The sequence below is a fragment of the Haematobia irritans genome, chromosome 2 (assembly GCF_050003625.1).
Source record: "Haematobia irritans isolate KBUSLIRL chromosome 2, ASM5000362v1, whole genome shotgun sequence".
Classification (NCBI taxonomy): domain Eukaryota; kingdom Metazoa; phylum Arthropoda; class Insecta; order Diptera; family Muscidae; genus Haematobia; species Haematobia irritans.
This window is the reverse complement of record NC_134398.1, coordinates 235,033,805-235,315,667: the sequence shown is the minus strand read 5'-3', so window position 1 is coordinate 235,315,667 and position 281,863 is coordinate 235,033,805. Positions and strand designations below refer to the sequence as shown.

The window sequence follows — 281,863 nt, the reverse complement described above, 5'->3', positions numbered from 1 at the left end:
GCCCAAGCAAACCAAACAACCCATCCCATTCCATCCAGTAATCCATCAATGCCCATTCACAATTTCCAAATCTCAATTCTCAGTCATGCAACCTTCCTTCCGTCTATTTTTGAGCCACTATACATACACCAGCATCGAATGCTGTTTCAAAGGCGTCATGATTGTCAAAGAGTCGAATGGAAATGATGATTTAAAGGTTACTCTTGGCTTGTTGGTTGTGTTGGTGAGTGAGTGTAAAAAATCGCCTCAGATTAAAAGGTGCATGCCATAGTATTGTTAGCGAATGATAAACGTTTTGGGCACAATACCAACAGACCCAGCGTAGAAGTCACCACACATCACCAACAACAAAACTCAGGGTCAGAGACAGCAGCAAGCGGCAGCGTGTCGCGATATGAGACATTCAGCATTAAGAGGTAAACCGCAAAAGAAAACCCCAAATCATCGTTGCCCGTCATTTTCTCCGCATCACTATGGTAAACGCTCTATGCCAAGAGTCAGAGAGTGAGTATCTCTCGCGACTCTTCCACTTTACACTTGGAATAAGTGTGAAAGAGTCAACCACAGTATGATTGTTAAACCAATGAAAATACACTCACTCTCATTGAGAAAATGACACTCAATACAAAGCACTCACTCAAAACAATCCAATTCGATTTTTCGAGCAACACTATACCTCTCTCTTTTACTCTGCCTCTATTGCACTCCCGCTTACCTTAAATAATGTCCATCTCTCTTTCTCAGCAATATTTTTGTATGCCTAGATTGGGAAGTAGTTGGTTGAATCATAAATTCGTCATTTTGTTTTTGCGTTGACAGTTGAGTTATTTGTTTTGTTTTTGCTCTCCAATGCAATGCAATGTGTGTTTCATTTTACCATTCCGTGCCTATGGGAAATTCATATTCACCACTCCTTATGACGATGAATCTTAAAACAGGACACAATTGAAAGGGATTTAAGTAAAACGATGTCAACTTTTATTTACTACAGAAATATTTTAACACCTTTTCACTTCTCTTAATTAAATTAATGTATGTGTTCTTCTTACACCGAAATGCATTCATTTGGTAGGCCATTCAAGGGCGTAGTCAAACAACACACTGGGTGGATTGATTTCGGAAGTTGCTGAAGCAAAATAAATTCAATTTAAGAGAAAGTACTTGAGAAATGTTGTAGATGTTATCCTCAATGGCAACCAAAATGGTGTGCCCTGAATCTTAATTAAATAGACTCTGTCAGAAACTAATCCAATTTTCAAACGTCCTCAATAGAATTAACGGCTTATTTAATTTTTAAATCATTTTTTTTTTTAAAGGGAGTATCAAAATTCATTACATAATAAAGTTAATTATTTCACATTTATTGAAGACAAGTTGCATACATTTTATTTACTTCAAGTATATCTTAAAAAAAAGTCCGAAGAAAATAGTCCTTATAATGTTGAGAGAACAAACGAACAAAATAGAGTAAAATAAATTTACTAAAATAAGAAATTTTTCAAAAATTGTCAGTGCTCGTAATAGTTAAATTTTATTATCGCTTAGTGTAACATAGAAATCATTTTCGTTTATACGAAAATAGTTTAACGACAATCGGAATTCCGTTGCCACAAAATTTGGTTTCAGATAAGTACAAAATTATTTTTCAATTTTTTTTTATAGTTTGACCGAAGGTACACACCATGAAAAATTTCATTAAAATTAAGTCAAAGAAAAAATACTTTACACCGGAACGAAATTTTAGACAAATGAAATTCCCGTTTCTAAAAAAGTATTTTCTTTTAGGGCACATAAACCCGAATTTGTAATAAGCGATTCAACTATAGTCTCTAAACTTTTTTATTTACTTGTATAGAGAAATCCTTAGCCTCTAAAGAAAACTACGCTTGTCGTTCCTCAGAAAAGAAAACTCTTCTTTCAGTGTATAACGAAATTCATGTAGATAGTACGGATTGCACATTTCATTAATATAACGAATTTCTTTCTATCGATATGTGTTGGGTTAATTATATTTACATCTATTTCCTTTTAACAATATATTAAATAAATATTGGCAGCCCGTTCTATCAGCGTCACTAAGACTAGTCAGCCTATTGTTATACTACAGGTGGTATATATTACATCTCAGCAAAAAAAAGCGTAGTTTTGGTTCGGAATGCAAAATTGGCTCAGAGTGGATGTCATCTTTTTACGGATCTGCTTCATTGATTTCGCATTATTTCATCGAATGTGAAGCTCTTTTAGTATTTCGGATTTCATAATAAAAAAAAATATTGTCGTGAGGTCAAAGATGTCATGTCTCTAAAATATGAATGCAAATTTTGCTTAGAATAGAAGACGCATTTCTCTAATATAAAGTTTTTTTCCTTGTCCAAAAGTTGATAAACTTTTCAATGAAGTCGTATTGTCCTTATAATTAAGTGATTAGAATTAAAAATGGGTATCTTAACATGAAAGAAAAAATGTTTGGGCTAAGGTCAACTTGACTTTAATAATTCAGAAAATTTTTTTTAATTTAATGAAATTTTCTTTAAATTTGTTGTCTGTTTGCATCTTGACTACAACAAAGCAAAAAATCGTTCAAATATAGGACATGTTTTTCAAAACTTTATTTTTAAAGAAGTTTTTTACTTGAAACATAGAATAATTTCTACTGGAAGTCGAGTCTTAATTTGGAAAATAAAGTTGTCGTTAACTCGTTTTTAAAGGAACATGAAGAAAAAAGCTGAGAAAGCGAAAAATTAAAATTTGCTTCCTAGAAGCAAGTACCCAAAACCCAAATTTAAAAGAGAATTGTGTCTTAAAAGTATCCTTACTTGTATTCTCCGCTTCTTTGGCTCCGAATCAATACAAATTTTTTAAAGTAAAGACAAAATCTTTGGAAATCTTTTTTTCAGTGTAGGTACACTCTCAAAAATATTTTTCAGAAATTTCAAATATTTTATTTTTCTTGTGCTTATTGAAAAAACTGCGTAAAACAAAGAATTTTTATATATACACTCAAAAAAAGTTTACTTGGATTCAAAGATTTTGACCTTACTTTAAGGATTTTGGTATTGATTCCGAGCCAAAGATGCGGCTTCTTTAAAATAAAGACATTTTTTAGCGACCTTTAAATCCAGGACCAATAAAATTAAAATTAGGATACAGATCACATTTATTAAATATTCATTCCCTTTTCGCGGTTTATTAATAAAGGTACTCACGTACAAACAAATGTCAGTTTAAAAATCCAAATTATAACGGATACTTCAAAGTAAAAAAACGTTTTCTTAATTCCAAAAAAAAACTTTAAACCAAAGACGCTAAATCCTCAAAATAAGTCTTAGCCTATATTTGAAGCGTTTTTATCTTAAATCTAAAGTTTAAATATTTCAGTTAATTTAAGGACAATTTCTTTAAATCAAAAATGTGTTTCTTTACTTTAAGTAAAATTACCCTTAGTTCAAAGACATGCGACTTTAACGGAGGGAAGCAAATTTACAAAATTTGTGTCCTAAATTTAATGAAAAAAATTTTGAAGCAAAGATTATAAACTTTATTTTAATTAAAATTTCATTATTTTAAAGAATTTTGTCCTTAATATTTTGTAAATTTCGCATCCTAAAATTTGGGTTACGAAATCTTTAATATCACGTAAATATTTTTTTCAGTATATAAACTAAAACGAAATTCTTGTGAATTTTAAATAAAGTCAGTCTCTAGAACAGAATTTTTGGTAGTACCTTAGGAGGAACTTCCAACTATCATTGCTGGGATGTTTAGCAATAATGAAGGACTCAGAAATGTCACCAACATTACTGAGAGAAATTAAACCACTGCTGAAACAGTTTGTTTTGGGATTAAGCTCATGTACTAAGGCCAACTATTTAATTTCCTTAAAATAAACAAAAAAAATCTTCAAAATGAATGAAACTGTAGGACACATTTTTCAACAACCTATTTTAAATACGTCGTTGAAGTTGACCCTGAAATTAATTTTTTTCCCAGAAGTAAGTACGCATTACTTAAATTAAAAAGAGAATTGAGAATTGAATTCTTTGGCTCGGAATCCATACCACAACCATTAGAGTAATGACGAAATCTTTGAAACTGTTTTTTTCGTAGGCTAAATATGATACAAATAAAATATGTAACGCCTATTAGAAATGTCACTAAACCTCAAGAACGTTAAAATGAAAATCGTTTCCTTCCAATGAGTTTCTGTCGAAGGTCTCAGATGTCATTGAGATTCATTAACTACAACTTTAATTCGTCCTTCATTCACTTTTAATGTATTTTGCAAAATCACCTGCTGTTTTTTATTCAATAATGATGCGACAGGATGGAATCATGCCAAACGTGTGTCATAGCTCAAAGAACTCACCGTGTCCATGGCACAACATCGCCTACATAAAGATTTTGTTGACAATGTCCTCAATTGCCATAATGACATTGACCAAATTATGTACGCACATTGCACCTCATTGGCTGCATATTGGGTAGCCATTGTCACCCAAGGCCTGGTATTATTTCACATATTTCACAACTATTGGGTGAGTCGTGTCCTTGGCTTAGTTAGAGGAGTTATGATGCTTGCTGCAGTTGCCTTTGTATCATGTCAAAAGTGTGTCATTTACTTCTTGTTGTCAAACAAGCTCCGTGTTTGATGAGTCAGTTGACATTGAGTAAATTATGCACACCAACTTCTGGAGAGATTTCATCAAGACGATGAAAGTTAAGGTCAACAAAAGTACCAAGGGCGCGAATTTTTTTAGGAAAATGTATTGCAATGTCCTTGCATTCAGACAATTATTATTTTATGTCCCATCGTGTGAAGGATTCCATAAAGGACATCTGTATTAAATATTAAACATAACAGGAAAGTAGTTTAGAAACCCCCTTCCTTCAAACTAAAACTTCAGTGTCCATTTCGTGGCACATGTGCCCGATATGAATAGATTTTGAATAAAAACGGCAGCACATGGAAATATTTACAAAAATACGCACATAACAATAAATTTAAGCAAAACAAAACCTGAGTTATTTTGTAAGCCAATATTACAAAAACAAATAACAGAGGCATTTTCTGGGCGATATTGGCTTAGGAATATACATCCATACTATTTCCAATGTGAATGAAAACCAAATTGCACCAATCTATTTTTTTTAGTATGAAAACAAAAAAACAACTGAGGTATTTTTAATCCTGTCAAAGCGTGGAATAGGAAAAACAAACTGTAACAGAAATGCATCATGCGATGGATTTTATGTCATAGGAGAGCGATAGACAAATCCTTTTTGTGCTAAATTGACGTTATGCGAAACATTTGACAGCAGTAGGAGGGAGTTCATATTCATCAGGCGTGTATCTTCTTGTACCCTCATCGGTGTATAACATAGAAGAACTCGCTTTTTTTATAGAATCGATTCACCTTTTCGGGGTATTCATGGTGGCAGTGGGGTTCATATTGGCCATTAGAAGCATATGTGTACACATTCACATAACCATAAGAGTGTATACTTGTGCTCTAATAGTTTCGGCATGTTGCGGTTAAGGATCAAAGTATTACTACCGCTCAAATATGTCCTCCCAATATTGCAAGGAAACAGAATTGAAATGAAAATAACAAATAAAATTTATGAAGTTTTTTTATCCAAACATTTGGGATAAGTAAACAATTACGGTGGAATATAAGCACTTTTGTATATTTTCCAGTTTACATGGTGAAAGTTAATTGGAAATATTTATCGTATTTTGGCACAGGTACAACATATTTTCGGAATGAAAATATCGAAACGGGTTTCTGGAATTTTTAATGGAATTCATACAATACAGCAATCCCTAGATTTATGTAGCCTCGGTTTATGTTGTTCCCATTTACTTCGTCAAATTTTTTGTTCCCTCCAACTTCGATTTACGTCGAATTTTTTGCTTTATCAGAAACGCCTTCCATTAATGAAATAAGTACCAACGATGTTGACATCGAAACATTTACTTCTGAAATTCTTACATATATGTATACAACGTAACGGGTTTTCATTTATTTATGAACTTAATTTTTAAATTATGTTTTTGAATAATGAATTGTTATTTTTGTTTTGTTTATATGTTTGCTTTATGTATACATATATTTATTTTTTATGAATAACAGACTGAATTCCTTTATTTTTGAAGTTTTTTTGTTATGCCCACGTACATACATACATACTCAGCAAAAAAATTTGGAAGTTCCTCCAAAGGCAGAACTTTAAAAGCACTTCCAGAAGATGTACTCCCACCGATGTTCTTTATTTTAACTACACAGGGAGTTCTTTTCATTCAATTTTTTATAACATTCTTTTTTCATATTTTTAATGGGTAATTTTAATTTTTTTGTTCCAAATTGGTTAAAAACAAAGTAAGAATTCATAAAATGGTACAAATTATTTACATTTTGTCAAAAAAAAAATGCTAAATCCAATCTGAAAAAATTGTGAATTTTTGAAAATATTTAAGGTCAAACGTTTTAAAATGCATTAAAAATTATAAAGAATTATAAAAATTACTTATTTGACAAATATCACAGAATTTTTTAATTACATCCAAAACATTGAATTCGGATCACACCAAAAGAAGTGATGCAAATTCACCGGCTTGAGGACTTTCGTCCTATGACAAGCCCATGTTAAATTCATCGCTTCTGCGTCAATTTTGCACCACTTCCCGATCCAAAAAGAACATTTTCATTACTATTTTGGCGGCGCTTTTTTTGCTGGGTAATTAAATGGACTTAGGAGTAAGTATGAGCAATTTTTAATTCAGTTTACGTCGTCAAATTCCGGAATTAATCATGACGTAAATCGAGAGATTACTGTACTTGTACATATTCAAATGTTTTTCCAATATAAATTCGTGCTCATTTACTTGGTCCAAAAGATTTAGACTTTGAATTTTGGTATTGATTACGAGCCATAGACATTTGGAATAGAAATTGTATTTATCGAATTTTCTCTTTTCTTTTTGCATTATATTGACGAAGCTATTTACGAACAAATAAATGCAACAACACAATACATTAACTGTTTTATAGGAACGAAAATTGAACTAAATGATATTCCACATTTTGAGATTCCCACAAAAAGTTGTTAATACCAGGAGAATTTAATGCCCTGGTGTACTTTTTAACTACAACTCACGAAATTACACCCTCTCATAAGGTGGGTATTAAGTTCGAGTTTAGCCGCTAAAATCGTAATTTTTTTCACGATTACTTTTCTTTAATAATCCATTTTAAGGAATGCAATTTTTGTGAAAATTTGCTTTGGGCTATTCCCCATCAAGTTATAATAAAATTTACAACAAATATGTATAATTTTATGCGTTTTTTTACTGATTTAGTTTTCACTTTATTTCATTTCATTTATTTCAATCAATAATCAAAAAGCCTAAATTGGCCTATACAATTATGCAGTTCTCCAATTTTTGACACTATAATTAATAATACATAAATACAATAACATCTTATGATCTAATAATTCATTGTTATTCCTAATACCTATAACTAATAACTGACTCGAATGTGGATGAGATAGCATTAAAGATATGGTTTACCATTAGCTTGAGCTGGCACTATAATATGATTTTTCAAATTAACTGTAACATGATGTTCCGAAATTGATCACAAGTCAATGCAAAATTTCTTCTCTCGTAAGGAACGAACGTATTCCACAGTTGTATAGCGCGGACACGACACGACCTTTGCATTATTATGGACCGATACTGTGGAACCTGCAGTGACTGTGTTCGGGCTGAATTGCCAAAAATGAATTTCGAAGATAAATAAGATGGTCTATTATACTTTACGGCCTTGTACATGAGGAGAAGTACTCTAAGTTTCACTAGATTCTCAAAACTACATCCTATGAACTGATAGACATATGAACTAATATGGTCACTGTAACGTAGATTATATACAAAACGAATTATCCTGTGGAAACACAATTTCAGGCGCTCAAGACTACCAATACAAGCTCCTGAGTAGACCTCTAAGCCATATAATATATGGGGTAACAGTACAGACAAACCAACCATTTTCCGTACATCAGGTGGAAGAGATACACCAGTATTGTATAGTTTCCTAAGTAAAAACGATATTCTCGATACTAATCTGTTTATGTGTACATCAAACTTGAGATGGTTATCAATGTAAAACCCTAAGACCCTCATCGATGCTACATTATCAATAATCAAATCATTCAACGAGAATTGCAACGATGAGTCCAAAGATCCAAAAACCATGGACCGCGACTTTGATATATTGATATCAATAAAGTTTCCTCGACACCAGTCCACTATAGCTGCCAAATCTCTATTCACGCTATCCTTAAAAGTTTGATCGTCAGTGCGATTGTTGTGGGCAAGCAATTGCAAATCGTCTGCGTATAAGTATCCCCTCGTAACCGTCAGGACGTCAAATACATCATTCACATACAACGAAAATAATATAGGGGCCAATATTGAGCCCAGCGGCACTCCGCGAAATATCCGACGCTCCTCAGAGTCAACGCCATTATGCCGGACAAATTGCCTTCTTCCTCCTAGAAAAGATTTAACTAAACGGCATGCTGCTGAGGAGAACCCATATACTTCATACAGCTTATTCATCAAAACGTTATAACTTATCGAGTCAAAAGCCCGACTGAAGTCCAAGCTTACTAACGCTACGGTCCTCTTTTCATCTACCGACCTTCTTAATTCATCGACAAGATCTACCATCAATGTCGTTGTACTATGCCCGCGACGGAATCCCGATTGATACGATGATATTAAGTTGTTCTCTTCTACAAATGCGACAACTTGAGAATTCATTAAAAATTCGAAACACTTAGAAATCGCAGAAAGTATACTAATCGGCCTATAATCAGTGATACGTTGTGGAAATTTTACCTTTGGTACTGGAATAACCCTCGCACATGTCCAGCCTCTAGGAAAATTGGAGGTAGTTAATATTGTGTTAAAAATGCGAACCATGTGTCTGCCTATCACTGGGAAGATTGCCTTCAGAAACTTTAACGGTATTCCATCGCAACCAACCGCGTCAGATTTAATGCCACATAGCGCATCCCAAACTTCGCCTATATCAACGTTTCTAAATTCAAAACAGCCAACACCGTCGCTTGTACCAGATTCAAAGACTAATTGTGGTTGACAATCCAATTGCTGTAAGACAAATGAGTCATTACAATCATTAACATCTAGATCAGCTGAACTTTGAGAACCTTGGACATACCCCAACCTTCTTAACTCACTCCACACTGCCTTCGATGATGTAGAAGAAAAGAAACGATTGTAGTGGGCAGCTCGTTTCTGCCTTATCATTCGTTTCGCCTTATTCCTATACTTGGAAAATATCTTCCAGTTCACATCATTAGGTATTTCCGTATATGCTCTATAAGCCAGGTCCCTCATATGTGTCGCAGCTCTTATATCGGGGTGATCGTACCAATCTGAATTATTCCTAAACCGTTTTACCTTCGTGGGAACATGTCGTTGGATCATTGAAGATATAATGCCGTTAAAACAGTGCACTTGGGCATCAGAATCATTAATACTAAAGATTGAATCTATGCCAGAACTCATCAAATCGGAGAGACAATCATTTACGTTCAACGCAGAGTAATTCCTAAATTCCACAATTTGGGGAGACGTGGTATTAATTCGATAAGATATATAAATAGCTGCATGATGCGAGTTTAACGCTGGGAAACAGAATTGACCCTTCCTTTCTACCAACCTGCCATCGTAGACCAAAAAGTAATCTATTAAGGTGCGACAATTAGTACCAGGAGAAAAATGCGTTGGCATATCGTTGTGTACAACTTCGAAGCCACATGAATTCACAAATCCCTCAATCGGAGTGTTTCCATGTAAAATATTTATATTAAAATCACCTGCAATAATCGTATGAGTGTATCTGGAAGACAGATCCGCAACAAGATCCTCACAGTGGGAAAGACCCCCATGAGGCAGATACATAATACCAACAAGAACCTTTACTCCGTCATTCGTCATGATTTCTACAAAAATTCCCTCCGTTATACAGTCATTCGTCATTCTGTAAACTACCCGAGATTTTAAGGATTTTCGTATATACATACAAACTCCACCTCCACGAGCCATAACTCTATCCATTCTATATAGAGAATAATTGTTGATTCCCACAGCCTCGTCTTGTATATAGTCCTTCAGCCACGACTCTGTCACACCTATTATGTCAAATATTTGGTCTGCAAAAATTGATCTAACTTCATCGATTTTATCAGAGTTACGCCCCGGAGCAATACTTTGGGCATTAAAATGTATTATATTCAAACTACATTCACTTAAATTTAAATTCCTTAATTCATCAGAGCTAATGGTTGGCCCCAAATCATCAATCATTTATATATATGTAAAATCTCATCCCTATTCGAGTCAGCAAACTAGATTCTAGTTTAAAATATGTACTATAGTACTTAATATTATCCATTATTTTCAAAAAACAAAATATTAATATTTAATCATTTAAGTAGTCCGTCAAAAAATAAACAAATCTCGTTTAATCTGGATGCATAAACTATCTATGTTATCAATCTTATTGGACATTATTATTCATGACATACTAAATTTTCACTGTTTTTTCCTTTTTTTATTATTACTATTCGCAGATTCTTTATTATTTGAATTCTCTAGATGAACTGATTTCATAATATCTCAGTACATTTACCTTACTAAATGTATATCTATCTACCAATGTCGCAAAGCTTCTTTTGGGGATTAGGATGACGTCCCTTCCATAGATGCTCGAAGAGAAGAAAGAGTTCTTTCTTTCTCGCCTCTTCGGCACGGGCGATCATACCAAAAACAAATAAAGAAAACTAATAAAGAGAAACCCAAAAAAACATTTACGACCCTATTTGTCTCTCTTTATAAATCTCTCTGATATATATGACATTGACATATACTCAAAACAAAAGACTTTTCTTATTAGGTACTAAAAGCAGCATAATAAATATCTTAAACGCAAAAGAGTAAAATTGAAACCATCCACGTACAATAACAATTCATGATATTACATCTTTAGCGTCTAAACTCGAACTTAGTACTCACCTATAGAAGAAAAAATAAAATTAAAATAAAATCATGACCATTTTAAACATACTGTAGTTCATTCATAACATTTTTGGGAATCGTACGGAATTTTTTTTGAGTTAGTTCATATTGTACTTATGTGTACGGTCATTGAACTTTATACCCACATCTACTTCATGATATATCTGAGATATAGTTAACAAAAGGAACATTTTATTGAGCTGTGGAAATTTTCGAAAATAATAACATTTAACTTCAAACAAACTGTAATTTTTTTTTGCAATAAAATCGATTTTTATTTATTTTTAGCATGCATTGCTAGAGTGGTAATTCTACTCCCTGTGCAAAGTTTCACGCTAATTGGAATAAAACGTTGGCCTCTATGGTCATATGAGTGCAAATTGGCCGATAGATGTAGGTGGGAGGTATCTAAATCTGAACAGATTTCAACAAAATTAGGCATACTTTACGGCACTATCAATTGTATTCCTTGCGAAATATTTGAATCAAATCTTCTTGAACTATAAAAGTGCAATCGGGCGAAGGATATATATAGGAGCCATATCTTAATATGCACCTAACCAACATCAAAAGATTCTTTTGTGACCCAAAACACATACTTGAGCCAAATATGAAGTGGATTGGACAAAAACTGAGACCTAGACTTTGATCACAAAAATGTGTTCACCGACAGAGAGACATTGTTCAGGGCCGGACTCTGAACATTATTGCTAAAGATACCATTGGTCTATCTCGTCTCCTTCTGGGTGTTGGAAACCTATGCAATAACTTATAATACCCTGTGGTACATAAGGCTATAAACAATGCTCACTGAAAGAATGCTAAATCAGCTTCCATAATAGCTGATTTAACATTCACTGAAAAAACAGTGAATCCATCAGGAAGAAACATTTTGGTTAATTTTAGAAAATTTAGATTATTTTTAGGAAATTTATACTAAACAGTATTACAAAAGTTGATATCACGCCGATATCACAAAAATAAGTAAATATTTTTCCACAAATTAAAGAAAACTTATTAGACATAAATATTTTTCTCACTTGTTAAAGAAAATATTGTAGTTTGAAAGAAAAAATTGGAGTTCAAAATTGCTAGAATGTCTTTAGTGCCGTACGAAGTTGAAGATGGGCGCATTTGTAGTAAAATTAACAAATTTAAAGAAATAATGAACTATTTTGTGAGAAGTACGAATTTAGTAAATCTTTATGCTTCATTTATGTGTATTTTTTCCCGTTTTTTAATTCATTTAACTAACGTATCAAAATAATAATAGAGTAAATGAAACATAATAAATCCTCGAACTAAAATAAAGTTAAATCGGCTTTAGTGAAATAGAGGGTTCACGTTTTTTAGTGTTCTTTGTGGAGCTTTTGGCATTGCAGGACTTCTAAATCTTTCTAAGCCTTTGAATTTTCTTAAAGACCACTGTCTTTCTGATTACAGCATTCTTAATTAAATACTGAGCGTATTTTGTCAACCACAAACTGGATTTGTAAACACCTTCTTAGGATGTTGAGCTACATCCTAAGAAAAAATATTTTCCTCCGGTACGAAATTTTAGGCAAGCGAAATTTCCCTTTCCCATACAATATTTTCGTTTAGAGCAAATAAAAACGAATTTACTTTTTATTTACTTAAAAACATGTTTTTTGTTTTTGGTCAAAAGAAGACTTTACTTTTGTAAAACTTCGTTCCTCAAACCTGAAAACTCTTCTTTCAGTGTAAGGATAATTCTTCTTCTCAATCAAAATTAGTTTATATTAACGATACGTATTTTTCTATGCACTTATAACATCGGCCACTAAATTGGTATATGTTTGTCAGTACACACAAAAAAATTTCCGTAATTAAACTAACTCTAAATTTAACTTATTTTTATTGGAAAAAAATTTATTTGTTAGTAGTTAAATTTTATTGTTTTTATCAAAATTTTCCACAGCTTAATGAAATCTTACTTTTAAGTATGTCTCAACAATTTTATGAACTAAACGTGGGTACTTTATACCAATGACGGTACACATAAGTTCAATATGATCTAAAACAAAAGAAGATTTTCGTACGATTCCCAAAAATAGTAAGAATAGACGACTGTATGGTTAAAATGGTCATGATTTGGCCCCAATGATTTTCTTCTTTACGTTTAGTTAATTTTTTCTTCTATGAGAGGATTTAATTTCGTGAACTGCAGTTAAAAAGTACAACAGGGCATTAAAATTTCCTGGTTTAAACAACGCTTTGTGGAAATCTCAAAATGTGGAGCAAAATTTCGTTCAATTTTTGTGCGAGGTAGTTCATTCTTCCTATAACACAGTTCACTTTTTTTCGGTGTATCTTTTCAGTTGCTTTTTTTTTAAAGAAAAACAAAAGTTCTCTTTACAGTAAAATCTATAAAGTTTCTCATGATAAATATGCATTTTCAATGGTATGTATTTAAATTCAGGTGTATATTTGTATTATTTTGCTTTAATTTGTTTGCACAGATGAATACTGTTTATGTTCCTCTACTCTTCCTCCATTTTAAATGGGTAAAAACGAAAATATATTGACAATGCAGAATTAAATACAAAATCGGAAAAAAGATCCAGCCAATACACATGTCCTCATGCCATATTTCAATAAAGTGAGTTTAAAAAAAAGAAACGAAATCAAACAAACAGAAGCGAAACAATAAAAAACTTCTGGAACCTCATTTACATACAATCACATAAACTGTCAATGCGACATAACAAATTTATTACATTGCCATTGTAAACTCACTCACACTCAGCCGTTGTCGACGTCTCCCTCCTCCTTTCACATTAATTTCAACCACAATCAATGTCACCAAGGCGAACACCTCATCCCACCCAAACCATTAATAAATGCAGACGTCATTGTACTTTACATGGACATACTTACAGATAGTCATATACTACACACACACACATACACATGCAAATGCACAAACATATTGCAGCGGGCACATTCATCTATACTTGGCCAATGATCCAGGATATATGTGTACATTTGCATGTCCCAGTAACCAGAAGAAAATATTTTATATTGTTCCAATGCAAACAAACACAAACACACACACACACATACAACAATCGCAAGCGGAAACATACATTTATCCTTCGTTTTGTCACTGCTGTCGTTTGTTTTCGTTTATATTATGTTCTTGTGATGTGTTTTATAACACAAACAATATTTTTCCAATTTTCTGATATTTTTCCCAAATTCAATTAAAATAAACGATGAAAATACAAAAAAAAAAACATACACACCACCACCATTCAATATACTCGCACTACACTACACACTCACGTACACATACCGTCGTTCGTTTTCCTCACAAATACGGCTACAGCGGTTACGGCGTCGAAAAAGCCCAAAGAGTCACCACATAAAAAAGAAAAGTGTCTCAATTGACGAAAAACAAATACAATTACAACATAATGATTAAGGCGTGTGCACAACCACAAACATTAATATCACCACCATTGCCATCACTTGCTGAAGCCATACACACATACACAGACTTCACCACCAACGCCACCTCACACCATATGCCATACCATCATCATCATCGTCGTCGTCATTGATTGGCATTGGTATGAAGAACTGAATAGGACGGTGTAACGGGGAAGAACGCAGCAGCGACAATAATAACAACAATAAGGAGACCAACGAAAGCAAAGATTGCAGACAGTGGCATTCAACATTCACAGTGTCACAGTGAAGGAGACGGAAAACGCCATCCTTGGTTGTTATCACGTGAATGAGTGTGTGTGTATGTGTGGGCTCACGCGAACACAAACACACACAAGCACTCAAAACTTATCTCATATACAAGGTATGCAAATGCTTTGCCACTGCCTGAACACTGAAGTCTGATATTTTAAGGCATTATTTTAGCTGGTTCTCGTTGACGTTATAGTTGTTCCTCATATTGGCGCTTTTGCTGTTGTGGTTGTTGCCTCTGTGTGGTAAATGTTGCACGAAGGAATACTACAGCAGAGAACATGATGAATAAATTGTTGGTTGTATGACAGTCAACGTTGTCACAATGGCGTGTGAAAGGAAACCAATTAAAAAGCCAACTGTATGAATTACACTCGAGGTTGTACGTAAATATATGTTGGTCTGCATTTTTTGTACTCACGCACACACGTGTGTGAATATTTGTCACCATACACACAACAAACAAATATGACAAAAAGATGAAACTTCTGTCGATCTCGCTAGATATCACTAGACAAGGACTCTGGAAAACTTAAATATGGTTTCGATTGAGATATTTAGATGGGCGTTTTTGTATATCATATACCCCCAAAAATTAGACTAAGAAATAACTTAACTTTCAATGTTATTGTAAACTTTAATAGTTGTACTGGGAAAATGTAGAATGTTACAGCATTTATAACTCTACGATGGGTTATATTACACACAAAAATTTTTTTTCTGATTCAATTAATTGATCCTATCAATTTTTTAATTGAAATGTCTTCAATAATGAAAATTATAGTATCAGCCACAGCTTAAATTGGGCGTAAAAAAGATACTTGATTAAAACATTAATTGATTTCAATTCATTTTTTAATTTAATCAATTGAAAATTTAATTGATGTTGATTGCAATGTTGATGTTGACTCAATTACTTTTTTAATTAAAAACGTAACTATTTTCAATTATTTTCTTAACCCTTATATTATGTTGGGGTCATTTGATGACCCACATTGTATTTTTCATCAGCGCATTTCTTACTAATGGAAAGTAAATAAAAGTTCTTACTAGCCAGTGCATGAATTGTTGACATGTACCAAATTCTTGCTGAGTAGTAAAAACTTTTAATTATATTCCAACAATAAGTAATGCGCTGATGAAAAATACGATTTGGGTTATCAAATGACCCCAACATAATATAAGGGTAAACTGACTTACGGCCATTTTCATGTAGCTCCGTTAGGCTTTAACTGCCAATTAACACAATGTAAATTGCTAAAATCTTCTCTCCGGTTAACTTTAACAGAAAATTTTTGAGCAGTTAAATTCCTAACTGGCATATGGAATACATAGACAAGATGACAGATATATCCATAGTGCGGTTTAAAAGTTCGTTATCTAAATTAGCACTAACGGAGCTTCATGAAAATGGGGGTTAGTGGTTTTAGTTTGATTAAAAAATTGATTGTTACATGTTTAATTAATGTTTTACATTTCCATCGCTTTTGTTTTAACTGACTTGTCTTTCGAGTTAAATTAAAAAGTTGTAAGATCAATAAATTTTTTAATATAAACTTTAAAAAATTAATAATTAACTTAATGTTTTTTTTATTTATATTAAAAGGTAATTATATCAATTAATTAATTGAAAAAAAAAATAAACTTCAATCCACTTTTTAATTGGAAATATTTTGGTGATATTTTTTTGTGTATAGGTAAGGTATAGTGACAGTCCCATATTTCAGTCTCACTTAGACTATTCGGTCCATTGTTGTACCAAAGTGGTGAACTTCTCTCGTATCAAAAAGTACTGCCCGATCCCTTCCCTTTGAACTTAATTTGAAGTTCTTTTCGCATTTTTTGGAGGATTCTAATGAGTCCTACGCATAACAACGAATCAAATCTATTTTAGTGCTGGGTTTCTCTGTGCCGTAGAAAACAACGTTTCCTGGTTGAATTGAACCTCCTAATATCATTGAGACTTCTTAAGCAACGAAACTAATTCACCCAAAATATATGAGTGACGGGGGGAAATGGTGTTGCCATTTCGTGCGCTTGTAATGCTCATTATCATGGACCACATTACAAGGAACAGGCCGAAAGGAAACTAAAAAGAAGTGGGTTGTAACCTGCACTTGCTTAATTTGATTTCATTACCGCGCCCACCGGAGAAATCGACACAGAGTGCAAAGCAACCGAACGCTGCATTGGGAGCTCTTGAAGCTCACGCGGATGGATCATTGCAAACAAACAAGAACAAAAAGCAAGATTGGCAAAATAGCGATGGCATTAACAAACCACAAAAGGAGGAGTTGTTTGTGATTATTTCTCTCTTTAATCTTCCCCGTCAAGACTCGTTTACCAATGCTATGGGATGGCAAGCAGAGAGGGGTGAGGACGTAATGTTAATGCACAAATTAATCGAATCAAGATTGTTAAGATCTTTGGCTCTTTGAAAGAGATCTATAAACATTTACCTAAGTCGGGATGTCTTGGCAGGAGATAGGTCATAATGGTGGCATCTGCAAGAGTAAGAGGATCTGAATGTTGGCAAAGTTATATTTCACAAATGTACGTAAACGCCTTCGCTTGCCGATCAGCCATGATCAGTTTTATCCATCCTTCAGCCTCCGCCTTGTTGACTAGAAACACTAAATGTATGGTAGAAATGGGAAAAGCGTTGAAAACATTTCAGGCGGCATTGCTGTTTTGTTCTCTGTTCTGCATTACTAAAAGGGCGATCCGTAAGCTTCCTAAAGCTCTTTTGCAATGCACTGCAATGGTGTACAAATAAGGAGGTGCTGGCAGAGGCTACGCTGTTTTATTGTTGATCTCCGAAGGCTAATCTTTTCATGATGGATACTCGACGGTATCTTTAAGAGAATATACGATCACAGTATTGATGTTGATAGTGCATAACACTGCGATGATGATGATGATGACGACGACGATAACAGCACCACAATAATGATGAGGTCTGAGCGATGGAGATGCTGATCGCTCCGACACACCCCTCATTAAAATAACGCTTTCCAGACAAGCTAACACAAGTAACGAAAGATTATGTTCACGATTAGAATTTGTCATGAATTACAGGTGTATCGTAGACATATGTGGGATTTAAATATGTCTTTGTTTCCGGCGTCCAATAGTCTGATGTGATTGTTAAGCTATAAGTACGTGTCTCAGTCTTCTTGTATTGTAATATAAATTCCGAATTCGAAGTAGCAAAAAACTTTGCATGCTAGTGCAGGGTTAGCTAACCATCTTTTAAACCTTTCCAGCGATGTATTAGTCATTCTGCCTATATACTAATATTAAGAACTTAATACTCATATTAAGAACTTAAATACCGAAAATTTTTCAGTTAAAGATAATCTGAAGAGAAGATATCAACAATTTACTTTTTGTTAACTGACAGTTAAATCCTAACGGAGCTATATCAAAAAAGCCGTAAGAATACTTTGTGCTTAAAGTGAAAACGGGTTAAATTGCAAACTTTGATCACGATATTTTTGTTCACACTGCTTCATTCAAAAAAGTTAATTTTTAACTTTTTCTTCAAAGCTGCCTTTTTCGCTTTTTCTTCAAAGCTGCCTTTTTTTGCGGAAAGTCTTTACTTTAGACATGTTCTTAGTTACCTCCCACATGCATTAATTTCTATACAATTTATTACACTTCTCCTTTATACACAGCCGAATTTCCCAGGAATATTCGCTTATGAAATTTCCAAGAGTGAAGATTTCAAATAAAAATCCTAGACAATGTGTCTTGTTTTGCAAGTCTCATTTTCGAACCAAGTCATGTTTTAGGCGGAGATATCACTTTAGTGATAAGCCCATGAAAATATCAAGAAATCTTCGATTCGGACTCAACTCCTGCACACTTGATGTTGATAGTGTTTCGGTGGGTTTTCTTTTCTTATGGAAATGTCAACTTGTTCGGTGAATTTTTAAAAGATTCCTCATAGTCTGCCATTGTTTTCTTCACAAAGGATCATGTGAGTCCTTTTGTACTTTGCCCAATGAACGAACTCTAACTCTCACTCTCTGTTTGTTGGGAGTCCTTTTTGGAGAAATTAGATACGTATCGCATTAATCATTTCGATTGTTGATGGCCTAACAATGACATACAGCCAGCAAATTCAATGTAATTGACAACGATTTCCCGAAAAGAACCAAACAGAAAGGTGTGATGAATTTTCAGCTTTTCCACCAAGAGTTGTGACACTCTCGTTACCTCTATCAAAACAAAACAATAAACCAGAGATCTACAACTACCCCGAATGTCCGTCCATGTCCCTCTTGCCTCCACACAACCTGTTTGCTTTGGTTTATTTGCTGGTTATTAAAAAATGGCCATAAATAAAGATTTTATTGGGTTTTTCTTCGTGTTGTCGTTAACTTTTGGTTCCATACAATTAACCTATTGTTTGGAAGCCAACATTGGACAAGGACCATATTTCTTGCATTTAGTTGAATTTGTCTTAGTATGTTGCTCGAGTGGTCAAAGTGTTTGTTCCAAAATGATTTTTGTTAATATATGGGATAAACGTTGACAGGCCCAGCAGTTACCTGTTGTGCCTTGAGTCTATGAAAAGCCCGTCTCAGCTAGTGAAAGATATTCATTGAGTAAAATTGAAATCGAATTGTGTGGTCTCTGGCGTATTAATTTGTCATATATTCCATTCGTGTTGTTGTTTTTCTTGAAGTAAACTCCCGATACTGTGTAATTGGGCGGCAATCAAAATCTTGTCATGCATGAAGTCTGGCCAATTATGCATTTGCATCATTGACATTTCAGCTTCTGTGCCACTTTTACAACAATTGTCTGTTTATAGCGAGATTTGCCCATTTTAGGCTATTTCTTGATGACTTTGGGGATTGCTGAGAAAAAAGAACGTATCATGGGCACAGTGGTTCAGGAAAACATTGATTTAATTTTTGGCTATTGCTGTCGGATATTAGTGGTCTAATATTAAATTCTAATGAAAGTTGCTTTATTTGTATCCAACGTCTCCAAGATCGAATTGGAGTTGTCACTAATCAATAGAAAAGACCCACGTCACATGAGTTTTAAATTTGACAACTATGTTATTGGCGCATAAGTTTATAAATCATAGCATTAAAAAAAAACATCTTTTGTTTTTGTGAGAAAAAATTATGAAATAGTGTTTTATAGGGGGAAACAGCCTAACCCTCGCTCAGGTACTTGTCACTACACAGCAAAAAAATTTGGAAGTTCTTCCAAAGGCACAACTTTAAAAGCACTTCCAGAAGATGTACTCCCAATGATGTTCTTTATTTTAACTACACAGGAAGTTCTTTTCATTCAATTTTTTTAAACATGCTTTTTTCCATATTTTTAATGGGTAATTTTAACTTTTTTATACCCTTCACCATACCATCCGTTTGTAACACATCGAAATATTGCTCTAAGACTCCATAAAGTATATATATTCTGGGTCGTGGTGAAATTCTGAGTCGATCTGAGCATGTCCGTCCGTCCGTCCGTCCGTCTGTTGAAATCACGCTAACTTCCGAACGAAACAAGCTATCGACTTGAAACTTGGCACAAGTAGTTGTTATTGATGTAGGTCGGATGGTATTACAAATGGGCCATATCGGTCCACTTGTACGTATAGCCCCCATTTAAACGGACCCCCAAATTTGGCTTGCGAGGTCTCTAAGTGAAGCAAATTTCATCCGATCCGGCTGAAATTTGGTACATGGTGTTAGTATATGATCTTTAACAACCATGCAAAAATTGGTCCACATCGGTCCATAATTATATATAGCCCCCATATAAACCGATCCCCCGATATGGCTTGCGAGGCCTCTAAGAGAAGCAAATTTCATCCGATCCGGCTGAAATTTGGTACATGATGTTGGTATATGATCTTTAACAACCATGCAAAAATTGGTCCACATCGGTCCATAATTATATATAGCCCCCATATAAACCGATCCCCCGATTTGGCTTGCGAGGCCTCTAAGAGAAGCAAATTTCATCCGATCCGGCTGAAATTTGGTACATGGTGTTAGTATATGGTCTCTAACAACCAAGCAAAAATTGGTCCACATTGGTCTATAAATATATATAGCCCCCATATAAACCGACCCCCGATTTGGCTTGCGAGGCCTCTAAGGGAAGCAAATTTCATCCGATCCGGTTGAAATTTGGAACATGGTGTTAGTATATGGTCCCTAACAACCGTGCCAGAATTGGTCCATATCGGTCCATAATAATATATAGCCCCCATATAAACCGTTCTCCAGGTTTGATCTCCGGAGCCTCTTGGAGGAGCAAAATTTATCCGATCCGGTTCTAATTTGGAACGTGGTGTTAGTATATGGCCGCTAACAACCATACCAAAATTGGTCCACATCGGTCTATAGTTGTATATAGCCGATCTCCAATCACACAAAAATTGGTCCATATCGGTTCATAACCATGGTTGCCACTCGAGCCAAAAATAATCTACCAACATTTTATTTCTGTAGAAAATTATGTCAACATTTTATTTCTATAGAAAATTTTGTCAAAACTTTATTTTTATAGAAAATTTTGTCAAAATTTCATTTCTACAGAAAATTTTATTTCTATAGAAAATTTTGTTATAATTTTAGTTCTATACACGGATGAAAAAGACTGTTTTTCATATGTTTGGCTATAAACATTATATGTTTGGAACACAAATTTTTAAACACAATATTTTTGAGTGCAAGCATATAATGTTCATAAACTAGCATAACATGTTTGGGACATATATGTTAATATGTTAGAACATATTATGTTTGGGACATAAAATGTTTTTAAATATAATATGCTTGGATGCAAACATATATTAATTTAGAAATAGCCTATAAACATATATGTGTTTAGTAGCTTGGAGCGCTATTTAACAGGGAGCGATATTGAATTAAGTTGGTGGTTGTTGCTTGTTATTACAAAATTAACATTTTATTTTTCCTTGGGCAATTGATCAGCTACTTCTTTGATCCTTACAAACTGTGTGGTCCGCTGTTCGAATCCCCGTCCGGCAAAAGGTAAAATTAAAATAAAAAACATCATACAATTGAATAATTTCTTCTAGAATGTTTGTATTACAGAAAAAGGTGCTAAGAACTAAAAAATCTCGTGGAAGTGAGAAAGATGTGGGGGAATATACAATTGGGCTGAAACAAAATTTTGAGCATTCAGGTCGAAAACCTATGTTGTTAGCATCTATATTACCTGTTTATTTTCATAATTCATTATGATTGTAAATATATAAATAAATAAATAAAATTTTGAGCACAATATTGTTTGGGAGAATTTTTTTAAAGCATATAATATTTTTGGGTGCAAAATGCTTCAAAACATATTATATGTTCACATAATAACATATTGTTTTTTGGAAGACAACATTATTGAATTTGGATGCAAAAATACAAAATGTTTGGAACTTAGACTACCCAAACATATATTGTTTAGACCAATATGCTTTCAAACATATTATATATTGGAAGAGATCAAACATATAAATGTTTGGGCAATACCCAAAAATGTATATGCTTGAAGCAAAATATGTTTGGGAGTATATGTTACAGAAGCGATTTTTTGTGAGCGTGTAGTTTACACTGAAAATGTACCCTTGATGAGAGTCGACTGCTCTTATGTATTTTGATCTGCTGAATTCGACAAAAAATGTTTAAAATTTTTTTTATGGAACAGTTTTTGAGATATTTTCACTAAACAAATTATATCTCGAATTATAAATGTCCGATTATATCGTTGTTCGTACTTAAATAAAAGGTATTAAGATGACGAATAATTGGATAAGTTAAGTGCTTCAAAAAATATCGATGCGAAAAAGCCAAATTTTCAAAAAAAAAACGTATTTTACAATGAATCATTTCCGCCAGAAAAGTATAAACCATTGAAAACGTCTGGTTACTCTTCATAGTCGTATAGATGATTCTCTAACATAAATAATAAGATCAATTAGAAGAAAAACGGCAATAAGCAATTTAAAGATATCAAATCATGCAAATATGAGCCACACACCCACACAAAAATGCATTTCTGCCGAGAGGCATTTTTTGTGTGGGTGAGTTGCTCATATTTGCATAATTTGACATCGGATTTGTTCACTCAATTGCTTATAACTTTGTCATTCAACAGATCAAAATATATAAGAAAAGTTGCCTCTCATCAGTGTAAATGATTTTTTTTATTATTATTATTTTTTTTTTTTTTGTAAACTAGTGTTATTAATTAAATCAATCAAGTTTTTAACTGAATACTTTTTCAACTTCAATTATAATTTTAATTGAAAATATGTTAGTAATATATCGTGAGATTGGTGCATACATGGACGAAAAGACTGATTTTCATATGTTTGGGTGTAAGAATTATATGTTAGGAACTCAAATTTTTTAACACTATATTTTTAAGTATATATGTTCTAACATATTATGTTTGGGATATAAAATGTTTGTAAATATAATATGCTTGGATGCAAACATATTAATTTAGAAATAGTTTATAAACATATATGTGTTTAGAAAGAGAGACCTGGAGAGTATGGTGCAATTAAATGAATGGGAGTAACCAATTGGCACCTTAAAAATATATACACAAAAAAAATTTCATTATAATATGTATATGCTTGAAGCAAAATGTGTTTGGGGTATATATTATAGAAGCGATTTTTTTAGGGTGCATAGAGTTACATACAATCTGGAGTTATATTCATTTATGGACGGATAAGGTTATGACAGAGATTTGCAGAAAGGAAATCTCAATATCCATTCGAATTTTTCATATGTACAAGGTGTGAAATCGATATCTCTATTTCTTAATATGATTAACAACAGACGAATGGATAAAATAGGCTAGATCGACGTTCAGGAGTGTATGAGCTTTATGGGATCTCAGGCTAATATTTTAATGCGTTGCAAAAAGAATTTCCACCATTCCTTAGGAAATTGGCGGAATATTTTGGGCTTTTATTCCACAGTATCGGAGAGTACAATGAATCAGTCAATTTGGCATTGTCAAATAACAGCGTACTGTCAATTATGTTTCTATGCCACCAAATAAACGGAAAAAGACTAAACGCTTAATTGTGCGCGACTTGACGCACAATCTTCTTGTAATGGCGTTGGCGATCAAACCATTGATGGGTCTACTCGACTTAAACGGAAAACCAAACAACAGCAATGACTCCATGACTGTCTCTTTCGTCCTAGAACGAATTCATTCGAATGAATGTTAAATTCCATAAGATATTCAATGCCGGCGGTTTCTTTTCCGGCCGGTGGCATCTAATGGCAATCATTGTGATTGATGGTTCAGCATAAAAGTGCTGCTCACTCAGGAGCACACACACACAAACAAATAGCCCTACATATATCCATCTATCGAAAAATACAAATGGACCAAGAACATGTCTCAGCATGTCTCTGTTCTAGTGCTACGAAGTTGATGTCAGCTTTATGACATTTACACGCACATAAAACTTCTTCATCGTTTTCTATCCCAGAGGACAAACAAAATGGATGCACGTTATGGGCAGAGGGGCAGGGGGCATTGGTAGCTCCCAAGGATATGGGTGGGCGAGTGGTCGGTGTAAAGAGTTTCGAGTTGTTTGCATCTTTGTCTATAATTGCCGCTACGAAAGCAATTTTGTGCGAAATTTCAATTTGGTGAACAGCAATGTGTGACAGGATGGATCCATTTTACAATTGTGTAAATTTCACGTAAAAACAATTTTCCACACATGCTGTCCTAAACACACAATCTATTGTTTATTCTTCCGGAAGATTTTGGCATGAGCTCATATTAACCTCGGTATATTCGAAATTTTAATCCTCTTTGCGTTTGTCTCCTGGCATGGCATTGTATTATCTGCATGTGTGTTGGAGTATCTAAACATTCTCGCCCCTCCCCCGGACTTCGACGCAGCATTAGGACACCCATTTGTTGGGAAATACGGAAATGAATCCTTTTATGCCGTGGCAACATTTGCACTAAACTTTGTAGTCAATATCCAGCACTCATTCACAATACATTCAGTACGCATAGCAGTGGAGGAAAGGGAATGTGAAATACTCTTCCACTGACTCCATGTCTTGGCAAGATGTGTTCATTTTTACTGACTCTTGCCTGTTGCCTTTACAATATGCATGCATCTCAATAAGAAATGTTATTGGAATTCTAACAGGATCAAATAGTAGAATAGGAACAACTAGCAAAACTAAATTACTTGAAGCGTATATGCATGGTGTTTATCCGCAGGATACCATCAGCAGGAACATATTGACATCTAGTCAGGCAAATTGTGGTGAAGTGAGGTGGGTGGCATGGAGAAAAAGAGAAGAGGCTTCACCCCATAGGCCTTATGCTCCATTTGGCGTCTTCAATTACAATTCAAAGTTGACTGCTGCAATTACGTCCTGCCACAAGGAGGCATAAAAAACCAACAGCCGGAAGAAATTCTTTGTATGGGATTTTTTACGGGTTAACTGAAATTAAAGCTATAGTTTTGGACATTTGTAAATTGTTGTCTTAGAGACGCAAATAGATCTGTCGTTTTTATCATCAAACAAATTTGTCTTTTTTGTTTTGTTTGAACGCATCGTTACAATTGCGTTAATATTTATTTCATTCTTCCATCTGGTTTGGAAACTTCTTAGCCTATCAATGAAAGAGTTAGTTAGAGTTAGTTTTTCAAAAATATTTTTATTTTTCAATATAATCTCCTGAAACTTCAATACACTTAGTCCAACGCTTTTCTAGCAATTCTATCTATCCCTTGATTAAAATAGCTTTCCCCAAGGTCTTCAAAATAGTGGTTTACAACTGTAATTGCATTTTCATTTGAGGTAAAACGCTTGCCAGCAAGGAATTTTTTTAGATTTGGGAACAAGTAAAAGTCACTGGGAGCTAAATCAGGAGAATAAGGTGGGTGGTCAAGCAACTCGTACTTTAATTCGTTGATTTAAGGCATTGCTAAAACACTCTTGTGCGCTGGTGCGTTGTCTTGATGAAAAATTATTTTTTTGTGTTGTAAGCCCGGACGTTTTTCTCGAATTTGTACATTTAATTGTTCCAAAAGGTTGCAATAGTACTCTGAATTTATTGTTTTACCCTTTTGCAGTCCCAAAAAACCGTTGCCATAACCTTACCAGCCGATTGAATAGTTTTTGCCTTCTTTGGAGCACTTCGTCCACACGCACAGAAAAACCATGTTTGGACATGGTTGCCGCATCCATTTAATGCTTATCTAGAGCATGTAATTGCCGCGAAAACCATGTATATTTTCTTTGTAAAAATAGTTTTCGAGCGGAGAAAAATGTATGGTGGCAATAAGCATTTGAATGGTTATCAAATACCGCAAACATGTTCTATCATTTAAATGATATAATTTGAGACCATTAAATGGTCGGGAAAATCATGTACCTGACCATTCAATTTTTTTTACTTTTTTTACAGGGAAAAAAGTATTTTTTAGGTTAAGTATAGACATGTCTAGAACCATTACATGGCCATAAAGACCTTTTACATTTTTTTCGTGACCATTAAATTTTTTAACTTTTTTGCAGCGAAAAGAATTTTATATAAGAGCACGAAATAAATTTCCATAAAGGGGAAAATGTATTTTGTTTTGTTGTTGCCTAAAATTTAACATTGTTTCATAAAGAAAATTAAATTTTTCATTTAAAAAATAAAAACGAAAAACAACTAAAAGATTACAAACATGTATTAAACTAATCTGGTAAATACAACATTTGGTATGACACAACCCAATCTCTCATCTTCCTCTTTTACTATCTTTGCTTTTAACTAGAAGAAAAACATTTTGAATGAATACCATAACATTTTAAATCGTGACCATTGTCTTTTCATTCAAACAAAATTCTTTTTATCAATATAATAACATTTTAGATGAGGACAATTATATTTTTCTTAGAACCATGTTCACTGATCCAACATGGTTGCAGGTTAAAATGTTACATGGTCGCCGCAAAAATAGCTACCAATAATATTATTTTGCTCTTCGTATATGATTGTGACAATCATGTTTCTTCTCTGCGTGCAGCTTCAGTCCATTGTTTGGATTGTTCTTTTGTCTCTGGAGCATAGTGGTGGATCCATGTCTCTTCAACAGTTATGAAATGACGCTTAAAATCCATTTTATTTCGCTTAAAACGATCCAAACAAGCTTGAGAAATGTTCATTCTTATGCGTTTATCATCGACTGTTAACAAATGCGGCACCCATCTTGCAGAAAGTTTTTTCATCTGTAGTTCTTCATGCAAAATTAAATGGATTCGATCATTTAAGATGCTCATGATATTAGCAATTTCACGCACTTTTATTCGTCGATCATTTAATACGATATCATGCACTTTGGCTACAATTCAGCAACCCAATTTTTTACTGTTGCATATGAAGGAGCACATTCACCGTATCATTATGCATTTCTTGTCCCGATAAACCTTTTTTATGTAAATATTTAATGACAACACGCATTTCTAATTTTTCAATTGTAAAAAAATTGCGGATGCGTCTTTTTTGAACACCTGTTTCTATATGAAAGAGTTGCCAGATCGAAACAAAATTTAACATGTGTTCATAACAGAGATGGAAGTTTCCAAAACATTTACCTTTTTTCTGTTTATACCGCGCTTTTTGTGCTAGTCTAAGAAGTTTCCGAACTGCCCTCGTAGATTGTGATTGAATCGACTCACTTATATCACAGCAAAAGGATGTAAGCAAAAATCACATCCATTTTTTAAGGACCTAAAATCATTGTGCTCAAGACAAAATTTTTTCAGTGTATTTAGAACAAACAAACCCAATAAACTTTTACAAATTCAAACATAATATTCTTTTGTGTTTTTGAGATATTATTATGAGATATTATGTTTGGCAAAACATTCCGCGGTTGCAATCCTCTCCTTTTTGTTAGAGTCACTTCTGCTGGGAAGTATTACATACATCCGGAGAAGGAATATGATCACCTCAAACATGTTTCTAGAGCAAAATGTTATTTTTTGACGGCAAACATGTAACATAGTTTTCGCAACCATGTTATTTTCTCGGAAATTATGTATCTTATTTCGCGGGACTAACAAATTATTGTGTTATATATTATTTGATCTGAAATAAATAAAGTCTGAATTACAAAAAAAACATGTACATGTTTTGCAAGAAAACAACATTTTTGTGACAAACATGTCCCATGTTTGCCGGCCAAAAATAATATTTTGCTCTTGAAACAGGTTTGAGGTGATCATATTCCTTCTCTGGGTGTAGAGATTTGACCTCTGTTGAAAAGATGTTTTCGTTTACTGTTTAATACGTAATCTCATAAATTTCGTATTTTCATTCAATAAAAGTACTTATTTGGTAATTGTTCGCATGTGAGAATACAAACAGAGACTTCCATTATCATACTAACTCAACATCATATGGGGTGACGAGTTGTAAGATTGTTTATTACCCACTCCAATTCAACTCTTTGTGACATGGCAGTAATGGCGGTAGCCATATTCACTCAGGTGGAAATTTCTCATAAGACTTCTCAACAGAATACAGAATGCAGACATCAGTTTTTTTCACAATGGCAGACAACTTTGGAGGGGTTGTATTATTAAATCCATAAACCACATAGATGGTTATGCAAAATGCATAGCCATCTATGTGGCTAACTCTACTATGTCTCCATGTATGGCAAGAGACAGGCATTCGCTGACATGTAACACGCGAGACCTATCGACCGACCAACCCGATATCTGGTGATACCATCATGAGGTTGGTTTATTTGTCTTCTGGCCATTGTTTACGTTATTGCTGGTGCAACACAGGCCGCCAGGACGTTATGTATTTGCTTTGAGTTGAGTTGACGGATATTGCATGTGCTGGTCGCTCCTACAGTTGTAAAATTATGTGGCAAATAGGTAGTATCCAAAAACTCCAAATTATTTCTTTGCCAAGCGAAAAAATCGGATTGGATATTTCATTAGACTTTTAGTTTCTCACTGAAGTGTTAGAAATATTTTAATTATACCTGCCATTGTGATCCATTATCGAGCCATTGTTTTCGTTATATGTCATGCGTGTGTGGCAGACCTGAAATTTGCACTGCACCGGTCCAGCAATTACCTTTCCAATAGCTTTGCAGTGAGCGCAATTGCGGTGACACGTTGACTAATAACGTGCCCAAGAACATGGCGGCGATGTTGATGGCTGATGATAAACCCTATGTACACAATGCAGCCAGAGTCGCTTTTAATGTCACGTATATGGACCAGTGGTAGAAGAGTATTTAAAAATTAATTTTATTGGGCCCTCTGAATCAGTTGATATGTAAGACTTAATATATTATTGGAAATTACAAACAAAACCGGCTAAATAAGCTAGAAAAGTTTAAAATCTACAAAATCGACGCAGCTACTTTGAGTCAATCATGGAATCGTTTCATTCGCGGGGCTTAACAAAGAAAATAATTAATATTCATTTCTCTTCTTTATTTTGCGTATCCGATATTCGGATCAAACAATGTCACATTGTTTTTTAAATCTTATTTTCTTATAATAATTGTGTCAGCCCGTCGGTTTTTAGCACGCGCAGAGAAGGAATATGATCACCTCAAACATGTTTCAAGAGCAAAATGTTATTTTTTATGGTGACCATGTAACATGTTTGTCACTAAAATGTTATTTTCTCGTAAAATATAACCTGCTTGCCAAAATCCGATACATGATTTGCGAAAAAATAACATGGTTGCGAAAACCATGTTACATGGTCACCACCCAAAAATAACATTTTGCTCTTCAAACATGTTTGAGGTGATCATATTCCTTCTCTGAGTGCAGAATGTTTGGTTTTTGTCTCATTCCTGTATCCTGCCTATTCTTGAATAGTTTTAAGCCAGTACATTTCTTTTCTGCCTCGGCTTAAGTGTCCTTCAATAGTACTTTTTAATATAGGTTAGGTATAGTGGCAGCCCGATATATCAGGCTCACTTAGACTACTCAGTCCATTGTGATATCACAGTGGTGAACTTCTCTCTTATAACAGAATGCTGCCCGATTCTATGTTAAGCTCAATGAAAAGGACCTCCTTTTTATAGCCGAGTCCGAACGGCAATCCACATTGCAGTGAAACCACTTAGAGAGAAGCTTTGAAACCCTCAGAAATATCACCAGCATTACTGAGGTGGGATAATCCTACGCTGAAAAACTTTTTGGTGTTTGGTCGAAACTGGGTTCGAACCCACGACCTGTGTATGCAAATTTCATCGGTCAGGTCACCATTCTTGCAGTTTGGCGCCAGTAAAGATTTTTGATGCATGGAATTATTTATATTGTTTTATTCGCTACAAAAAGGTATATTTATTTGATATTATTTTTTGTTTGCTATGACATCTGTAAAAAAAATTAGTATACATCATTAAACAGACAACATCATATTTTTTCATCGTGTTAAAAATGTCGAATTTTGTACCAGAAAGTGATGATTTGCGGAAAGCATTAATTTTTTGTTTTCATTTTAAGAAAATTGCTGCAGAGTCAAATCGAATGCTTGTCGAGGCATATGGTGATCATGCTCTTTCAGAAGCAATATGCAAAAGATGGTTTCAAGGGTTCACATAGAATGATTTTGATGTGAGAAATGAAGAACATGGTAGACCACCAAAAAAGTTTGAAGACGCCGAATTGGATGGAGATTACACTTTGAGACTACAGCAAATGGCAACAATGTTAACTGTTGCACAACAAACAATTTCTGACCGTTTAAAATCTTTGGGAAAGATCCAAAAGTGTGAAAAATACGTGCCACATTTTTCATATCATACCGGTATACCTGGTAAGTGTGTAAAACTAACCCTAGGCAAACACTTGCTTACATGTATTTCTAATGGGTAGCCCAAAATCCGCGATGGAAAACCGTGACGTGTCCCAAAATTAAAATCTTTTCTATTTTCTTGGAGGAAAATGGGATAGTGTTGCCATCGCTTATGAAGTTTTTGAACTCACCAATAGGTATAATTTTATACTGATTTTACTGATTTATTTTTGGTTTTTAGTGGATAAACTCGTAGTACACACCTTTAATATTAAAAAAGCACGTTATATTGAGAACAAAACTTTTCGGAAACCAGAAAACAAGAAATTTTTTGTCGGCAAAGTTGTTTTATTTCTATGTCACAAAAGATATTTTAGCAATGTTAAACTGACTTCATAATATGAAATTTTCTTTAACAATAGAATACAGAATGATGCTACTATCATTTTGGTGATTGAAACCACTTCAATTAAACATTTAATTGTATCAATTAATTTGGTGATTGAATCAAAAAATATATATTTGTAGCAATACACATACGCTAGGGCAGATTTTTTTATTCTTCCATGAGGTACTCGTAGCTGACAAAAAAAGGCCTCACACAATAAATAACCTCAATGCTAGGATTTTGAATATGCCAATGCATATGTGTGTGAGCTACACATACTCAGTATGTACATAGTAATTATTTATTGTATGTACTCTGCCGCCATACGAAATGTTGATAATTCGCTGAAATGAAGCTCTAAACTTTGGCAAATTCACGCAAACTATGCAAACAATGGCAGACATGCATTGGCAATTATCCAGGCGCAAAAGCCTCGCAACTGAGTGGTCCTCGATGCCACGCAACTGTGGTACACTACCGTTAGGGCGGGAATGGCGGATGATGAGAATAGTCGCAATGGATGAAAACTAACTCCATTCGTGGCGATGCAATTATTATTTAATGCATTGTGATAGGTTCGACAGGTTATAATTACTCCAAATGCTGACGACTACTTTCGTCAGGGCGTAGAGTATATTTGCATTTCGATAAGAACTTTTTGCCACGGTAGCGATGATACCAGATGACAGTGTATAGGAGGGTGTTTAAATGTATTCATGATGGAGGGGATATAAAAGCAATTTATGCCACCCAAAGTGCTTTAGATGTGTGTGTGTGTGTGAGACTAACTTTAATCACGTTAACAATTTCGCAATTGCTACTCACAATGGAAGAATTTTCATTAACTATTCTTTGTATATTTCTTCGAAGAGTGTACGATTTTTAGCAAATATTAACAATATTTTACCTACATTTCATGATTTTGCTAAACATTTTATAAGAATTTGTTGGAAATGAAATTCACCCAAAATTCATGCTTGCAGAATATTACCCAAACGATCGATGGCCTACGATATAGATAGATTTTCTCTATTTTGTCCTTTGAGGTAGCCGTTTTCGCGGAACATGGATGTTAATCAAAACTCGACACTAAAATTCGTTAAACCTATTTTTGATGTTTGGCACCAATTACTTTAATTTCTCTGTTAGATTTACTATCCAGACACTAAATTAGGTACTCCCCGTAAAACCAAAAATACTAGCGTGGCCTACAAAATTTATTTACAAGATATGCTACAAAGATCAGAGATGTTCGAGTAGCACTGTTTTGGTTTTCTACTGTCAAAAAAGTTGTAAACGTCGAAAACGTAATATACTTGTATAAAACGCAAAAAACGTTGACAAAAATACTTACACGATCCTTGGTTTAGATTTCAAACTGATTTTTTAATATCCCAAAATTAAAAAAAAAAATATAATAATAATTTTTTTGATTTTACTCAAAAGTAATTTGCAATTTTTTCCAGAGAAACATGCATTGAAAATCATCGTTTTCAAATTATTGAAACTGTAAAAATTGTTGTAAGAAAAATCGTATTTAGCTACAAGGTGTGAGCATGCGAAATACTAATCACGGCGAATTAGGTTTATATATTACCCAATAGTTCACCTATACCATGTGGCACAAAGTTTGCTTTTGTTAATTATATAAAAAGGTAATAATATAAAAAAACTTTACTATACAAGTTTTTATATTGTCAAAAACTATGTATTTTACGAAGGTTTACTGTCTTGACGTATGTACGGATGAAAAAGACTGTGTTTCATATGTTTCGGTGTAAATGCTATATGTTTGAAACTCAAATCTTTAGCACATTGTTTTTAAGTTCAAGCATATAATGTTCATAAACTAGTATCACATGTTTGTGACATACATATATGTTAATATGTTAGAACAAATTATGTTTGGGACACCACATTTTCTTATATATGATGTCTTTGGATGCAATCACATATTAATTTCGAAATTTCATATAAACATATATATGTTTAGAAACGTCAGATCGGCTAAGAGAGAATAGAGAAGAATGATAAAGATAAAGGCGGCGGAGATAGATAACAAAAGGCATCAATAGAATCAAATGAGAGCAAATGTTGCTCTGCTTGAGAGATATATTTTTTATGTGGGTAAATGAGCATGCGTTTTTAAAAAAAATTAAATGTTCAAGTCTAAACATTACTCAATTTACACATTCAATTGTGTATTCGGAGCCTTAAAAACGATATGCTTAGGGTGAAATATAAAATGTGTTTGAGCAATGCAAACAATTTTTTGTTTGCAAAAATTCTGAAAATATATTTGCTGGAAGCAGAATATATATGGGAGTATATGTTACAGAGGCGATTTTTGTTTGAGGGTGTGGTAAAATATGCCGTAAATGTTTGTTAAATGCCTTACTGTTTACGACAGATCTCTGATAACGATAGTTTTGTATCAAGAGACGAGCCTACGAGTACTAATCATAGATTCGAATTTGCACATCTTCATCAGATTTCTTTATTGAAAAAATACTATTTTTTAATTTTATTTTTGAACTAATATTAAGAATTTAGCGTTATTTTTGACCTCTTTTCGACTCTGAAATCAACTTATATCTGTGCATTTTTGATCGAAATTGGGTATAATTTCTAAGCTAGACGAGTGCCACTGAAGTCGTGAGCACTTTTACTAAATTCATCTTCGAATAAGCCCGCACCCTATCACGTAATTAAATTTCAAAGGGAGTCACAATTTTCATTTTTTGTATTATTCACACATACACCACTCGAACATACTATCAAAAAAGGACATGTGCTTTCCAATTATTTTGATGGCGGTTTTGTGTACGAATGTCTCTCTGTGTGGGGGTAAATAAAGTTCTGAAAGTGTCTTTGTGCGTATTGAATGCCATTTGTAATCTCTCCAGAAGATCCAAATCCAAGAATATAATCAAATCAGGTAAAATTGTCATAAAGCACAGCAGCTGAAGTTGTTACTGAAGTCCTTTTTTCTGCCTTGGCGAACATATGCTGCTGAATAATTTCCAAAGAAAAGTTTTCAGAAAACGTATATGACAACAACAACAAGTTAAAAGAGGACAATAAGACAAATATCTAATACACGTAAAGCACACATTTTGAGAGTGTATTATATCTATGTGTAAGGGCATATGAGGTATTAGCACAATGGGTCTGTGAATATTTATTTAATTTTCTGCCCAAGTTCTGTGCAAGTGTGTACTTTGGAAAATGTATGTTTTTATAAATATGGCGATACACACTGAAAAAAAAATATTGTCGTGAGACCATAGATTTCATGCCGGTAAAATTCGAATGCGAATTTTGCTTAGCATAACAATATGAAGATTTTTTCCTTAACGATAAACTTTTTAACTTTTGTCTTTATAGTTAAGAGATTCTACTCAAAACTGGGTATCATAACTTGAAAGAAAATTTCGTATTATTAAGGTCAACTTGATTTAATAATTCTGAAAAACTTCTTTAAAAGATTTTAGACTTTTTGCTTGAAACATAGCAAAATTTCTATTTGAAGTGGAGTCTGAATTTGCAAACTGAAGGTGCCGTCTGGATCCGGCAACTTTGATCTTAACATAAAGAGTTAGTTCCGAACCATAGACGCGTTTTCTGTAAGGTAAAGTTACTTTTGGGAAACAGCCCATCTTCGAATCTAGATTCTACAAATAAGGGTAAATGTCTCATTTATCGTATTTTATTTTTTTTCTTCTTGTGATATAATAACAAAGTTATTCACGAACAAATAAATATCAAACTAATAAACATTTTTATGAAGCTCAATTAGAGCAAATATAGCAGACAAACTTTTAAATCGTTCATTGGATATGTACCCTGAAAAAATATTCACATAATATGAAAGATTATGCAACCTAACTTGTATGAACGCAATTAACATAATATTAAGGACAAATTTCTTTAAAATAATGACATTTAAATTAAAAGAAAGTTTATAATCGTATAATGTTTCAAACATTGTTTCGTTAGATTTACGACAAAAATTCTGGAAATTTGAAGTAAGACAATTTTTCGTCAAAGTAAAGAAAAAAATTAAATTAACGAAATTGTCTTTAAATTAACTGATATATTGAATCTTTAGATTAAAGGCAAAACATCTTCAAATATAGCTAAGATTTTATTTTTCGAAGAATTTGCATCTCTGTTTTTAAGTTTTTTTTTGGAATTAAGAAAACATTTTTCACTTGAAAGAATCCGTGGGATTTTTAAATTGTCATTTGTTTCTATTTGAACAGCTTTAGCGAAAATTCGATAAATGAGATCTTTACCTTATGGTGATTTCGATTGGTAAAAAATATGTTGCATATTTTACACCTTACCCCCATAAATCGAAAATTTTTGCTCGATTGGAAAATTCGGTGCAGCCTACCCAAAATGTGCACGTTCGATTGACGGGGTGCTACCCTTAGCAAGAGCAAAAGTGTAACCCATTTTACACCCATCTACGGTGCAGATGATTACACTTTCAATCAGAGTTGAAGACGCTTTTATTCTTCGGCCTAAATAATAGCGTTGTTGCAAATACAAACGAAAGCGCGTGATGCGTGTATTGTGGTTGCTTTTCAATTTCTTCAACACAGCTGATTAATTTACCAAGAAGAAGCATATCAATTGTTTGGTGCCGCGACAACAAAATTCGATATTAAATATTTTTAATACACACTGAAAAAAATATTGTCGTGAGGTCAAAGATTTCATGTCTTTAAAATACAAATACAAATTTTTCTTAGCATAGAAGACGCATTTCTCTAAAATAAAGTTATTTTCCTTGTCCAAAAGTCGATGAACTTTTCAATGAAGTCGTATTGTCCTTATAATTAAGTGATTTGACTTAAAAATGGGTACCTTAACATGAAAGAAAAAATTTATAGACTAAGGTCAACTTGACTTTAATAATTCAGAAAAATTCTTTAAATTTAATGAAATTGTCTTTAAATTTGTTGTCTTTTTGCATCTTGACTACAATGCAAAAAATCGTTCAAATATAGGACATGTTTTTCAAAACTTTATTTTAAAGAAGTTTTTTACTTCAAACAAAGCATAATTTCTACTGGAAGTCGAGTCGTAATTTGGAAAATAAAGTTGCCGTTAACTCGTTTTTAAAGGACTTTGATAGCATATGAAGAAAAAAAGCTGAGAAAGCGAAAAATTAAAATTTGCTTCCTAGAAGCAAGTACACAAAACCTAAATTTAAAAGAGAATTGTGTCTTAAAAGTATCCTTACTTGTATTCTCCGCTTCTTTGGCTCGGAATCAATACCAAATTTTTTAAAGTAAAGACAAAATCTTTGGAACCGGGCATGCTTTTTTTCAGTGTAATAACAAAATGCAAATGCGTTTTTTTGCCCAACACCATTGTAGATGCGCTATTGGAGAGTAGCGACGATGAAGAAGTTACAACATCATTGCTTGGACGAAATGACCAACGACGATTTAAAAACTTTGTTGAGGATGTAATTAATTTGTCCTCTGAAGTAGAAGTAAGATCATTAAAAATATATAAAATCAAAAGTTTTAACAATTTCCCTTAGTTCAAGAAAAATTTGAGTGTTAGTCGAGATTCCAATAATAGTTGTTAATAATAATCGAAATATTTCCTCCAAATTTCTTTTGTTTTGATTTTATATCAGTGTTGCACCTTTTTTGTTCGTTTTCACATGCAAACGGTGTTGTCATTGCAAGGGGTTTCGGCAACACTGTGGTAACACCATAAAATGTTGTACCATTTGTATGCAACATTTTCTTCAACAAACGAAATCACCATTAATTTTGTTGAACATAGATTTAAAGCCAGACTGGTCCCAAAATTTGTCTTTATTTTAAAGAAGCCGCATTTTTGGCTCGGAATCATTACCAAACATATTAAGGGAAGATGAAAATCTTTAGATCCAAGCAGAGATGGCCCGAGTAGGATTGTTTTTGGCGTTTTCTACTGTTAAAAAGCTGTAAACGTCGAAAACCTCATATACCTGTATAAAAGGTAAAAAACTTAGTTAATGTCAAAATTACTTACAGGATCCTCAGATTTGATTTCAAAAACTATTTTTAATACCTTTGGTCATGAAATTGTCATATTGAAGTATTTTAGAATTTTATTTGTAATATTTTGAAACGTTTACTCAAAAGTAATTTGCACAATTGGCGGACATAAACGTTTGAATGCAACCCGTTTTCAAATTGCTGAAACTGTGAAAATTGTTGTGGAAAAAATCTGCTTTAGATACAACGTGTGGGCATGCAAAATACCAACCACTCAGATTTAAATTTATTAATAACTCCGATTTTAATATGGCTATGTGCCAAGTAAAACATAAATGGTTCTAAAAAACTTATACTGTACAAAAAATACATAATAATGGAATCTTGTCCTATGTGATACTACAGATGATGTTCCTTTCCATATCAATCAGTTAATTCTAAGGAACCTTTTTCCAATTAAAGTTTTTTTGAAATTAAGAATTTTTTTTTACTTTGAAGAATCTGCTATAAAATGAATTTTTAAACATACATTTATTTTTAAGTGCATATCTTTGTTAATATCTCGCAAAAAGAGAATGGAAATTCGATATACGAGATTTCCATCCCAGCTTTCGTTTAATAGAGCCTAGTTTTAAAGCTAGATAGCTCCCTAAAAAAGTGCTTTTTAGAGAGATATCTATCGGAATTAATTCCAAAATCCTTGAACGAAAAGAAAACTTTTTTTGAGTGTATAAATAAATACAATTTAAGAAATATTTAGCAAATGTTTGAAACTATCCTATTGTGCAATGTTGTGAAGGATTTGGTCAGCTCATATTAGAGCAATACCTTTTTTCCCTCTTTTTTTTGCTACACAAACTCATAAACCACATTAAGAAAATAGTAGTCATGGACAACAAACACACATAGTAACAACCAATACACGTGTCCATCCACTCACATGAGCTTTTTAAGGATTCTTTTGCAAATTATGCGAAATCATTTCTAAAATTGCTGTTCATGCTGTTTTGTTTCTTTTTTTCTGTAACTTTTTTGTGCCTTGGATCTGTTTTATTAGATTGCAAAAGTTTTGTGTGCGATTCAGTTTCTCCGCAATAGTTGCTGTTGTCGTTATGATTGTTCTTCGTCCAATTGGTCATTTGGTCAGGGGTTTTTTTTTATTTGCTGCTCCGTGCAACTCATGATGGTGCGTCCCTTGGTCCGTTTTGCGACAGAAAACACAAATTCACGTCGGAAACTTCATGAAGTATACGAAACTTTCATGTTTGCACGGTGGGGGGAAGGTGAGTCTTCCTTTTGTTTTAATATTTTTTTATTATAAATCTCCTTCCCAAATGGGTATATTTTATTTATATTCGTTCATTCGAATGTAAACCGAACTGCTCCGCCCAAAAACAAATGAGAGGCTGAGATTGTGGCCAGTTTAGAAATGTTTACGAGGGTTTTACGTTAATTTTATAACTTTGATAACATACAAGTGGACATATGCTGGAAGTGTCCACTTATGTCCGGAGTGCATGATAGCCATTTCTTGGGTCCATATTGTGATATTTGTGTTATAAGCCAATAAGAATTTTCCAAGGGTTTTTGCATAATAATTCTTTCAAGAACAGATACTACATTATAAGCCAGTGATATGCGACTTAAGAGATCACTACGATATTACGAAAACAAAAATAAAATAAAATAAAATAAAATAAAATAAAATGAAGAAATATGTACAAGTATGCCCCAGAATGATAAAGATTTAAAAATTTATTCTAAAGCTTGTGACGATAATTCCAAAGGTCCTTTCCCTTTTGGCTTTCTTATTGCCACATCCGTGCTCAACCTTCCTATTTCTTGCATCCATTTTATCTGAACCCACACTACTTGAGTTGTCTATACAAGGTGATATACAAAATGGATTAATTTTAATTTTACAATGGATACAATTCACAAGGTGATATACAAAATGGATTAACGTGTGCTTGAAACTGAACCACGAAATGAGAGGAGTAAATAAATGGAGTATAAGTGGAGTAATATTTAGGCTAAAATAGGTTGAGGAATCAGATCTCACGAAAAATCAAAACGGAATGTTCACGGTTTCGTCAACGGTCGTTTACGATTTCATGAAGGGCTTTCGTTTTTCTTTGCCCATGAAATGTCTTAAAATATTCTTTAGACGTTTTTATGGCGTCGGTGGTGCAATGTTCAATCCAGGTTCAAGTCACTTTAGCGGATTTTTCGTAACCATTACGATTTCAGATCATGAACGCTGGTTGGTGTTTTGACAACGCATGGTTTCATTTTATCGTTGTCAGATTGACACCGCCTGTTCTCCGTTTGATATCACATGTGTGTTGATTCACTTTCATGAACGGATTGTTTTGAAACGTGGACGCCGTTCACGATTTTTTCTATGGTGCATTTCATGACAGACATTATTGGGCATGCAGTATCCCATCTAACTGTGGAATCCGTAATCTCAACGAATTTACTGTATCGTTTACAACGGAATATAAAGACATGGTTTTCAAGCCATGTTTAGATTCCTGGGTCAAAATGTAGTTTTAATCGTAAAAACTATCAGAACTGGCTTTGGAGCTGTCATATCTATTTTCTTATTTTTGCATACTTCAGAAACGTTGTAATAGTACCAACCATATAGGGTTGGCACATGTTTCTACTTATAGGTCAAAGTGTACACTGCGGAGCAGAATTATAGCCGCACTCGATTTTTGTGCATTTTTAATATTAGGTCGTGTATTTGAAAAAATATAATGATTACAAATTGAAGTTATTAATAAAACTACAGATATTCAGTTGGTCTAAATAAAAATAATTCATTTGATTTTAATTTATTAGGAAAAGTTAACTTTTTTGATGGTGCAAATTATAGCCGCATCTTAAAAACTAGACAAAAACGTAGGAAAACAAAAATAATTGTGAATTGAAAGGAACTTTTTTTTGTTCTAATAGTGTGTAGGACCTCCATGCTTTGATATGAGCTCAAATATTCACTCGGGCATACTATTTATAAGTTTAAAACGAACTTCATTGGAGATTCCCTTCCACGCTTCAATTACGGCGGATTTGAGGTCCTCAATATTTTCGTATTGCTTGTTGCCTCATACATTCTTCGGACCATGATTCCCCAAATGTTTTCAATTGGATTCTGATCGGGAGAACAAGCTGGCCATTCCAACTGAGGAATGTTATGTGACTCTAACCACGTACGAGTCCGATTACTCTTATGGACGGCAGCATTATCTTGTTGGAAAATAAATTTTTTCTGTGTGTTTCGTTCAAAAAACGGCAACAAGTTAATTTGGAGCAGAGTTATGTATTCGGCTGAATTCATTTTGGTACTTGGAAAAGCCAGCTCAAGCATACCATCGGCACAGAATGCTCCCCAAACCATGAGACTACCACCACCGAAATTCCTTTTGGAAAAATATCGCGGATCTTTTCGTAAATCCCGCCAATATGAATTGTAGCCATCTGGACCGTCTAAATTGAACTTTTTCTCATCAGAAAAAATGATCTGTAAACAAAATTGTACTTAGTATGTTAATTTCAAGTTGTTTGAACTTATTTACCTTATTCCAGTCAGTATTCATATTATTTCTAGCAAAGTTTAAACGCGCTGCTTTGTGCCGAGGGAGTAATCGCGGCGAATTCTTCAGTTTTTGGCGTTGAATGACGGTAGACCGTCTTAGTACTCGATTTACAGTCCAACGAGACACGTTTAAACCACATTCATTGGCAATTTGATTAGCAGTTTTGGTTGAATTGCTGGCGCAATTCACAATCTTGCGCTTGTCTCGTGCTGACAACTTGCTTTTTCTGCCTGCGTTTACTTTTTTTTGTCCATAATCTGCAGCATTTTTAATAAAATTGCGGATTACTTTGTCAGACCGATTTAGCAGTAATTTTGCCTTTTTCCATTTCAGTCAGAAATTTACCACGATCCATATCGAAAATACAATTGGAATGCAATGAACAAATAATATTTTTTCGCATTAAACAAAATAGAAAAGAAAGAGAGCATACATTTGGAAACCGTTATCCATCTTTCTACTGCGGCTATAAATATGCACCAGTCAAAAAATCGTTTTATTGTTGTAACGGATTTGAAAACAGATTTTCTCTTTTTTTTGTTTTGCTTTTCTCATTGTTTTTATTTGTCAAACAAATAGAATTAAGAGATTTTATGAAATGTTAATGTTAATGAGAAAGATCGAAAAAAAAGAGCATGCGGCTATAATTTTGCTCCGCAGTGTATTTTTTTATCTTAAAAACTATCACAATTGGCTTTTAAGCGATCATGTATCTTTTTTTCTGTGTACAATTTTTGGCATCAGATTCAGATACGTCGTAATAGTACCAATCATAGGGTATTTATGCATCAACAAAAATCGTTTGCCTGTCGTGGTCGATTTGTGAAGCTGTCACTGTACTGCTCTATCGCATTATCTCTTAAGGATTTACATATGCTTAGTAACCTTTTTCTCGTTCATTCTTCTTTGTTTTTTTTTTTTTTTTTTTTTTTTGCAAAATCAACTTATTTTCTTCCAAAGTCAGATACTCTCCCACCATCATCATATTCGAATTCTAAATCCCGGGAAAACTATGCGGATAAATGGTCCATACTAGAGTATGGCAGGCAAATGTTTTATGGCTGTAAGAGGAAAATTTTCATAAAACACATTTGACCACAAGTTTCTTGTATAGGTAGCTACATGGAAAGTGAGGGAGTCCATGGATATTAGGCGAATACCCAGAAATAAATCGAAATGAACATTTGCCATCCACCACCAGTCACAAGGACACAATCACATGGGGAGTCATATGAAAGGATAAAACTCAATAAATAAATAAATCCAAAAACAACCATGGCTAAGATAAGAAGTTTTTCTTTTTGTCCATTTTATTGTTATAAGATTCATTTTTTATGGAAAGGGGGAATTCCAAAAAAAACAAAAAACTGAATATGGTTTGAAAGTCTTCAGTTTTTATCTATAATGACATTTGTTTTCGGAGAATATTTCCAATTTTGTTTAATGCCTCGGTTATGGGTTGATTAAAACTATTCCCGCTTTGGATTCAAATCGTCATTGATTTCTTTTTTTCTGTTCTGCCCTGACATGGGTTCATAATTGAAGTATCAACAAAACCCTCGGTATATGACAATAGATCCATCATTCGGTTGTTCGATGTGTTGTACTTTGGAAATGGGTTCAAAATACTTTTACAGTTTCTAATTCACTAAAAAGTGTGTTGACTTGGCTTACATGTCAAATCCAAGGGATTAATTGGTAAACGAAAGACCATAACAGCCACAGCCAGCCAGCCAGCCAAAACGACAGAAATTTAATTTTGGATTTTTAAAAACTCTTTTCCCTTGCTTTGACTGCCAATAAAGCTGTCTGTCATTTATTTGTCCGTTTTTCGGCTGATGATTGTCTGTGGCAAATCATTGTCAGCCATTCTTCAGTCAGGTAGGCTGTCAGTGGTCCACTTAATGCGAATCATGCATGCCAGCTAATAAAAGCTAATTTCACAAATTCACGGTATTCAAATTCGGACCTCCCATATTTGTGTCTTGGCATTGTCTGATCTTAACCATTTATCACAATGTAATGATAACGTAATGTTAGTTGAAATCGTCGATTGTGCGAGAGAAAGTTTTAAGTTCTTGTAAATATATAGGCCTAAATCTTTATAAAATAAAAAAGGTATATTCTTAGTACACAATAAATTCGATACAAGAAAGGACGTCTGGCTATGAACATTTGTGGCCTACTTTTATTGAAAATGTGGATGTACATGAACCGTGAAGATGATTCACCGTGCAGACTAATAATAGTAAGTCAAATCCAAAGCCTGCTATCTGGTCTGTTCTGGCAATCGTACTCGCAAAACTTTTGCGAATTGGCTTTTTTGGTTTGTTCTGGTCATCCGAATACGCACAATTTTGACGAATCGCTTGTATTTGAGCTCGGAAATACAATATTGTAGTCATATTTTCATGGCATTACGACAAAATATGGCCAAAGCCAAAAGTGATATAGTAAATTAATCATTTTCAAAGACTCTGTATATCTGTATTTCAAGATTCACTCACGGAAGTAATGAAGCATTTGGTAACACTCTGTTAGCAAAATAAACCTGGTTTGCGCTGCTATACTGTGAACATATTTTTCATTTCAATATAAACCTTACGAATGTGCGAACATCCAAATCTAATACGTACACGCAAAGAAAAAAAAAACGTTTGGAAAACGTGTACCGAAAACGTTTCACTTTTTTGAATTGCTTCCAAAATTTTAAACTTTTATCACCAAAAAAATTCGTTTGTTACAAAATTTTTATTTTTTCAATAAAAAAAGTTATTTTTGAAACAACAACACAGTCCATTTCTTTAGGTCTTTAATAAGACACATTTTACAGTTCAATATTTAATATACTACAATGAAATGTTGAACATTTTTTCGGAATCTTCCGAACATATCTGGAATATATGTAAAAAAAAAACTATTTCTTACTTTTGTCCGATATACTAAAGACAGGTACCGAATTTCAAAAAGACTCGACTAAAAACAGGATCAGGATCCGGGTCTATGTGAGTTGGTTTTGTTATTGGAGGTAAGGGTTCCAATTTTAAGCTGACCCACTAAAAAATATTTGAATTCTTTTGTGGCTAATGTTTCACATATCAGAACGCAAATTTTTAACTCAATCTCTAAATTATGGAGCAGAATCAAAGAAATCCAATCCATGGTATAGGTATTGAGCTTCATTCCGGTTATACTCAGAATAGGCCGAAACAGAAAATATCCAGAGAAGAACCAGGGTTGCTTTATTATACCCTACATTACTGTCGATGTCAACAAGTACATCTTGAAGTTATACACTTATATACCTAAAGCACTCTTCTAATCCTGTTTTCATTTTTAAAGTCTTCACACATCCTTCAAATTGTAGAATAATGGGTACATACAATTGTGGTGTAGGTAAAATCTGAATTCACTCACATGACAAGTTGGATGCAGCTCCAATAATGCTTGGAATAGTTAATACCCTTGGTAGGGAGATCAACGTTATTTATTGTCATAACATTCGGGTGAAATTATGCATCGGATCATTAGCAACGGCAACCATCTCCCTTTTGGAAACAGTAAGGCATTCATCAACTCAGCGGGACAGGTCGTCTGAAAAATACATCAGACACCTTAGCTCTTCGTTGTGATGAGATGAGCGTACATAACGAAACTGCTGTCTGCCTGCCAACCCACCTAAGCGGCTTGCATTCCAATCGTTTTGTTCACTGATATTCAATTAAGGCCCTCAGATAAGGAGTGATGCGTAGTTTTTTAGTCTCAAATCTTTCACTTTAATCTGATATTAGTCAGTAAGTCAGTCACAACTCGGCAGCATTGTAGACTCACAGAGCCATTAAAATTTCGCTTAATCACTGTCGAAGATTTGAGGAGCAACACCACCAAATGCATTTCATGTAGCAGGTATCACAATGGGGCTTTATGTCCTTTTGTGGTTTGCTTGTTCTTAATATGACATTGTTGGCATACAATCGACAAAGACGCTGGGGGATGGTTTAGCGGACTCACCGTGTTATACGTCATACCAACACGCCTGTCAAATGGAAATTCCATTAAAGCTAAATATGCGGTTTTCCACATTGTTTCAGTCCTTACTATAACTAAACCGCACCAAATAGCAAAGAAAACCAGCAATAGGCCCTAAATAGCCAGATGCGTATTTAAATTTAGTTGAGGTTTGGTGTTACATTTGCTTGATGGTGTATTGTTTAGATATTTGATTCGTTTTTGTAAGCCAAAGACAATTGACAAATTAGCTCCATTTATCTTAACGGTCAAAACAATACGTCCCGTCCGTCTTCGTAAAACGCTAGTACCAGGGTCGCTACCGCTAGTACACACAGTTAAACGTTTATAAGAACTCCAGACTGCCACCGTATAACCAAGCGGCCACATTGTGAGTAGGAGTAGAAATATTTCAAAATACTCCGACAGGCCACAATCGGAGACGTAATGTAAGGTAATTGATTAAATCGTGTTTGTGTCTTAAGTCTTTTGTTTTCTCCCATCACTCTGCTGCTTCACTCATACATCTCGAAATTTTACACGCTTCTCAAATTATCGCCAGCAAACAACACCTTTTCTTCGGGATACAGCCACCCGTATGCCTGTACTCTGGCCAAATCCCACGAAGCTGGTGGATGTTTCCCATTCCGCTGAATGGCACTTCGTTTTATTTCACTCACAACAAATGTTAATCTCACCAAATTAAAAACGTTTAGAGGCAAATTAATCGTTATTTTGGTTTATGGATTTGATATGCCACACCGAAATTTGTTAAAACTCTTTGATTGGTAGTGGTAGTATGTCTGTCTTGTTCGAGGGAAATTAATTGCCCAAGAAATACGTTAGTTTTGAGTCGAGTTCGGTATTTGCCATACAATGCGACACTCGTTGCCGAATCCAAAAGCGTCAGTACAAAGTATCCAACAGCAAAAAGAATGCGTGTGCTGGGGCCATCAGTCACCACAGACTGAACATATATCTACGAATAATTGTTGTTGTTGTCCAATTTCAACTTTCTGAAACGCTTACCATTGATGATGATGATAAAGTTGATGTATGATAATGTGGTAGATTGGGGCCAGTTTGCTATTTTAAAGTCGAATTGATTGCAATGATGTCTGTCTAGGTGGCTTTGTTGAAACTAATGTTTGTATGAGAGTGAATGCAGGCGAAGGTGACACATGAATGTGCGCCCAATAGGTGTTTGGAGGTGATTGATGACCGCAAGCCATTTCTTCCAAGCTTATATCAAAGTTTCGTAATTTTGTCGAAATGTATATTTCAACGCCTATTTTATAAGCAATAGTAGAAAATATATAAACGGATACAAAGAAATTTAGCAGAAGTGTATAGAATTTCCATATTAAAGGGGGCGAGCTTTAATATGCAGTAATTTGCTAAAAAAAATAACGTAGTGTATAAGAGAAGGATAAAAAGTCAAGAAGATAACTTTCTTGTCAATGTCATATGAAATAACGTACGTGATTCTCAAAAAAATGATCGGAGTGAGTTTGCTAATTGATTTGCTTGATAAGTGCACTTTTGAAACTGATGTGGAATTATGTTTAAGTATTGCGGAACAAAGTCTTCAGCAAGTTCTTAAACGCTATATTGGTGGTTAACTCACATAATAAATCCCACATTTTGTTTAGTGAAAGGTACTAATTTTGGAATGAGGTTTCGTTGATTCAAAATTGGCACAATTTCTATCACAGGTTTAATTAAAAATTGTCACAAATTAGTCACAATGCTCCAAACTCAAAGAATAGCGAGGTATTTGTTTAACCTTATGTATTCATCGACCTCATTCAAATATTTCGCAAGAAAATTGTCAACCAATACAAAAGTTTAATATTGCGTCGTCTCCGCCCGACATATAGCCATTTCTAGGTCTCGTAGTGAAAATCATAGCATTTCTCAATAATAATTTTTCAAACATTGCAAAACTCTAAAAACAATCTATATCCATGTCATTGTCACTACTTTTTAGATACATGAACAATATGTAATAGAGAATCATACCAGGCAGCCAGTTTGAGTGTTTACATTTGCTGCGATTGTTGGTCATAAATAGCATTTGCAATTTAACACCTTTCTTGTCGAACACAAAGGCGTTTTTTCTCATTTTTGGCAAGCTGTTTAAATTGTCAACAATGGTAAACAAGGGATTTCTGCGAAAGGATACTCACAATGCTACATTTAGAGCGCTAATGATGACCACTTCGATGCCTTCAATTGGGATAATTATTTTGCCAACAAAATATGTCCGACAGCAGACAACCCACCAAATACCTCCAATAACAATAACAGCATTGGCATCATTATTGTCAGTACTCAATGTTCGTACCTATTGGACGATTGGTGGAGAAAGGTGACAATATGCCTACTGAAAGAAGAACAAAATGTGTGGCATTGTAACCCTGAGTGTTTTGCGATCCTTAGAAAAGAATCTCCATGAATTGCTAGAGGTACAAACCACAACTGCGATCAATATGGAGAGTAAACAAATGTACCCATGCTGGGTGACTCCCTTCTTCTCTATTCTCTCTTCTGAACACTGACACTATTTTCCACCCCAATAAGTGACAATTGGGATGGTTTTGTATTGTGCGATGTTGTCAAATACTGTAAAAATATGTGTAAAGTGATCATAAATTATTCTATGTATTTGACAGTGTATGTGTGTGCATATGTGACATCGTGTATCGGTATGTGTCACATAACCATGGCTTCGTATTCTCACATAGAGGCAATACCCAATTGTACTATTGCGTTCCCAGCAGCACAAAAATGTTGCCTTCTAATTAAGAGGGTTTATGCATCGTTGAAATTTTTCTTATGATCCTTGTGGAAAAAAAGGAGCAGTAACATTTGATAATTTATGAGTTTCACAGGAATAAAATTCTGGACTTTTTTTATTTTAAATTTTATGTGTGTATGCTACATAAAAAGGTAATGAGCAGCACTATGTTATTATTTACAATTAATGAAGCTCAAAGTCTAATGCTTCATCATTTCCTTGACATTGAAGTGTTTCTGGTCTTACTTTATAACTTTCTCAACATATTATTTTTGTATTCTTTTAAAATTTGAGAGAGTAATTAATATAGTTTTTCCTTATGAGTAAATTCCCTGATACGCATTAATTTGAATCTTTTTCATATATGTTTTCCGAAAAAATTGTTGACATTTACCCTTATAGTTTCTAATATCGGCGCTCGTAATTTATATGATACTAAAATATGGTTACTAAAACAGTTTTTTTGTGAAACGATGTGATTTAAGGCATACACCGTGGTGCAATGGTTAGCATTCCCGCCTTGCATACACAAGGTCCTGGGTTCGATTCCTGCTTCGACCGAACACCAAAAAGTTTTTCATCGGTGAATTATCCCACCTCAGTAATGCTGGTGACATTTCTGAGGGTTTCAAAGCTTCTCTAAGTGATTTCACTGCAATGTGGAACGCCGTTCGGTCTCGGCTATAAAAAGGAGGTCCCTTGTCATTGAGCTTAACATGGAATCGGGCAGCACTCAGTGATAAGAGAGAAGTTCACCAATGTGGTATCACAATGGACTGAATAGTCTAAGTGAGCCTGAAACATCGGGCTGCCACCTAACCTAAGGCATACAACTTAAAGTATGCCTCAAAGTTATATACACCCCTAAAAAATTTATAAACTGCTAACTATATATGGATGCGAAAATAAATGGTATTTTTGCAAATCTCGAATTTTTTAATTCTTTATAAGCATTTTTGGTAAAATGTCTGAGACAATTCTTCGTAACAAGTAGAAGCATTTTTTCCATATTGCAATCATTTTTTATGAAGGAATGTTTAGATAAATTTTAAACACTTCATCGATATTTTGCACCTTATCCTTAAAGATGAAAGACATTCGAAAAAGGAGACATCCTTAGGGATATTTTCAAACACATGGCATAATTTATGAATAATGTCGATTTAGAATTGATATTTATTCCAACAAAATTGACGCAGAAGCTATGAATTTAGCATGGGCTTTTCATAGGACGGATGTTCACCATTTCAATAGCCGTTGCACTAAATTTCCAACACTTCTTAAGGTGTGATCCGGATTGGATGTGAATTAAAAAAAATTGTGATGTTTTGCCAAATAATTCTTTCTTTCTGATTTTTAATGCACGTTTGACCTCAAATATTTTCAAAACCCGCTATGTTCTGGAATTTTAAATAATTTGTACCGTTTTATTATTTCTTTCTCTATTTTTTCTCTATTCGAAACAAAATAAGTTAAGCTAATAGGGCTTAGCGCATTGATGTAAACGTTCCGTCGATGTATGTCGATCAAGGAACTGTTATTATTATTTTATTGAAAATAAAATGCCATATACCAATCTCCACAAGCCTAACTAGACACATGTTTCATTGATGGCTAAGGCAAGTTTCCTTAGTATTTAGTGTAGATCTGGTTGGGGTGATGATTGTGATTTTTTTATACCCTCCACCATAGGGGGTATATTAACTTTGTCATTCCGTTTGTAACACATCGAAATATTGCTCTAAGACCCCATAAAATATATATATATATATATTCTGGGTCGATCTGAGCATGTCCGTCCGTCCGTCTGTTGAAATCACGCTAACTTCCGAACGAAACAAGCTATCGACTTGAAACTTGGCACAAGTAGTTGTTATTGATGTAGGTCGGATGGTATTGCAAATGGGCCATATCGGTCCACTTTTACGTATAGCCCCCATATAAACGGACCCCCAAATTTGGCTTTCGAAGCCTCTAAGAGAAGCAAATTTCATCCGATCCGGCTGAAATTTGGTACATGCTGTCAGCATATGATCTCTACCAACCATGCAAAAATTGGTCCACATCGGTTCATAATTATATATAGCCCCCATATAAACCGATCCCCCGATTTGGCTTGCGGAGCCTCTAAGAGAAGCAAATTTCATCCGATCGGGCTGAAATTTGGTACATGGTGTTAGTATATGGTCTCTAACAACCATGCAAAAATTGGTCCACATTGGTCCATAATTATATATAGCCCCCATATAAACCGATCACCAGATTTGACCTCCGGAGCCTCTTGGAAGACCAAAATTCATCTGATTCAGTTGAAATTTGGTACGTGGTGTTAGTATATGGTCACAAATACCCATGCAAAAATTGGTCGAAATCGGTCAATAATTATATATAGCCCCCATATAAACCGATCCCCATATTTGACCTCCGGAGCCCCTTGGAAGAGCAAAATTCATCCGATGCGGTTGAAATTGGGTACGTGATGTTAGTATATGGTATCCAACAACCATGCAGGAATTGGTTCATATCAGTTCATAATTATATATAGCCCCCATATAAACCGATCCCCAGATTTGACCTCCGGAGCCCCTTGGAAGAGCAAAATTCATCCGATGCGGTTGAAATTTGGTACGTGATGTTAGTATATGGTATCCAACAACCATGCAGGAATTGGTTCATATCAGTTCATAATTATATATAGCCTCCATATAAACCGATCCCCAGATTTGACCTCCGGCGCCTTTTGGAGAAACAAAATTCATCCGATCTGGCTGAAATTTGGTACGTGGTGGTAGTATATGATATTTAACAACCATGCGAAAAGTGGTCCATATCAGCCCATAATCGTATATAGCCCCTATATAAACCGATCCCGAGATTTGGTTTTGAAGCCTCTTGGAGGAGCAAATTTCATACGAGTGAGTTGAAATTTGGTACATTGTGCTAGTATTATATTGCCGTTAACAACCATGCCTAACAAGGTCCATATCGGTCTATAGTTATATATAGCCCTCAGATAAATCGATCCCCAATCACACAAAAATTGGTCCATATCAAGTGCATAACTCTATACAGCCCCCATATAAGCGACCCCCGTATTTCAATTCTGGCTCTCTACGTACCGTGCAAAAAGTCCATATCGATTCATAATTATTTGTAGACTTAACTATACATAACCTTTTTGTCTAATATATACCACGTATGGACTAACTCACAATTTAGAAAACGATGTTAAGAAGTTTTAAGATACCACAACCCAAGTAATTCGATTGTGAATGACAGTCTTTCGTAGAAGTTTCTACGCAGTCCGTGGTGGAGGGTACATAAGATTCGGCCTGGCCGAACTTACGGTCGTATATACTTGTTATTAAAGTTGTCTCTTTCAGGCTACACAAAGTTTTTTGGGACAAAAGTGGCAACGAGTACAATAAACAAAGAATGACAAAGAAAGAAAGACAACTTCGCCATTAAAATGAGCACTTCGTTTTCCTAAACTTGCGTTTCGGAGGTAATAATTATTCGTTTGTGTCCATATTCTTGTTCAAGACTACTGTCGAAATTTTGTGCTGAGCTGCTCGTACCATTGAAATTCTTGGAATTGATGTCTCTATAACGTAACATATAACTTATATTTCCTGAATCTAACAGACGTTTTCTTTTCAACTGATTTAGCAGTAGTAATTATTTCAATTCAACCGGAACTATACCCTAACCAATACCACAATTTTATGTCAACCAATGGCCGATACTTCTCAACCACAATTATTAGTAGGAAGAAATACTATCAAATATTGCCATGTATCAAATATTGCCATGTTAGCGGCTCAAAAAGGATAGAGAGGTAATTGTTAATTTCTGTACCTGCTGCACTCCAGTAATATTCAGAAAAAAGCGATTAATTATTTTTTTGCATTTCCTTTGTTCCACTGGTTCGAATTGCAATAACAATGGCAAGTAATTATAGGTTAGGGGCGTAGTGTTTGCGAAATAGAAATGGACTGTAATTGCCACTTATGGCAGCAATTACAAGTCCATGTAAACTTTTAAATTTACTTTTTTTCATTTATTTACCGATGTTGTTGTTTCGAATTGAAATGCAAGTGTAGGATATTTGAATGTGATAGTGGAGCAATATTCTTTGTCTAGCTCATTGACGGATTCGAGGGTTCGAGGGCAAAGATAATTGATGCATCTCCAAGAGAAGATGCATCAAACCTCCGGACTCGGGCGGACGGAGGTTTATTGTTATTGAGCTAAACATAGAATCGGGTACAGGGTTGCCATTTTGCTCCGATGGGACCAAAATTGGTCCAAAAAGTTATTAAATTTTAAAGTTGGTCTGATGGTCGTACCAAATGGGATTTGGTGGGTTTTGGTCCATTTTCGTCAAATCCGTTATTTTTCAAAATTTTTAAAGTTTTGACAAAATTTTCTGTAGAAAAAAATTTTTACAAAAATTTCTATAGAAAAAAAGTTTGACAAACTTTTGTGCAGAAATAAATTTAAAAAAAAATTGTATAGATACATAATAATGCAACCAGTTTGTAAAAATTGTATAGAAAAATATCGCAAAATTTGATAACTTTCTACAGAAATAAAAGTTTGACAAAATTTTCTATAGAAATAAAATTTTGGCTAAATTTTCTATAGAGAAAATTTTGACAAAATTTTCTATAGAAATAAAATTTTGGCTAAATTTTCTATAGAGATAAAATTTGGGCTAAATTTTCTATGGAAATGGAATTTTGACAAAATTTCCTATAGAAATAAAATTTGGACAACGTTTTCTAGAAATATAATTTGGACAAAATCGTCTATAGAAATAAAATTTTGGCAAAATTTTCTAAAGAAATTAAATTTTGATAACATTTTCTATAGAAATAAAATTTTGACAAAATTTTCTACAGAAATAAAAATTTTGAATAGAAATAAAAATTTGGCAAAATTTTTTATCGAAGTAAAATTTTGGAAAAAATTTTAACTTTTAAATTGTATTAATTTAATTAGGAAAAATGGTACGAGTTTTGGTCCAATGTTGAAAAATGTTGCTCCAAAATAAAAATTCATTGTGGCAACGCTGATCGGGTAGTATTCATTAATAAGAGAGAAGCTCAACTCTGTGGTATTACAATGTAGTGAATAGTCTAAGGGAGCCTGAAATAGCTGGCTGCAATTATACCTAACCTATGAATATTAATTATTTGATCAAAATTCAATAAACTTTTTATACAAGGAGTGTGGTTTGATGAAATTTTTCCAGAAAAGATATTTTACTTTTACAGAAAAAAACCTGACACAATTCTTTTAACTTTTCTTTCAGAGAGCTTTTGGCAGCCGTTTGCAATAAAAAAAGTTGGGAGAACTTTTTAAGTTGCGACATTTTTCGTTCTTTATTACGGTTATAACGAACTAAATCTAATCCAGAAATGGCATTTTGTGTTCTACTGTAAAGTTTAGTAAAATGTCAAACTTATCGTCGGAAGTTTATTATGTTGTAATAGAAGGAAAAAAAATTGAACTAAGTATAAAGTTCTCAATTAATGTTTCAGTGAGGTTCAGTGCTCTTCAAACGGTGAAACCTCTGCGAAGTGGATACCCGCGGGTGACTAATTTTGGTCCACATTTGGGAGGTGTCTAGTTATGAGAGGTTAATGTTAATGCGTTAAAATAGCACACATACTCAGGCAACTGTCCACTTTTGGGAGATACTCCGGACATCTTCACGGTAGAGAGGTTTGACTGTAGTCGTAAACTTCCTGAATAGAGAAATCTGTAATATTATAAGTCATAGTTTAGAGGGTATATTTTTTTCACTCTCGAATGTTGTTGATATTGCCTAACAGATTCATTAAAAACATATGCGTTTTATTTGATATTGCTACGATGCTCTGCTGTATAATCTCCACACCAGTACGGCCCTGTTTCCATTGTTGGCGCCTTTGGAGCTTTCCCAAAGAATTTGAAATAATGGCAGTCGCCACAATGCGGCAAAAATTCCCATCACAAAAAAGGCGAATGCTGTCAACTAGCAAATGGGAGTTTTGGCAACGTTTTATTTTAATATTTGCTAATAACTGACATGTCGATACATGGTTCATGTTTTATTTATTTTTATTTTTCTCACAAAACAAAACGTTTGAATTTCCCTCCCATCGCCCCCTGTTATGAGTAAGGGGATTTTTCGATTTTGTTATATTATTGCCGGAATGGGGATCCAATCTATTTCCAAGAACAGTGCAAGTTGTAATTGTTATGATTGTTGAAAGTTGGCAACAGTTTGCATTGAATACATTCATTTGGTGGGACCTAAAATCCTTCCGTCCTGTATTTCCTATCGTCATTTCCTTTGGCATGCCCCATAATATGGCCAGAATGAAGAATTAAATTACAGTCTTTTAAGGCATTACTCGTAATTGACGATAATTAACAGTTCTCAACAAAATTTTATATTACTATTGTTAGCCATGCACAAATGTTTGTAGATGTACCTTTGAGATATGTTATGGCGAAACTGTATTTATGCATTTGCAACACATCAGGGGATTCTGATAGAGACAACTCAAAAAAGGGTAAATTTAAACAAATACACGTTTGTCGTTATTGTTTTTCCCATCAAAATCCATTGGAGACATAGGATTCAACGTTGGCAATAAATTTGCCATAACAGAAACGATACTGTTCTGGGTTAACTCGGTGGATATACCACATTGCCAGGCGAGTATAGAATTATTTATATATTAAAAAAAAATTCCCAAAAATTTACTAAATTAAAAAAAAAAAAAACAAGTATATACGGCCGTAAGTTTGGTCAGCCCGAATCTTATGTACCCTCAACCATGGATTGCGTAGAAACTTCTACGTAAGATTGTCATCCACAATCGAATTAATTGGGTTGTGGTATCTTAAAAATTCTTAAAATCGATTCCTAAATTAGTTAGTTAGTCCATACGTGGTATACATTAGACAAAAAAAAGTATGTGTAGGTAAGTCTACAAATAATTACGAATCGATATGGACTTTTGCACGGTACGTAGAGAGCCAGAATTGAAATATGGGGGTCGCTTATATGTGAGCTATATACAATTATGAACTTGATATGTACCAATTTTTGTGCGATTGGGGATCGATTTATCTGAGGGCTATATATAACTATAGACCGATATGGACCTAGTTAGACATGGTTGTTAACGACTATATATTAGCACAATGTACCAAATTTCAACTGACTCGTATGAAATTTGTTTCTCCAAGTAGCTCCAAAACCAAATCTCGGGATCGGTTTATATGGGGGCTATATATGATTATGGACTGATATGGACCAATTTTTGCATGGTTGTTAGAGACCATATACCAACACCATGTACCAAATTACAGCCGGATCGTATGAAATTTGCTTCTCTTAGAGGCTCCGCAAGCCAAATCGAGGGATCGGTTTTTTATGGGGGCTATATATAATTATGGACCGATGTGGACCAATTTTTGCACGGTTGTTAGAGACCATATACCAACTCCATGTACAAAATTTCAGCCGGATCGGATGAAATTTGCTTCTCTTAGAGGCTCTGCAAGCCAAATCGGGGGATCGGTTTATATGGGGGCTATATATAATTATGGACCGATGTGGACCAATTTTTGCACGGTTGTTAGAGACCATATACCAACTCTATGTCTCAATTTCAGCTGGATCGGATGAAATTTGCTTCTCTTAGAGGCTCCGCAAGCCAAATCGGGGGATCGGTTTATGTGGGGGCTATATATAATTATGGACCGATGCGGACCAATTTTTCCATGGTTGTGAGAGAGCATATACTAACATTATGTACCAAATTTCAGCCAGATCGGATGAAATTTGCTTCACTTAGAGGCTCCACAAGCCAAATCGGGGGATCGGTTTATATGGGGTCTATATGTCATTATGGACCTATGTGGACCAATTTTTGCACGGTTGTCAGATACCATATACTAACACCTTGTACAAAAATTCAGCCAGATAGGATGAAATTTGCTTCTCTTAGAGGATCGGCAAGCCAAATTTGGGGGTTCATTTATACACGCTCACAAAAAATCGCTTCTGTAACATATACTCCCAAACATATTTTGCTTCAAGCATATATATTTTTGGGTATTGCCCAAACATTTATATGTTTGATCTCTTCCAATATATAATATGTTTGAAAGCATATTGGTCTAAACAATATATGTTTGGGTAGTCTAAGTTCCAAACATTTTGTATTTTTGCATCCAAATTCAATAATGTTGTCTTTCAAAAAACAATATGTTATTATGTGAACATATAATACGTTTGGAAGCATTTTGCACCCAAAAATATTATATGCTTAAAAAAAATTCTCCCAAACAATATTGTGCTCAAAATTTTATTTATTTATTTATATATTTACAATCATAATGAATTATGGAAATAAACAGGTAATATAGGTGCTAGCAACATAGGTTTTCGACCTGAATGCTCAAAATTTTGTTTCTGCCCAATTGTATATTCCCCCACATCTTTCTCACTTCCACGAGATTTTTTAGTTCTTAGCACCTTTTTCTGTAATACAAACATTGTAGAAGAAATTATTCAATTGTATGATTTTTTTATTTTAATTTTACCTTTTGCCGGACGGGGATTCGAACAGCGGACCACACAGTTTGTAAGGATCAAAGAAGTAGCTGATCAATTGTCCAAGGAAAAATAAAATGTTAATTTTGTAATAACAAGCAACAACCACCAACTTAATTCAATATCGCTCCCTGTTAAATAGCGCTCCAAGCTACTAAACACATATATGTTTATAGGCTATTTCTAAATTAATATATGTTTGCATCCAAGCATATTATATTTACAAACATTTTATGTCCCAAACATAATATGTTCTAACATATTAACATATATGTCCCAAACATGTTATGCTAGTTTATGAACATTATATGCTTGCACTCAAAAATATTGTGTTTAAAAATTTGTGTTCCAAACATATAATGTTTATAGCCAAACATATGAAAAACAGTCTTTTTCATCCGTGTATGGGGGCTATACATAAAAGTGGACCGATATGGCCCATTTACAATACAATTCGACCTACATCAATAAAAACTGCTTGTGCCAAGTTTCAAGTCGATAACTTGTTTCGTTCGGAAGTTAGCGTGATTTCAACAGAAATCACGCTAACTTCCGAGTCAGATCGACTCAGAATTTCACCACGACCCATTAAATATATATATACTTTATGGGGTCTTAGAGCAATATTTCGATGTGTTACAAACGGAATGACAAAGTTAATATACCCCCATCCTATGGTGGAGAGTATAAAAACAGTAATTTGGAGTTTGATAAAACTTATTTTGATATGGAAAAAAGATTTTTCTTTCAAAGGAATATTTTATTGTCATATAAAACATCAAAGAAGTATAGTATATTAGATATTATTTATTATATATAAATATTTTCTGAATTGTAGATGTATCGAAGTTTTACGTTTGATCAACAAAGGATAATTCGTACTTCTTCAAAACTCGAGAATTACCAAGAGAAATTACAATGAACTTTGATAGACTGCTTCCGTATTAAAGGACAATCAATCTGGGCAAACACGAAAGTTATGATTTTGTGCCAAGTTTAAGGTCGATAGGTTGTTTCGTTGTTAGCGTGATTTTAACAAACTCACAGACGAAAATGTCATTAATTTTGAGCTAACAATATTTTTCATTGTTATGATGAATTATTTTCATAGGATCAACGACCTTTTATAATTAATACTACGTAAGAGTTCGTTGATTAATATAAAATTCGTTGTAATTAAGAAAACGATAAAACGAATTTTAATTACAATCAGTGTCTTAATTAAAGTGAACGTAAGTGTCTTGTTTATAGATAAATTAATTTTATACGTCTAGATAGCCCGATTTGAATGACACAAGGAGAATTATACACTGGTGGAAATTTAATTGAACATTTTCAAGGTCTGGAAATGTTGAAAAAGTGCAGTTGTTGGCCCAATTTTAATGATTTTTGTTACTCTGTGTGTGTCTGTCTACGACATGACAAAATAAAAATTGACACTCCTACACATGAGACCATTGATGACACTAAAGTTTTGATTTCACATACAAAATTGAGTTGGTTGTGGTAAATGCTCATATTGAATATTTGTGAAGATATGGGAAAAGTCGCGTGGTGGCGGCATATTTGCAAAGAGATTGAATTTATTATTAATTTGTTCGTTTGTGTAACAACTTTGGATTATGTAGCACCTGTGACTGCAATTCCTTGCGAAGGAGGCGAACAGCCAATAATCGAAATGTTGCCTGCCTGATGCGCCATAATCCCTCTTCAGAGATGAGTTCAAAAAAAAAAAACAAACTCCGCGAATATGCTATGCGATGCTTCACCACGAAAAACAAAACGACAAGAAAATAAGAAAAAATAGCAAAAACTGAAACGATGTAATAAAGTTCGCTTGTCAGTTTAGCAGCCATTTTGCGGTTCACAGTGGCATGTAAATACAGCGATGGCCATGCTTGCAGGCACAAAACACACGGCAACAAGGATAATAATAAAGTCCTTCCCATTCCTTGTGATTAAGCTCTCGTCTGTATCAGCTTCAGCTACAGCATTGGCTTCATATTCATATTTTTTACGAGTCATAAACATTTTTATAACACTCAATGAACTCTGAATCGTTTGTGGTGATGGTCGCACTGCCACCGGGTGGAAACATGGGGGGATGACACCCGATAAGGGAGGGTGGAGTAATGATGGTAGGGCATGGGGTGCTACTGGGCTTAACTTGGAAAATTGGGTGGCTATTTCCCACTATGTCTTCGCAAACGCATGGGTATGTGGCGGTTTACAATGATAAATCTCTTCCAATTTGTTTACTTCCAGCAATAGAGATAATAACCTCTATAAGGATTTCATATACAAATCGGGGAGAGTTGGTATTCAGTTGTGGGTTGGGTCAATGTTCCTATAGGTGGGTGGGTGGGTGGTAGTGTCTGTGTTACATTATTGCGGCTTATTGCATTATTTAGTGATGAACCTTGGGTGTTCTTTCATACTGTTTTTTTTTTTTACCATTTCAGCCTTTGTTTTAGTAGCTCTATTTCGGGGGTTTAGCTGTTATTTTTGGTTATTTTTTGTTTTTGTAATCATTTATATCTGTTGTTGTTGCTTTTTTCGACAAATCCACAGGAGAGACAGCTTGTGTAAGTGGTTTAAAGTGGCTTTGGCTCTGATTGAACCCATTAAACGCCCACTGTGTGTTTATAATAATTTCCCCAGTCACTGTGGTTCAAAAACGCAATGCCAGAATGCGTTCATTATTGAATTATTATCCAATTGGATTTATAGAAATTGAACAAATACGAGGGCGGTTCGGAAACTTCTTAGCCTATCAATGAAAGAGAATAGATAGTTTTTCAAAAATATTTTTATTTCTTTTTGTCTTGTTATTGTTGATTTTTTTTCCTTTAATCATTGTTGTTGTTTTGATCAGCTTAAAACCATGCATTGACTAAACTACAAGTGTAGCTTAACCAACAGAGGAAAAGAATGTTTGTCAAATTTATTTGGGCAAAGCCCAAATCATCAAAGAATCATCCTTTGCCACCGTCAAATCATCGATGATTGACGGTGGCAAAGGAAAAGAGATATGTTTGTCGGCTATCATGTAAACCCTTTTTTCGGAAGGTTCAAGTGTGGTTCACTTTTGGGTTTAGTGAACTGCCTGAATTTATTCTGATAATTGGTTGATTGTTTAGCTGCAAGTAGAGGATGCTGATGAGGAATGTGGCAATTCCGAAACGTGCGTCCATCCAACCATCTTGCAGTCTATAGGGCTTTGCCCAAATAAATTTGACAAACATTATTTTCCTCTGTTGGTTAAGCTACACTTGTAGTTTAGTCTATGCATGGTTTTAAGCTGAAATCAAAAACGACAACAATATTTATACCCTAAACCACATAGTGATCAGGGTATAATAAGTTTGATCGGCCAAAAAATATGCCTACCAGAAATATTGATTTTAGACCCCATAAATATATACCGATCGACTCAGAATCACCTCCTGAGTCGATCTAGCGCTTGGTGTCCGTCCGTCCGTCCGTCTGTCCATGTATTTGTTGTTCACAGGATTCCGGTCGCAATTCTTAACCGATTTTGATTAAATTTAGTACAGGGAGTTTTTTGGGCACAATGACGAACGCTATTGAATTTGGAAGAAATCGGATCAAATTTAGATATAGCTCCCATATATATGTATCGCCCGATTTCGACAAATGGGGTCACGTTGCGCGTTTTTTCAAATGGATCGTCACCAAATTTGGCAAAAGGTAATCTTTTCCATCGCCCTTCAAGTCTGCAAAATTTCATCCAAATTGGTTCAGATTTAGATATAGCACCTATATATATGTATAGCCCGATTTTTCCAAATTTGGCCATAGAACCCTTATTTATTAACCGATCTTACACAAATTTAGCTAAATGTAGTCTTCTATAGCACTAATTATATGTGCAAAAAATCATCGAAATCGGTTCAGATTTAGATATAGCACCCATATATATGTATAGCCCGATTTTTCCAAATTTGGCCATAGAACCCTTATTTATTAACCGATCTTACTAAAAGTTGGCTAGATCCAGTCCTCTATAGTACTTACTATATGTGCAAAATTTCATCGAAATCGGTTTAGATGTAGATATAGCTCCCATATATGTATCACCCGATTTTGAAAAATTCGCCCCTAATAACCTTATGTTTGACCATACAGGCCTCATTTCTTAACTGATCTTTCTCAAATCTTGCACAAGGTAACCTTTTGTGGTATTAATCAAACCCGCAAAATATTATGCAAATTGGTTCAGATTTAGATATAGCTTCCATATATACCCATTGCTCGATTTTCCCAAATTTGGCCATAGTACTCTTATTTATTAACCAATGTTACTCAAATTTCAACTTTTGATGTACTAGCCGATCGTACTTATACGTACTTGTAGCTCTTACATAAGAATATTGCTCGATTTTTACAAATTTGTATTTATTACTCACACTAATTTAACGATGTTCTCTTTTTTAATAATGGGCTCAATATTAGTGGTATACTAACTCCGTAGGCGCAATATCAACACAGCCAGTGTTGCTAGAAGTAGGGGAAATTCCCTATATGTAGGGTTTCTCTAATATTTAGCGTCGTAGAGACGTGGGTCCACAATGTAGGACATTTTCACTCAACACAATTTGTAATAATTTTTACATTTTGGTGGGTCTAGAGGAGGAAATTAGAAGCCGGCAAGGCTTGATCTTTAACAATGTGTGGTAAACTTTATTCCAGTAGAGAATTTTGTCAGCATTTTATTTCTATAGAACATTTTGTCAAAATTGTATTTCTATAGAAATTTTTTTCAAAATATTTCTATAAAAAATTTTCTCAAAATTTTATCTCTGTGGAATTTTTTCTCAAAATTTTATTTCTATAGAATTTATTGTCAAAATTTTATTTCTATAGAATTTATTGTCAAAATTTTTTTTCTATAAAAAAATTTCTCACAAAAATTTGTTTATAGAAACTTTTTCCAAAATTTTATTTTTATAGAGATTTAACAAAAAGGTTACTAATTTGGGTAGAATTGTACCAACTGTGGCACCCGTGGTGGTAATACAAATTTATATTCTATGTTATATACGTTGCATATTCATGTTTTAAGATAATAAAGTACTTAGAACCATTTTTGTTTTGTAAAATTTTTTAAATTTAACGAAAAATATAGTAGGGAAAATTGTTTGGGAATGTATGGGAAAGTAGGGAACTTGTTTTGTCCTTGTAGGGTAAACCAAACATTTTCCGTGGCAACATTGACTATGAGCTATAGTCAGATTGACACAAAGCACCCATCGACATGTACCCCTTAATTTTCTTAAATATGCAACTGCGGTTTATCTCCCAGACCTATATGTTACCCCACAAATGCTTATGATTACTAATTCTGTAATGGTGGTTTAGGGTATGATATAGTCGGCCCCGCCCGACTTTCTACTTTACTTACTTGTTATACCCTGCTCCACACTGTGGAACAGGGTATTATAAGTTAGTGCATATGTTTGCAACACCCAGAAGGAGACGAGATAGACACATGGTGTCTTTGGCAAAAATGCTCAGGGTGGGCTCTTGAGTCGATATAGCGATGTCCGTCTGTCTGTGGACACATTTTTGTAATCAAAGTCTAGGTCGCAGTTTTAGTCCAATCGACTTCAAATTTGGCACAAGTATGTGTTTTGGCTCAGAATAGATCCCTATTGATTTTGAAAGAAATCGGTTCAGATTTAGATATAGCTCCCATATATATATTTCGCCCGATATGGACTTATATGGCCCCAGAAGCCAGAGTTTTAACCTAATTTGCTTAAAATTTTGCACAAGAAGAACAATTAGTACTGTAGTCAAGTGTGCCAAATTTATATATCTTTCGCCCGATATGGACTAATACGGTCCCAGACGCCAGAGTTTTACCCCAATTTGGTTAAAATTTTGCACAGGGAGTGGAATTAGCATTGTAGCTATGCGTGCCAAATTTGGTTGAAATCGGTTCAGATTTAGATATAGCTCCCATATATAGCTTTCGGCCGATTTACACTCATTTGACCATAGAGGCCAATTTTTTGCTCCGATTTAGTTTAAATTTTGCACAGGGAGTAGAATTAGCATTGTAGCTATGCGTGTCAAATTTGGTTGAAATCAGTTCAGATTTAGATATAGCTCCCATATATATCTTTCGCCCGATTTACACTCATATGACCACAGAGGCCAATTTTTAACTCCGATTTAGTTGAAATTTTCTACATGGAGTAGAATAAGCATTGTTGCTATGCGTGCCAAATTTGGTTGAAATCGGTTCAGATTTAGATATAGCTCCCATATATATGTTTTTCTGATTTCGACAAAAATGGTCAAAATACCAACATTTTCCTTGTAAAATCGCCACTGCTTAGTCCAAAAGTTGTAAAAATGACTCTAATTTTCCTAAACTTCTAATACATGTATATCGAGCGATAAATCATAAATAAACTTTTTCGAAGTTTCCTTAAAATTGCTTCAGATTTAAACGTTTCCCATATTTTTTTACTAAAATTGTGTTCCACCCTAGTGCATTAGCCGATCGTTGTGGATCCTCTTTGGTAGATCGTCTTAAAACACAAAGGGAACACCAGATGTCGATTTTTAATCCAATTGCGTTGTATAACCCCTTCAAATTTGACCGACTGCAAACAAACATTTTAAATTGATATATTCTTCTTGCGATTGAATGATTTATATTTGCATGTTTAATGGTAGATAAAATGCAAAATATGCCAACATCCATTTAAAACCACTGTCCATCGATTGTTAGAAAGCTGTATTAATAAGAAAATGAGCCAGTCCTTGAGCCTGATATACCACCTTTACTACCTATCATTGAATTTATGTGAGAGTGGATGAATGACGGCAAAGTCCTTTAAGGATTTGCTTTATTACAGTTTAATTAAAATTTCGTGTAGCATAGAATTTTTTCCTACGAAGGGGAATGATTCAATTACGCAGTTAATCGTAAAAAATCCTTGCACTGATTTGTTGTGTGTCGCTATGACCAAATATGTTCGGGTCATAAACATTGGTGCTGGCAGGACAACTAACTGCCCCTTAAGAGTATTCTCTGTGCAAACAAACAAGAAAAAAGAACACTCACACACAAAGCCATTGTTGGTACAGTGGTCCTTGGACACCACCCTGATCACTGAATAAATGAATAACTGAATGAATAAAAATAGTCTCAGGTGTACTCGTTGGCGAGTTGATCCATTTATGGCTTTTTGTACATATTTCGTTTCGTTACACATCCTTCGGTTAGCTACAGATGTGTGCGTTTGTATGCTGAACGTTTTTATGGCTTTTTCCCAGCAAAAGAGGATACCTCCTCACATACAGGACATGACCACAAATGGACAGTGGAAGTGTATTAATTTGCTTGAGTTGCAAAGGATTTATGGCCCCAACAGCCGCTTCAGTTCAATGTATTGAAGCCTTGATATTTCTTGTGTTCTCCGCTTTTTTTTACAATTTGTTGTTCTGGTGAAAAAAGGATACACTCGTTACACTTAAGCCCCTGCATCTACTGCACGTTCAGGCGGCACTTCAATGGGGGCTAATTTTCTTAGCAAAATGAGGATAATCACGAAAAGAGCACACGTTGACGGAGCAAAAGGATAATGGCATTCTTTTAATTTAGTTTACGATGATGCACATCCAGATTGACTTGGATCATAAAATGATTAATCTAATTAGGGAAAAACAACACGATTGCCACGAAACTAATACAGGCACGGCTGTCATTCTCAGTGGCAGCGAGGTGCGGTATAAAATGGCAAATTACACTAGAGGATGGTTGCAGCACGCACTGATGGATTTGCTTTATTCTATTGCTATGCCTCCAGCGAATGCTTATTCCTAAGATGCGACGCTGAAGCTGTAAATATTAATTTGGTTCACGTAAAGGCGGAAACTGAAAACAAATGAAATACATCTTCAAATTCCTTATAGTTTACCAGGATACCTTCTGCGATTCATTCATAGATTCATAGCAATCTTTGTATGAGTGCGTGAACTTGTGTCAGTGGTTGCTAACAAAACTAAGAAAAGCAATCAGTGTAAGTGTGTGTGTGTATGTGTGGCAGCCTGTCTGCCTCTTGTTGTTGAATTGTTTTCGTTTCCTATTTAAGGATAATTGGAGGATTATGATGGGGATTACGCAAAGTAAATTGAAACCTTAATTTTTGTAATTTATTTTGTGCAAATAACAAAAGTGAATCCTTCAACACACGCACAGGCACATACATACATAAACTCAGACTCTCTCTCTCTCTCACACATAACCTTAAAACATATACAGTTATATTCAATTATATTAAGAACTATCCCTGGCCACCGTTTCAGAAAGGTGCGATTTTTGTCACTTCACCAATCTTCAACACATCCTACCTAGAATTGGCCCATTAGGGCGAAATGAAGCGCTTGTTTACATGTCTTGTTTATTTATGCAAATTTAATTCATTTAACAAAATTAACTTTTTGACAAATGTCACACCACACCATCCCATCCCATTGCCGTGTCAGTGTGTGTTTGTATTTGCCAGAGTCAAAGCGCCCATTGTTACCACAAACAGATTGTAATTCTCGCTTGTTTATTTATGCAAATTATTTGGTGATGGAAGCGACAGCTAGCTAAGCCCTTTCGAAATATAAATCTCCTTATTTTTAGGGGTAATATTTAGACAGATTTGACAAAGTTAATTGTTGATGTCTTTACGGCACATGTGAAATTTAAGGGAGGACGATGACGAAGGAAAGGATGTTCGTCATATCATATGGCAAATAAAAAAAAAACGATCACCATTTTTGAGAAGACAATGAAATGAACTAAGCGAAACGGAAATACCAGCAAAATATTGCTAGATATATTTCTCAATGGCAATTGTCCATTTAGACGAAGCAATTTCCCACTTCGATCTTCATGGAAATGGAGTAATGTCTAGAATTTATCCATTGGCGTAGATATGGGGATGTCCCCTAGAAAAATTTTAGCCCCCCACCAGATTATTTATCGGTAAAAATGTTTGAATTCAAGCATCACTATCATGTATATAACTTTATATATGCGAAATCCTTTATTTATATTATTTATACCGTACAAAATCTTAAAAAAAGATTGAAATCTAAGATACGAGTTTGTGAGTCGAAATAAGATCCAGATATGTAAATGTATTAAATATTATCCATCACAATTTCCATTTATATAGCTTAAAGTTCGTCAGGCGGAGATGATCAAAAAATAAAATTGATATAATGTTTTCATTTGAATATGTTCACTTCAGACTCAAAAACTTATTAAACATTTAGAAAAATCGGGTGATAATAGCAATCTATAGATCAGAAAAAATGATATATCTGTTAAAAATATATAAAAAAAATGGCGGACTTAATATGTGCAGACCTTAAGTTTAGCAGTATCGGACGAAGATAGTAAGTTGTTCATGGTTACTTTTCCTTAAATGTAAAAAAAAACTAAAAAAAAAAACATTTTTCTCCAAAAAACATCTATTCAATTGTTTGTGATATGAACCTAATATGACACCGATGAATGAAAAAATATAGAATGCTGGTTGAAGCAAAAAAAAGAACAATTTTTAATAAAAATATTGCCGCTGGTATTTTTATAAAAAATAGTGTTTTTCTTTATGTTATACATCGTTTTTATTCCGTTCTTTTCGACACATATATTTGTATAAATATATTTTTTCCATTAAAAAAATCTAAAATTAACGTATCTTGCAAAACCTTTTCTTTTATTTTTTTACTTTTTTATTGATTTTCTATTTTGTTTGTGAAATTTGATTGTCTAAAACTTAAATTTTTGCTTCAAATAGCCTAATTGCGTACTTTCTAAAATTGTCCAAAAGGACTGCATCGGAAGTGGAAAAAATCGATGGGGGATTAAGACAATTCTCGAAACGACCCCCAAAAATCTATGAACAATTCCAAAGGAAATTTAACTTTATTTGACTTTGATTGTTGTTAAAAATTATTCGGTATGAGAACCTACACGCAAAAAAATAATTCTTTCCTCCCAAACGAAATTTTAGACAAGCAAAGTTCGTTTCTCATTTGCTTTTCGCTGTAATGAAGTGTATTTGGAAGAAAAGTATATACTTTTTGTGGTAAACGTTTATTCTTTTCCAGGATGTAAAAACAATTTCATAAAGACAAACCCAAAAAAAAAAAAACATTGTTTTCTTGCTAATTGCATTTTTCCTAACATCTTTCTCACATCCACGAGGTTTTTTAGTTCTTATCACCTTTTCCTGTAATACCAACAATGTAGGAGAAATTATACGATTTTATAAATTTTTAAAATTTTTTTTACCTTTCGCCTGGACGGAGAATCGAACCGCGGACCATGCACTTTGTAAGCCAACACACTAACCACTGAGCTATGTATCTGTTATGGTCATCAATAGATAAATATCCATATAAGTTATATTTATATAGCATAGCTTGCGGCGCCCACGAACCGAATAAACAAAGTTTATTTAACAGAAACAAACATTTAGTTTGGCACCGTGGAGCAGTGGTAGCTACGTCCGACTTGCATGCCAAGGGTCGTGGGTTCGATCCCTGCTTCGACCAAAGTTTTTTTTTTTTTTTTTTTTTTTTATTACATATATTCCAGATATGTTCGGAAGATTCTGAAAAAATGTCAACATTACATTGTACTATATTAAATTTTGAACTGTAAAATGTGTCTTAATAAAGACCTAAAGTCATAAAAGAACAGTGTTTGATATAAACGAAATGGACTGTGTTGAAAAACGTTTTCGGTACACGTTTTCCAAACGTTTTTTTTTTCTTTGCGTGTATTCTCAATTTTATATTTTCTTCCTTTTACTAAAGACATGAACTCAAAACAAGAAAATGGTTTTACACGAACGAGGTACGTAATTTTACCAAATGTGAATTTCACACAAAATTTTCTAAAATGATAAAATTTTATTTAAACTGTGTCCGTCTTAAACTAACTTACTTATATATAAAAATTGTTCTTCAACTCGACTTGAAGCATTAACTCATTTGTATGAAGTTGTAATACAGTTTAGTTAAATTTTTCTTTTCTTTGGTGATGGTTCTACTTGTTTGAGAGTAACCACCAGAAAATTAAATCTAATATATTCCCTGGAATGGATTTTTTTTAGGCTTTCTCTTTCACAGAAAAGAAATTATAAAGCATTCAGTTGATTGGATAGGAGATAAACGTGGCAACGCTTAGCATGCATTTTATGCTAATTGCACAATCTCGAAAATAGGGAGTAAAGGTCGCAAATCATTTTTTTCTTTTAAATATACATATGGACTTTTGTTATTAATTTTGCTTTTTCAAAATTTCATCAATTGAAAATAAACAAATTATTGATCATTTATAATGAGTCTACTAAAATTAACTAAAAGCAATTTTACTGTTCAAATTGGCTCGTACAACATTCACGAGAAGGGTAAACAGTTTGCAAATAATTACACTTTTTACCATTTAATTGTGTTATCCTAAATCAAGAACACAATAGTCAATCACTCAGTCAATGTATTGTTGGTTGGTAAACGTTTTAATTACGCCATACAAAAATTAAAAATGTGTAGAATTCAAATCTAATCAGATTTTTTTTTATATAAAAATTAACCATTAACTAGTACTCGCTAAAGTGTACTCATCAATGAAACCAGAAACTAAAATGACAATGTTTCATGTAATCGAGAAAAATAATTCCAATCACAGACCGAGGCATGATTTCGAAATTACGCATTATATCTGAAATCGGAAAACACAAAAATATTAAGTTTAGGTCCAATATTACATTGTTTACTTTGTACATAATGCCTTTTTATAGAATAGTTTTAAATGCTCTCACGAGCACATCCCAGCAAAAAAAGGTACAACTTTAAAAGCCCTTCCAAAAATGTTCTCCCAATGATGTTCTTTGAATTGATTTTTTATAACTCGATTTTTTTTTTTCAAAAATATGCAACAAGTGAAAACTTCATTGTTAATGTATTAAATGCTTAAATAGTAATAAACATTTACTGCAGTGATTATTTATGACCACATTTAATTTCATGTTATTCGACAAAGTAATCACTGCAAATTGCTGTCAAAATGCAATGCCACTTTATCAAAATGCAATCTGGCAACATCGACGTCATTTCTACTGATTCTGGACAGAACAAGAACATTTTGACATTTCCGCACGCAAAAAAAGTGAACCCACCATGTTACAAATAAGTTAATACTTTTTGTCGAATTTAAGAAGATTTAGTAATAATATTTTTTTCTGTTGTTTAAGAAAATTTCATATGTTGAGGGAAAAAATTCTTAAAATAGTAAAATGTTGAAAGGACAATTTCATTGGAATGTGGAAAATTTCGTAAAAAGACAGTAAAAAGACAGTAAAAATAACAACTAATATTTGTTTGCAATAAAAATAAATTAAATTTAGCGTTAGTGATTTTTTTCGGTGCAGTGCAACGCTATTCTCATACACACAAAAAAATAAAAATAAATAAATATTAACAACTTTATTTGTATGTAAAATCGGCTGATGCTCAACAAATTTGTCTATTGAATATGAGACATTTGTTGTTGAAATGTGTTTGTAGATGCTTGACAGAGGAAATAATAGAAATATTCTGAATTTTCAACAAATTGTTTTGTTGCGAAAATAGGTGACTGCTTTCGATATGAAAACAAAAATAAGAATACAAGACTGGTTACGCGCACATCGCTGAGAATATGTTATTGGTTTTCCAACAAAAGTTATTGGTTCTCAAACTTATTTTTATCTGTGTAAAAATGTTGCATCGATTACTAAAAGTAAACAGGCCTAATGATGCATTATTGTTGAAATATGTAAAACTAGTGACATTTCGGAGAATATCAATAACTATAAAACCAACAGAACATTAGTTTTTCTAAATTTGAAAGTAAATTCAATTAACCAGGAAAGAGCCAAAGACTCCTCAAAATGCAATGTCTACCCGTTTAGTGATCACAAAGTATAGATACAAATATTTCTGAAAGTACAGCGAAAAAAAAAGCAATATCAAAGATAAAATCCTTTCCCAATGATGCCACAAATCAAGATCGTATATAAAAGTCCAGGGGAAGGAAAAATAGTCTTGTGTGCTTTCCCCACAAATCTCAGCTCGAGGGCGGCAATTTCTGCATGGCTGCTTTTTTGTTTCTTCTTAATAATCATGCGGTGAGATTCAAACTTGGCTAAAATTGCCAGCTTTTCTCTTCCGAAGCCAAAGTCATAGTCAGAATTTCATTCACACACACTCTCCATCGCCGCCTTGGTATTGACCAGCATGGTATTGGTACCCGTTTTCTCATTTGTATGGCCAAAATATGTATGGACGCCGTTTAGTGGTTGTTGGCGGCCGTTTGGCCATTCATTGATTTAAGCCAGTTGTCGATAAGCGACGTATTAAAAATCCATAAATCAGTGCGATAAACATGATTTGCTGCATGTTTTATGGCTCATTGTTTGAGCATGTTGCACAGTACAATGTGGTCGGGATAGAAGAATTGGCCTAGAGGCGGATGTCAGTATCCCACATCATCGCTTTGGGATTCTTTGGAGAGGGTGTACTTGAATTGTAAGGCTTTCTCTAGTAGTGTGAACAATACCCAACCATTAGGGCCTTGGGGCCTAGTTCAAAAAGATTGGTAAACAAATCTTTAAATTGTATAATTAAAGAAATATATGAAATGAAAAATGTGAAAATAGGCAACATTAAAAAGTTGGTGAATAATTTGCCAAAGACGATTTTATAAATTACAGGTGTGCATCAGTTGATGATCTTTTAATTACTTTGATAACATTTTAAAAGGGTTAGCAAATAAGCGTTCCATATACATCTGATCATCTCAGATTATAAAACTGCTGTTCGATTATTTGTTCCGTTGAAGGAATCGTCAAAAACTTATAATGTTATACAACGTGTTGTAAAATATTGAAGAAATTTTGCAAATTTACTAAAGACAATTCGAATTTTGATAAATTAAAATTCTCACTTCCTAAACCAAGTAAAAAATTTTTGGACAAAAGATAAAAACTTTCTTATATATGAAAGGATTGTTATATAAGAAAGGATGTTGCTGAAACTGGCTTGTTTTCATGGTTATTTTTTTTTTTTTTTAGTCAATTAATTTAGAAATATAAAATGTTTTGCAATCAAATCCTTGCATCATTTCCATCCAAAATTTCAAAAGGTTTGATAAAAATATGATCGTCTTTATATATATTTTTGTTCTTTTAATTTAGTGTTTTGGTGAAAAAATCAAACATAGTACTCACCTTTAATTAAAGAAACATTATAATTTCCATTTTTTAATTGGAATTATTTGTTCGTGAATAGTTTTGCTATCCAATTTGTAGTTTATATAACCTACCTCTAAAACCTGGTTGCTTCCCAAAAAATACTTTAAAAAAGGTTAATATGTTTTTTAATGAAAATGTTTAATATATTTTCACTTGAATTTTAAAGAAAAGCTGAAAAATCATCATCAATTTTAATGTCCCATAGGCACTAAATAATATAAATATAATTAAGAATAAGCGTTATGTTGTAAGATATTACGTTAGGTTAGGTTAGGTGGCATCCCAATGTATCAGGCTCACTTAAACTATTCAGTCCTTTGTGATACCACATTGGTGAAATTCTCTCTTATCACTGAGTGCTGCCCGATTCCATGTTAAGCTCAATGACAAGGGACCTCCTTTTTATAACCGAGTCCGAACGGCGTTCCACATTGCAGTGAAACCACTTGGAGAAGCTTCAGAACCCTCAGAAATGTCACCAGCATTACTGAGGTGGGATAATCCACCGCTGAAAAACTTTTTGGTGTTCGGTCGAAGCAGGAATCGTACCCACGACCTTGGGTATGCAAGGCGGGCATGCTAACCATTGCACCACGGTGGCTCCCGTTGTAAGACATTAAGTAATAATTAGTATCCTATTAACCAGTGTTTATTCTGTTTAGTGGTACCGCCAAATATAGGTTTGTTATCATCGTGTTCAGCTTTCTCTTTTCCTGATTGACTGTCAGCAACGTAACGTATATACCCACACCACATATAACCTCCCGTGTTCTCTTTTTACACAACATGTAAGTATAGGTGTCAACGTTTGAAGTCATCGGTGGAGCTTAATTCCTTTCCCTTTTGTATTACTTGACTCTGGAGTTTTACATTTCTCCACATTTGTCTCGTATGATCCTGAGATCCCCAACCTTCTACAAGGTTCTAAAGAACCTTAGTTCTTCACCGGCATTTACTCCAATATTGAACATACGTTCCCAAAACTAACCCATAACACTATTCACTTTGGATCTAAGTAAACCTGTGCTTACGTGCATATGAAAAAAATCTGTAGTCTTTTTTAGATTGAGAAAATGTCATGTAAATATGTGCGTGAAGATAAATTGTAAATTTAACTAGTCGAGACACAAGCCAGGTAGTTTTTGCCTGCGCACCTAATGGGTTAATTACAATTTGAGGAGATAAAATATTTAATGAAATTCAGCACTTTCCAACATATTTGCACAAAATATTTTGGTATTAAACGAAAGATCTTAACAAGGACTATAAACGCAGGTGGTTGTCATGTTCGAAAGCGTCCCAAAAATGTTAGTTTTGCAGCTATATTTTAAAAGTCAGTTTGTCCAACTTGAAATAAAGTTAAACTACGCCCACTGTGCAATACCTGCTCTAGATTTTTTGGTATCAAATGAAAGCTCTTGACGAGTACTATAAACGCAAGTGGTTCTCATGTTCGAAAGCATCATAGAAATATCGATTTTTATCAAAAATATAATTAATATGTCAGAATTTAAAATATAGTGCACGCGGGCCCACTGTGCAATACCTGCTCTAGATTTTTTGGTATCAAACGAAAGCTCTTGATGAGTACTATAAATCCAAGTGGTTGCTATATTCGAAAGCATCACAGAAATATCGATTTTTATCAAAAAGAAACTTAGTTTGCACGAAGTTACAATATAGGACACCCGTGCCCACTGTGCAAAACCTGCTCTAGATTTTTTGGTATCAAATGAAAGCTCTTGACGAGTACTATAAACGCAAGTGGTTCTCATGTTCGAAAGCATCATAGAAATATCGATTTTTATCAAAAATATAATTAATATGTCAGAATTTAAAATATAGTGCACGCGGCACGATATTTCTATGATGCTTTCGAACATTAGAACCACTTGCGTTTATAGTACTCGTCAAGAGCTTTCATTTGATACCAAAAAATCTAGAGCAGGTTTTGCACAGTGGGCACGGGTGTCCTATATTGTAACTTCGTGCAAACTAAGTTTCTTTTTGATAAAAATCGATATTTCTGTGATGCTTTCGAATATAGCAACCACTTGGATTTATAGTACTCATCAAGAGCTTTCGTTTGATACCAAAAAATCTAGAGCAGGTATTGCACAGTGGGCCCGCGTGCACTATATTTTAAATTCTGACATATTAATTATATTTTTGATAAAAATCGATATTTCTATGATGCTTTCGAACATGAGAACCACTTGCGTTTATAGTACTCGTCAAGAGCTTTCATTTGATACCAAAAAATCTAGAGCAGGTTTTGCACAGTGGGCGCTGGTGCGATATTTTCTAAAATTTCGCAAATTAATTTTACTTTTGCTTAAAACAATTTTTTTTTGGAAACTTTCGAAAATAAAAACCACTTGCATTTATAGTACTCATCAAGAGTTTTCATTTGATACCAAACACCGTAGAGCAGGTGTTGCACAGTGGGCCAATGTGCACTTTTTTTGAAATTCTAAAAAAGTAATTTTCTTTTTTATAAAAATCGATATTTTTATGATGCTTTCGAATATAACAACCACTTGGATTTATAGTACTCATCAAGAGCTTTCATTTGATATCAAAAAATCTAGAGCAGGTATTGCACAGTGGGCGCATTTCAGTTTTATTTCAAATTGTGGCGATTAAATTTTAAAAAAAATTAACAAAAACCTACATTTCTGGGATGTTTTAGAAAATAAAAACTACTTGCATTTGTAGTACTCGTCAAGAGCTTTCATTTGATACCAAAAAATCTAGAGCAGGTTTTGCACAGTGGGCACGGGTGTCCTATATTGTAACTTCGTGCAAACAAAGTTTCTTTTTGATAAAAATCGATATTTCTGTGATGCTTTCGAATATAGCAACCACTTGGATTTATAGTACTCATCAAGAGCTTTCGTTTGATACCAAAAAATCTAGAGCAGGTATTGCACAGTGGGCCCGCGTGCACTATATTTTAAATTCTGACATATTAATTATATTTTTGATAAAAATCGATATTTCTATGATGCTTTCGAACATGAGAACCACTTGCGTTTATAGTACTCGTCAAGAGCTTTCATTTGATACCAAAAAATCTAGAGCAGGTATTGCACAGTGGGCGTAGTTTAACTTTATTTCAAGTTGGACAAACTGACTTTTAAAATATAGCTGCAAAACTAACATTTTTGGGACGCTTTCGAACATGACAACCACCTGCGTTAATAGTCCTTGTTAAGATCTTTCGTTTAATACCAAATATTTTGTGCAAATATGTTGGAAAGTGCTGAATTTCATTAAATATTTTATCTCCTCAAATTGTAATTAACCCATTAGGTGCGCAGGCAAAAACTACCTGGTTTGTGTCTCGACTAGTTAAATTTACAATTTGTCTTCACGCACATCATGTAAATGGCTTTTCTTGGAAACTTGTGAAATATGTTTCGTCTAATTATATGTAATCCTGTCCTTACGGTAAACCTGTATAAAATTTTAAATAAATAAAATCTCTTCCACTGGTAAGAGTTTAACGGATTTCTTCAATTTTCCAGCTATTCCAAATATCTACATTAAGAAAAAGAGACGATTTCTTAAATGTTAATAATCATATCTGTGACTGTATAAGAAACTCTCTAATGATGGAAAACGCCAGACGCCTTTTTCACGATTGCCCAAATGTTCTTAATGTGGTGCAACTTACTCGTTTGTCTCAGCGACTGGATGCTGATGTGCATTTGGGGCTTTTTTGTGTAATGCGGGCATTGAAGATATTTGGCGGCATAGCTGTTCAAGTGGCTGCATCTTCAACTTATTCGACTGCACTCGAGATGAAAATAAATTGAAAACTCGTTAAAAACCATAATCGGCAAGAATACAGTGAAACTTAGCATGTGCCACTTCAACCCCGTGTTGGTGCCCAACTCACATGCCAGACCACGTGGTTTTCATTCAGACGACCCGAAAGTATTACCCCACCATACAGTTTCCTCTCGGATAATAGATATTTTAATTAACTGTCTAAGTACGAATGGGCCACCAAAGGAACCACTATTGAGTGTATGAAGAATGGCGTCTTGGAGGTGTATGATTCGCCAGAAGTATATTGGGGGACAAGTGTTCTTCGTTTCCAGTTTGTTTTTTTTACCAGCAGCGCGAGATAAGCCATATCCATGGATGCGAGTGCCTGTTGTGTGTTGAAGGCATAAGTTCACCTCTCGAAATGATAAAATGCTTTTTAGCTTCCACTCAATTAATAATTTTATTACATTTTAATCGCTCACATAAAGATATTAAATTTTATATGAACAAAAATAAAGTAAGGCTAACCAATAATTGGGAAAAGTGAATTTGTTATAAATACTGAAATTTTCGTTATTTATACTTAATGCCACACTCAAAAAAATAGTTTACTTGGATCCATAGATTTTGATATTTAATCATTCAAATGTTGTAATTCTCATCAATCCTATGAAAGCGTATAATTGAAAGCATAGTTTTTCCATTGCGTCTTGGTCATATCCTCTTATGGAACACGTATTTCTCTGATACACACTGTAAAAAAGTAGCTCGTAATTTATGGCACATTTTGAACTTCAATTTAGTTAGGTGCATTTCTACCCAGGTACTTCAAATTTCAAAAATTTTATGAAAATCTCGTAAAAATTATTATTTTTAACTCTTTTGCAGTTCACGCGACTCTTTATTTAAAACTTTAAATAATTTACTTAACTAAATTGAAGTTCAAAATTTGCCATAAATTACAAGCTACTTTTTTTGTGCAACGACATTTTACTTGGTATAAATTTATCAATTTTTCATTGAAGACGGTTTGTCGTTAGAACTAAAGCGATTGAACTCTAAGAGGGTTTCTTAACATAAAAACAAGTCCTTTTAAACTAAGACCTAAGTGGGTGGTTTCTAACTAGACTAACTAGATAGAAAATATCCTCAGCATTGATTGCGAAACATTTCATATTTTGAAATTAGTTGATTCAAGAAAGTGTGTATTCATATTTATTGTTGGTGTATTTCATAAGGTGTACAACTTTAACTAGATAAATATTAATGCTTAATATAAAGAAGTTATATTGATCAATTTAAAGCCATGCTACTTTGTAGCGTCAAGAAAGTAAACAAGCTGGGTTTCAGCCTCAAAATTTTCCTTGGTGTCCATTTTAATTGGAAGTTTTTGTTAAAACGCTTTATATATATATTATTTTGAAAAAAAGTAAAAATCATAAAACTAAGTTTAAAAGTGAATTGAGTCTTAAATGTACCCTTAGTATAATTCCTCCCTTCTATAATTCGGGATCTATGCCAAAGTCGTTAACGAAAAGAAAAAATCTTTGGAACCACCTAATTTTTTTTTTTCAGTGTAAAAAGTCAATACTCGTAAAATCAAGGTTTAAAAGTTAATTTAGTCTTAAATGTACTCTTAGCATTATTCCTCGCTTCTTTGATACGAGATCTACACCAAAGAACTGATTACACTTTTTTCAGTGTAAGAAGTCAATACTTTTGTAGTGTAAATACAAAACATATATGCAGAATGGAAATAGTAAAATAATTACTATGCAAGGACCAATCTAATGTACTCGTCTATATTTCTCTGTAGTCCAACATGTGACGAAAGCTTCAATTTTTCGCAAGTGTTTTCTATTTTTTTTGTTATTTATAGTCTATTCTTTCATCTTTTTTCTTTTCTTCATTTGGCGATTTGTTGTTGATAAGCAGCTTGAGAATCAAACGAAAAGTCTATAATTTAACGGAATCCACATAAAATTGCTATTAGTTGTTATTATTACCCAGGGTGGTACTTTAACTATCAGCCATAAAAATCTCTTTGTTCTGGCTAAGAGAAGAGCGAATTTAATTGAATTTTAATTAAATTTTAGCAAGCCACCAATAGCCATCTTGTCGGCGGCTAAATTGAGAATTGGTGCAGATAGATTTTCTTTGATGTTGTGCCGGTGTGATTGAGTTAATGTCTCACAAAGAGGCGATATAAAATAGAGATTCACTACACTCAAAAAAAAGTTTACTTGGATCCAAAGATTTTTACCTTCCTTTAAGGATTTTGGTATTGATTCCGAGCCAAAGATGCGGGTTCTTTAAAATAAGGTAATTTTTTTGCGACTTATCTGGCTTCAAATCTACACGCTCACAAAAAATCGCTTCTGTAACATATACTCCCAAACATATTTTGCTTCAAGCATATACATTTTTGGCTATTCCCCAAACATTTATATGTTTGATCTCTTCCAATATATAATATGTTTGAAAGCATATTGGTCTAAACAATATATGTTTGGGTAGTCAATTTCCAAACATTTTGTATTTTTGCATCCAAATTCAATAATGTTGTCTTCCAAAAAACAATATGTTATTATGTGAACATATAATATGTTTGGAAGCATTTTGCACCCAAAAATATTATATGCTTAAAAAAATCCTCCCAAACAATATTGTGCTCAAAATTTTATTTATTTATTTATTTATTTACAATCATAATGAATTATGAAAATAAACAGGTAATATAGGTGCTAACAACATAGGTTTTCGACCTGAATGCTCAAAATTTGTTTCTGCCCAATTGTATATTCCCCGACATCTTTCTCACTTCCACGAGATTTTTTAGTTCTTAGCACCTTTTTCTGTAATACAAACATTGTAGAAGAAATTATTCAATTGTATGATTTTTTTTATTTTAATTTTACCTTTTGACGGACGGGGATTCGAACAGCGGACCACACAGTTTGTAAGGATCAAAGATGTAGCTGATCAATTGCCCAAGGAAAAATAAAATGTTAATTTTGTAATAACAAGCAACAACCACCAACTTAATTCAATATCGCTCCCTGTTAAATAGCGCTCCAAGCTACTAAACACATATATGTTTATAGGCTATTTCTAAATTAATATATGTTTGCATCCAAGCATATTATATTTAAAAACATTTTATGTCCCAAACATAATATTAACATATATGTCCCAAACATGTTATGCTAGTTTATGAACATTATATGCTTGCACTCAAAAATATTGTGTTTAAAAATTTGTTTTCCAAACATATAATGTTTATAGCCAAACATATGAAAAACTGTCTTTTTCATCCGTGTAGGATCTATAAAATTAAAATTAGGATACAGATCTCATTTATCGATTTTTTTATCTATTTTTCCGGTATATTAATAAAGCTATTCACGTACAAACAAATGCCATTTTAATATTTTCTTAATTCCAAAAAAAAAAAAAAAAACTTTAACCCAAAGATGCTAAATCCTCAGTCTTAGCCTATATTTGAAGCGTTTTTATCTTAAATCTAAAGATTCAATATTTCAGTTAATTTAAGGAAGATTTCTTTAAATCAAAAATGTGACTCTTTACTTTAAAGAAAATTTGGCTTAGTTTAAAGACATGCAACCACATTGTTCACCAATGTGGTATCACAATCCTTTTGAGGTCTGAGAACAAGAAAAAGTCGCTGGTGCCAGATCTGGAGAATACGGTGGTTGGGGAAGCAATTCGAAGCCCAATTCATGAATTTTTGCCATCGTTCTCAATGACTTGTGGCACGGTGCGTTGTCTTGGTGGAACAACACTTTTTTCTTCTTCATATGGGACCGTTTTGCCGCGATTTCGACCTTCAAACGCTCCAATAACGCCATATAATAGTCACTGTTGATGGTTTTTCCCTTCTCAAGATAATCTATAAAAATTATTCCATGCGCATCCCAAAAAACAGAGGCCATTACTTTGCCAGCGGACTTTAGAGACTTTCCACGCTACGGAGACGGTTCAGCGGTCGCTGTCCACTCAGCCGACTGTCGATTTGACATCTTTCATCCATTGTCACATATCGACGGAAAAACTCGGGTGTATTACGAGTTAACAGCTGCAAACACCTCTCAGAATCATCAACACGTTGTTGTTTTTGGTCAAATGTGAGTTCGCGCGGCACTCATTTTGCACAGAGCTTCCGCATATCCAAATATTGATGAATGATATGACCAACACGTTCCTTTGATATCTTTAAGGCCTCTGCTATCTCGATCAACTTCATTTTACGGTCATTCAAAATCATTTTGTGGATGTTTTTGATGTTTTCGTCGGTAACCACCTCTTTCGGGCGTCACTGCGGTCACCGTCCTCCGTGCTCATTTCACCACGCTTGAATTTTGCATACCATACCATTATTGTTGATTTTCCTGGGGCAGAGTCCGGAAACTCATTATCAAGCCAAGTTTTTGCCACCGTATTTTTTCCCTTCAGAAAACAGTATTTTATCAAAACACGAAATTCCTTTTTTTCCATTTTTTCACAATAACAAAAGTTGCTTCACAAAAGACGCTCTATCTCACAAACAAATTGACTTACAGACGTCCAATTTTGACATGAATCTTTTGAAGGTTGGTACTATATAAAAATAATATGCATTTGATACTAGCGACGCCATCTATGTGTCAGACCGGGGACTTATCAGCCAAACTGTTAATTAAAATTTCATCCTAAAATTGAGTTTGCGTAATCTTTAATATCGCGTAAATATTTTTTTTAGTGTATAATGTGCTACCGGGTCTAGGTTATGTTAGGTACACTGAAAAAAATATTGTCGTGAGGCCAAAGATTTCATGTCCTTAAATGCGAATTCATTTTTTGCTTAGCAGAGAAGACGCATTTCTCTGATATAAAGTTTTTTTCCTTGTCCAAAAGACGATGAAATATTGTATAATTAGTGATTCAAATTAAAAATGGGTAGCTTATAATGAAGGAAAATTTTGTTTGACTAAGGTCACCTTGTCTTTAATTATTGTGAAAAATTCTTCAAAAGACGATTTTTACTTGAAACATAGCATAATTTCTACTTAAAGTCGAGTCTAAATTTGAAAATTTAAGTAGTCGTTAACACGATTTTAAAGGAATTTAATTGCACATGAAGAAAAAATAGACAAAACGAATAAATTTAAAAGTTTGCTTCCTAGAATCAAGTACGCAAAACTTAAATTTAAAAGACAATTCTGCCTTAAAAAGATTCAATACCAAAATCATTAATGTAAAGACAAAATCTTTGGAACCGGGCATGCTTTTTTCAGTGTAAGTTGAGGTATAATGGATTATTCGGTCCACGCTGTGAACTTCTCTCTGAGTCCGAAGGGTGTTTCGCCTTACGGTAAAACCATTTAGAGAAGCTTTGAAACACTCAGAGGTGTCACCAGCATTTCTGAGAGGGGATGAACTACCGCTGAAAAGCATGACCCATTGTGTACAAGACAGGAGTGTCATCAGTTCATATACAATTTCAACACTCTGTATTTTGCACCAGTAGAAAACAACAGCCAATGATACACAGAAAAAAACCGAAGTTAAATTAACACTAAATTTAACTTATTTTTATAGGAAAAAATTATTTGCTAGTAGTTCAATTTTATTATTTTTGTCGAAATTTTCCACAGCTTAATGAAATCTGACTTTTTTAAGTATGTCTCAAAAATTGTATGAACTAAACGTGGGTCTAAAGTTCAATAAACGTACACATAAGTTCAATATGAACTAAAGCAAAAGAAGATTTTCGTACGATTCCCAAAAATACTAAGAATAGACGACTGTATGGTTAAAATGGTCATGATTTGGCGCCAATGATTTTCTTCTTTACTTTTAGTTAATTTTATGTAATTTCGTGAACTGCAGGTAAAAAGTACAACACGGCATTAAAAATTCCTAGTTTTAACAACGCTTTGTGGAAATCTCAAAATGTGGAGTACAATTTACTTCAATTTTCGCTTCACTTTTTTTCGGTGTACGGAAAGTTATTTTATAACTTTTGTGGCCGATATACGCAAAACCAATATCACATTGGATAAACAGGTACCACACAGATTGTTACAGATGTTCATATTTCTTCAAGAACCCAGCAAAAAAATTTGGAAGTTCTTCCAAAGGCACAACTTTAAAAGCACTTCTAGAAGATGCACTCCCAATAATGTTCTTTATTTTAACTACCCAGGAAGTTCTTTTAATTCAATTTTTTATAACTTGGTTTTTTCATACTTTTAATGGATAATTTTAACTTTTTTTGTTTCAAATAGGTTAAAAACAGAGTAAGAATTCATAGAATGGTACAAATCATTTAAAATTTGTCGACAAGAATGCTAAATCCAATCTGAAAAATTCTGAATTTTTGAAAATATTTGAGGTCAAACGTTTCCGACAAGCGATAGAATCCATTAAAAATTATAAAAAATTATAAAAATTATTTATTTGACAAAATATCACAGAATTTTTTAATTTACATCCAAAACATTGAATTCAGATCACACCTAAAAAAGTGATGCAAATTCAGTGCAACGGCTGTTGAAATGGAGGACTTCCGTCCTATGACAAGCCCATGTTAAATTCATCGCTTCTGCGTTAATTTTGCACCACTTCCGGATCCAAAAAGAACATTTTCATTACTTTTTTGGTGACGCTTTTTTTGCTGGGAAGGTTCAATCTTTCATCAAAAACATTCTTTTGTCGCATCTATTTTTTCTGGATAACGAAAGACTTAAGACATCTGGCAAAAAGTTACAAAATGCTATGCAATCCAAATAATAATTAATTTAGGATGTTTAATTTAAGAAAATAATTTTATAAAACAGAGTTTTTGCTGAAAAATACTTTCTTATCCTAAAGAAAAACCTCAAATATATATTTGTCGTACATAAGTAATAATAAATAAAGGATAACAAATTGTTTTATATAATTTTGCCAGGATAATCTTGGACATGTGATATTGAGGTAAATTACATTATAGGAGAAGGGCCAATTAATGACTGTGAATTGACAGAGTGGTAAAAACTAATCAAGGGTTGGTGAAATGTTACCCTTCTTCTCTTCTTATGGAGATGATATCACGATTATTGTCCCTACAGCTAGCACACAATTAAAGAAAGCTACCAGAGCCAACTACAAGTCATTACCAGCTAAGTTCTTCCGCAAGTCAAACAATCGCTATCATTACTTGAATATTCGATCTGCCTGGTTTTAGTTTACACCCCTCTCGATGTTCCCTTTGATGATTTTCGTGTTTGCTGGTGAGAGTTTGTGGCGGTTAATAATATTACCAGCGAAAGATTAAAATCTTCCAAATGGCCTGGAATTTTGGAAAACGAATCAACGGGCGATGTTAAACACCATCCAACCCATCATTATGTTAATTTTACAAATATGTTTTTGACAATTATTTCGAAACTATTTCAGCGTTTGCGTTCGCCGTAATCTCGATGAAAATCAGGGGTGAAACCTGCCAAATTTTCTACTTTTGTATGTCTATATGGAACTGTGCTCCTATCTGATTTGACGACTGTGATGACAACAACAATGTCTGGGAATATGGACGACCCAAAAATGAGGCAAATGAAAATTTCATTTTTCTTTTTGGGCTTTTGGCTGTTTTAAGCAAAGTTGAAGCCATTTTGAAAATGAGCTCAAATCCACTTTTGCTTTGGGGATAATTATGTTTTACGCGGTATTTAACTCTGACAATTATGTACAATTATTTTGCTAACATTTATAAACTTTTAGTTATTTGACAGTTTAGATAAATTTCAAAAATTAAAATTTGCTTTCTTTTAATTGTTCGCATGCACAGAGAAAATCATAGTCATGGCCTTTGAGGCAGAACATTGTACCGAGATAATTTGTATTAAATGGTGGTGACTACAAAGGTAGTTAAGTAGTAATTTGCCCAAACGATAGCATTTTACAGATCCATTCACACAGGTGTCATTGCTACCATGCGAATGTTTATTATTTTTTGTAGTTGAATATCTTGTATTATCAATTATCAAGATGACTTGAATCCAAAGATTTTGACCTCCAAATAAGAATTTTTATTCTGATTCTGAGAACGACGAAACTTCTTCCACAAAATGGTATTTTAAGGAAGCCATACGATTCTCAATCAGGGGTTTCAAGTAAAGGAAAACATTTTGAAATTGAAGAAATCATCTTTAAACTCACTGATATATTGAATCTTTAGATTTAAAATAAAACCGCTTCAACTATAAGCTAATATAAATTTTGAAGATTTTGCATCTTAAAGATATTTTTTTTTTAAATTAAGAAAATATATATATATATATATATATATATATATATATATATATATATATATATATATATATATATATATATACATATATACAATTATTTAACACAAATTTTGAAACTTTACGTCTCTGCGTCAAATTCGTATATCTTTGAACCAAGGAAAATTTTCCTTGAAGTAAAGATACACATTTTTAATTTAAAGAAATCGTCCTTAAATTAACTGAAACATTGAATCTTTAAATATAAAATAAAAACTCCTCAAATATAGGTTAAGACTTATTTTGAGGATTTATCATCTTTGGTTTAAAGTTTTTTTCTTTTAATTAAGAAAACATTGCTTACTTTGAAGTATCCGTTATAATTTGGATTTTTAAACTGGCATTTGTTTGTACGTGAATAGCTTTATTAATGTACACCGAAAAGAGAATGGAAATTTCATAAATGAGATCCGCATCCTAAATTTAATTTTATTAATCCTATATTTAAAGCCGAATAGATTGATAAAAATATCTTTATCTCACTTAATTAAACTAAAAATTAAAGCTAATTGGAACGACCATCAAAATGATGTATTTAATCCTTTATTTAAGTAAAATATTTTTCCATCAAAAAAAAAAAATGTTCCTTATATGACTTCGATCCAAAAACTTCGATATTAACCAGCAGTCCAACAATATATGTCCACCATAGAAAATTACAATTCCTCTAACCCATTATCCATGAATGAATGAGGGAATATTTTCTTTTGTAACCATACTAACAACCAACAACTACGGTTATAAGTTTCCAATACACGGTACCCAGTGAGTTTTATACGAATTCCTCACTTCTTGACGCTCCTATCATTAGAAGAAAAACCAGTAGCTAGTTAGAGTATGGCAGGGCCAAAATTCTCCAGAGATTTTACTTCTAACGGTTCATTGTGGCAGTTCCTTGTGAGACCAATTCCATATATTATGGTTAACCTAAACCGTTAATTCCTGCAATTTAGCGGCAGCATCAAACTCAAATGCGGCACTATCATAGATTCACTCACAAAGTGGTCTCCAGAGAGACTCATTGACTTGAAACAACAATGAATACAAATTCTACACCCAACCCACTTCGACCACACCACTCCATATGCGATTGCTAATGCAGGATTGTTTGCTGGAATTTATGAGACTTAAGCATATGTGTGCCAAACCCCCGAAGTGTTAAAACTATGATGAGGAAGCATAATTTCTATGACTTTATGTTAAGAACGATTCCCTCATTGTGGCTTGTACTTATGCAGAAATTGGCGGCATTAAGTCAAATAGTTTATGGTTTGAGAAACAGGAAACAATGGTTCCCTGAACATTGAAAAAAAAAAAAAAATAAACAAACAAAATATTTACAAATATTTTGGGAGGATATCCCAGACGGAGATGCTAGCCAGTTATACGCCAAGGCGATCGAACACCGATGCAAGTGTATGGGTGTTTGTTTTGTTGGCTATCCTTTGTGAAAATCTTGAACAATGAGAGACAATAAGGCGTCGAACATTGTTGCCAATGCGTGAAACAATGGGCAACAAATACAACCACAATACACCTTTGGCCAAACTTCTCAATTGGGTGCATATGACTGTGTGACTTATGGAGGACCTCATGTTGACAAAATTGTTGCGGACTGAGGCCACAGCAAAATCATTGCCAGTTTATTATTTTATTCATTTTGTTTTTTTTTTCTAAAGTCAACCAGGTGTATTGTCACCTAAAGAAGACATTGGTTTGAAATAATGATGGTGCGTTTTTGACCGTGTAGCTATTTTCACTTGAAATAAATCCACACAGTATATTTGACAGTTTGGCAATGCGCTTAGTCATTTTATAGTAATTTATATTAAATATGGATAAAAAAAGTGCGTGACAAAAAGAGTTTCATAGCAAAACAAAATATTTCACAGAAATTGATATTTATGCAGAACTAAAATGTTTGTGTGTTGTGTTTATAAGAAATGTTAGCATGTTCATTGTATCACGGAAATCTTCTGAACAACTGATGTCTCATTTATCGATAGCAGAGAAATGATTTGTTCTAAATATATAAAATTCGAAACTCTACTAATCCCTGTTTGGAAGAAAGCGTAGCCAATATAGTCGTAATAGTTAAACTCGATTGATCGAATTTTGGGCTAACTTTAATCGAGTTTTAGTTGTTGGCTAGTTTCATAAAATGAAAAAAGATAGTGAAATGTCTAGGGCACTAAAGCCTATTTAACTCTATTTGAGTTCATGGAATTATATGTGTTGAGAAAGATTACTTGACTTTAATAATTTTAATGCGTACGTTAGATAACTTAATTATAAAAGGGCAAAAAGGTATACACAAATGATGCATAAAGATTTACTAATTTCGCACTTCACATACAAGAAGATTTACCATCTTATTATTGCAGTATGTGATTCGACAAGTTTCTATAGCAATTTTCCACAAATTGGTAATAAATCTAACATGACTATACACCCAGAGAAGGAATATGATCACCTCAAACATGTTTTAAGAGCAAAATGTTATTTTTGGGTGGAGACCATGTAACATGGTTTTCGCAACCATGTTATTTCCTCGGAAATCATGTATCTGAATTCGGCAAACAGGGAGAAGACGACGAGAAAATAACATTTTAGTGACAAACATGTTTCATGGTCACCATACAAAAATAACATTTTGCTCTTGAAACATGTTTGAGGTGATCATATTCCTTCTCTGTGTGTAACAAACATTAAGTACATTAAATTAAATATCACAAATAGATTAACAACAGCGCTAAAAACATTCTTGAAACTTTTAACTCCAATTTGTTCCTTCAAACAACAAATTTTTCTTTATAGATTGAAAGAAAATAATTATGTCCAAAAATATTTACTTATTTTTGTATTTTTTTTTTTTTTGAGTGTACAGAGTATAGTGACGATATTTCTATGCCAAATACATGAGGAAATTAATCTGGCAATTTTTATACCCTGCGCCACACTGTGGAACAGGGTATTATAAGTTAGTACATATGTTTGTAACACCCACACCCTCACAAAAAATCGCTTCTGTAACATATACTCCCAAACATATTTTGCTTCAAGCATATACATTTTTGGGTATTGCCCAAACATTTATTTGTTTGATCTCTTCCAATATATAATATGTTTGAAAGCATATTGGTCTAAACAATATATGTTTGCGTAGTCTAAGTTCCAAACATTTTGTATTTTTGCATCCAAATTCAATAATGTTGTCTTCCAAAAAACAATATGTTATTATGTGAACATATAATATGTTTGGTAGCATTTTGCATTTTTCTCCCAAACAATATTGTGCTCAAAATTTTATTTATTTATATATAAATATATTTACAATCATAATGTATTATGAAAATAAACAGGTAATATAGGTGCTAACAACATAGGTTTTCGATCTGAATGCTCAAAATGTTGTTTCTGCCTAATTGTATATTCCTCCACATCTTTCTCACTTCCACGAGATTTTTTAGTTCTTAGCACCTTTTTCTGTAATGCAAACATTGTAGAAGAAATTGTTATATTTTATAATTTTTTTTTTAATTTTACTTTTTGCCGGACGGGGATTCGAACAGCGGACCACACAGTTTGTAAGGATCAAAGAAGTAGCTGATCAATTGCCCAAGGAAAAATAAAATGTTAATTTTGTAATAACAAGCCACAACCGCCAACTTAATTCAATATCGCTCCCTGTTAAATAGCGCTCCAAGCTACTAAACACATATATGTTTATAGGCTATTTCTAAATTAATATATGTTTGCATCCAAGCATATTATATTTACAAACATTTTATGTCCCAAACATAATATGTTCTAACATATTAACATATATGTCCCAAACATGTTATGCTAGTTTATGAACATTATATGCTTGCACTCAAAAATATTGTGTTTAAAAATTTGTGTTCCAAACATATAATGTTTATAGCCAAACATATGAAAAACAGTCTTTTTCAACCGTGCAGAAGGAGACGAGATAGACACATGGTGTCTTTGGCAATAATGCTCAGGGTGGGTCCCTGAGTCGATATAACCATGTCCGTCTGTCTGTGAACACATTCGGTTGAAATTTTGCACTAGGAGTACAATTAGTAATATAGTCATGTGTGCCAAATTTGATTGTAATCGGTTCAGATTTAGATATAGCTCCCATATATATGTTTTTCTGATTTCGACAAAAATGGCCAAAATACCAACATGTTCCTTATTAAATCGCCACTGCTTAGTCGAAAAGTTGTAAAAATAACTCTAATTTTCCTAAACTTCTAATACATATATATCGAGCGATAAATCATAAATAAACTTTTACGAAGTTTCCTTCAGATTTAAATGTTTCCCATATTTTTTTACTAAAATTGTGTTCCACCCTAGTGCATTAGCCAACTTAAATTTTGAGTCTATAGATTTTGTAAAAGTCTATCAAATTCTGTCCAAATCGAGTGATATTTAAATGTATGTATTTGGGACAAACCTTTATATATAGCACCCAACACATTTGACGAATGTGATATGGTATCGAAAATTTAGATCTACAAAGTGGTGCAGGGTATAATATAGTCGGCCCCGCCCGACTTTAGACTTTCCTTACTTTTTTTGATTGAAAAAATATGTTATCCCTTCAATCTAGAATTTGTATGATATTTAGCAAAAGTGGAAGGTGGAAGTACTCGTGCATTTATCCAAAATTTCAAAATGTCGAAAATTAAACTATAATATTTTATACAAACGAAATTCCCCTTTGTTATAGGGAATTTTGCTTAAGAGCAAATAAGCCCGAATTTATGACAACCTTTGCAACGATTGTACTTACTTATTTTTATGTGATTTAAATGAATAGTATGTTATGTACGAAGTGGCAAAAGGAATCTCCATGTGTCTAAAATTTCATTACTCGAATAGGAAAACTCTTCTAGTGTATGTATGGTACATCAACAAACATTTAAAATCACCTCTAGACTCAAAAATAATTCATTAATCTGCCAAAAATCCATTCTATTATGTGCTTGCACTTAAAAACCAGGTCCCTAATACCAACATCGAAATGTTGCAATATACATGGGTACCATTCCCAGCATTGAAATATTGCTGCAGACCTGAAATATTTGTCCCTTTAAGAAAACCTTTCGCTTATCTCGAAATCAATCATCATTCCTATTAAGCTTTTTGTCACTGTCACTCACAAGTGTGCTGTTAAGGAATTTCATTTTGGGGTTTCAAACCAAAGCCTTACCAAAAGTCAATCGTGTTAAGATGTAATCGCTTAGATACACGAATGAACCCTGTACACCCTTCATCAAATCCAAATGAATATATTGGCTATTTGTGCTATAATGACTGTGGTTACACTGATGACTATAAGTTTTTGTACACATAAAACACTTCTTTTTTTGAAGATAAACACTGTTAATACACAGAAAGTAATTTGTTTTTTTTTTTGGATAAATGAACTTCCTGGTGCGAACCAAATTGTACTCGACGTTTTGAGATTTCCACAATGTGTTGTTAAAACAAGGAAAATGTTTTCTATACCCACGTTTAGTTCATTCAAATGTTTGATAAGAATAATGAAAATTCCTTGGGCTGTGAAGACTTCGAATAATAAAATTAATCCCAGACCAAACATTATTTTTTTTACATAACTTTACAGTAGCAATAGTTTAACGACTGACTTTTTTCTTTATACAAACTTTTGCTTTCTTCTATCGAACATTTTAAGATGAGAATACTTTTGTCATCGAGTGTTTTTACCATAAATGACTTTACTTAACTCACCAGATTATCAAAACGAATACTCTCGCAACAGTGTTGGCAGTTGCTGTTACATTCAAAGAGCCCAATCCATCAGTGACAATCTATTCGACTTCAACACGATTTTGAAGTTAATTTTATTTCGAATACAACAAATTGTTGGTCTTTTTAACATATGTTCAATCTTTGTAGTCTAATGCTGATGCTGATCAAAAACGTTTCCATTGTTGTAGTCGTAGAAGGCAAAAGGTCAATTGTATTTGAACACCCGACTTTACTTTCTTTTCAATTTTCTCCATTTCTCGCCATTGTGTTATGTACAGCTAATGGCGTGAAAACAATAATTCGTTTTCGTCAACCCATACTTCTTTCGTATTAAACAATATTACCATATTATTTTGCTTTTAATGAAATTTTATACTGCTAAGTGGTTTTGTATTTGCAAGAGATAAATCACAATGCAGTATTTTGCGAGAATTATAATGAAATAGGTAGCATTTCGGTGGCACAAAAAATGTTTCAATAAAAAATGGCACAAAAAGTAGCATAATTTTTAATAGAGAAATGTACTAATTATGCTAAATACATTTATTGCAGATTGTTTACAGAGAATTGTGAAATTACTTGTTTTAAATTAAATGTATGTCATCATAAAAATAATTTTATCTCGGTTTAATCGAAAATCACAACTTGAATACGACAGTTCAGGCGTATAACACGATCTACCTGCTATAAACAACATTCGTTATTGAAGTTGCAAGTTTTTCCTAGGGATTAAATTGGGCTAAACTGTAACGTAATCGCTTAATAAATGAGAGCCTTTGTTTTGGTGCCATAAAAAAAATCTCCCGTGCCAAATTTCTCAAATATCGAATATGTTGCGAATAGCAAATGGCAAGCCTGGACTAAACGGATTCAGGAATTGATTCTCTATTGATTGATTATGCAATCCGGTGTATTTAACCTCTATTTCTGGTAAGCACATTTTCATTCAGATTTCAAATAAGCAATCTCTGTGTATAATTCTTCCAATCTGGCATCTCTGCCAATAACTGCTTGGACAGAAATGCTGATTTTGATGTTGGCGTTGCTTGGTTGGTGATACTGCAACTATGCTCGAGTGAGTCGTTGGTTGTTTGTCGTCCACGAGGGCATGGTGGGAGGGGGAAACATAGATTGATATTTTTTGGTTGTTTTGTTATTCTTTTTTCGAAAATTATGGATGGTACATAAAAAACGTGATTAAACATTGTGTTTAATGGTATATTTTTATAGCCCTGGCTGATCATAAAATGAAGAAAATACCAAGTTCACTTTTTTTGTGGGGGGATGGGGATAAAGAAAACTCTAAACAATTGAAATGAATTTTCTTCAATCTGCGCACATGCGTAAATGTGTGGTTGTGAATGATCTTAAGTTGTCATGTCAACGCTTCGCCGTGGTTGGAATGACAGCTCTTGAGGGAAACATCATAGCCAAGGGTATTTACCATCGAAACACAACATATTGGACCAACTCTGACATGGCTTTTATGAAGCCACCAACCAACCATACAAGAGCACCATATATCGCTCCAGTCAGTTTGAGATCACTAGCCAAGAGAGATGGCAATGTTGTAATCTCATGCAGATTGATGGTTGTTTCACAGTTGGACGCCGGCCATCGGAACATGTGACTTTCTGTTGAAGATGATGATGATGATGAATTCTTTTTATCTGCCAACCAGAGTTGTGGATCTCCGTCGCTCCCAACCTCAATGATAAATTTATAACATTTTCAAATCGGATTTATTTGTCAAAATTTGAAAAAATGTCCAAAGAGAATCTCAATACGATCCCATGTGGATCTTTTGCTTTTCCTTGCTCGTATGGGCTCGTTATCAAGTGAATTTATGGAAATTATTATTGTTTTACAAGGCTTTTAAGAGGAAAAACATTTTATTTAACGAAAAACGATGTTAAGAGAAAATGATTTACGGCCTCGAATTTTAGAGCTACACTTGTTCGATCCATGGCAGTCTTTGTTTTTTTCTTGCCCTTGTCGCAGACATTCCGTCATGGAGATGTTTTACATCAAATGTTACGATGTTAATCACCTTACACTATAAAACTAATGATACAACGTAACAATTTAAGTTTGTCTGTAATAATAAAAAAAATATTTAAGCCTTGTGTCATATTTAAACCATTAAATGGAATAGAAAGTAAAGATACATTTCATATGGCTGTGGATTATGAACTCCATTTGTCCTATTGGCAAATGCCTTAGTCGCTTTTAAAAACTGTATTTTAAAAGTAGTCTTTGAAAAGTTTAATATTTGGTTTTAAGTTAATTAAGAAAAGTCAATATTGCAAATCATGTAAGGAAACCAGTACAATAACAGATTATATTTACATACAACAATAATTCCATTTACGTGAAACGAAATTTGAAATCCGAAAGCATTTTCGGATATTTAAAAAATTAGAAATGGACACAACTCCGGAATCCATAGTGGGTCTGGACGACCTAGGATCAGATCAAGGGGATGAACGCATAACTCCTCCGGCCCGACATACATACATATGCTCCTTCACTTGGTCCCAGAATCCTTCAAACCAGGTCAAACGTAACTTTGCCACACCATATCTGTACGAAATATCGTTGTTTGTAAAAAATTTTACAGTGTTTTCAAAAGCCAAGAGTTGTCGGCGACAAGTAACAAAACGATAAATATGTAATTGATCACATTAATAAGCTACAGAATCAATTATGTCGTCGAACACAAAGTATTGTATCACCAACATCTGGGATATGCCCCGAAAAGTTGGACACGGGCATTAGCTTACGGATAAACTGATAATAGCTCCGTTCGGGTAGCTATATTTGAAAATTATCACAAATTTTTACTGCAATTCGTTCGAAAAATCCAGCAAAAGAGAGCCAGAGAGCAATCAAATTTGACATTTGAGAAGAAGTTGTAAGTTTATGCTGGAGATTTTTTACAGTACAAAAGGTTTAAATGCTTTAAATTGGTACATTTCTGCTAATATTAGCCAAGAGAGCAAAATCCATTTGTACTCTCTTGCAAGTTTTTACTGTACACAGTCTTACACAAGTTTACATACCCCTGAGATTTGTACATCTTAACTAAACATGTGTCTTGTTGTTGTTTATAAACCACACCAAAAAAATCTTCTTGAAAATTAACAAATACATTCTTTTTCAAATTAATTTACAAAAAGTAAAACATATATGCATATATTTTTATTTTTTATTATGTAAAGAAAATACAAATTCTTTAACCGTATGTAAACTTGTGTAAGACTGTGTATATATTTTACATAAAAAGTACGTAAAAAGACCTAACATAAGTTCTTAAAAATAATTTTGAAAATCACTAAACAATGTTAAGGGATTTTACACAGTTGATTATATTATATGCATATAATGTTTCGGACTGACAATGTCCTTAACTAATTTCAACTCTCTTTTAGATTTTAATTAATTTTGCAAGTTTGTAGAAATTTCAGATAGAATAGAATTTATGTTTACTTCCAATAATTTTACTTTGTAACGCCAAACATTATAACGATTTGTTTTACATCATTCCTTAATACATTGTATGTTTGTCTTTAATACATTTCTTTTCTAGGTGTCCTACTACTACAACTTATGCTTCACTACTGACTAAGGGATATCCAGTAATATGAGCTCCAGATTTGTAGAAAGATGAGAACATAAAAAAATTCAAACAGAAATTATCCACATCAGATATTGGAGTAAAATTAATCACATGATAAAATGCGTGAAGTGTGGTGGTCTTTATACGGTTTCCAAGGATAATACGCACTCGCACAATTTTGTTATACATGTTTTCGAGGGTATGTATCCGTAACGTATCCTGCCTATTCTGTACACGACAAACGGAACGAAAGCGTCACACACATGAGAGAGCATTGCAGGATTAGTTCCACTTGCAAGTGTTAAAATTTAAAAGAAATGTGTGAAAATACAATCGGAATAATTCCAAATGTGTTATCCTTATTGGGTTTAGTATCTTGTTTTTCTTACATTGTGTGTGCGCCTATCTAGGTCTTGTCTTCGATCATTGAGAGTTATCTCACAGCCATTTTGGTTGCTGCTGCAAATTTGGTATGGGGGCGTTAACTTTCATTGCGAAGCTCTGGAGTTGCTTACTTCAACTCAGCTGAACTGGTTTACAAATGAGTGATTTTCGCTGCAAGTGTTGAAGATGTTTTGGGGTTTAAGTTCGAGATGCCTTTTAGATGCAAAAAGCTTTTTCTCCGTTTTGTGATTGCTGGATGGAAACCCAACCCACAATAACTACAACTAAAGTGAGAATTAAAATAAAGTATTTTGTTTCCCGTCGGATATTGAGTTTTCTTAATGTTTTACAAAAATAAATTTAATTTATTAAATTGCATTTATTTCAAAACAAATGCGATTTAAATAGCTATGTTTAACACTCAGAAAAAAGTGAACGAAATTTTTAATAACCTATTAGACTTTATTTTAGTTCATGAAAATTTGTTTAGTTTAGTTATATTTTTTTCCAAATGTGAGAATATTTTCCTTATTTGAATTTTGTTTTTTGCTTACTTTAATGTCGTGAATTAAAAATGAGAAAAAAGTTGTATACAAATTAAGTACACAATTTTAGTAAATTTGAAAATAGTTAACCAATCAGGTGAAATCAGCAATATCTCTAAAAATAGATTTCGATTGTAGTGTAGTAACAAACCGAAATCGAAAAATAAGATTAAGGGATTGTAGCTACCCAGCAAAAAAAATTGGAAGTTCTTCCAAAGGCACAACTTTAAAAGCACTTCCAGAAGATACACTCCCGATGATGTTATTTATTTTAACTACCCAAGAAGTTCTTTTAATTAAATTGTGTATAACTTGGGTTTTTCATACTTTTAATGGGTAATTGTAACTTTTTTTGTTTCAAATACGTTTAAAACAGAGTAAGAATTCATAAAATGGTACAAATCATTTAAATTTTGTCGAAAAAAATGCTAAATCCAATCTGAAAAAATTGTGAATTTTGAAAATATTTGAGGTCAAACGTTTCCGACAAGCGTTAGAATCCCTTACAAATTATTAAAAATTATAAAAATTACTTATTTGACAAAATATCACAGATTTTTTTTAATTTACATCCAAAACAATGAATTTGGATCACACCTAAAGAAGTGATGCAAATTCAGTGCAACGGCTGTTGAAATGGAGGACTTGTGACAAGCCCATGTTAAATTCATCGCTTCTGCGTCAATTTTGCACCACTTCCAGATCCAAAAAGAACATTTTCCTTACTTTTTTGGTGACGCTTTTTTGCTGGGTATATGAGAATATGATGCTGGTGAAAAAATGTTTCAACTTGGAAGAAATGATTCTCGTATGTAATTTTCATAGGAAATTACTATGGAAATGTGGATTAACCAACACTGAAACATATATATAGTCAGGCTTGTAAGATTGGTATCTGGCATTTTCTGTTCAATAGCTTAATAATACCAATTCCTTAATCTTCATGTCCAATTAGCTCGCACTAAAATTGTAATAATATGTAAAATATTTTCCTTAATGAATGAAATTTACATAAATTAACGTAAATTTTCCATCAAATGTATCTGTCTTGAACTTCATATTGCGCTAAAGACATTTTAAAAAAATGTTAATTCCAATTTTTTCCTACAAAATATGAAATTAGAAACAAATATTATTTTCGCTGAAGTCGGTGGGTATTTTAGCATGAAAGAAAATTTCGTTTGACTAAGTTCAATTTGGCTTTAATAATTCTGAAAAAATATTTTAATTCTTCTTAATTCTTTAAATGGGTTGACTTTTTGTATCTTCACTACAAAGCAAAGCGTTCAAAAATAGGGAATGTTTTTCAACATTTTATTTTAAAGACATGTTTTACTTGAAACCTAGCATAATTTCTACTTGAAGTATGGGTCGAAAACCTTTGTGGTTAGTACCCTACATTCTGTCATTATTTATGTTCACAATTTATTATGGTTATAAATATTATAAATAAATAAATTCTACTTGAAGTCGAGTTTGAATTTCGAAATTTAGGCTGTTGGTAACACGTTTTTTAATGACATGAAGGAAAAAAACGAATTAACGAATAAATTAAAATTTTTTTATGTTTGGGATTTGGAATTTTAAGATGGCGACAGGGACAGTTGACGAAAGACGACAAAATATGGCTCTTGGATGTTTAAAGTGCCTAAGCGAAAAAATTAAACTAGGAGAGAATACAGTTAGTATTTAGAATTTGTTTACAATTTTAAAGTTAAAATACTTTTCCAATAAGTTTACTACACAGAAAAAATATCACCAAAATGTTTCCAATTAAACAGTTGATTGAAGTTGACATTTTTTTAAATTAATACCTTAATTGATTCAATAAACTTTTTAATGACAATAAAAACATTAAGTTAATTAAGTCAATGATTGAAGAGTTTTAAATGTTTAATTAAAAACTTAATTGATGCTATTAACTTTTTAATCAAACTCGGAAAACTAAAACAGTTAAAACAAGTATATACGGCCGTAAGTTCGGCCAGGCCGAATCGTATGTACCCTCCACCATGGATTGCGTACACGGATGAAAAAGACTGTTTTTCATATGTTTGGCTATAAACATTATATGTTTGGAACACAAATTTTTAAACACAATATTTTTGAGTGCAAGCATATAATGTTCATAAACTAGCATAACATGTTTGGGACATATATGTTAATATGTTAGAACATATTATGTTTGGGACATAAAATGTTTGTAAATATAATATGCTTGGATGCAAACATATATTAATTTAGAAATAGCCTATAAACATATATGTGTTTAGTAGCTTGGAGCGCTATTTAACAGGGAGCGATATTGAATTAAGTTGGTGGTTGTTGCTTGTTATTACAAAATTAACATTTTATTTTTCCTTGGGCAATTGATCAGCTACTTCTTTGATCCTTACAAACTGTGTGGTCCGCTGTTCGAATACCCGTCCGGCAAAAGGTAAAATTAAAATAAAATAAAAAAATCATAAAATTGAATAATTTCTTCTACAATGTTTGTATTACAGAAAAAGGTGCTAAGAACTAAAAAATCTCGTGGAAGTGAGAAAGATGTCGGGGAATATACAATTGGGCAGAAACAAAATTTTGAGCATTCAGGTCGAAAACCTATGTTGTTAGCACCTATATTACCTGTTTATTTTCATAATTCATTATGATTGTAAATATATAAATAAATAAATAAATAAAATTTTGAGCACAATATTGTTTGGGAGAATTTTTTTTAAGCATATAATATTTTTGGGTGCAAAATGCTTCCAAACATATTATATGGTCACATAATAACATATTGTTTTTTGGAAGACAACATTATTGAATTTGGATGCAAAAATACAAAATGTTTGGAACTTAGACTACCCAAACATATATTGTTTAGACCAATATGCTTTCAAACATATTATATATTGGTAGAGATCAAACATATAAATGTTTGGGCAATACCCAAAAATGTATATGCTTGAAGCAAAATATGTTTGGGAGTATATGTTACAGAAGCGATTTTTTGTGAGGGTGTAGAAGCTTCTACTACAGACTGTCATCCACAATCGAATTAATTGGGTTGCGGTAACACTTGCCGATGGCAAGGTAAAAAAAACTTCGTACCACCGTCTTCTCAAAAAAAGGCCGATTAAGTACGTATATAATTCAGTTTGACAAAATTTTCTGTAGAAATAAAATTTTGACAAAATTTTCTATAGAAATAAAATTTTAACAAAATGTTCTATATCAATAAAATTTTGACGAAATTTTCTATAGAAATAACATTTTGACAAAATTTTCTGTAGAAATAAAATTTTGACAAAATTTTCTATAGAAATAAAATTTTGACCAAATTTTCTATAGAAATAAAATTTTGACAAAATTTTCTATAGAAATAAAATTTTGAAAAAAATTTCTATAGAAACAACATTTTGACAAAATTTTCTATGGAAATAAAATGTTAACAAAATTTTTTATAGAAATAAAATTTTGACCAAATTTTCTGTAGAAATAAAATTTTGACAAAATTTTCTATAGAAATAAAATTTTGACAAAATTTTCTATAAAAATAAAATTTTGACAAAATTTTCTATAGAAATAAAATTTTTACTAAATTTTCAAAAGATTTAAAATTTTGACAACATTCTCTATAGAATTAAAATTTTGACAACATTTTCTACAGAAATAAAATTTTGCCAAAATTTTCTATAGAAATAAAATTTGACAAAATTTTCTATAGGAATAAAATTTCGACAAATTTTGCTAGATTATTTTTGCTCGAGTGGCAAGCATGATTATGAACCGATATGGACCAATTTTTGTGTGATTGGGGATCGGCTATATATAACTATTAGCGGCCATATATTAACACCACGTTGCAAATTTCAACCGGATCGGATGAATTTTGCTCGTCCAAGTGGCTCCGGAGTTCAAATCTGGGGATCGGTTTATATGGGGGCTATATATAAATATGGACCGATTTCGACCAATTTTTGCATGGTTGTTAGAGACCATATACTAACACCACGTACCAAATTTCAACCGGATCGGATGAATTTTGCTCCTCTAAGAGGCTCCGGAGTTCAAATCTGGGGATCGGTTTATATGGGGGCTATATATAAATATGGACCGATATGGACCAATTTTTGCATGGTTGTTAGTGACCTTATACTAACACCATGTACCAAATTTCAGCTGGATCGGATGAAATTTGCTTCTCTTAGAGCAATCGCAAGCCAAATTTGGGGGTCCGATTATATGGGGGCCATACGTAAAAGTGGACCGATATAAACCAATTTTTGCATGGTTATTAGATACCATATATTAACACCATGCACCAAATTTCAGCAGGATCGGATGAAATTTGCTACTCTGAGAGCAATCGCAAGCCAAATTTGGGGGTCCGTTTATATGGGGGCTATACGTAAAAGTGGACCGATATGGACCAATTTTGGCATGGTTGTTAGAGACCATATACTAACACCATGTACCAAATTTCAGCCGGATCGGATGAAATTAGCTTCTCTTAGAGCAATCACAAGCCAAATTTGGGGGTCTGTTTATATGGGGGCTATACGTAAAAGTGGACCAATATGGCCCATTTGCAATACCATCCGACCTACATCAATAACAACTATTTGTGCCACGTTTCAAGTCGATAGCTTGTTTCGTTCGGAAGTTAGCGTGATTTCAACAGACGGACGGACGGACATGCTCAGATTGACTCAGAATTTCACCACGACCCAGAATATATATACTTTATGGGGTCTTAGAGTAATATTTCGATGTATTACAAACGGAAAGACAAAGTTAATATACCCCCATCCTATGGTGGAGGGTATAAAAAGTAAGTCAGTTTAAAAATTCCTTTCTAAACTGACTTGTTTCAAATAATTTTTTAAGTAATAATTAAAAATTTTCCATCACTTTTCTAAACTGACTTAGTCTTCCGAGTTTGATTAAAAACTTAATTAAAGCAACTAACTTTTTAATCAAACTCGGAAGACTAAGTCAGTTTAGAAAAGTGATGGAAAATTTTTAATTATTAATTAACAAATGATTTCAAACAAGTCAATTTAGAAAGTAATTGAAAATAGTTACGTTTCTAATATAAAAATTAATTGAGTTTTGCAATCAACATCAATTAAAGATTTAACTGAATCAATTGAAAAATTAATTAAAATTTGCTAATGATTTAATTTGTTAATCAAGTATTTTTTATGCTCAATTAAAATGTTAATTGATACTATCAGTTTCGTGATTGAAAAATTAATTGGTCAATTGATTTCGTGATTTAATCACAATTTTTTTTTTAGTACTCTGTAAAATCTTATTGTGTCACCGAAAATGAATTCGGTAACTACCTAAATACTGCTTTATCTTGGAACATCCCATATATTCCGATATATGTACACAACATCGGCATCCTTTGATATTGAACATTTTAAGCAAATTACCTCACATTTAATTTAAAGTTTTATATTGCATGCCGCAAACAAACACTTTGCAGAAAATGTGTTGAGCGCTTGCGCCAACGCATTTGCGGGTTGCTGTTGCTGCTACCTTTGCCTCCGAGTGTTATTACTCGTATAAACACACTGTACTCGCTGTAATAATGGCTTGCAATCATAATCTCCAATTATGTTTTGCAACGAGGATGTATCCTCCGAATACGTCCATCAATGATGACGAGGAGAACACCAAGCAAGCAACAGTAATAGCAGCCAAAGTGAACCGCTTTGATTGATAGTGCTGAAAATGAGTTTTGCAAGTGTCGATTTTGATTTTGTTGGACGTATGTTCATGCGTTCAGGTATAAATACTTCCCCAATGAAGAAGAAGCAGACCTTAAAATATAGATGTGCATACGCGTGAGAAATGGAAATTCTGTTCAGGCCATTATTTATCTGGATTTTTAAAATGTTATTTTCGTCCAAACACTGAATAAGTCGACTGACCTTTTTCACTAATTTGGAATATTACGCCAAGAAAGAAAACAATCGTCTGCGTCCAAAATTAACTCGTTGAAGCCACGGTATGGTAAGATCAATTTACATGCAAATTTGCGCATAATTAGCATATTGCTGCGAAACTATGGCAGTGAATCCAATGAAAAGAACAGAAATAAGAGAAACTCATTCATAAATAAATTTTGAGGATCGTGTCAAAGACTACGAAATAATGAAGTTACTTAAATGTTCAAATGGGACCGATATATACAAATTATTTGCTATAGAAGCATTTACTTTATTACATCCAATAAGTTATTCTTTAAAATAAGATAAAAAAAAAATCATATTACAATTTGGAGAAAATTTTACCAAAACACTACCAAACATAAAATCCTATTTCTGTAGAAAATTTTGTCAAAAGTTTATTTCTATAGAAAATTATTTCTATTTGTGAAGTACCTCTTACTTGGTGAGGAATGTTTTGCAAAATCTACCAAAGCATCAAGAATTCTTTCAATCTACCAAACAGTAATAAATCTACCATTTTTGGTAGTATTCTACCAACTGTGGCAACCATGGTTACAATGCGTTTTTCTCTACGTGTAGGAGTTAGTCGATATCACTAAACTTTTCGAATATCCATCCGTGAGTATATAGACGGTGTTAAGTGTTTTTATTGGTCATTTCATTTGCTTGCCTTTAAGCTTTGTTTATTTGCTTCATTTTTAGACCGGCATGGACAGAATGTGCAAAAATTGGCACTTCGTTTACCAACACCCCGCTGTGGTACATTTTAGTAATATTTATGTACTTTTTATAAGGATTCAATGGAAAAGTGTCAAAGCAATTAATTTGACACCAATTCTCCGTATGGATGATTCCTTTACCCCTTGCTTTGCTTGCAATACATACGCCCACCCGCAGTTGCTGTGGAACGTTGGCATAAATCCCCGGGTGGTAATGGTCATGGACTGACTGTCAAAGTGGAACATTGTCACAAATCCATGTTAAATGTTTTGTCATAATTTGGTCAGTGTTGTTTTTGTTGTTTATCGAACATTCAAATATATATTAATAATTGCCACTCATAAAATTCCAACAAAACAAACAAAAAACAGCAACAACACACACACACTAGCATTCTCACCAGCACTCTAACAATAAATAAATTAAATATTTATAAAATACTAAAATAATTACAATGACAATCGCTTGTCATTAAATATTCAAAAAATTATTCATTCGAATATTTGAAATGTCGTTACTGTTGGGTAATGGATGGTGAGGCAACAACAAAACAACATTTTAGCCAATACAAAAACAAGCCAAATAAAATAATTAGCCCATACAAATGGATAACTACTAGTCGCAGTCACTAGTCGTTTTAGCAGAGAAATAATCTCTCGTTGGTCAATTGAACATTTTTGCAAAATTTGTCAATTTGTTGACAAAACATTACGCAGAGGCTAAAATAATCAGCGCCAAATCACAGCAATTTTCTATCTCGATGCTCACATCTCGTAAATTCATTAACAAAAGCCGAATGTATTTCAACATGGAGTTGTGTTGTTGTTGTTGGGGTTTTTGCTACATTCGCCATAATAAAAATTTAAAAACTAATTTCATTTGGAAATTAATTCTAATAACATCGAATGCTCTTATCGGACAGTTGTATCGCAAATATGGATGGCAACAAGTTTTTCTTTTTCCCATTGGACCACAATTGGCTACGGCCTGCTATAATCGTGATGGTTATGGTGGTATTGTGTGATGACTCGACTAATGGTGTTTTCGAAAAACGCAATAGCAAATGGTACCTTTCTTTGGATTTTGAATCATTTACCCATAATTGCATACCCTAACCACATAGTGGTTAGGGTATAATAACTTTGATCTGCCAAAAAATGTGCTACCCGAAATATTGATGTTAGACCCCATAAAATATATACCGATCGACTCAGAATCACCCCCTGAGTCGATCTAGCGCTTGGTGTCCGTCCGTCCGTCTGTCCATGTATTTGTTGTTCGCAATTATTAACCGATTTTGATGAAATTTGGTAGAGAGTGTTTTTTGGACACAAGGACGAACGCTATTGTATTTGGAAGAAATCGGATCAAATTTAGGTATAGCTCCCATATATATGTATCGCCCGATTTCGACAAATGGGGTCTGATTTCGTTCATTTACTAACCGATCAGCATCAAAATTGTCACAAAGTAATCCGATGGACCAGCCTTTAAGTGTGCCAAATTTCATCGAAATCGGTTCAGATTTAGATATAGCTCCCATATATATGTATCGCCCGATTTTCCCAAATTTGGCCATAAGTCCCGTATTTATAAACCGATCTGACTCAAAGTTGATCAAATTTAATTTTCTATAGCACTCACTATACGTGCACAAAATCATCAAAATAGGTTCATATTTGGCTATATCTCTCATATATATGTATCGGCCGATTTTCAAAAATTTTGCCATAAAACCCTTATACATAAACCGATCTTACTCAAATTTGACTTACTCTAGTGTTCTACAGTACAGACTATATGTGCAAAATATCATCCAAATCGGTTCAGATTTAGATATAGCTCCCATATATATGTAGCGCCCGATTTTCAAAAATTTCCCTCTTATAACCATATTTTTGACCATAGTGGTCTCATTTATTAACCGATCTTACTCAAATTTAGCACAAGGTAATCTCCTATAATATCAACAAAACCTGCAAAATATAATCCAAATCGGTTCAGATTTAGATATAGCTTCCACATATATGTGTCGCCCGTTTTTGAAAAATGTACCCCATATAACTTTATTTCTGACCATAACAGTCTTATTTAGTGCCCGATCTTACTCTAATTTAGCAAAACGTAACTTTCTGTGGTATCAACCAAATCTGCATAATATCATCAAAATCGGTTCAGATTTAGATGTAGCTCCCATATACATGCATCTTATTTATTAACCAATGTTGCTCACATGTCAAATATACATGTATTATCCGATATATTTAGACTTACATGTAGCTATTACATTTATTGCCCTATTTTCGGAAATTTGGATTTATTACCACACTAATTGAGTGATTTCCTCTTTTTTACTTTTTTGTACTCAATATTAGTTGCATTAGTGGCTCCTAATATCAGACATTTCTGTTCAGATTGTGATAAAACTCCCATAACCATGTACCCATTAATGTTCTTAAATATGGAAATGTGGGTTTTCCCCAAACCTGTGCCATTGATACCATACAAACAATGTTTACTAATTCAGTAGGGGTGGTTTAGGGTATGATATAGTCGGCCCCGCCGAATGTTCTACTTTACTCACTTGTTTTGTAGATCAATTTAATTCAAAAAAAACCCTTGTTTTCCATTTGAAGTCAATAGTACTCGTAATATTGTATTTGGAAATTCGGAAGTCTTTTTTTAATATGGCCTGTTTAGCAATTCTACTTAAATAACTAATTAATCGCACTGATTTATCATGCATACAAATATTCTGAGAGAAGCTCTCGTACCTACAAACTACCCAGAAATCATATAATAACATATAACCTCATATATAATTAGGGATTTTCCCGGGAACAGTATGCCGGGAAGTTAGAAACTCATTTTTAGTACGATTGGGTCTATTTATTCTAAGTAGATAGAAATATGTAAAATAATTTGTTTTTGGTATTTTAGTTTAGATAACTAAACAAGTAAGGAAAGTCTAAAGTCGGGCGGGGCCGACTATATTATACCCTGCACCACTTTGTAGGTCTAAATTTTCGATACCATATCACATCCGTCAAATGTGTTGGGTGCTATATATAAAGGTTTGTCCCAAATACATACATTTAAATATCACTCGATCTGGAAGAATTGGATAGACTTCTACAAAATCTATAGACTCAAAATTTAAGTCGGCTAATGCACTAGGGTGGAACACAATGTTAGTAAAAAAATATGGGAAACTTTTAAATCTGAAGCAATTTTAAGGAAACTTCGAAAAAGTTTATTTATGATTTATCGCTCGATATATATGTATTAGAAGTTTAGGAAAATTAGAGTAATTTTTACAACTTTTCGACTAAGCAGTGGCGATCTTACAAGGAAAATGTTGGTATTTTGACCATTTTTGTCGAAATCAGAAAAACATATATATGGGAGCTATATCTAAATCTGAACCGATTTCAACCAAATTTGGCACGCATAGCTACAATGCTAATTCTACTCCCTGTGCAAAATTTCAACTAAATCGGGGTTAAAAATTGGCCTCTGTGGTCATATGAGTGTAAATCGGGCGAAAGCTTTATATGGGAGATATATCCAAATCTGAACCGATTTCAAGCAAATTTGGCACGCAAAGTTACAACGCTAATTCTACACCGAAAGAATTTTCGTCGTAAAAAGAACGAAAAATTTCGTTAAAAGTACGAAATTTGTCATTGTTTTACAACCAAAGAAACTTTTCATTAAAAGTACGAAATATTTCGTACTTTTTACGAAGAAAAGTTCTTCCAAAATTTTCGTAGTTTGTAAGAAAAAAATTCGTACTTTTTATGAAGAATCTTCGTACTTTTTATGAAAAATCTTCGTACTCTTTATGAAACAAATTCGTTCTTTTTATGAAAATGTTTCGTACTTTTTATGAAAAATTTTCGTAGTTTTTATGAAAAATGTTCGTACTTTTTATGAAAAACTTTCGTCCTTTTTTCTGAAAAATGTTCGAACTTTTAGAAAAAAAATTTATAGTCGAAAGTGCATTTGGTTGTAGTTGCAAGTGTGAAAAATGACATCACTACTTTACATCTTAAGTTTTTGAATAATTTTTAGTTTTATTGCTTCACTTTTATTCATAGCACGCTATCACCCAAATGAGAAGTAGCATAGACTTGCATAAAAAATAGAATAAAGGAATACACTCAAGCACACTATAAAAGACAATTTAATGCCGCGAACGGAAATTTTACAACTTCAATGAAAATTCTTCGTTATTTCAAAGAAAATGTTTCGTACTTTTTATGAAGAAATTTTAACGCAGAATGTTTCGTAAAATATTCGTAAAAACTTCTTCACAAAATTCACGAACTTTTTACGAAGAAAAGTTAATGTAGAATGTTTCGTAGAAGTTTCGTATGTTCGTAAAATGTTCTTCGTAAAATTTACGAAAATGAATGAAAATTTCGTTATTTTAATGAAGAATTCAGGAAGAATAGTTAATGAAGAATTCTTCGTAAAATTAACGAAGAGAATTCTTTCGGTGTACTCCCTATGCAAAATTTCAACTAAATCGGAGCAAAAAATTGGCCTCTGTGGGCAAATGAGTGTAAATCGGGCGAAAGCTATATATGGGAGCTATGTCTAAATCTGAACCGATTTTGCTGATATTTTGCAAGTTTTCGAGACTCATAAAATATTCGGATGTACGGAATTTGAGGAAGATCGGTTGATATACACGCCAATTATGATCAGATCGGTGAAAAATATATATGGCAGCTATATCTAAATCTGAACCGATTTTTTCCAAAATCAATAGGGATCGTCTTTGAGCCGAAACAGGACCCTATACCAAACTTTAGGACAATCGGACTAAAACTGCGAGCTGTACTTTGCACAAAAAATACATCAACAGACAGACAGACAGACGGACATCGCTAAATCGACTCAGAATTTAATTCTAAGCCGATCCGTATACTAAAAGGTTGGTCTATGATTACTTCTTCTTGGCGTTACATACAAATGCACAAACTTATTATACCCTGTACCACAGTACACCGAAAGAATTCTCTTCGTTAATTTTACGAAGAATTCTTCATTAACTATTCTTCCTGAATTCTTCATTAAAATAACGAAATTTTCATTCATTTTCGTAAATTTTACGAAGAACATTTTACGAATATACGAAACTTCTACGAAACATTCTACATTAACATTTCTTCGTAAAAAGTTCGTACTTTTAACGAAACTTTCTTCACATTTCATGAATTTTGTGAAGAAGTTTTTACGAATATTTTACGAAACATTCTGCGTTAAAATTTCTTCATAAAAAGTACGAAACATTTTCTTTGAAATAACGAAGAAATTTCATTGAAGTTGTAAAATTTCCGTTCGCGGCATTAAATTGTCTTTTATAATGTGCTTGAGTGCATTCCTTTATTCTATTTTTTTATGCAAGTCTATGCTACTTCTCATTTGGGTGATAGCGCGCTATGAATAAAAGTGAAGCAATGAAACTAAAAATTATTCAAAAACTTAAGATGTAAAGTAGTGATGTCATTTTTCACACTTGCAACTACAACCAAATGCACTTTCGACTATACATTTTTTTCTAAAAGTTCGAACATTATTCAGAAAAAAGTACGAAAGTTTTTCATAAAAAGTACGAACATTTTTCATAAAAACTACGAAAATTTTTCATAAAAAGTACGAAACATTTTCATAAAAAGAACGAAATTGTTTCATAAAAAGTACGAAGATTTTTCATAAAAAGTACGAAGATTCTTCATAAAAAATACGAATTTTTTTCTTACAAACTACGAAAATTTTGGAAGAACTTTTCTTCGTAAAAAGTACGAAATATTTCGTACTTTTAATGAAAAGTTTCTTTGGTTGTAAAACAATGACAAATTTCGTACTTTTAACGAAATTTTTCGTTCTTTTTACGAAGAAAATTCTTTCGGTGTAGTGGTGAAGGGTATAAAAACTATGAAATAAAATAATTTAAACAAAAATTTCGATTACTTTCTTTACTATTTGAATATGGTACCAAGTCCATAGTCGTGGGTTCTAGCACAGGTTTTAACAGGCTCTCAATTGTTGAAAAGAATGTTGCTTTTCCTAATTTATATATTACCAACCGACATGACATTACAAACCGATATTTTGATAGACTAGTAGAATAACGGCCATTTTCATGTAGCTCTGTTGGGCTTTAACTGCCAGTTAACAAAAAATAAATTGTCAATATCTTCTTAACTAACATAAGGAATATATAGGCAAGGACAAGACATATCTGTCATGTCCATAGTGTGATTTAAAAGTTCCTTAGCTAACGTAGCACTAACGGATCTTCATGAAAATGGGGGTAATTACGCATTTATACACGCAAAAAAATAATTCTTTCCTCCCAAACGAAATTTTAGACAAACAAAGTTCGTTTCTAATTCGCTGTAAGGAAGTTTATTTGGAAGAAAAGTATATACTGTTTGTGATAAACGTTTACTCTTTTCCAGGATGTAAAAACAATTTCATAAAGACTAACTCAAAAAAAAAAATCTTTTCTGGCTAATTGCATTTTCCCTCACATCTTTCTCACTTCCACGAGATTTTTTAGTTCTTAGCACCTTTTTCTGAAATACAAACAATGTAGAAGAAATTATAGGATTTTATAAATTTTTAAAATTTTATCATTCGCCTGGACGGAGAATCGAACCGCGGACCATGCAATTTGTAAGCCAGCACATTATCCACTGAGCTACGTAGCTGTTATTGTCATCAATAGCTAACTATCCATATAAGTTATATTAATATAGCATAGCTTGCGGCGCCCACGAACCGATTAAACAAACTTTATTTAACAGAAACAAACATTTAGTTGGGCATCGTGGAGCAGTGGTTGCTACGTCCGCCTTGCATGCCAAAAGTCGTGGGTTCGAGCCCTGCTTCGACCGAACTCCAAAAAGTTTTTTGTTGTTTTTTTTTTACTTATATTCCAGATATGTTCGAAAGATTCCGAAAAGATGTTCAACATTACATACTACTATATTAAATTTTTACTATGAACTGTAAAATGTGTCTTATTAAACACTTAAAGTCAGAAAAGAACAGTGCTTGATATAAACGAAATGGACTGCGTTGTTGGTTCAAAAATATTTTTTTATTGAAAAAATAAAAATTTTGTGACAAACGAATTTTTTGTGGTAATAAAAGTTTAAAATTTTCGAAGAAATTCAAAAAAAACTCTAACAAAAGAGAAACGTTTTCGGTACACGTTTTCCAAAATTTTATTTTTCTTTGCGTGTAAACAATGGGTAATTTTACTTTAGGTTAGGTTAGGTTAGGTGGCAGCCTGATGTATCAGGCTCACTTAGACTATTCAGTCCATTGTGATACCACATGAACTTCTCTCTTATCACTGAGTGCTGCCCGATTCCATGTTAAGCTCAATGACAAGGGACCTCCTTTTTATAGCCGAGTCCGAACGGCGTTCCACATTGCAGTGAAACCACTTAGAGAAGCTTTAAAACCCTCAGAAATGTCACCAGCATTACTGAGGTGGGATAATCCACCGCTGAAAAACTTTTTGGTGTTCGGTCGAAGCAGGAATCGAACCCACGACCTTGTGTATGCAAGGCGGGCATGCTAACCATTGCACCACGGTGGCTTCCATAATTTTACTTTACATAACCCGCGATTTCAAAATATTTTCATATTTATTGCATGGATGTTTTTATGAAATATGAAAATTCCAAACTTAATTTGTAAAATCAGATATAGTGACTCCGTTTTACGAGCGTGAAAACTGAAATACGTTTATTTCATTTCAAGGCAATTTTTTAAAATTACAAAAAACATCCCATGTCAATATAGAGTTTTTTCCAAATCCATATCGGAAGAGGCTGTCCTAACCATTGTACTTTTTTGAGTACATTGGTACAACCATGGCCATATCTTAGTACTTTGGTACGTATATATACCTTATGTTATTATGTACTATGTTCGAATTTTCCACCAAAACACTTATTTAGTGACGACGATTGTATTTTTATCAAATCTTGATGGAAAAGATCCAGGTCATTCAGTGCAACATATTTTATATTTCTACATGGGACAGAAATATCGAAGTCAACTTTTTGTAATCCTCTAAATTGATTTTAAATTTTGTATTTTTTTCAATCGAGTCAAATCGACTTTTTATAGTAACCAAAATTGACTAATCGAAGTAAACAGTGAAACAGTTGAATTTAAATTGAAAGATGAGCACGACGTAGTTTATTAATTTTTTAGTTTTGGCCAATAGTATTATTTTATGTTTTTTTTTATTATTCTTCCTTTAGATAATACGGCCTATCGCATTGATGTTTATGCCGAAAATGCATCAAAAAGTTGAAAGTCGCAACATCAAACGTCAATAATCGCAAAAATACTTAGTAGACTTTCACTAAATTTTAAAAAGTCGAAAAAAAACTACACGCAAAGAAAAAAAACGTTTGGAAAACGTGTACCGAAAACGTTTTTCTTTTGTTAGAGTTTTTTGAATTGCTTCGAAAATTTTAAACTTTTATCACCAAAAAAATTCGTTTGTCACAAAATTTTTATTTTTTCAATAAAAAAAATTATTTTTGAAATAACAACACTGTCCATTTCGTTTATATCAAACACTGTTCTTTTCTGACTTGGTCTTTAATAAGACACATTTTACAGTTCAAAATTTAATATAGTACAATGTAATGTTGAACATTTTTTCGGAATCTTCCGAATATATCTGGAATATATGTAAAAAAAACAAAAGCAAAAAAAAAAAAACTTTGGCCGAAGCAGGGATCGAACCCACGACCCTTGGCATGAGAGTCGGACGTAGCTACCACTGCTCCACGGTGCCAAACTAAATGTTTGTTTCTGTTAAATAAACTTTGTTTATTCGGTTCGTGGGCGCCGCAAGCTATGCTATATAAATATAACTTATATGGATATTTATCTATTGATGACCGTAACAGGTACATAGCTCAGTGGTTAGTGTGTTGGCTTACAATGTGCATGGTCCGCGGTTCGATTCTCCGTCCAGGCGAAAGGTAAAAAAAAATTAAAAATTTATAAAATCGTATAATTTCTTCTACATTGTTGGTATTACAGGAAAAGGTGTTAAGAACTAAAAATCCTCGTGGATGTGAGAAAGATGTGAGGGACAATGCAATTAGCAAGAAAATAATGTTTTTTTTGAGCTAGTCTTTATGAAATTGTTTTTACATCCTGGAAAAGAATAAACGTTTATCACAAAAAGTATATACTTTTCTTCCAAATACACTTCCTTACAGCGAAAAGCAAATGAGAAACGAACTTTGTTTGTCCAAAATTTCGTTTGGGAGGAAAGAATTATTTTTTTGCGTGTACATTTTTGATTTTGAAAATGTTTGAAAGTCGAAAAATATTTTTCTTTGTGTATTTTTTTTTCACACCCTGAAGGCGTCGAATATGTCAGCTACCTTAGAGGAGAATATTGCTCATTATCCGAAGAACGCTTTAGAACTTTAACTATGACCATATACACCCGTAAAAACTTTCATTAAATTTAAAATTTGGATGTGATCCGAAAACCTGTATGAATTTGTATCGGATTAAAACTACAAAATAAGAATAAAAGTAAGCGATTTATCGAAATTGTATATTGATGTTGTACATGAGATAATCTGAGTGTTACACACACCAACGTGTGTAACAATACCACAACATTAGTGTAGAGTATACCAAAGTTTTATTGTTTGATGTAGGGTATACAAATTGTTTTCTTCAGTCATGAATTGACTTCAAATTCCACCTTTATGTAAATTGAGGTACATATCGCTTGAACAGTAATTTTGATTCCCAATATACTGATAATGACTCATAAATGCGACATTTCCCTCTGAAGTTCATCAAAACGAATCTGGCCGCATAAATCATATTGCATATCCAACAACCCACCTGGCGCATAAAAGGCTAACGACAGCGATAACAGAGTGGCAGAATTTAGCGATTGCCTCGAATCCAAACGTTTTATGTAGGACTCGCACACGATCTCAATAGATTGGCTATATTTCTTTGCTTTGATCTTGGAGCGCCGATCAAATCGATCAAAACTAATTTCCACAAATCAACTTTGCCAAGCCGCCTCAAAACAGAATAGAACCAAACCACCAATGAACCAAAGCTGCTGCAGCATTGGGTGCTGATCGAACGATTGAGTTTCGAGTTGGCAGTTTGTTTGCCTGGACCAAATCAACTCAAATGTGGCAGTGAATCTTGTCTCACACAAGCATCATGGAAGGAACGAAGGAAGGAAGGAGGCAGGGGCCATTCAATGCCCTCCATTTGGGCCATGATTACGTTGGCTCGGTTCGCACGTGACGGCAGCAAGTACTTTTCATTCTTCCTTGGATAGGCTGTGTGAGGCAATTCGTCTGCAAGTGATACAGATATGCACCTCCGACCGGCCATTCGGCCGGCCAACCACAAACACATTGATGCTGTGCCTGTTGTTGTTGCTGTTGCTGCAGTTTGGCGGTTTTGCTTAATTAAGGACTTTGATGTAATTTGTGCACCTATTTAGGATCGCGATGATTACAGGCCGGCACTTTGTTGTGCTTGACACCTAAAGGCTCTCCCTCCTCGGCCACATCATTTTCACAAAGTCGCTGTGCTGAGTTTGGTCGTTGGCAGAAAAAAGGAGGAAATTTGAATCGAAAAGCTAACGTTGGCCCAATAGTCGAGAGAACAAACAGACACTGCGGTGGAGGCAAATGGTACCGATGCCTATGTTGTTGCTCTTGGTGGGTACTTTCCAGACGGCATTTGGTCTGGTGGGTTTCTGTTTCTCAGCTGAGAACGTGTGATGTTTTCTTTGCCTTCCTGCCTTTTTCTTATCGGGTCGTTGATGGTGCTGTTGTCGAATAGAAGGGGTTGAGTGAAGCACGATTTGGCAATAAGATGCGCAGATCAGAAGTTCAGATTGGAGGTTAGTACGAGTGTTTAATGTGGATGAACGGCTGATGGAGAAATTCAACAATGGACAGACAGATTATGGATGCAGGGCTTTGTGGCTCAGTTGGACTGACGTGAGTATTTAGCGATGACGGCAAAGAACAAAAGGATTCCAATTTTCACACAAACACTTTAGTTTTTATTGCCGAAAGTTTTTTTTTTATTTTGGAAATATCTCTGTCTTTGATGGTCGTCTAATACATGGAGTACTACTATAGGGAGGAAATGGAGCCTGTAAAGTAACCATCAATAATTAGAATCTGATCTGATTGGAATGGCGTTGTGACGAGTCTTGAAAAACTCGAAACATTTCAAAGGCACATTTAATGATTCAAGGTGGCATAAAATTAAATAACATTACGTCTGGTCACCACTACAGCCCTATTCATAGCGATGTTAGTCGGACTCTGAAAAAAATATTTCATCGAAAAATTATTACTCTCCAGCAAGAAATTGAAATTTTCCCTATAAATTAATTTTTTAAGCTCTATCTCATTTTGTCCAATTGTTACACTGAAAAAAAATGTTACCCTAAACACAAAGACGTCTTGTTCTAATATCTCTACACGCAAAGAGAGGAATACGATCACTTCACGCAGAGAAGGAATATGATCACCTCAAACATGTTTCAGGAGCAAAATGTTGTTTTTGTATGGTGACCATGTAACATGTTTGTCACTAAAATGTTATTTTCTCGTCTAACATAACCTGCTTGCCGAAATCAGATACACGATTTCCGAGAAAACAACATAGTTGCGAAAACCATGTTACATGGTCACCACCCAAAAATAACATTTTGCTCTTAAAACATGTTTGAGGTGATCATATTCCTTCTCTGGGTGTTCAAACATGTTTCCTAGTTTTGTTCCTTGTTTCCAAATCCAAGGTGTATTACGTCTTAAATGTGTCCCTCGTTTCTTAGTTTAAGTTTAATAATAAAGTCTTTCATGTAGAGACAAAACTATTGGTCCTTTTTGACAACTCTTATAAAATGCACTATTAACTGCCGTAAATAGGAATAGAATAAATTAATAAAAATGTGAACTTGTGCCATTGGACTTTCCCACTACCATGGAAGTTCTTTTGCTAATTAGTAGAAAGTTGTAGGGTATTTTTTTGAACATCTCCGTTCGAATGAACTTACACTGCTTAATCACTAAAGTAACCCGGAAAAAAAAGAGTTTCCATAAATTAGTTTGGATCCCCAATTTATAATCCGGAAGTAGTGCAAACTTGGATCATCCCCAATGAATTTTACATGGGATTGTCATAGAACGAAACTACTCAATTTTCCGATCCTTTGCCTTGGAAGTTCATTTGGATGAAGAAATTTTAAAAACAAAATTTGTTTTCTCAAATTCACTTTATAGTTTTATCTATATTTTTTGTTACACTTTTATTCTTTTAGTATTAAATTTTTAAAAATTGAAAAATTGATTCGCTTCCACCGGGGGTTGAACCTAGGTCTGTTGGCACCATAACAGAACGCACTCAGCCACAAACGCCATTGAACACGATGCATCGAAACATCTATTCAAATGTTTGTGATATGAACCTAACATGACACTACGGCATGACATTCTAACTACTTCTTGAGATGTTCTTTATTATTATGAATGAACAAATAAAATATTTTTCTAAAAAAAAAACATTTTCGGCATATATTTTTGTATAAATATATTTTTCCATTAAAAAATCAAAATAGAAGTACTTATATACAGGTTTTTGTTTGCACAAGGGTCAGAGGGGTAGAAAAAATTAAATTCGATTCCTTCCAAAATTTGAAAAATATTTTGCGATAAAATCCTAACTGCATAATCGCTTATAAGCTGAATGTGCATCGCGATATTCGAATTTTTCCAAGTATGTAGTAAATACAAATTTCTCTAATCGGACACAGTATCTAAAATCTCGGGTACAGAAGCTATTACCAATAGCACGTCTATGTTAGTGGCCACGATCTCCACCATCATTCCCCATGGATGTGGGAGTGAAAGTTTCCCAAGCTCTCCCATGTCCAACGGTTAGAGGTGGCCGTAACTTATTTGAAAATTGCTTGAGAAATATGCCACCGTGGCTACCAACTAACAAACAGCAATGGTTCACAAAAAATTGGATACAACCTCTGGAGAAGCTGTGAAGTAATACGCGCTGCATCAAACAGCTAGCAAATGCTGGAGTTAGTAACCAATTGCCACTGCTTCTCATTAGCTATGCCAAATTTCCCGGACACTCTCAGGTGCCAACAATTTGACAATTTGTTGTGGTGAAGAACAAAACACCCGCCGCCTCCATTTGCATTGAGTCCTTCTTACGCGCAGCACTGCCTCTATTGGTTGGTTTGTTGTTGATGCCTTAATGAGGCATTAAGATTGCATTGCAGCTACACAAAGCTCGTGTGATTGTGGCAAATGGGAAAATTGCAAATTTTCGTCTGATGTTTTGAGGTGCAACAGCTGCTGCTAATGGTGGGAAAATGCATCTAGAAAAATCATTTAGACCAAGTGACGAGCTAACATTATCAATTTCTAAAAAAATGTATGTCTGACGAATATGGTTGATGGTTAATTGTCTTGCCCCTCATTTGAAGTTGCAAGTAAATGTCTTTTAATACAAGCACACTGGGCTACAAGAAGAAGAAGAAGGCATTCTTTTTTTTCTCAATAAATTTCCGAACTTTTCTAAAAACTCTATTCTCTTTAAATAGATTTTCCGAATAGGCAAGGGACAATTTTCCTCATTATATCAATTGGGCTGACTAAAGTCCCTTATCGTTATCATTACTACTCTGAACAATATGCCATAGATTGTACAACAACGCCAATAAAGACATTATGAAGGGATTAATCATATAGAATTCCGCATTTATTGAAAAAGGGTGACTTTCTGTTAAGAGGGTTTTAACTGGTTCGAAGCAAAAGAAGCGGCATATTTCAAATATTAAATATTGTACACTCAAAAAAATATCAATTAATTTTTTTTGTCAATACAATTAAACTTATGTTTAAATTTGAGCTAACAACGTAATTTGTACATACAATTAGGATTTTAATAATATTTTGTCACATTAGCAACAAATTTTGCTATATAAACAAACATTTTGTTGAACTTTTTATTTATTTATTTAAAAAAAGTAAAGAAAGTCTAAAGTCGGACGGGGCCGACTATATTATACCCACCACTTTGTAGATCTAAATTTTCGATACCATATCACATCCGTCAAATGTGTTGGGTGCTATATATAAAGGTTTGTCCCAAATACATACATTTAAATATCACTCGATCAGGACAGTATTTGATAGACTTCTACAAAATCTATAGACTCAAAATTTAAGTCGGCTAATGCACTAGGGTGGAACACCATGTTAGTAAAAAAATATGGGAAACATTTAAATCTGAAGCAATTTTAAGGAAACTTCGCAAAAGTTTATTTATGATTTATCGCTCGATATATATGTATTAGAAGTTTAGGAAAATTAGAGTCATTTTTACAACTTTTCGACTAAGCAGTGGCGATTTTACAAGGAAAATGTTGGTATTTTGACCATTTTTGTCGAAGTCAGAAAAACATATATATGGGAGCTATATCTAAATCTGAACCGATTTCAACCAAATTTGACACGCATAGCTACAATGCTATTTCTATTCCCTGTGCAAAATTTCAACTAAATCGGAGTTAAAAATTGGCCTCTGTGGTCATATTAGTATAAATCGGGCGAAAGCTATATATGGGAGATATATCTGAATCTGAACCGATTTCAACCAAATTTGGCACGCATAGCTACAATGCTAATTCTACTCCATATGCAAAATTTCAACTAAATCGGAGTTAAAAATTGGCCTCTGTGGTCATATGAGTGTGAATCGGGCGAAAGCTATATATTGGAGCTATATCTAAATCTGAACCGATTTCAATAAAATTTGGCACACTTGACTACACTACTAATTGTACTCCTAGTGCAAAATTTCAACCAAATTGGGGTAAAACGGTGGCTTCTGGGGCCATATAAGTCCATATCGGGCGAAATATATATATATATATGGGAGCTATATCTAAATCTGAACCGATTTCAATAAAATTTGGCACACTTAACTACACTACTAATTGTACTCCTAGTGCAAAATTTCAATCAAATTGAGGTAAAACTCTGGTTTCTGGGGCCATATAAGTACATATCGGGCAAAATATATATATGGGAGCTATATCTAAATCTGAACCAATTTCTTCCAAAATCAATAGGGTTCTATTCTGAGCCAAAACACATACTTGTGCCAAATTTGAAGTCGATTGGACTAAAACTGCGACCTAGACTTTGATTACAAAAATGTGTTCACGGACAGACGGATATCGCTATATCGACTCAGGAGCCCACCCTGAGCATTTTTGCCAAAGACACAATGCGTCTATCTCGTCTCCTTCTGGGTGTTGCAACCATATGCACTAACTTATAATACCCTGTTCCACAGTGTGGCGCAGGGTATAAAAACTCTTAATAGCAACAGCCATTGCCTTTTATATAGTATCAAGTATCCTAAATTGTAAATTCTCTCAAAGGTGTCGGATATTGTGGCGAAATTTTAACAACAATATACCACTGTAGCTAGTGCAACTATTAAAAATGTGGCCTTTATCGACAAACCAAAAATGCTGAAATGAAAAAAAAAACATTGCGAAGACTTCGTGCGAAATTATCGCAATTCAGCTAATGATACCACGCAATCCGGCAATGTTCATAATTTTTAGCGCTCACATTACAAATAGCCCAACTTCACGCACATCACCAAACTTTGCAGCGACTACAACTCCGCATGAAGAACCATGAATGCCGCTGGGCTCCCAAGTCGATGGTGAACACTCTGGCTCTGACATTTTGAAATGATTTTGCTCTGGACTCAATGACTGGTTGTATGTGTTTCTTGGTGATGGCTAAGAGTGCACTTGGATGGAGCCCCTACATGCATTTTGGGGCCCATGTAAATCTGAAATGTGCCATCATTTAAATTTAATGTGGATGCCAAAATGCTCATAAATGTTGGTCATAATGCGTCCAACATGGACAATTACAACTGCATGAAGTTGTAAGCGCCCCAGTCATCGTGCATAATGGTCACCGTCACAAAGTAATAGACAATCTGCTGGCCATAATTCCAATGGTTGTGGTATGAATTTTGACCACCGGCCTAGCACCATTCTCTCCCCTTCATTTGTCCGATTTTGTATTCCTGCGAAATCAAGTTTATCATTAGACATTAACTGTTGTCCATTTGCCCAAAAACCGAAGCACCCAGCTTGAGAACGATGGCGATGGCCTATGACGACATGGATGTCATTGCAGATGTCGTTACCGTGGATATTGTTATTGAGGGACTGATTTAAATTAATGAATCGGATTGTACTCCACACACAGAGATAATCTTGTGTATGGATAATTTCGAATATTCAATTAATAATGTTTGTTGTTTTTCTCTTGTGGTGGCTAGGTGAAGGACCTGTTGATGTTGTTATGAAGAAATGCCCAAACAACAAATCCTCCATAGGACTTATCATTCACCCATCAAGAGGATGCAAACAATTTGGCTCAGTGATGATGCACTCTCTTGGAATTACAGATGACAGCAGCGATAATGTTTCATGATTGTCTGATGGAGCCTCACAATTTAGATTACATGTGAATCCTTTTGACACAGCAGGTGTCACATGTACCACAAACATTTTACCCCCATGCATAATCTTGGTGACTCTTCGAGGTGTGTGAATCTGTTAAATATAAAATTTGGAATCAACTTTAAAAATATTGTACGATATTAGTAGCAAATCCCCAAATGAACAAAATTTGTATTGATTTTCATTGAAAAGAAGATACACAGAAAAAAATAACATTGCAATAAATTGTATTATTTTTTGATATTTCCACAATGGATTGTTTCAATAGTTCGTTATTTTTACTAAGCTGTAGTTACCATAAGTTGTAGTTTTAAGAAAGTGGTCAATTACAGGTATGTTTGTGTTGAATAAAGTTTCTTTACATCAGCTCATGGGTGTCCACAACTATGATCTATAAATAAAACTGCTTGACTGTATGCGTTTCTTGTGCGTTGATGGCCATAGCGATAGTTGTCTGTTGATGACAATAACAGCTACGTAGCCCAGTGGATAGTGTGTTGGCTTACAAACTGTATGGTCTGCGGTTCGATTGTCCGTCCAGGCGAAAGGTACAATGCAATTAGCCAGAAAAGGTTTTTTTGAGTATGTTATTTATGAAATTGTTTTTATATCCTGGAAAAGAATAAACGTTTATCACAAAAACTATATGCTTTTCTTCCAAAGAAACTTACAGCAAAAAGCAAATGAGAAACGATCTTTGTTTGTCTAAAATTTCGTTTGGGAGGAAAGAAATATTTTTTGCGTGTAATATTCAGACTTTGATTAAAAAGTTAATTGTATCAATTAATTTTTTAATTGGAAATATTTTGTTGATATTTTTTTTCTTTGCGTCTTATAAAAGTTTCTAACATTTTACCGTTGGACTTTTTTTCTGTACTTTTTTTGTCCTAAAAGCGCATAATCGACTTTTTGAAGTATGAATTTTTGTCTAACTGATCTGCGATCTTTTTCAATATCTGAAAAAATACCCTAAGACCCCCATTGTTTAGGGTAGCTCATACGAAATGTTCCAAGTAACCTCCCTCGTACAAACATTGGTTTCTTCTCAATAAATTGATTGTTCATACTCCCCTTTAAGACGAATTAACTATGTGATCTTTTATTTGCTGGACCTGACGTTCTGTCACTGTGCATCGTGATTTGAGCAGGCAATTTTAGAGTTGATTAATGACTGGCGACACAAACACTTAATTTGACGCTAACGCAGGCGCCTTCTGCCCATTGGTTTCCTCACTTTTTCCGGGATCTCCCTTTTTCACTCACTCGTCACATCTGTGGGATACCATTGTGGAACCTTCTTATGATCCCTCAGAGTTTCCTGATGCATTCCTGTACATTGATTGTTTGTTGCAATGCAACGGTTGACAACGGGTGCAAGCTTCAAATGATTCTTCGTTTCTGTTTCCAAGATTAATTGTTGTAATCATATCAACAAGACGTTTGTATAAATGAACTCACCTCTTACGAAGGTGTCTGTGTCAGCCAGCTATCTATGGTAGAGTAGCTGGTGTCCCTTGTATACGAAACGTAAACTCACATCATATTTTATTTGATATCATTTATTGGGTTTGGACAAAAATCTTCTCATACCCAGTTTCTGCCTAATCAGTGATAATCTAATGAATGTTGGAATCATATTTATTCCATGTTTAATGCTTCAACAAATGCGTTTGGATATCAGCAAACATAAACTGGGCAAGGACTACTCCATGCGTCATTAGTCAACTGCATGGAACCGATGTGAGTCAATGTCATCGCAAGTTAAACCTTAATGGGTTAATTCCACACAAAACCATGGAAGATCAGTTGTTTACTACTCCACCGACCGCCCATCAGTTAGTCTCCATAGATTTCCAAATATCCTGACTAGTAAGAAATGAATACCTGTGAGATTAATTGCGTTTGTATGAGCATCAAGTTGCGCAGACAGAAACAATCAACGGAAACACCTATATCCAGCCCTAAGGTCAAGTTGTATCCATACACCTAGCCCCTCTAAAACATTTCAAGGGTCTTCACTCGCCAATCGTGTCAAAACGCGAAAATGACAAAGTGATTATTTTTTTGTGACTCTGACGTTTCCAAGTGAAAAATGATACAACACATTAGCCAAAAGGCAGGATGCCAACTGTAGCTGTAAATAACTAAAGGGAAACGAATGACCTCAAGGTGTTGCAAATGGTGATCTCTGGTGATCCTGTTGACGTGCCCAATACAAATTGATCGACTGTGAAGCTGAGGCGTTTCCTCCAACCGGCAGATTGATTTCAAACTGGTAAACTTTTGCACAGTGTCTGCAATCGATTCATTTGTACACGCCAAAAAATAATTATTTCTCAAAATGACTTTTCGCTATAAACAGGTTTGTTTGGAAGAAACATCTTTATTATTTTTGTGATACATTTTTTAAACGACACCATTGTGCGAAATGAGAATCAAACCACAGACCAGCCAAAATTAAATATTTGAATTTTCCATTCAAAAGTAAAAAGTTGCTAAAATTACCACCAAAATGGTCAAAAAAGGAAAAATTGTATAAGTTTTACAAACTTCTGAAAAATAACATTACTTTTTCCATCTTAGAAAATTTTAAATGCTAACAACAGATATAAAACGAAATCAAGGAGAGAAATGAAACTCAGAAATAGAATTTTTTTACCAGTCCTCAAAATGGCTCAAGGGGAAAAAGTGAAAGTTTTACATGTTTTACAAACTTAAATAATGTAACTTTTTCAAAATAAGCAAACGTTTGTTTTTTGATTTGAAAACTAATAACATATATATAAAAAAAATTTATTTAACAAAACTAGTAAAAATTCTAAAAAAAAGAAACTTAAACGTTGATCAACTTTCCATAGCCGAGGAGACCAATTTTAAACCTCATGCACATTACACTTTCAAAATCCACTTTAACTAGATTTCAACTGTCATTTGCCTTATAAAAAAAGGATTTCAAATCCACTTTTAGTAGATTTCGAGACTAATGTGAATGAGCTATTAGAAGCCTATCAACAGGGTTTGGTCCACCTAAGGTCTCAAAGTTTGGTTCACAACTTGCTCAATAACTCAGCTCAAACCATACAAAATTTCATAGAGTCAAACCGTTCCGAAATGACGGACATTATGCTATTTGTATTATATTATCGTTTTATGCTATTATATATTTATGATCCCTTTGTATGGGATGTGCCTGACCTAACCTATGGGATCGAAGCACTGGGCAACGGGCTCTTCGTAGCTTACTGTTTAGTATTCTAGCTTGATATCAATGCAGGCAACTTGATACGTCATGTGCGACGCCTTCGGTGGCTCAATTATCTGAGGCGCTCCGATGTCAGATCCCCCTTTGTTGCAAACGATGTACCAAATATCACTGCTAGGTAGTAAAGGGTGGTTAAATTGTAACGGCCAATGTTGAATGTGAACCACACCTAAACGCCAAGTTTTTTTCCGAATTTTATTTGACATTTCTCTATTTCAGACTTACTCAATTTGAACCATGGACGTCGTGAATGGGCAGAATGGTTCCAAGAAATGGCAACAGTGGATGATCAATTTTCGAAGAAAATCATCTTCAGTGATGAGGCACATTTTCACCTCAGTGGATTCGTCAATAAACAGAATTGCCGCATTTGGGCGAATGAGAATCCAAGAGTGATTGTCGAAAAACCAATGCACCCACAAAGAGTGACTGTTTGGTGCGGTTTATGGGCTGGCGGCATCATCGGGCCGTATTTTTTCCAAAATGAGGCCGGTCAGGCAGTTACTGTGAATGGTGTTCGCTATCGTGAGATGATATCGAACTTTTTATGGTCCGAATTGGAAGATATGGATGTGGACGATATGTGGTTTCAGCAGGACGGTGCCACTTGCGACACAGCTAACGAAACAATGGCTCTTTTGCGCAACAAATTCAATGGCCGTGTTATCTCACGTAATGGCGATGTCAATTGGCCGCCAAGATCATGTGATTTGGCACCGTTGGACTTTTTTCTTTGGGGTTATTTGAAAGAAAAGGTGTACGTCGATAAGCCAGCAAAAATTCAAGAGCTAAAGGATGAGATAATTCAGCACATGAACGGCATAGAACCTCCATTATGCCTCAGCGTCATCGAAAATTTGGACCATCGGATGAAGGTGTGCCACCGAGGTCGCGGCGCCCATTTGGCCAATATTTTGTTCCATACATAATTGAGTAATACCAATATATCATAATAAAATAAAATTACAATAATTTCCTAAATAGCTTGTGTTTTATTCAAAATCAACATCGGCCCTTGAAATTTTAACCACCCTTTACATAATGCAATTTTACATATTTAAAAAACAAAGTTTGCATGCATACAAAACTTTGCGAAAAGAAAGTTATATTTCTTTCCGTGTACCTTTCAATGGCGAGACCGGCTTACGATTACGATCCCATATGGTCAAATTATCTTCATTAACAAGTATACGACATTCGATTTAAAAATCAGTGGGGCTTTGCTAAACACAATGTTAATCGATAATAGAACGTTAACCCACGTTTAGCTAGTTTAGTTGTACAATAGAAGTGCGAGTTGGAAGCACTGTACTGGCATGGTTTGGATAATATAACATCGGGCTGCCATATTTTGGGCTCACTTAGACTAATAAGTCCTTTGTGATCCACAGATGGTGGACTTCTCTCTTATCAATGAATGCTGTCCGATTGTATGTTTAGATCGAGCCTATTTATAGCCGGGACAAAATAACGTTTCACGTTACGATGACACCAGTTATCGTATTATTATATTCTTCTGGTGTTTGTTTTTACTCTTCCTCAATGATTTTGTATCAATGTGAGTCTTATGCTTAGTGCCATATTTGGCAATCCAACATTACAACAACATTCTGTGGCTATACTGAGAATAAGTTGCATTGCAATTTCTACTACAGGTGCACATACGTCGTTTGCAAAATATACTCTGCTCAAAAGATAAGCTACACGAAGCCTAGAATTATCCTTTTATTATTAATATAAAATATTCAACACCTTAAGTTTGTAATGACACGACAGTACTCAAACACGTAGCATTTGCTCTTGTCCGTCACGTTCAAGTGCAAACATTGGGCGAACATATTTCTTGTTGATAACACTATCAGCTTCTCATAATTTGTTCGTGAACATTGTCCAGAGTCTACAGCTATGAGTATACTCCATCATTGTCAACAGACAAGCTGGGACCTACGGTGTTTGAATGCGATTGAGTTTTAAAAAATTTTGCAATGAGAAAATTCATGTGTATTTTGTAGACCGTATGAGGTCAAATGGTGTTACTAGTAATAACCCTCTGGTGTTGAAGGTATAAATTCACACAATTGAATTGGTTCACCACCAATAACATTACACACTAGCTCCCTTTTGTACACAAAGTAATCTGAAATGTACCAATACGCACTGGTCTGGTACGAAGTAGTCTATAAGAAATAATTTGAGCACGTCGCTAACACGTGTATTTTTACTTCGTAAACATGTTACCGTTATTCTAGGACCAACTAATTTGGTTACGTTGAGTTAGTAAATGAGAAGGGGTCAATTCATAGGACATGTCCATATTAAATTCGACGTTCGAAACGAAAAACGCTCATCCTGTGTTCATTGGATATATACAGAATGTTTTATGTTGTGCGGCCTCTGAATCTGAACTTGCGAACAAGGCATGCAAGTCTAACAAAAATGATCACAGATCAGAACCATATTTGTCAGGGTTGTACCCAACCACTCCACCACAGCATATTAACAACAGTCTTCGCAATGGAACACTTACTATTGTATTACCGGATTATGAAATGCAACACTGTCGAAATACGTGGATAAACCGTTAAACGTTATAAAGTGGATAACACTATTGGTTTGTGTATTTGCTTCCAAGTATTTATTCCTCACTAGATGGCAGCCCAAAGAAATACTCGGTGAGTTCAGAGCCTTACACCTTATTTTTCTCAACCTTTGTGCTGATTTTCGGGACGGGATTAATCCCGAATTTCGGCACAGCATATTAACAACAGTTTTCGCAATGGAACACTAAATATTGTATAACCGGATTATGAAATGCAACACTGTAGAAATACTTGGATAAACCGTTAAACGTTATAAAGTGGATAACACTAGGGCTGTTTTCTTTTTGCACTGGATGCAACATTTGTATGGGCTATCCAGAACATCGTTGCACTGGTGTTCTATCCAGAACATCTCATCAGTGCAATTCGCGCCGATGTTGCCAGATTGTATTTGGATAAAGTGACGCTTCTTCGATTCACAATAGCAATTTATTGTGACTATTTTACCGAAAAACATGAAATTCAAAGTGATACAGTGTCATAAATAATCGCAGCAGTAAATATTTATTACTAATTTGAGCATTTCATACATTAAAAATGCAAGATTTCACTTCTTTTCTGTGATTGTTTTTAAACAGCTGATGACAGTGTTGCATATTTTTGGAGATGTCCTGGATAAACGAGTACTCTGTTTTATTTTAGTCCTTAACGGCTTAGCATATCCAGTGCTAAAAGAAAACAGCCCTACTATTGGTTTGTGTATTTGCTTCCAAGTATTTATTCTATCTTAATTCAAAAGCGTTCCATCATCCCCCTCACCCCAACACGAATACGTCTGGCCAAACCAATGATTGGAATCCTTTACTGTTTGTTTGGGAAGATATAAGATTTGTATGGAAAGATAGAGCAGGGTGACACAGAGATAATAGATACAAGAAAAAGAAATGAGCTCCAATCGCCGTCAGTTTTTTCAAATCCGGCTTTTTCATCATCATTCATTTATATTAGGGCTGTCACCCGGGATAAATACCGTCCCGAAATCCCGGGACGTGATCCCGAAAAAATAATTCCAATTTGTTAAATTTGTGGCTTTTAACCATTATTTATTGATAAATTGGAGTGTTCATTCAGTGCACCCAGAGAAGGAATATGATCACCTCAAACATGTATTAAGAGCAAAATGTTATTTTTGGGTGGTGACCATGTAACATAGTTTTCGCAACCACGTTATTTTCTCGGAAATCATGTATCTGATTTCGGCAAGCAGGTTATATTTGACGAGAAAATAACATTTTAGTGAAAAACATGTTACATGGTCACCATACAAAAATAACATTTTGCTCTTGAAACATGTTTGAGGTGAACATATTCCTTCTCTGCGTATGCAAACCGACCTTAGATTTCATACCCGACAAATTGAGTTAATAAACATTTATAGTACACCTTGAGTAAAAAGTTATTATACATGAGGTATACTATAAAAAGCAGAATTTCATCAAAGACCGAAGTAAACGATAAGGTCCTCCTTTGAACAATTAGTTCATGTGAAATAGAATGCGTGCAACATAAAATAAAGAGCAATAAATAAAGGTCCGTCGACAAAATCGCATTTCTCTGATAAAAATTTGGATGTCTTGCTATTGTTATAAAGTTACTTAAAACGATTAAGTACAGCAGGAGTATGATAACAATTTGAAATTGATTTTTTATTTACTCTTATGTTCTTTTTTTGTTCAAAATTGAATTAACTCAATTGGGTTAATGTACAGCAATTTTTTGGCGATGTATTTAAAGAATCCCGCAATTTTCGGGATTCTGAAAAATCCCGGAATTGTATATTTTGAAATCCCGAATCCCGGGATTTGAAAAAATCGATCCCGAATGACAGCCCTAGTATTCAATAGGGCTGTTTTCTTTCTGCACTGTTGACCAGTGCTAAAAGAAAACGCATAAATTGTTTCAGTTCAAATTTCGATTTTGATTGGCAACACTGTCAAAATAAAATGCACAGCTGTCAAAATATAATGTATTGTTTACAAATAAAAAAAGATGGTTGAAAATTTAGATTTAAACTAATAAGAGATTAATTAAAACTCAAGAGCGATTATTTCTCATCAATTCGTCGAAATGACAAAGAACTAAAGAAAGACGATGTATTCATTTGGTTGTAATGTCCGGTGGTATGAAATTCATGTTTTCTACTGGATTTTCTTTGGATTTGTTGATGTTCGCCTTTAGGTTCCTGATAGTCTCGAATCGATTAATAAAATTGCCATAACTTTTCACTAATTGGCATGGTATTTTGGAGGTAGTTTTTTCATGAACAAATCAATAGGTTTACTTGTACCCAAGGAGAAATCCAAGGAATATTTATGCAGAGTCAATAATTTCTTCTATAGAGGGTCTGTTATTATCACACGTTGAAGTTTTGATGTGTTGTTCAAGAGTGATATATTGATTTATGCATTGAGACGGGGATGTCCTTCCTTTTCCTTTTTGGATGTGAAAACAGTTTGATCACCATCGGCCTCATCATCTTCATTATTCTCCATTTCACTGATATCTTGATCAGGGTTATGCCTTCCAATTTATTTTTCATTTTATTTAGTATTCAATAAATTACAGGCTACACCGGGCAACAGATACGTCTCGATCTTTTCCTACACACTTCTTAGTAGCCACCTTCTTCAAAGAATCGTAGCACATATTTTACTTGTGGGGGTAATCTATATGAATTGCGTTGAGATGGGATGTGGGCTGCTAACACGTATATAATATTTGTGAAACTTTGAAAACGAAACCCATTAACTAAGTAACAACCGCTTCATGTACAAGTATAGGGCTGTTTTCTTTTAGCACTGGATACACTAAACCGTGAAGGACTAAACGAAAACAGAGTACTCGTTTATCCAGGACATCTCCAAAAATATGCAACACTGTCATCAGCTGTTTAAAAACAGTCACAGAAAAGAAGTGAAATCTTGCATTTTTAATGTATGAAATGCTCAAATTAGTAATAAATATTTACTGCTGCGATTATTTATGGCACTGTACCACTTTGAATTTCTTGTTTTTCGATAAATTAGTCACAATAAAGTACTATTGTGAATCGAAGAAGCGTCACTTTATAAAAATACAATCTGGCAACATCGGCGCGACTTGCACTGATGAGATGTTCTGGATAGAACACCAGTGCAACGGTGTTCTGGATAGCTCATACAAATGTTGCATCCAGTGCTAAAAGAAAACAGCCCTTATGTAGTTACAAAGATTCAGGCAACTCTAGTGGGTTAATGAGATCGCGTGCTTTCTTCTTTCTATCCTTGGGACATTGCTACTTTCATGCGCTTCTTCCTCAGCTACACGACTCTAAAGGGTTTTCACGTTTTTCGCTTTTAACTCAACAATTCAATATATAACTCGTGAATGCTTTCGATTTGTGGACATTGTGCTCTTCCGAAACAATTTTTATGATACCCCAACTTTAAAACCATCGATATTTTGCTTTTCAATAAGTTAATTATAATTATTGCCGGTCATTTTATTGAATTATTCCAAAAACAGAGCATAATAGAGACAAAGCCTGGTCGATTATCTTTGACGAATTGTCCAAAGGAAAGCGTTGCCATTTCCATGAAGGTTCTTTTATTGGAAGTGGTTAGAGATGCTACAGCTAAAGTTGGGTCTCCAGATATTTCCTCATGATTCGATACAGGGGAATGTTATTTTCTTTTCATACTCTTGCGATCACTAGCACTAATGTTGTGACATTTAAGACAATAGCATAATTAAATGCATCTATTTTTATCAATTTTGAGAGCTTGGGAAGAATACATCAATTTTTGTAGCGGCACGATAATATCACAAAATTCAAACAAATATTTTGTGTTTGTTTCTTTACTTTTTCTTTCGTTTCTTCTTCTTTTCTGTATTTGACATTCACTTGAGATGTTTCCTTTACCAGCATTACTTTAGTTGCCAATTCATATTTTGACAACTACAAAATTCGCATACCATTGTGACTCTCGTGCGACTTGCACTGATAGATGTTCTGGATAGAACACCAGTGCAATGAATCCCATACAAATGTTGCAACCAGTTCAAAAAGAAAACAGCGCTAATGATGCGAAGTATGGAACGTTTTAAGGCCGGTACTATGTTCATTCTTGCGAAAAATTTTTATGGAAACCATTATTTCGCAAATAGAAAGCGGCGTTTTTTTAGCTAGCTTGGAGCGCTATTTTACAGGGAGCGATATTGGATTAAGTTGGTGGTTGTTGCTTGTTTTACAAAATAACATTTTATTTTTCCTTGGGCAATTGATCTGCTATTCCTTTGATCCTTTGTATAGTTTCGGAACAAAAATATGGTCCGTGTTTGATTTATAAACCCGCACAAATAGTTTTTAATAAATAAATTATTTCTTAATTCACATTGCAACACGAAAAAACAAAGTATCACAAATGGGAAAAATTTCGCAAATTTTTTGCATTTTTTGGTTTTGTATGGAGTTTCAACGCGAAAACCGAACAGAGTACCGGCCTTTAGAATATGTATATAAAGACGAGTATAACTGAAAATTTGAACTGAAATAGACGGGACAGTACAAGGAAAGCGGAACTAATATGTGCTATGGATTTTTTAATTTAATTGTTAAATTAACCCTAAGATATTTGATAACACCGAAGCTATAGTTTTATTCTGCATTATACGTACATCGTAAATAAAAAAGTAGATATTGGACATAATAAAGTCGACTAAACACAAGTTTTTTTCTTATATGTTGTTTAATTATAGACCAATTTGTTCATAAGAGTTTCCTATAAATAATCATACTTTAGAAAAGTTTTATGTGTCATAAAAAACGATTTTGGAAAGAAAAAATCAAAATCTCGTTTTATGCGCCATCCAGATAATAAGTTATTCCGAACGGAATGTCTGTGTTTGCAAAGAATCTTACAATGTGGCCAATCGAAAAGAATTTTCGGCGATGGCCATATTCTGGGAGAACATAGCCTGTTGTACATTGAGCATCCGAATCGCACCAGAAAGGATCGGTTTAGGTTATGCGCTTTACAGACTATCAGTTATTCCGGACGGAAAGTCGGTGTTTGTAAAGAATCTTACAGTGTGTCGGATCGATCCGACTTGTCGGTGACGACTAAATAATCGGTAAATGTGTTATCGATCCCATAAACATGCAGCAGTATCGATTATGCCTTCGGACTTAACTTATAATGTGTCCAATATATGCGATATGTTCGACACGAGCACTGTCGCCCGGAATAACTTATAGTCTGTAAAGCGCATTAGGTGTTGAACCATAGGTAAATGCCTAGATCCAATAATATTTCAAAATCAAGGGAGTATAGAAATCAATAAATTATATGAAATTTTAAATTCTGCGAAAACAGAATCTTAAAGTGTGGTCGAACGCTAAGAATTGTCGGAGGTAAGTAAAATATCGATAAATGTGTCATCGATCCCATTAGCAAGATGCAGTATCGATTATGTCTTCGAACATAACTTAAGGGGACCTTATACGGTCGGGGAAGCTTTGCGACACAACACGTTGCAGCGACAAATCCGCTCGTATAAGTTCATGTTCGTGTTTTGCCGGGACGTGTTGGCATAAAATCACAACAACTTTGATTTTTTTTCTGGTTAGGAGGCACAAATATTTAGGTGTAAGGGGAGGTTCGCCAAACATTATGAAAAACAAATTTATTTTCATAATAAAAACAAGCATTCCTGCGAAATTAATGATAGATCTCCAATTCGCTCTACCCCATGAAAATTACACAATAAATAAAAGTTTAGCCAAAAACGGGTTTAAATGATAAGGATTTGTATATAGAAACGGTGTAAGTACAAAAATTTAAAAAAAAATCCGCAAATTTTTGATGACAAAGTATGATACGTCCCACAGGGGTATGTTTAGCTTATACGCGACTTTCAGTAGGATAAACTTTCTAGGGTTAAATATGGATTACTTCAGGAATCATTGCTTTGCCCGATATACTTGGATTTTTACTGTTTTATTCCTCTTTTTATAAAAAAATGGCTTCCCACATAACTTTTCGTACATCTTAATTGTTTATACTTCTTATTTTTTCATGTTATCACATTATATGTTCGTGCCGAGTAAAGGCCGGTATGCACCTCTAGCGAAATCTTCGGTAGCAAAAATTTATTTAAGTCTGCAACAAAAAAACAGGGTTGTGTACACACATTTTAAACCAGCTAATCGCTTTTAAAAATTGTTAATATATGTCCCAAATATTCCTCAAATACATTGTTGATTACTTATAGACCTTTTAAAACTTTTACGCATACAATGATTGTAATAAATTAAAAGTTTGCTCCCAAAATATGCTTTTGACAACCCTGTTATTTTCATTAGTGGGTACCAGCTTACGAAATTGAACGCTACCGAAAATTTCGTTATCATAAATAGCAATGCATTTCTTATGGGAAAAAAATTTTTCACTAGAGGTGCGTACCGGCCTTGAGGGCAAAACTTGAACGAACACACAACAAATAGGCGAACCTCTGCCGTAGTGTTTATGCGAACTTGTAAGGTCCGCTTTATAGTGTTGCCAATATCTGGGATATGTTCGATACCAGGACTGTCGACCGGATAAACTTATAATCTGTAGTGGGATTCTATTCAATTTTAACGATGAATCGCATCGTTAAGATGGGATAACAAGAAAAATAACATCCAAGCTATTCGGTAGACGTTTTAAACTACATTTACAATTGTTTAAAATCAGCTGTGTTATTTTCTGTGCAGAGAAGAATAAATAAACAACGAAGATTTTTTGGTTGTTTATTTTCTCTGACGTTATCAGCAGAATATTTCATTCATGCAAAATAGGGTCTTTAATTATGTAGGTTTTAAGCGAAATAACTATGTTTTCAGCACTTCATTTTCGTTTTTATTTAAATAAATTATAATAATCTACCCTGTCAGCATTTCAAAGTTCCATTTCAACCTCATCGATATCACTTTACAAAAAGTTGCTGTGGGGTATTCCCTATCAAGTTATATTATCAAAGAGGTATAATTTTAAACTTTTTGTTGATTTATGTTTGATTTTAAGGCCGGTACCCTGCCAGCATTTCAAAGTTCCATTTCATCCTCATCGCTACCACAGACTCGTGAATGTCACCACAACCATCGCGAACTGTGATGGGGGAAGCATATCAAAAAGTACAAAATGTACATGAAAGTATTTTGCCATCACTACTATTAGAAGAGCCATTTTATTTTTTGTGAAACGCCAAGCGCAACCAGCTTGTTATATTTTATTTAAATAAAAACGAAAATAAAGTTCTGAAAACATACATATTACGCTTAAAATTGTGAAAGGTATATGGTGAACAATTTTCCACTTTCCAAATAGAATAAAGTGATCGTTTTTCAAATATTTTTCCAGGCACGCTGTCTCCATCGAAAATAAACAAACTGGCTGATAGACGCTGCAATATGTAACTTGCTACTTAAAACTCAACATCATTCTTTTATTAATGCAAAAAATTATGTTAAATGTGATGAGATAAACCGAAAAATTTTATATTTATAAGAAATTATAAATGTTTAATCAAATCAATAAACATCTACACAATCGTGTTTTACTTGACCACAATGATTCTTCTACAATTATCTTAAAATGCACTTTTTCTGATAGTTTGCAGGGGTTCTTATTGGCGTCCTTCGAAATTGATCTAAATAGGCACCTAATAATTGCACTGATGAGAAACTTTTTCGTAGTAACTTGGCGTGGTACAACTTCTCAATAGTGACGGCGCTTTTCCGACGAGTTTTTGATGTCGTATATGATTGTTTTCGACGTAGTGGGGATTCTCAGAAGCGCCCCCAAATTCAAAAAATGTTGGCAGGGTATGCACCTCTAGCGAAATTTTCGGTACCAAAAATTTATTTAAGTCTACAACAAAAAAACAGGGCTGTGTACACAAATTTTAAACCTGCTAATCGCTTTTAAAAATTGTTAATATATGTTCCAAATATTCCTCAAATAAATTGTTTATTATTTACAGACCTTTTAAAACTTTTACGCACACAATGATTGTAATAAATTAAATGTTTGCTGCCAAAATATGCTTTTGACAACCCTGTTATTTTCATTAGAGGTGCGTACCAGCTTACGAAATTGAACGCTACCGAAAATTTCGTTAGCATAAATAGTAATGCATTTCTTATGGGAATGAAATTTTTCGCTAGAGGTGCATACCGGCCTTTAGCGGTTAAACTCGAATTTAGTACTCACCTTAAACTCGAAATTAATACCCACCTTAAAGCAGTTAATATATTGTAAACTTTACCAATGTCCCCGCCAGCATTTCAAAGTTCCATTTCATCCTCATCGCTACCACAGACTCTAAGTGACACTGCGACTCGCCAACTGTGATAGTATTTTGCCATCACTATTCGCATGAAAGTATTTTGCCATCACTATTGTTAGAAGAGCCATTTTATATTTTGTGAAACACCAAGCACAACTAACTTCTTATAATTTATTTAAATAAAATCGATAATGAAGTGCTGAAAACATAGTTATTTCGCTTAAAATTGTAAAAGGTACACCCAGAAAAAAGTGCCTTCGAAACTAAAGGTGAGTATTAAGTTCGAGTTTAGCCGCTAAAATCGCCATTTTTTCACGATTACTTTTCTTTAATAATACTTTTTAAGGAATACATACCTTAATACCCACCTTAAAGGTGGGTATTAAGTTCGACTTTTTTCACTAAAGTGAAAACTAAAACAGTAAAAAAAGGCCTAAAATTATACATATTTGTTGCAGATTTTATAATAACTGGATAGGGAATAGCCCAAAGCAAGTTTTCACAAAGTTTGTATTCCTTAAAAAGTATTATTAAAGAAAAGTAATCGTGAAAAAATGGCGATTTTAGCGGCTAAACTCGAACTTAATACTCACCTTAAAGGAAAAAAATTTCATCAATATAGTTTATCCATTTTATTTCCATTAAGGTAAATTTTTGTGAAAAATAATAAAATTTACTCGTTTCAGTAAAAAAATCCTAAACTGTAAGCAGTTAGGAATAGTTCATTAACTAGAATAAGGCATGGAATTTTACTCATACTATTTTCTTCGCTGGGTATAAGAATTTACTACTGAAAAAGAAAATTTTATTCACCGATAACAAAGCATTCGTAAAAATAAACAAAAACCGAACTAAAACCAAGTTTCCTCAAAATTAGTAAAATTTCTTATAAAATGATAATTGCGACTTCCTTTATAATAGAAAGTTTTTCATACATACGAACAACACTTGGCATAGAAAAATATTTTAGTTCATTCGTACTAAGAAGTATGCAATCCTTTCAAAACTTAAGGAAACACACTTGTTAGAATATAGGAAATTTTCCTAAATTTCTATTGTCTACCTGTAATCGATACCTGTCATCGTAATCGATGTGTTTGCGCGTGGGTGTAATCGATATATTTGCGCGTCGGTTGTTTTTTTAGTTGGAATCGCGTTGTTTTGGTATACGGAGAGATTGTTAAAAAATAATATGGTAAAATAATATAATAAATAACAAATAAAATATATAAAATATTTGTTATTTTAAATTAGTGAGAAAAATTTTCGTTTTTTAAATAAATCTATCAATGTTCGTGATAGTGTATAAAGAAAGAAAACACCAGCAGAATAACAACCCTTTCATTTGTCTTCATTTTGGAATCTTCAATTATCAGGTAATATTCAGTGACGCTAACCTTTTGCAACAAAAATGTTTTATGATTTTTTATATTTGTAGGTATTGAAATTGTAAAAGGAGGACAAAATCGTTAGGCAGCAACTTATTAAAAGTGAAAAGTACAAGAAGAAGAAAAAGTGAGTTTTACAGTTGATAATATCACACGGAATTGGAAATAGTGGAATAATAAACTAATATTTCAAAGAGATTCGATGCTGTTGATTCTTAATAAATATATTCAATATATTAATAAAACATGTCTTTTATTGAAGATAAAATTGCTTATAGAAATAAATAAAATTGTATTTAAAAACGAAGGTAAGCAGTTCTAATTATGAAGTAAAAGTTTTACCACAAATGTGTAAGATTTGTCGAAATGAATGAAAACATTTCAATAAAATCATTCCATATATGAATTCAAATTAGTTAAATTTCTTCATTCTGTAGTATAGTGGTATATAAATATAGGAAAATGTTATCTAATATATGGAATGCATTATTCCTAATTTCCACGAAAATCACATCGTTCAAACAAATAAAAATGTCTTTGGCGCTATACGAAGTTCAACTTTCTTCACAATGAGTTCATTTTAACTTAAAGAAGGGGTTACTTTTTTCTGGGTGTATAATGGTGAACAATTTTTGACTTTCCAAATGGAATAAAGTGATAGTTTTTCAAATATTTTTCCAGACACGCTGCCTCCATTGGGAATAAAATTACTGGCTGATAGACGCTACAACCCTGCCAGCATTTCAATGTTTCATTTCATCCTCATCGCTACCACAGACTCGTAAGTGACACTGCAACAATCGCCAACTATGATAGTATTTTGCCATCACTATTCGCATGAAAGTATTTTGCCATCACTATTGTTACAAGATCCATTTTATATTTTGTGAAACACCAAGCGCAACTGGCTTATTATAATTTATTTCAATGAAAACGAAAAAGTGCTGAAAACATAGTTATTACGCTTAAAATTGTGAAAAGTAAATTGGTGAACAATTTTTGACTTTCCAAATGGAATAAAGTGATAGTTTTTCAAATATTTTTCCAGACACGCCGCCTCCATTGGGAATAAAAGTACTGGCTGATAGACGCTACAACATTTAACTTACAACTTGTAACTCAACATCAATCTCTTATTAATGCATAAAAATGTGTTAAATGTGATGTGATAGCCGTATAAATGTTATATTTATGAGAATTTATAAATGTTTCATAAAATTAATAAACTTCTAAACAATCGTGTTTTACTTGACCACAATGATTCTTTTACAACTATCTTAAAATGCACTTTGTCTGATTGTTAGAAGGGGCTCTTATTGGCGTCCTTCTAAATGTATCCAGAAGGGCTCCTAATAATTGCACTCATGCGATACTTTTTTGTAGTAACTTGGCGTGGTACAACTTCTCAATAGTGACGGCGCTTTTCCGAGGAGTTTTGGATATCGTATACGACTGTTTTCGACGTAGTGGGGATTCTCTGAAGCGCCCCCAAATTCAAAAAATGTTGGCAGGGAACATGTAACTTGTAACTCAACATTAATCTTTTATTAATGCATAAAAATATGTTAAATGTGATGTAATAGTCGTATAAATGTTATATTTATGAGAATTTATAAATGTCTAATAAAATTAATAAAAATCTAAACAATCGTGTTTTACTTGACCACAATGATTCTTTTACAACTATCTCAAAATTCACTTTTTCTGATTGTTTGAAGGGGCTCTTGTTGGCGTCCTTCTAAATGTATCCAGAAGGGCACCTTATAATTGCACTCATGCGATACTTTTTTGTAGTAACTTGGGTGGTACAACTTCTCAATAGTGACGGCGCTTTTCCGAGGAATTTTGGATATCGTATACGACTGTTTTCGACGTAGTGGGGATTCTCAGAAGCGCCCCCAAATTCAAAAAATTTTGGCAGGGGTTATTGCATGATTTACCTATGAAATTCTTATGTCAATTTTAATGGAACTTCTCTTTTATGATGTAAATTGTATGCTTTTATGATATAGTTTTTTTCTATTATTATTATTTTTTTTGTGTTCAGAATCCCACTACAATTTCGATATTTTAATTCGATATGTAAATGGGAATGTTGATTTTGAATGATAAATCGATATAAATGTATCATCTCTAATCCATTCGTTTCTATATTTGCCTGTTTTATTCAATTTTCCTTTCCTTGCCATTGAATCCCATAGTTGCAGTATTTAGTATTAATATGTCATTATTTGTACCAACTATAGATTACCAACTCTGTCATGTGCCTTTATTTACGCGCACAACAAACCAACCCAGTATTTGTATCTTCACAGTCACAGTAACAAGAAGAACGTCGGTAGAACACCAGGTATTTGCTGTGTGAATATAGAGATATAGTAGATGTGTATGGTGTGTGTCTGTAGGTATGCACATACAACAACAAAAAACCAAATAGAAACTAAAATATACACAAAAAATTATAAAATATGCATAATAAGTGAATTATAGTTTGAAGCACTAAAACTGGGCAAAATTATTTTTATCGAAAATACATCTCACTGGCCAAACATAATACTACCCCAAGATTGATACCGATGAGTGTTTAGAGTGTTTGTTTGTGGGCTGCATGTCTCCGCGTATGGAAGAAAAAAAGTGAACCACTATCTGTGAATGAAGAAGAAATTGGGTATTCTATGTATGTATGTATGCACAGTTCTCAGGCACAGATGCGAAATCCAAAATCTTTTGCTTAAATGATAATTTATAACAAAAGGCATCGCAAATCAACTCAACGAACCGATTTGCAAGAAAATTGTTAGAATTAAAAACAAAAGTGAGCAAGTGATGTGAGAGTGCGAAAAATATCGAAAACACACACACAGCAAAAAAAAAAAAAAAACAAAAGCAAAATAAAATAAATTTCAAAAGAGGTTTTATGCCCCGGAGAGTGTGTATATTATTAGTTCGTGTGTATGTAAATTTGTTCTGTTAGAAATCAAACACGAGATAATCTCCTCTTACTCGCAGCAGCCGCCAATGAACTCCATCTAAAGTGCGTGTACTTTTCATTTTTTTATTTCTGCATAAAGACTCAAGATACAGCCAGCCTGCGACCCTCCCCTCCATCACAGTGAGTAGAATAGCATGAAAAAAACACCACCAGCAACAACCACAGAATAGCAAACACAAACAAAAAACACATCAACTTCTCTAATACAGTGTAGAAGAAGCTTCCAAAGACGATTATAAATTATTCAATTAGTTGCACACGTTCTATCGAGAATCTAATTCGCAATCGTGCCCACTTAGGGCAAGAGAAGAAGGTAAAGTTGTTATCCCATCTAGAGTAGTACTAACAAATGTATCCCATGAAACAAACACCCTTGTGTTTCGCACACGAGTTGACACAATCGTCGAACGAACGACAGATCGACACGATGCCACTGTGCCAATGAACGTCGATGAGTTTGAGTGATCAGCTGATCTCCAAGTTGAACAATAAACAATTAGAAAAACGACAACAGAAACAATAACAAGTATATACGGCCGTAAGTTCGGCCAGGCCGAATCTTATGTACCCTCCACTATGGATGGCGTCGAAACTTCTACTAAAGGCGGTCATCCCCAATTGAATTACTTGGGTTGCGGCAGATGGCAAGGCATATTAAAACTACTTAACATCATCTTCTAAATTGTAAATGCGGGATATATATTAGGCAAAACAAAGGCCGATTAAATACGTATATATTCAGTTCTTGGCCGGTATATAGGGAAGAAATAATTACGAACCGATATGAACTTTTTTGCGGTAATTATAAAGCCAGAAATGAAATATGGGGGTCGCTTTATATGGGGGCTTTATACAATTATGAACTCGATTTTACCAAAAAAGACGATTTTTTACTGTTGGGTAGATTGGTAGAATTCTTGATGTTTTGGAAGATCTTGCAAAATATTCCTCTCCAACTAAGAGGTGCTTCATAAATTTCCTACACACAGAGAAGGAATATGATCACCTCAAACATGTTTCAAGAGCAAAATGTTATTTTTGGATGGTGACCATGTAACATGTTTATCGCAAAAATATTGTTTTCTCGCCAAACATAACATGACATGGTTGCGATAAAAATTTTACATGGTCACCATCCAAAAATAACAGTATGCTCTTGCAACATGTTTGAGGTGATCATATTCCTTCTTGGGTGTATAGAAATAAAATTATGACAAATTTTTCTACAGAAATTAAATTCTGAAAAAATTTTCTATAGAAATAAAATTTTGACAAAATTTTCAATAGAAATACACTTTTTATAGAAATTATGTTTTGACAAAATTTTCTAAAGAAATAAAATATTGACAAAATTTTCTATGGCAATAAAATTTTGGTAGATTATTTTTGGCTCGAGTGGCAATCGTGATTATGAACCGAAAAGGGCCAATTTTTTTGTGATTGGGGAAAATCATGAGATCAGCCGGATCTCATGAAATTTGCTTTTCTTAGAGGATCCGTAAGCCAAATCTCGGGATCGGTTTATATGTGGGCTATATATGATTATGGACCGATGTGGACCAATTTTTGCATGGTTGTTAGAGACCATATACCAACACTATGTACAAAATTTCAGCCGGATCGGATCCAATTTGCTTCTCTTTGAGGCTCCGCAAGCCAAATCTGGGGATCGGTTTATATCGGGGCTATATATAATTATGGATCAATGTGGACCAATTTTTACTTGGTTGTTGGAGACCATATACTAATACCATGTACCAAATTTCAGCCGGATCTGATGAAATTTGCTTTTCTTAGAGGATCCGTAAGACAAATCTGGGGATCGTTTTATATGGGGGCTATATATAATTATGGACCGATGTGGACCAATTTTTGTATGGTTGTTAGAGACTATATACCAATACTATGTACAAAATTTCAGCCGCTTTACTCTCTCTCTCTCTCTCTCTCGCTGTCTGAATAATATATCGCAACCTATATATATTTACTCGAAATTTCTAAATTAATATATGTTTACATCCACATACGTATATTATTTTAATAAAACATTGATGTCCCAAACATAATATGTTCTAGCTCATTAAGATATGTGTCCAAAAACATGTTATGTTAATTTAGAAGCATTATATTTTTGCACTTACATATACAGTGAAACCTCTGAAAGGGGGCACTCCCGGTCGCCTAAATTTTGTCCACATTTGGGAGGTGTCCACTTATGAGAGGTTAATTTTAATGTTTTAATATAGCAAACGTCCCCACAGAACCGTCCACGTTTTGAGAGGTGTACGGTTTTCAGAGTGTCCAAGTTTGAGAGGTTTCACTTTATTGTGTTTCAAACGCACATATATTTTGTTTACATCGGAACATCTGCAAAACATTTTTTTCTATCAGTGTAGTTGTGGGATCTGCATTATTTTGCTGTACCGGCAAAACTTTTGTCAGCAAATTCGATCCAGTAGTAGCAGTTTATTTAAAATGAGCAGAGAACAGAAACGACTGCGGTAAATATATCCGATTAAGATTATTAAATAAATTAAAATAATTAGATAATAAATGTCTGCTTTAGATATTTAACTGTTATCAAATGCGAATTAAAACAACTTCTGAGTACTTAGCCGTGTCGTTGTCGATTATGTTTTATAGTTATTTGAAAATGACAAAACTAACTGCAACAAAAATAACCAAATTTCAAAGGAATTGAGCTAGGCTTATCTAATCCCCACTAGAGCGATCAAAACCGGTCGGTGAAAACCGGTGGACCGGTTTTTCATTTTGTACTGATTGTTGGTTTTGTATAAAATCCCATTTTCGGTGGACCGGTAGAAGCGGTGTTTTTAATATCATAAAACCCGGTTTTCGGTTTTTTATTTTCAATGTGTTGAAAGTAATTTCATTCATCAAAATAATGTAACTAAATTAATAATGAACATTGAATCACTATGTTAAATGAAATTGTAATTATTCTTTTACAAGAATTATCCTGTAAGGAATCATGAATTATTATCAATCTGGCGTCACGTCTCTTTTGGTTGTAGCAGTGTGTGCTCATGCTAAAGAAGAATTGTATTTCCTGTTATTACGAAAAATTTTAAGCTCTCTTCACACCAGCAGCGCAACCAGATCAGAGGTACATTGTTCTCTCACCACCATTGAAATAAAGAGTTAATGTAAGTGTTAAATGAAAGTTCCACTCGCCTTTCATTCCCCAGACACCTAATCAATTTGAGGATTGAGACAATCCCAATTAGTTTCTAAATCCCCAATCCTTCAGATCCTGAAAAGTCCAGAGCCAGGTTCTACGTTAATGGTAAACCCATTGGCAATAAGAAAACATCCCGAATGTATTTGCGCTGTTTCAACTCGTTTCTGAACACTTCCAACATAGTATTCGTCCAAGCAGCGTTACCGTTGGGAATTTTCAAAAAGTGGCACAAAAAGTGGCAAACGTCGAAAAAAGGGGCACAATTATTTTTGAAAAGTGGCACAAAAAGTGGCACGTTCTTTTTATTAACTTATACAAAAAAACTTAAGAAATAAATACTGCATGAGGTCAAGTTAAAATATATTTTGCGAATTCATACAAATTGGTGAACAAATCCTATTTAAAATTATTTTTTAAGCGTCTATAAAATAATCAGGCCTTTCAATTATATCTTTAAATTTATTTACGATATCAAAATAATTTATATCATCATTGGTTTTTAAGTGATGCGGAACCCCCTTTTCTTCAGTTTTTTGTCATTTATGTCAATTCATGGTAAAATTTGTCCACAACTTTCGGATTGTGATGTCGTTTTGTGACCTATCTATATTGTTTTAATGTTTTTAATATACAAAGAATTTTTATAGTCGATATCTGCTAAATCACGTTTTTACAAACTTTCTTACAAAATTTATGTATATTTGTAATAGAATATTTTTGTTAAATATAATTAATAAACAATTTAAGGTAAGCACTATGTTCGATTTTCGAGTTGAAAATTTCGCGGTTACTTTACTAAAACAGTTCAATATAAAGCAGACAAATTAACTCAATAACTCAATCATTTATAATTTTGATTATTTCAGGAAAAGTAATCGCGAAAATAAAGTGATTTTCAACTCGAAAACCGGACATAGTACTCACGTTTAAGAGGATTCGCTTTGGAATGTTTTGTTAACGGTATTCATACTTTTGATAATATAAACTAAAAATTTAAGATAAATCTTTGGTATTTGAAAGTGCATTTTGGATCTTTAACATATACTTTCTCTAATTTCTTAGGACATTTCTTCCAATTTTTCTCTAATGAGGTAATGCTTCAATACCGTCCACTGTTCCAGCATTCATTTTGAGGAATATAGTAGAATTGGAACAATCTGTCCAAAGGCGATTGCAATTTTTTCTAACTGGGTCCTTATGGGATCCATCATCAATTATTTCCTGCGGTCGTAATACAAACCTTAAACATTTTCATATTTATCCTGATATTTCATGCCCCAACAAATTTGGCATATTCAAAGTACGGTTTACCAAATAAGTTGAATCGTAACTGTTCACGTAATAAGAATTAATGAGCGAAGGCTGTTGGTGCACAATATTAAATTTTCTTAATAACACATCTATGGTGATAACTACCCATAATATTTAAACTTTTGAAAAAGTGGCACAAAATCGTAAAAAGTGTCACATTTAGTGGCACAAACAAGAAGTGGCGCAAAAGTGGCACCGCCCAAGAAAAGTGGCAAATTTGCCACTAAAGTGGCACAACGGTAACGCTGCGTCCAAGATGTAAAATAAAATACCTTGGTTTTCTAAAAAAAACCCCAGAGATATTTCAATGAAATGTAAGCAAATCGAGCTTGTTCAATTAGGAGCGAACATTTTGTCAACAAAATCTATGTTATTTCTTAGGTTATTATTATTCGACTTAATTTGGTGTACCTTTCTGACCTCTGTTTGTGAATATTTTGAAAAACAAAAAAATGATTCTTCGAAAGCCAACATTTTTGGTTGTCCAGACTCTTCAATACCGTCTTTAATATAACATTTCTGAACTATTCACAAAAAGCAAATGGAACCAACAAATGAAAAAAAGCCAACATTTTAATGTTCATCTTCGGTATTGTTATCGCAATTACAGTCAAGGAATTTAATGTTTACATTAAAACATTGAAGTATTTTTCCTTCATTTATATTAAATTAAGCGTTTTTACTACTTTTGGGGAAAAACCCGGTTGGACCGGTTACGCCGGTTATTTCATTTTAAAAACACCGCCCATCGGTTTTAAGAAATGGTCCGGTTTTTTAGAACCGAGAAAAACTGACTTTCAAAAAAACCGGCTTTATGATCACTCTAATCCCAGCAAAATTTCTTTTAAATTGCGTAGTTAAAAGCAAACCTTACGATTTTTACTAAATAGTCCATTGTGCGGCCCACGATTCTGTATTCAAGTCAGAAAGTTAGAACATACGATAGGGTGATTGTGCTGAGCGTAGCCAAAAAATAATATGGTCGCAAATGTAGAAGAGAAACTCATGTTTACGATCATACTTACACTCAGCCCTATATCCACTTTAGCGAACTTACTTACACTATTCAACATACGTATATACACAGGAAAAAAACACCAAGCTATTTCCTATTAGAAAGATCGTTGACCTTATAAAGGTAATATGCTTTATTTTGTATATATTATGCACATTTTGTTGAGCAAAATCACTTGCATATGACCTGAAATACGATTTAAAAACAACATCTAAAGTTTAATGAAAATTTTCTTCTTACAGATGTATGTGTTTAGGGGTTGTTTTTAATCCACCGTCTACTGTCATATTACCGGCAAAAGTAGGGTTTTTTCTGTCTGCAAATAAAAACAATTCACTGAAAAAAAGCTTACCAGGTTCCAAAGATTTTGTCTTTACACTAATGATTTTGGTATTGATTGCGAGCCAATGAAGCGGAGTAATGCAATAAGGATATATACGAGTATAAGCACATTTCTCTTTTTAAATTGGAGTTTTGCCTACTTGATACTAGGAAACAAATGTGCTGTCAGAGTACTATAAAAACGTGTTAACGAAAACGTCAATTTTTAAATTCAGACTCGATTTCAAGTAGAAATTTTCCATGTTTCAAATAATAAAGTATTGAAAAACATCTCCCACTTTAAACTCTGTTTTGCTTTGTCGTCAAGATGCAAAAAGACAACAAATTTGAAGAAAATTTCATTAATTTTGAAAACCTTAGTCAAACTAACTTTTCATGTTAATGTACCAATTTTTAAGTCAAATAACTAAAGGTCTTTATGGAGAAGTTTAACGACTTATGGACAAAAAGCATTCATACTTGGTTCTTTACGTAAGCTCTCCAATAACTTTACTGGCCAGTTTCATTTGTATTATTTCAATATCCAGGTTCTGGATATAATCGCTTTTTAAATATGTATAGTCCTCCTACACTGAAAAAATATTATCATGAGGCTAAATATTTCATGTCCTTAAAATGCGAATTTTGCTTAGCATCGAAGACGCATTTCTCTTATATAAAAATTTTTTGCTTGTCCAAATGTCGATAAAATATTTTGTTCTTATAGTTAAGAGATTAAACTTAAAATTTGTTGTACTAACGTGAAAGAAAATTACGTTTTACTTGGCTTTAATACCTCTGAAAAAATGTTCAAAGTTAATGAAATCAACTTTAAATTTGTTGACTTTATGCATCTTGGCTAAATACAAAGCAAAAAAGCGTTTAAAAATAGGAAATATATGCGACACATATAATTTATTTAATATTTCTGTAACCATCGTACTGTTCAATTTTAAAAATAGGAAATGTTTTCTCCTATTTACCATTCCAACATGGTGCAATGGTTAGCATGCCCGCCTTGCACACTCAAGGTCGTGGGTTCGATTCCTGCTTCGACCGAACGCCAAAAAGCGGTGGATTATTCTGAGTGTTTGGTGATATTTCTGAGGGGTTCAAAGCTTCTCTAAGTGGTTTCACTGTAATGTGGAATGCCGTTCGGACTCGGCTATAAAAAGGAGGTCCCTTGTCATTGAGCTTAACATGGAATCGGTCTGCGACCAAACTAACATTTATTTTAAAGACGTTCTTTACTTGAAACATTGCATAATTTTTACTTGTAGTTTTTGATAGCACATGAAGAAAAAAAGCTGAAATAAATGTATATATCTTCTAAGGTCAAAACTTATAAACGACCATTTTGTAGAGTTCGTCTTGCAGTTTATATCTATTTAACTTATACCGGTTACATAACATTTAAATAGTTCCCAGATATACAATATAATGCGAATCTAACACAATACAGATGGAAAATTTATCGAAATACTTATCGTAAGTAATGACGAAGTTACAAAACAAACTAAATGCATCTATCGTATAGATATGTTTTGAATGTTCACATGAACTATTTAGTCGCTTTCCATTAAAGCACATCAAAAACAATGAGAGTAATGTCAATACCGTGGGATATTTCTGAAAGAAAAACTACGAGTGTATTGAGAACTAAAGTCTCACAAACTACTATGCCGTATTTGAGTTCCAATGTGAATTTTCGCACGTTTTGGCAGTTCATTGAAGCGAGCACATGTATTCTTATTGTCCATTGACCTATAGTATATTTACGTGTTATTAATGATGATAGACTATGGAGTTCAAAAAACATTTTATTAGTCCCCTGCTATTGTAAATGTTTTTTTTTTTTTTTTGAAAATTCCATTTGCAAAATGTGAATAGGGCTTCGCTAAATTTTAAAAAAATTCTAATTAGAAGCTACATATTTCTTGTCAATATCATTGAAAGTGAAGAAAAATCTCTTCCGTCCACAATTTCTAAGAATTACTTGTGCTTGTTGAGAAGAACTTTGTAAAATTTAATATATAATATCTACAGTGGCTTTAAGAATATAAATATATTGAAATAAACACAATTATAATCTTGTTTCGCCATATAGTTCTTGTTTCATAAAAATAACATTTGATATTTCTGATCTGGAAGGAAATCTTTGTAAGGACAATCAATGGTGTATAATAGATTAACACAGATTCAAATAATCATACTACTGTAGGAAAATCGTAATTTTCCTCCAACCGGCCAAACTGTTACTAAGGAATATTATTTGATCGTCATGTTTTTTTGCATGAATGATGAGATTTACGGGCCATCGAGTTTAATCACAAATTCAACCAACAACGCTCCAAAACAACCGAATTCGCCAGATTTATGTATTTCATAGTGACTGGTTACTCTCACAACTCAAGGGGCTATGGAATTGATTTAGAAGAACAAATAAAGTTCTTTCATTTTCGCAACAAATTTTTACCTTTTGCCCACGGTAGTAACTTAGCCTATTTTTGGAGCTTTTTGAATTAAAGATTCCAAATGGTTGGAATCTTTAGTTAAGTGTTGCTTTGGATCATTCCATTGGTAGTTAAAGGAGTCAATACTCTTATAAAAATTTTTTAATGCGAGACCTTCCATTCAGTTAAAAAACGAATGCAAATTTTGCTAGGCATAGAAGACGCATTTCCCTGATATAAAGTTATTCCCTTGTACAAATGTCGATAAACTTTTCACTGCCGCTTTGTCCTTATAGCTAAGTGATCCGACTTAAAAATGGGTATCTGTACATGAAAGAAAATTTTGTTTGACTAAGGCCAACTTGACTGTTATATACATATACGCCCATATGGAACTCGTTGATATATACGATGTTTCGTTCAATAACACTCAAAATTATTTGAATTTAATGAAGCCCAAATGTGAAACACAACAGGATGCTGCCAGTTTTTGTTGGCAAAGAATCTCCATATCTTTTCTAAAATAAACAATTTCAAATCCGCATGTCTTATAATCTAGAATGTCATCAAAAATTGCATTCATCGTTATCGCTTTGGTTAATGAGGGATAATTGGACGTACCATTTCAATTTGTGCATCTGCTCCTTGGCTTTTGTTAAAAGAATGTGATAAAATATAACATCCGCTTTTGACATTGTCTACGTTATAGTCCCTTAACTCCTTCTGGTATCATTTAATTTGTGTGTTATTTCAACCCATATGCCAATACTTTCCATGAGTAAATCGCCAAATCTGACAAAGTATATATTTTCCCATTTAATGTATATTGGAGTGGAGGGAGGTACATGTACATATTCCAAATAAAAGAAATTTTTCTGTTTTAGTATTGACATCACCAAAATGTTTAATAATTGAAACCAGTAAATTTCTCCAAGCCGATTGATTATATTCCGTTTTTTTTTTCCCCAACATCAGAAAGTAAGTTTGGATCCTCAACTTGTGATCTGGTCATCGATCATCTCCAATGAATTTTACATGGGCATATCATAGGATTATTGGATCCTTAGGTTAGGTTAGGTTAGGTTATGTGGAAGCCCGATATATCAGGCTCACATAGACTATTCAGTCCATTGTGATACCACAGTGGTGAACTTCTCGCTTATCACTGAGTGCTGCCGATTCCATATTAAGCTCGATGACAAGGGATCTCCTTTTTATAGCCGAGTCCGAACGGCGTTCCACATTGCAGGCAGGCATACTAACCATTGCACCACGTTGGCTCCCGTGTTTTAGCTTTAGATGTAGTGCCTTGGATGTTCATTTGAATGAAGAAATTTAAAAAATAACTAAAAAACTATTTTTTTCACCAATTTCACTTTCTATTTTTATCAATATTTTTTTTTTATTACTTTTTGATATTCTAATTATCTAATTTTTACAATTTGAAAATCATTTACGCTCCCACAGAACGCCTTAGCATCAAGGCATAACATTGTAACTACTTCTCCAGATGTTCTTTGTTAGTATGAATAAAGAACATAGGTTCAAATCTCAAATATTTCGAATATTTTTTCAAAAGGTGTTTTTTTTTTTATGTGGTACATAGTTTTTATTTTGTTATTTTCGGCGTATATTTTTGTGGAAATATATTTTCTCCATTCTCAATAAAATATTTAAAATTTTTTCTTGTTGTTTTGATTTCAGCTTAAAACCATGCGTTGACTAAACTAAATGGTGGTTAAAATTTCAAGGGCCGATGTTGATTTTGATAAAACACAAACTATTTAGGAAATTATTGTAATTTTATTTTATTATGAAATATTGGTATTACTCAATTATGTATGGAACAAAATATCGGCCAAATGGGCGCCGCGACCTCGGTGGCACACCTTCATCCGATGGTCCAAATTTTCGATGACGCTGAGCATTAATGGAGGTTCTATGCCGTTAATGTGCCGAATTATCTCATCCTTTAGCTCTTGAATTGTTGCTGGCTTATCGAAGTACACCTTTTCTTTCAAATAATTGAATTTGTTGCGCAAAAGAGCCATTGTTTCGTTAGCTGTGTGGCAAGTGGCACCGTCCTGCTGAAACCACATATCGTCCACATCCATATCTTCCAATTCGGGCCATAAAAAGTTCGTTATCATCTCACGATAGCGAACACCATTCACAGTAACTGCCTGACCGGCCTCATTTTGGAAAAAATACGGCCCGATGATGCCGCCAGCCCATAAACCGCACCAAACAGTCACTCTTTGTGGGTGCATTGGTTTTTCGACAATTCTGTTTATTGACGAATCCACTGAGGTGAAAATGTGCCTCATCACTGAAGATGATATTCTTCGAAAATTGATCATCCACTGTTGCCATTTCTTGGAACCATTCTGCCCATTCACGACGTCCATGGTTCAAATTGAGTAAGTCTGAAATAGAGAAATGTCAAATAAAATTCGGAAAAAAAACTTGGCGTGGTTCACATTCAACATCGGCCCTTGAAATTTAAACACCCTTTATAAAAAAGTTCTAGTAACCTTCTCAAAAGAAAATCCATGGAAGTGAAAGTGTCAACATGCACAGCTTCAAATTACTGTGGGGTGAAAGATTTAATTTTATTTATTTACTTCTTTCTTGATTTTCTATCCTTTTTTTTCGACATTCAATTGTCCAAACTTTCTGACTTTAAACCAGCAATAATGAAAAAAAATATTTTTTTTTGTAATAGAACCCCAATAGGTTTACTCCACCCTAATATTTCTAGCAACGTATATTCATTCATGTCTATATTTTTGCGAATTCATTCCAAAATCAACAAAAATTTACTTAAAGAAAGAAAAACAGCTTACCCACAACAACAACTACAATAAATTGGCACATTCCTTTTCAATTTATTCGCCAAATAAAAAGTCGAAGAAAAAAATATTATATATCCCATTCAGGCCACATGCAGATATCAAATCCATTCACGGACGGACGAATGGCCGTATTATCTCTGCATATTTTTGTACGATTTAGGGGTAAAATGGATGATCTGCAACAATTCGCAGAGGGAACATTTATGTATTTAGTTTTCCATTAATTGGTATATTTTCAATTTGGTTATTGCTACGATTGCGTTCATCCAAGAAGCAATGAGCGAATATGTCTCGAGGCGTGTGTGTGTGTGTGGGACGAATGTGTTTTCCTTTTGAGCCATAATATTTGAAATTCTACCAAGCCAAAAGACACATCATCCATATTAATTATCGTTTAACTAATGGAATACATACACTACTACCCACATGTGTACAAAATAATTTACCATGAAGTTCTTGGCAGTGGAAATTAAGGGGACGGGGGAGGTAGGAAGAGTCGGTTATGAACACTTGAAAGAAATTGAAAATCGGAAAATTCTCCTTTGCCCCATATTTTGTAAGCTTTAGAATGTTTGTGACTCGAAGTTGCTCAAATTCCCAAATTAGAGCTGTCATGTTAAGAGGATTTAAAATTCAATCTGTCATGGTTAATATCGATAAAGGGGAAGACAAGCATTTTGGCAAAAGAGATGTGGTTAACTTTTATACTTCGTCAGTGATGTTGACAAGCAAAACAGACATTGGCGTAATGATGTCGTGTTATTTGAGAGAACGACATTGTCTTCTGTACTCAAACAATGTATAATTCAATTTAAAAATAAAATAGAAGCTCTTTTTACCGGATGTCGATATTAATTTGGAGCCAAGGAGAAGTATTTTTTTTTTTCAATTTAAAGAATATGCTTGAGGAAATTAGACACATAATTTCCAATAAAATTACGTGGTTCCGATAAAGATATTACATGTTCCTCGTGATCATATTCCTTGTCTGGGAGGACTTTATGATAAAAAAAGAAGTGGTACACTACGCTGTTAAAATAGGTTTCTGATTTTACTCAATATGCTATTTACATGAAACAAAATTTTGTTTATCTTAAAGTCGATTTTAATAAAAGAAAGTTTAAAGTTGGGGGTAGGATTTTAGTGAAAAGCATTGAAGAAAACTAAAACAAATAGTGTTCTGCTACTCATTCGCATAGCCCAGTTAACCTGTTAAATTTTAACTTCAAATAGATATTCCTAACTTTGAGGAATCTATTCCGTTACAGTCATTTAATGTAATCAACATTTTCAGAGTTGAAAAGTTGAAATGTTGAATTTAATTAAAAAATTTAATTAAAAGATCTTCCTGTGTAGTTAAAGTGAAGAACATCTTTGGGAGGAGCATTTTTGGTAATGCTTTTGAATTCGTGCCTTTAAAAGAACATTCATTTTTTTTGCTGGGTAATAATGAGAAATAAGCTTTATATAAGTGAAGTACACAATTTTATTTAGATCTAAATCCGCACAAAATTGTTACATTTTGTCTATAAGTTTCCAAAGTTGTATCTGTCTTGAACTTCATATAGCGCCAAAGACATATTAACAATTTTTAATTCCAATTTTCTCAAAATATGTCATTTTCTTAGACAATAGAAAAAATTGTATTCTTTATACATTTTCTGCAAGTTGACAATAAGTATTAACTTATTTGTATCATGTTGCAATTAGTGGGTTTATTTTTCTAAAATAAACCCACAGGCCATATCCCAAGGAAGCCTTTCCTCTCTGTGTATGAAACTATTTGTGTTTTATGAAAATAAAAAAACTAGAAAACAAAATTAAATGAATATAAAAATAAATACTGCTGCTAGCACACACAAACATTGGATGTTGATATTTATCGGTTGAATATGAATTTTTATGAATTTGTTTGATATTTTTATGTTCGCTATTTCAACCTTGTCAATCAACGGCAGCACGTACGACTATCGCATCACACTCAAATAGGCAGACAGACACACATACGGACGGACGGACGGACAAATGAGTGGACGTTTGAATTGCTCGTATTTAAATTTATCGTAGCTGGCTCACTGGCTTTACCCGTGAAACATATCCATTATAATTAACGCTTATTGCTGAATATCGATAATTTCAATTTCTATATAATTGCATTCTATGGGAAATAAGCAAATAGCTTCGCTAAAATCCAATCGCCTATTCTGCGATACTATTACATTTTGAACTTATTTACCATTAAAAGCTGCCTTTTTGCAAATTCTCGTTGTTGATGGTTGCGAATGCTAACGGGCATATAATGAAGACTCTGCTATCTTACATATAATTTTGGTAAATCTTTTTTGAATGCAACAAAATTCCCTTTTGACATCGATTTGTTATTTTATAATATGTTGGTTTTTTTGTGGGAATATGCATGCCTTGGTTATCACTTTTAAAAGAAAACGATAATGAGGTACACCTGGAAAAAGTTTCCATATGATTTATTTGATGAGGAATCCTTTATTTTATTTAGCAATGCAAATTGTGCATTCAATGATTTAGTTGAATGCCTAATGGTATCTTACAAATGACCAAATTATCAGTTTAGGGGGAAATTAAAGACGTTTTTATGGTGAAGTTTATATTTGGACGGCGTTTATTTTATTTTTATTTTCATTATGTAATTTGAAGCTACATAGCGGCCAATTTATATAAATTACAATGGACTAAATACTAAGTATGAATAAAGTACACTTCAATTTATGACAATGTGAGAACATATGCGTGTATATAATAAGTATAAATATGTGATATTACACTGAAAGAACAAATATTTTCCTTAAACAAAAAAATCGGAATTCATTGTTCTTACGAAAAGCATTTGCTTAAGGATAAATTCCACGGGTAAAAACATTTTCTTTAGAATAATACTTACAAACATTATTTTTTGGATACACGTTTCTGGAATAGTATTTATACTAATTGATTTTTGTTTGTATATATTCTTTTACTACACTGAAAAAACAGTGAACCCACCAGGAAGAAAACTTTCGGTTAATTTTAAAAAATTTTTAATATTTGTAGAAAATTTTAACTAAACAGTATAACAAACGGTGGCATCACACCGATGTCATAAAAATAAGTAAATATTTTTCGACAAATTCAAGAAAATTTATTAGACATAACTAAGTTTTTTCGCTTGTTAAAGAAAATTTTGTAGTTTGAAGGAAAAACTTGGAGCTCAAAATTGCAAGAATGTCTTTAGTGACATACGAAGTTCATGATGGACGCATTTTTGGTAAAATTTACAAATTTAAAGAAATTCTGAACTATTTTGTGGAAGACACGAATTTAGTTAATCTTTATGCGTCATTTGAGTATATTTTTTTCCTCGGTTTTAGTTAATTTAACTAACGTAAACAAAAAATGGTTAGAGTAAAGGAAACTTTCTCCAAACATAATAATTCCATGAACTAAAATAAAGTTAAATTAGCTTTAGTGAAATAGAAAGTTCACTTTTTTTTGAGTGTACGAATAAGTAGCTTCCCAAAAAATATATTTATTTGAAAGATGATGCATCACATGATATTGGTATAGATTCCTAGTCAAAGAACCGTAGTATTGAAGTAAGAACTGCAAAAATCGCTTCTGTAACATATACCCCAAACACAATCGGCTTCAAGCGTACATATATATTTTCAGGATTGGTCCACACAAAATATTGTTTGTATTGTTCAAACATATTATGTTTCACCTTAGGGCATATACTGATAGATAAAAATTTAATGAAATTTTCTTTGTGTGGATATATTTTTAAGCCGCCAATTGGTTACTTCCATTCTTTTACTTGCAGCATACTTTCTAGGTCTCTCTTTCTAAACATATATATGTTTATACGCTATTTCTAAATTAATATATGTTCGCATCCAAACATATTATATAAATTTTATGTGCAAAACATAATATGTTGTAACATATTAACATATATGTCGCAAACATGTTATGCTAGTTTATGAACATTATATGCTCGCACATAAAAATATTGTGTTAACAAATTTGAGTTCTAAACATATTTTTACACCCAAACATATGAAAAACTGTTTTTTTTCGTCCGTATGTAAGACGCAATTCTCTTTTAAATTTGATACTATAAGAGAAATTTGAATTTATTTGATATGCAAAGATAACCATTTTAACAGGTTGGCTGATAAGTCCCCGGTCTGACACATAGATGATGTCGCTAGTATTAATAGCATATTATTTTTATATAGTACCAACCTTCAAATGATTCGTGTCAAAATTTGACGTCTGTAAGTCAATTAGTTTGTGAGATAGAGCGTCTTTTGTGAAGCAACTTTTGTTATTGTGAAAAAAAATGGAAAAAGAAGGAATTTCGTGTTTTGATAAAATACTGTTTTCCGAAGGGAAAAAATACGTTGGAAGCAAAAACTTGGCTTGATAATCAGTTTCCGGACTCTGCCCCAGGGAAATCAACAATAATTGATTGGTATGCAAAATTCAAGCGTGGTGAAATGAGCACGGAGGACAGTGAACGCAGTGGACGCCCGAAAGAGGTGGTTACCGACGAAAACATCAAAAAATCCACAAAATGATTTTGAATGACCGTAAAATGAAGTTGATCGAGATAGCAGAGGCCTTAAAGATATCAAAGGAACGTGTTGGTCATATCATTCATCAATATTTGGATATGCGGAAGCTCTGTGCAAAATGGGTGCCGCGCGAGCTCACATTTGACCAAAAACAACAACGTGTTGATGATTCTGAGCGGTGTTTGCAACTGTTGTCGATATGTGACAATGGATGAAGCATGGTTCCATCACTACACTCCTGAGTTCAATCGACAGTCGGCTGAGTGGACAGCGACCGGTGAACCGTCTCCGAAGCGTGGAAAGACTCAAAAGTCCGCTGGCAAATGTTTTTTTTGGGATGCGCATGGAATAATTTTTATCGATTATCTTGAGAAGGGAAAAACCATCAACAGTGACTATTATATGGCGTTATTGGAGCGTTTGAAGGACGAAATCGCGGCAAAACGGCCCCATATGAAGAAGAAAAAAAGTGTTGTTCCACCAAGACAACGCACCGTGCCACAAGTCATTGAGAACGATGGCAAAAATTCATGAATTGGGCTTCGAATTGCTTCCCCACTCACCGTTTTCTCCAGATCTGGCCCCCAGCGACTTTTTCTTGTTCTCAGACCTCAAAAGGATGCTCGCAGGGAAAAAATTTGGCTGCAATGAAGAGGTGATCGCCGAAACTGAGGCCTATTTTGAGGCAAAACCGAAGGAGTACTACCAAAATGGTATAAAAAAATTTGAAGGTCGTTATAATCGTTGTATCGCTCTTGAAGGGAACTATGTTGAATAATAAAAACGAATTTTGACAAAAAATGTGTTTTTCTTTGTTAGACTGGGGACTTATCAGCCAACCTGTTAAGTCGAATTACTTAACTATAAGACATTTGATTAAGTTTTTGCGTTTTTCTTTAAAAACAGAATAAGAATTAATAAAATGGTAAAAAATTATAAAAATGCTAAATTACGAATTTTTGAAAAATTATTTATTTGGTAAAATACACAGGATTTTATAATTCACATTCAAAACACTGTATTTGGATCACATTTTAAGGAGTGATGCAAATTCAGTGCACAACTTCCGGATCCAAATAGAGCATTTTCACTACGTTTTTTTTTTATTCAGCAAAATGTTTATATTATTTCAGCAAAATGTTGTCTAAATAGAGTTGCAACATCTATTATATCGGTCCAATCCTGAATATTGAAGTAAGAAGTAAATATCCCATCAAATAAATTTCACCTCTTGCTATCTCCCTCTGCACTCCAAATAGTATTGATTTAATAATACGAAGTATTTTCACGGTCTTATCATTGCGTTTGGGTGGATTTCAAGTTCAGATAGAAAAAATATTGATTGATGATTGGTTTAAAGAACTAAAGAAGCCTGTTTTCTTAATTTGACTGAGACAATCGCTAATCCTGATGGTTATGAAATTTTAAGGAAATTGGAATGCTATTCGAATTCGAAACAAAAATAATAATAATAAAAATTTTCAGTTTATTCTCTTATTGCTCCCTCTTTCTCTCTCTTCGTCTTATAATACCTCCCTTTTTTTACATTTCTGTTGACATATCCTCCAAACTGTCCTGTAAATGAGCTATCCCATTTAATGGAAAGTATTTTCAAAATCACATCACGCAACATCTGCCATAATGTTTCAATTTTCGGTCTGCTTCTGCTTCAAGACAACATTGATATCCCAAAACACTACTTTTCATCATTTTATTGTGGCATTCACAAAAGGTTTTATTTGACTTTAGCGATGCGTTTAAGGTAATTTTGCCTTTGGAATTTTTCTCCACCAACGCAATCACGTAATATGTACACTCACATTCACGCTCACACACATATACACCGAGAGTCATGAAAACAGTTGTATTCTCAACCTTGTCTACAAGATTGCAAAAGCAGGGCGTTAGGAGTTATCACTTTTCCTTAATAGGGAGTGTTTTTGTGCCCTTCATCAATATGAGTATGGAAGTGACAGCACACTATCAACATTACCTTGGCAATAATCACACTTTTATGGCTGGGAAATCTCTCCCAAAATATCATAAATAATTTGACTCCTAGCCAATGTTTGCGTGACGGCGAACAATGTAACAATACCGATTTCAAGAAAAATTATATCTCAACTCAAACCATCCCCCTTATCTGGGTCCCACCTCCGCTAGCTATATTTTCGTTTTGTTGGATTTTTTTTTTCATGAATAGCCATTTGCAGTGTATGGGAGGGGTGGTAATTGGAAAATAATTCATAAAATTTCCTCAAATTGTATACAAATTGAACTCGTCTAAAAGATGAGGAAATTGCAAAGCAATTTCTAGAAATTCTTATGTGGATTTTTAGGAATGTTTCTTTTGTTTGTTTCGTAAAAAACGTATTTCATTTTGTTGGCAATAGTTTGACACAAAAGGTTGCGAAGTTGGAGGTGTATGAATCTCTCAATGCATATGACAGAAATATCCATTGTATACCTGATACAAAGAGCAATTATTTTAGCCAGAGAATGACGCCGACCTATTTTTGTTGGCGGCGGCACCGACGGTTATGCCTTGGCAGATGAGCCGATACAAATATGTCTATTCGGCGGAGGCAAATTGTTCATTGTCATTGTTTATGGCGGCGGGCACTCAAAATATTGGCGGTTGTACAATCCATCACATTTGAATTTATTCATCTCTGATGTGCATGATTTAAGTTAAATTAGTATAGAAAAGTAATATTAAATAAGTTTATATAAAAAATACAGTTTTGTGGTAGAAAATACAACAAAAATAAGAAAATTTTCAGATATTGATAAACATATTTTTATTAATTGGCGGCTACATTTTGCACAAATTAACCGGCGGGGACTTCCAAAAATAGTCGGCGGCGACTTCGTTCTCTGATCCATGAGATGAATTGCAGGGCTGTGAAATCGAGCCAATTTTGCTCGACTCCCACTCCTGCTAAAACACATTTGAAAAATACTTCCACAGACCTGATTAATTGTACGATAAATCATACAACTGAATTGATGGCTTCTTTCTCTTATTTTAGCACAAATTTAATTGATTTTCAACTTGAAAGAAAATTCAACTAGCGTATTGTGGTTCGGAAAACAATGAATTGAAGTGTAGGGGAAATTGCTCTGTGTACGTATGGAACACAAAAAATATTTTTGTCTTCAATCATGAAATTAATTGATCCAATTAATTTTTAATTGAAATGTCTTCAATCACAGAACCGATAGTATCAATTAAATTAATTGAAAGTTAATTAAAAAATTAATTGATCCAATTAAAAAAATTATTTGATACTATTAATTTTTGTGATTGATTTTTGTTTCAATTAAAAAATTTTATGAATCAATTAAATCTTTAATTGAATATTTTAAAACTCAATTAAGACTTTAATTGGAAAAATTGTTCGTGAAATTATTTTCTGTGTATTGCGGTAGTAGGTTATCTAATATATCGACATCAAAACTTGTTTCAGTATCGTCTATCTGTTTAGTTGCGGATTGATCCACGAAAATGTTGTGAAATTACTACTGATATCAATTATCCAAAAATATCATAGAAAAATGTATACACTAAATGTCCGGGCTTATCTTCAGTATGTCTGCTGGGGAGGAGATAGAGGATATCTCCACATTACGACCAAATAAAATCTCATAATGGAAATGACAGGTGAGATCTGACCAATACACACATATATGTGAACGGAGCCATTCTGCCACACAATGATTCCTGGGGAAGAATTCATGTTGTTTCAGTTGTGCTTGTGTTCATATTTAGAAGCTACCTATTGTTTATTTCCTCGACTGGCAATGGATTTATGTGAACTCACTCTAATGTATATTGCACAGTGGGATGCTTCTTGGTAAACATTACAAACAAAAATGTGTTGTTTATTTCTCTAAAGTGGAAATGGGTTCTTGTAATTTAGTTTGCTATTTTGGAGCAGTTAAGCATCATAATAACTAAATAGGGTTTCTTAAACCTAATATCGGATACTGATTTTTTGTTTTGAAACTTAAAGTTAGAATTTAATAAATAAGTCTACTAAATATATACCTGGAATGTATCACTCAAAGTTGCAGGGTAATGTTAGTTTTTTCTTTTATTTATTCAAGATATAAGGTGTGGCAAAATATTTTTGAGTATACATTTTTTATCTACACTTACCATTTTATTATTTGGCGAGAAAACAAAATGTTATATGTTTCCCACCCAAAAATAATATTTTGCACAGGTCAATTGAAAAGTCAAGTGAATTATTTCCTTTCAAAAGCCCATTTTCTATTGACTATCGAAATTAATTTTTGAATTGACTTTTTATGTTGCGCTTGAAATGAAGTTTTGTGTGAAAGAGTACGATTTGATCACGTGTGTTATGTGCACGTTTTTTTTTTTTCTAACCTTCCTCAGCTAGTGTTTATTCGATAGCCTTGCAAAAATCAAAATATAATTCAAAGCGTTTTTTTTAATTTATAATAAAATTCATGTATTAAATATAAAAAATGTGAAATTTTTTACCCGAGTACTTATTTGAACCGGAAACACATCCATCTTGGACATAATTCAACCTTTACCAAGACTTTTGTAAGTGAATTGATTTCACGAAAATTCCGGTGAAAGTGGATTGTAGGACATCAAAATCGTGGAATTAATTCACATTCACCTGGGAGTGGATTTGAGAACATGGGCTACATGAATTTTCTAAAATTTTATATTTGTATTACTTTTCCTATATAAGAATATCAGTTTCTTATAAAATGTAACTATAAAGCAATTATTTTATACACTATGCGAACTCTATTCGCTCAAGTTGATAAAAAATTTCCCATACATGAGAAAACTACAGAAATTATATCGCTTACCGCTGAATATAATCAATTCTATGCTTACCAATATATTGTCAATCCCATACAAGAGAGTCTAGCGGTAAGACATACTAAGCGACAAACAATAAACCCAACTTGAAATTTTGAAAAAAAACATTTCTTTGGTTCTTTACTTTTATTTTCATTTGTGAGTAATATACAAAATTATTCAGTCCTATCCTGTATAACTTACAGGATTGTACAGTTGAGGATGTAAAATCATTTTTGCCATGACACCAAACTCTAGCTTTGGGAGGCTAATACACAAATAACATAATAATCTCGATCTCAAGCTCAACATAGAAAAATAGTTCACAAAAATAAACCCATTTTTGAATATTTCTATTAAAGCACACTGTTTTGTGCAGGATTTGATATGCACACAGAGAAGGAATATGATCACCTCATCCATGTTTCAAGAGCAAAATGCTAGTTTTGGATGGTGACCACGTAACATTTTTATCGCAAAAATGTTGTTTTCTCGCCAAACATAAAATGCTTTACGAAAACAGATACACAATTTCCGAGAAAGTAACATGGTTACGATAAAAATGTCCAAAAATAACATTTTGCTCTTGAAACAGGGTTGAGGTGATCATATTCCTTCTCTGGGTATGAAAACACGACTTATTTACAAGTGAAATCATATTTTTCGTACAAAATAAACATTTTATACTATTGGAATAAACAAAAGTGCTTCTTTTAGGTTTTAATATGCATTTTGCTGGGACCTTCAAATTTCTACAGTCAACCGTAAGGTGGTGTTACAATCGCGCCGTATAAATTCTGTTGTTGGCGCTTGGCAAATGCTTTTTTTTATTTTTCAATGTAAGTGGTGGACTATGATCCTATCTGCCTTTTTGGCGTCTCTCTCTATCCCCTTTCACGTCCACTGCTATTGTGTATTGGTTTTCATTCTAAACGCTGGCCATCTGTTAGAAGAATTCTGGTCTTGTTTGGTATTGGATTGGACAACATGAAAAACGGCATGGATTTACCATTACGACGACTGAGGGTGTGTTTAGTCTTCCTTGCTGTTGCTGCTGTAATAAAGCTCAAATATATGCTTATCTGGGTCAACTATCACTTGAAATGAAGACAAAACACGACAAAATTAGCCTTTATGAAGCGAAATTATTTTACAGCCAAATCTAGACTATTTCCCAAGTAAGGAGCGGTCTGCATGGATAAAATATAATCATTGGTATATCCACAAATAAGCGATTAGAAGGCTAAATAGGCAAAAAGGTTAGACTGACTATGACCAACTAACTAAGGAACGGCATTTACGTTGAACGTAGTTTGACCATTTATTTTTATTGAACTCCAATGACATGTCAAAGAATGTGCCAATAGTTTCATTTTTATTCAAATGCATCATCGTTTCTTTAACATGGCCCTTCCCTTTTATATCTACACACAGGAAAAAGTCATATTAATATTCCGGAATAGTGAAATACTTGTTGGAATTTTTTTTTATTGAACTGACGAGTGTTTCGAATAATACTTGTTGTAGGGAAAATTCCAAATAAAATTTTTCTATAATATACATTTCTGTTTCTGTACAGGACAGTGATTTTCGATTCCAGATTAATAACAAAATAACCTTTTATAACTAGGCCGAGATCAGGCGTCTATCTTATCGGCGTGTTAAGGTCTCCTAGCAATGTCGTGATTGGTAATCGCTTGATGGATGATGGCTTAACTGGTAAAAAATGGTGAATAATAATAAAAAATTTCTAGCTTTGACCACCATCATCAATTAAGCAAAACCAATTAAATCTTAATGAAGTAATCGATTGTCATAATTACCAATTTATAAACTGTAGAGAGGACGTTTCGATACAAGCTCCCGTACTAGATAAAGATTTAGTATTTAACGATTTATATATGACTGCTATTTTTGAATGGAGTCTCGGCATACATAGATACGTAAGTGTAGTAGCACTTCAGAGTCCTCTAGGCGAACTGAATTTCTGTGTATTTGAGCCTCCCTAAAATGTATAATGCCTATAAAACTAAACCTGATGAAACCTAACGTCTGATACAAATTATATAGAATATCAATAAATAGTACACCCTTGTCGCCTATGGGGTACTCTTGTGAATCACATATTTTTTGGCTATTAATATGCCCTATAAAACAAAGGCAAAAAATGCTTCTTATTAGATTTCCCTTCCATAAAAGAAGAAAACTTTTTTCACATTTTGGTTTAAACAATATTTCGATAATTTTCGCAATGCCATACTGAAATCCTTTGTTTTTGTAGTTTCTGACTCTTAACTAACATTTGGGTCAAATTATTCACATTGTAGAAACAACAGTGATAACGAGGTATCTTGCACTTGTTTTTGATGCTTCTCCCCGATAAGCTTTTGAACTTCATTTTGTGAGTGTGCACACTTAGACAACACCATTCAAATTAATTGGGAGATTTCTGGTTGGAAGTTAACCCACCAGTTAATCGAGATAAAAGGAATTCATATAAAAAGAGCCAAGCGTCACTGCGGGCTGATGAATGTTTCTTTTTTTTGTATATCTCAACCATCCATATCAGTAAAGCAGCCAGTATCTTTTTTGTGTGTTATCATCAAATGTCACTACGACAATGGGTAACCGTTCCCGGTAGCTAGATAAACCTAATCGAGTGATGTACTTCAAATTAAGTAACTTAACCACATATGCATACAAACACACACACTCACACAACTATCACAACAATGCTGAATGTCAACTGTGATAAATTTACAAACAACGTGTGTGGTACATTACTACTTTCACAAATAACCTCACGAATAGTATGAGTGACACTACTACACTTTGGTTACACGTAGAGAAAGAATAACACTTTTTATCGTAACTATAATCGAAAATCAAAATAAAATGGTGATAAAGTAAAAACTATATGATCTTAGTCGAAACATTTAAAAGAATATGACCATTAACAAAAAGGTTACGAGAAAAAGACTCCAAATTAAATGGTCGAAAGTGTCAGCATCTAAACAAATATATAAAGTTCTGTTCTGGTAAACAAATTCTTTACGAAGTTGTCTTTTTAGGATGTTCTGGTCACCCGGATACGCAAAATTTCGCCGAATTGAAATCACTTGTATTTGCTACTACCACAAAATATGTCACTACTTAAGACTGACTAGTGTCAATAAAACTAACATCCGAAATTTATTAATTTATTTTTGTGTAAAACAATTGATGATCAAAAGCTTTGTAGGGGAACATATACGAAAGTTTGGCAAAACTGAAAACTACTCTATGAGCAAAATAAAAGTCATCACTTGTATTGCGTTGCCGACCTGTGTCATAAATCTTAGACGCACAATTTCAAATTGTTCCAACAATGCGACAATATATGGATATAAATAGCAAGTTAGGTTAAGTAGCCCGTTATTTCAAGTTCACATAGATGGTGAACTACTCTCTTATCACTGACTACTGCCCTATTCTTTGCTTAAAACTATTGAGAACAAACTGTATAGAGACCTCTTAAACGTATTAGCGTTGTGAGAGAATTCTTTTGATGCAGGCAAAGAGTTCCATAGATGGCATGCTGTGAGAACGTATTCGCATTTCGAAATTAAAAGTCGATGGTATTTTGGTATTAGCAAGATTCTCCGATTAGTTCTTTCAAACCGCACTTTCTCAGAATGGTACGTAGAGGTTTTGGTATAGATAATTTTATACAAGAGTAGGAGAATTCATATGTCCAAGAGTTTCGATTGCCTACGACAATCACTTGGAATGAGTTAATTAGTCTACTTAAGATCTCGATCTCCGTCTTTGTTAACACTCTCCAATATTCCAACCAGCATTTTTGTATTGAAAAATGCTGGCGAAGTTATGACTAATCGAAACTGCTTAGACCATTGCCCTATAACGACGCTTTTATTTCCTGCAAAATAAAAACTAGCTTTGGACTTTTTTCGTTTTCATTTAATAAATAGTTTTTCCAATAGTTAAAATTTACAAACGATAGCTAAATTAAATTGAATAAATTTTATTCGTTATCACAAAAATAATGTAAACTATATTGAAAAAAAAAAAAAAAAAACATTTGTCTAATTTTTTTCTGCGTGTATCTGCATATATATATATGTGTGCATTTGGGGCTTATCAACTGTTCACTCTTGAATTGAATTAACCACAATAGACACTCAAGTAGCTGGATAGTTGACAGAAAAGTTCTGAATGAACAACATCTGGCGGCGCTTGTAGCTTATCGCACACTTCATAGATAATGAAGTCAACAAACTTCGTAGTGATGCCAATTCCAGCAAAACTGAAATAAAAGCTTTATTAATATTGCCATCAAGAGAATTACGCTTATATCGTGGAGATAATAGAGTAAGGGCTGTGACAATCCATTATTTCATAACATAATATGGTGACTATATTAAGGTTATGGCGAACGAAAAATGTTTTGCGAAATTATTGATATAAATATAATTTTTTTTTAATCTCTAAAGAACTCAGGTGCAATATCCCGGTTTATGTAGAAGGAATTTGTGTCACATATATTGTCTAGATTTGCGTGTGGCATTTCGAATTGAGGTGTTGTCGAATTAAGGACGGAATTCCCTAGCCAATAAAAAAAATATAAGAACATTCCGCGGAAATACGAGTCGATCTGGTTAATTTTCAACAATAGACGACAAGGCATTCTACGACAGTACATAACGGACTATTGTGGTTTTAAATCTGAAATACTCTTAGATTTGCTATCGGTGCCTGTCGCCGCCAGAGAATGAAGCCGACACATTTTTGTCGGCGGCGGCTGACACTAGATTTTTGCCTCCGGCGGCGGCGGCTTGACGCCTAAGCCGATATAAATTTGTCCATTCTGCGGCGGACAATTATCCATTATAAAATCAATTTGAAGTTATTCGAATGAGTTTGAGATTAGTTGTACAACCAATCTTACCATCAAATGTACAATACATTTAAATTTTCTGAGCTAATTTTTTGCAAATTTATTATAGCAGCGTGAAATTGGTTGTGGGTGGAAGGTTCAAAATGTTGGATAAAATATGACAATTAGTAATACATTTTTCTGATTTAAATCGATATGTTTGATTAATTGGCGGCTAAATTTGAGTGACGGTGAGTCGACATATTCGGCAGCGACTGAAATCGGCGGCGCGACTCGGCGGCTTCATTCTCTGGTCGCCGCATATTCTAATAGGCATATCTTTCTTTTTTCCACAATGTATGTCTGATCAATTTTAATTTTAACCAGAATCAGATTGCGATCATCTTCAAATTTGGAATGATGTAGTTCTTTATCATAGTAGCAAATTTTGCAGCAATAATAATGGTTTAGATAGTATACAGAAATCTCAACTTTCTGTAGTATAGCAATATTGATTAATTATCCAATAATCTTTATATTTGTCATCGATTTTTCTTCCCAAGATATTCCTTTACAATATTACAAGTACCCAGATATGTATGTCCAGAACTAAATGCTTGATGTGATTTTGGTAAATGCATAGCTTGATTTTGCGACATCTACTCTGGACGAAGAAGAGTTTTCTCATAAACAAAATTTTATTTGCTCATAAATAAAATATTCTATAACATAAGGAAATTTCCGAGAGAAGCTTTTTAGCATTTGTGGCTTAAGCTGAGTACTATGTTCAGTTTTCAAGCTGAAAACCAGCTTGTTTTCACGGTTACTTTTTTTTAATTAACTAATTTAGAAATATAAAATTATTTGCAATCAATTCCTTGGATGTTTTCCATCCATTATTTGGCAAGACTCGATCAAAATATAATCGTCTTCATAAATATATTTGTACCTTTAATTTAGTGTTTTGGTGAAAAAAACGGGTTATGTAAAGGTGAGTACTAGAGGTCTGCACAGTTCCATTTGTAAATGAAGAGTACACGTGTACTTGCTACATGAGTACATCTATTTGAGAGAGTCGCAAAACAATTGGTACACATTTTGATGAACACCAAAAGCCACGAGTAACTTCTTGTTGCTACTCTGATGTCTTCACTACCAACAAACATATATTCCTCTTTCTCTCTTATTGAAGTGTACTCAGAGTGATCACGTCGAGTATGTTGCGAGAACAAAACTTCATAGAGTACTCCATGTACCACGTGCAGTTTCAGAAATACAAAAAACAGTTACTCTCCATAATATATGTTTTCGGTTTGTTATAAAGAACGGCAAACGTTCAGGTAAGTGTGTGACATACATAAATATATGAAATATGTGACATACATACATATCTATGATTAATAATAATGGAAAGTTTTGCTTCGCACATAACTGAGAAATACTTGTGGTACCACATGAAGTGAAGAGAATCCATGTTGTACTTTGTCTCAAGTATTTGCATTTTTATTGTTCCTTTTTTTCGGAACACATATTTTTTCGGATAAGTACTTGGTGGTATTTGACAAGCAAGTGTTCTCTTCACTTCACTACTTGCGCTCTGAGAGAAAGACAGTGTATGTACTATATCCGACAGCGAATTGCATACATGTAGTGAAAAGTTATTCGATGCAGACCTCTAGTGAGTACTATACTCACCTTTACATAACATTAAATGATCTAACAAATTCTAATATATGAGGAATTGTCTTAAAACTTATAAGTTATAAGCGAAGACTTTTCATTTCAGAGAAACGAAATTTTTGACAAAGTTTTATTTTCATGCTATCAATATTTCCTACAAACCAACAATAAATAATATTGGAGACATTTGTTTCAACTAACATATTGTCTTAAATTTGAGTTTCCCTTCTAGAAGGTACTTTGTAGTAAAGGGGTTTTCGTTTGTGTAAAATTTCATTCCGGTAGAAGGTATTTTTTCTTTGGGTGTAGTCTGTAAGAATCGCCAGCGTAGTTTGTATAAATTGAAAGATATTCTATAATAATAATTCCGTTTGGTACTTTTTCTTCAATTTGTCTAAAGGTCGTATATTCTTTGTAGCATGTGAACACTTCTAAAATATTTCAGTTGGAAATATATAAAATAGTGGGTTAACTTTGTTTTGATTGTACGATGTCATATCGCCAGCTCCGCCCAACATCAACTCACTTTCTCATGTTTTTTTTTTGTTGTTTTTTAATAATAAAGTTTCATAAAAGTTATTTCCGAAAAAAAAAAAACAAAACTTGCATTCAGTACTAGGAGGCGTATAGAAATGCACTGCAAACGTTGCTCATACGCAATGTAGCATGGTGTAGAAAACCTCCGACTCAAGATAAGCAATCACATGGCCATATTATTACGTTAGCCTAAAAATATGCTATGAAAAATGAGATGAGTGAAAAATCTTAAACCGCAGTGGCTTTATTAATTCCATGGTTATAAAAAAAAACAAAAAAAAAATATAAACCATTGCAATTGACTCAAAGAAAAAATATTAATCTGCCAAAAATAACCTCAGCCTTGCCCATGCATAGACATGGTATAAAATTAGCAGTTAGCTAAAATTGCCCTGGCCTCCAAAGCATTCAAGAACAAAAAGGCTTAAACAACAAGCACAACCTCAAAGAGATCTGTGTTATGATAACATCGAGGACCCTTTTGTTGTCATTTTCACCCCAGTTCCAAAACATCTGGCACCTAGTATGGCAACCGATAATATGAACAGAGCCCAAGCTGCGCTAACCCAAACCACCTACCCAAGCGACGACATACTGGCCGTAGTGGCGTGTATGTGTATTTACACGTCATTGATTTATTGATTATTATTTACGATTATCATAATGTATGTGCACACTCATACACACACTTTCATACTCCTGTAGAGATTCCGTATATCCAGAGAAGATGAAAATGTTGTGAGTATGTCGTATGTTTGCATACTTTCGAATGGGTTATTTATATATTTAGCACACAAACAAAATTGATTTGTTCATATTCTGTGACTTTGTTGTCGCTGAAGTTTATCCATTGAAAGAGATATGAAGCGTTTGGGGTGGGGTGGGGGGGCAGGTGGGCTAGAAGTACGTGGAGAAAGATTAGATCGTTACGTTTTTCCAACCATTCATGTCGGTCTATTGGGCAAGCAAATATTTATGCAAAATGTGATTTGTTATTCACTTCCAGTCGATGACAGTGGTCTAAAAATATCAAGCATTGTTGTCCGAGGCTACAAATTCGGCTGACACATTTACCCCTTCTTGGAATGGAACAAATCATAACAATAAAGCAAACAGTGTGACGTACGAGTAATGGACATTGCACAAACGTATATGTGTGTGAATATACTCATACACACACACACATGTATAGATGAGGTCCACCCCTACTTTGCTGTCATCCAAAATTTAATCCGTTCTGTTTTATGCATTGCGGACTGGCGATTGTCCAAAATACGCCGGCATATATCTTTAATGTGCGAATTGCCATAAAGATGTTTATGTTCACATCGAACCACAAAACGAACAAATGAAATTTGGACCACTGTTTGCCAGATGTTACGACTGGAGTACATTAAATGGCATACGTTTACGACTTGTATGCCATCGTGGCCCCATAGAAAAACTCTTAAGAGCCTGGAATAGAAAACAGCCTTAAGAGGCCAGCTAGAAGCTGTCATCACCTTTACCAAGCGTCAAATGCTTAGGCACAATCGTGCGAGACTAAACAAAAACCCCGTGAATGGGTGTTTCCATAGAAAATATAACAATGGACATTCTTATGAAATTTTTAATTGCTTTGTTCAGTGAAACATGATAGAATAGTTGTTCGTTTTATGCATACCTAGAATTTTTAATGGGTTTCTAAAAACATCGGGAGTAAATATAAAACCGAACATAAGAGAGTATCATAATTTTGAAACATAAACTACCATTTGATTTTAGGTAGAAATAAGCTCGCCCAATTTTATGTATGGAAAATGATTATGCATTAAATGTTATTATGGAATTAAATTCCTCAGGAAACTCTCAAATAGTTTTCTCACATATTAAATAAAAACGATTCAAATCCTAGTTGGGATTGAAAACATATTCAGTTAAAAAGTTAAATCAATTCATTATCATTTATTTTTTATCAATATAAAAATCAATCGCCAAACTAGAAACCAAAAATGTTGTTTTGTGAAGAATTGAAATTAAAATGAATTGTTAATAAAAATCTAGGTTTTGTAAAACTAGAAATGAGTATGTCATTTATACACATATGGCCAAAGCACTCTATGCCACAACAAACTGCAATATAATGCCATTACAATTTACAAGTTGTAAAGCCCTCTTTGTAATGGGTATGTCGTCGAAAAATCTCATATGGAATGTGTTGCTCGAACGAACACTTCAAGTGTAAATGCCATGCAAGCCCACCTGTTTGAGAGTCCTTAATAAGTCCTCCTCTGCATTTATTCGAAGAAAAGCAACACATATTACGACCAAATACAAAACAGGAGATTTTTTTTTTATTGTTCTTCTCGTTGGCTCTTATGATACTCATGTACATTTTTAAGATGGTAATTATGTGCTCTGTGCAATGTCAGTTAGTCACAAGGAATACTACAGCCATTGAGGAAAAATGGTAATATGAAAATGTGTGTAACAAGATTTTTGACAGACGAAAGCCATTTTTTAGTACGGTTGCTTATGTACAAATGTTGTGAAAATCCTCTACTGTTTCGCATCCTGAAAATCATATATGATGCAGGAACCGTGATATTCAACGTGTGATATATATTCATGAACGTAAAATATTTTTTTAGATTTACTAGATAATGGCAAATTTGTCTTGCAAAAGGATGTTAAATTTTTCATTTGCCTTTGGAAACGAAAAAAATTCCATCATTTTAACGGACAGAACATAATTCATATGCGAAAGTAAAATGAATACAAAATTATAATAAAATATAAACAACATTTTTATAAGTTCCTTATTTTTGCGCAATATATTTCTTATAGGCGTAAAAACATTAAAATTATTTTAAATTTTCTTTAATTCATGTCACCATCAACAGCAAATGTAAATCTGATTTTTAGTGCTGAGATACTCTCGTTTTCGGCAGTACTGAAAACGCCCTCAACTTGCCACTATATGTTGTATAATAGAATTAGTTTTTAGATACTTTTGTAAAACAAAGACAGGAAAGAAATATCGGAATGTTAATCCTACCTACCGTTAAGTAGAAAAATTCTAAGTATATAAACCTTTTCTGATGAAAGAAATAAAAAAAGCCGGACATCACAATCATTCAGCAAAAATCATTTGAATACATGGTTGAAGTCTTGTGTTGCACAAACAAAAAATACCAATAAAATAATTTAACATGCTGCATATCCTTTTAGTATCTAGACCTACATAAATATGAAAACATAAATTGTACGAGAAAATCCTAAAGAATAACAGACTCAAAAATTCAGACTAAAAAATGGACTTTTACGCAGGGTTGTCGGGTTATACCAACAAATTTAGCTACAATAAATTTCTAAAACTTACTATTGAGAGAAATAATTTCAATATTCCTTAACAAATCATGGATTAATTTGCTATCTCGATACGATGTACGTGTTGTTAAAAATATTTTTAAAATATTTCATATATTTCCCGAAAATATTTGTGAATAAGACGTGATATTTATCATATCTTAAGCAAAACTGATGAAATTACTATTTAAATATGTTATTTGAAATTTTATAGAAGTAAAACCAATAGGTACAACATTTTTAAAATATATAAAAATATTTTACAAACTGTTAGCAAGTAAAATAATATCCTTGGGGATTGTGAATGCTTTATTTATTAGAGCAATACAAATTTAATTTTTAAAAAACAATTTGAAAAATTTTTCATTCACCATGAATAGAAAATTGGTAGTGAAATATAACTCGATTCGATTGAGAATTAATTCGATTGGTAAATTGTAATCGTAAAACATTTGTTACTATTTGTTAACCTATTTTTCACATCCCGGGGGAGTAAAAGTGGATTAGTTTGGTTTATCATATTTATGGCATATTTATGGCAAATTTAGTACAAGATCATACGAAATAAAATCGCCAATGAACTATATAAAAAACTGTCCACAGATAGAACACTTAACAATAAGTTTTGAAATCTTTTGACACCGGACGGTACAAGAGCAATTGGCTACCGCAGTAGTCCCGTATGTTGAAATTGATGGACAATTTCTTCTTTAATTTTTGTGTTGAAATTATAATAGGTTCATTGTTAAATTGCATGTTAGGACCTAACAAAATCCACAAGTTTTTTTGTGTAGGATGATTCAAATGGGAGCTGGGAACAAAGTAAAATGGGCCTTCTCCGAAATATTGGGGATCATGGATGTAGTTGTAGTTCCGCATGTCTGTTGTGTTCACGCTGTGGTTGATATTTAATTTTAATCGATCTAGTGATTTAGTGAGATAGCTTCCTTAAAACGCTTTTAAAACGGTTTACGGAAGACAGCCCACATCGGTAAAATTTTAGAAAATAGTCAACAATTTATGCTCCAGTTAGATTAGTGTTGAAAAGCAGGGTGAGTTCTTACAAAGAGATTTAAATATATTATTTTTTCAGTATATTTTTCAAAACAGTCCTAGCGAAATCGTTTAAAATGTAGAGTTTTAGAAAAAGGTGGAATTTCACAAAATTAAAAAAAAAAATAAAAACTCGTTCTTGATTCTGTTAACATTCCTTTGCAGATGAGGACATGTCCAAAGCGATCATCATAACCGTTGTTTGATTACATACTTCAGTAGAAAACTAAAAGCTTCCAATATTCTATAAAGGTTGAATTACACACCACGGGTTGGGGGTTGGGTTGAATTTTCTCTTTGATAGCAACAGTTCCATCAACACATGGATTAACGCATGATATGTGATACAACCTTTACATTGTAAAAGAATTGACTAAAATCTCGTAAAAATTATCCCAAAACAATTATATTATGGTGACAATTATGGTGACGATCCCTTCGAATTTAAATGATATCATATGCGTTTAATTATTGAACGTTTGCCCACTATCCAATATATTTTAAATTTTCCTGTTCTTATATATTTTCTAAAATCATTTCCGAGCAATTGCTGTTGAGCATAGATTTGTCGGCGCCAATAAATGTACACTGTTCTTTTCGTAGCCGATTATGACAATTTTCCACTTAGCAAACGCAATCAACCAAATTTCTCTGATTAAAGGAAGGCTAAGACTGGCATCAACGAAAACAGATACATTTTCTATTCCATTTGGAAAAGAGGAGACGGAGAGAGAGAGAGACAAATCAGAGATCTAATAATGAACATTATTCAGCATAGAGACTTTCAGAGAAAATATGAATGAATCACTTCTTTGGGATGTGGGCGAATGTGTGCCGGAATTTGGCACTGCCCTATCATCACATCACTTTCATTTGTTTCCGTTATACATTGAGCGGAAATTGTTGTGGGAAGGTATAAGGAAGTTTTGCCACCGTCAGTCAGCAATGACATCGCTGGAAGCATTACTGGATTATTATGTGTGTTTGTTTTTCTATGTATGTTTAGTTGTACTTGGAGAAGCTTAACGAAAGGAAAAGAAAAACATGAAAACTATTACGAAATTAAGGACAAAACATAATAAAATCACGGAAAAGCAATTTTAAAAAGGACGTTAGCGTCCTTGTCATTAATGTGGGTGGATATTTTTGTTGTTGTAGTTGTCACTGCTTGTTTCTTTTTTTTTTGTAGGGTTTGTTAAGACTATTACATGATTATACTTACACAGAAAGAAACAGAAGTTCGAATGAAACATTGATTGGTATTTCTCTTAACTACAAAGAGCTCCGGTCCGTCTGTTGGGTTATAAATATCGAAAAGCCTATAACCTCCAATATTCGTTTTTTTCATATACCTTTCCTTATTCAATCCAAACCCCAGAAATTATTTTTCAGAACTTCAGGCGTGTAAATCCCCCTCCAAATCGTTTCTAAGATTGTGTGGTATGAGATTCGAGCTCGGCTTCACTCCTTGCCCCTCATAGGTCGTTCGAAAAAGTTAAAGTCGGCTAGGAAGTTAAACAAGGAAACAGACAGCACCCATTTCTATCTGTGACCTTGACCCCTTGCCCCTCATAAACTAATAGAAAAGATTACGTTCCAAAATCGTGAACGGACGGTAACAAAATGAAACGGAAAGATTCACGAAAAATCAAAAATGGAATGTTTCGTCCACGGACATTCACGATTGCATGAACGGCTTTCGTTTTTTTTTTTCATTGGCCATGAAAAGTCTTCGTTATGGAATTCCGTCGGTGGTACAATGTGCTAAGGCGGCTTTAATGCGTATGGATCAGACAATCCAGGTTCAAATCACGGTAGTGTATATATTTTTTTATAAATTCGTAACAATTACGTTTTCAGATCATGAATGCTGGTTGTTGTATTGATAACACATGGTGTTATTTTATCGTTGTCAGATTGACACCATCTGTACTCCGATTGACACCACATGTGTGTTGATTCACTTTCATGAACGCTTTGTAATGTGCACGCCGTTCATGATTTGTTCTATGAGTGCAGGCTACCTTGCCTATCTGGTCGTTTCAAGTTGAAGTCAAAAGTTAAAGTTGCCAAAACATTAAAGTCGATTTTACACATTCGAACACGGCTAGGAAGTTGGACATGGATACGTGTTTGTATTCACACACCCTCAAAAAAAATCGCTTCTCTAACATATGTTCCAAACATATTTTGCAGGAAGCACATATATTATTGGATACCGCCGAAGCATTAATATGTTTGTTTTATGTGAGCATATTATATGTTTGGAAGCATTTTGAGTCCAAAAATAGTTTATGCTTGGAAGAATTCCCCAAAGAAGATTGTGTTCATTCCCTCATATAATTTTCACTTCCACGAAATTTTTGAGTTCTTCGCATCTTTTTCTGTAATACAAATATGCTGTTTTTTTTTTCAAATGTCTATTCTCTTGGTTCCGAATGTCTTTTCTCTTTATGCCGAATACTCATTCTACTATTCAAATTAAATAATATTTAGACTTAAGCATACCAAATTTTTGGCCTTATTATGAAACAGTTTTCCGAAACAACATACAAGCGGTTTCATAGAAATTGCTCTCATTTCATTCTCTCGCTGTGTTATGTTGATATCTTTTTATTCAACCCTCCCGGTTTCCATCTCTATTTCTTTCTCTATACTAACTCTCTCTCTCTGTCGCTCTCTGAATAAAGTATCACAACATATATATGTTTACTCGAAATTTGTAAATTTATATATGTTTACATTCACACATATTATTTTTATGAAACATTCATGCCCCAAACATAATATATTCTAACATATTAACATATGTGTCCCAAACATTTTGTGTTAGTTTAGGAACATTGCATGTTTGCACTTAAATATATTGTGTTTAAAAATTATGCCCGAAACACATTTTGTTTATATCGGAACATATGAAAAACATATTTTTCTAACAGTGCAGGCATTCCCTAACAGGTTGGCTGAAAAGTCCCCGGTATAACAAAGAAAAACACATTTTTTTTTGTCAAAATTCGTTTTTATTATTCAACATAGTTCCCTTCAAGAGCGATACAACGATTATAACGACCTTCCAATATTTTGATACCATTTTGGTAGTACTCCTTAGGTTTTGCCTCAAAATAGGCCTCAGTTTCGGCGATCACCTCTTCCTTGCAGCCAAATTTTTTCCCTGCGAGCATCCTTTTGAAGTCTAAAAACAAGAAAAAGTCGCTGGGGCCAGATCTGGTGAATACGGTGGGTGGGGCAGCAATTCGAAGCCCAATTCATGAATGTGGTGGAAGCCCAATTCATGAAAGTGGTGGAACAACACTATTTTCTTCTTCATATGGGGCCGTTTTGCCGCGATTTCGACCTTCAAACGCTCCAATAACGCCATATAATAGTCACTGTTTATGGTTTTTCCCTTCTCAAGATAATCGATAAAAATTATTCCATGCGCATCCCAAAAAAAACATTTGCCAGCGGACTTTTGAGTCTTTCCACGCTTCGGAGTCGGTTCACCGGTCGCTGTCCACTCAGCCGACTGTCGATTGGACTCAGGAGTGTAGTGATGAAGCCATGTTTCATCCATTGTCACATATCGACGGAAAAACTCGGGTGTATTATGAGTTAACACCGCTCAGAATCATCAACACGTTGTTGTTTTTGGTCAAATGTGAGCTCGCGCGGCACCCATTTTGCACAGAGCTTCCGCATATCCAAATATTGATTAATGATATGACCAACACGTTCCTTTGATATCTTTATGGCCTCTGCTATCTCAATCGATGTTTTCGTCGGTAACCTCTCCTCTTTCGGGCGTCCATTGCGTTCACCGTCCTCCGTGCTCATTTCACCACGCTTGAAAACACGAAATTTCTTTTTTTTCCATTTTTTCACAATAACAAAAGTTGATTCACAAAAAACGCTCTAATTTTGACACGAATCATTTGAAGTTTGGTACTATATAACAAGTAAGGAAAGTCTAAAGTCGGGCGGGGCCGACTATATTATACCCTGTACCACTTTGTAGATCTAAATTTTCGATACCATATCACATCCGTCAAATGTGTTGGGTGCTACATATATAAAGGTTTGTCCCAAATACATACATTTAAATATCACTCGATCTGGACAGAATTTGATAGACTTTTACAAAATCTATAGACTCAAAATTTAAGTTGGCTAATGCACTAGGGTGGAAAACAATGTTAGTAAAAAAATATGGGAAAATATTTAAATCTGAAGCAATTTTAAGGAAACTTCGCAAAAGTTTATTTATGATTTATCGCTCGATATATATGTATTAGAAGTATAGGAAAATTAGAGTCATTTTTACAACTTTTCGACTAAGCAGTGGCGATTTAACAAGGAAAATGTTGGTATTTTGACCATTTTTGTCGAAATCAGAAAAACATATATGGGAGCTATATCTAAATCTGAACCGATGTCAACCAAATTTGGCACGTATAGCTACAATGCTAATTCTACTCCCTGTGCAACATTTCAACTAAATCGGAGCAAAAAATTGGCCTCTGTGGCCAATGGAGTGTAAATCGGGCGAAAGCTATATATGGGAGATATATCTAAATCTGAACCGATTTCAACCAAATTTGGCACGCATAGTTACAATGCTAATTCTACTCCCTATGCAAAATTTCAACTAAATCGGAGCAAAAAATTGGCCTCTGTGGCCAATGGAGTGTAAATCGGGCGAAAGCTATATATGGGAGCTATATCTAAATCTGAACCGATTTGGCTGATATTTTGCAAGTTTTTCGAGACTCATAAAATATTCGGATGTACGGAATTTGAGGAAGATGGGTTGATATACACGCCAATTATGACCAGATCGGTGAAAAATATATATGGCAGCTATATCTAAATCTGAACCGATTTTTTCCAAAATCAATAGGGATCGTCTTTGAGCCGAAACAGGACCCTATACCAAATTTTAGAACAATCGGACTAAAACTGCGAGCTGTACTTTGCACACAAAAATACATCAACAGACAGACAGACGGACATCGCTAAATCGACTCAGAATTTAATTCTAAGCCGATCCGTATACTAAAAGGTTGGTCTATGATTACTCCTTCTTGGCGTTACATACAAATGCACAAACTTATTATACCCTGTACCACAGTAGTGGTGAAGGGTATAAAAATAATATGCATTTTATACTAGCGACCTGTTATTTCTAATCTTTATACCCTTCACCACTACTGTGGTACAGGGTATAATAAGTTTGTGCATTTGTATGTAACGCCAAGAAGGAAAAGTCTGAGACCCATCGTTTAGTATACCGATCGTCTTAGAATTAAATTCTGAGACGATTTAGCGATGTCCGTCTGTCTGTCTGTCTGTCTGTCTGTCCGTCTGTCTGTCTGTTGATGTATTTTTGTGTGCAAAGTACAGCTCGCAGTTTTAGTCCGATTGTCCTAAAATTTGGTATAGGGTGCTGTTTCGGCTCAAAGACGATCCCTATTGATTTTGGAAAAAATCGGTTCAGATTTAGATATAGCTGCCATATATATTTTTCACCGATCTGGTCACAATTGGCGTGTATATCAACCGATCTTCCTCAAATTCCGTACATCCGAATATTTTATGAGTCTCGAAAAACTTGCAAAATATCAGCCAAATCGGTTCAGATTTAGATATAGCTCCCATATATAGCTTTCACCCGATTTACACTCATTTGCCCACAGAGGCCAATTTTTTGCTCCGATTTAGTTGAAATTTTGCACAGGGAGTAGAATTAGCATTGTAGCTATGCGTGCCAAATTTGGTTGAAATCGGTTCAGATTTAGATATAGCTCCCATATATAGCTTTCGCCCGATTTACACTCATATGACCACAGAGGCCAATTTTTTGCTCCGATTTAGTTGAAATTTTGCATAGGGATTAGAATTAGCATTGTAGCTATGCGTGCTAAATTTGGTTGAAATCGGTTCAGATTTAGATATAGCACCCATATATAGCTTTCGCCCGATTTACACTCATATGACCATAGAGGCCAATTTTTAACCCCGATTTAGTTGAAATTTTGCACAAGGGGTTGAATTAGCATTGTTGCTATGCGTGCCAAATTTGGTTGAAATCGGTTAAGATTTAGATATATCTCCCATATATAGCTTTCGAACGATTTACACTCATATGACAACAGAGGCCAATTTGTAACTCCGATTTAGTTGAAATTTTGCACAGGGAGTAGAATTAGCATTGTTGCTATGCGTGCCGCATTTGGTTGAAATCGGTTCAGATTTAGATATAGCTCCCATATATATGTTTTTCTAATTTCGACAAAAATGGTCAAAATACCAAAATTTTCCTTGTAAAATCGCGCATGCTTAGTCGAAAAGTTGTAAAAATTACTCTATTTTTCCTTAACTTCTAATGCATATATATCGAGCGATAAATCATAAATAAACTTTTGCGAAGTTTTCTTAAAATTGCTCCAGATTTAAATGTTTCCCATATTTTTTTACTAACATTGTGTTCCACCCTAGTGCATTAGCCGACTTAAATTTTGAGTCTATAGATTTTGTAGAAGTCTATCAAATTCTGTCCAGATCGAGTGATATTTAAATGTATGTATTTGGGACAAACCTTTATATATAGCCCCAACACATTTGACGGATGTGATATGGTATCGAAAATTTAGATCTACAAAGTGGTGCAGGGTATAATATAGTCGGCCCCGCCCGACTTTAGACTTTCCTTACTGGTTTTGTTTAAATTAGTGTAAATTCAGAAAATGAAATTAGTTTACAAAATTACAAGCATCTCAATTAACCATATCATTATACTCAATTATGTAAGAAAAATGCATTAAGTCATGTTGCACACACGAATGATCCTCGCTAGTTTATATACCATAGCCGTTTACGTTTAATATTTTTCAAAGTGTATCGAAGAATAAATTTGTACGAAGCATCGCATCAATATTAAAATGTTTACGCAACGTTGTTCGGCATTCTTTATTTTGTGTTATTGCTGTTGTTATTGTTGTTATTATTTAAGTGATGTTAATGCTGCTGCTGGTGGTACTGCCGACCCACCGACCGACTGCTTGACTAACTGACTGAGGAGGAGAGACAGGTGGCAAGGAAATCACTGGAGTCATTTTTCATTGTGTTCTTAAATATATGGGGCGTTTTAGCGAAATGTTATTATTAAATTTTTGTGCTTCTCCTCCCCTTCGGTTTCTAGCTCTCCCGATAGCATTTGTTCTGGCTGTTGTATTGTCGCCGTTGTTGTTGCTGCTGCTTCTGCTGGTACTTTGCCATGACGCTTCACTCGCACACAGGTGCTACCATGTTCGCACTCATACCCTCTTGTATCATTAACGACCATGAAAAATGATTTTATTTATGGTAGTCCTGCCACACACACACACATGCAGAAAGAATGTACAAACACATACATCGAAACGTTTAAACACAGTTTGATACACCTCGTCCTGTTTGGGTAGTTTTTGCTGTGCGTTTGATGTGTGTGTGTGTGTGAGTGTGTGGCTTTGTGAGACAGATGAAGGTGAAAGCTTGATGCTGGCCTCAGATACGTTTTTGTTGTTACAGTCATTACTTTCGAAATGCAAAATAGGTTTTAACAGGAAAAAATTTAATTATTTTTATTAAATATTCGCTCGGTTGGCCAACTAAGTAATGGGAGAGGGACCACTAAGTGCTCTTTCACAAAATTTTAAATTGTCAGAAAAAAGCATGCCACCATTCCCTTGTTCAAAACAAATTGTGCTCGCTTAACTCGCAGCACTTTGATCAATTCGAAGGTGGTGCTTGATGCTGGTTGGGGTATTTTACATAAATCAATCTGCATATTTCAATCTACACCGTAGAGGAAATGGCAAAATAATTTGGAATTCATTTTTTTTTTAGCTATGAATCACATCGAATTGGTGTAGTGGTCTTCACTTCTACTCATTTTTCTAGTATATCGGAAACATGGTTTCATCTTTTTTCCTATATGGTGGGTAGGTATGTTGAAATACAGGTGTTACATAAAAAGTTGAGGGAAAAGTACATTAACGGACAAAGTTCAAAAAATGTCGTAAATTGATTGTGCTCCGAATTTATAAATGAGAGTTGTTTACATCGAGATAATATTTTTTGTGATTGCGATTTCGTTCATGCCAATGTGATATTTGAGATGAGCACGAGTTAGTTAGTATCGGATTTTTGTTATGATTGCATGGAAACGCGGTGAATAAATTTTATTGGTGTTTGTGTTCGAGTCAGTGTGCAAAGTAGGAACAGCAGGCAATGTCCTAAGCTCCGCAGGATAAAATCCATTGTATAATTTAAAATACTGACTCTTAAGTTGTTTTAGGTATTAAAGTACATAAGTAAGTTTTAAATTTGGAAATTAATAATAGTTTTTATGTAGTATTTTAAATCTGCTCGTCAATTTAAATTATTATTTAAACACTATCATGCATAAAAGTGAAATTAAATTAATTGTATCATTTGTTTATGCCAAAATGGTTTGGAATTCCAGAGAAAACTGGAAAATTTGTTATAATCAAATCTTTATTTTAGCATCATTAAAATGGCAATATGAGCCCAATATATTGCATAAAATACTAAACAACACTAAATTTAATACTCTACCTTGGTTTTATTTTCCAATAGGTACCACTGTTCCTAATGGCATTGCTTTTGAATTTTTAATGCAAGGAAATGCTAATCGATATTTTTTGTTCTCTTTCATTTCAGATTCCATATGGAAATTACTCCATAGAGACAGTTCAGTCAGAGTATGTAAATTATACTTTGGGCAGTCTTAGATACGGATACAGATCGTCAACTGTGTCGTACCGTACCTGAAGCACAGCATCACAAGTGATCGTCAAAGGTATACTTGCCTGGTACCGACTTACAAAACAAAGCCAAGCAAGACAGATACATTTCGGCATTGTTTCACAATCAGACAGTGTGTTTCTTCACAGCAGCTTTTTAGTGAACGAATGTTTCGTAATGGTGCTTCTGGCTATCTGAACACTCAAGTGACCTACTAAATACCATCCTAGTCCAAGGAAACACAACTGTAAACTTGGTGGTTCTCACGTCAAACGGTGCTACATTAGAAAATCAATTCGCTGTTAACGACAAAGTTCTAATTCAGCTGCAGAGATGTTGAACTCCGGAACATATGTATCCACAGGCCCCGTGGAAGTGTCTCAAGCTTTGCAAGATGGAGAAAAATTCATCAAGTGGGATGATGTAAGTAAATCAAACAAAAATCTAATGAATTATTTATCGTAACCTAGAAAATGGGAGCAAAAAGCGAATCCATAAATGAAAAATATATTTTTGTTTTGCATATGGAAATGCGGTTTATTGGAGGTAAATTGCAAATATTTTTTCGACCGCAGTTATTTAGGCTTTAATACTCATTTTTTGGGTGATCCAGTCCTCGTACGCCTCGACTTTAGTATAGACTGAAGGAAAAAGAGTGCTAGCACAGGGAACATAACCCCAAGATACCAATCCAACCAATTCATAACCTTCGTTAGTCTTCATGACCAATGGGCCACCGGAATCACCATTGCAAGCACCATCAGTAGTTCCAGCAGTGTAAGAGCAAACGTTGACAACATCCAAAGGGGCATCAGAGGGCAAAGCAGGTTTGCATTCACTGTAGCCAATGATGTCGACATCCAAGGTTTGTAGGGTGTTGGGCAAAGCTCCGGAATTGTCACGGCCCCAGCCGAAGAGTTTTCCACGGCCAGTTTGTTCATATTTGCCAGAGGGCAAATTGATCTTGGCAACTGTAGAAGAGCCATCACGGGACGATGCATTCAAATTGAAAGCTTCTTCGACATAGATGAGAGCAATATCATGAGGACCTACACCACCACCATATTTTTCATGAACGAAATGAACTTCCCTGCCAGGGACTTTGCGGATTTGGACATCAGATTCATCGGAGCGTTCATGTAAACCGGCAACAATGTCGAATTCCTCATTGCCCGTGCAATGAGCAGCAGTAATGACCCAGTGTTCGTCGATAATGGAACCACCACAGAAGTGCGAGGTGGTCTTCAATGACACAATGAAGGGAGCTTCGCCTTTTTGGGCAGGATGACCGTTAATGATGCGGCCCTCGGGAAAGGCAGGATGAACAACAGCATCCAGATTGGCTCCGCTAGCCGAGGCAATGAGCAAAGCGGCAACTGTGGTGTACAACATCATTTTGTTTCAATAGAAATTTTAGCTATGATCAGTCCAAATTAACGACTGTCTTTTTATACCATTTCAAATGGCTAAATTTCACTTTTGTGGCCAACTCTCTATTGCTCAATTCGCCAGACGTGATTGATATACAGCAAAAAAAAATCTATTCCAAATTACGAGGATCAACAACCGCTTGAGGAGGAAATACCATCGAATGGTTTCTTCCGGAACTTCAAATCGGAACGCAAGTAGATTTACCTGCGGCAACGCAATTGTCATTCCTACAACCATTAATAAATCAGAATGACAAAGGCGATTAAAGCACACCTAGGTATGATAAAGGGAAACAACGGAGATAACAAAAAACAAAATTTATATTGTTATCACTGTGGAATTATCGCAATTGGTTATTCTTAATTTGTCTTTCGTATCACAGTCTTCATATGGCTGTGCGCTTTACTAAATTAGTGAGTTTTGTATTCACTTCTAAAGAAGTTCCGCAATGGAGGGGAAAACTCTACAGGCTTACTATATAAAAGCTTGGGAGTCGCTTTGTAGTTTGTTTGGGCGAACTAGAAACTGCGAGCGAAAGAATAATTGTCACCATGTTTTGAATAGGTTGTCAGGATACAAAAGTCGAAAATTTACTTTGAATTAAATGAGCTCTTTCCATGTTGATAATCCATGAAAAAATCCAAAGTTCCGACCTTAAAAGTCGACTTTACAATAATCGCAAACGTCGAAATTTTAAAATTGAAAGAAAAAAATCGAAAAGTGACTTTTTTGTTCTCATTAAAATCACAAATAGTAAATTAATTTAAAAGGGAAATTTTCATAATCGATACTTTAGAAATGTTTCTTAGAAGTTTTCTGGTATATGCATAACTTCCCAGATTCGGCCGAACTACCAAAGCTTACTTTGAGGTTTGTTTCTCTTCTCAGTAATTCTGAAGACATTTCTGTGTGTTTCGGGGCGTCTATAAGGGATTTCACACAGAATGGTGTACGACTCTAGGCTTCCACCATAACTAGGAAGACCTTTATCATTGTTCTAAGCAATGAATAGGGCAACACACCCAGTGAAGGAATACGATCATCTCAAACATATTTCAAGAGCAAACTGTTATTTTTGGATGGAGAACATGTAGCTGAATTAGAATACATATTTGGCATTAAAAATAAATTATAGTGTGCTCATAAAACATATCCAAATGTTTGGAAAATATTCATTATCTAAACTATCTTCTCGGAAATTTGATATTGCGATAAAATATTGTCAATTTTTCATATAAAGAAATTAATTTTTCCTTCCATTGTGAAGAAAGTTGAAAAAGAAACTATGTTGACCAATCTATAGATAAAAGCGATTTATTATATCCAACTGATAGTTATCAATAACTCTATTCAATCATAGTTATTTAGGCCTTAGTACTCATTTTCTCGGCGATCCAGTCCTCGTAGGCGGAGACTTTAGTATAGATTGAAGGTAAAACAGTGCTAGCACAGGGAACGTATCCCCAAGATACCAATCCAACCAATTCATAACCTTCCGTGGTCTTCATGACCAATGGGCCACCGGAATCACCATTGCAAGCACCATCAGTAGTTCCAGCAGTGTAAGAGCAAACGTTGACAACATCCAATGGGGCATCAGAGGGCAAAGCAGGCTTGCATTCATTGTAGCCAATGATGTCGACATCCAAGGTTTGTAGGGTGTTGGGCAAAGCTCCGGAATTGTCACGGCCCCAGCCGAAGAGTTTTCCACGGCCAGTTTGTTCATATTTGCCAGAGGGCAAATTGATCTTGGCAACTGGGGAAGAGCCATCACGGGACAAGGCATTCAAATCGAAAGCTTCTTCGACATAGATGAGAGCAATGTCATGAGGACCTACACCACCACTATATTTTTCATGAACGAAGTGAGCTTCCCTGCCGTGGACTTTGCGGACTTGAACATCAGATTCATCGGAGCGTTCATGCAAACCGGCAACAATGTCGAATTTGGCATTGCCCATGCAATGAGCAGCAGTAATGACCCAGTGTTCGTCGATTATGGAACCACCACAGAAGTGCGAGGAGGTCTTCAAGGACACAATGAAGGGAGCTTCGCCTTTTTGGGCAGGATGGCCGTTAATGATGCGACCCTCGGGAAAAGCAGGACGAACAACAGCATTTAAATTAGCTGAGCTAACCGAGGCAATAATCAAAGCGGCAACTGCAACGAACAACTTCATTTTGATTGAATTGTAATTTTAACTATGACTTAACTGCACACAATACTTGCTTTTTATACCATTCCCAGAAGTGAAATTTCACTTTTACAGCCAATAGTAAAACAGCAAAAATCCGTGCACTTTGTTTACTTAGATCAAAAGGTGCTCGAGTGCAATAACAGAAGAATCAATTGATTTCATTCGGAACTTCCAATCAGACAGAAGACTTTCAGTTGCAAATCCCACTCGCGTCCATAGATTAGAGAAACAAAAGTTTTTTATTACAGTTTAACCACTTTACATGACACAAATAATTCCAACAGTGATAACATAAAAATTTCACGTTGTTATCAAATTGAAGGTGTTGGAAAGCGTAGAATCAGTTTGTTCATTATGAGCATTAGTTTGTATAGAGCTATGCGCATATATTTCATTTCTTTTCAATAAACAAAAATGTTAAAATTTGTTTAGTAAAGATTGAAAGTTACCAAAAGTAGGCTTTGACATTTCGACTTTTAACGAAGATTAAACAAAATTAGGATATTCCGTAATGTTAAGTTTGGGTATATAACTTTACCTAACCTGTTATTTTAGTCTCACTCAGAATCCAGTCCATTGTGATTGAGGGTTTTACGGGAATGGGTTGCTGGCAATGTTCGCTAACGCTAAACAACAATTCATGGGAAATTTTCTTTACAATATTTTATATTAAATATTAGTATCAATACTACAAAAAATAATTTGTTTAGATATTTGTAAGTGGTGAGGAATATATAAAATAATTTAATTGTTTTTGGTATTTTGGACGAAGCCGTGACGGACTAAAAGAAAACAGAGTACTCGTTTATCTAGGACATGTCCAAAAATGTGCAACGCTGCCATCAGCTGGCTGAAAACAGATGAAATCTTACATTTTTAATGTATGAAGTACTAATATAGAAATAAACGTTTACTGCTGTGATTATTTTGGACATTTTACCACTTTAAATTTCATGATATTCGACCAATTAATCGCAATAAAACGTCACTTTATTAAAATACAATTTGGCAACACCGACACGATTTGCATTGATTAAATGTTCTGGATAGAATACCAGTGCAACGATACTCTGGATAGCTCATACAAATTTTGCATCGAATACTAAAGGAAAACGGGCCCATTATTTTGAGTAAAAGTTTTCCATTACTTTCGCTATTGTATTCTACATAGTAATAGTCGCCTTGTCCGACATACGAGGGCGGTTCGGAAACTTCTTAGCCTATCAATGAAAGAGAATATTTAGTTTATCAAACATATTTTTATTTTTCAATATAATCTCTTGAAACTTCAATACACTTAGTCCAACGCATTTCTAGCAATTCTATCCCTTGATTAAAATAGTTTTCCTCAAGGTCTTCAAAATAGTGGTTTACAGCTGTAATTCCATCTTCATTTGAGGAAAAACGCTTGCCAGAAAGGAATGTTTTTAGATTTGGGAACAAGTAAAAGTCACTGGGAGCTAAATCAGGAGAATAAGGTGGGTGGTCAAGCAACTCGTATTTTAGTTCGTTGATTTTAGCCATTGTTAAAACACTCTTGTGCGCTGGTGCGTTGTCTTGATGAAAAATTATTTTTTTGTGTTGTAAGCCAGAACGTTTTTCTTGAATTTGTACATTTAATTGATCCAAAAGGTTGCAATAGTACTCTGAATTTATTGTTTTACCCTTTTGCAGATAGTCCATCAATAAAATACCTTTGAAGTCCCAAAAACCCGTTGCCATAACCTCCAGCCGATTGAATTATTTTTGCCTTCTTCGGGGCACTTCCTCCAGCTTCAGTCCATTATTTGGATTGTTCTTTTGTCTCTGGAGAATAGTGGTGGATCCATGTCTCATCAACATTTATGAAACGACGATTAAAATCCATTTTATTTCGCTTAAAACGATCCAAACCAGCTTGAGAAATGTTCATTCTTATGCGTTTTTGATCGACTGTTAACAAATGCGGAACCCATCTTGCAGAAAGCTTTTTCATCGGTAGTTCTTCATGCAAAATTAAATGGACTTGATCATTTGAGATGCCCATGAAATTAGCAATTTCACGCACTTTTATTCGTCATTTAATACCATATCTTGCACTTTGGCTACAATTTCTGTTGTTGTTGCTGTTTTTGGACATCCACTACGTGGTTCATCTTCAATGTTTGTACGACCACGTTTAAATTCAGCAACCCAATTTTTTACTGTTTCTTATGAAGGAGCACTTTCACCTTACACATTCACCTTATCATTATGAATTTCTTGTCCCGACAAACCTTTTTTATGTACATATTTAATTTAATTTTTCCATTGTAAAAAAATTGCGGATGCGTCTTTTTTGAACACCTGTTTCTATATGAAGGAGTTGCCAGATCGAAACAAAATTTAACATGTGTTCATAACAGAGATGGAAGTTTCCAAAACACTTAACTTTTTTCTGTTTATACCGCACATTTTGTGCTAGGCTAAGAAGTTTCCGAACTGCCCTCGTACATAGTCGTAGCCCTTCAGTTCGACGAACGGGTCTCAAACTGATTGTTTCAATTATCCTTCAATATGGGGTCTACCCATTTTATTGATAAAACAACCGGTAAATCAACAAGAGTAAATTGACTCCCACATAGATACCTACAAACCAATCCATTTACCGGTTGCTCTCAACTCATCAATTAACCAGTTCAGACATGCTAGAGAGACAGTTCTTCCCAACTAGCCAATACTCGATTGTCTAGTTATATTGCTTTAGAAGTAGTGCCTTGGAAGTTAATTTGAATGGAGAAATTTAAAAACTAAAAAAAACTAATTTTCCACCAATAGGCTCCAATGACGGTATAAAATTCAATGCGATGACGGCTATTTTAAATTAATTTAAATTAATTTTTTAAAGATGATTGTGTAGTCCTATGGAGATTTGCCCAACCATTGTAATTTTTTTTTTATGAATTGGAAAATATTTTGTTTTTTTCGGTCTGATTTTGTGGACTGATTGATGTACATACCACCTTAGAACCGTAGCTGTGGGTAATTTCTAATTTAACAAAATGTCTAAAATGTATGTCATACCAAAGGAAGTTTTCTATACCAGGAAAGGAAAAAGTCTGGGAAAAAACTATAATTGTGATGGTGAAATTCTCTCTTATCAATGAGTGCTGTCCCATTCTATATGTAGCCCAAAGGAACTTTTTTTTATAGCCGAGTCCGAACGGCGTTTGACATTGCGGTGACACCACTGAGATAACGTGAGAAACACTCAAAAATGCCAACAGCATTACTGAGGGGGGATAATCCTCCGCTGAAAAACTTTCTGGTGCTCGGTCGGTTTCACAAAAATTCATCCATTTTAAAGGACGACTTCAATAATGTCGAAGATTTATTTATGACAAATTGTCTTTAGTCAACAGAATTTTCTTGTATCTACACATACACATTTTAAAGACTGATTGTCTAACGCAAGTTACAACATTTTTTCAATATTCGAATTTTTTGTTAATTTTTCTACCATTAGTTTAATTTAGAGAAGATGCTATTTTTATGTTTCAATGTGTCGAGATAGTTTTATAACGTTTTAGGAAAAATTGTTCGTGTGTCCGGTAGTTTACATGCTAACGCATCTAAAGTGGACCCGCAATAACTATAAAAAATTTCGTCAAAAATGTATTTTATTGCAGATTATGATTTATTTTGATAATTACATTATTTCAACTCATGGGCCGCCATTGTATCAATAACCCATTGTTTGTAATGGGATACGTTGGTGTAAATCGATGGGTACTCAGTGCTGGAACAGGGTTTATATCCCCAAGATACCAAACCGACCAGTTCATAACCATCCTTGGTGTTCATAACCAAGGGACCACCAGAATCGCCATTGCAAGCCCCGTCTGATGTACCAGCTGTGTAAGAGCAAATGTTTCCTTTCTCTAGGGGTGAAGTAAGGGGGACAAGCGTTTTGCATTTAGCATAATCGATAACATCAACGTCCAACGTTTGCAAGGTACTTGACAAGTATCCAGAATTATCACGGCCCCAACCAAAGATTTTTCCGCGGCCAACTTGTTCGTATTTTCCAGAGGGCAAATTAATTGGAGCAACGGGAGCAGATCCATCGCGGGACAAAGCATTCAAATCGAAAGGTTCCTCGATATAGATAAGTCCAATGTCATAGGGGAAATCGTCAAGGTCGTACTTTTCATGGCGGAATTGTTGCTTGGAATTAACTTGGCGTACTTGAACATCAGACTCATCGGCGCGTTCATATAAACCGGCAACGACTTCAAATCTTCCATAGATCAAACAGTGGGCAGCCGTCAATACCCAATGTTTATCGATGATGGAGCCACCACAAAAATGTGATGGAGCCTTCAAGGAGACAATGAATGGAGCTTCTCCCTTGACGGCAGGATGACCATTAATTATGCGTCCATCAGGGAAACCAGGACGAAGAAAGGCATCCAAGCTTGCAGCACTAACACAAGCGAAAACCAAAGTCGTTAAAGTTACGAACAACTTCATATCGGTGGGGTATTTCTTTGGACTAGAACAGCACAAACGCTCCTATTGTCTTTATACCCATTCGTTTAGCGAAAGTTCTCCATATTTATCATAAAAATAATAACGCCGATTGTTATCGTAAGCCCATAGTAAAGGGAAACAAATGCTCTTCACTTGCAAATAAATCCCCATTGAGTGAGTACATCCAACGATTCTACCCCATACCGCTCTCAAAACTACTTATCATGGATCGAAAGATCTATGACTTTTAAGGGTATTAAATCCAAGCTCTGTCGTCTCTATCGTATATAGAATGCGGCAACAATATCAGGCGGTTAATAAAATGTATTACGAGGATTATTAGTGTTGCAATCTGCCAACTGGCAGCTCTATCGTAAAGCTTATACGTACTCAGAACGTTTTGACATACGAGCGCTATTTCTGTAGAAATTAAAAAAAAATTGAATTAAATTGTCGTTACAACTTTCGACGTGGATTAACTCAAGAACAGTGCATCGATGAACTCAATTCAATTTTTGACGATAGAGCTCCGTAAAGGACCAGTGGTTATTGATAGTATGGTGAATTCGACCGAGGTCGTAATTCATTCCAAGACGAATTTCGTGAAGGTTGCTCAAACTCAGTTGTTGTTCCGGAAATCATTAATGCTGTGCGCCAACTGATATTGCAAGATCGTCATGTGACCTATCGTGAGATTGAGACCACCTTAGGCATTAGTGCGACCAGCATACATTTAATATTGCATAAACATTTGACCATCAAAACATTTGTTCGCGTTGGATCCTGAATCCGTTGGTCGAATGAAACACGCCTATGACATTGTGACAGGTGATGAATTGTTGATTTACGCGTACGAGCCCAAAAGTAAACAGAAGTCGATGCTGAAGAAGGCGCTCAGAATGCATGTTTTGGAGATACCTCCATCAGAGTGGTAAAAGTTTTTCGACAAATGGTTAAAACGTATGCAAAAGTGTATGGATCTTAATGGGGAATTTAAAAACTATAAAGCGATTTTTGATGATTAAGGCAATACGAGGGGTATGCTATAATACAACACTATTAAATACTAGTAGGTATAGAAATAATGGTATAGTCAAGTAAAAAAGGTTTTTATTTTTTCGAAAAGTACAATAAATTTGTACTCCATACTAATTTGGTTTTTGGTGGGAAATGTCTCAGCAACCCATGTATGAGCTGACGCTAGTGTAGTAGCACATGATAATAAGCCAACTAATTCATAGCCTTCTGGAGTTCAATTGACCACCAGCGTAACCATTGCAAGCGCCATCAGTAGAGCCCGCATGGCAGGAGCAAATGTTTGCATCTTCTATAGGAGCAGACAGGGGAAGGACAGCTTCGAACTCGGGACGAAAGATAGACACCAAAGTGGCTGAAATGGATGGACTTCAAACTGAATTGTTGATTTCGCTGTGATCATCGTGTAGATCGTTGAAATATCCGATTACAGAAAACCGTTGTACGAGTGCGTTGTCCCCCACTACTGGACTCTATCGTTGAGCTGCAGTTGTTAGAAACCATTAAATTAAAATATTTAATGCATTTTATTGGACTACTAATGGAGATCCACAAATCCAGTAAACAAATTATAAATCAAACAATTTCCAAAAATAAGAAACGTGACATATTTTATTTGTGAGTTAGATTGCCAAAATAACAGTTGGGCTAATCAGTTCATCGTGTTCTGATTTATGGAAATGATATAATTTATAATTTGTTTATTGGGAATGAACGGATAGGTCTTTGGGGGGTCCCGGTGGTTGGCGGTGTGGAAAAAAGGCCGATAGATTATTCGCCCCGAATGAATTGCATCAATTATTTTGTTTCAATGATTTCTAAGCAGTGCTACCTAAAGATAGTGCTCAATTTTACGTTTCAAAATAAATGTTTGGCTATGTTGGATAGTATATAAAGCTGATCTACGTACTGGTCTTCTCATAGCGTAATCAACAATACAACCGAAATGAAGTTATTTGTAGCCTTTGCCGCTTTGGCTATTGCATGCGTGAGTGCAGCCAGTTTGGAGTCCATCCTTCGTCCCGGATTCCCTGAAGGACGCATTATTAATGGCCATCCCGCCGACAAAGGTGAAGCTCCCTTCATTGTTTCCCTGAAGACCACCTCCCATTTCTGTGGTGGTTCGATCATCGACCAACACTGGGTCATAACTGCTGCCCATTGTTTGGTCTATGCCAATTTCGAAGTCGTTGCCGGTTTGCATCAACGTTCTGATGAGTCTGAGGTCCAAATTCGTCAAGTGCGCGGTTCCAAATATCAATTTGCCCATGAGATGTATGGTGGTAGTGTTGGTCCCCATGATATCGGTCTTATCTACATTGAGGAAGCCTTCGATTTGAATGCTCTGGCTCGTGATGGATCCGCTCCAGTTGCCAAGATTAGCTTGCCCACCGGCAAATACACTACATTGGGAGATGGTAAACTCTTTGGATGGGGACGTGATAATTCCGGAGCATTGCCCAATACCCTTCAAACATTGGATGTTAACGTTATTGGCTATTCTGAGTGCAAAGCTGCCCTTCCCCTGTCCGCTCCCATACAAAATGTAAACATTTGCACCTACAATGTTGGCACCACTGACGGCGCATGCAATGGTGACTCTGGTGGTCCATTGACTGTCAGAACCCCAGAAGGCTATGAATTAGTTGGCTTAGTATCATGGGGATATACACCATGTGCTACTACCAGTTACCCATCAGTCTACACCAGCGTCAGCTCATACATGGACTGGATCGCTGAGACAATGACAGCCTACCAAATGTCTCTTTAAACTAAAAAATTCTAATGAATTTGAAATAAATTAAAAATGCAGATTATAAAAATTCCGTTTACTAGCTTTTTTTATTATTATTTTCATGGTGAGTAAAATAGCCTTCCTTTCGAAGATGTTTGGCTTCAAACCAAAGATATGTAAGCATTGAGTGGATACAAAAAAAAAACATTTCCTAGTACACAGATTGTCATGAGCAAGCAACATAAGTTTGATTCATAGTTTCGTATACTTCGTATCGAGAATACAAATCTCATATATACCATGTCCGTTTTTGTTTATAACCATACAAAAGGGACGGACGAAAAAGATTGTTTTTTATATGTTTGGGTGTAAAAATTATATTTTTGGAACTTAAATCTTTAACACGTTATTTTTGAGTGCAAGTATATAATTTTCATAAACCAGCATAACATGTTTGTGATATATATGTTAATATGTTAGAACATATTATATTTGGGACATACAATTTGTGTAAATATAATATGTTTGGATGCAAACATATATAGAAATTACTACACGCAAATAAGAAATATGATCACCTCCTAGAGCAAAATGTTATTTTTGGCGTGTAAACAACAAATTTCCGGCAAAGATTTTGTTTTTACGTCAAACAGAGAATTGTCCAACAATAACATTTTTCCTTCTCTGCGTGTATGTTCTCCTTAAAATTTTGCACATATGAGAATGTTTCACTTTAATAATTATTCTTTACTTTAGTTACATGAAATAAAAAATGGTATGCAAAGTTGTTATACACAAATGAAGCATAAAATTTTACTAAGAAATTAATTTCCCACAAAATAGTTCAAAAATTACTAAAATTTGTGTTTGTGGACATTGACTCAGTTTAACCGAGGGCACAGATTTCAAAGGTAATCATCATTGGACATTTAGCACAAAATATTGAAAAATGCTTTAAAATTTTCTGTCGAGTAAGAAATCATAAATTTAGTTCATTGTCATTTTGAAAATTTTAGTACATTTTAGAGTTACATTTTTGCCGTTGATCCCAAATTAAAAAAAAAAAAAAAACATTCCTGGGCTTACCGATAAGCAAACAATAAGAAACACAATCAAAACAAACAACATATGTTTTGCATACAAACCAAATGCAACTCTCCACTATATTCTCTCAACTGAAAGACCCGATAGACAAACAACAAAAACACAATGTTGTATACGAAATATAATGTAAGGGGAATAAAGAACATAATTGTGATCTTCGCTACATCGGAACAACAAAACGAACACTGCAAGCAAGAATAGGGGAACATAGAAATGACATTGAGAAGAAAAAAGAGACAACAGCATTATCACAACATATGAGAAACACAGGACACTTGCCAGATTTTGAGAATGTGAGAATTCTTGACAGGGAAAATAACAGCAGAAAGAGATACCTATTGGAAAGCCTACGAATTCAACAGAAAGGCGAAACAACGATTAATTTAAAAGAAGATACGGACAATATAAACTGGAGCTACCGAGTTGCAATAAAATAAGCTGTGCTATTTAAAATTAAGTTGTGTCGTTAAATAAATTTATGTTACGTGTTTGAATGTTTATACCAATGGATTCAAAAACACTTGAATTTCTGTAAGTTGTTTTTTTTTTTAATATTTGTATTGTGAAAAATTGTTATTTAACTTTAAAAATCTTTGTTTAATCTCTTGAATAAGCCACCAAATAGTGGAGAAATGTCGGGAGAATATGATATAAAAGAGTTTTATTTCAAAACTAAGTCAGGCCTAAATAGCTAAAATTAAATAATAATAAAAAAAAACATTTTTCTAAATTTATATGAAAATATAATTTTCGATGAGAAAGAATAGTAAATCTCATAATATTTTTAAGTTTATTTAATAATAATAGGTAATAACCCACTAAAAAAAGCGATCAAAATAAATATATTTGCTTTAATGGCACAAAATGCAAAAATATTTCAAATTTTCTTGATGTGTGACAATTCTTTGTTAAATATTTCCTTGAATGTTAATGATATAAAAGCCATTTCATTTATCAATAATTCCAAAATCTGTGTTAGGAAAGAATAGGCTAAAAGCCGTATTATGTGGATTTCTTTTCAAGTGCACAATGTTCGAACAACAGATAAAACGATACTGCCCTATTCTATGGAAAACAGAGATAAATGTCTCATATGGCAAGTGTATATAAAGAACAAAGTTGGCCTGGGCTAGTCATTATGTAAACTATTAATAAATTGAGATGAAGTTGTTCGTAGCCTTCGCCGCTATAGTCATCGCCTGTGTTAGTGCAGCTAGTTTGGATGCCATCGTTCGTCCTGGTTACCCAAACGGACGCATTATTAATGGTCATCCCGCCGTGAAAGGTGAAGCTCCATTCATTGTTTCCTTGAAAACCAGCTCACATTTTTGTGGTGGCTCTATCATCGATAAACACTGGGTAATAACAGCTGCTCATTGCTTGACCTTCGCCAAGTTTGAAGTTATTGCCGGATTATATGATCGGGCCGATGAGTCCGATGTCCAAGTACGTCAGGTTAATTACAAGCAACTATTTCCCCATGAGAAATACCGCAACGATGACTTTCCCTATGACATTGGACTTATCTATATCGAGGAAGCTTTCGATTTGAATGCTTTGTCCCGTGATGGATCTGCTCCCGTTGCTCCAATTAAATTGCCCTCAGGAAAATATGAGCAAGTTGGTCGTGGAAAACTCTTTGGTTGGGGCCGCGATAATACAGGATACTTGTCAAGTACCTTACAAACTTTGGACGTTGATGTTATCGATTATGCTAAATGCAAAACGCTTGTCCCCATTACTTCACCTCTGGAAGAAGGAAACATTTGCTCTCATACAGCTGGTACTTCAGATGGGGCTTGCAATGGAGATTCAGGTGGTCCATTGGTTATGAACACCAAGGATGGTTATGAATTGGTGGGTTTGGTATCGTGGGGATACACTCCATGTTCGAGTACTGAATACCCATCGGTCTACACTAACGTCTCCCATTACAAGCAATGGGTTATTGATACAATGGCTACTAAGCACAGTTAATAAAGTAAAATAAAAATATATGCCAATACACGAATAATTAACTCTTACTTTGTGCTGTTTTGCGATAGTTGTGTACGGACGAAAAGAACTGTTTTTCATATGTTTGGGTGTAAAAATTATATGTTTGGAACTCAAATTTTTTAACACAATATTTTTAAGTGTAAGCATATAATGTTCATAAGCTAGCATAAGATGTTTGGGACATATATGTTAATATGTTAGAACATATTATGTTTGGGACATAAAATCTTTGTAAATATAATATGCTTAGATGCAAACATATATTAATTTAGAAATAGCCTATAAACATATATGTGTTTAGAAAGAGAGACCTAGAGAGTACACCGAAAGAATTTTCTTCGTAAAAAGAACGAAAAATTTCGTTAAAAGTACGAAATTTGTCATTGTTTTACAACCAAAGAAACTTTTCATTAAAAGTACGAAATATTTCGTACTTTTTACGAAGAAAAGTTCTTCCAAAATTTTCGTAGTTTGTAAGAAAAAAATTCGTACTTTTTATGAAGAATCTTCGTCCTTTTTATGAAAAATCTTCGTACTTATTATGAAACAATTTCGTTCTTTTTATGAAAATGTTTCGTACTTTTTATGAACAATATTCGTAGTTTTTATGAAAAATGTTCGTACTTTTTTCTGAAAAACGTTCGAACTTTTAGAAAAAAAATTTATAGTCGAAAGTGCATTTGGTTGTAGTTGCAAGTGTGAAAAATGACATCACTACTTTACATCTTAAGTTTTTGAATAATGTTTAGTTTTATTGCTTCACTTTTATTCATAGCGCGCTATCACCCAAATGAGAAGTAGCATAGACTTGCATAAAAAATAGAATAAAGGAATACACTCACGCACATTATAAAAGACAATTTAATGCCGCGAACGGAAATTTTACAACTTCAATGAAACTTCTTCGTTATTTCAAAGAAAATGTTTCGTACTTTTTATAAAGAAATTTTAACGCAGAATGTTTCGTAAAATATTCGTAAAAACTTCTTCATAAAATTCATGAAATATGAAGAAAGTTTCGTTAAAAGTACGAACTTTTTACGAAGAAAAGTTAATGTAGAATGTTTCGTAGAAGTTTCGTATATTCGTAAAATGTTCTTCATAAAATTTACGAAAATGAATGAAAATTTCGTTATTTTAATGAAGAATTCAGGAAGAATAGTTAATGAAGAATTCTTCGTAAAATTAACGAAGAGAATTCTTTCGGTGTATGCTGCAAGTAAAATAATGGAAGTAACCAATTGGCGCCTTAAAAATATATCCACACAAAGAAAATTTCATAAAATTTTTTTCTACCACTGTATGTCCTAAGGTGAAACATAATATGTTTGAACAATACACACAATATTTTGTTTGGACCAATCCTGAAAATATATATGCTTGAAGCAAAATGTGTTTGGGGTATATGTTACAGAAGCGATTTTTGATTTTTGAGGGTGTGATTCACAACTTATAGATTGAAGTAGCTAAAGATGTTATTGCTACCACACATACGCTCTCATTTTCTCATCGTAATAAATCAGTGGTGCTAAGTTGGTGGTTTCTCCAAATTTTCGGGGTTTATTCAAGCTTGGTGGGATTTCTAGGTGGGACATTAACTTGGTTGCTTTTAGGGGTATTGAATAAATTAATGAATTATTATTAATTTCAGGGAAAGTTAATTTTTTTTTTAATTTACGGAATATTTAATGCAACGGACACAATGCAAATGGTCATTATGAGGCCCAAAAAATCAAATAAGACTGATAAAACTGAAGTTGTCGTTCAATTTAAAAATATAGTCAATGACATTGATGAGACTATAAACTTCATATATAGACCTTATAAAGTGGAAGAATTGTCCACTAAATACTGAACAATTCCGACATTCAGTTAGGGAAAAAACTTGCGGGAAGTTTTTAAACATTCTCATTGAATCATACATTATTATCGCTCTCCCTTTTACTAATTACCCCTTTGTTAATTCATAACTAATAACACTGTAACGACTTGCAACACATTGCATATCCTTTTTTTTGTAGCATTTTGAAAATTGTTCATATTAAGACTGTTTTTAGTAGCAATATCCCTTAAATGAAAACCGACTTCCAAATTAATCTAGCAATTCAATAAAATTAATTTGTCCTTGCATGGTAACATCAACAACAAGACCGGTCTGAGGGAGATAACACAAAGACAGGCAAAAGAAAGCAGCTGATATTATCATTTTAGAATCTTGAATTACTAACTAATAAGCAAACAAAAATCTCATTGGAGACTTCAGGGGGGACACAACTAAAACTCTAGTTAAAATTTATATATATGAACGAACAAACTCGTAACAATGAGATTGAAAAATATTAATTTTAAAACAAATTTAAAACAAGTTTTACACATTTTTAAATGTACTTATTACCATTTAATTTAATATTCATTTAGATTTATTTCGATATAAGTTTTTTTCTTTTGTTTTATTTATTTAAATTAATTTTATACTTTGTCGCACTTCAAAAATCAACTGCTTACTTGCTCTTTCTCTTTTGAAGCCTTTCTTAAAGATTGATTACAGATAGAATAAAACAAAAACAAATATAAATTTTAAAACCTTGTTTGCATAAGAAACAGTGATGCCACACTTTTTGACAAACTTCTAACTTAGTCGATAAGTACTTTGTACTTAGTATGACAAGCTAACCAAAATTCGTAATAACCGCTCATTTGTAGTGGAATATAGGGAGTTTCTATTGCATCTCCCTAAAATATGCAACAAAACACACTGTGAATATATTTAATTATTCTAATAAATTCATTAAAATTAACAATTTTTTTTAACAACAAATGTTTATGAATAACAAATAATATTTGTATTAATTTTCGAATAGCATAATTGAAATTCCCAGGGTTTTTAATCAGACTCTAAGGTTTGCAAAATGTAGAAGATACAAAGATATAATGAATAAATCCATTTTTAAAGTTACCTCTAAATTGATCTATAATTCGATACAAATCATAAAACCATCGAGCAATCCAACCAGTTCATTGGATAATAAAAACATTTAGACTCGACTTTTGGGGAAAAAGTTCCAGTAGACGTTTTGTAGCCAAAACCACATAGTCTGGTCAGGTTATAATAAACTTCGCGTCTACCATAAATATTGGTTTTCAGCCCCATAAAAAAGTATACCGATCTGCGAGTAACTTCAATATGAAAGACTATGTACTTCAATAGAGAGAGGAATTTGATGCAGACATTTTTATGCCTATTCCGGCAGTGTGTACATTTATTTGACAAACAAAAAAATTCTAGGCCTAACAAACTACAATTTCTATTGTCCAGAAAGGGGGTACGTTATGGCAGACCTAAATAGCGCAATCATGATTTAATTATTCGTTTAATATCACACTTTCGGGTTTTTGTAGAATTCTGTTTTTTTTTTTTTTTGATTCATTATATTTTTCATAGCTGATCCCATACACGATAGCCTATAGTAATATAAAAAAACAAGTGAAGAGGGGAGTTATGGCGTTCATCGGATATATTTGCCAGAATATTTACGTTAGGTTAGATCTCTGAATTTTATAGCCAGGTTAAGTCATAAAAATTTTGAGACATACTTGCGATAAGTAAAACCGCATAGAGTTGTGGAAAATTTCGAAAAACTGAGAAAATTAAATAAAGCTAAAAATTTTTTTTGCAATAAAAATAAGTTCTATTTAGCATAATGTAATCGAACACCCTCAATTATTTAATACCTTGACTGCTTATTACCTATATTTCCTTTCCATTTCATTTGGTAATATTTTAAGCTCGAAATATATAAGACGGTGAAAAAATAAAACTAGAATATTTTTTTTACAAACAGTGACAATTTATTTAACAAATGGATTTCATTTCGTATTTAAAGAGAAATTTGGTAGGCAGTCATTTTATCAGAGATCCATTGCATGTATGAGTTGACACTGGTGTAGACTGATGGGTATCTGGTAGTAGCACATGGTGTGTATCCCCATGATACTAAGCCAACTAATTCATAGCCTTCTGGGGTTCTTACAGTCAATGGACCACCAGAGTCACCATTACAAGCGCCATCAGTAGTGCCAGCATTGTAGCTGCAAATGTTTACATCTGCTATAGGAGCAAGAAAGGGAAGGGCAGCTTTGCACTCCGAATAGCCAATAATGTTAACATCCAATGTTTGAAGGATATTTGGCAATGCCCCGGAATTATCACGTCCCCATCCAAAAAGCTTACCATCTCCCAGTGTATTGTATTTGCCTGTAGGCAAGCTAATCTTTGCAACTGGAGCGGATCCATCACGAGCCAGAGCATTCAAATCGAAGGCTTCCTCAATGTAGATAAGACCGATATCATGGGGACCAACACTACCACCATACATCTCATGGGCAAATTGATATTTGGAACCGCGCACTTGACGAATTTGGACATCGGATTGATCAGAACGTTGATGCAAACCAGCAACGACTTCGAAATTGGCATAGACCAAACAATGGGCAGCTATTAATACCCAGTGCTCGTCGATGATCGAACCACCACAGAAATGGGAAGAGCTCTTCAGAGACACAATGAAGGGAGCTTCACCTTTGGCTGCGGGATGGCCATTAATGATTCGACCTTCGGGGAATCCGGGACGAATGATGGATTCCAATCTGGCTGTACTAACACAAGCAATGGCCAAAGCGGCAAATGCGACAAATAACTTCATTGCGATTGAATTGTAGATTTCACTATGCGTAGACCAGTGCGTAGATCGCTTTTATATACAAATAGTAGGCCAAGTATGTTGCCACTTAACGCTATCTTTGCCCCGTGTATAAGTCATTGAAAGAAAATAACTAATGCAGTTTGTTTCGTGCTAATACTCTATCGTACTCGTTTACTGAGAAGTTCTAATCGGCAGCAAATATTACAAGTCCATACATTTACAGCGATCCAATTATATATCACAGCATTTTCATAAATCAGAAATACCATGAACCGATTAGCCCAAATAATATTTTGCCAGTAAGAAACCCACACAGTGGGAGAGAAATGTGTTTGTATAATGATTAAGACATATTCCACAATAGTAGGTTTTCTTTCGGCAGAGGAAAATGGAAATAATTCCATAATCTTGTCAAAGTTCACCTAACGCATTTGACAATGCTCCCAAAATATCTGATTATTAAAATTAATTCTCTAACTTCCCAAAGTAGACTCAACATATGTTTCGTTTTATTCGAATTGACTAACAAAAAATTGACTGGACTAATCAGGGTCAATCGTTTCTGATTTATGGAAATGATACGATTCATTTTCTTCTTCTCAATGGGTGGATATAATTTTTTGTTCCTGATAAGAAATTCTGGGAAATGGCAAGATAGCGTACTCGCGCGAAACTATGTTATTGCGATGATTTCTGACCAGTATTGTCTAAAGATAGTGTCCAAAAATCGAAATAGTCATCATTAGCGTGGCTGTGTATTTTTAGTGAGGAGGGTGCTAAAATTAAACTCTTTTCTCGTAAATGAAATTTTACAAACGAAGTTTTCTTTTATTCTTACGAATGTTTTTTTTTTACCAAAAAAAAAGTTCTTTGCGGGCAAGTGTGGAAACGCTTGACATAAATAAAGAGATATTTTGAATTAAATGAATTACTACTATAAAATATTTAAGTTCCACATATATACTTGTTTATTGACACGTTGGTAACCTTAGCGGCTTTACGGGGAAAGCTTTCATTCAATTTGCTTTCAAATATTTCAATGAATTCTATTGTACTAAAATAATTATGTCTGTTTAATGAAGATCACTTTTGCTTTATCATCCGCATTGCTAAGCAGCGACTATTTTGAATAAATCTGAATATTGTAACATTGAAGACTTGCTTCTTTCTTCTTCTTTTTCTTCCTTTTTTATACAGTTTTTAATATTCTAGGAGTTTACAACAAATATACTACACCACAGAGGACAGCTATTTTTTTTATTAACTGGCAGTTATAGTCTAAAAGAGATTTATGAAAGTGGCCGTTAATATAAATATTTAATGTTTCCTTCTGGAGAAAGATGCTGCATTCTTTTTACGAACTATCATAAACTTCGCCTTTGAAATAGGGACCTATTTTATTGAAATATTGAAGTAAATTGCTAGTGTTTTGAATAACATTTAACAGTTTCACTATAAAGTTTTCAAACTTTTTGCATTTGTAGTTGTCGAAAGTGACTGGGGACATAGTCGGATATAATATAAATAAATGCTTATACGATAACATAAATAATAACATTTCACACCATTGTCTTTAATCATATATTTTCGCGATCCAACTCCCCGTTACTACGCCAATGGTGGCTCTGAAGAATTGTTTATGAATTTTGCCCTGTTGGCTAGTATATAAAGGTGAACCCTGTAGTGACTCAATTAAAGTGAAATTAACGATTCAATCGCAATGAAGCTATTTGTTGCCTTTGCTGCATTGGCAGTTGCCTGTGTTAGTGCTGCCAGTTTGGATAATGCTCTTCGTCCTGGATTTCCAGAAGGACGTATCATTAATGGACATCCCGCTGCTAAAGGTGAAGCCCCCTTCATTGTATCCCTGCAACGTTTCTCCTCCCATTTCTGTGCTGGTTCCATTATTAATGAACACTGGATTTTAACTGCCGCCCATTGCATGATCCACTTCAGCTTCCAAGTTGTAGCTGGATTGCAAAACCGCCTTGATGAGTCGGAGGCCCAAATCCGAAACGTTTATGGTTACAACTATCAATTTCCCCATGAGTTGTATAACGACGAAATTGGCCCCCATGATATTGCTCTTGTCTATATCGCCGAACCCTTCGATTTGAATGCTTTGTCCCGTGATGGATCGGCTCCTGTTGCCAAGATTAACCTGCCCTCCGGTAAATATGAAACATTTGGAATGGGTAAGCTCTTCGGTTGGGGACAAGACAATTCCGGATATTCACCTACTATGTTGCAAACATTGGATGTCAACATTATTGGTTATTCTGAGTGCAAAGAGGCCCTTCCCAGCAACGCAAACGTGGCCGATGTAAACATTTGTACCTACACTGCCGGAACTACCGATGGCGCTTGCAATGGTGATTCTGGTGGTCCACTGGTCGTAAACACCAAAGACGGCTACGAACTGGTTGGTGTGGTATCATGGGGTTACACACCCTGCACCATTACGTGGTATCCTTCTGTCTATACTAGCGTCAACTCATACATGCAATGGATCGCGGATACAATGACCGCCTATGAAATTTCTCATTAAATAGAAATGGGAATTAACGTTGGAAGTACCACTAAATAAATATTTGTAGCGAAATCAGGTGTAGCCAAGCAACAACATTTTGAATCGCTACATCTATCTTATCTAAAAAAAGATAAGAATTGTTGCTCCTTTGGTGCTTCAAGGCAAACTAATTTTTCCAATAAAGTCTATTATTTTTTCAAAGCATATAACGAATTAGTTTGGTAGCAGGAATACATTTGCATATAGAAAATCAATTCTCGGTCAGTGAAATGATTGTATGGAAGTCTGTGGGAACAATACCAAAAGACAATGCTATTTCACCAAAGCCAATTTAACTTTATTTTAGTTCATGGAATTATTATATTTGGAGCGAGGTTTCTTGACTTTTATAATTTTTTTGCGTACGTTAGTTAAATGAACTAAAAAATGGGGAAAAATATACACAAATCAAGCATAAAGATTTACTAAATTCGCATTCCTCACCAAATAGTTCATTATTTCATTCAATTTGTACATTTTACTACAAATGCGCACATCTTGAACTTCGTGTGGTACTAAAGACATGCTACCAAATTTTCTTTAACTAGTAAAAAAAAAACAAAATAATTGTCTAATAAATTTTCTTGAATTTGTCGAGACATATTAACCTATTTTTGTGATATCGGCATGATGTCAGCGTTTGTAATACTGTTTAGTTAAAATTTTTTAAAAATAATCTTAGTTTTCTATTAACCCATATTTTTCTTCCTAGGGGGATCACTGTTTTTTCAGTGTATCTTGTATCATATTACATAAATATCATCAATTTTTAATGTTCCATTGATGTATGTTACATCTATCTTGTAAAAACTCTACTCGTACAAAGCCTCCCACACCCACACCCACGCAACCATTAATCTCAATACATATCGTTCTCTCTCTCTCTCTCTCTCTCTCTCTCTCTATCTCTCGTTTATATGTTAGTGATCTCTCAAAATGCCTATCAAAAACGATTGTAGCACATTGACATACCATTTCAAATACTTTGGCCACTCACATACACTCTTTCATTTCACATGTACACAGTGATCTACATAAAACCATTTTATTGTCACAATTTTTAGATACAGGTCCACTTTTGGCATATTTGCAAAATATTTTTTCAGCGGTGTTATTATTATTGCTGTCAAATTTTCCATTATAAAGCAAGAAAAAGAAAAACTCAGCTTCGTCTGCCTGAAAAATTTACACAATTTGCCAATCGGGCAGACCGAATCTGTTTTTTTAATATTGTATTGCCTAACTTAAGGATTCTCAAAAATCGAATTATAACCTATATGAAGTGATAACAAATACCATCTCATGTTTTGTCACAAAATAATTTATGGTCATTGGTACTCGATTCCCATAAGATAATCTTAACAGAAATGCAAACAAAATAAACACGCACCCAGATTGCTATCGCTGATACCAATAATTACATGAATATAAGTGGACAACTTCTATAGTTGGTCATGGTTAGATTAATGGAGTGTGTACTTGATCGAAGCATATACCTCGCCTCGAATAATAAAACAGCAATAAAAAAATAAGTAACAATATGAAAAAGTTTTTTGGAAAAGGACTTAGCGAACTCTCACACAATAATGAATGAAAAAAAAATATTTTTATTAAATGTATACAATTCTCAGGAACATCCATTGTGGCTCAAAGATCGTATGCCAGTAAAGGCAATTCACTTCAGGTGTTATCTTAATTATGGAGACACTTGCGTATCACCCCGATTCTGAAAACACGTCTTGAATTCCCACGAACAATGTTACATTTACTATTATTTAGGTCAAAGACTAAATGCACCCAAGACAGCTGCTACAGTGAAAAATGAGTTTTTTTTGGGATGGTTTACACTTCGTCAATCGAACGTCCATATTTGAGTAGGTTGCATTGGATTTTAGAATCGAACAAAAAATTGTAATTTATTGGGAAAATAGGCAAAGCATTTTTTTATGATAAGGAAGAGAGAGTTCCCCCATTTCTTACGAGAAAGAGAACAACGCTTCTATAGATATCTTGATTTTGGCATTGGAAACTTTTATTGCAATAGAAATTTTACTCCATATCAAATTAAAAAGCAAGAGTTGATTTATTTCGGCTTAATTGAAATGGTTTGGGTCATATAGCTGATCGTCGAAGTTCTGTGTGAAATTCGGGAAAAGTAGAATCTCAAGACCACATGTTTGGCAACTGCCCAATACTATGCGAAATTCGCAATAGAAATGTTAACATAAGTTGTTTCTGACCATCTTTATATAAATTTCTGATATAAGCTCTTAATTATCGAAAAAATTTATTGAAGAGTACTTCTACATAAAAAAACTCGGTTTCCGGCAGACGGCTTTTACTGCTGTACACAGTTTTTTTTTTTGTTGGACTAAACATCATATTGTAAAACTGTATCTTTTAAAACGCAATTTGAAAATAAAGTATTGAAGTATCGAATTGAACAATGATTAACACTCACTGTATTCGCCGAGGTAGGTGTTGCCGAGGTTTTCAATGTAATACAAATATTTTTTTGTAAAGCTTATACTCTTGCGTGACTCTTTATAAAGGAAGACATACAGTATGTCAAGAAAGTCTTTTGACATTGCCAAATATTTCAAATTCTAGAAATAATTGAAATATTAAATATTTTATTAAATTTTTAATTCTGTGTACGTATGTATACTTTGCAAAATACATAATAAAATATTTTTTTTTAAATTTCATTATATTTAATTTTGGAACAAAACATAATTTTTATCCCATTGTCAAAACACTTTTTTGACAAACTGTAGATGCTGCTAACGGAAATATAGATCTATATTTAAATAATAAGGTTGACATACATTTAACCAATTTCTGCTTCATTACTCTGTTTTTGCTATTTATCCTTAGTCGGTCGTCAGAATCATTCTTCGAGAGATGACTGATGTAGGATTATTTTCAATTTCAAAGAATAAAATTATAGCTGATCTTCATTCCACCCAAAATTGTTCGATCAACGGTTTAGAGGTGTGAGATAGTCATTTATCTAGTGAAAGAAACATCCTTTTCTCATCAATTTGGTTTGAATCCTGAAAGTCAAACTACAAACTTTCAACTCTGAAATGACAATATTTAAGCTCGTCACGAAGGGATAGCCCAGTTTGTTCTCATTATGCAAATCACTGTACTTTATAGTGTTTTTAATTACAAAATGTCATTTTTTAATAATGCTCGAAGATCTAGTATAGTGCATGAATTAGAAATAACTCGACAGCGAAAGCTAAACAAATACTTTCATATTACATTTGCAAAATATATTTTTTTATTATTTATTTTCGTATGTACATTAAAAATGTCATTGTTTAGTAGATGGTGTAGTAGGCGTTTTGAACCTTAGCGACCCAATCAATGTAATGTGAGACACGGGTGTAAATGGAAGGCATATTGGCCAAACCGCAAGGAATGTAACCCCAGGATACAATACCAATCAACTCGGAAGGAGCGCCTTCGTGTTCGACGACCAATGGACCACCAGAATCACCATTGCAAGCAGAAATGCTTTGTTGCAAAGAGTCAGAGCAGACGTTGGTCTCGTGGATTGGAGCGTTATCGGGCAACATTTCCTTGCAGGTATTCCATTCAACAATTTGAGTTTCGACAGTTTGCAAAGTCTTGGCAGCGGTAAGGATATAAGATTTGGGTTGACCCCATCCATACAAATGGGTTTCGCCAGAATGAATTTCTTCGGGAGCGGGCAATGCTGCAGGTTGTACCCAGGCATTGAAGTCGAAGGGTACCGAGACGTGCAATATAGCAATGTCGTAGGGTCCAACACCGCCATCGTAGTTCTCATGTACCTTGCCAAAATCAACTTCACGTGATTGGGTCTTCTCGTTGACATCGCTACGTACATGCAAACCAGCAATGACACCCATACCAACAGGTTCACTAATGCAATGAGCAGCAGTCAAGATCCAGTGTTTGGAAATGATGGTACCACCACAAATGTGGCTGTGTTTGGTGGTTCTGCTCAACGATACAATGTAAGGAGCGGCATGTTCTTGGGCATCTTCGCCCTTGATGATGTACCCTGTGGCAAAGCTAGGCATCAGCTTTTGGGCAATATCGCCAATGCTGCTGGCCTGAGCGCAGGCTACGAAAAGAGCAACTAGTACTAAAACCTTCATGTTGTTCACGAATACTGGTACTATTAGCCCACATGGGAGCTATTTATATTTGCAAAATACCAAAAATCTAACGAATGGATTAATCGACCATATTGATTTACACTGGTCAACACCACGAATCAATTGACCGAGGGGCTTATCGTTTTAGCCAAAGTTTAAAAATACCCACCATTGCTGAACTATGATAAACTCATGAATTATGGCAATTATCGCCTTATGATTTCACTATGCAAAATGGCTTTAATTGAAACAAAGATGTACTCGACTGGCAGTACGCAATAAATCTGCTATTGCCAAAAATAATCGCAGCGAAATGTTAATTTTGTTTTGTTATTTTTGATAAGGATTGTGCTTAGGGGACGTCATTTTCCCAAATAATGTAACCTCTAATTTTTCCAAATTCATTAGTATGGCTTTTCAAGGCTGGTTATATGTGCATTTTCAATTCATTAACATAGTACGGCGTCTATAAGGTTCTCAATAGGGGATCTTAAGAACCAAAATTATTTGTAAGTGACTTTTTCTCACATCAATGTTTCGACTTTGGCGGGGGAAAAGTGAAGTTTTGTAAAAAAAATTGTTAAGGCTAAGTCGACTATCGAAAACCTTTTTTCGGGAAGTTCCGTGTAGCTCACTTTGGGTTTAATGAATTATGTGAACTCATTTTGAGAAATTGGTGTGGAAATTCAGAGACGGCCGTCTATCTTGCATACTTTTCCTCTGTTGGTTAAGCTACTCTTGTAGTTTAGCCAAAGCATGGTTTTAAGCTGAAACCAAAACAACAATAAAACTTATATATGTGCGAAATCTTCTCACAAGCGGATTTTGGCAGAAATATACAAAAATTATATCAAATTTTTAATAGAGAAAGGTGGCTAACTGAATACAAAAAACCCACTTGTCGTTAGGTCAAAGATTTCATGTCTTTAAAATATGAATGCAAATTTGCTTAGCATAGAAGACGCATTTCTCTAATATAAAGTGTTTTTCCTTGTCAAAAAGTCGATTTGACTTAAAAATGGGCATTATAACATGAAAAAAAGGTTTGGGCTAAGGTCAATTTGACTTTAATAATTCACAAAAATTCTTTAAATTTAATGAAATTGTCTTTAAATTTGTTGTCTTTTTGCATCTTGACTACAAAGCAAAAAATCGTTCAAATATAGGACATGTTTTTTAACACTTTATTTTAAAGATGTTTGTTTACTTCAAACATAGCATAATTTCTACTGGAATTTAAGTCTTAATTTGGAAAATAAAGTTTTTTAAAGGACTTCGATAGCATACGAAGAAAAACAGCTGAAAAAGCGAAAAATTAAAAATTTCTTCCTAGAAGCAAGTACACAAAACCCAAATTTAAAAGAAAATTGTGTGTTAAAAGTATCCTTACTTGCATTCTCCGCTTCTTTGGCTCGGAATCAATATCCACATTTTTAAAGTAAAGACAAAATCATTGGAATCAGGCATGCTTTTTTTCGGTGCAGGTCTCAGAAATGAGGTACTAAAATCTACCTTAAGAAAAGTATAATAAAGTTGGTTACAAAAATAATAGCAACCTATTTTCTTCGATGGAAACTTGTCCTTAAATTTCTGAATGGGTTTAAACAAAATACAAATCTTTCAAAGGGTTTCTTGGGTTTGAAGTTAAAAACTTCAGATTTCACAATTCAGACAAAAAGTAAACATTTGAATATTTGAAAGAATATACTAATGTGGGCTAAAAATGTGTTGAAGTTTAAAAAATTTGAATTCAAATTCAGCGGGCTCTACATCTTGAGGTAGTTCATTTTTTTCTTCAGCTGGCAAGGGTTAATTAACACTGAGGAAAAGCATGTCCTGGTCCAAAGATTTTGTCTTTAGACAAATGATTTTGGTATTTATTCCGAGCCAAGGAAGCGGAGAATTCAAATAAGGATACATTGAAGACGCAGTTCACCCAGAAAAAAGTGACCCCTTCTCTATGTTAAAATGAACTCATTGTGAAGAAAGTTGAACTTCGTATAGCACCAAAGACATTTTTATTTATTTGAACGATATGATTTTAGTAGAAATTAGGTAGAATGCATTCCATATATTAGTTAACATTTTCCGATATTTTTGTAACACTATACTTCAGAATGAAAAAAATTAACTGAATTGAATTCGTATATGGAATTATTTTATTGAACTTTTTTAATTAATTTGGACAAATCTTACATGTTTGTGGTAAACCTTTTACTTCAAAATTAGAACTACTTAAATTCGTTTTTAAATACAATTTTATTTGTTTATATAGGCAATTTTTTCTTCAATAAAAGAAATGTTTTATTGATATATTTATTAAGAATCAACAGCATCAACTGGCCTTGAAATATTAGTTTATTATTCCACTATTTCCAATTTCCATGTAATGTTATCAACTGTAAAACGTATTTTTTCCTTCTTCTTCTTGTACCTTTAATTTCAATACCTACAAATATAAAAATTCATAAACCAATTTTTCCCAAAAGGTTAGCGTCACTGAATGTTACCTTATAATAAGATTCCAAAATGAAGACGAATGAAGGGGTTATTATTCTGTTGGTGTTTTTGTCTTTATACTCCATCTCGAACATTGATAGACTTATTGTTTGGTTATTTAAACAACGAAAAATTTCCTCACTAATTTAAAATAACTAATATTTTATATTATTTTTAACAATCTCTACGTATACCACGATTCCAACTTTAAAAACAACCCACGCGCAAACATATCGATCACATCGATGACAGGTATCGATTACAGGTAGACAACAGAAATATAGGAAAATTTCCTATATTGTAACAAGTGTGTTTCCTTAAGTTTTGAAAGGATTGAATACTTCTTAGCACGAATGAACTAAAATATGTTTCTATGCTAAGTGTTATTCGTATGTATGATAAGCTTTCTACACTGAAAAAACAGTGAACCCTTTTCCATTGCAAAATGAACTAAACTGTAGTAATATTGATCATGATTTAGCCCTTAAGATTTTTTTCAACTTGTCTAGTTTATAATTCTCTTAAATTTTAGTTCATCTATAACATTGTAGTTTAGTTCATTTTTATAACACCATAAGAGTTATATACCCCTACCAAGTTAAAAAGTCAGTATTATTTTGGTTTACTTGCTTATTTTGTGGGAAACCCGATAATAAAAATTGGTTAACAGACTCTTTAAAATGTCGACGACTAAACTATTTTTAAATCAATCATTCCACAGTACAGAGAAATTAAATAATTAAAGGAACAACAAACCGTTTTACTATTATGAAAATTTTTATACATTAAAATTAAACTTTCTTTAAGCAAAAGTACTTTATTATAAATACTTATGATGAAAGTTCTTAATACAATGTTTTTTGTGAATAAAAATTATGACCACGTGGAACAGAGAGTAGTTCATTTGAACCCGCTGTTTGGACATTTTGACTTATCCTTTTTTTATTCATCGTAGGTAATTATTTCACATATCTTGCTGGAAAAAAATGGAAACAATAATGAAAATTGTTAAAAATTAACACCATGTTATGAAATATAATTTTTAATTCTTCATTTTAGCTTGTAACTTACCATATTTGGGGGCATTTTATCACATGGTTTAAGGAATTCAACTTTCCTTTGGAAAACGTATCTCATAAAATTTGTACCTGAAACAATTAGAGAAATAATGAAGTATTCTAAATAAACTCATAAAACTGTGTTGTTATCGTTGTGAAGGATATAATAAGATAAATATTCTAGTTGAAAGAAATCCAAAGTTTTAATATAAAACTTACCAATTCTCTATTAAATTGTACGCTGAGGGGAAATATAATAAGTTGTCCAAATTTATTTGGGTTACTCTGAAATTAAATATTTATTTTTTACATTAAATAAAATTATTAAATAGGTTTTCAAAAAATCTAAAGAAAAAAATAATAATATCCTTAAAAAAACAAATATTCTTGATAGCCCTAGACAGTCATCATTCGTCAAAATGACGACACGTAATTTAATTTTCGATTTAAAATGCATTTTAGTCTATTGGGAAATGGTAAATTTAAGTTATACTAATTCGACCGTTTTATGAATTTTTGTTTTATACTACGTAAAACCAAATTGAATAAGAAAAAAATTCAAGTTTGGTTCACTTTTTCGCTCACGATGAAAATTATAGCGTCTTGAAATCAGCCGTAGTCAAAATGACGAAGGATGACGTTAATGTACAAAAAATAAGGATGACTGTCGAGGGTTAAAAGAAACTTAAAGAATCCTTACCAATTCACTATTAAATTACAGGCAAAGGAGTACTAAAAATTTGTCCAAATTTTTAAGGGGTTATTCTGAAATTAAATATTTGTTTTTACATTAAAAATGTTATATTGGTTTCCAAAAAATTTGATTGAAGAAATACTAAAATAAGCTATTAAAAACCTGTAATTTTGATGATAAAAAGGTCACAAAAACGTAAATATTCTAGATGAAATAAAGCCAATTTCTAAAAGAAAACTTACCAATTCTCTATTTTTTAAATTTGTTCGAATCCATCTGGAGTTGCTCTGAAATTAAATGTTGTTTTTAAAATTTGCAAAATTTTCGTGAAAGAAAAACATTAAACTGGTTTCCAAAAAAATAATTAACAAATAATAATATAAAAAATATTCTTTTTAAAAGAAAGCCATTTAAAAAATATATACTTACCAATTTATGACTAAACTATACGCTGAGATATAACAAACGTTTTCCAAATTCATCTGGAATTGAATATTAATTTTTTATATTGAATAATAAAAATTTCAATACACTTTTAATTTCAACATACATATTTTCCTAAATATTCTTAATAACTTTTTTCTAAACTACCAATAAAATATTAATAACTTGCATCTAAAAGGTTTAATAAACAAACACCAATATATGTCTCAAAAATCCAAAATATTCCATGCCTTTATATTCCCTTGTTGCATATCTGATTAAAAGATGCAACAGCCCACGCCAACGCCAACTATACAACTGAAGCATGCCAAACAAAACCAAGCAAAGCCAAAACATTCCTACAACAACAAAAACACATGTGCCTTTATTGAAAACAACACCTCATCCAGCCAAAAACCATCAACGAATAACAAACACACACGCACACACAAACCTCTAAATGAACAAAAATAAAAACAATCCCACGCTCATGTATACACAACAAAACTGAAGTAACATCATCTTTACATTAATCACATTCCACTATTCCGATAAAGATCTCTGTACTATGCATTAGTTCATCGCATCTGCTGACAATTTACTCTAAGAATAATATTCGTAAAGGCACACCAGTTTATGAACGATGAAACGTTTAACTTAAAATTTGCAAAATTTTCATGAAATGTTATCTACCATTTTTGACGAAAATGTCTATAAATTTAATTATATGTGAACTAAAAATATTTCATTGGGTAATTTTTTACCAACAATTATTAACTATAGGAATTGTCAGTAAGAAATTGCTATCCACTTTCAAGTTCATTTTTCGTAAAAAAATATTTTCTCATACAAAAAAATCTTATAGTAAATTGCACTTATTATTTAGAAAATACTTTACATTTCACAAGTAGTTTTATAGCATGACAAACGAATTTTTAACTACCAGTTAAGAAATTTTTTAAGGAAATTTCCATCGTATTTTGTAGGCCATGAACTAAACGTTTGCTACTTAGAATTTGTAAAATTTCCTTTCGAGTAGTTAATTTTCGTTGAAAATACGAAAAATGAACTAAAATTCTGGAAAATTCTTGTAATAAATTATTGTAAAAATCTTCTTAAATTTACGAGACACTTTGTTTTCTGTGTATAATAAAGGAAGTCGGAATTATAATTTTCTAAGAAATTTTACTAAATTTGAGGAAACTTGGGTTTAGTTGTTTATTTCTACGAATGTTTTGTTATCAGTGAATTTTCTTGTTTAGTAGTAAATTCTTATACCCCACGAAGAAAACAGTATTTGTAAATTTCCATGCCTTATTCTGCTTTCAGTTTAGGATTGATTACTAAAACAAGCAATTTTAATATTTCACACAAAAATTTCACTTTATGGAAATAATTCGCGTACTTGATGCTAGCAAACATATTTTTTCCTAGTTTCGTTCATGTAAAGATACCAATTTTTAAATTGAATCACTTAATTATCAGCAAAAAAAATCATATTAGATAAATGCGTCTTCTACACACAAAAAAATTGTTTTCTTATTCAATCACGAAATTAATTGGTCCAATTAATTTTTTTAATTGAAATGTCTTCAATCACAGAAATGATAGTATCAATTAAAAAATTAATTGAAGGTCAATTAAAAAATTAATTGATACTATTAGTTGTTGTGATTGATTTTTGCTTCAATTAAAAATTTTGTTGATTTAATTAAATTTTTAATTGAATATTTTTTCAAACTCAATTAAAATTTTAATTGGAAAATTTTTCGTGAATTTTTCTGTGTATGCTAAGCAAAAACCGCATTCGTATTTTAAGGTCAAGCTAGAGCTAGATTTCATGTCATTGTCACTATCAATAATTTGCTCACACTTTTTTCAAGTTTTTTGTCAATTGAAATCCGAAATACTGAAATATCATCACGTCCGAAGAATTAACACGACATCTATGGGATAGATGCCTAAAAAGATTACTTCCGTCCCATGACAAGTCCATGTAAAATTCATTGCTTCTTATCTGATTTTGCACCTCTTCCTGATCCATATTTCATAGCTGGAAGAAAATTTACATACATGTATTTTTATCGTGAGGGGATAATTTCGAAGAAATAATCACGATTCTTCATTTTACACAATGAATTGAACCTTATGGCGTTTTCTTTTCTAAAAAAAGTGCTTTGCCTTCATTTTGTCTGTACACAATGCGCATTTTTTAAATGTTACCAGCAACCTAAAAAAATGCTATCATTTCAGCGGGCAGAAAAGAATTCAAAGAAGGAAACAGGGCAATCGCAGCACTCTCGTTTGTGGGCAGTGCTGAAAATGCTCGCAGTTTGCCTCTATACGTGGCGCTATTTTCACAACAGAATTCGAAGCCTTTTCGCACTATTGCCTGTTTTTTAAGAAAAGAACCTAAAAACTAAATTTTTCGGGCAAAACGCAAAAAAAGTGCGCATTTTTTCCAAGAAAAGAAAACGGCATTACTCTTTGCGCACCGTTGTATATTTTTGCAGAAGATTTGTTCGTCTGTCGAGTTCGTTTACAATTTTAAGAGTTTCCTATCGTTTTATAAAGTCAACCTCGGGGCAAACAAATATCTCTCAGAAAACCCTTTTTGGTCACAAAAATAAGAAAACAAAAACTAACATTGAAATTGGCTCTCTAGTGTAGTTGCTAGATGTAGCAAAGGACCATAACATCGAATATTGATGCGTATAATGGAAAAGCCTTTAGGCTTCATGTGATACACACAACAGTTGTTCTTCGTACCATAGCTTGCTTACTTCCAAGGCCACGTTGTTGTTGTGTTGTTAGAATGTTGCTGCATTCTACTCTTTATTAGCGATAGTTATGTGGATGTGTGTGTGTGTGCGTGTTTGCCTGTGGGTATATGTGAATATGCATTCTCTACTCATATCCGTAATAGACAACTGAGGAATTATATTCGCATACATTTCAATGGCGTGGAATCAATACAAAAGTTCATCATTGTTGCAAAAGCAACAAACTATAGACGCGATGAATAACTCTTTATGCCAAGGACAACAGAAGGTCACCCTCACCGTATATGTTTGGTGGTGGTGGTGTGTGTGTGTATGTGTTGAAATTTCAACTTATTTGTATTGGGTCAAAACATAATGGGGAGGAGAGGATAATGGCATTGTTTCAAGTAAAGCTTCTGTTACGCATTTCGCGCTCTGTTGAATGCTTACCTGAATGGTTGGCTGGTTGACACTGATAATTTATAGGACACAGCACGAATGGTGAAACCTTTCCGTTTTTTGCTTTTTAACCAGAAAATGGAGAAATAAAACTACTCAAGAAAATATTATTTGCTGGACTACGGTTGTGGACATGTTGACAAGTTTACTTTAAAATGCCTGTAAAAGCTTCACATTAATGCGATTTTGGTTGAAAAAATTTTATCCGAATATAAATTCACATATCGAAATATTTACAAAAATCCTAGAGGCTGTCGTAAAAGAAAGAAATATATATCACATTAACCCCCATTTTCATGTAAAGCAAAGGCGTCAATTAGTAACTTAACTGCAAACATTTTTTCAGTTAAAATGTACTCGCAAATTTACTTTTTGACAGTTAACGTCTAACAAAGGTACGTGTAAATAGTGGTATGAGGAAAAAACAAATGTCGAAGCCTTGGACTCACTTCCACCTATTTGATCTTTTTTAAACTAACCATTAATTTCAGTGCGGTCAAAATTTTAGTTTGCCAAGCCACAAAGTTTTCCATGGCAAAATTTTAGTAAACATTCCTGTATCATCAAGTTGCAATGTTAACTCAACTTAATTGAGTCATCCTTCGGTTATTCTGAACTTCGTGCAATTAAGCGTTAAAAGTTATTTAACCGTAGCGGTAAATTCCTCTCTGCTTTTCCAACCTTCCCTCGGTACTAATCCTCTTTTTACCTGTGTTGTAGTTGAGCAGAAACTGTCCGAATTTTTCGGACAGTCGAAGGCTGTTGAAATCGTCATATATCAGTATAAAAATGTATAAAACGTTCTAAAAGTCAGAAGTTTGTACAAAAATTATTTAATTTTAATTTCTTTTAAAAAATATTTAATAATTTTAATGTTTGGAACCAGAGTCTTGAAAAACGTTTGAATTCATTTGGTTTTCAAATGGTACTCTTCAATCTTTGTTGGATATAAGGATATCTCATGACTATACACAGAAAAAAAGCTGTTGTAAAACTGATGCTAAAAAAAAATATTGCAAAAAATTTATTTTGTTTTAGTTTATTTTTAAAATTTTGTAAGACATTTTCCCCAGCCCAACGATTTTTTCTTTATTCCAAGTATGTCTCAAAAATTGTATAAACTAAATGGCAGTAAAATGTCAATGATATACAAATTAGTTGAATTCTAACTAAAACATAAGAAGTTTTTCGTACACTTCTCAAAAATAGTAAGAATGAACTACAGCGCGGTTAAAATGGGAATGATCTGGCACCTAAGATTTTTTCTTTATTTTTAGTTCATTTTTTCTTTTCGAGAAAGATGAATTTCGCAAATGGTAATTAAAAATCCAAAAATGTCGGAAAATGTTCGTTAATTTAATGAATCTCAAAATTTAGAATGCAATTCAGTTTAATTTTCGCGCGTGATAGTTCATCTTTCCCATAATGCAGTTTACTTTTTTTCTGTGTATGCTCATTTAAAAAGGAAAGTTCAAACTTACTCGTAAACCGTGGACAAGAAAAACTCATGCACTGAAAAAAAGCATACCCGGTTCCAAAGATTTTGTCTTTACTTTAAAAAATTTGGTATTGATTCCGAGCCAAAGAAGCGGAGAATACAAGTAAGGATAGTTTTAAGACACAATTCTCTTTTAAAATTGGGTTTTGTGTACTTGCTTCTAGGAAGCAAATTTTAATTTTTCGCTTTTTCAGCTTTTTTTCTTCATATGCTATCAAAGTCCTTTAAAAACAAGTTAACGACGACTTTATTTTCCAAATTAAGACTCGACATCCAGTAGAAATTATGCTATGTTTCAAGTAAAAAACGTCTTTAAAATAAAGTGTTGAAAAACATGTCCTATATTTGAACGATTTTTTGCTTTGTAGTCAAGATGCAAAAAGACAACAAATGTAAAGACAATTTCATTAAATTTAAAGATTTTTTCTAAATTATTAAAGTCAAGTTGACCTTAGCCCAAACATTTTTTCTTTCATGTTATGATATCAAGTTTTAAATCAAATCACTTAATTATAAGGACAATACGACTTCATTGAAAAGTTTATCGACCTTTGGTCAAGGAAAAAAACTTTATACTAGAGAAATGCGTCTTCTATGCTAAGCAAAATTTGCATTCGTATTTTAAAGACGTGAAATCTTTGACCTCACGACAATATTTTTTCAGTGCGGCTTAATATAAACTTTTGTACACTCTGCGTGTAGGTGGTCAGAGCAATAACATGCACATGCATGCAGAGATGGTCTGTATCAAACTTTTTAAGGTTTGTGACTGTCGCAAAGCTGTAAACGTCACATACACGTCGTAAATGTAGAAAAAGTATCAAACGTCGCAAACCCAAAATACTTCAATCCCTCAAACTATGCAGCGACTGATATCCAAGATAATGATATGTACGAAGAAGTTTCAATTGTCAGGAATGTTCATATTAACAAGTCAAAATTACTATGAACTACTCTATGCAGTAAACGTGACGGTCGGTACTCGCTTCTAATTAACCTTTCACAAATTTCTGCAGAAACTGGAAGGAAGGGAATCTACTTAAGTCTTGCATAAGTGAATTTTATAAAATCACTTTTTGGCTTATTCCATACTAATTAAAAATTGTAGCTAGTCATTCGCTGATGCAACTAAAGCTTGGAAAGACATTATGGACCACGAAAACCAAGAGTATTTTCAAGTTGCGAATAAGAGATGTAATTTGAATAAATACAATATAAAGCATTTTTTTGCATACCTTTTATCGGTAAGCCTAACTAAATTAAATTAAGAAATATTCACAATTTTTTTAATTCAAAATTAGGTTTTCTACATCAGGTTTACGACTTTTGCGACAGACGTATTATACCGTCGTAAACGTATGTCGTAAAAGTCACAGTTTGCGACAGGCCAACATAGCATACATGAGCTTACAATAAATGTTGGCTCTAGACCACATTGGTTTAATAGGGTCATATCATCTGTATTATCGACAGGATCACTTTCACATTTGGCTCAACGCATTCCTTCGAGGTACACTTTGGACTTAAGTACCTCCAGTCAGTGGTCCCAATGTCCACAAGTATGATAATGACAATGAAATATTATGTCCATTGATTTTCAAATCTGCTTAAATTACCTTTGCAGAACGACTTTCGTTCTTTCTAACTTTTTTTTTGCCTTTGCGATAAAATACAAAAATTTAAAGATTATCCAGGGAGTCGTAAATCATAACTGAATTTAGTAAAAATACGTACTTGTTCTAATCAAAAAATAAGTATTTTTGGTGGGTTTACGATGTGTTTAACGTATAGTAAAATATGTCATAAATGTGCGTCAAATAAATCGCAGTTTTTGACAGACCGTCTCTGGACAGTAGATAATGATGCACTCAGTGCATAGAATGTGCGTTGACTAGGAGATATACTCCACGATACTTAAGATAACATATTTTACACTCAAACAAAGTAAACCCACCCAACAAAGAAAATGACAAAAATATATATTTTTTTTTATTATATAAATATTAACATAATATAATAATTTTTCCAATTGTTAAAAAAATCACCACTACTGTGGTACAGGGTATAATAAGTTGCATTTGTATGTAACGCCAAGAAGAAAAAGTCTGAGGCCCATCGTTTAGTATACCGATCGCCTTAGAATTAAATGCTGAGTCGATTTATCGATGTCTGTCCGTCCGTCTGTCTGTATATGTAATTTTGTGTGCAAAGTACAGCTCGCAGTTTAAGTCCGATCGTCCTCAAATTTGGCACAGAGATTTATATTGGTTCAAAGACAATCGCTATTGATTTTGAAAAAAATCGGTTCAGATTTAGATATAGCTGGGGAGCCACCGTGGTGCAATGGTTAGCATGCCCGCCTTGCACACACAAGGTCGTGGGTTCGATTCCTGCTACGACCGAACACCAAAACGTTTTTCAGGGGTGGATTATCCCACCTCAGTAATGCTGGTGACATTTCTGAGGGTTTCAAAGCTTCTCCAAGTGGTTTCACTGCAATGTGGAACGCCGTTCGGACTCGGCTATAAAAAGGAGGTCCCTTGTCATTGAGCTTCACATGGAATCGGGCAGCACTCAGTGATAAGAGAGAAGTTCACCACTGTGGTATCACAATGGACTGAATAGTCTATGTGAGCCTGATACATCGGGATGCCACATAATCTAACCTAACCTAACCTAGATATAGCTGCCATATATATTTATCACCGATCTGGTCATAATTGACGTATTTATTAACGTATTTTCTCAAAATTTCGGGCAGCCAAATATTTTAGGGCTTTCGTAAGATATGCAAAATACCAGCCAAATCGGTTCAGATTTATATATATCTTTCGTCCGATTTCGACTAATATGACCTCAAAAGCCAGAGTTTTACCCTGATTTGCTTCAAATTTTGCACAAGGAGTACGTTGAAGAGTATGATTCAGTGTGCTAAATTTGGTTAAAATCAGTTCAGATTTAGATATAGCTACCATATATATCTTTCGCCCGATTTAGACTCATATGGCCTCAAAACCCAGAGGTTTGCCCTGATTTGCTTCAAATTTTGCACAACGAGTACGTTTAATAGTATCGTTAAGCGTGCCAAATTTGGTTCAAATCGGTTCAGATTTTGATATAGCTCTCATATATATCTTTCGTCCGATTTGCACTTATATGGCTTCAAAAGCCAGAGTTTTGCCCGGAGTTGCTTCAAATTTTGCATAAGGAGTATGTTTAATAGTATCGTTAAGTTGCCAAATTTGGTTGAAATCGGTTCAGATTTAGATATAGCTCTCATATATATCTTTCGCCCGATTTACACCCATATGACCACGGAGGCCAAAATTCGGCCAGGCCATTTACGTTTTTTGCTGAGATAGCAGGATTATTATTCTAACTATGCATGTCAAATTTGGTCAAAATCGGTTCATATTTAGATATAGGTCCCATATATATGTACGCCAGAGTAGGGGAAATATGGTAGAATGTTTCATATTTTAGACCCATTTTCAATGGGAGTTTAATCCAATTGACTCGATAGTTTCCACAGAGAATACATTTAATATGCTATTTAAGTGTGTCATCTTGATCTAATATGGCCAAAATACCCACATTTTACACAAAATTCTGTGATGATTTCCCCATATCGTAGTCATATTCTACACACTGTAATGCCAAACTTTCCACAGAATGGTCGAATTTTAAATAAAGCACCGACTTGTGGAAATATTGCCCGAATTGGCCAAATAATATATCACAACCCACATATCTTGGCGATATTTAACCAATATCCTTGTAAAATCGCCACTTCTGAGTAGCAAAAATTGTAAATATTACTCAAATTGTCCTATATCTCGAATACATATGTATCGCACGATAAATCATAAATGCTCTTTTGTACAATTGCATCAAAATTGCTCTAGCTTTATATTTCCCATATTTTTGTACTAACATTGTGTTTCATCCCAGAGTGTTGGCCGATTTAATTCTAGCGACTTTGTGGAAGTACAAAAAATTGTCTCCAAATCGTTTCAGATATAAATATTTGTATATGGGAATATATACCTTAAGATATAAATATTTATACATGGGAATATAAACATTTATAATAACTCCCAACAAGTTGGAAGGAGTTGAGATGGTTACACAAATTTTGGTCTACATTGTGGTTAAGGGTATAATATAGTCGGCCCCGCCCGACTTTAGACTTTACTTACTTGTTTTAATATAAAAATTGTTAAAACTATCTTCTTTCATTTCTATGCCAGCGTATGGAAAGCATTTTGCCCTCTCCACATTTGAAATGTAGCTACGCCTATGACAGTATCTTCTAGATAAGCCCTTGATGTGTTATATGGGTATAACCATAAATTTATTATATTCAATATGCGATAATTTTCCATTCTAATCATAGCGGCTGTTGTTTTTTGCCTTGGGCCAAATTGTGAGAGAGAAAAGAACAGCAAAAGTCAATTCCTGGAAGAGCTTTCGTTCTGTGGCCATATTTCTTCTCTTAAGTTTGAATGGAGAAAAACAAAAAAATAGATTGGCGGAAGCTATAAAACGTCCACTGGTGATAAAATTACGTTCACAGTTTCTTTTCGACTGTAAAGCGTGAGAGTAAAGATGAAAGTATTCGCCTTAGTTGTTCTCTTTGCCGCAGTGGCATGTGCCACTCCATCACTCAGTAATTTGGCTAAGCTGATGCAAGACCGTTTGACTGGTCCTGCCGTTGACGTGGATCCCTTCATCGTTGGTGGTGAGGATGCTGGTGAAAATGCCGCCCCCTATTTGGTTTCGTTGAGTGTTTCTGATGTCGCCTATGCCCACACTTGTGGTGGTGTCATCATTGACAAAGAATGGATTTTGACTGCGGCCCATTGCGTTGCTGACTTGGAAAAAATGGCCGGCAAAGTTGTTGGTATGCCAGTCTATGCTGGTCTAACCGATCGCAGCAGCACCGACAAGGCTCAAGTCCGCTACATCGACTTTGCCTTCAACCACAAGCAATTCACCGGTGTTGAAGGATCCGATGACATTGCCTTGTTGCATGTCAGTGCTGCCTTCGAATTCAATGCATCTGTTAGATCCGCTGCTTTGCCCTATAAACAAGAACATTACGACGGCGAAGCTTCCGCCAACTACGGCTGGGGTTTGGACGACACTGAAGCCACATTGTACGTCAAGAACCTAAAAGTAGGCAAAGCCGATATCATGACCAGTGATGAATGCAAGGAAGCCCTTCCCTCCGATGCCCCTGTGAGTTCCAAACAAATCTGTGTAAAAGTTGCTGCCTGCTATGGTGATGGTGGTTCCCCATTGGTAGTAGAGCGCGAAGGTGGCATTGCCGAATTGGCTGGCATCACTTCCTTTGGCTACTTACCCTGTGGCTACAGTGACCGTCCCACTGTTTACACTGCAGTTTCGGAATACATCGACTGGATTGTCCAAGTCCAATGGGCCTATTATGTCCTCCACTAATCCAATCTATGCAAATAAATTAATCATAGCATGAAATCCCCAAAACAAATTAAATGCAATCTTATCTCTGGTGGTTATTTTCCTTTTGACAATTCCCAGATTTATGGGGCTCCGTTAATTAATTTACCACTGCCAAGTTAGCGAGTGCGTGAATTGCTGGTGATGGTTCTTTTGGGCTACAGTAGAAACTATTGGAATTTATTATACCTCGATAAGGAGTTATTATTATTTATGAAATCTGGGAGTTTATTGACCATATCTAACGATAGTGTTGTCATATCAACAAAGAAAACTTCCTAAATTGTATTGTTGTTTTATTTCTTTTTTGACTGAGCAGAGAGGGGTTTTATTGCTGCTGCATAGCACAAGCATTGTAAATTTTAAGGAATGCGCAAAGACCCAATTCATGGTCATCTTAGATTGTCCAACAACATTGGGAAGTCATTTGTATGTAGGAACAACGTTTTATCAACACGGCTGAGGGCTTTTCTGCTTTTCGTACAATGGAAAGCAGAATAAATATGTTCACATTTCACAAATAGTTTATTTAGTAAATATGAATTATAAATGACAATCTAATTTGGAATTGAGACTGTTGTTGCAGCAATGGGTACATGGGCATATTTCTTATAGAAGTATTCAAAATTATCCTGAGAATGTTTTGGTGCTTTATGTGAAAAGAACAGAGCTGTCATTCTGAGAATGCTGCGTGGCCACAGTAATAACCACCATTAATTTATTCATTCGTAAAACGCTTTACGGCCATTTTCATGTAGCTCCGTTAGGCTTTAACTGACAGTTAACAGAAAGTAAATTGCAAATATCTTCTCTCCAGTTAACTTTAACCGAAAAATTTTCGTCAGTTAAGTTCCTAACTATATATATGCGAGATGACAGCTCCGTTCATAATACGGTTTAAAAGTTGGTTAGTTAACGGAACACTAACGGAGCTTTATGAAAATGGGGGTTAGTTAACTAGGAATAGAAACTTTTAACTGCGAGAATCGAATTCGAATTCGACTTCCGTTTTTAATTTCTGTCTTGAATTTTCTATTAGCTCACTAACAAACAAAGTTATATATGTACATATACTTTTTCATTTCAGTACCACATAATAGACAAAATTCCTCCACCTCTCAAGCCAAATATAAATTTTCATTTCCTTTCAAATGCCTGAACTCTGACGGCCTGCTCAATAATGGTTAGACTTAAACACATTAAATTTTTGCGGAAAGCCTCATCAACCTACCTGACGCATACCACTCATTGATCCACGAAAACATATAGCAAAAATTCGCTTTCGTTTGACACACTGTGCTGATGTCTTTCGTAAATTTTCTAGGTCACTTTTTGTCTCTATATTTCTGACATTTCCAAAAATCTATATGTTTATAGGAATTTTCTACATTCACAAATATTATATTTGAGAAAATTGCCCATTTTTCCCCAAGCATAATATGTTTTGACATATTAATATATATGAACCTTATATGCTTGCATTTAAAAATAATGTGTTAAAAAATTAATCGTAAACATATATTTTTTATTTTCAAAGATATGAAGAACAATCTTTTTCCTCCGTGCATAATTTTTTGTATCCGTTTTCGTAATCAATAAACAAAATACAAAAAGAAGAGTTCGATGAACGCCTTCGACTGTATATACGTCAAGAACAAAATGAAAAGTTCCATGAATTAGATCTGTGGCTTAGTGTTCTAACCCTGTTTTAAAAAAGAGTTATGTGCCGAGAGCATGGACCAGGGGAATGTTAATCAACATCGGTTACTTTCAGACATACCCTTACTCCTCCATATAAAATACAATGGTCAACATAAAATAAATACAAATGGGTGGTCAATTGAAATGTTTATGTCCATCATAAAATACCCATCCCTTACACACACACACACACACACAAAAGGATATACAACTGTGTCGATTTTCCATGACAAAGAGAAAAGCCTAGTTACACAACGTCTCCCAGTGTTGAAAAATACAAAAACTCTAATAGGCAATTACAACAAAGTAAATATTCACAAATTGTGTAAATTGGCAAAATTTCTTGTGTTTATTGTTGAATCCTCCTTAAGGCACATTGCCTTCATCACCGCCATATGTTTCCGATATATTCAACATTGTGAATGTGGAGTTCCATCATCATCCCTCGACGAGTTGGTCGCATCAATGTTTATCACAAAATTTTGCATAAATAATGAACGATTTCCAAAGAAAAAATTTGCATATTTTCCTATACGATGAAAAAAATCGTACTGGTTGTTGTTTGTGGCGTTGGCCTCACTTAGCTTTTATGGATTTCCAATTTGAGGCCCCTAACCTATTGTCTCACTCGCATCGAGCAAATTAAGTACAGCAACCACTGCAAAGGGAATGTGAAAAAGGTTATCCACCCATGAAAATTGAAGGACAACCCAAGCCGCCAAAAGGCATCACGAAACAACGATGACACATCCATTGAATTGCAAAGTAACTCTATTTTTTGCTTTCGTTATTGCGGTTTTACCAACAGAAGAGGATTAAGTGGCAACGAGTGGAAAATACACAATAAAATTACATTAAAAAATCATACCTTAATTCCAACACCATACAATTCCAAACAAAAAAGGAAATTCAATTCCATTGGCACGTTTTCAAAGAAATATTACATTTTAATCCAATTTCATTTAATTTTAGTTTGAAATAAAATTATCCATAGTCAGTCAACAACCTAAGGTTTCCTATTTTAGAACTGGGATATGAAACCCTTTGAGATTGTGCTATCGATAAGATATTCAAAGAGCTTAAGCGAAGTAAACTCATTAAGAAATGGAAGTTTGTGATTTTATTATAAGATTTGAGACACACTGAAAAAAAAGCATGCCAGGTTCCAAAGATTTTGTCTTTACTTGGTATTGATTCCGAGCCAAAGAAGCGGAGAATACAAGTAAGGATACTTTTAAGACACAATTCTCTTTTAAATTTGGTTTTTGTGTACATGCTTCTAGGAAGCTAATTTTAATTTTTCCCTTTTTTTTCTTCATATGCTATCAAAGTTCTTTAAAAACAAGTTAACGACAACTTTATTTTCGAAATTAAGACTCGACTTCCAGTAGAAATTATGGTGTTTTTTGAAGTAAAAAACGTCTTTAAAATAAAGTGTTAAAAAACATGTCCTATATTTGAACGTTTTTTTTGCTTTGTAGTCAAGATGCAAAAAAGACAACAAACTTTAAGACAATTTCATTAAATTTAAAGTCAAGTTGACCTTAGCCTGAACATTTTTTCTTTCATGTTATGATACCATGCCAAGTGAAATCACTTAATTATAAGGACAAGTCGTATTGTCCATTGAAAAGTTTATCGACTTTTGGACAATGAGAAAAACTTTATATCAGAGAAATGCGTCTTCTATACTAAGCAAAATTTGCATTCGTATTTTAAAGACATGAAATCTTTGACCTCACTACAATATTTTTTTCAGTGCATACACCAAAAAACAAAAAAAAAAATGGACCATCCACGAAAGAAAATGTAGGCTTATTTTAGAAAATTTTAACTGTAATAGTTTTCTAATTGCAACATGTTACAAATAAGTTAATACTTTTTTGTCAAATTTAAGAAAATTTATTAATTTTTTCTGTTGTTTAACAAAATTTCATATGTTGAAGGAAAAAATTGGATTTAATTTTATGAAGTTCAAAACAGGTACAATTTGTGTAAAATTTACTCATTTGGAGACTTATGAACTCAATTTAGGAAAACTTCTCCCATTAGGAAATCTTCACTCCTGTTTTAGTAAAATTGTGCACTGTATTTACATATACAAGTTTTTTTTTTTTGTCTTTTTAGTTCACGTCATTAAAGTTAGCAAAAATTATTCAAATAAGGAACATAACAGGTTGGCTGATAAGTCCCCGGTCTAACAAAGAAAAACACATTTTTTTGTCAAAATTCGTTTTTATTATTCAACATAGTTCCCTTGAAGAGCGATACAACGATTATAACGACCTTACAATTTTTTTTGGTCCATTTTGGTAGTACTCCTTCGGTTTTGCCTCAAAATAGGCCTCAGTTTCGGCGATCACCTCTTCATTGCAGCCAAATTTTTTCCCTGCGAGCATCCTTTTGAGGTCTGAGAACAAGAAAAAATTGCTGGGGGCCAGATCTGCAGAATACGGTGGGTGGGGAAGCAATTCGAAGCCCAATTCATGCATTTTTGCCATCGTTCTCAATGACTTGTGGCACGGTGCGTTGTCTTGGTGGAACAACACTCTTTTTTTCTTCTTATGGGGCCGTTTTGCTGCGATTTCGACCTTCAAACGCTCCAATAACGCCATATAATAGTCACTGTTGATGGTTTTTCCCTTCTCAAGATAATCGATAAAAATTATTCCATGCGCATCCCAAAAAAAAACAGAGGCCATTACTTGCCAGCGGACTTTTGAGTCTTTCCACGTTTCGGAGACGGTTCACAGGTCGAATCAGAATCATCAACACGTTGTTGTTTTTGGTCAAATGTGGGCTCGCGCGGCACCCATTTTGCACAGAGCTTCCGCATATCCAAATATTGATGAATTATATGACCAACACGTTCCTTTGATATCTTTAAGACCTCTGCTATTTCGATCAACTTCATTTTACGGTCATTCAAAATCATTTTGTGGATTTTTTTGATGTTTTCGTCGGTAACCACCTCTTCGGGCGTCCACTGCATTCACCGTCCTCCGTGCTCATTTCACCACGCTTGAATTTTGCATACCAATCGATTATTGTTGATTTCCCTGGGGCAGAGTGCGGAAACTCATTATCAAGCCAAGTTTTTGCTTCAACCGTATTTTTTCCCTTCAGAAAACAGTATTTTATCAAAACACGAAATTCCTTTTTTCCATTTTTTTCACAAAAGACGCTCTATCTCACAAACTAATTGACTTACAGACGTCAAATTTTGACACGAATCATTTGAAGGTTGGTACTATATAAAAATATATGCATTTAATATTAGCGACGCCATCTATGTGTCAGACCGGGGACTTATCATCCAACCTGTTATGTTCACATTGGCCAACATTTAACTAAAGTCAACTAATCTTCATGAACTGAAATAAAGTTCAGTGGGTGAAAATCATATTGCAACATGCATATACAAGTTTGATCCCTACGCAGAAATATGCTACATTCATTGTTGTATTCAAAAACCGTTTACCTGGACATTCATTAAAAATTTCTTTATCGATCCAAGACAAACACATTACCACCTCCAAATATATTAAAATATCTAAATTTTAGTTTAATCGTTACAATCAAAAACATTATTTTTAAAATCGATATTGAGGATTTCTGGAAATACTTTAATAAATTTTTGTTCTTTTCATTTTTACAGGACTCGTATGTGGGAACACCAGTTACCATGCGTGTTGATCCTAATGGGTTCTTTTTACATTGGGTGGATCAAAATAATGAAATGGATATGCTGGACATAGCATCAATACGAGATGTCCGAACAGGTCAATATGCCAAGAAACCAAAGGTAAGTGTAATAATCAAGAAACGCCTAATTTAAGGCTACACGCTCACAAAAAATCGCTTCTGTAACATATACTCCCAAACATATTTTGCTTCAAGCATATACATTTTTGGGTATTGCCCAAACATTTATATGTTTGATCTCTTCCAATATATAATATGTTTGAAAGCATATTGGTCTAAACAATATATGTTTGGGTAGTCTAAGTTCCAACCATTTTGTATTTTTGCATCCAAATTCAATAATGTTGTCTTCCAAAAAACAATATGTTATTATGTGAACATATAATATGTTTGGAAGCATTTTGCACCCAAAAATATTATATGCTTAAAAAAAATTCTCCCAAACAATATTGTGCTCAAAATTTTATTTATTTATTTATATATTTACAATCATAATGAATTATGAAAATAAACAGGTAATATAGGTGCTAACAACATAGGTTTTCGACCTGAATGCTCAAAATTTTGTTTCTGCCTAATTGTATATTCCCCCACATCTTTCGCACTTCCACGAGATTTTTTAGTTCTTAGCACCTTTTTCTGTAATACAAACATTGTAGAAGAAATTATTCAATTGTATGATTTTTTTATTTTAATTTTACCTTTTGCCGGACGGGGATTCGAACAGCGGACCACACAGTTTGTAAGGATCAAAGAAGTAGCTGATCAATTGCCCAAGGAAAAATAAAATGTTAATTTTGTAATAACAAGCAACAACCACCAACTTAATTCAATATCGCTCCCTGTTAAATAGCGCTCCAAGCTACTAAACACATATATGTTTATAGGCTATTTCTAAATTAATATATGTTTGCATCCAAGCATATTATATTTACAAACATTTTATGTCCCAAACATAATATGTTCTAACATATTAACATATATGTCCCAAACATGTTATGCTAGTTTATGAACATTATATGCTTGCACTCAAAAATATTGTGTTTAAAAATTTGTGTTCCAAACATATAATGTTTATAGCCAAACATATGAAAAACAGTCTTTTTCATCCGTGTAGATGGTCTTCTTAAAATATCTGCATTGGAATAAACCGCGGCTCTGGAGGAGATTTAAATGAATGTTAAATTCTTTGGATACAAGGAAGTCTTTTTTATGTGTGATATCTATAGACCTTGCGTATTAAGTGTTAATTATGCGCTATACAGTTAGAGACAAATGACACATTTTTCAAGCGGTGATATTTTTGTGACCCGTTTTTGTTGTGCAGCCCAATAATCGAGTTTATGAGTCTCAATTTTCCCCTTTTTACCTTAATGTTTTCAGTGGACACATGCAAAGAAAATTTCCTGTATTGAGACCGGCTTTAAGTTCGCGTTGCACAAGTAAATATCAGCATTTTTCACGGAGTCTTGTTTTACTATGGCATTACAAAGAAATAAAACTTATTGAATGATTAATTTGGACCATTACCATCAAACTATGTTTGTAATTTTGGTTTCAACAAGTGAAACACAGAATTAGCCTTTACGTGAAACGAGTTATTCTCCTGAATTTGAAATTGCAAGGAGTGGGTTTCAATCATAGATTATAGATCTATAGATTATAGATGATCCATCGGTGTCAAACGATGTTTGACAGTTCCGAAGATTAAGAATAAACGAAGAAAATAAAAGCACGCTTGCAAAAATTGTGACCAAAATCGCGAAAATATGAATTTTAATTTGGAGCAACATTGCTCTTTACGAAAAATCAAAACGAAATGTCAGAAAATTAATTTTTGAAACAGACACATTTTTTTCCCCGGAGAGAAATCTATGGTTTACATGAAATGGAGATAAAATGACTCTTAGATATGTGAGGATGTAGTCATAAATATTATTTCCGAATTCTGTATAAAACGCGAATATAAATGGGTCTAATTGTTAATTTTTCTATACGAAAAAAAATTAGATACCTTTTTGACAAGTGGTGCATTTTTGTGTTTTGTTTTTTAATTCTTAAAGGTAACGCTACGGTCAGATGGTGGTTTCTTATAACGCGGCGGATACTACTCCAATAACATATAGCAATCAAACGTCTACCTAGTTCTTATAGGGATAATTTACACTTCTCCAAATGCATTTCATGCATTTTTCAGTAAAAAAAATCAAATTCAGTTTAATTACAAATTTCTTTAGTTTCTTGTAATCAATCTATCGTTTCTTTACATTAACGGAACTTGTCCCCAATAGAGAGTAAATTGTTTTAATAAATTTTCTTCTTAACAGTTTCTGCTATTTTTATTTTCCCAAAAAACCTATCCATCTCTACGCTCAAAACAAAAAAAAAGTTAACCCTCTATTTCACTAAAATCAATTTAATTCTATTTTAGTTCATGGATTTATTGTGTTTTGAGAAATTTTTCTTGACGTTAATAATTTTTTGTGCACGTTAGTTAAATGAACTAAAAAGGGGGAAATTTGTAAATTTTACTAATAATGCGCCCATCATGAACTTCGTATGGTACTAAAGACATTTTTGCAATTTTTAACTCCAAGTGAAAAAAATAATTATGTCTAATAAATTTTATAATAGAGTTTCCTTAAACTTTCCCTTCCTGATGGGTTCACTGTTTGTTTTTTTTGAGTGTATGCAATTTTGTCCAAAAATAATTTTGTATCGCATTCATTCAAATGGATGCTTCATAAGGGAGTTGGGCTCCCACTTCTCAGTGAAACCTGATCTAAGTATTCATTATATGTATCAAGCATTTTTATTACGATTCATAAATTTTTAAATATGCTTTCCTACGACATCTCGACCGAGTAAGCATCCTTGACCATTAGAAATAACATAAACATGCTTTAGCATGTTTATGTGGATTTATCCCCGTCCTGAGTGCCAACCAACCAACAATGAATTCGCACACCCTTTATGACCCATCGTTAAAATATCTTTAAGCAATCCAAAGCAGCTCAGAAAAAAATAAAAATGCTAATCGCTCAGTGGGGAACACAAAGAGATTCCCTCTCAAACCCATTTTACAAATCACTTTTCCCCCATTTGGCATTTATGAAAATGAGTCTAAATTAGTCAGGCGGTGCTCGGATGTTCCAGAGCATTGCCGTAAAAGTATTAAATGTTATGCGAAGCAGTTGCGGAAGGAAGGTGTTATCAACTCAAACATCTCAATTAAAAATTAAAACTCTGCAAAATTAAAATATGTTGCCACACACACACATACATTCACACTCAACGTCATGTGGTATGTGCTTTCACACAAGCAAAGGTGGACGTTGCGTGAGAATGCGGAATGTGTTTGTACGGCAACCACAACCAGATAACACCTCCAACAGAGTGAATGGATCCAGGTATTCGGTCACCACCCACCCAACTAGGGAAACGAATGTTCCACTTGTTTGTTATCATTGTCATCATAATTTTATCATTACAACCAAGTTTGTTGGTCTATAAAAACAAATGGGCTTTTATATCTCTCCGAAAGGATGGGTTTAAATGAACAATTAAATATTTCCTAAGTGGAATGAAAGCCTGTTACTTTTATAGAGAGAACTATTATTAAGCCGCGTTCCATGTGGCAATTGTTAGGAAGCAGTAATGTTGTTGCATGAATTGCTGGAATGCTCTATCATGAAATCAAATGAATCTTGTATGAAGACAAATGTAAAACACTGGTGTTCATTCACTTGGGAAAAAATTTACTTTTTTCGAAAAATTCTGACCATTCAGATATTGATATTGATCGGATTCTAAAAACTTTTCCCTTTAACAGATATTTCATATACAAGTCCTCAGGTGCTGAATTTCACTTATTTTTATTTCAAACAATTATTTGGCTTTAGTTTAATTTTATTATTCTTCGCTATTTTCTACAGCCCAGTGCATTTTTCCTTATCCCAAGTATTTCAATGTAAACTAAAGCTGACGAAAATGTTCGTATGTTTCCCACAAAATGATTTTTCTTCAATTTCCGTTTAGTTGATAGTTTTGCTGCAAGTAGAGGATGTTGATGAGGAATGTGGCAGTTCCAATACGGCCGTCCATCCATCCATCTTGCAGTCTTCAACTAAATTTGACAATCGTACTTTTCCTCTGTTGGTTAAGCTACTCTTAGTCAACGCATGGTTTTAAGTAGAGGATGTTGACGAGGAATGTGGCAGTTCCAATACGGCCGCCCATCCAACCATCTTGCAGTCTTCAAATAATTTGACAATCGTACTTTTCCTCTGTTGGTTAAGCTACTCTTAGTCAACGCATGGTTTTAAGCTGAAATCAAAACTACAATAATGATAACATAAATATAAAATATCAGTGACAATCGTTGAATCGCTTATCGAAAATTCGTGTTTTGTTACTCTAAAAGAAAATACTTTATAAGAAAGGGGAATTTCGTTTGTCAAAACTTTCGTTCCGGAGGAAAGTATTTTTTTCCTCGGGCGTGGGCACTAAGTTCATGTTTGGCCGCTAAAATCAAAAATAAATCTGTAAAAAGACTACAAAATTATACGTTTTTGTCACAGATTTTAGTGGGGAATGGGGGAATAATACCAATACTTGAAGCTGAATTATTAATGAAAAGAAACCGTGAAAAATGGCAATTTTCACTTGATAATGCAATCTTAATATCGGCCTTAAGGAAAAGGGGCTCATTTATTAGAAATACTAAATATAAGGTAATTTTAAAACTATTAATTTGTTCAAAATTTGTATTTTACAGGATCCCAAACTTAGCCAAATTGTTACACTGGGCTCACAGGATACATTAGAGGAGAAGACGGTGACTGTCTGCCATGGATCGGATTTTGTTAATATCTCCTTCATTAACTTCTGTTGCACCAAAAAAGAGATTGCACAGGTATGCATGTTTAAAATCAATTCATTAGCAAAACTATATTTACATGCACGTAATCGGATAAAGATACCAGGTTTTCTCCTTTAATAGTCATTTAAAGATTTTGTCGGCAAAACAATTTAGAGAGTGTCGAAAAACGCCAACTTAAAAAGCCACAAGGCAAATAATTAACTTTTAGACAATTTTGTTTTATCGTCTACATCGCTTATCGGATACCACCATGGTACAATGGTTTGCATGCGGGCCTTGCATACAAAGGGCCATGCTTTCAATCCCAGTTTCGACCAAATTCCAAAAAGTTTTTCAGCGGTGAATTATCATCTCTTAGTATACGCAGAGAAGGAATATGATCACCTCAAACATGTTTCAAGAGCAAAATGTTATTTTTGTATGGTGACCATGTAACATGTTTGTCACTAAAATGTTATTTTCTCGTCAAATATAACCTGCTGGCCGAAATCAGATACATGATTTCCGAGAAAATAACATGGTTGCGAAAACCATGTTACATGTTACAACATGTTTAAGGTGAACATATTCCTTCTTTGGGTGTACTATTGCTGGTGACATTTTGGAAAGTTTTAAAGTTTCTCTATACGGTTTCGGATAGCTCTCAATAAAGGGTGATACGGTCAAAATTTGGTCAAGGGAAAACGCGTGTAAATCGGTGAAATCGTTTATTTAAAAAATCAAATTAAATTTCTTTTTCAAGTTCAATTAGTATAAAATTCAGGAAAAATATTCAGTTAGGCTTTCGCTTTTCCAAATCCGAATTGCCGGGCCTCACGCTTGACACCTGCCATCAGATTTTGTACAGCCACCTTGTCCACCTTCTTCGCCGCAGAAAGCCAGTTTGCCTTGAACTGCTGCTCGTCCTTAGCAGTTTTTTTGGTCTTCTTTAGGTTCCGCTTGACAATAGCCCAGTATTTCTCAATTGGGCGGAGCTCTGGCGTGTTGGGAGGGTTCTTGTCCTTGGGAACCACCTGCACGTTGTTGGCGGCGTACCACTCCATGGCCTTTTTACCGTAATGGCAAGATGCCAAATCCGGCCAAAACAGTACGGAACAACCGTGTTTCGTCATGAAAGGCAGCAGACGTTTATTCAAACACTCTTTCACGTAAATTTCTTGGTTGACAGTCCCGGAAGCTATGAAAATGCTGCTTTTCAAGCCACAGGTACAGATCTTTGCGAACTTTGACAGTTTTATGTGCTTGAAAATATCTGCTACCTTTCCCCTTCCTTTTGCCGTATAAAACTACTGTCCCGGAAGCTGCTTGTAGTCGGCTTTGACGTAGGTTTTGTCGTCCATTACCACGCAGTCAAACTTCGTCAGCATCGTTGGGGATCGCGCTTTGGCCGTCGTATTTTGTTTATCATCGCGATTTGGAGTCACTACCTTCTTGTAAGTCGATAGTCCGGCTCGTTTTTCGGCTCGATGCACGGTTGTAGACGATACACCCAGCTTATTTGCGGCATCTCGGAGAGAGAGGTTAGGGTTTCGCTTGAAACTACCGGCAACTCTCTTTGTCGTCTCAGCGGCTTCCGGTTTTCGATTTCCCCCCGATCCAGACTTCCTGGCTGTCGACAAACGTTCCCCAACAACTTTAATTACATTTGTAACGGTTGATTTGGCAGCTTTTAGCGATTTTGCCAGCTTTGAGTGCGAGTAGCTCGGATTTTCGCGATGCCCTAGCAAAATTGTGATACGCTGCTCTTCTTGGTTGGACGGCATTTTGACAACTGAAGAGTGAATTCCAAAATCAAAATAGGAGCAACATTCTTCCAAAAAAGTTGTTTGAATCCCCAATTTGTGATCCGGAAGTATCACAAATTGGAGGAATTCGATTTTCGCATATTTTTTATTACTTCAGAGGTAATGCCTTGGAAGTTAAATTGAGTAGAATATTTCATCAATTATACTTTCTATTTTCATCAACTTATACATCGTAAATGTCGTAAAGTGGGCACTATATTCGAGTTTCAATCCGAAAACCAGATTGTTTTGGCGGGATTAAATCAATTTAGAAATACGAAATAAGTTGAATCTTTTCCATCCATGATTTGACGAGATTTAATAAAAATATATATTTTTTCACTTTCAAGTTAGAGCTTTGGTAGAAAACCGAAAATAGTAAAGGCTAGTGTCATTCAATTGATGAGCTCAAAGTTGAAATTGAAAAATTACATGGAGACGATGTCACAGACGACATAGTATGTATTGACCATCTTATTGATGATACGTCTTTCAGTGGCATCTTGTGTATGATATGTGGTAAGTCATGATAGTGTTAGTATGCATGGGACGTGAAGGCGTATGTGTTGATATATTGAATGTTGGTACTCAGAATATTACTTCCTTGTCGAATCACTTATCTATACGTACTTGTCTCTTACAATTTTAATGAAAGAAAAACATCTGCAAATGTTTGTGCTTTTGTTCCAATCTTTCATTTTTACTTAACAAAACACTTATGTCCATTGACCTCAAAAGTGAGATATCTCAACATGGAAAAATTTTTGAAATATGTGACATTTTTAAATAACCCAAAAAAAAATCTCAGGGGGCCCTAAATGTGCAGACTACAAATTCTTAAATTTCCAGGATATGTACATTTTGGAATATGTATATTTTGGCATTCAACGACATTAATTTTTACATGTTTTCATATATAGATCAACTTGCATGAAGTACACATTACTGTTCGATATGTGATACTTTGAACGTTTGTATAAATGGCTATGACCGGACAAAAAGCTTCAACCTCCTTTGGTTGTTCAATTTATGAAGTGAGAAATGATGCAGATACATTACATAGATACTCACATACATGTATTTTTCAGATGTAGTGTAAACATTCTTTGTCAGACCAAAATCAAAGGATTGGTTGTTGTCAACTCCAATCATATTACCATTCGATATTTATTGAAATTGTCGTTGTAAAAGGACTTCATGGTCAAAATAAAATCAAAGGATTAAATTGCAATAAAATGACGTTTAAAAAAATAAATTTGTGTATAAATACATACATCCACCATTCGAGGTTATTCGAACACAGATAGAAAAACCTCATGCCACTGTAGCATATATTTTGGTTCAAAACTTTTAATCCATGTGATACAAAATAATATGTTCTTTCGCAATAAATACGCTAATCGACTCGTTTTTTATGGCTTGCAGCAGATCTGTAGGTATATTTAGACAAAAGCCATCAGAAACTAATACCTAAACAATGTCAATATTGTGGAATGAAAATATAGAGTATCGTATGTAATGCAGATAAGAAAAAAATTTATTTACAACCAAAGAATTTTTTTATTAAAAGTACGAAAAGTTACGCTTTTTAAATAAAAATCCATTTTTCAGACAATTTTAGTGCCAAAGTAAGAACAATGACAAAAAGTGTCATCACTGCATACAATAACGAATGTATGTATGTTATATGCAAGTAACACATGCACATGAAATTTTCCAATTTCAACAAGAATTCTTAAACGGAATGTATGCCAAAATACAAACATTTTTTGTATATTCGTTAGAAAGTATTTCCTAAAATTAATGATAATTAATTAAATTTAAACGATGTCTCCTGAAGAAAACGGTAGAAATTCTTTCGGTACAACTGCTTACAATCCCTTCTGTAAGACATGCTACCATTCAATCAATAAATTATTTTGTATGTAATTTATAGACTTTGTTACTATCTCCTTTTATTTATTTACCCATTCCTCAAAAATCTGCATCAAAAACGTAAACAAGGTCTCGAGAAGTCGATTTAAGCCTTTTGGCTTTGTATGTTAATTGAAACGAACTTTTTATTAGTTCATTTTTCTATTTTTTAAATCGAAACTAAACTTTACACTGGCAAGTAACAGGTTGGCTGATAAGTCCCCGGTCTAACAAAGAAAAACACATTTTTTGTCAAAATTTTATTATTCAACATAGTTCCCTTCAAGAGCGATACAACGATTATAACGACCTTCCAATTTTTTGATACCATTTTGGTAGTACTCCTTCGGTTTTGCCTCAAAATAGGCCTCAGTTTCGGCGATCACCTCTTCATTGCAGCCAAATTTTTTCCCTGCGAGCATCCTTTTGAGGTCTGAGAACAAGAAAAAGTCGCTGGGGGCCAGATCTGGAGAATACGGTGGGTGGGGAAGCAATTCGAAGCCCAATTCATGAATTTTTTCCATCGTTCTCAATGACTTGTGGCACGGTGCGTTGTCTTGGTGGAACAACACTTTTTTCTTCTTCATATGGGGCCGTTTTGCCGCGATTTCGACCTTCAAACGCTCCAATAACGCCATATAATAGCTACTGTTGATGGTTTTTCCCTTCTCAAGATAATCGATAAAAATTATTCCATGCGCATCCCAAAAAGCAGAGGCCATTACTTTGCCAGCGGAATTTTGAATCTTTCCACGCTTCGGAGACGGTTCACCGGTCGCTGTCCACTCAGCCGACTGTCGATTGGACTCAGGAGTGTAGTGATGGAGCCATGTTTCATCCATTGTCACATATCGACGGAAAAACTCGGGTGTATTACAAGTTAAAAGCTGCAAACACCGCTCAGAATCATCAACACGTTGTTGTTTTTGGTCAAATGTGAGCTCGCGCGGCACCCATTTTGCACAGAGCTTCCGCATATCCAAATATTGATGAATGATATGACCAACACGTTCCTTTGATATCTTGATTTGCTATCTCGATCAACTTCATTTTACGGTCATTCAAAATCATTTTGTGGAGTTTTTTGATGTTTTCGTCGGTAACCACCTCTTTCGGGCGTCCACTGCGTTCACCGTCCTCCGTGCTCATTTCACCACGCTTGAATTTTGCATACCAATCAATTATTGTTGATTTCCCTGGGGCAGAGTCCGGAAACTCATTATCAAGCCAAATTTTTGCTTCTACCGTATTTTTTCCCTTCAGAAAACAGTATTTTATCAAAATACGAAATTCCTTTTTTCCATTTTTTTCACAATAACAAAAGTTGCTTCACAAAAGACGCTCTATCTCACAAACTAATTGACTTATAGACGTCAAATTTTGACACGAATCATTCGAAGGTTGGTACTATATAAAAATAATATGCATTTAATACTAGCGACGCCATCTATGTGTTAGACCGGGGACTTATCAGCCAACCTGTTATTGGTGTTTTGTTTTTTTTTACAAATGATCTGTAACGTACATGTTAGAACATAAAATATGGAGCACATAGAGGGCAAAATTAATAAAAATATATTCGAAAAAAAAGTTAAAATAGGTTTTTGGAAATTTTTTACTTTCCATTGTAAATATTAATAATTTAATAATCTTTCATTGCATCTTGTAATATTTTAGCAAAAAACGGAAATACCCTTAAAGTCTTTAAGTTAGAATATCAGATGTAAGCAATTTATGTATTACTATGAATACAATAAACAATTGAAAATATTCGAAAAAAAAATATTTTGGAATATTTTCAATTCGGCATCCTTGTTTTATCTTTGACGAATATATTCAATTACAAAAATAATTGTTAATACTTGAAGTAGATTAAATGAAACATATGTTTTGATTATTGATATCATAATTAGAAATAATTATGTATCAATATATAATATATAAAATGTTCAACTAGGTATGTCTGACTTTGGTTCAGATTTCGGTGCCATTTTGTTCGTCACTAGAGGCTGACATAGAATCCATGAAACCTTTGAACAATGCTGCCAATGTACTGAGTCTTATGCGTTAATTGATACAATTAATTTTGTGCTTAATTTTTGTTTCAATTAAAAAATTTGCTGAACCAATTAAATTTTTAATTGAATTTTTTTTTTAATTCAATTAAAATTTTAATTGGTCACATTTTGGTGATATTTTTTACTATGTATGGAGATATCTGTCATCTTGCCTTTGTTTTCTGTATTTATTTATTTGTTTATTTATTTTATTTGCTCCAGTTAGGAACTTAAAATGTTTCAGTTAAAGTTAACTGGAGCGATGATATTTCTATTTTACGTTCCGTTAACAGGCAGTTAAAGCCTAAGGGAGCCACATGAAAATGGGCGTAATGCGCTTTACAGACTATCAGTTATTCCGGACGGAATGTCGTTGTTCGTAAAGAATCTTACAGTGTGTCGGATCGATGCGACTTGTCGGCGATGACTAAATAATCGGTAAATGTGTTATCGATCCCATAAACATGCAGCAGTATCGATTATGCCTTCGGACTTAATTTATAATGTGCACAATATATGGGATATGTTCGACACGAGCACTGTTGTCCAGAGTAACTGATAGTCTGTAAAGCGCATTACGCCCATTTTCATGTGGCTCCCTTAGGCTTTAACTGCCTGTTAACGGAACGTAAAATAGAAATACCATCGCTCCAGTTAACTTTAACTGAAACATTTTAAGTTCCTAACTGGAGCAAATAAAATAAATAAACAAATAAATAAATACAGAAAACAAAGGCAAGATGACAGATATCTCCATACATAGTAAAAAATATCACCAAAATGTGACCAATTAAAATTTTAATTGAATTAAAAAAAATTCAATTAAAAATTTAATTGGTTCAGCAAATTTTTTAATTGAAACAAAAATTAAGCACAAAATTAATTGTATCAATTAACGTTTTAATTGACTTTATTGATTGATACTATCATTTCTGTGATTGAAGAGATTTCAATTAAAAATTAAATGGTTCAATTAATTTTGCGTACTACGGTTTAAAAATTCATTAGCTAACGTAGCACTTAAGGAGCTTGATGCAAATGGGGGTTATTCAAACTTCTCTATAATTGGAAATTGTAGATATGCTAAAAATTTCCTGCTGTGGATCATTTTACACATTTAGGAGGAAATTCCCACCCAACAGAAAATAAACGAAATATTCAAAATGACAATTTTTATTTTGTACAAATCGTTAAAATAGTTTCTTTCTTTGCGTATATTTGTGTAGCACTGGTGCGATGGTTTGATGCGGCTGGCCTATAGTTTGATGCATTTGAATGGTTCGGTGAATATGTTCCTGAAAAAGGCCCACACAAAGCTATGTTTACAAGCAGATAAAAGTGGATCCATTCCAGTTAAAAAGTAAACATTCCTCAGTAATGTTGCTATCCTCGAATGAATTACTAACGTAAACTTCAAATATATTTGCAGTATTGTAAAGATGTTTGCGCAAAACAAAGATGATCGAAAACGTGTGGAAAAAGCTTTAGAAAACACAGGTTTACCATCTGGTAAATTGGAAGCTGTTCCAATGTCAAAGTTTACCTTTGAAGAATTCTACAACTTGTACAAGAATCTCACACAACGCAATGAAGTTGAGAAAGTCTTTGATAATCTGTAAGTTTTGATTGGGAGTTGGTTTGCTGTCTCTTGACTCTATAATACGGATGAATTTCTCGTTTCGTTTTCACAGAGTTGGTAATACCAAAAGAAAACACATGACCACCAATCAATTCATGGATTTTTTGAATAACACTCAACGAGATCCTCGTCTAAATGAAATCCTATATCCTTATGCGGACACCGAAAGAGCCAAAGAGGTCATCACGCAATATGAACCCAACAAATTTACTGCACAAAAGGGTCTGTTGAGTTTGGATGGTTTCCTAAGGTAAGAGTTTTTTTAAGATTTTAGTTTTTTTTTTAGTTTTTTTCAATTACAGTATATTTTCCCAGTTATTTTGAGCGTATACTTAACTCCGAACATTTTTATGATAATCATACGCCACGGTGTTTTAAATAACGAATACCTACAATAATGAAAAATTATTCATGAGTGTAGAAATAGAAAAACTTTGAGAGGACTATCGCATCGACAACTAAGTAACATCAGTGTACAACAAAAACAACAGCAACAGCTCGAATTTACAACAATTTATTTTTAGACATACATACGAGTTGTATTAACCCTAACAAGAGAAGGTGAATGGAAGGTTAACATTCAACAAACATACATACATAGCTTTTGAAACTATTTCCCCAGCTTTTTAAATATTCACACACACACACACACACACACACATATGAATATAGGAGCATATATACACTTGCATTCATGTTATTCTATTAGATGCCTCATTTCTTTCAACTATGGTGTTGGGAATTCGTTACAGTTCTCAACGGAAATATGCAAAAAGGGCAACAATTCGGAAACGTGTGTCATCAGAGATCTCAAGGATGCAATAACAAAGTTTTGACTCTCGATGCCTGCTCTTATCTATTTTCATTAAAAATGCAAGTGCCAAGTGGATATGGTCATATTCGCTTCATGACAGATTTTCAAGGTACAACATATGTATGTAAAAAGGACATACATACAGACAGATTGATACTGATAAACTTATCACAGAAGTTTATAAGGCTGGTACCAAGTTTAGATTTTGCAGCAAAAAGCAAAAAACCTAATTTCTGGGAATGCGACAATGATGGCCCTATTCGACTGGTATTTATACCTAGAGAGAAAATCTATTAAAACTAAATTAAATTAATTAACATGATGGATGGGGCAGTAGCTTATAGCTCAATGCAAACAAACAATTAGTGATGAGCCCATAGGTATTAGCCGATGTAGATAGGGGCGAATCGAATGCGAATTTTACATTTATCCAAATAATCGATATGGATCACATCTTGTGAGTCCCAGAGAAAGGTGGTCATGGCCTTTCCTGATCACATTTCCCTGTGCCGGTGTGTAGCAGTAGATAAGTATTTCTGCGACCTTCACGAAACAGCGTACATACCACATTTTGTTTGCAGCTATGCGTTATTCGGAGAAATATTTAACTACAACGTTTTCTCATTTTTGTTCTAATTCTTTTTTTCAGGTATCTTATGTCCGATGATAATCCCATTATGGCTTCAAACAAGTGGGATCTAAGCGATGACATGAACCAGCCATTATCTCATTATTTTATTAACTCATCACACAACACATATTTAACTGGCCATCAGTTGACGGGCAAATCGTCTGTAGAAATCTATCGACAATGTTTATTGGCTGGATGCAGGTACAATGTTTATAGCTTTCAAGTTATGGCATATATATCATGGTACTCTATTCTCATTTTTAAGATGCGTGGAGCTTGATTTTTGGAATGGTCGAACCGATGAGCCGGTTATTGTTCATGGCTATACATTTGTGCCCGAAATCTTTGCCAAGGATGTATTGGAGGCAATAGCTGAAAGTGCATTCAAGACATCAGAGTTGCCGGTGGTATTAAGCTTTGAGAACCATTGTAATCCAAGGCAGCAGGTATGACATCGTCGAAAATGATCCTAGTGTGTAGACTTTTGCAATTTTCACATGGCTAAGATTTAATGCAAAAATAGTCAATAATGCCGTTTTAATTCTTTGGTTTGTGCTAAAACTACTAATGATTCCACTCTCCCATTACTACTCTGTAATTTTTTGATTCACACACATTCCTTAAAGTTTCTTTGGTAGATTTTTTTTTAAATTGCCATCATTCTTTTTTATCGATGTTTATGTGTATTGTAAATGTAGGCTAAAATTGCTAATTACTGTCGAGAAATATTTGGCGATATGTTGCTAGACAAACCCTTAGACTCACATCCTCTCGAACCAAATGTGGACTTGCCGCCGCCTTCATCGCTCAAACGTAAGATTATCATAAAAAATAAGAAGAAACATCATCACCATCACCACCATCATCATCACCATAAGAAGAGTGGTGCTGTGGCGGTTAATAATAAACAATTGATATCGGCCAACTCAGGTAAGCTCTAGCTACTACTACCAATTAGACGCTTCTAAAGTTCATTTTTATATTTATAAATTCCACAAAAATTGATTAACTGATTGTCAGCTTATCGCCTCTACGAAGGGTTTCTAGTAGAGAGTCAAAAATATAAAATATTTCCCCAAAGACGTTTTGTTGAGCTAAACTTCATAAACTATATTTATTCTTGATCGTTGTGAAATTCTATAATTGAAGGTTCGGTGTGTTTAATTGGCAACAATAAAATAAACTTTTTTATTTAAAATGATATTGTACCGCTAAGCAATACCTGTCTATTTTTTGCAGCACCCTGTCCGCGGGGGCATTCGTTATTTCCCTGTAAGAAATATCTATTATATATGTCACTTTCCATATCGGTCTAAACCGAATCTTTGCTTTAAAACTATGCAATACAAAATTCGGTATCCAATTCCATAGGACATATATTTGTCTGAATTCGGTTATTCCGAATTTTTCGACTTCTTCATTTTCTATGTCATCGAAACAAAAACAAAAGCAAACAAAAGCATTACCCAACAACCAAGACACAAACAATTGAAATAATTTAAAATGTTCCTATGCCGTAATAAAAATGAGAAATGCTTAAAGTATATAAAATTTTTTTATTTATTTATTTTCCCCAGTCGATGCTTCCAATAAAGCAAGTTTGCAACAACAGTCTTCAACCTTAGAAGATGGCAGCACATCAGCTATAACAACCAATGGCGATATTGGAAATGGCAGCAATCATGCACCTCCATTACAGGTAAATCTTTATTGTGCCACAATAGTATCTCCGAAATTAATTGTCAATCCTAATTTCAGCAACTGCGACAGAGCTCTAAAGATAGTACTGGATCGTCGGACACCGATAGTTCCAGTGATGATGAATCTCTACCAAATACCACTCCCATTTTACCCAGCGGCAATGAACCCCCACCAGAAAAGGCGCAGAAAGAAACAGAAGCAGGAGCTGAAATATCGGCACTTGTTAACTATGTGCAGCCCATTCATTTTAGTTCATTTGAAAATGCAGAAAGTGTGTATCCACAATCCCACATAAATTTTTCGAATGGAACAGTTTTTGATAATAATACCAATTTCCTCGTTTTACTTTAGAAAAAAATCGGTGCTATGAAATGTCTTCGTTTGATGAGAAACAAGCTACAACGCTACTGAAGGAAAGGCCCATAGAGTTTGTAAACTACAATAAACATCAGCTTTCTCGGGTATATCCTGCTGGTACCCGGTTTGATAGCTCAAATTTTATGCCTCAACTATTCTGGAATGCCGGGTGCCAGTTGGTGGCATTGAATTTTCAAACGCTAGATTTGGCCATGCAGCTTAACCTTGGCATATTCGAATATAATGGCAGATCTGGTTATCTGTTAAAACCAGAATTCATGAGACGTACTGATCGCCGTTTGGATCCATTTGCGGAAAGCACGGTAACATTACCGTCGTATTCTCTTCATAGCAACATTGTGAAAAGCTTAATCGTATTGTTGTAGGTTGATGGCATTATAGCAGGTTCAGTTTCCATAACTGTATTATCGGGACAATTTTTATCGGACAAAAGAATTGGATCGTATGTGGAAGTGGATATGTTTGGTTTACCCGCTGATACTGTACGAAAAAGGTTTCGTACGAAGATTGTACGTGATAATGGTTTGAATCCTGTTTTTGATGAGGAACCCTTTGTTTTTAAGAAGGTATGGCTACTTTTTATTCTTTTCACATTCAGTCTAGTAATAGGAACAAATCTCTTAAGGTTGTCCTGCCGGCATTGGCAAGCATACGTATTGCAGCATATGAAGAAGGTGGAAAATTCATTGGACATCGTGTTTTGCCTGTAATAGGTTTGCGACCTGGTTATAGGCATTTAAGTTTACGCAATGAATTGGGTCAGCCTTTGCCTTTGACCTCACTGTTTTTGTGCATCGTTGTCAAGGATTACGTACCTGATGACATTGCTATGTTTGCAGAGGCTTTAGCCAATCCTATTAAATACCAAAATGAATTGGAAAAAAGAGACAAGCAGCTAGCCGTTTTACAGGAAGACACTGAACCTATTCTTACCGAAGAAGATGTAACAAACACATGTGAGTGACTATTTATAATGCACACTTCACCGAAAATCCATTCTATGCACGGTTCTCTCCACCACGTTCACACTTCACAATCAAAATTTTAATTTTTACCTGATTTCATTTTCAAATCAATTTCAGTACTTCTAAAGTGGCTAACACTTATCTTCTTCATATGATTTCAATTGCAAATCATGCTATTATAACTAAATATGAATTGTTAATTCGTTGATATTACATGAGTATTTAAACCTTAGGTTAGGTGGCAGTCCGATGTATCAGGCTCACTTAGACTATTCAGTCCATTGTGATACCACTTTGGTGAACTTCTTCTCTCTTATTACTGTGTGCTGCCCGATTCAATGTTAAGCTCAATGCCAAGGGACCACCTTTTTTATAGCAGAGTCCGAACGGCGTTCCACATTGCAGTGAAGCTTTGAAACCCTCAGAAATGTCACCAGCATTACTGAGGTGGGATAATCCACCGTTGAAAAACTGTTTGGTGTTCGGTCGAAGCAGGAATCGGACCCACGACCTTGTGTATGCAAGGCGGGCATGCTAACCATTACACCATGGTAACTACCAAGCGGTAAATACCACCGTGGTTCACGCCTTTCAGAATCGCTTTTAAGAAGTACATCCTCTGTTGTTGAGACAAAAATAGCATTGGGCGACGTTCATTGATATGGTGAAAGTTTAAAAGTTTGTACTTACTAATCAATAGTCGAAAATACCATAAATTTCGCAAATTTCCACACATGTTAGATTAGGGTTAGATTTATGATTGAGTCCATAGTTATAACACCTCTCACATGTTGGAAGCTAGGTGGTAACTTTTGAGTAAGTTGAGAAAAAACATAATATCGGTCCTAATTCGATAATTTTTTATAATAACTCTCATGAGCACCAGAAGGTCATGCTAAATTGTTTTGCAGACTCGGCCTGCATTCATTGATAAGAGACCATTTCAATATCTACAGAACTACATGGACTTATTTTTAGTGTGTGTGTGTACCAACAGCCATCTTACTTTTACTTCGATGTGGGACATAGACTTGGTATCTATCTAGAAAGCTTTGTTGTTATTCGAAAATGTCGCTAAAGTGCGATTCCCCATATACTGTAGACTATGTCTAGTTGACTTCTGAAGCCTCAAAAACGAGTTTTATATGAAATATTTAGAGCCTGTTCTTCTCAAATCAATTTAAAATCATACGCAAAATATATTATTATTTTTTAATTCTCCTTGGTGGGTATTGTTTTTGTCATTTGTAAAAATGCTTCATAGCCTTAGGCTGATATTTGCTAATATGTTTTGCAAGTTATTGTGTAATCTTACTCATCTTTGAGCAAATTGGTGAAACATATTCATAAATTTAAAATTTGGCTTCACAATTGTTCATTTTCATAGAATTCAGCCAATAAGCATTTAGTATATTTGTTTTACTATTATTTATTAATGTTTAATTTATTATAAAACTATACAACAACACAACACACATAACCTCCAACAATACTGGAAACTCTTAACAACTCCCCACAAACCAACCCAATCCACCACTGTTGATGTTACAACTTACAAACCAAAGTCGTTTTCGTTCAAGTAGGTGGCCAGAAGAAAGAATTAAGACCAGTAGATTCAAGTACAATAAGTCCTAAACATAGATCCAGTCTATCGACCGCCGCCGCATCCATGAATGCAGAAAGTTCGAATAGTCGCGACACAGGAGATTCAGCAGTGGTGAATAGCACCATGCAGAGTATTCAACATCAGCATTCATTGGATTCGACGGCTCAGACATCCACGTCAATCAAACAAATGGAATCCTCGCAATTCGACATTGACTCATTGACGGCAGAGCCCCTTGAGAAGATTCTGGACCACAAGACGGTTCGTGAAAAACGTTTGGAAATGGAAAAGAAATTGGAAGCCTTACGTAAGAAACACGATAAGGAAAAGGTAAAGATAACTGGTGCCAAAGCAAGCCCATCGGAAAGCAGTAAGAAAACCAAATTCGCCAGTAAATTGGTGAAGCGTATTAGCAATAAAAACCTGTAAGTATAAATTTCTTCGTGTCTCAACAATTCTAATGAGTGTCATTTTACTTTACATACTCAGATCTTGTTTGTCTTCCTCAAACAGTGAGTCCTCAGTAGAAGTACCCCCCTGTGTCAGGGATGTGGGTGAGAACAGTGAAGTAACCAGTGGCGAGGCTACAATATCAGCAACGGATGGTTCCGTAGATGAAAGGATGCTAATAGCATGCCGGCTATATATTCAACAATACCAGGAAATCCAAAAGAAATACCACGAACAAGTTTACATGGCTGCGGAGAAAGTTCTACAGAATTCCCAAGAATCTCAGAATAAGCAATTGAAAGGATCATTGGAGAGGGTGATCAGTGACATAATGCATAAATTGAAAGAAGCAAGGAAGACTGAAGTAAAGAAAATGCAACTAGTCCACAAAGACAAGGATGAACTTGTTCGGTAAGAGAATTGATAGATGTGTTCTCTATGTATAGGTGTGCCAAATGTATGACCAAATTTATAGGACCAATAGGTGACATTTCGTACTAAAACGTTTTTCTGTTAGTTTTGTGATTAAGTGTCAAAGAGAAAATACGCTATATTTTACATTTGTTCTTATATAAGGACGAAAACGCCAGCGGGCGGATGAAAACGTCAATAGCGTCCGGACACAGTAGAAGCCAATTACGCACATTATATTGTCGAGTCTGTTTCGTTTGTCCAAGAGCCAATGATTGCTCAACAAATTCCTTGGAATCATTTGAATAAGTCTGGGTACGAAAAGAACTTCGATGTATGCAGATCCCCGCTAAATCGCAACAGTATTTATTCTTCCATCCTTGAGTTAGATCTAAACAGAATTTGTCTTTAATCTTCCCGTCTTTCTTCACTTATAATATGTTTAAGGGGGTTTCGGGTTATTCGAACATTACTGAAAGTTTTCGGAGTGGGGCGTACATAACTCTTTCTATTCCCTCGTCCAACAAGAAACACACAAATTACAATTCCTCGAATCTCTTGCTCATTGTATGAGTCGAGTCGCTCGTATCTGGAATAAGTTACCTGTCGAGATCTATTAAACCTTTCGATATTAAATGCAAATATTTTTCGTGAGCTGAGTTGAACAATGTTATATTGTTAATATTGTGTAATGTTCCGTATTTTTGGTTCTAAAGATTTCTCACTTCCTGAATGTTTACTTACTTGGATGGGGAAATTGAAAATCGACTAATTTCTTAAGCGTTTGTTGACTGCCAATGAAAAGTGGATCACTTACGACCGCTTCAAGCAAAAACTGTCAATCTTAAGATTTGACTCTTTGCCCGTCTAAAATGCCAAAATTTAATACGATACGTCGTGCAATAACTAGACAAAATTATTAATTCCTAAAATTGGGAGGCAAATTTATGCATGTTCATAACTTGTTAAAGACCCTATAAAATCTATATTCATATCTGAAATCTTGTGCGTCATCTTGTTTAAATTGGGTATGTGATCTTTGGTTTTAGGTAGCTAAGTTTTTATAGCCTATATAAAGGCAGTCTGAGAACTCGGCTTTGCCGTCCCGTGTTGGTTAAATTCGGTATTTTTCTGGAAACGATGAGAATGATTGCGCATACATATAATCTTGGCATAATGTGGTTACAAATATCACTTCTACACCTCACATTATATAAATATAGCATCATAGTGTATGATCGGTTATTTGCCATCTAAATTCCACCCTCTTTTTTATCTTAATTTGCAATATTTCTCTTTTTTATAGCATGAAGCGAGAAGTCCGTAGCTCTGTTGTCGAACGTGGTGTAGAAGAACGTAAGCGTCTAAAGTATGTATACGAACAACGTGCCGAAGAATTACGCAAACAGCACGAATCAGTGCGAAATAGCTTTACGGAGCACAAAACAATGGCAAGTTGCTAGATCACTGGACTAAAAGAATTTCATTGTAATCAACAATTTAAATTAAATCCTTTGCAGGCTTTACAAATCATGGAAAAAGAATTTGAATCTCGGACTTGTGTAACAACAAATGGTTTCCTTACACTCTTCCAAAATGCCAACACATCGTCGTCCTGCAATGAGAACGCCTTGCAGGTTGGCTCATCGAATCGTCTAACAATATCTCCTGCTCGTTCAAATACAAGTATATCGAATAATGCCGCAGGTGTAACCACATAAAAGCCATCTAAGTAAAAGACCATTTCGATCCTGACGGACTATTATTGCAAAATGGATGTGTGCTTTTAGATATCGATGATTTTCAATGACTATCATCAATACATTGGAAGCTGCTATTTGAAGTGGTGCAAGTAGGTTTATTTCACTTTTCAGTATCCGTTGTACAATCACTCTTCTACTGATACCTAATGTGAAATAGGCGTATACTTCGGATGCTAATACCAGATCTGTGCTATTCAATAACTTTCGTTTCACGAAAGCTTAAAATATTTACTTCCTAACATATAAACTGGATATAGATTTAAGTTCCGAAGGAACTAAGATAAAAGGATTTCCCTACAAACCCGTAGAAAAAGCCCATATTCTATGTAGGATTTTCCTCACTTTTTCCGACTTTGTACTTATACTTGAATACCTTATAAGAGCAGAGTTATTAGGAAAAATCCAAGAAATCGATTTTGTTTAAGTTAATTAATATTAATATAATCATTTTTTATATATTTTAAACTATAATGGTTGACTAGTTGTTAAAAGTGAATGTATGTATGTGGTGAATTCGTAGAAATAGCCGATTATTTAGGAAACTGGAATTATTATTATTATTACTATATATTTTTTTTTGTTTTTGAAAAGAAAATCGTAGGTGAATTGGTGAATTGAATAGAATATCTACATAGAAGCATGTAGCCTATAATTATATGAAACGAATATGAGATTGTAGACCTACTATTATAGTTGAAAATATTATTCCGTTGTTTAGAAACATCACTAGGATCCAAATTGATGATTGAAGTAGAAAAAATATTGAAATTGAGTGTCCCCTATTCATTGCCCTAAACGTAAAATGTTAAAACTATTTAAAATAGAATTAATTATACAAAAAGGAAGAAGAAAAAACAAAAACAAAACAACTACATATATGAATGTGTATAATAGACATAGGAAATTATCATCTTTATCTAAATATAAGTAGAGGAGTGCGTGTTCTATTTTAATAATGAAACTGCTTAGGTGGTTAACATTGCTAAGATGGTGCAAACATTGTAAAGTAACTACGGAATGCAAAAAGAACAAAAAACATGCGGTTGTAATTTCTAACTAGTAACGAAATTTAAATAAGTTAAGTTCAATAACTCTGTTAGGCTAAGAAAAAAATACAAAAACAAAGAAAAAAAAAACAAAATCAACTCACCTAGTCGTAAATCCCCAAAAAACATAGAGGAATAAAAAAAAATGAATCTCAAATTTGAAGATGATGTCTGCTTCCTTCCTTTTTTCGTTGAATAGATTATAAAATGCTAAGCTATGAATACATTTCGTTTAAATTAATTTTAATACCCCTCGATATTTATGGCATGTTCGGCTATGTTGGATAAATTTTCGTTGCATTTTCATTGTTATTCAAGAATGCATTTTTGAAGGATTCAACCGACTATAATTTTCCATTAGTGATTGCCAAGCAGTTTTTGTTTACATAAAAAATAATAATAATGAAATTGGAAACGTCTTAAAATTATGATTAAATATACAAGAATATATAGAAATTAATCTCTTAAACCCAATAACACCAAATAAATCGACACACAGCGCCCATCTAGAAAAACGGTCAGTCACTGTTTGCTGATAACACTAAAACATGTAAACACGATTAAAACAATATTTTATGAATATCTATAGTATTTGCCCAAAAATCTAAATATTTACCAAATTGAGGCATAACAGCTAACAAAAAGTTTGCTGATCGTATTTAGGAGCTTGTAAGTACCAAAAACTACTTTTGATTTTTAAATATGTTTTGGGGAAAAACATTATAACCTAAAATTTGTATAATTTGTTGTTCGTTAGATCCTGAAGCACAAAAATATAACAGCAGACCTCGATTGCTGGTTTTAGAAGACTTTTTGTCTATGAGTGTATCAACACTCCTCCCTCATTGCTAAATACCAAAAAACGATCACAGGATATCTCGAAATCATATATAAAATATCTCAGCTAAGTGTCAGTCATAACCAACACAGCATATTTTACAACTACGTATTCAGAAGTAGGTTTGGTAGATAAATGGGACCGCATGGCCATTAATTTCGACTGTTGTGTCAAAAAAAAACTTTTGAGTACATGAACCTGGGTGGATAGTCCATAACAAGCGCAGGTGCTGGATTATGTGCAGGGAATCCCGATACAGACCCAACGGGACGATGATGCAGCATAAGCTGTACCGTCGACATGTAGCATCATTCAATACTTTTATAGTTTACATATTTTTCGTACTCATCACATATTTTTCTTTAAATTCAAAAAGTTCAAAAAAATTACAACTTTCAATAACGTCAAAATTTAGATTCTTTAAAAAAAATTAAAAAAAAAATTTGTTGGAAACCCTTCATATGAGAAATTAAATTTGATCTATCTTTTAAAGATATTATCATTTTTGTTGCTGCGTTGTTTTGTTGCCTTTCAAAAAATTTGTAATTAAAACTATTTGTACTTTATGGCTGTAGATCCGTTCCCGATGATGCAATTCAATGCACTTGCGAAATATTAAAACAAAAAATACCGAAATCTGGTACATAATGTAAAAAAACGATATCAGATCTGAAAATTCTTTTCTATTTGATACATAAAAAGATCGAATAAAACCAATTATTTAATTTGTATTTTGAATAGAAAGTAAGAAGGAGTTGCATTTTTTAAGATTTAATTTTGACCCTCGGCAAAAACAAATCAATTGTCTGTCGTTTGGAAATTTATTGCACAAATTCAAATCATGATTATTTTGTTTAGAACTAAAAACAAAACCTAATGTTTAAAATAGACGAACATGCTATTATTTCTTGTTATGTGATTTTAGAATTCGATTCTCTGGGTTGAGACTGTATATATTTTTGTATTAAATAACTCCCACTTTAAGTAACTCTGCTTTTATTTTTAAGAAAATCGTCGTCGTCGTATGCCTCCTAATAAAACTGCATAGAATTTAATTGCAGGACCAGATAAACATACATTTACATTTGTAAGCTATACTATATTTGAAAAACTCTTTAAAAATCCCTACCCGTACAACAAAAAGTTCCTCTACACCATGATGTCCTAGTGGAGGCATACTCGACATTTTTTAACTCTCCATACATTATTTACTTAAACAGGCAGCATTATCATCTCTCATTCGACGAAAATCTTATAAAAATACACGAACAAGAAAAGCACCGTTTATTATTACTATTAAAAATTACAAATTTATATATATGTGTGTGTATAGTCAGTTAGTAATTGTAATTTGAATTGTTTTCAACACCATACCTATACATATATATTATATACACCCTGCATTGCATGCAATGTGTGTTAGCTATTAAATTTACAAAGAAGTAAAATAAATAAATCTATCATAAAACAGTGTGTATATGAAAAACACTAAACTATTTGTGATTATGTTCTATGTGTGTTATTAATTGTTAAGATTTAACTTATTAATTTGTCTGTTTTTTTGCTTTTTTGTAATTATTAAAACAAAAATAATTATTATAATAAATGTTTTTAACACAATATACATACACTCATCTTTCTCTATCATTCTTCCCTTTTTATTGCTACATTCTACACATTTCACAAACATTTTCGGAAACATTTTTATGTCAACCATATTTAATATGGAACCGTTTTTAAATCCTGGATATCAACAATTCAAATATTGTTCACACATAGAAAACATCTGCAAGAAACTGTAGGCTGCTGGTATATACATATTTGTATTTCTTTGTTTGGCAATTATGTATAACAATAACAAAAATTAAAGCTAATTCTAACCATTTTTATGGTTAGAATAGATAAAAAATACAAGAAAATAAATATACAATAGAAACAGCCAAGTCAACTTATTGCAGATGGAAAAGTATTTAGATGTTTTTCAATTACTTTTCTCTCGTCCGATTCTGAGCCCTTAACATCTAAAAATGTTTATATTTATCGTATCTGGCATTGGACATAAACGCCAGACACAATCATTACCTAAATGGATTTGTCCAACTATGAAGAAATGTAATCTGAAAACTTTTAATATCTTCTTATAATCTTGTATTGTCCTTTTAATAAATATATTTTGCATCTATTTTGGGATTCAATAATTTATCGCTGTGTATAAACAGACGACATTTCTGTGTATTTATATACAATATCTATAGCAGTGGCTACAACAATAGAAAAAATGCTGCTGGTACTGAATTTGTGTTACCGCGTAAAAATAGTCATTTCTTCACGGGTAGGTTTAAGAACGAGAGAGCTAAACGAATTGATGCTTTGGTTCATTCCCTTAAGCGGCTAAACGCAAACTTAGTACCCAACTTTACTAGTTGTATAACTAGGTTGGGCTAAACAAAACTGCAAAAAATCGAAGATAAAAACCTTTTTTGGTACATACAAAAAAATTCACGAAAAATTTTCAACCAATTTTTTAATTGAAACAAAAATCTATCACAAAAATAATAGTATCAATTAGTTTTTTAATTGGATCAATTAACTTTTTAATTGACCTTCAATTAATTTTTTGGTACACACAAAAAAATTTCACGAAAAATTTTCAACCAATTTTTTAATTGAAACAAAAATCAAGCACAAAAATAATAGTATCAATTAATTTTTAATTGGATCAATTAACTTTTTATTTGACCTTCAATTAATTTTTTAATTGATACTATCATTTCTGTGATTGAAGACATTTCAATTAAAAATTAATTGGATCAATTAATTTCGTGATTGAATCAGAAAAAAAAATTTGTTTTGTGTATGCGGTTTTCGTATTTCTTTTTTTTTTGGAACCGTTTCATATGTACGGCATACGGAAGTTATTTGAGTCAGAAGTTATTATATTTATGTATCAATTACACTAATATACATTTGAAACACATTTGATTTTCGTTATACCATGAGCCCATATAAATATAATTTTCCTTTTCGTAAACTTTAAACATAAATAAGCTCGTTGTTTTTAGTATTAGACTGTGCCTTCTTTTGGTAGTATGTGTGCATATTTAATATCCGTAATCCTTACTTTAGTTTGAACACGTTAAGACTCAATATACCACTGAGTTGTCTATCCCTTTTGAGATACCTCAATCTGAAATCTACGACAAGAAATTTTAAATATACAATATAGAAAATGTCTCGATAGTTTCATAAGAAGGAAGAAGTCAATAAATCTACATAGTTATGTGTGTTAAAAAAATATAAAATGTCTTTTATTTTCTAGCTATAGCAAAACATGCATCTTCGAATTTGAATTGACGGTGGAAATAAGTTTCAGCATAGAAAACAAAAAGTTTCAACTCTATATCTATATTCATAAGGGAAATCGGCGCCAATTTTCCAATGACGGACCAGATCTATCACTGGTACCGATGCTCCAGCTTTGGCGATTTTTAAATTTTTCATATAAATTATCTATTTCTATATTCTCTTGATATTACTGAAATACAACTATATAGAGTACTGTATTGTTCAAAATATTCCAGAAGCTTTTCGTTTCCAGGGGGCTAATCACGGCATTCGATATCGAATTCATAATCGTATCGAAAAATTGTCGATATGATTAAGTTTGGATCACGGGATTCGATCGAAATTTGATGCAATTTCTCAAGCATTGCCAACAGCAAAAAACGAAGCAGAACAAAATGAAATGACAAAATTAAGTTAGCGTCACAAAATAGAATGTAGAAAAAAACATGTTTTTGGAGGTTTCAAAGTAAAAAGTAAATTGTATTGCATTATATCTTATCTCTTTTTACATTCCTCCGAATTCCTTCCTAATTGGAGGATGAGATGAATATAAAATAATTCGGCGACAAATAAGGAATAAAAGTGCACATTGTTATTGGTGTAAGTACATGAGTTTGAAATGGTGTGCACTGTTAGAAAGTAGCCTCTTGCAGGATTAATGGACGATTTCGGCTGACGAAGGAGGCGTTCAAATGGAAAATAATTTTTGGTGGCATGTCAACGTCAATTCTATCACTTTACAATTATCTGCCGTCTTAAAACTTTTTGCGAGTGGAAGCCTTCATAATTCACTATTCTTACAAGGTGGTCCAGAAGCCTTATGTTGTCATAGAATGGTACGGTATTTGGTTGATCACAATCTCTTGGATATCGATCTAGCATGTTGACTTTATATATGGTTCTTTGCCAAGCTAGGATGCTCGCTGCCGAACTCGACTATGACCAATTTTTGTTTAACTGTTATTGTAGTTGCGTTAGTCCTAAATATTCAAAATATGTTCATTATATGTAAATTTACTACAACCTAGCAACAATTCGAACTAAAACTAATATATTTACTATTCCTATATGGCGAAAACAATGTAAAAAAACAAGTAAAAAATGTTTTACGATTACAATTTACCAATCGAAAAAATTGTCGATCAAAAAAAATCGATATCGACTCCCGTGATCCGAAAAATTTATATTTCGATCAAAAGTTCTCGATATCGAATGCCGTGATTAGCCCCCAGTACGATTCGGATGCTCAAAATGGAATGCGTTCGTAAAAAGTTGTCCAATACTGGTTCATGTGGACATGACTACAGGGTGGTCCTACTAAACGGAATGCGTGTAATGAGTCCAAGTCGTGTCCTAAAGTGTAAGTTTACCCCGCCAATGACAACTCCATATTTAATGAGACCGGTCCCTTCCATACATTTCGACCATAACTTGGACTGGTCCATACACACCTGTGACTAGGGACTAGGACCGGTACAGGTTCTCGGATTGATTAATTTCCGTAATGTGACTCTAGTGGAGAATTATAGCAATACTGAACAGTTTGTGTCTTTTGTTATATGGTTGTACATTTTGATTTAAGGAAAACATTTGGGACATTTTATAATTAAATTTATAAATTACAGTATGCAAACATTCTTAGTCTACCTAAAACGATTACACTGTGACACAATATTCGACTTTTTGACTCCAAACAAAAAATCACTTATCGCAGCCGATTGTACTCGGAGAGGAGAAAAGTAATTTCTGGATTTTGTTAGATTGATTTCCGTTCGTTTTTTATAAGTTTTAGATCTGAAAATGAAACATGACTCATTACACTAGTTTACAAAATAAAATTTTTTTTCATGTACATTTGATGAGATGTGACTTTTCTTATGTATTTTGGTTCGTACTTTTCCGGCGGAAAAGGGTCACAGTAAAACATGATTTTTGTGAAAATTTGCTTTTTGCACCGATATTTTTTCAACCACTTAACTTATCACAGATCCAAGTATACACGATTATTTGTCATTCAATATCTTTCATTTAAGTACCAACAGCGATATAATCGGACATTTCTAACTCGAGATATAATATAAGAGCGAAAAACTAAAAAAACGGGATATCTCAAAAACTGTTCCATAATTCTTTATACCCTTCACCACTACTGTGGTACAGGGTATAATAAGTTTGTGCATTTGTTTGTAACGCCAAGAAGGAAAAGTCTGAGACCCATCGTTTAGTATACCGATCGTCTTAGAATTAAATTCTGAGTCGATTTAGCGATGTCCGTCTGTCTGTCTATCTGTCTGTCTGTCTGTCCGTCTGTCTGTCTGTTGGTGTATTTTTGTGTGCAAAGTACAGCTCGCAGTTTTATTCCGATTGTCCTAAAATTTGGTATAGGGTCCTGTTTCAGCTCAAAGACGATCCCTATTGATTTTGGAAAAAATCGGTTCAGATTTAGATATAGCTGCCATATATATTTTTCACCGATCTGGTCATAATTGACGTGTATATCAACCGATCTTCCTCAAATTCCGTACATCCAAATATTTTATGAGTCTCGAAAAACTTGCAAAATATCAGCCAAATCGGTTCAGATTTAGATATAGCTCCCATATATAGCTTTCGCACGATTTACACTCAATTTCCCACAGAGGCCAATTTTTTGTTCGGATTTAGTTGAAATTTTGCACAGGGAGTAGAATTAGCATTGTAGCTATGCGTGCCAAAATGACCACAGTGACCAATTTTTTCTTCCGATTTAGTTGAAATTTTGCACAGGGAGTAGAATTAGCATTGTAGCTATGAGTGCCAAATTTGGTTGACATCGGTTCAGATTTAGATATAGCTCCCATATATAAGTTTTTCTGATTTCGACAAAAATGGTCAAAATACCAAAATTTTCCTTGTAAAATCGCCACTGCTTAGTCGAAAAGTTGTAAAAACGACTCTAATTTTCCTAAACTTCTAAACATATATATCGAGCGATAAATCATAAATAATTTTTTGCGAAGTTTCCTTAAAATTACTTCAGATTTAAACGTTTCCCATATTTTTTACTAAAATTGTGTTCCACCCTAGTGCATTAGCCAACTTAAATTTTGAGTCTATAGATTTTGTAAAAGTCTATCAAATTCTGTACAAATCGAGTAATATTTAAATGTATGTATTTGGGACAAACCTTTATATATAGCCCCAACACATTTGACGGATGTGATATGGTATCGAAAATTTAGATCTACAAAGTGGTGCAGGGTATACTATAGTCGGCCCCGCCCGACTTTAGACTTTCCTTACTTCCCGTGTAAAAATTGGGGGATCTGATTTGATATGGTTAGATCTAAGCCAAGATATGGTCAGATCTGAGCAGATCCGAAAAATGGTTATATCTGGTCAGATCTAAATACTATGAAATTAGATCTGATCAGATCTCAAAAATGAGACACATCTAATCAGATCTAATTTGATATAATTGTATATTATTTGATACAATCGTATCTTTCGAGATCTTTCAACACATAAAAGCCCATAATTTATATATAAAATGAGATCAATTGTTTTATTTAATAATACAAACAAAAAGTATGTGCATAATAAATATGTTTAATTTAAATTGATCCATCAAAGCTATTTAAGAGTATTGACAGTTGAGTTAGAGTGTTGTCCAAGGGTTTTTTCGTTTGTTTCTTCTGCTTTGGACTTAGACACGCGACTAAAGTATTACAGCGTTAAGGCAATCTGCAATGAAATTAAGTAAAAAAACAATTATTAAACAAATATAGGAATAAACAAATATGGGAATATATTGAACTATGTAAGCAAGTATTAGTATTGTTTTGGGTCATTCTTCTTTAAGTTGCAATAAAAATTGCCATATAATTTTATGTTGCTTTTAATACTCACATTTAAAGTGTATTCGGGATTAGGTTAGGTATAGCGATATGCTGTTATTTTAGGCTCATACATACTATTCAGACCATCATGACATCACAGTGATCAACATCTCACTTATCACTGACTGCTGCTCGATTCAATAATTAGCTCAATAACATGGGACCTCCTTGTTATAATCGAGCCCTATCGGCATTTCACGTTGCGCTGAAACAACTTAGAGAATCTTTGAAGCAGAAATGTCACCAACATTACTGCGAGGAGATAATCCACCGCCGAAATAATTTTTGGTGTTGGTCGGAACTGGGATTGAACCCGTGACCTTTTGAATGCAAGGCGGGCATGTTAACCAGTACACCACTGAGGTTTCCTTTTTTCCAAATCTAGAAAATAGTAAAACAATATGAAAATGACTACTAAGGAAATAACAAATACAATCTACTTACCTACATAATCTCCGCAATAAAGGAAACGATATACACTTTATCAAAGGAACACATTTAAAACAATTATATTAAATTTCTTAATTTTCTCAGCTAGTCTGGCGTTAAATTTAGAAGTGATGCCCCTGACGGCATTGAGGTTTAGACGTGTATTTCAAAAATCTTTTTAACTTGTTCATGATTTTTTTTTATTATATTTTGGACCGTATTTAACCCCATATATAGTCAGATATGATGTTATATCTACCATATATTATTAGATATAGTGCTATATATGGTCCAATCCAAGCATATATTATTAGATATGCCAGATATAATTAGATACTATACTATATATGATGAGATCTGCAATTATATCTAACCAGATCTAGCACCATATATAGCATATCTGTGCATATCTAATTATGTCTGAACCAATATCTGAACAGATCCAATTAGATCCAATTTGATATTATTAGATAGGATTGGATCCTCCAATTTTTACACGGGTTGTTTTTTTTTTAATTTTTTTTCGATTCAACAGATCAAAGTCACCTTTCATCAAATGTACAAATACATGCACCATATTTAGCATATATGTTCAAAATATACTTATATTACAAATTTCGGGTAAGTTTTCATTAGAAGAATGAAAATCGGGAGTTTGGTCACTATATATCAGGTAATTGTCTGATATGAGAAGTCTTGGAAATTTACCTGTCTTCAAACAACAAAAACAAAAAAAACAGTAGATGCTAAATTTTTGGCCGATAGCCTAGGTGTTGTAATCTGTAGCGTGAGTGATATGGCTGGACCACCGTACTATTTTACCCTGCAATAAAATGCTCTCACGATGATTGGTTTCAATAAAAATTGCAACTACTACACTACCAGACTTAGTAAAGAGAAGTAAATATTTTTATTAATGGCATATTTTATTAAAATTGAGTATAAAATTAGATTTGTTTTAAGATAAAAATCTTTTAAATAAAAGACTTAAAAACTATTAATATTTCCTAATATTGTATAAAAACATACTGCAAAATTATCTACACTCTGCGTCATAACAATTAATCCACATAAAATGACATCGTTTTTAAGTCTACGAGTAACCCCTAGGTTTATTGGTCAATATTGCATGTATATACAGTGCAGAGGGTAGTTAATGTACTTAATACAGACTTAATATCCTTGAAGGGAAGGGAATACATTGATATTGGGCTACGTATTGTTTTATCGTTTTATATTGCCATCGTTGTTCGCGAAATTAAAAATATATATATGCGGATATATGAACTAATTTTATAATTAAATCTAATTTGTGAGGAGCATACCCTCATGTTGAGAATATTTATTTATTATTAAGTCTCCAAATGAGAAAAAGGCACTCTGTAAATGACGATCACGGATACATGAATTAAATCATTTGCACAAACAACATAGTAATCATGGAACCCAAAGCCAGCCCACAGCTAAGACATGCTGCCATTATTGCAGATGCCATTTCTTTTTCATGTTGCATCACACATCTGAAAGAAAAAAATCATTTAGACTCAATACGAAAAAAAAGGCGTAGTTACATACCTCGGAACCATGTTCAGGAGTATATTTGTTATATATCCATTTGTTAGTGCAAATGTCAACATCATCGATATAAAAGCAATATCTGAGGATACAATGGTTGGCAGGAATATATGTTGAGATGAGTTGGAACACAAGAACAATGGCACATAAAGCATACGCAGAAGAACCATAAGTAAAACCGTATGGGCATTTTTTTGTGGCTGCAATAGATAAAATTTGTTATTGTATACAAAAACATCCGCAATGATATGCTCTTGCTTACCCTTCTCCATATGCCAGATATTATACGACCAAGATAGTCACCGGAATTAAAAAATAAGTAATTCACAACTGGCATATAATAAATATCTGAAATGTCAGGTGATTAATCGAAGCCCTTTTACAGATTTTAAAATTTCACAAACCATTCCAAGCTTTGCCTTTGCCATAGTCTTCCGATTGCATAAGTATGGTCACAGATGGATACACCGACAGTGTTGTAGTATAAAGCAATAAAATAGTCACTGCATGTACATAAATTTTGCTAAAGACTTCTCGTATATTGGGTTCTAGAGCAACACCACGATCAATCGTTCTGCTATGGGTGGGATCGTCGTATATTATTTTGAATTTATCTCCTCCTTCCACATAATATTTAAAGAAATCTTTTCTTTCCACAACAGCATAGCAAATTATGTTTAGTAAAATTAAAGTGATTCCAATGGAGAAGAATATGAATGCAGTGACATTTGGAGCAGCTCCAAAGGCCAAAACCACAAGGAAGGTTAAGGCAGTGAAAATACCACCTAAGGCTTGTCCGCTTACAACAGCCGTCATATACTCAGATGGAAAAAGACCTGCAATGCCGAATACTGCACCACCCATTGTGGCCGAGCATACTGCAATGAAATAAATTCTTAGTGCGATTCTAAGAGAAAAACTGCATGGTCACTTACTGTTTATGATGACAACGGTAAATAGGGTAATTAAGAAAAATTGTTCTTGCCATTTGTCAGTATTTACCTCCACCAAGCAAGCAGTTACAATAAAAATTAGTAATATCACAAAGAGAGTTCCAAGCATTCTCAGGCGCAATGACACTTTTTGCCCATATATTGCATGGAGTATTAGAAACGTAGTGCCTGATATCGAAGCCGTTAGCGTTAGATCACAGGAAAAGCTCTTTTGCATTGGTGTCAATTCTTCATTGACAATGGTGGATTCGTTCACAGTGGCATTACGAAATTTGTACATCCAATACTATTCATAATGAAAGAAAGTTAAGTACAATATTTTTGATAAAAACAGAGAACCTAAAATTGTGAGTAAATAATTGTATCAAAGTATGATTTTCGTTTGCTCCAAAAGGTGTGTACAATGTTCGGGTTTCGTGTTGAAAATCACTTTAGTTTCGCGATTACTTTTCCTGAAATAATCAAAATTATAAATGAAAACAAACATATTCCCATGTTTTGCCGAAATTTAGAGGAACAAGAAAATCCGCATCAATTGAGTTAATTTATCTGCTTTATATGGTACTGTTTTAATAATGTAACCTCGAAAAACATAAACACGCTAACCTTAAATTTGTCATAATAGTTCTCTTTAATGACAAGTTTGAATTGAAATCGGATTGAAGTCCGAGACTATCAAGATTTTTTTGTTATAAGAATAATAAATTTTTCCGACTTGCGATTACGAATATGCATACATATAGATATTTTCAAAAAAAAAAAAAAAAAAAAAAAAAAAAAACTTCGTGAAAACTTGTTACATATTACATTATTTACATTCGTGAAAACTTGTTACATATTATTTGGTTAAACTTTTTCTTTTCAAATAAATTAATGGAACGGGTCAAACTAAAACCATCCTGAAGAAGATAATTAATGTACAACATTTGAGCAAAGTATAAGGAGTAGTGTACGAAGAATTTATGCAGGAGATATATTATGGGAAATGATAGGTTTCTTGGCTTTATATTGTCCACTTAAGGAAAAGTTGGCCGAGATTGCAATGATCTAAATTGAGCCATGTCCGTGAAGTTAAAGTTAACTTTATCTTAGCGGAGACAAAAACCGAGCTATGTTCACTTTGTACAAAAGTTCAGCTAAATAATGAACATAGCTCAATTACGTAGGAAGGAAAAATGAATATTAAATAAAATTATTAATTTTTAATGCGAAACATCCTGTAGGTAAACGAAGCTAAAGCAATTTAATAGAAATATATATAAAATGCTGGAAAAAATACAAAGATTTATTGAAAATCCCACATAGTCAGCGAAAATTGGACTATAAAACTGAAAGCTAAAATTTAGAATTTAGGTCACTGTGCCAAAAATCGGCATGGGGGGATATACCAAGTAGTGGTGGAGACAGCTCTCCCCGAGTAGAATACGAATCTGAAATCAGATTATTCAATTGGTTAACAGTTTTTGAGAAATTTCGGTCTTAAGTTGAAATGCAGATTTTGGGCCTATTTTAGTATTTGGGCCACTGTGCCAAAAATCGGCATGGGGGGGATATACCAAGTAGTGGTGGAGACAGCTCTCCCCGAGTAGAATACGAATCTGAAATCAGATTATTCAATTGGTTAACAGTTTTTGAGAAATTTCGGTCTTAAGTTGAAATTCAGATTTTGGGCCGATTTTAGTATTTGGGCCACTGTGCCAAAAATCGGCATGGGGGGGATATACCAAGTAGTGGTGGAGACAGCTCTCCCCGAGTAGAATACGAATCTGAAATCAGATTATTCAATTGGTTAACCGTTTTTGAGAAATTTCGGTCTTAAGTTGAAATTCAGATTTTGGGCCGATTTTAGTATTTGGGCCACTGTGCCAAAAATCGGCATGGGGGGGATATACCAAGTAGTGGTCTCCACCACTTAAGACCGAAATTTCTCAAAAACTGTTAACCAATTGAATAATCTGATTTCAGCTTCGTATTCTACTCGGGGAGAGCTGTCTCCACCACTACTTGGTATATCCCCCCATGCCGATTTTTGGCACAGTGGCCCAAATACTAAAATCGGCCCAAAATCTGAATTTCAACTTAAGACCGAAATTTCTCAAAAACTGTTAACCAATTGAATAATCTGATTTCAGATTCGTATTCTACTCGGGGAGAGCTGTCTCCACCACTACTTGGTATATCCCCCCCCCATGCCGATTTTTGGCACAGTGACCTAAATTCTAAATTTTAGCTTTCAGTTTTATAGTCCAATTTTCGCTGACTATGTGGGATTTTCAATAAATCTTTGTATTTTTTCCAGCACTTTATACATATTTCTATTAAATTGCTTTAGCTTCGTTTGTCTACAGGATGTTTCGCATTAAAAATTAATAATTTTATTTAATATTCATTTTTCCTTCCTACGTAATTGAGCTATGTTCATTATTTAGCTGAACTTTTGTACAAAGTGAACATAGCTCGGTTTTTGTCTCCACTAAGATAAAGTTAACTTTAACTTCACGGACATAATTGAGCCTATGAAAGCCAACTCTACGACATTTCCATTGCATTAAATTTCGTGAATTTACCCTATTTACGGTTAGAAGATTTCCGACTGGAAATGTGAAATAAATCTCATCGATAATCTCTCACATTTGCTTAACAATCTGATTATTTGTACAATTGAAGCTTAACAGCACATCCTACGGGAAATGGAACAATCCCAGGACGAGTACCCAGTTAGTCCCTGGTAGGTATGAACAATACCAGTTCTGGTCGAAACGACTTGGGCTCATCTCAAGTCGTCCAGAACATAGCCCAAAGGATATGTCCTGGACAATTTAGTAGGATCAACATAGATAGATCTCATGAACCAGTCTCGAACTCATTTGAGCATTCGAATCGCACCAGAGAGAATTGGCTTTAGGAATAAAGCGTAGATCCGATAAAATTTTACGAATTCCTGTCCTCTAGACAACAAAATAAAAAATATATAGCCGTAAACAACGGCTGCTGTTTTTAGCAGACTTTTTTCTATGAACGCAACTAAAATATTGGTAGATTATGATAAGAAAGTTTATATTATATTGGTGCATAGAATTTGCCATATCGGATAACAAATAAGACAATCAGCCACGTTCTTATTTTCTAGTCTATTCAGAATCCGACAAAATAATAAAATCCAGTCTAATTATTTTCGTTCTCAAAATTTTCTGTTCTCAAAATTGGAGTGGCTTTGACTCTCATTTTCGAGTCAGTTAAGGCAACTGTTTTTTCCTGGAAAAAAGCCCTATTCGTTTTTAAAGATTTCTTAATGTAAAAAATATCTTAATGTAAAAATATCTATTTTATAAATATATGCCTATCGGATTGATGAACACCTTTACAATCGGAATGTTCTCTAAATGAGTTAAATCGAAATGAAGAACATGAGGGAATTTTAGAACAAAGGTTTCCTAATACTACCACATCAAGAATATTATCATATTTGCGGCAAAAATTAGCAGTAAATAGGTTTCCACTGATATTGGATGATCGAATGAATGAGGAAACTCTGCACCGTGCATATAAGAAATACGGTACATGTGTATTTATTTTCGCAGTCTGCGGCCTTATTCGCAATAACAATAAAGTCTTAGAACATTTAAATAAATGCATACATGCATACATGTACGCACGAATATAAGTAAAAGAATATTGCAAACTGATAATGTATATGTAAGTGACCCCATTATGTGAAGGCAGAAATCATAGACACTTAAAAGTAAACAAAGCAAAAGAGAGATTAGAGTAAATGGTTAATGGAAAACTTCAATGGTTAATGGATTGATACCGATAATGCGTTGAGAATGTGAAAATTCCGATGATTTGATACTTACATCCTCTGCTGTTATAAAAAAATTCCATGGGGTCATGGTTGCTGTACCCAGAAAATAAAAGACCAAGTAAGTATAATTCCATTTATCGGGCGGAGCGTCCGATATTTGGATATGACTGTGCAATTCAACATTGTGAAAGTCGTCGTTCTCCCTTTCTGCCGCTGGTAATATCTCCACAGAATTTCCACTGTCTGCAATAAAGCCTCCCGCATCATCATCATCATCTATCGCTGTAGGTTGCTCATTGTCCAACAAACCATGCTGATCATTGTCACTTATCGAATCATAGTTTAACATATTTCCACAACTTCTAACTGCAAACAACGAATAATCCAACAGTTGGTTTGTGCTTGTACTTTTTGTCTGTATTTCCGGGCTATTTCATTGGGTTCTTCAAGATTATGAAAATGTTTCTCTTATCACTTGGGTCACATTTAATTTGTTGGACAATTAATTATTCCGTTATAAATCGTCTTTATTAATTTGGCGTTAAATCTTTCTTTTCCACTTTATCACTGACTGCAACTACAACAACAATGAGCCTATCCAACAAAACAATAACACCAAACAGCTGATAACAAAATGCCCTTATGGGTACTCGGTTACCCACTGGGTACTAGCCAATGTTGCCACTATGCTAGGCTATAGATTAGCCTAGTTTAGTTTCATGTTAGTACCATCCGAATAAACACAGGATGAACATTTTTCAAATGCAGAACATTTTCATTTTGAAGGCCGGTATGCACCTCTAGCGAAATTTTCGGTAGCAAAAATTTATTTAAGTCTATAACAAAAAAACAGGGCTGTGTACACAAATTTTAAACCAGCTAATCGCTTTTAAAAATTGTTAATATATGTTCCAAATATTCCTCAAATAAATTGTTTATTATTTACAGACCTTTTAAAACTTTTACGCACACAATGATTGTAATAAATTAAATGTTTGCTGCCAAAATATGCTTTTGACAACCCTGTTATTTTCATTAGAGGTGCGTACCGGCTTACGAAATTGAACGTTACCGAAAATTTCGTTAGCATAAATAGCAATGCATTTCTTATGGGAATGAAATTTTTCGCTAGAGGTGCATACCGGCCTTTAGGATAAACATCACTTCCAACAAAAATTCAACATGACTTGAAACGGCGGCTCACCTTCAACACATTTTCAAATTGTTTGCAAATTACTCTATATTAATTGTTTCAAAAAAAGTAGCCGTGAAATCAAATTTGAAAATCACTTATTACTTTTTATGAAATAATAAAAATTATAAAAAAAAACAGACATATTCCTGTAAAGTCTTGTCGAAATCTAGAGGAACAAGCAATTGCACATCAATTGAGTTAATCTATCTGCTGTATATTGTACTGTTTTAATAAAGTAACCGCGAAAATTTCAACGCGAAAAGCGAACATAGTACTAACCATGGCTGAACAAGAACGTTAAATCATGGGCCCATATGATTACAATTTTTTTATTTCGACAAAATTTTATGATGTCAAAATCATATGTTTATGGTGATTGCAGCTCTCCAAATGACACTGCATAGCAAATGCATCTCAAACAAACTCGCGCATTCATAGCTGGAGAATTGTTCAAAGATGACTTGAGTATCTTGATAACATATTCCAGACCCAAAATACCACGCACATCAGTTTTTAAACTGCATCGTAAACTGTTTTTGTTAATAGATGGCGAAGATCCATTTGACTGACTTCCATTCTTAACTTTGATGGGTATTATAGTCTTATTTGTCTCATATCGGCGTTCCTCGGATGAATTATCCACTTCACAATCACTCATAGGTGACGCAATTAAATGTGAACCTTTATTTTTCTCTGGATTTTAAATAATTGCCACTTTTACCAATGCCACACGATTCTTTTATCAGCTGATTTTGACTTCTTAAAATTGTAAACAACATATTGAAATATGTTGTTTTTGTTGTCGTGATTCAACCTCCTTATTCAGCCATGGTACTAACCTTAAGGTGAGTATTAAGTTCGAGTTTAGCCGCTGAAATCAAAACTAAATCCGCAATAATAATATTATATCTTCTTGTTGAAAATTTTATTATAACTTGATGGGGAATGATCCAATGCAAAAATTGAAAATGTTTATTTTCGGTGAAATGAATTATTAAAGAAAAGTAACCGTGAAAAATGGCCAATTTAGCGCGATAATGCCAATACCTTATGGTGGGTATTAAGTTCGAGTTTAACCGCTAAAGGTGGGTATTAAGTTCGAGTTTAGCCGCTAAAAACGTCATTTTTTCACGATTACTTTTCTTTAATAATCCATTTTAAGGAATACAAACTTTGTGAAAATTTGCTTTGGGCTTTTCCCCATCAAGTTATAATAAAAATTGCAACAAATACGTATAATTTCATGCATTTTTCTTACTGATTTAGTTTTCACTTTAGCGATTTTAGCGGCTAAACTCGAACTTAATACCCACCTTAAACTCGAACTTCATACCCACCTTTAGTTTTCATTTTACGGCTAAAGGTGAGTATTAAGTTCGAGTTTAGCCGCTAAAACCGCCATTTTTTCACGATTACTTTTCTTTAATAATACTTTTTAAGGAATACACACTTTGTGAAAACTTGCTTTGGGCTATTCCCCATAAAGTTATAATAAAATCTGCAACAAATATGTATAATTTTATGCCTTTTTTTTACTGTTTTAGTTTTCACTTTAGTGAAAAACTCGAACTTAATACCCACCTTAAAGGCCGGTATGCACCTCTAGCGAAAAATTTCATTCCCATAAGAAATGCATTGCTATTTATGCTAACGAAATTTTCGGTAGCGTTCAATTTCGTAAGCTGGTTCGCACCTCTAATGAAAATAACAGGGTTGTCAAAAGCATATTTTGTCAGCAAACATTTAATTTATTACAATCATTGTGTGCGTAAAAGTTTTAAAAGGTCTGTAAATAATAAACAATTTATTTGAGGAATATTTGGAACATATATTAACAATTTTTAAAAGCGATTAGCTGGTTTAAAATTTGTGTACACAGCCCTGTTTTTTTTTGTTGTAGACTTAAATTTTTGCTACCGAAAATTTCGCTAGAGGTGCATACCGGCCTTAAACTCGAACTTAGTACTCACGTAAGAACAAAACAGCCTACCAAAGCTAAATCATACGCATGCATTTTTTCATTGTGTTTCGGCCTTTAGTACTCACCTTAATAATTCATTTCACCGACAATAAAAATTTTCAATGTTTGCATTGGATCAGTCCCCATCAAATTATAATAAAATTTACAACAGGTAGACATCAAATCTCTTTGCAGAACACTAAAATCTTTGGATGCGCAATTAGTATTGACAGCTTTCGCATATTTTTGGGTATTATTATCTTTTTTTGTCGAAAATAATAATAAGTTATACAAAATACCTAGAATTTTGGTATAGACTTTCAGTTAGAGGTGGGTATTAAGTTCGAGTTTAGCTGCTAAAAACGTCATTTTTTCACGATTACTTTTCTTTAATAATCCATTTTAAGGAATACAAACTTTGTGAAAATTTGCTTTGGGCTTTTCCCCATCAAGTTATAATAAAATTTGCAACAAATATGTATAATTTCATGCATTTTTCTTACTGATTTAGTTTTCACTTTAGCGATTTTAGCGGCTAAACTCGAACTTAATACTCACCTTAGAAGTGGAATTAGCTCTTATAAAAAATTTAGTGGAAAAATATTCGCAACAATGTCAATTTTTTAATTTGTCTCACATCGAAAGATGTTTGAGAAATTATTGAGTGGCGATGAATTTCAAATTGAGGATTACAGTTGAAAAATCGATGTAAATGAGTTTTGAATTTTACTGTCTTTTATGGTTGAGAACGCGACTTTCTCTAATCCTTTGAAAAAATGTTAAAATTCAATAATTTTTCAAAAATTTTTTCAAAGGATTAGGATTAAATATTACATTCAAGGTTAGAAAGTCTTTTTCTCAACAAAAAACAGACATTACCCTCAACAGAGTAATAAATACATTATTATCGATAGTTTTCATTTCGCTCCCGTAAGAAAGATATGACAGAACTGTGTTATCGGCACGCGAACTTTCCGCTAGAGTTCCGCACCGGCTTTTAAGCAAAGCCAACTCTTTAAATTGTTATTTTGGCGTTTGCAAAGAATAGCCGTATCCTTTTTTGCATTAAGGTGAGTATTAAGTTCGAGTTTAGCCGCTAAAATCGCTAAAGTGAAAACTAAATCAGTAAGAAAAATGCATGAAATTATACATATTTGTTGCAAATTTTATTATAACTTGATGGGGAAAAGCCCAAAGCAAATTTTCACAAAGTTTGTGTTCCTTAAAATGGATTAATAAAGAAAAGTAATCGTGAAAAAATGACGTTTTTAGCGGCTAAACTCGAACTTAATACCCACCTTTAGTGAAACATGAACTTTTTACCGGTCTTAAGCCGGTATACACCTCTAGCGGAAAATCCATTACCCATAAGAAATGCGTGGCTTTATTTGCTAACGAAAATTCCGTTGTACGTTATTATCGATTTTGTACATTTTGCTCCCATAAGAAATACATTGGAAAACTGTGTTATTGGCACCCGAACGAAATTTCCGCTAGAGGTGCATACCGAGCTTTAGATAAGAAAAATATTTACTCGCTGCTTATGGTTGGTTACACTCTGCGTATTAGAACGTTTGAGAAACATTTGAATTCTATAAACATTATAACCCCCAAAAGTCTGGTTGATGTCTATGCTAATAAACCAGAATTAAAACTTTTAATTGGAGACTGGAATTGTAGATAAAGCGAGTATCATCTATAAAAACTGTCCATATTTGTCAATAAGGTAGTACTATAGATTGAAATGTCGATAAAGTTGCTTATATCCGCTATAACACATGTATCTCCTACATTTATATAATATCACTATAATAAATAAATATACCTAAAGAAGAGCAGTATCAGAGTTCTAAAGTTCCAGTATTTTTAAAACTGAAATTTTTGTTATAGAAAAAATTGGCATTTGTAATATAGGTAAAATTATACAGAGGTCGGTATGAAGAATATTTTGTTAAGAACTACGTTTCAATTCATGGGCCATATCGTTTCAATTCATGTTCTTGGCCGTTCATCTTGAAAAGTGCGAATGTACACACAAAGAAGAAAAAAAAAAATAAATAAAACGTTGAATAATTTGTATTTGAAGTCGAGTTTGAATATTGAATTTTAATTTGCCGTTAACACGTTTATGAAGGACTTTGATATTATATAAGGAAAATAGAAGCAAAAACGAATAAATTAAGATTTGTGTCCTAGTATAAAGTTCGTCAAACTTTAATTGAAATGTGAATTGGGTGTTAAATGTATCCTAAGTGCAATTCTCCGCTTCTTTGGCTCGGAATCAATGCCAAAATAATTAGTACAGTAATCCCTCGATTTACGTTGTTTCGATTTGCGTCGTCAAATTTTTTGTTCCATCAAACTTCGATTTACATCGTCGATTTTTTTGCCCACTTTATCAGAAACGCCTTCCATAAGTAAAGTAAGTATCAACGATGATGACATCGTAACATTTTTTTCTGAAATTCCGGAAACCGTTGATGCTGTGAGCCTGATATGATGCAAGACCTATCGTGAGTTTGGGACAATCTTAGACATTACTGGGAGCAGCATACATTCAAAGTTGCATGTACATTTGACCGTCAAAAACATTTATTCACGTTGGATCCCCCGTAATTTGTCAATCGCTCAAAAAGATTCGTTTCGATTGGTAGAGAGAAATGCTCCAAAACTACGATCTCTTCGAGAAACGTCTATGACATCGTGAGAAGTGATGAACCATGGATTTTCGTGTATGAGCCCGAATGTAAACAGCAGTCTATTGTATGGAGGTTGCTCGCAAACAAAGCACTTCCAAGCAAACGAAAAACTGGACACATCACAATCGTACCACTAGAACAACGCAGAACGGTCTATTCTGAGTGGTACACAACCATTTGTTTGCCAGTTGTCTTCTAAGAAATCAGGAAAAACAAACGTCGAAGACGGATTATTCTTCACCGCTGGAATGTGAGCACTCACACATCGGCTCAATCAACTGCAATTCTTTTATTGCCTCACGTAAAAAATAAAATGAGAGATCTCTGTGACTTTCATGTGAATTGAAAAAGGTAAATAGGTATGATCTGCAATATAAACCTCTGGAATGGAAAACTCTAAATGTTCACTTTTGCCATGTAGCCCAATGTAAGACGAGAATTAGCATTCACAAAAGAATATGAGTGTTTGCAAGTTGATGATATTTGAAATTAATTTTGGTGGAGAGCTCTGAATGAATTACTGAATTACATTTATTTTTGAAGTTTTTTTTATTATGTATGTAAATGGACATAATAAGTATGAGCAGTTTTTAATTCGGTTCACGTCGTTTCGATTAACGTCGTCAAATTCCGGAACCAATCACGACGTAAATCGAGGGATTACTGTATATATATGTCCTTTATTTAAATATCGTGTATACATGTACAAATAGCATTAAATCGCAATAATTAAAAGTTCAGTTCTCTGAACATAGGGCGACTAAAAAATTGTAAAATAATTAGTAGAGAGACAAAATCTTTGGAACCGGGCAAGCTTTTTTTCAGTGTTAATGTGATATCGATAATTGTGTGTTGATGACAACACCCATAGAAAAAAAATTATGAACGCTGTGCACGTTTCAAATCGATCCGTTCGAGAAAGTGAATCAACACACATGTGGTATCAGTTCAGTTCTTGGTTGGTATGCATTTTTGCGCCGTAAAAGAGAGGTAGAAGTGAAATATGGGGGTCGGTTTGTATGGGGGCTATTTACAATTATGAACCGATATGGTCCAGCCAACCTGATAAACCGGGGATCGGTTTATCAGGTTGGCTGATAAGTCCCCGGCGTCGCTAGTATTAAATGCATATTATTTTTATATAGTACCAACCTTCAAGTGATTCGTGTCAAAATTTGACGTGGTTACCGACGAAAACATCAAAAATATCCACAAAATGATTTTGAATGACCGTAAAATGAAGTTGATCGAGATAGCAGAGGCCTTAAAGATATCAAAGGAACGTGTTGGTCATATCATTCATCAATATTTGGATATGCGGAAGCTCTGTGCAAAATGGGTGCCGCGCGAGCTCACATTTGACCAAAAACAACAACGTGTTGATGATTCTGAGCGGTGTTAACTCATAATACACCCGAGTTTTTCCGTCGATATGTGACAATGGATGAAACATGGCTCCATCACTACACTCCTGAGTCAAAGACAAGTCAAATGACAAAGTTAATGGATGGCGATATCCATCCTATGGTGGTGGGTATAAAAACTTACGCGAACTTGGATTGCCTGATCCATACGCGTTAACATTACACCACCGACGAATTTACCCTTGAACGTCTAACGAATATTTTACAACGCCAGTGCAAGAAACCGGGAACATTCCATGTTGATGTTTCGTGAACGCTTCCGTTTCATTTTATTACCGTCCGTTCACGATTTTGAAACGTAATTTTTACTATTAGTGAATAAGACCTACATTGCCCACTTTGTTGAATTGTGTGAGGCAGATCTCGCGGGAAAATCTACGATTATGCTCTCAGCATAAATATTTAATTTAAAAACTTCTCATTATCGGCTTAGAATTATTTCACATAAATATAAATTTCTCTAATGACAGGAAAAGTCACTTAATCTTAATCTATCCATAAACACATTGCCAGTTCTTCACTTTTTATTTCAATTTAAGTTTTCATTTCCTGAATATTGTTTTCATAGATACCAAATAACTGTTGGTCAACATCTTCGATTTCAAGTCACTTATCCATCCAACTGACACTGTATGAGACGTAAAAATTTAATCATTTTAAGTGGAGTCAAGGCATACAAAATGTGAAAGTAATGGTCAAAGCAATGACAATGTGAACACAGGTGGGCAATGGTAAATATTGAAACTTTAAGTTTCTTAAGCAAGGCCCCCATATCAACTCAAAATAACATGTGATGATAACATATTCAAAACGTTATTAATTTTCAAATAAAAAATATTGCCTTTCTAAAAATTCGAATTTTTATTCTTTCTTGAACTTGAAAAGATCGACTTTGTGGTTATTGAAAATGCAGTTTAGTTAGCGAATTGTAGGTTAGGTTAATTGTAGGTGAGCTCTTCAACGTCAAAAATTGATTATTTTTCACAATTTGAAAAGTCAATAAGAATTAGAGTCAATATTGAAAAAATTTGATTGCAAAATATGAAGGACACTGTCATAGCTTTTGGGCCCTATGTCCCTCACAATATTATGAATTAGCCATAACTTTGAAATTGTACTATCATTTGGTTCAAAATACAATGAGGGAAAAACCAATGTAACGGCAGGGCAACATAGTTTTTGTGAAACGAAAACGTCCTTAAAAACATTTACTTAAATTTGAAGAAAGGTACTTTCAGTTATACAGAAAAAAGTCAGCTGCCATATTGCTACTTTGATTGTCAGTCAAATTGAAACATTGTACAACAAGTGGGAAATTTAAAACAGAGAAAATCAGAAAATGTATCCATGGATGCTTCCAAATACGAGGAAATATGTTACGGTTCACAGCAATAATTGGAGTAATTCTTACCATGAGTTATGAGAATCATTTTGTTCGATGCTATTCTGTCGTCCTTTTTAAGCAATTTGAATATTTCAAAACTTTTTGTTCACATATAATTATTTGATTTTTTATTTGTAACAATTCTTAGTTAAACGTTGGCATATCTAAAAGTTGAAAGCTACAAAGTGTGCTCATTCATTGTTGATATATAAAGAGAAAGAATTAACCCTCTAATGCCCAAGCCCGCCTTTAAGCGGGCTTCATATAATAAGGAAGCTTTTAGTAAAACAAACCTCAAGACAACAAAAATGGGCAAAATAAAAAGAAAACTTATTTGAAACTAAATATTCAAGAGGCTTTGCAGCATATGCTGAATTTTACCGTATAAATTTTTCTTGCTTAGTTCTCCTGCTTTTGTGTCGTTAACATTGAAAATTTAATCAGCTGGCAAAAAAATTGGGGCATTAGAGGGCTAATTCTTGTAGATAGTAAGAACACAGAATATTTAATTCAGGGATATTTAATTATACGCTGCCCCATACTGTGGAACTGGGTATTATAAGTTAGTGTACAAGTTTGCAATACCCAGACGGAGACGGGATAGACAGTCGGTGTCTTTGGCAATATTGTTCAGGGCTGGCCCCTGAGTCGATCTAGCGATGTCCGTCTTTCCGTGACACACGTTTGTGTTTTAGGTCAGAATAGATTTGGTTGATTTAGATATAGCTCCCATATATGATTCGCCCTATTTACAACCAAATGTTTATCCTAATATTGTGCCCTGAAGGAGGACCGTATTCGGTTCAGATTTAAAAATATGTATATAGAAACATAAATCTTTATATATAGTACCCAACAATTTTAGTTTTGCAATAAAAAATAATTTTTGATCCTAAAACAACGATATTTGATTGTCTAAAATTGCGTTTGGGACGAAAGAATTATTTTTTGCGGGGGAGATGACAAACCCATAAACACCTTTCGTTACGCCTATGTTATTAATAAAACACATTTCAATCAAAGTTTTGCTCAAATGAAAAAATTGTAATCACTTGATAGCATGAAGGTACCTTACTAAATATACCTTGAGTTTGAAGATTACGAAATAAAGTTTAGAATTTTCGATTGTTTTTGCAAAACCAAAAAAGTCTTATTTTCTATTCTAAAGTAATTTAAAATATTGCGCTAGTTTAAAAATAAAATGAATTTTATTGAAGATGTTTGTTCCATGTCATTCCAGTTTCTACTATACTATATTATTTAAGTGGTACCTCTTTGACTAAGAAACTCTGTGCTATCAGTGGTCAACAATACTGGTTCCTCTTACTTGTTCTCCAAGGCTGATTTGAATGTTATCTCTGTCTTTGTCGATTCATGTCCACAGGACATTTCCTACTTTTTTGTTCATTGTTATATCGATGTTGTTGCTATTGCCGCCGTCATTCGATAGTAATATAGCATAGATAGATAACAAAACTAAGTAAAGAACAAATATAGAAAAGTCAGGAAAACAAAGCTACTGGAAACGGAAACGAGTATGTGCATTGATACAACATTTTGTATGGACCAAGGATACACTTAGCCACACGGCCAAAACCAAACAACCAGCATTGTTGTATGCCACACACAATATATTTTCAAGTGTTGTATTTCCATGAATGCCGTATCATATATACATATGTATATAGGATCCAAAGAGTGAAATAGAGTCCATCCATAGAGTGTGGAGGGAGATCTGAAAGTACAGGTAATTCAAGGGATTTATTATAAATTATAATTTCAAAGGTCCAAATTTTATAGTATCTTCGTGAATACGTATCCATTAAAAAATTTGGAAGCTCTTTCTAAGTCACTACTTTTAATGTACATCCAAAAAACGCTGAATTGAAACTGAACAAAATATGAAAATAATTTTAAATTATATGAACATTTTTTATTATTTTTGGAGGCAGATTTTTGAGTAAAGTGTGAACATAGTATTACAGACAGAAGTAACATGGAGTAACATCCCAGCAAAAAATACTTCAGCAGTAAGAGTTTAGTTGCGTGTTTTGGTATACAATAAAGTAGGCAGTGCATCCACTCTGCATGAATCAGTAGCATTAACGTAAACGAGTAATCAAACTAGTTTATGATCATTCGTTTACGTTATTGCAACCAATTCATGCAGTATAGATGAATGACAGATAGTGCTGTTTTCCTTCACGCCAACAATGCTATACTCAATATTTTATATCACCTTTGAGCAATATTTCTATTAAAATGAGCAATTATATCAGCGCTATGTAGAAGCTGCTCTAAATCGGGACATTGCCTACAAAAATCAGCACTGATTCGGTTGTTTTGTAAGCCGTTTGTACTGTCTCTCTCCCTTACAATCCTGCAGAAATAGTGCTCCATTTTTTGCCGGGATGTTCAATGTGAGACCAAAGATGATGAATTGAACCGATTTACACCAAAATCGGCATTTAAAGAAAATTCCATATTTTTCCAATTCGTACAGGCACTGATAGAAAAAAAAAACTTCGTAGTTTTAGAAAAATATCTCATTAAAGTTAAGCCAACGAAACATTTTCATAAATACAAAGAAAATCTTCGTTTCTTTCGGTACAGGGAGCTATATCTAAGTCTGAACGGAATTTTACCAAATTTGCTACACTTATCCATAATGTAAAATTTACTCTAATTGCAATATATCTACACATAAAAAATATTAAGATTGGACCAAAGAAACTTTTTCATTTAGTTAAAAAAAATCATTTTGATAATGAACATTTTCAACCACTTTGTTATACGCATCTTGTGGTTGTATTCCGTTCGTACTTGGAAGGCATGCCACAATCATATTCGAAGAGCAAAATAATATTATATGAGCTATTTTTGCGGTGAACATGCAACCATGTTGAATCAGTGAACATGGCAGTGTTGCCAGGTGATTTTTGATTCTTCCCCCCAAATCTTAAGAAAAAAACCCCTAAATTGGTCTAGACTTTTTTCAAAAACCCCCAAAAAATTTAAGAATGTTAATAAGTCAAAAAGGTGTCCCAAATTTCGTTAAAAAGTCCTGCAGTGATACACTTTACAAATTAAATTTAACACAAATATATATACTGAAAATTTTTTTTCTGAAGAACAAAATTTCTTTTGAAGTAAATAAAAATCAGTAGATCAGTACATCATTATACCACTTTTCACAAATTCGGGTTTATTTGTCTAAAATTTCGTTCCTGAGGAAAGTAATTTTTCTATAGGTATAATAATACAAAATGTATATCAATATAAATAGCAGACAAAACAATATAATTCAATGTATAAATCTTTCAAATCAAATTAATTAAAACAATGGCTTATAAAGTACAAATAATAGAAATAAAAAATAAACAAAAATTACAGTTCAGTAAATATAAAAATTATTCGCCAAAATTGTAGGCGTGAAATTATGAGACCAATAATTTAATGTTACAATACCATTTCTTAATTTGTTTTTAATTGTATCAAATATTAAAAATGTCCCTTCAACAGATGCGTTTAAAACAGAATGTCATTGCTTACTTGCTTGTATTTAAGAACATGGATTGACTTCCCTCATTTTTTTTCAAAATTCATGCCAGAATTGTTCCAAATTTTGTTGAGAATTGCTCCACTTTATAGGGTCTAAAATAATTTTTTACCCCAAAAATCCCCCAAATAAATGTTACCCCTAAAAATCCCCCTAAACGTGTAAAAACCCCTAAATTTGGGGGGGAAACCCCCAACCTGGCAACACTGGAACATGGTTCTAAGAAAAATATAATTGTCCTCATCTAAAATGTTATTATATTGATGAAAAGAATTTTGTTTGAATCAAAAGACAATGGTCACGATCTAACATGTTATGGTATTCGTCAAAAATGTTTTTCTTCCAGTTAAAAGAACATGGTCACAACCTAAAATGTTTTGATCTTTATGGAAAAAACTTTTTTCGTCGTCGAAAAAGAACGCCACTTGAGAAAAGAAAACACAAAATAAAGTTTTATTTATTTATAAACTAATTCATTGTTTATTTGTATTTATAATGTCGTGTAAGCAAACATCACATAATTTTGCACACTCTAGTTTGGTATCATGTAACTGCAAATAAAAATAAATTATACCATAAAAAATGCAGAACGAAAAACAGGTACATTTTTTTTCAATTACACTTTCCTTTTTTGTGTTCACATAAAACCACGTGTCACTTCTGAATAAATAAATTAACACAAAACACAGTAATTCCGCATTCTCCGTCCATTCCAAGCAACAATCAACAAAATGAAAATCATGTGTACCTACTCAATGTTTTTATAAAATTCTTTTCGCTGCAAAAAAGTTAAAAAATGTACATGGTCTTTATGGCCATGTAATAGTTTTAGAAATATCTATGCCTAACCTATAAAAATACTTTTTCCCTGCAAAAAAGTCGAAAAATTGAATGGTCTACCTGATTTTCCTGACCCTGTAATAGTCTCAAATTCGATCATTTAAATAGTAGAACATGTTTGCGGCATTTGAGAACCATTTAAATGCTTATTACCAGCATAACTTTTTCTCTGCTCGAAAATTTTTTTTACAAAGACAAAATACAGGGTTTTTGCGACATTTATATGCTCTAGATAAGCATTAAATGGATGCGGCAACCATGTCCAAACATGTTTTTTCTGTGCGTGAAGTTGATCGACTGGGCGAACTAAACAAATTAACGATCTACAACTACATCGAACCTAGTAGGAATTTCATTCCAAAATATGATTGTACTGAATTATCATATGATTTCGTAGATTTGTTAGCGTCATTTATCTGCTGTTTTTTTTTTTTTTTTTCAAAAAAGAAATTTTGTTGACAATTGTCCACTTTTTCCTCATTCGTGGTGTATATTTGTATGAGGCTGTAGGACTCCTTTTATTTCTATTGTGTTTACGTAGCAAAAGCATAAATCACTTGAAAACCGAACGAACATTTTATGCTCTCATGCACACCAAAGTATTACCACAGTATGTGTGTTTTGAGAACACATACATTATTACATTTCCGGAACTTCTATTTCATTCATTTGGCCATGGAAACTTATATGAAACAAAAAAAAATAATAACTTATAAAGAATTAATTTTTAAAACTATTTACAAGAGCTTTGCATCCAATTTTATAAAAAAAATAATATTGTTCGCAATAAGCACACGCTCACAAAAAATCGCTTCTGTAACATATACTCCCAAACATATTTTGCTTCAAGCATATACATTTTTGGGTAGTGCCCAAACATTTATATGTTTGATCTCTTCCAATATATAATATGTTTGAAAGCATATTGGTCTAAACAATATATGTTTGGGTAGTCTAAGTTCCAAACATTTTGTATTTTTGCATCCAAATTCAATAATGTTGTCTTCCAAAAAACAATATGTTATTATGTGAACATATAATATGTTTGGAAGCATTTTGCACCCAAAAATATTATATGCTTAAAAAAATTCTCCCAAACAATATTGTGCTCAAAATTTTATTTATTTAGTTATATATTTACAATCATAATGAATTATGAAAATAAACAGGTAATATAGGTGCTAACAACATAGGTTTTCGACCTGAATGCTCAAAATTTTGTTTCTGCCTAATTGTATATTCCCCCACATCTTTCTCACTTCTACGAGATTTTTTAGTTCTTAGCACCTTTTTCTGTAATACAAACATTGTAGAAGAAATTATTCAGTTGTTTGATTTTTTTTATTTTAATTTTACCTTTTGCCGGACGGGGATTCGAACAGCGGACCACACAGTTTGTAAGGATCAAAGAAGTAGCTGATCAATTGCCCAAGGAAAAATAAAATGTTAATTTTGTAATAACAAGCAACAACCACCAACTTAATTCAATATCGCTCCCTGTTACATAGCGCTCCAAGCTACTAAACACATATATGTTTATAGGCTATTTCTAAATTAATATATGTTTGCATCCAAGCATATTATATTTACAAACATTTTATGTCCCAAACATAATATGTTCTAACATATTAACATATATGTCCCAAACATGTTATGTTAGTTTATGAACATTATATGCTTGCACTCAAAAATATTGTGTTTAAAAATTTGTGTTCCAAACATATAATGTTTATAGCCAAACCTATGAAAAACAGTCTTTTTCATCCGTGCAGAAGCATAATAAAAGTATGTTATGATTCAATCCCGAAATTAATTGTTCCAATTAATTTTTGAAGTGAAATGTCTTCAATCACGAAAATTATAGTATTAATCACTGTTTTAATTGGGCACAAAAAATATTTGATTAAAAAATTAATTGATTTGATTTGAAAATTTCATATAATGTTTTGACTGATTCCATTAAAAATGTAATTGATGTTGATTGAAAAAATTAAATAATTTTTGATTGATTCATTCAAAACTTTAATTGATGTCTATTGGAAATCTCAATCATTTTTATACCCACCACCATAGAATGGTGAAGGGGGTATAATAAGTTTGTCATTCCGTTTGTAACACATCGAAATATCGATTTCCGACTATATAAAGTATATATATTCTTGATCAGGGAGAAATTCTAAGACGATATAACGATGTCCGTCAGTCCGTCTGAAATTTGAAATCTAGAGGTATTTTATAACCATAAAGAGGTATGCCAAAAATGGTGAGTATCGGTCCATGTTTTGGTATAGCCCCCGTATATACCGATCTCCCGATTTTACTTCTTGGGCTGATAGAAACCGCAGTTTTTATTCACTTTACCTGAAATTGGAAATCTAGAGGTATTGTAGGACCACAAATACGTGTGCCAAAAATTGTGAGTATCGGTCCATGTTTTGGTATGGTCCCCATATAAAACGACCTCCCGATTTGGGGACTTGGGCATATAGAAACCGTAGTTTTTATCCAATTTGTCTCCGCTTAACTTTAACTGAAACATCTAGAGGTATTTTAGGACCATAAAGAGGTGTGCCGAAAATGGTGAGTATCGGTCCATATTTTAGTATAGCCCCCATAAGAACGATCTCCCGATTTAACTCCTTGGGTTTCTAGAAACCGTAGTTTTTATCTGATTTGCCTGAAATTGTAAATATTCTGGTATTTTAGGCTCACAAAAACGCGTATCGGATTAAGTTTTTATCGGTCCATTTGGTAATGCCTCCATATAGACCGACTTCACTTCTTGAGGGTGTAGAAGGCGCACTGATCATGAAAATTGCTTGAAACTCAATGTAAAATTTCCAGATTTTACTTCTACAGATTTAAGATTTCAAATCAAGACGTTATTTTATAATTTTCTTGCACACTTACAAGAGATATTAATGATTCCTCTAAAACTGAAACAAAAATGGTTCTTATAAATCCAGAATCTGATATAGTCCTCATAGGTGAAATATTTAAATTTATCTTCGGGAAGTGTCCTCAACTCCTCAAGCCCTCTTGAAATTTCAAAGGAAACCCTAATATTTGGTTCATGATGGTGGGTATTTAAGATTCGGCCCGGCCGAACTTACTGCTTTATATACTTGTTTTTTATTGATTCGTTTCATTATTATTATTATTTAAACTTCAATCAAATTTGCAATTAGCTTTTTGATTAAGTCAGTTAAAAAATAAATAAATTAAATTAAATTATAAATTAATTAATTAAGTTGATTAAATTTTTTATTTAAGTTGTTAAATGAAACAATTAATTGTTTAATAAAAAATTGTTCTCTCAATTTCTTAACTAACTTTGTGTTCTTAGTTTGTTTAAAATAAAGATTGTATCAATTAATTTTTTAATTAAAGACGTAACTATTTTCAATCAATTTCTTAATTGACTTTTTGTTTTTATTATGATTAAAAAATTAATAGTATCAATAATTTTTTTTATTAAGCTTTAACTGCCAGATAACAGAAAGAAAAATGGAAATATCTTTTCTCCGCTTAACTTTAACTGAAACATTTTCAGCAGTTAAGTTTCTAACTGGCATATGGAATATATACGCTAGATTACAGATATGTAGATATCACGGTTTAAAAGTTCGTTAGGTAACGTAGCACTAACGGAGCTTCATGAAAATGGGGGTTAGTCTTCCTAATTTGGTTAAAAAGTGAATTCATATTTTAATTAAAAATTTAAATTTCATGTCCAATTAGCTCGTATTAAAATTGTAATAATATGTAACCAGCCTGCGTTGATATCAGGCTAACATAAAAAATAGTACGCTACGATGAGCCCGTCGTAAAGGAAATCGAAACACTGCTAACGTTGTCGTTAGAATTGTTGTCGTGTCCTTGAAACCAGTTTCAAAATATTTATCACAGTAGTTGTTGTTGACTAAGAAACAAGACATTGTGTGATCGTTCACCAATCAGGTGAATTCAGCAATGCCTCTAAAAATAGATTTCGATTTGTTGTTGCAGCAATATAGTAACATATTGAAATCGAAAAAATAGGATTAAGGGATTGTAGCTATATGAGAAGATGATGCACAGTGTTGGTGAAAAAATGATTCAACTTGGGAGAAATGATTCTCGTATGTAATATCCATAAGAAATTAGCATATAAAGGTGGGTATTAAGTTCGAGTCATTTTTTCACGATTACTTTTCTTTAATAATCCATTTTAATGAATACAAACTTTGTGAAAATTTGCTTTGGGATATTCCCCATCAAGTCCCCATCAATAATGAAATCTGCAACAAATGTGTATAATTTTATGACTTTTTTTAATGATTTAGTTTTCACTTTAGTGAAAATTAGCGGCTCAACTCGAACTTAATACTCACCTTAAGACCCAAATTGAATCATCTCACCCAGACAGATCTTACTAGAGACTATGGAAATGTGGATTGGCCGACACTGAAACATATGTTAGTCAGGCTTGTAAGATGGGTATCTGGCATTGTCTTTTCAATAGCTTAATAATACCGATTCCTTAATTAGCTCGTATTAAAATTGTAATAATATGTAAAAATTTTAATTTTTTAATTGTTTTAATTGTTTCAATTATTTTTTATCAAAAAGTTTGATTAAAAGGTTAATTGTATCAATTATTTTTTTTTTAGTTGAAAAAGTTTTCAGCTTCAATTAAATTTGTAATTGAAAATATTTTGGTTATATTTGTTTCTGTATAACTTCATCAACTTTCGCACAGAAGGTTTATTAGGTCTAATGATAATAGTTGTTTAAGTTGACAACATTACGACTAAGTTTAAGAGTAGTTCTACGTATAGCTATATTTGGTATCGCACATAATAAAGAAAACTTTGCTTTTACAAGAATTTGTTTTTTATGAATATGTCCCCTAATTTTGTGCCCAAAGATGAAGGAAATCTTCGCTAATAGTATCAAAAATTGTTTTATTTCATTTTTATTCTATAAGAAATTGTTTCTTAAAACTTTAAAATATTTCTGGAGCATAAAAACCCAAAAGATTTTCAAATAAAATTTTCTGACATTAAAGACGCTGCATTGTCCAAGCTACTAGAACTGTGGCCGAAGAAATGAAAAGGATTATAGAATTTATGACTATGAAAGAAATGAGGATATTAAAATCTTCTTACTCGGCTTTGCATCATTTCAACACTGACACGAAATATAACAAATGTTATCCCTAGCTAGCGAAGGATACCAAGAACAAGTGTGTGAGCTTTAGGTCCTTCGAATAATGAGAAAGGGTATTGTAATTCACATTTGCACACAAACACATACACTTGGACAAATTATACTCTGTTTGCTGTAACTAACGGCCCAAAAACGGATAGCGAGAAAAAAGCGTTATGGAATTTATGTAAAAAGTACATATCTAACGAGTGCAAATAATAACCCAAAGGTTTTAGGGGTTACAATTTATGCACCATTATGGGGCTGCTGATGTTGAAACGACGTTTCGTTTTAACTCGAGTGGCGATAAATTTTAACCAACAAACAACAGCAGTGGCATCCAGCAATAGCAGCAGCAGCAGCCGTACCAAATTCCAAACCCGAATTTCAAGTTAAACCGTTTAAAAAATCCTCTATGTCTTGCTCCTTTTTTTGTGTTGCAGGCTCTGCTGTTTAAATGGCAGCGGCGACATAAATTCCAAAAGGTTTGCCACTTTATAGACCTAAGAACGTAACGTTGCCTTTATAGGTGGCACACATTTGGGACAAATACATTAAAATGTAAGAGATCCATTGGTAGGGGTCGAAACATGTGTCCCTTTATTGCTGTGCCAAACAATTTCAGCTAGACCAAATGACCCCTTTTTGGGGTTTCGGGTACGAAACGTTTCACAAACCAATTATATCTTCACGTACAATTAGGAGAGTTGCTATTTTGGTGGGGGGCTTTTCGGTGATGTGTCCAGGCATATTTAACGACGAGAATGGAATTGAAATTGCTCTGCTGTAAATCAAAATAATTTTCTAGGAAAACAAATTACGCCAACAAGCGAATCGTAACCCATAAATGCGTATTAGAATCAATAACAATGTCTTGCGTTTTACGCCTTTCCTTCTTCATCTTTTGTGGCCACCCAAAGGAGCGGCTGTCATAAAAAAGCATACTCACCATAGTCCGGATGGGTCGTTGCGTATATTCCTTCTGTTGCTTTGGTTTCTTCTGCTTCTTCTTCTTACCAAATCACTCTGCATATATTTACACTCTATAAAATGGCTACGACTGCAAGGTGGCACAATGACTTTCATCGGATATTTCAACGCATAAATAAAAATTCGAAATTCATTCATGCTTTTATGCCGCGGGACTTCCTGTTGGCTTTCAGTAGCGATTCCATGGCATGAATAGGCATAGTAAAAGGCCTTTTTGTGATGCTATTTTCATTGTCAAATACTAGTCTTTTGCAGCTGTTTACTGGAGAGCTTTCGACTTGTTTGAGATCATAAGATTTTGATGTTGGGTTTAAGTTATGAGCTATTATGTTTCACACCCAGTTCGTTTTTTTGCAGCTAAAACAATTGAAAAATTTATTTTCTTTAAAATGAATTATTAAAGAAAAGTAAATAGAATAAATATAAATGTGTAAATTAAAAAAAAAAAATGGTGTTCGGTCGGAGCAGGGATTGAATCCACGACCCTTTGAATGCAAGGCAGACATGCTAACCACTGCTCCAAGTGGCCAACAAATGTATGTTTCTGCTAAATAATGTTATGTTTGCATGGGCTCGTGGGCGCTGCAAACTGTGCTATATAAATGTAACTTATAACGATAATTGTCTACTGGTGACTATAACAGCTGCGTAGCCCAGTGGATAGTGTGTTGGCTGTCCAGGCGAAAGGCAAAATTTAACAAATTTATAAAATTGAATAATTTCTTCAACATTATTTGTATTACAGAAAAAGGTGCCAAGAACTAAAAAATTTCGTGTAAGTGAAAATTATGTGAGGGAATGAGCACAATCGTCTTTGGGGAAAATTCTTCCAAGCATATAATATTTTTGGGCTCAACATGCTTCCAAACATATAATATGTTCACATAGAACAAACATATTAATGTTTCGGCAGTATCCAATAATATATGTACTTCCTGCAAAATATGTTAGAGAAGCGATTTTTTTTGAGGGTGAAGTTGGGAGACTTTTTTTGTACCATTTGACAATGTCAATGATATTGCTACAGAAGTTTATGCCTTCTGTGGGGCCTTAGTTGACACATCGAGAAGTGACCACCTGGGATATTTAAATATATTTGGATTGGTGGTTGGTATCAAAGGAGTTGATGGCTTCCTTTCATCTAACACCTCATTATGTTGTGCGATTGTATGTGTGTGTCGGTATATTTGGAAATTCGTGGTTTCAAAGGAGGCTTTAGGTTGACGCCAAACCACCAACCTCTACCAGGAGGTTCGATGGATGTCAGCAGAAATTCATCTTCCTTTTGCCATTTTTGCAGCGCGGTTTTATTTGAATTTCTTGAATTATTTGCATTTTGATGGAGACTTTGACTTTTGTTTGGTTTCTCTTACTTTGCTGAGACTCTTTTTGGGAGTATGCACACATATTGCGCCATTCACAATTCACGTAATTTATAAGTAATTCATGAAATTCAAATGAATGTCTTTGGGTTTACTTTCATGAATCGTTGACAAGTATGACTTGGCCTGTGGATGGGTGTATGTGGATGAGGAGTTGTGGTGAGATTGTGTTTTTAAAGATTTGGAAATATTTAAATATTTATGACCTCAAATCTGGTTTGTCATTAGCCAATTTGAAGCTGGTATAACCCCAAATAAATGTCAACTGTTTTAATCCTTCTTCGCGTTTTGTTTAAAAATTATCTATTTAAAATCAAATTAAGGCAAACAACTTTATCAATAAATGAAATGAAAACCTCTAATACGCCTTCACAATATAAAAAATCATAAACACTTTGAAGTAATGGAATTCATTAAAATTTTTTTGTTTTATTATAATGAACACTGAATTTTAAATTGCGAGAAGTTTATAAAGATAAGGACTTTAAACAATAGATATCTCCCACACCAAACATCTCTCAAATTCATAGATACGACGTTGGTAATTCACAACATGGAGAGGTTTTCCTTTATGGTGCGATTCGGATGGTCAAAATGAAGCAGATTTCTAAGAGTTTCTCCACTACTGGGTCATGAGGACCTACTAAATTGTACCAGCGCGTGTCCTAAAGTATGGACAAGACCTGATGCGTATGGACCAGGTCCGGTCCATACTTTACTGTACTGTTCTATTCTCTCCAATATAGCGTTGATTATCCATAATCCGTGGCAGGGCTTCGTGACATGTTTCCACACGTAACTACCGGAGATCAAGAAACAGTGGACTGCACCCGACGAACAAGGAAGTTGACAGCTGCCCCGTCAGGTGGAAAAGTAATGACCTCCGTATAAAAGTCTCTCGGTGGGAACGATGCCATTCAAATAAGGAGGTCATCGCCGCCAAACATGCATATTTGGGGTCTAGTGCTCTTTTCGGATGGGTAAAAAAGTAATAAAATAATTAAAATAAAATAATTAATTTTAGTTTAAAAAAATCGTTCAAAGTTCACAAAAAAACTATAGGAAATCACAAATATACTTGATGTGAGTCTTCCTTATTTAATTCCTTTTATTTCTATACATACTCGTAAAGGAACCATATTTTAACGTTGTAAACTTTGTAAAGCTACAAGTCAGAATTTGTTATCTGTGTTGTTTTTGTATCTCTCCCATATCTATGAAATAGTTAATATTTTATGCAATAGCGATTAGATTGGGGGATGTATAATGTATAGAGTATTTCGTGGTTGAAATTCGAAATATTTCAAAATGCTTTGAAGTTAGGACAAACTCATTTCAAAAGTTTGTGTCATCCAATATATTTTGCACAAAAATAAAGTTTTGACTATGAACGTGCTTGCAGAAAGTTTAACTATTGAAATTTTCAATGACGGGGGAATAACCGCTGTGTTTTCATTGATGATGGAGTGAAACATGTTTACACTTCTATGACCATGGTGTCCGCCAATGATTATTGTCCAAATTTAGGGTTGCCAACTCACACATATATATATATAGCATTATATTCCATGTAGTTCTCTGACACATGGGGTACCCTAATTTATTTGAGGTTCGGAAGTCGTATTTTTGTAGATTTGTAGAAGATATGAAAATAGAATCGGTAGTACTTAATGGTCCCATATCGAGTTAGGCTAGGTTAGGTAGATTTGCAGTCCGATATGTCAGGCTCAGTTAGACTATTCAGTCTATTGTGATACCACAGTGGGGGACTTCTCTCTTATCACTGAATGCTGCCCGATTCTATGTTAAACTCAATGACAAGAGACCTCCTTTTTATAGCCGAGTCCGAACGGCGTTCCACATTGCATTGAAAGCACTTAGAGAAGCTGTGAAACACTCAGAAGTGTCACCAGCATTGGGATAATCCACCGCTGAAAAAATTTTTGGTGTTTGGTCGAAACTGGGTTTGAACCCACGGTCCTGTGTATGCAAGGCGGGCATACTAACCATTGCACCACGGTGGCTCCCACATCGAGTTTCTAAAGAGGATTTTTGTATATCTCATAGAATTTGTTTCTACTTGAAGTTCTTGTCCGTCCGAATAACGTGTTAAGTTTTCGAATCATAACTAGTTGTAGTTTAAATTATATGGATGAATAAAAGTTTTATGTGTTTGCGAATTCGAAACAGCATACAGAAATTTTTTTTCCGATTCAATCACGAAATTAATTGACCCAATTAATTTTTAATTGAAATGTCCTCAATAGGTAATTAAAATATTAATTGATTTCATTACCCTATTTCAATTAACTCTTTAATTGATTCAATTAAAAATTTAATTGATATTGATTGCAGAACGCAATTAATTTTTATTAAACACATAACTTTCTCTGTTACTTTCTTCACTGACTTAGTGTTTTTAGTTTGACTAATAAATTGATTATTTGAAATAAATTTTTAATTAAAAATTACGACAAAATCCATCACATTTTTAACCGAGTTAGTCTTCCGAGTTTGATTGGGAAGCTAATTGTATCAATAAATTTATTAATTGGGCATTTTTCAACTTTAATCAACTTTTTAATTGGAAATATTTTGGTGATATTTCTCTTTGTGAGGGGGAATAAAAAATTTTTATTCCCCCTCACAGGGGGAGGCTATTTCTTAACACACGGGCAAAATACAAAATACACTTCGATCTCAAGCAATTTGGTAAGGGTTAAGTTGCTCCAAAATTACTAAAGTTTTTTCATGGAGGGTTCACATTCCTTTTATTTTTATATAAAAAAATAGTATGCCCCAATGTACATATTAGCCCGATGTATCAGGCTCACTTAGACTATTCAGTCCATTGTGATACCACATTGGTGAACTTCTCTCTTATCACTGAGTGCTGCCCGATTCCATGTTAAGCTCAATGACAAGGGACCTCCTTTTTATAGCCGAGTCCGAACGGCGTTCCACATTGAAGTGAAACCACTTAGAGAAGCTTTGAAACCCTCAGAAATGTCACCAGCATTACTGAGGTGGGATAATCCA

The 281,863-nt window shown here is 33.8% G+C and overlaps 9 protein-coding genes and 2 long non-coding RNA genes across 19 annotated transcripts; 5 read left to right on the top strand and 6 right to left on the bottom strand.

Annotated features, from left to right (window-relative positions):
• Positions 1-131,633: 131,633 nt before the first annotated feature.
• LOC142225398 (uncharacterized) lies at positions 131,634-131,995 on the top strand. The gene is made up of 2 exons (XR_012719262.1): positions 131,634-131,738; positions 131,801-131,995. It is a non-coding gene; the product is annotated as an uncharacterized LOC142225398 (long non-coding RNA).
• A 2,011-nt stretch (positions 131,996-134,006) lies between these two features.
• On the top strand, positions 134,007-243,541 carry Plc21C (Phospholipase C at 21C). Of its 9 annotated transcripts, none has more exons than XM_075297973.1 (19): positions 134,007-134,155; positions 175,556-176,062; positions 221,291-221,437; positions 226,115-226,252; positions 233,201-233,334; positions 233,404-233,589; positions 233,666-233,863; positions 235,077-235,259; positions 235,324-235,504; positions 235,757-235,988; positions 236,636-236,757; positions 236,817-237,030; positions 237,111-237,439; positions 237,503-237,703; positions 237,763-238,093; positions 239,683-240,133; positions 240,198-240,569; positions 241,876-242,020; positions 242,090-243,541. In XM_075297973.1, exons 2-19 carry the CDS (start codon positions 175,973-175,975, stop codon positions 242,288-242,290), a joined length of 3,855 nt encoding a protein of 1,284 aa, XP_075154088.1. In that variant the 5' UTR covers positions 134,007-134,155; positions 175,556-175,972; the 3' UTR covers positions 242,291-243,541. The 9 variants fall into 9 exon arrangements, with proteins under 9 accessions (XP_075154088.1, XP_075154093.1, XP_075154089.1 ...); XM_075297978.1 differs by having other exon boundaries at positions 134,008-134,155; positions 239,686-240,133; positions 240,222-240,569; XM_075297974.1 differs by having other exon boundaries at positions 134,008-134,155; positions 239,686-240,133.
• LOC142227428 (lectizyme-like) lies at positions 176,150-177,266 on the bottom strand. The gene has a single exon (XM_075297980.1). The coding sequence runs from the start codon at positions 177,032-177,034 to the stop codon at positions 176,219-176,221; it is 816 nt and encodes a 271-aa protein (XP_075154095.1). The 5' UTR covers positions 177,035-177,266; the 3' UTR covers positions 176,150-176,218.
• Positions 178,369-183,795, bottom strand: LOC142227634 (transmembrane protease serine 9-like). Its single transcript, XM_075298110.1, has 2 exons — positions 182,943-183,795; positions 178,369-179,267 (listed from the first exon to the last, which is right to left on the bottom strand). The coding sequence occupies exons 1-2, from the start codon at positions 183,757-183,759 to the stop codon at positions 178,435-178,437; spliced, it is 1,650 nt and encodes a 549-aa protein (XP_075154225.1). The 5' UTR covers positions 183,760-183,795; the 3' UTR covers positions 178,369-178,434.
• Positions 185,699-186,617, top strand: LOC142227427 (lectizyme-like). The gene has a single exon (XM_075297979.1). The coding sequence runs from the start codon at positions 185,741-185,743 to the stop codon at positions 186,563-186,565; it is 825 nt and encodes a 274-aa protein (XP_075154094.1). The 5' UTR covers positions 185,699-185,740; the 3' UTR covers positions 186,566-186,617.
• Positions 188,765-197,073, top strand: LOC142227633 (transmembrane protease serine 9-like). The gene is made up of 3 exons (XM_075298109.1): positions 188,765-189,607; positions 194,111-194,346; positions 196,033-197,073. Exons 1-3 carry the CDS (start codon positions 188,795-188,797, stop codon positions 196,880-196,882), a joined length of 1,899 nt encoding a protein of 632 aa, XP_075154224.1. The 5' UTR covers positions 188,765-188,794; the 3' UTR covers positions 196,883-197,073.
• LOC142227424 (lectizyme-like) lies at positions 193,458-194,373 on the bottom strand. The gene has a single exon (XM_075297968.1). It carries the CDS (start codon positions 194,332-194,334, stop codon positions 193,510-193,512), a length of 825 nt encoding a protein of 274 aa, XP_075154083.1. The 5' UTR covers positions 194,335-194,373; the 3' UTR covers positions 193,458-193,509.
• Positions 200,163-201,067, bottom strand: LOC142227423 (lectizyme). Its single transcript, XM_075297967.1, has one exon. The coding sequence runs from the start codon at positions 201,055-201,057 to the stop codon at positions 200,233-200,235; it is 825 nt and encodes a 274-aa protein (XP_075154082.1). The 5' UTR covers positions 201,058-201,067; the 3' UTR covers positions 200,163-200,232.
• On the bottom strand, positions 204,628-205,790 carry LOC142225397 (uncharacterized). The gene is made up of 5 exons (XR_012719261.1): positions 205,738-205,790; positions 205,551-205,595; positions 205,315-205,379; positions 204,834-204,899; positions 204,628-204,704 (listed from the first exon to the last, which is right to left on the bottom strand). It is a non-coding gene; the product is annotated as an uncharacterized LOC142225397 (long non-coding RNA).
• LOC142227422 (lectizyme) lies at positions 215,017-215,967 on the top strand. Its single transcript, XM_075297966.1, has one exon. The coding sequence runs from the start codon at positions 215,059-215,061 to the stop codon at positions 215,911-215,913; it is 855 nt and encodes a 284-aa protein (XP_075154081.1). The 5' UTR covers positions 215,017-215,058; the 3' UTR covers positions 215,914-215,967.
• A 9,232-nt stretch (positions 243,542-252,773) lies between the features above and the next one.
• Positions 252,774-258,795, bottom strand: Ent1 (Equilibrative nucleoside transporter 1). The gene is made up of 6 exons (XM_075297965.1): positions 258,254-258,795; positions 254,379-254,682; positions 253,848-254,321; positions 253,706-253,791; positions 253,444-253,643; positions 252,774-253,388 (listed from the first exon to the last, which is right to left on the bottom strand). The coding sequence occupies exons 1-6, from the start codon at positions 258,548-258,550 to the stop codon at positions 253,277-253,279; spliced, it is 1,473 nt and encodes a 490-aa protein (XP_075154080.1). The 5' UTR covers positions 258,551-258,795; the 3' UTR covers positions 252,774-253,276.
• Between the last annotated feature and the right edge of the window lie 23,068 nt (positions 258,796-281,863).

Bases quoted from the DNA above. Each gene is read 5' to 3' on its own strand.
- Plc21C (XM_075297969.1), top strand. From the start codon at position 175,973: ATGTTGAACTCCGGAACATATGTATCCACAGGCCCCGTGGAAGTGTCT. The intron at 233,864-235,076 runs GTAAGAGTTTTT...TCTTTTTTTCAG, and splicing joins AGTTTGGATGGTTTCCTAAG to GTATCTTATGTCCGATGATA. The intron at 242,021-242,089 runs GCAAGTTGCTAG...AATCCTTTGCAG, and splicing joins TTACGGAGCACAAAACAATG to GCTTTACAAATCATGGAAAA.
- LOC142227428 (XM_075297980.1), bottom strand. From the start codon at position 177,034: ATGATGTTGTACACCACAGTTGCCGCTTTGCTCATTGCCTCGGCTAGC.
- LOC142227634 (XM_075298110.1), bottom strand. From the start codon at position 183,759: ATGAAGTTGTTCGTAACTTTAACGACTTTGGTTTTCGCTTGTGTTAGT. The intron at 179,268-182,942 runs AATGTAATTATC...GTCATAGTTAAA, and splicing joins GGCGGCCCATGAGTTGAAAT to ATTACAATTCAATCAAAATG.
- LOC142227427 (XM_075297979.1), top strand. From the start codon at position 185,741: ATGAAGTTATTTGTAGCCTTTGCCGCTTTGGCTATTGCATGCGTGAGT.
- LOC142227633 (XM_075298109.1), top strand. From the start codon at position 188,795: ATGAAGTTGTTCGTAGCCTTCGCCGCTATAGTCATCGCCTGTGTTAGT. The intron at 189,608-194,110 runs TAATAAAGTAAA...AAATTGGCATAG, and splicing joins CAATGGCTACTAAGCACAGT to ACCAAACAATGGGCAGCTAT. The intron at 194,347-196,032 runs GTAGATTTCACT...ACTCAATTAAAG, and splicing joins AACTTCATTGCGATTGAATT to TGAAATTAACGATTCAATCG.
- LOC142227424 (XM_075297968.1), bottom strand. From the start codon at position 194,334: ATGAAGTTATTTGTCGCATTTGCCGCTTTGGCCATTGCTTGTGTTAGT.
- LOC142227423 (XM_075297967.1), bottom strand. From the start codon at position 201,057: ATGAAGGTTTTAGTACTAGTTGCTCTTTTCGTAGCCTGCGCTCAGGCC.
- LOC142227422 (XM_075297966.1), top strand. From the start codon at position 215,059: ATGAAAGTATTCGCCTTAGTTGTTCTCTTTGCCGCAGTGGCATGTGCC.
- Ent1 (XM_075297965.1), bottom strand. From the start codon at position 258,550: ATGTTAAACTATGATTCGATAAGTGACAATGATCAGCATGGTTTGTTG. The intron at 254,322-254,378 runs GTAAGTGACCAT...ATTTCATTGCAG, and splicing joins TACCGTTGTCATCATAAACA to TATGCTCGGCCACAATGGGT. The intron at 253,792-253,847 runs GTTTGTGAAATT...CTGACATTTCAG, and splicing joins CAAAGGCAAAGCTTGGAATG to ATATTTATTATATGCCAGTT.